Source organism: Podarcis liolepis (assembly GCF_965112155.1).
Source record: "Podarcis liolepis genome assembly, chromosome: 6".
Classification (NCBI taxonomy): domain Eukaryota; kingdom Metazoa; phylum Chordata; class Lepidosauria; order Squamata; family Lacertidae; genus Podarcis; species Podarcis liolepis.
In genome coordinates, this window is record NC_139559.1 from 8,117,491 (window position 1) to 8,385,478 (window position 267,988).

Genomic DNA, 267,988 nt, shown 5'->3' on the forward strand with positions numbered 1-267,988 from the left:
AGCTCCCTCGGCCAATAAAGCGAGATGAGCACCGCAACCCCAGAGTCGTCCACGACTGGACCTAATGGTCAGGGGTCCCTTTAACTTTACATATATACAGTGGTACCTCGGGGTAAGTGCTTAATTCGTTCTGGAGGTCCGTTCTTAACCTGAAACTGTTCTTAACCTGAAGCACCACTTTAGCTAATGAGGCCTCCTGCTGCTGCCGTGCCGCCAGAGCACCATTTCTGTTCTCATCCTGAAGCAAAGTTCTTAACCCGAGGTACTATTTCTGGGTTAGCGGAGTCTGTAACCTGAAGCGTCTGTAACCTGAAGCGTATGTAACCCGAGGTACCACTGTACTTGCGTGTGCTTTCAGCTTTTCCTATCATTTTGAATTCTTGCTACACGTGGAATTGCGTTTGTTTTCATAGCTTTCCCTGTATGAAATCATTCTGAATTGTTGCTGCGTGTGGGATTGTGCTTATTTTATATATGTTGTATGGAATGGCTTTGTCACCGTGAAATCGCTTCGTGGGGAGCGATCCCTAAGTGGAAGATGAGGAAACAAACGTCACCAGATCAGAAGGAGCAATGGTAACGGGGATGAATCATAACAAACCGGAGGCGCGTCCTAACGCTGCTCCATATCACGCCCTGTTCCCGCATTTATTCCTCTCCATCCCTCTTTCTCCTCCTCCCTCCACCTTTTCCTTTCTCCATCTATCCATCCATCCTTCCACCTGCTGCATCCCCTCCTCCCTCCCCCGCAGCCTCTTCCCTCTCGTCCCTCCTCCTCCTTTTTCCTCCATCCATCACCCTCCGCCCTCTCCCTTCTCCGGCTCTCTGTACCGCAATGCTGTAGTGCGGAGGGGAGGGGGGAAGAGCAGCAGCAGCCGCCGGAGGAGGAGGAGGAGAGGGGGGGTGACTGCATTGCGCCGTCGCCGTCAATAGGTGGACCCCCTCCCGGGGAAATAAAGCCGCCCGAGCCGAAGCTGGCAGCCTCTGCTGTCTGAGACCACAGCTGCCGGTAAGAGCGTCTTGAAAGCTTGCTTTGCTGCCGAAGGACAGCGCACCATTATTTCCACCCCCTCCTTCCATTTTATTTATTTCTTTTTTTGGGGGGGGGGATACCTTTGCAAAAATGGGGAGGGGGCTGGAACAGGTGCAGCGAGGAAAGTGTGGGCTGCAGCCTTTAAAAATAATAATACTGAAGCTGGGGGGGGGGATGTTGGTGCTTTGAACGTTTTGCAAAAAAAGGGGGGGGAGGCTTATTTTTTTTTGCAAAGGACGAGCAATAATAACGGGCGTTTTATTTGTTTGGCGAGGCGACGATGGCTCTTTGCAAAACTGCGCTTTCCCACCCAACCCTTCCCCGTTGCAATCTCCCGTCTGTAATCGTCTCTTGTCTCTTATCTGTAATCCCCCCCCCCCCGGAAAAGAAAACCCATTTCCACCCCTTCAAGTTGCGCAGGTGATATTGTGGAAGCGGGTCCGGGAGAGCGCGCGCGCGGGTTCCAGGGCGCGCGACCCCTAAGGCAGTTAAGCCGGCCAGGAGCATCCGCGACCCAAGCGGGCGTTCCGGCAGAACCGGCCTGTGGATCGGACTCCTGGGCGCGGGGGGGGGATCGCTTTGCTGGGGTCCGGATCCTGTTTTCTCTTGTTTCCAATCAGGTCTCTAACTTGCACAGTCATTCCAACCCGTGCCCCCCCCCGCCCGGTTTTATTGTCTTGTGTCGACGCCCCCCCTCCCTCCTACAGACTTAAGGCCTTCTTCGCATTTAGAAATTGAACCCCCCTTTTTTTAGAGGTGGGGGCTTGGAGAGAGCGGTGCAAAAGCCCTCCCTGCGTCGCACCGGTTGACCTTGCCATATACGATTTGCAAATAATCATAATTACCCTAGATTTTTTTGAAAATTAGGTGGGTTTTTTTTTTGGGTGGGGGGCGGGAATCAGCGAAAGGAAAAAGAGAGAGGGGGGTTGCAGCAGGTTTGCATTGCGTTTTCTCAGAATTTATTTCGTTTCAGCTCTGCAGGGATTTGCGCGGTGTTTTTAGCTCCGCAGGGGATCTGAGATAGGTTGGGTCATTCGGTTTTAAAAATAACCCCTTGCAAAAGGCGGGTGGGGGGGGGATGATGTGGCTGAGAGCTGCATGCCTTCCTAGCTGATCCAATCCCTCATGTGGGTGGCGTGTGACAAAAGAGTGGCAGGGACAACCTTCAGATACACCCCCTTCCCCCCCCCCACCCCATCACAACCCAAAAGCTGGAGATATATAGAATGATCCGTGCTCAGCTTGACAGAAATGAGCAGCAGAAAATGGCTGGGGTTTTATGTTGCATGAACATAGAGGCTTCTAGAACCAGATATGGTGGCTTATGCACGGAGATACATTTTGCAACTTGGGCGAGCCGAGGCTGTGGGATTTGCAGAGCCTGCTTGCAAAAAGAGTCCATATTCCCAAATTATAGCCCCTCCTCCTCCCTGTGCATTTGGGGTACGTTTTGATACAGCAAGAGAGGCAGGTGGATTTCAACCCCCCCCCCCAGCACAGGAGCAAGAGTGTCTGAAAATCAGGCTTTTATTTTATCTTTTATTTTGGAATGATGGAGCGCAGCTTTGTGTAAAGGTTTCGAAAGCGGAAAACGCAGGCTTCTTGGCTTCTATCGACCTAAGATTTCCAGATCTGCCTCTGCTACCTCTTGGTGTTATGGGGGAAAGCTGAGCTCTCCCTCCCCCCTTCCCGCCCCCCCCTTCCCGCTTGATCCTTCCACGCACAGTCAGATTCCAGTTTAGCCGCTCTAGGGAAGCACACCGAACAGCTATTTCTGGCTCTTTCCATTTGTGGGCACCATATTGTCCTTTGCGAAGATGAGCTTACTGGGAAATTTCCTGAGGTGGATCTGAATGCCCGTACAGAGGAAAACCTCTCTGCTTTCGATACGATATCTTTATTGTCATTGTCCCAAACAGAACAATGAAATTGAAAAATCTACATAAGAAATTCAAACCCCCCTAAAAACTCTGAAACCCCATTTTAAAATACAATATACTATAGAGACTCCTTATACTGCTTTTAAAACCAGAATTGCATTTGGGTAGAAACTGTTTCTCAGGCGGCTAGTCCTGGTCTTTATAACCCTACACCTTCTTCCAGAAGGCAGAAGCTGAAAGAGATAATTTACGTCGCTTAGGAAAGCGTAGTCCACGGATTAGGTGCAATGAAGGAGTTCTTGCAATTATTATATACCTGGGGTGCTTGGGAATGCAAGCACACTTTGTGCACAATCGTGGTGGAACCAAATGTAGCTTATTTGGGAAAGGGGTTTTTAGGAGAGGCTACCAGTTCTAAAAAAAAGGCAATTTTGGGGCGAGAAGGAGATTGCGCAGGCATCTCTGGCTTGCAGCGCAACGGGGTTGCCGTTGGTGTCAGTGGGGTGGACCCAGAAGGAAAAAACACAAACAAAACGGGTTCCTTTTCCCAGCTAGAGTCGGGGTGGATTTCTCCCATGGCAGACAGAAAATCCTCCTCCTGTCTGGCCTACATTCTGCCTGCTGTTTATCCAGCGAAAGATCTGATGGGCTAAAGCACAGGCTTAACTTTGCGACAGGAAACCCCAGACAAAGACGCAAACACACACACACACACACACACACACACACACACCCCGGGGCTGGAAAAGGCTCTGTGGCAGTTGCGTGTCTGGCTGTTGTGTTGTGCTCCTGTTGCTCCTGGCGACACTCCTGATCTCCTCTCTCGCACTGTTCTTTGCAGCAGCCGCCTCGCCCGGTCACAGCCGCTGCTGAGCTCTCCATCCCTCCGCAAGCGCCGGCCTGCCGATCACAGATCCCGAGGAGAGGAAAGATGGGGAAGGAGAAGACCCATATCAACATTGTTGTCATAGGACATGTGGACTCCGGGAAATCCACCACCACCGGCCACCTCATCTACAAATGTGGGGGCATCGACAAAAGGACCATTGAGAAATTTGAGAAGGAAGCCGCGGAGGTAAGGCTCAAAAGGCACACATGCGTACAATTTGACCTTCAAGTTTGCCCTTCCTTTTCTCTCTCTCTGGAACTAGAGTACGAGATGGAATAGGAGCAGTCGTCGCCTGCCGCTTCCCACGTCTAGAAGAATATTTGCTATGTATTTTCTCCTGTGCTTTTTCATAGGTTCCTTTTCTGACTTCCACCACGATACCACAATATATTTCCCTGGCCTGCCTCCCCTCGCAACTTTCCGATTCGTTATCCGAACAAGATAGGCCCAAACAGGGAAGGGGGTGACAATGGAAAGCCCCCGCAACAGTAAACCGCTTCCCCTCCCATCTTCCTTTGGCGTTGCTACCTGGCCACACCTGAACATGTAGCGCATTTGTGCTGGTGGCATTTCAGTTTGTGGTCCCAGGTTCCCTTTTCTCTGCGTGAGCAATGTTGGTTGGAAACCATGTTTGTTTGTTTTCTTCTGAGGCTAATGCTTGTGATAATGTGCTCTTTTGGCAAAACTGCCACCCCTGAATATATAATAATAATAGTAATAAACCTCAACTCTTAAATAATAATAATAACGAAGGGGGAAACTTTGCCTAGGAAACCTCAACTTTGTACCAAAAGCAGCAAAATTGTGAATTGTGCCGAATTGCAAAATTATTTTGCATAGTTTAATGTACATTTCTTTACTTTTTTATTAGTCATTCTGTTTGAGGGAGGGGTATCAGGAAAAGAGCTGCGTAGGACTCTAAAGATCAGTTTCAAATCAGGTCCCCGCCCCAACTTTCAAACTTATTTTTTGCACCTATACAGACTAGGGGCTTTTTTTTTTTTTGCAAATGAAGCCATGAGATTCTGCACCCAGTGTCAGCCCAATCAAAGGCCAGAAGGTTTAAGTTTAGGTCTCTGCTGAAATGCAGAATTTTCCAATCACTGCTCTCCACCTACGCCCTGATTAACTTGCCCAATAACACAGCACCGTGTGTCAGCTTGGCGCTCAGTAGTATAGACCGTGTGCTTTGGGTTCAGAATCCCCTAATTTCAATCTCCGGTATCACCAGTTGAAAGGATGAGATATCTGCGATGCACAAGGCCTCTACTACTACTGAGAGCCAGGGAGAAGCCTGCGAGATTGCTTTCCAATATAATTCCCCCCTTTCCTTTAGGTGACCAGTCAGACCCTGCTCTCGAACAAAACGCTCATCTGTGGACACCTCCCTCCACAAGAATCTTGGGAACTGTAGTTTACCCATATAGAAAACTACAATTCCCAGCACCCTTAACAATCAGCAGATCTCCAACTCAGTTCTGGGGCAGTGACCTGTGTCTGCTTCCGCTCTCCCTGACCTGGAAATTCTGGCTGCCGTTACTTTAGCGAGAGTGGACTGTAGTTGCTCATTGGAGGGGGGGGGAATGCATTCTGCACATGCCCAGAGTTGCTGTTTTGCACGTTCCTGGTGTTGCCTGTTACGGTTGCTGAGGGTGGTTTGGAGATCCTCCACAGAGCTATAGTTCCCAGCGTCATGTGCAGGCTACATTTCCCAGGATTCCTTGAGGGAAGCCATGGCTGTTAAAGGATGTTGTGGATGTCGCCAAGCAACTTGGGGACAAATCGCACCGAATAAATACCTTGTCTGTTTAGATCAGTATTATCTAGGGCTTGAGGCAGGGGTTCTTTCCCCGCTTTGGCAGGATTTGAATCAGGGACCTTCTGTGGGAGAAGCCAGTACTGTTCAACCAAGCTGCAGCAATTCCTGGAAATATCTGGTCCCCATCTTTGTCTTAGGCTCAGCTGTCCTTTGAGGGCAAGAGGAGGCAGAGCCCGTTACAGTCTTTGGTAGCTGAGCCAAATAAATATAGGCCTGTATAGTCTGAATTAGGGCATAGCTACACTTCAGACTTAAGCCAGAAGAGCCCAGAGGATACCAGCGGTGCTGAAAATTCTGTAGCAGACCCTCAAAAAGTGGGGCAGATGTTACTTTGCCCAGTGGCGTAGCGTGGGGGGTGCCAGGGGTGCCGGCCGCACCAGGCGCAACATTGGGGGGGCGCGTTTGGCCGGCCCTCCTCGAGGAAGCAGGAACCCCACTGTCCTCGGACCTCCTCCGAAGGCTGGCGGTGGGGCGGAGAGACCTCCTCCCGCCGCCAGCCTTCGGAAGGCTGCTCCGAAGGCTGGCGGTGGGGCGGAGAGACCTTCTCCCCGCGCCAGCCTTCGGATGGCTGCTCTGAAGCCTGGCGGTGGGGCGGAGAGACCTTCTCCCCGTGCCAGCCTTCGGAAGGATGCTCCAAAGCCTGGCGGTGGGGCGGAGAGACCTTCTCCCCGCGCCAGCCTTCGGATGGCTGTCCTGAAGACTTGTGGTGGGAGCAGTGGCGTAGCGTGGGGGGTGCAGGGGGGCCTGCTGCACCTGGCGCAACATCTGGGGGGGTGCGGAAGAGACTCGAGTGCTAAAATCCACGGGTTAGGGGGCGCAAATTACTTGCCTTGCCCCGGGTTAGGGGGCGCAAATTACTTGCCTTGCCCCGGGTGCTGAGAACCCACGCTACGCCACTGACTTTGCCTAAGTCCTGCAAGACAACTGGTCACTCCAGAGGGCTATCTTAACTTGGGTTAGCAGATGTGTTTCCTTCCTAAACTCATTTTCTAATGGTCCCCACTTGAGATTCTTCCGGGGTGTGTGTGCGCAGAATGGTGGGGAGCCTTTCACAACATAACGTCAGAACCAGCTCTAGTTCTTGTTGTTGACTGAATCTGTAGTTTGTTATTAGTTATTACCTTAATAATCCGTCTTCCTACCGCCCAATTTGCTCAACCCAGCTTATATGATCGTCCCTCACCTTTGTCTTCATAACACCCCTTTGAGGTAGGCTAGGCTGTCTCGAGATCACCCAGTGAAGTTCATGACTGAGAGCAGAGTTGAACCCTGGTCTCCCAGGGTGCAACACTCTGAACCATTTCACTACGCTGGCTGTTTTCTAATACCCAAGAATTGAGGGTCTTAGCTGTCTAGTTACTTGGCCAGACTGGTATCCACTGCACTCTTTTCCCTGCTTTCCTAAAAAGCATACCTTGGACCCAGGACAATGAGTCTAGGCCACCAGAAACCTCTCTTGCACAACCCTCAGATGGAGAGATGGCCGCTTCTTATAAACAAAGCATCCTCCTTGACTTGTTCCATTGCACCCACCTTTTTCTCTCCCCTGACCCTCTTTATATTGCTTCGCTTAACATCCAGTCTTAAAAAACAGCTCCGGAAAAAAGCTTGTCTAGAACATCGGGACTCCCAACTTGGTCTTCATAAAGGAATCACAAATTGCTCTCTCCCCAGTTTTGAGTTCCCTTCCCAATGGACCAACATGATTGTGTGATAATTCTCTAGTACAGTGTTTCCCAACCTTTTTTGGGCAAAGGCACACTTGTTTCATGAAAAAAATCTCGAGGCACACCACCATTACAGCCCCGTGACGTCAGCACGCAGCGTCACGCCGGGAGGGACATGAATTGCTAGCAAATTACATAATCACCTCCTTGAGGGCTGGCTCATCTTCTCCGAAGGCAGAACCCCATTAATTAACAGCACAGACTCACACCATAGCCAAGACGAGGGGGGAAAACCTCAGTCATGCACAGTCATGCACATGTGGGGGCTAAATGAGGACGAAGACCGGGCAGAGAGCAGGGTTCAAATCACCCCACCTGGCCAGGACAATCCCTGGGTGCTCCCTTGGGCCACTCACCTGACCCACCTCGCAGGGCTGTTGTTGCGAGGATAACACGGGGAGAACCACGCGCACCCCCGGGAGCTCCTTGGAGGAGAAAGCGGGTGATGAATGCAATGCACGAAATATATGAGAGGCGACCAGGTTTTGCAGGTGAGGGGCCCCCGCCAGCCCCCGCTTCCAACAACCGGCGCAACGACGCCAAAGTTTCCCCCCGGGCTCGGCTCGGGGAGCAGCGCTGCTCCCCCCCGGCTCCCCTTCGCCCTCCCGGCTCTCTCTGCCGCCCACTGGGGACCCCCCTCACCTGCCAAGTCCGGAGTGCCGGTGGAAGTTGCATGCATGCATGCAGGGCGCCGCGTTGCCATTGCATTCCACTGCACTCCATGCAACGCCTGCACGCATGCATTGCCTTGCACGCCCGCCAAGGGGTCTCCCCGCGGTCCGATGCGTCCTCTCCGGCGCGGATGCAGCATTGCAAAAATAAACACACACACCCCGACGCAGCCCTACCTGGGGGGCAGCCTCCGCCTCCGCCGCTCCGCCTCCGCGGGGATCCCCGGGCTCCATCCTGCCGCCCGATCTCCGCGGGGGCGCAGGCAGGCTGCGCGGGGTCTGCGCGGAAGAGCCCCTGCCCGCCCGGCCGCCGCCGCTGCGCTCATTCCATGGCCGGGAGAAGAGCGCTTCAAACAAAACGCCCGGCCCGCCAGGCCACGCTGGGAAACGTAGTTCGCGCACCCCGCACGGGCGCGGAGCCCAAGGGCGAGGGGACTACAGATCCCGGCAGCCCCCGCGCCGGGGACGGAGGGGGAGAGGCCGGGTGCAGGGATGGAGGGACGGGTGGGCGAGCGAGTGAGTGAGTGGCAGCCGCCAAGCCTTGGCCGAGAGCCAGGAAGGGCCTCCCCGGAGGAGGAGGAGGAGGAGGGAGGCGCAGAGAGGGAGGGAGGGAGGGAGGGAACCCCAGGGGTCATCTAGTGACGGCGCCCCAATCGAAAATTTGACTTTTTTAAAAAAAAAAATATTTCAATTTTTTAAATTTTTCCCGCGGCACACCAGGCAACATCTCGCGGCACACTAGTGTGCCGCGGAACAGTGGTTGGGAAACACTGCTCTAGTAGATGGTATGTTTAGGGTGCTTTTTGCTGAGTCAGCCCATTGGTCTACCTAGATCAGGATTGTCTACACACTGACTGACAGGTTTTGAGTGAGAATTCTGTTTTTGCAGCCCCGCCTGAAGAGGCTGGGAATTGAGTTCCCAATTCAGAATGGATACTCAGTAAACAGCCAGCATCGTAAAACCTCCCTGCTGACTTAAGTGCACACCGTTGAGCACCGATGCTCAAGAAACAGGTTATGTGGATATGTTTGAGTTTCGCTGATTCCTTTATCACAGGACTCCTTTTGTTTTCTGCTGCCAAAAGTAGTATCCTTTATCCATTGGCGATGTTCTGCAGCGGGAAGGAAGGGAGTCAGCGTTTGATCTGAGCCCACGGATAAATTGTGACGCCCAGGGCGTGTCATTTTAGCCTCAGTGATGCATCTTTAAAATGGGAGCGTCAGGTGAGGGGTTATAGGGGAGGGGAGATGAAATGAAATGAAGGAAGAAGGAAATCCCCTTCTGAACCTTCTCCACTTCTCTACCTACAGTCTCCCCCTCCCTTCTCCAGGAGGAGGGGGTCAGTGAGAGGGAACCCCCCTCTGCCCTGTCCTTCCATATCCCTATAGTAAGACAGACCACACGAGTGCATCCAAGCTGCTTGTGTGTCCTATTTCTGGGCTTAAACCAGGAAAGATGGATGCCTGCTTCTCTTAATTCTCCCCACCCTCTGCCGGCTCATGCACCTGGAACAAACGCATATTCTTTGTTTACCTGTTCCTCCGTCCCTTTCACCACTCTTCTGTTGCCTTTCCCAGTGTCAAGTTGAAATTGGAGCTGCTGCCAGCCTGTGTAGACAATATTGAGTCTGGTGGGTCTTTGGTTTGAGTCAATATAAGGCAGCTACTTAGGAAGGATGCTAGCTCAGCGGTAGAGCGTCTGCTCGGCATGCAGAAGGTCCAGAGGTTCAGTCCTTGGCCTCTCCAGATAAATGCGGGAAAAGGCTCCTGATCTGAAACTCTGGAGAGATGCTGCCTGCCAGGGTAGACAGTATTGAGATAGATGGATTAGGGGTCTGACTCCGACTAAACATCAGGAAGAGCTTTCTGACAGTAAGAGCTGTTTGACAGTAGAGCGGTCTCCCTTGGGAGGCTGTGGACTCTCCTTCCTTGGAGGTTTTTAAGCAGAGGTTGGATGGACATCTGTCCTGGATGCTTTAGCTGAGTTTCCTGCATTGCTGGGGGTTGGACTAGATGCCCCTTGGGTTCCCTTCCAACTCTACATTTCTGTTTATTCTGTGACTCAGGATAATGCAGCTTCTTGCGCTGCTTATACCTCTGTCTTCATACTTGGTAGAATGCCATGCCTGTTCATAAAGGTAAAGGAACCCCTGTCCATTAGGTCCAGTCGTGGCCGACTCTGGGGTTGCGGCACTCATCTCGCTTTATTGGCTGAGGGAGCCGGCGTACAGCTTCCAGGTCATGTGGCCAGCATGACTAAGCTGCTTCTGGCGAACCAGAGCAGCGCACGGAAACGCCGTTTACCTTCCCGCCGGAGTGGTACCTATTTATCTACTTGCATTTTGACGTGCTTTCGAACTGCTAGGTTGACAGGAGCAGGGACTGAGCAATGGGAGCTCACCCCGTCGTGGGGATTCGAACCGCCAACCTTCTGATTGGCAACTCCTAGGCTCTGTGGTTTAACCCACAGCGCCACCAGAGTCCCTTATGCCTGTTCATAGTGCTATATAAGTAATCATAATAATAACTCAGGTGAATCTCAGGTTTGGGCAGGGGGACCAAATTCCTATTGCTTGCTTGTTGCCAAAGTTCTTGCAAAAAAATAGATACAGTGGTACCTCGGGTTAAGTACTTAATTTGTTCCGGAGGTCCGTACTTAACCTGAAACGGTTCTTAACCTGAAGCACCACTTTAGCTAATGGGGCCTCCCACTGTCGCCGCGCCGCCAGGGCATGATTTTCTGTTCTCATCCTGAACCAAAGTTCTTAACCTGAAGCACTATTTCTGGGTTAGCAGAGGCTGTAGCCTGAAGCGTATGTAACCCGAGGTACCACTGTAAACGTTTCCCTCAGTGGACCATCTTGCAAGGCCCCCTCCTTGGCTTCTTAGAAGCAGAAGGATGCAGTGAAAATGGTTGGGGGACCTTTAGATCATTGATGGCCAAACTTGGCCCTCCAGCTGTTTTGGGACTACAATTCCCATCATCCCTGACCACTGGTCCTGTTAGCTAGGGATGATGGGAGTTGTAGTCCCAAAACAGCTGGAGGGCCAAGTTTGGCCATCACCGCTTTAGATGTTGGGACTACAACTCCCAGAAGCCCCAGGCAGCAAGGTGTGATGGGAGTTGTGGTCCCAACGATATCCGCATGGCTGCCTCATGAGTTCCTGACTATGCACTCCTGTGCTATATATTTACAGTTCTTTGGTAGATCGTGGGGGCTTCTAGCAAAAAATGTAAACCGTGCGAGGCTCAGTTGGTCTACCTTGCAAGGTTATTGTAAGGCCAGTCAGAGTTAGAACTATAAATTGCCTGCTGGGTTACCTGAGCTATATGGGCAAGAGATCGGGATCCCCAAAGGCCTTTGCAAGGTGTTTGTCTGTGGGGCAGGGACTAGTGGAAAAGAGGGCACTTTTTGCCCTGATTCTCACCTGGGTGATGAGGGTACTGCAGGAAGCTCATTCCCTGTTCCTCCCAGACACCCCCTTCCCATCTATTTCCTACCTTTGCAGGTAACAAATAGGGAGGTGACCACCAAAACAAAGCAGATCATTAATCTCTGATTGCACCGTGCGAGAACGGAGCTTGATGGTGGGCTGTGAATTCAACAAAATTCAGCTGTGTTTTCTTCGTGACAACAACTTAGCAAGTTTTCAGCCCTTAAGACAGGCGTTGAAATAATCTATGCACTGCAAAGATCTTAGCGGTTTGACGGAGTGGATTGAGACATCTTTTAGAGCTCAGGGACCAATGTCCCTGTTCCTTCCTAGAAGCAGAATAAATTATGCAGAATAGGCCAGCGTGTGGAAAGTCCAGCACTCTGCATATTTTAAGTGGATCATAGAATACTTTCCCGTGTTGGTGCATGGTTATTTAATTATCCATGTATTTTGGAAGCGGAATGACAACATATTTATGAACAGGCCTTGTTTCTTTTCTTTCTGCTTTTGCAATGGCTAGTTTTGCACCAAAGAGGCCAAAAAAAATCCTCTTTAGGAAAGAGCGACGCCATTTCACGACGACGCCTGTTACTGCCCACAGCCGCATATCCTGACTCCTTATATAAGAACCAAGAGAGGGATCACATTGAATTCTCTTTTAATGACACCTTCTTGACTGTTCCCTCAAATATACTGGGCATACTATTTCCAAGGGCAGATTCCTTAATGTTGATGGGCCCATAGATCATTTGCAAATTGCCTTTGGTCCCTGAACCATTGAGCCCAAAGGGCTTAACATGGAACAAAATGCACAAGTGTCAAAAAGTACTCGCTTTCACCTTCCCAAGCACTGAGAATAGTATCCTTAGCTATTGTTCCATTTTGTGTGTGTTTCTTTCATCACCCATCCCATTGCTGCATTCTCAGTGCACCCATACATCCACGTCAAGCTCCCTCTCTGTTTAACTATTCCAACTTTTTCGTACGGTGCTTTCCTGCTTATTCGATATAATCCCTTTATCATACCTGTGGGGTTCTGATATGTCTGGCAACCTAATAAGGGCAGGGACAATTGGTTCATGATTATCTCAAGCCTTTCTGTGTGTGGATATCCTTTCACCTATGGCACATTCTTCTTTTGGAGATGCTTCAAAGTAGATTTGAGCATCTTTTGGAAACATTTTAAGAGTTCCTATTTGGGCTGGTTTTATTGGCTCCCACCCCAGGGATGTGGGTGGCGCTGTGGGTTAAACCACAGAGCCTAGGACTTGCTGATCAGAAGGTCGGCGGTTCGAATCCCCGCAACGAGGTGAGCTCTCATTATTCGGTCCCAGCTCCTGCCAGTGTGGTGTAGTGGTTAAGAGCGGTAGACTAATAATCTGGTGACCCAGGTTTGCATCTCCGCTCCTCCACATGCAGCTGCTGGGTGACCTTGGGCTAGTCGCACTTCTTTGAAGTCTCTCAGCCCCACTCACCTCACAGAGTGTTTGTTGTGGGGGAGGAAGGGAAGGAGAATGTTAGCCGCTTTGAGACTCCTTCGGGTAGTGTTAAAGCGGGATATTAAATCCAAACTCTTCTTCTTCTGCCAACCTAGCAGTTCGAAAGCACCTCAAAGTGCAAGTAGATAAATAGGCGCCACTGTGGCGGGAAGTGCGCTGCTCTGGTTCGCCAGAAGTGGCTTAGTCATGCTGGCCACATGACCTGGAAACTGTACGCTGGCTCCCTCGGCCAGTAAAGCGAGATGAGCGCCGCAACCCCAGAGTCGGCCACAACTGGACCTAATGGTCAGGGGTCCCTTTACCTTTACCCCTGTTAAACTATTTGAGGGGCGAAGGTTTCAATTCAGTTTTTTGCCAGCTGATAATTAAAAAAAAACTGAACGGGATTTCTCTCACATGAAATGTTAGTTGTCCAAATACAGTGGTGCCCCGCAAGACGAATGCCTCGCAAGACGAAAAACTCGCTAGACGAAAGGGTTTTTCGGTTTTGCGTTGCTTCGCTAGACGAATTTCCCTATGGGCTTGCTTCGCAAGACGAAAACGTCTTGCGCTTTTATCTTAAAGCCGCTTGAAGAGGCGCAGTTGCGATGGACCGTGCTTCGCAAGACGAAAAGCATCGCAAGACGAAAAGACTTGCGGAACGAATTATTTTCGTCTTGCGAGGCACCACTGTAAAGAGAGGTCAGGATTTATGTTTTAATTAATAGAACAGATAAACTATGAGAATATCTTCACGGGCAGACAAGATGATTTTGCACCGAGTAGATGTCTCTGACTTCCTTTTTGCCACGAGGTTTAAACGTGCCATCATGAGGTCTAGATACTTAAAAATACAAAAATGGAAGCCGGAGCTTTGAAAACACATTAGATGTGGTCGCCGCGCCATTGCTGCAAACAGTCGTCTGCCCCCCATCGATATCTGAGCAAACAGCTCTACTTAGACCCTGCAGCTTTGCAAGAGATCTGTACCAGCTGCCGAGATGCAGCGAGGTCTGGTATCTTCTAAAATAAGCTGCCGTTTCTTTGAATCAGCCAGGCAAGCCTTGTGGCACCTTCACTGGCACGGCAGAAATATGCAGAGGGACGTGAAACTGCTATTAATAGCCAATTGACTCTGTGCTGTCAGCCTCCATTTTCTGATGCAAGGCAGTGTGTGGCGAGGGTATTCCTTTCCATGCGATTGCTTTGGTAGGAAATGGAGTCTGGCTCTAGTAAGATTTTTCAAAGGTGCTGCTTAACTGGGGTTAGAGAGCTAACGTAATGGAAGAGGGTCCTTTGGCTTATGGAACAGAAGATAGTAGCAGTTCAGAAGGCTTTCTTTCTCTTAAAAAAATGAAACCCATCCTTTGTGGCCTTAAACAATATGACTTTTCCTTCTGCCCAGCCAATTTGAGATGTATCGAGTTCTGCAACAGAGCCGTTACTGTGCTATGCTAGAAAATACGGCCTTTTTCTTCCTCTTTTGGCCCACGATCTCTGCGGGTAATCGAATATAGGCAGATGAAAAGAGGAGCAAAGGCATTTTGCTAAATAGAGGCTTGTCACACACTCATAACATGATGCAGCAAGTTTCGGCGCAGTCCATTTTTTTCCAGCCGGAATGTACCAATTTTGACGGCTGCGGGAGCCGGATGGGCTGATTAGTCAACCTGATAAATCGTCGTCATTGGGTTGTACAGGGTGGGATGAGGGTCATGGTGCTTCTCTGGAAGGGAAACCCTTGTTAATTGCAGGTCAGGATCTGCCCTTCTCTACCCACCTGTCACACTGGGTCTGCTAAATGCAAGGAACAGATTAATTCCAGCAACTCCCTGAGCAAAAGTATTTATTTATTAATTACGGGTGCTATGTATTCAGAATCAAGGTTGCACTCCCAGCCCAATAATGTTGGCTTATTCTGGTTTGATTCTTCAAGGTTCAGTTAATTGCTCTGGCAATTGGGTTGTTGCCGTTGTTTATGTAATAAAATTATTAATGACCTTGTGATATTGAAGTCCATTTTGTGGCATTCTGGTCCAGATAGTTAAACAGGTGTAGAGTTGTGTGTTGTGCTGCAGAGGGCTGAAAATAATAATAATTTATGGAAAATATGCAAATGTGTGCAAACCATTTTCAGTGCATATGGTTCATCCTGGTTCCTGAGCACTGCTTGGGGCGCAGAATATTTAGAAGATATATAAACTGCAGGAACAAATTGCTCTCCAAGCACTGTAGAAATGAAACCCTACAGAACATATAGAGAGTTGGAATATAGGGACGTTTCGGTGGGGAAAATGGAAGGAAACATGGCGTTATGCAGCTTTCTGGCCTAACTGCAGCAGGAAAACTGGGCAGGTTATTCCTCAAAGGTGACAGGCATCCGATTTAGGAGAACAACGCAAGTTTTATTAATTAATCGGATATGGTGTGATGCCTGTCGCAGGGACTCCTATCACGGCTACAGAATAACTCCACCTCCAGCTTCTTTCCTCCGCTGGAGGTTTTTAAGCAGAGGTTAGATGACCATCTGTCATGGATGCAGTGTGGTGTAGTGGTTAAGAGCGGTAGTCTTGCAATCTGGGGAACCGGGTTCGCGTCTCCGCTCCTCCACATGCAGCTGCTGGGTGACCTTGGGCCAGTCACACTTCTCTGAAGTCTCTCAGCCCCACTCACCTCACAGAGTGTTTGTTGTGGGGGAGGAAGGGAAAGGAGAATGTTAGCTCCTTTGAGACTCCTTAGGGTAGTGATAAAGTGGGGTATCAAATCCAAACTCTTCTTCTTCTTCTTCTTAGCTGAGTTTCCTGCATTTGAAGGGGGTTGGACTACAGGACCTTTGGGGGTCCTAACTCTACAATTCTATGATTCTCTAGCTCCTAACAGGCACATTATGCTCCCTGGGGACAGCCTCAGAGGTAGTGTGAGACCTCTACTTAACATTTTGTGTTGCAGTATATTTATCAAGGATTTAAGACTTAAGGCTTGCTGAGATGTATCAGACTGAGTCAGATAAGTACTGGAGATGCAAAGAAGTTGAGGGAACGTACTTTCACAAGTGTTGGATTTATAAAAGGGTAAAAGAGTATTGGGAAATGATACATAATTAATAATAATAATAATAATAATAATAATAATAATAATAATAATAATAATTATATATACCCCGCCCATCCGGCTGGGTTTCCCAAGCCACTCTAGGCGGCTTCCAACAGAATATTAAAATACAATAGTCTATTAAACATTAAAAGCTTCCCTAAATAGGGCTGCCTTCAGATGTCTTCTAAAAGTCTGGTAGTTGTTTTTCTCTTTGACATCTGGTGGGAGGGCATTCCACAGGGCGGGTGCCACTACCGGGAAGGCCCTCTGCCTGGTTCCCTGTAACCTCACTTCTCACAATGAGGGAACCGCCAGAAGGCCCTCGGCGCTGGACCTCTGTCCGGGCAGAACGATGGGGGTTCCGAGGCTGTATATTGGAAAAAAATGTTCAAAATGTTCAAAAGTCCTTTCCCAAAAGAAACAGAGTCCTTTTTGTTGGGGATAATTCAGACGGAAATTCCCAGGTGTCATAAAAGTTTATTTATGTATGCTACTACTGCGGCCTGTGTTTCGTTAGCCCAAAAATGGAAAATGAGCGAGGTCCCAACCAAAAAAGAATGGCAACTTAAGCTGACAGAATACGCACAGCTTGTAGACTTAACATATAGAATTAGAGAACAAGAAGAACATACGTTTAGAGAAGATTGGGAAACGTTTATTGAATATATGGGGGAAAACAGTGTACACCTGAAAACGTTGGCAATATTAAGATAAATTCAGCAGTGTACATAAGTTTTGATGGATGCAGTAATGGAATAATGAATGGTTTAGTTTTTGTAAAATATGCAGGGATTTATGATAAACAAAATGAACCATGGAAAGAGAAGGGAAGTCCTTGATGTTTTAAGGAAGTTTAAATGAGTATTTTAGATTGTAAAACAGAAAATTTAGTTTGCCTGCCCATGAGATAGAGGGCTGTCCTCTGCAATGCAGGGCACATGGGCACCCTAACCCGGCCTTTGACCCTGGGTGGTTACTGCTGGGGACCCTGTAGGTTGTCTCTCATCATGAACTGATCCTGCTGGCGAAAGCACTTGACAGCATTCCCAGGTTGTTGGTTCAAAGTTCGGAAGAGGTTTCAACAGCTTAGCAGCCAGAGATCGGAAAAGCATTATAGGAAATGTCCTGTAGGCACCACACGGGCTTCCCTTAGGCATCTGGTTGGCCACTGCCAGAAGAGGGTGATAGACTAGGTCCCCCCATCTTTTCTTAAGCTCTTAAGCACTGCTGTTATATCTAGAAAAATGGGAACTCTTCATGAACGCCTCCCTTGCTATCCTAGAATGGCAGTGGCGCAAAGGTGCTCAAAATGCGTTCCCTGTCCCTCCCTAATTGTGGTGCTTGAAAAAACCCGCCATAACCGCTGCCTAGGCCCAGGGACCAATTTGGGAAGCTTGCTCTCTCTCGGTTTTCAAACTTAATCCGTTCCAAGGACCAATGGGCTGGCTGCAAAGTCATGGGGGGGGGGGAGACACAGCTTGGAAGATTCCAAAACCGGAGCATTTACCGTATTTTTTGCTCCATAAGGCGCACCTAGTTTTTAGAGGGGGAAATCAAGAAAAAAAATATGTTTTTGATTGTCCGCTTCTCCCAGAGCTTCTCGGGGCTGCTGGGGAAGCCCGGGTCTCCCCCCCCCAGCCCCAAAGAGCAAAGAAGCCAAGACAGTGAGCGGGATCCATCCCGCTCACTCTTGGCTTCCTCTTTAGCCGCGTGCAGCCTCTCCCGGCCGGAGGGGTTGCGCTCAGCTAAAGCCCCTCCGGCTTCCCTAGGGGTGCGCAGGGTTATGGCAATTCCCCCACCTCCCACAAAAGCCCACAGGAGCCACGCACCCTTTAAGGAGCGCATGGCTCCTGCAGGCTTTTCTACGAGGAGGAAGAAGGGACTGACTGGCCGCGTCAGTCCCTTCTCCCTCCTGGGGAAAAGCCCGCAAGAGCTTTGCGGAGATTGTGTGCGGCTCTTGGGGGCTTTTCCTGCTTGCCTCCCCCCTGCATTCGCTCCATAAGACGCACACACATTTCCCCTTACTTTTTAGGAGGGAAAAAGTGTGTCTTATGGAGCGAAAGATACGGTACTTCCGGGTTTTCAGCGTTTGGGAGCCAAAACGTTCCAAAATGGAGGTGTTCGGGAACTGAGGTACAGATACAGGAGCCCAAGAATTGGAAGGGGTTTGGGGCATCAATGCCCATCTCTTGCGGGCGCTCAATTAGTGCCAGCGCATTCTGCCAAGAGCTTGGGTGTAACCTTTGACACCTCCCTTTCCATGGCGCAGGTTGCAGCCACAGCAAAGGTGGCTGTATTAAGCAGTTGGTCCCTTACCTTTCCCGCCCCGACCTGGGCACAGTGATCCATGCGACGGTCACCTCCAGGCTTGACTACTGTAATTCGCTCTACGCGGGGCTGCCCTTGAAGCTGACCCAGAAACTCCAGCGGGTGCAGAATGCCACGGCGAGGTTCCTTACGGGGTCTCTGCCGTGGGATCCAGTGCTTTACCAACTGCACTGTCTCCCGGTGGAGTACAGGGTCAGGTTTAAGGTGCTGGTTTTGACCTTTAAAGGACGCAGGTGGCGCTGTGCGTAAAACCTCAGCGCCTCGGACTTGCCGATCGCATGGTCGGTGGTTCGAATCCCCGCGGCGGGGTGAGCTCCCGTCTTTCGGTCCCAGCTTCTGTCCACCTAGCAGTTCGAAAGCACCCTTAAGTGCAAGTAGATAAATAGGTACCGCTTTATAGCGGGAAGGTAAACGGCGTTTCCGTGCGCTGGTGCTGGCTCGCCAGAGCAGCTTCGTCACGCTGACCACGTGACCCGGAAGTGTCTGCGGACAGCGCTGGCTCCCGGCCTCTTAGGTGAGATGAGCGCACAACTCTAGAGTCGGACACGACTGGCCCGTACGGGCAGGGGTACCTTACCTTTTGACCTTTAAAGCCCTATGCGGCCTAGGACCCTCGTACCTACGGGACCGCCTCTCCTGGTATGCCCCACAAAGGACCTTAAGGTCCACAAATGACAACACTTTGGAGTTCCCAAGCTGCAAGGTGGTTAGATTGGTCTCAACTAGGGCCAGGGCCTTTTCAGTACTGGCCCCGACTTGGTGGAACGCTCTGTCACAAGAGACTAGGGCCCCGCGGGACTTGACATCTTTCCACAGGGCCTGCAAGACAGAGCTGTTTGGACTCAGTCTGACCCTTATGTTTCCTTCCCCTTCTGGTCTTGATCTAGCAACTATTTTAAAAATGAGGCTGCATTTTAAATTGCATTTTAACCTGTATTTAAAATTGGGGTTTTTTCCCCCCATCACTTTTTTTTAAAACTGTGATTTTATTGGTGCTGGCCGCCCTGAGCCCAGCTCTGGCCGGGGAGGGCGGGGTATAAATAAAATTGATGATGATGATGATGATGATGCAGACTGTTCCCTCCCCTCTGCCCCATAAATCACAACATCAACAGCATTCTCTGTAGAGGAAAGCCTTTTAATGTGTAATATTTTATTATGTTTATATATATATTGGAAGCTACCCAGAGTGGTTGGGGCAACCCAGTCAGATGGGCAGGGTATATTAATAATAATAATATTAATTGCACTTGGATTTTTCATAGAAATTATAGAGTTGGAAGGGACCTGAGCACCACCTAGTTCAACCCCCTGCAATGCAGGAAAATGCAGTGGTCCCTGGCAGAATCCGGGACCAAAGAGAAGAGTCGGTGGAAGAAGATTGGAAAAAAATTAAAGTATATCTTCAAAAATATTGTAAAATTAAGGACTGTTAGAAAGGTGTTGGAAAAAGAAAATTAGGTAGTTTTGGTAGTTATGAGATACAGCATTAAGATAAAAATGAGTTGATGAAAGTGATGAAAGAGAGGACGTTAAACTATATTATTTTAAATTAAATTACTTAAATGAAAATAAGGTTGGAAGGATTTGCTGAAAAAAACGATTCGAATTAGAATACAAAATTGGGAGGTGTGAGGAGGTCAAGGAAATAAGTAAAGGAAGAAAGCTATGTAAGGGTTTAATCTGTTCTTTATTATATTTTTTTTTAATTGAATGTATTTTTATACCTTCTTTTTCTTTTTTTCTGTTACTGTTGTATTCTTTTTTATATTTTGTATTGTTCTTTTCTCTTTTTGAAATCTTAAACTTTGAATATCATATATATATATATATATATATATATATATATATATATATATATATATTTGCTTTCGTAGATTTTCACGGGTACAGGAATGCAGGTTTTGGTGTCTTCGGGTGTCTTCCCGTGTAAGAGTTGGGGTGTCTAGGCGACGTTTCGACGAGGTCTCACTCGTCATCTTCAGGCTGGTGCTTTCGGCTTCTTGTTACTGGAACAGCAGGATCTCAGTGTTTGAGTTCCTATAAATACTGTTGAGGGGGTGTGGTGTATAGCCTCCAACGTTCTGGGCAGAGAGGAAGTTCCCAGGTTAGTGTGCCTTTTCTTCTTTTGTTCCTTAATTACTTGAGGGATATCTTGAGTGATTTCTTGAGTGATATTCTGAGTACCACTTAGGTGGGTCATTAGGTGTGGATTAGTTGCTAAAGCTTTCGTGTCTTGACCTCTTGAGCTTGTGAAGAGTTTTTCTGAGAAGATGGCTGTACTGCACTTAGTTGTGCTCTGGCTTGGCTTCGTGTATAGGGGCGAGCTGTGGTTTTGTGCCCTGTGCCAGCCAGATCTGTGTAGGGATTGCATATATATATGTGTAGGGATTGCATATATATATATGTGTAGGGATTGCATATATATATGTGTAGGGATTGCATATATATATATATGGAAAATGCAGTTGTCCCATATGGAGATTGAACCTGCAACCTTGGCATCATCAGCACCGTGTTCTAACTAGCTGAGCTAAAGCCCTTACAAAAACTTCTCCCCTCTTTCTCCAACCTGTTAGATGGGGAAAGGCTCCTTCAAGTATGCCTGGGTGCTGGACAAGCTGAAGGCTGAGCGTGAGCGAGGGATCACCATCGACATCTCTCTCTGGAAGTTCGAGACCACCAAGTACTACATCACCATCATTGACGCCCCCGGGCACCGGGATTTCATCAAGAACATGATCACGGGGACTTCGCAGGTGAGAAAGGGGAGGCTGTTTGTCTCAGGGCAGGGGGCACCTTTGGGTTGTTCCCTGAGCACCAGCACAGCACCAACATCCTTTTTCCCTGCGTGGGTCCCTGCCAGCAGAACTGTGTGACCTGGATTTTCTTAAAAATGGAAGTCCTAGGAACCCTGGCTGGCCAAATGGCGAAGCTAGCATGCTTTGTGCGTTGGAAAGGGGCCGTAGAAATTCTTAGAAATGCATTTGGAGCGTGCTCTCCCCTCCCTGCTTTCCTGGGAGTAAAAAAGGACGAACTCCCTATAGGAGCCATCAACTATTTATAGGAGCAGATGGCACTATCAGTTTTCAGGTATCGAGCCAACAGTTCGTAGAACTTGTTGAGTTACAATATTGGAAGGGATATTAGGAGCCCAATATGTACCTGTTTTGTTTAGGAAATCTCGGGGGGGGGGGTGCTGTATCCCAAGACACGTAGTTTATTTACTTATTGTGGTTATATTCTACCTTTTCCTCCAAGTGGCTCCCCCTTCTGCCATCTGCTTTCTAAAACAGTACATGGACCGGAACACAGTCATCTTTTGAAACTCGCACCCCTCCAAATTTGTAATGCAGGTCCGCAAGCCAAACAATGTGTGCTGAAATTGGCTGTGCATTCAGTATAGTGAGCCTCAGCCTGTGGAACTCCCTCCCACCTGAGATTAGGCAGACCCCCTCCTTGTTGAACTTCCAGCAAAAGACAAAGACGTCCTTATTCCAGCAGGCGCCTTAAGGCCTTTAGTTTGGTTTTGTGAGGGATTTTTATTGTTTTATTTTCCCATTTTCTATGGATTGTTTTTATGTACAGGTGGCAACCCTTTTGCGCAAGGGTTCTGTTCCTGGCGCCCGTGTTTGTCGGCAGAGTGCAAAAACCCCACCTCATTCTGGCCAAGCTCTGCTTTTTTCTAAAAGGGGCCCAAGCACCGGTTGTGCGTCAGTTGCACACTAATCAGTGCAAATCGGTCACTGCCTGTATAGTGCTTAGAAATGGGAAATGTACTTAAAAATGCAACACAGTGGTTACCTCGGTTTTCAAACGTAATCTGTTCTGGAAGACCGTTCGAGTTCCAAAACGTTCGAAAACTCAGTATGGAAGCCTCAATAAATACGGAAAACTCAATACGGAAGCTGCGTGGCCTTTTCGACTTCTGAGAAGAGTTCGAAAACCAAAGCATTTACTTCCGGGTTTACGGCGTTCAGAAACCAAAATGTTCGTCAATGGAGACGTTCGAAAACCGAGGTACCGCTGTATATTGCTTGGCAAAAAATGTGCTTATTGGGAGACGTTTGCGCTAAAATGCTTGATGCTGTTTTTTAATTTTATTTTACAAAACGCTGATAAAAGTTTCACGAGGACTTCTTTAAAAGATTGCGAGCCGATGTGGAAAAGTGGAACTTAAGATTGGGGGAAAGAAACGAGAAATGGAGAGAAAATGAAACCGGGAAATCCTCCTGTGACGTTTTGCAAACCGTCATGCGAAAACCGCCACACTCCTAAGCGTGACTGTGCCTTGTTTCCCTGCAGGCCGACTGCGCCGTCTTGATTGTGGCTGCTGGGGTAGGCGAGTTCGAAGCCGGCATCTCCAAAAATGGCCAGACCCGTGAACACGCCCTCCTGGCGTACACCCTGGGTGTCAAGCAGCTCATCGTGGGCATTAACAAGATGGACTCCACGGAGCCGCCATACAGCGAGAAGCGCTACGATGAGATCGTCAAGGAGGTCAGCGCCTACATCAAGAAGATCGGCTACAACCCAGCGACCGTTCCCTTCGTGCCCATCTCTGGCTGGCACGGAGATAACATGCTGGAGCCGTCTCCCAACGTAAGTCTCTGGTGGGCGGTGCTAGGCTATGTTCACATGAGGTTTGCAGCTCCAGTTGGGTCCAATCAAAGCTGGAGAAGCTCTTCCGTCGTCATCTCCCAGGGACAGGGAAGTCGACTTGCGAATACGAGAAAGGTTGGCTTGAAGAGGGAGTGTTAAGGCAGGCCAGGTGGAGCCTAGGCAGTGTTAGAAACTCGAATATATAAGCTAGGTGCCGAATGGCTACTTAAACCAGGGTTAGGGATGCTTAGCTGCCATTTTGGGAGCCATTTTGGCTGCTTGAAAGTTGTATTTTCAACACGACTTTCTGCTTCCTCAAATTTGTTCTCCTTGGGCAGATAAAATATTGTGGATAGAATTCTACAGGATGGCTTGCTAGTCCAATAATAATAATAATAATAATAATAATAATAATAATAATAATAATAATAATAATAATAATTTATTTGTACCCCGCCCATCTGGCTGGGTCTCCCCAGCCACTCTGGGCGGCTTCCAACAAAGATTAAAAATACATTAAAATGTCACACATTAAAAACTTCAGGTGTCTTCTAAATATCAGGTAGTTTTTTATCTCTTTGACATCTGACGGGAGGGCGTTCCACAGGGCGGGTGCCACTACCGAGAAGGCCCTCTGCCTGGTTCCCTGTAGCTTTGCTTCTTGCAATGAGGGAACTGCCAGAAGGCCCTCGGCGCTGGACCTCAGCGTCCGGGCTGAATGATGGGGGTGGAGACGCTCCTTCAGGTATACTAGACCGAGGCCATTTAGGGCTTTAAAGGTCAGCACCAACACTTTGCATTGTGCTTGGAAACGTACTGGGAGCCAATGGTTGACACTACCTGCTGACATCGAAAGGGTTCTTTCTGAGGGTGGTAGCCAATTAAGTTTCACTCAGAGTAAACCAGAGTAAACTAGGCGTTTCGTCTTGGCGACTGAAACCCTGGTTTAAGGAGCCATTTGGCACCTACTGTAGCTTATATATATCTCTGAGTTTCTGATATATATAAGCTACAGTAGGTGCCAAATGGCTCCTTAAACCAGGGTTACAGTCGCCAAAACGAAACCGCCTAGTTGCCATTTTTGGGTCAGATCTAAAGTCTTGTTTTTCAATACAACTTTTTGGTTCCTGAAATTCATTCTCCTTGGGCAGATAAAACGTAACAGGTAGAATTCTACAGGATGTGTTTCTGGTGTGTGAAAAGAATCAACATCCAGGGACCCCCAGGCATTCACCTCCAGATGGTGGAGATGTCAGATGTCATCCTGGCGCCTGGGCATCTTCACTTGGTTGCAAGTGGCCGATAGCCAGGTGCAAAATGCGCCTAGTGAATTTAAAACGCTGAGCCTATGTGGAGAGACTGTCCAGTCTGCGGGGCTGTGCCTTGCGAAAACCTGACATTCCTGGCTGAATCGGATCTCAACAATTGCCCGGAAAAGATCCAAAGGTAGATTTTGCATAGCTGAGTTTCAATCGAGTGGGTAAGATCGGATTTTTGCAAAGCAGAGCCACAGAACTCTTGGGCTCGTGGGAATTAATTTGTCCACAATACAATCAAAATATGGGCCCAGTGAAAGTGGATGAGCCTTCCGTTTATGCAGGGTGACAACCAGACCCAGAAAACCTAGTCGTTACTCAATATGAGCGTGAATCAAGGATGTCCTGTAATCCTTGAGAATCTGCCGCCATCTTTCAATTGTTCTTTATTGGACCAATCAATGCACAAAGGGTTCCCTGAGGCTAAGAAGTTTGGAATACATTACTTTGGGGCACCACTTGCCATCAGTGCTGGAGTTGTGAGCTGTATAATTTCTTTTTGGGATGACTAAGGATGCGGGTGGCGCTGTGGGTTAAACCACAGAGCCTAGGACTTGCTGATCAGAAGGTCAGCGGTTCGAATCCCCACGACAGGGTGAGCTCCCGTTGCTCAGTCCCTGCTCCTGCCAACCTAGCAGTTCGAAAGCATGTCATAGTGCAAGTAGATAAATAGGTACCGCTCCGGCGGGAAGGTAAACGGCGTTTCCGTGTGCTGCTCTGGTTTGCCAGAAGCGGCTTAGTCATGCTGGCCACATGACCCGGAAGCTGTACGCCGGCTCCCTCGGCCAATAAAGCGAGATGAGCCCCGCAACCCCAGAGTCGGCCACGACTGGATCTAATGGTCAGGGGTCCCTTTACCTTTACCTAAGGCCTAGTTCTTAACAAGATAAAGGGTTTATGGCCTGGCCTGTACTACTACTTAAGTTTATTGATTCAAAGCATTAATAATAATAATAATAATAAATAAATAAAATTTTATTTATATCCCGCCCTCCCCAGCCGAAGCCGGGCTCAAAGCGGCTGATAACAGTAAAATGATACAACATTCTAAAATCATTTCATTCTAAAATCAGTTCAAATCAGATTAATGGCAACCATTGGGCTCTGTGAGGATTGTGCCCTGGTCAAAGGCCTGGTGGAACAGCTCTGTCTTGCAGGCCCTGCGGAAAGATGTCAAGTCCCGCAGGGCCCTAGTCTCTTGTGACAGAGCGTTCCAGCAGATCGGAGCCACAGCCGAAAAATCCTGCTATTCAGCTGGAAAAGGTTCCCAGAGCAGTTTGCATACCAGTAAAACTAGTGCATTAATCCGAGCATCAGAGAGAGCCCCTTTCTCCACTAAAGGAGGCTTAAATAGCTACTTAAATACTATGATGTGAAAGATGATTATTCTGATGACCACACAGCCTTTATTCTGGGTAGTATCTGGGAGCGGAAGAAGCTTCTGTCCGGCTGCTCCCCTCGGCCTCAGTTGCAATGTCTGTAAAATGGGAATAATGGTGGATGAGTTCAGAGTTATTGTGAGGGCAGGCCCAGTGCCGGTCGCGTAGCACTCTGCAAACCAAACAAGTAATCGTTTGCCACTGCCTGTTAAAAGCTTTTTTAGCCAATTATTTTAATCAGCGTACCCAAAGCCCAGACAGCTGAATGTCGGCAGCTGCCAGTGCTGGAGAGATGACACTGAACAATCTAATTGAAAATAGGTTTGGGGAAAACAGGGTGACGTCATTTTGGAATTTATACTTCCTAAATATGGAGGTCAAGCGAGACAGGGCAGCAGTACGTCGTTGCAAATCTGTGTCTAGTGCGGCGTTGCTGGGCTTGTGGTTGAAAGCTGAGAATCCCTACAATCTGGTTCCCAGAACTTTTAGATGCAGCAGAACCACCTATGTTAGGAGGAGGAATGCTCACAAAACCTGACAGATATTTTGCGAGGATGCAGAAATGCATAGCTGTCAACTTTTCCCATTTCTTGCGAGGAATCCTATTCTGAATAAGGGAATTTCCCTTAAAAAAAAGGGAAATGTTGACAGCTATGCAGAAATGTGGGGAGCTCAAAATCAGAGTGGGAAATTGAGAGAAACCAAAATGGATAGATAGATAATGTCCGCCTCTACAACTGACCCATCACTGCAGTTGCATTGGGTACCTCAGTTGTTGAACGCAATCCGTTCCGGAAGACCGTCCGACTTCCAAAACGTTTGACAACTGAGGCGCAGAGGGTGGTTTACAAAGTCAATGGAGAAAATGGGGGGGGGGGAGGATGCAGCGGAAACTGTCCGACTTCTGAGGTGCGTTCAAAAACGGAAGCATTTGGGGTTCTGAGATGTTTGGCTTCCAAGACGCTCGAAAACCGAGGTACCACTGTATTGTGCTGAGGCATCCGCATCGATGTCCAATTCCTGGGAAGGAATTCCTTTCCTCTCTTTTTAGGGAAAGAACAGGCATGTGAGGGCCTTCTGGAGGACTGGGGCATCATGTGGATATAGCCATGAGATGGCTCCACATTTTTTGGGGGTGGGGGGGGGGATTTTGAAAAGTATGAACTGGGGCTTTGTTTTGTTTCCGAGCACGATTCAAAGTGTTGGTGCTGACCTTTAAAGCCCTAAACGGCCTCGGTCCAGTATACCTGAAGGAGCGTCTCCACCCCCATCATTCTGCCTGGACACTGATGTCCAGCGCCGAGGGCCTTCTGGCGAGAAGCAAAGCTACAGGGAACCAGGCAGAGGGCCTTCTCGGTAGTGGCGCCCGCCCTGTGGAACGCCCTCCCACCAGATGTCAAAGCGATAAACAACTACCTGACATTCAGAAGACATCTTAAGGCAGCCCTCTTCACGGAAGTTTTTAACGTGTGATATTTTATTGTATTTTTGGTTTCTATGGAAGCCGCCCAGAGTGGCTGGGGAGGCCCAGCCAGATGGGCGGGGTATAAATAATATTAATATTATTATTATTATTATTATTATTATTATTATTATTATTACAGAGTGATCACTCTGTCTTGCTCTTGTTCCTGCATCAGTTTGCTAGATGCTAGATCATTTATTGCAGTCAAAGACCAGCTCACATAACACAATAAAAACAGCGTTCATAAAGACAAAATACAGTGGTACCTCGGGTTAAGTACTTAATTCGTTTCGGAGGTCCATTCTTAACCTGAAACTGTTCTTAGCCTGAAGCACCACTTTAGCTAATGGGGCCTCCTGCTGCCACCGCGCCGCCGGAGCACGATTTCTGTTCTTATCCTGAAGCAAAGTTCTTAACCTGAAGCACGATTTCTGGATTAGCAGAGTCTGTAACCTGAAGCGTCTGTAACCTGAAGCGTATGTAACCTGAGGTACCACTGTATACAACTGGAGCAGATAGCAGCAATAGCTCATGATTTAAAATTGAGATATATATACATACACCCGTGCAACTGAGATTTGGGCTACCGTAAAAAATTGACCCTGAGGCGCCCCAAAGGTCGACTTCAGCATTTCCCTAGTAAGCTGTTTTATTCTCTGCATCAGTTTGGAACTCCGCAGCTTCTCACAGTTTTCAGTTCCTCCAACGTTTGTGAGTCTCCGGGCTTGCCGAAATTTAATAATTACATTTTTTTACTTGCCCTTTTCCGTGAGGGTCCCAGCAACTTAAAAATATGTCAAGTCAAAACAGATCACATTCAGGAGAATAGGGTGGGGCCTAAAGTGCATAAACAGACACCCCCGCCCCCCAAAAATAGTTACATGAAACCGAGAGGAAAAAGGAATACATTGAAAGCATCCTGTCTATTTCTAAAAGGCCACACAGATAGTTAAAGGCCTAAGGCCTAAAGAGGGAAGTTTTGACCTGGTGCCTAAAGATATGTAATGAAGGCGCCAGGCGAGCCTCCTTGGGGAGAGCATTCCAGATACAGGGAGCCACCACAGATGAGGCCCTGTTCTTGTGTTGCCACCCTTCAGACCTCTTGTGGAGGGGGCACATGAAGAAGGGCCTCAAATGATAATATCGGGGTCTGGGTTGGTTCATATGGGGAGAGGTGGTCCTTGGGGGATTGCGGTCCTGAGAGTGTGACCTCTGCTGGACTGTCACCTCCCCAAAAACATCAGAAGGCAGTGGCAGTACCAAGAGCTTCCCCTTCACTGATTTTCACATGCATTGTTATGTACTGAGTTGAATAGGATCCAAAAGGCAGCAGTCTGATTGGTCCTAGAACAATAGGATTCAGAATGCAGCAATCTGATTGTCCTAGAACAATAGGACCCAGAATGCAGCAGTCTGATTGGTCCACAGGAGCCACCCAATCCAGCTCCAGGTGGAAGTGAATCCGCAACCTGATTGGCCTACAGGAGAATTCCGGAATTAGCCTGTCACGTGGGGCCCATTGTGTAAATAATGTATATAAAGCAGACATTCTGGGGGAACTTCCATTCCTCCTCACCACTATGAGCTGAATAAAGAGCATGAAATCCACTCTCGACTCCGAGTATATTTCACGCGTCTTTAAAAGGAAGGAGGATGTCTTTCAGATAATTGCGCTAGAGAGCCTTTGTGGGAAAAGGGGAATAGGTGTCTCCTTACAACACTCAGCACCCTGGACAAACTACATTCCCCATAATTCTTTGGGGAGCAAGCCAGGACTTTAGAGTAGATGCTAACTTTTTGTATCTCTGTTTTAGATCTTACAATTTACGTGGAAATTGTTCAGTTCCTTTGTGCATTTTTTTGATGTTTTATTGAAATATACTCAGAGTCGCAAAGTGATTTCATGCTCTTTATTCAGCTCATAGTGGTGAGGAGGAATGAATGGAAGTCCCCTCACAGTATCTGCTTTATATACATTATTTACACAATGGGCTGCACATGATTGGCTAATTTCGGAATTCTACTGTAAGCCAATCAGGTTGTGGATTCACTTCTATCTGGAGCAGGATTGGGTGGTTCCTGCCAACCAATCATACTGCTGCATTGTTCTAGGACCAATCAGACTGCTGCATTCTGAATCCTATTGTTCTAGGACCAATCAGACTGCTGCATTTTGGATCCTATTGTTCTAGGACCAATCAGACTGCTGCAGTTTGGATCCTATTCAACTTAGTACATAACATTTATTTATTGCTTATGGCTGCTTTCGTTACGTTGTGTTTATGTGTCTTTTTTGTGTTGTAAGCTGCCTTGAGCGTGGTTTGAACTTTGGAAAGGCGGCATACAAACAAAATTATGTATGTATGGTGTGACTGTGGCCTAGGACTGGGCAGATCTGGGTTCAAATCCTTAGCCAGCCATGAAGTTCACTGGCTGACCTCGGGCCACCCACGGTATCTCAGCCTAACTAAACTTCCAGGGGTGTTGAGGGTAAAAATTGTCGGTGGCAGCGGCGCATGTAGTCTATGTTCAACTCTTTTGAGGAAAAGTAGATTGTAAGAGCAAATAAATAGAGAATTGCTTGGTTAAATTTCTGTAAGAGATTATTATGCTTAGTGCTCTATAGAGCTTTTCCTGTGTGCTCAAAGCAGTTCACATACATCATCTTAGCCGCTTTCAACAACAACCTTATAAGGCAGACCGCTATAACAGGTGCATTAATACAAACTAAAGGCAGGGCTGAGATTAAAGAAGTTAGTGTCTTGCCGCTTAATGAGTTCAAAAGAGATTTGAACCAGGGCCTTGCCAGCTCACAGTGGTCCTCAGTAGCAAATAAGGATGATTCCTTGCATCGCCACTGAAAATCTGTTCCTCGGGGTGTTTTGTGTTGCATCTGAGAGCGTTCCCCTCACTTCAAACGCAGGCTGTAGAATTGGCCTAAGAGCAGTGATGGCCAAACATGGCCCTCCAGCTGTTTTTGGACTACAACTCCCATCATCCGCAGCTAACAGGACCAGTGGTCAGGGCTGATGGGAATTGTAGTCCCAAAAACAGCTGGAGGGCCAAGTTTGGCCATCACTGGTCGAAGAGGGCATATTTCCTGCGATTCCACAGTCCCATGAACAAATGGAGAATTTGGCGTTAGATGTAAAATCCAGTGGCTTCAGTACGTCTCCTTTCGGTGTTTTAAAAATGCAGCGTCTTAGCCCTTACAACCGCAGGGATAAGCTTGAATTTTCCTTGCAGATTGCCTCAGAAGCTGGTGGGAAAGCGAGAGTGAAGGAAATGGGGTGCAGAATAAATTATACATAATAAGGTGACACGTGCAAATTGGCTTTATGTGCATAACCTGCGCAGGTCAAAGTGTTCAGGTTTTGTGATGCGTAACTTGCAAAAGTGATTTCGCTACTGAATTTTGCCTGCGTGGTGTTGTCTTTCGCTGCTCAGACAGACGCTCTGTTTTCCTGAATAGCATTTCTTTTCAGAAACGTGGAGGTCCTGTTCTTTCCTCTTCTCTTTCTACCCTCCAGATCTCTTTATATTCCCTTTCCTTCTCCTGGCTGGGCTGGGGCTTCTTCCTTAATGCAGAAGCTAGTCAGGTGACCCTCTGAGCCTGTCATGTGACCACCTTGAAATTCAGCAAGTCAGCGTTGGTGTGTTGGCGGAGATTAGTTTCTGTGAATCCTCTTGACGGTTCTGCACAGCTGGGCTAATGCTTTGTGACCTCCTTCAGGGAATACAGGACATGGCTTGGATGCAAGACAGACAGTATTGGTGGCTAGGAAAATGCGGGAGGGGATGTCCACAGCAGTTTCAAAATGAAGTCACCTTTAAAGATGTAGAAAATCAGTGAGTGGGTGACTTCTAACTACTGTCTCTCTCACACACTTGCAATTGCTAAATTTGTTAGGGGATTTGATAAAACAATGTACATTTAAATTTCAGAGTAGGTAAACGGAACCTCCAGGGACGCGGCTGGCGCTGTGGGTTAAACCACAGACCCTAGGGCTTGCTGATCAGAAGGTCGGCGGTTCAAATCCCCGCAAAGGGGTGAGCTCCCGTTGCGCGGTCCCTGCTCCTGCCAACCTAGCAGTTCGAAGGCACGTCAAAGTAGATAAATAGGTACTGCTCCGGCGGGAAGGTAAACGGCGTTTCCGTGCGCTGCTCTGTTTCGCCAGAGGCGGCTTAGTCCTGCTGGCCACATGACCCGGAAGCTGTACACCGGCTCCCTTGGCCAGTAAAGCGAGATGAGCGCCGCAACCCCAGAGTCGTTCGCGACTGGACAGGGTTCTTTTACCTTTACCCTTATTGAAGACTGGTCTGTCCATAACAGCTGCATTCAGCAGAAAATAATATTCAGAGTCCCCAGCCTCGGCCCAGTAATCCTGAAGGAGTGTCTCCACCTCCATCGTTCAGCCCGGACACTGAGGTCCAGCTCTGAGGGCCTTCTGGCAGTTCCCTCCCTGCAAGAAGTGAGGTTACAGGGAACCAGGCAGAGGGCCTTCTCAGTGGTGGCGCCCACCCTGTGGAACACCCTCCCATCAGATGTCAAGGAAATATACAACTACCTGACTTTTAGAAGACATCTGAAGGCAGCCCTGTTTGGGGAAGGTTTTTTTTGTTTCTTTTATACCAACAACCAAAACACAAACAGTGAACCCCCCCCCCCCCGACGGCTGATACATTGGGTATACATAATCAATAATAACATATTCAAATCAACCATATGTACAATTTTATATATGTTAACACTCCTCCATCCACAAGGTTTCTTTAACTGTTTGGGGAAGTTTTAATGTTTGATGTTTTATTGCTTTTTTATTAATATTTATTCATATTCTGTTGGGAGCTGCCCAGAGTGGCTGGGGAATATGTGTAAGTGTGTGTGTGTGTGTGTGTGTGTGTAAATAAATTAAATTAAAATAAAATCATCTCAAATTGCTCTGGGAAGCAAAGGAAGGATTGTATCCTTCAGTCCCTGCCCTTGTGATGAGGGAGAAATTCATACGGCTGGGTGAAGGTGTTCTGATGTGCCAACAGATCCTTCCTCACAGCCCACTGGATCCACACTCCCGCCATTTTGTTTTGCAGATGCCTTGGTTCAAAGGCTGGAAAGTGGAGCGCAAGGAAGGAAACGCCAGTGGAGTGTCGCTGCTGGAAGCTCTGGATACCATCCTGCCCCCCACCCGCCCCACAGATAAGCCTCTGCGCCTGCCCCTTCAAGATGTCTACAAGATCGGAGGTGAGTCCAGAGCTTTCCTGGCAGGTAGACAGGTGCCCTTGCTTAGCTAGGCGGATTTCCAGGCAGTAATCCGCTTTTGTAGTCTAAGCGACAGGAAGAGAAGAGGATTTGATTGCCGACACCGGCATTTACCTGTGTGCATTATAGATGGCAAGGTATGTAGCAATTGTGCCTGTCGCCTGAAGATGCCCTGACCGTTCAGTTTTGGCAAGAAGTCAGTTTCTCATCCTCATAATTGTGGAAGCAGGTTTGAAATGGCAGCGATGAACATGCTAAAAAATGGGAAACGAGAGGCATGAAAAAGACACTTCTCTATTCTACTGTCCAACACTTCACATTTCTTTTTATATATATATATATTATTAAGTTTTACAATTTTATATTCAACACAGTCACCATTATCACAAAAAAACATATAAATCTCAATCTCTCTCTCCCCCCCCCCCCAACTTCCCTCAACCTCCTCTTCTGGTTTTTTTAAAATATTTTTCTTTTCCTGCTTTTATTATTATTATTCTACCTTAATTTTGTAATCTTTAACTTAAATCTTCTTATCTTCCTATTTTTTTATATCATATTTTTCCAATTACATCCTGCACTTTGTTATTTTCCAGTTATCACATATTAACTTTTATACTTGATTTCTTAATTGTGTTTACTCAAACCCTGCTAGTGAGTCCACTTCTTTACAATATTTCTGTAGATGCATCATAAACGGCTCCCAGTCTTTTTTAAAGTCTCTGTTGTCCTTGTCTCAACGCTTTGCATTTCTAAGTTCATTTGCCGAAGGTCACTCACAAGCTCCTTCAGATGATTTCACACTTCAAGATACATTTCACAAATAATAATATTGCAGCCTCTTTGAAAAACCTGTCGCTTGCAAAACCTCCTAGCATTGGTAGAGTTGCTGCGGTGTTCGATTCTTTTTAATTTATTTAAGACATTTATGTGCGGCTTAAATTATTTTTAGGGTGCAGAGTACACCCATTTTACTGCTGTATTAAATGTCATTTAACGCTGGAGTGCATTGATTGGTTGGTTGTAGCCCACCTTAGGAAGGCATACCATATATTCTCTCCCCTCCCCCAAAGTGGCTTATAACACAAACTACAACATAAAAAAGACAAAATTTAAAAACAGCCATTCAAAAAAGGAGTTAGCAGCATTAAACTGCGACAGCAGGTGGCATGGTTCTTTAACAACCATGAAATCACCAAAATACAGACCAGAATATAAAACATCTCCAGCCTTTCCATGAAAGGGGCTGCAGAGTCCTGTGCTGTCAGTTATACGCAGCTGAAATTGACAGAATTGTCTCCGGGCCTGCAGTTTCCTATGCTTTCCCAATAGGTGTGTGTCTTTAAGTTGTCCGATGTTCTATCCAGTGCTGTTGTTGTTTAGTCGTTTAGTCATGTCTGACTCCTTGTGACCCCCTGGACCAGAGCACGCCAGGCACTCCTGTCTTCCACAGCCTCCCACAGTTTGGTCAAACTCATGCTGGTAGCTTCGAGAACACTGTCCCACCATCTCGTCCTCTGTCGTCCCCTTCTCGTGCCCTCCATCTTTCCCAGCATCAGGGTCTTTTCCAGGGAGTCTTCTCTTCTCATGAGGTGGCCAAAGTATTGGAGCCTCAGCTTCAGGATCTGTCCTTCCAGTGAGCACTTAGGGCTGATTTCCTTCAGAATGGATAGATTTGATCTTTTTGCAGTCCATGGGACTCTTAAGAGTCTCCTCCAGCACTACAATTCAAAAGCATCAATTCTTCGGCGATCAGCCTTCTTTATGGTCCAGCTCTCACTTCCATACATCACTACTGGGAAAACTATCGCTATAACTATACGGGCCTTTGTTGGAAAGGTGATGTCTCTGCTTTTTAAGATGCTGTCTAGGTTTGTCATTGCTTTTCTCCCAAGAAGCAGGCGTCTTTTAATTTCGTGACTGCTCTCACCATCTGCAATGATCACGGAACCCAAGAAAGTAAAATCTCTCACTGCCTCCATTTCTTCCCCTTCTATTTGCCAGGAGGTGATGGGCCCAGTGGCCATTATCTTCGTTTTTTCGATGTTGAGCTTCAGACCATATTTTGCACTCTCCTCTTTCACCCTCATTAAAAGGTTTTTTAATTCCTCCTCATATCCAGTGCTAAACTCTTGCAGTTCCTCTTCAGCCATGTCCACACCATTCATTTAAACTGCTATGATAACACTTTCAACAGTCACCACTTTCCCCAAAGGATTCTGGGAACTGTAGTATGTTGAGGATGTTGACAGTTGTTAGGAGACGCCCTGCTCCCCTTTCAGAACTACAGTTTTCAGAGCACCCTCGTAACCGTAGCTTTGTGAGGGCGCCAGGGGGTTTCCTGACAACTCTCGGCACCCGGAACAAACAACAGCTCCCAGAATCTCTTGGGGGGAAGCCATAGCGATGTGAAGTGGCGTCATAGTTATCTCTCGCTTGGACTACTGCAATGCGCTCTACGTGGGGCTACCTTTGAAGGTGACCCGGAAACTACAACTAATCCAGAATGCGGCAGCTAGACTGGTGATTGGGAGTGGCCTCTGAGACCACATAACATCAGTCTTGAAAGACCTACACTGGCTCCCAGTACGTTTCCGAGCACAATTCAAAGTGTTGGTGCTGACCTTTAAAGCCCTAAACGGCCTCGGTCCAGTATACCTGGAGGAGTGTCTCCACCCCCATTATTCTGCCCAGACACTGAGGTCCAGTGCTGAGGGCCTTCTGGCGGTTCCCTCACTGCAAGAAGCCAAGTTATAGGGAACCAGGCAGAGGGCCTTCTTGGTAGTGGCACCCGCCCTGTGGAACACCCTCCCACCAGATGTCAAAGAGGAAAACAACTACCAGACTTTTAGAAGACATCTGAAGGCAGTTTGTTGAGGGAAGCTTTTAATGTTTAATAGGTTATTATATTTTAGTGTTCTGTTGGAAGCCACCCGGAGTGGCTTGGCTGCCGAGGATTGCGTTTTGAGGATTGCGTTTCATTGCATGTTTCCCGCTGCCCTCTTTACCCCTCCGCAGGAATCGGGACCGTCCCCGTGGGCCGCGTGGAGACGGGGATCCTGAGACCCGGCATGGTGGTCACTTTCGCTCCCGTCAACATCACCACAGAGGTGAAGTCGGTTGAGATGCACCACGAGGCCCTGAGCGAGGCGCTGCCAGGGGACAACGTTGGCTTCAACGTCAAGAACGTATCCGTCAAGGACATCCGCCGCGGCAACGTCTGCGGCGACAGCAAATCCGACCCGCCTCAGGAGGCGGCCCAGTTCACTTCTCAGGTCAGCAGAAAGCGAGGCGGCAGCCATTTTGAAAGCCTTTGCCGTCGTATCACAGCTTCTGCGGCCGTTTGCGTGATGCAGACCTCTGTCCTGCCCGTGACGCTAGAGGAAGACGCAGCATTAACCAAGAGCCCTGAGATTTTATTCTGCAGAAGTCGCGTAGCCGGATGCCAGCTTTAAATAGTTTGCTTGGTGCGGTTAAATTGCTAAAGGCGCGATCCTGCACCCACTTAGCTGGGCTAGGAGTGAAGCCCGGTGAAAGCCTAAAACGTACAGTCATACCTCATGTTACGTCCGCTTCATGCTACGTTCTTTCAGGTTACGTCCCGCGGCAACCTGGAAGTACCGGAAAGGGTTACTTCTGGGTTTCACCGCATGCGTAGAAGCGCAAAATGACGCCATGCGCAGAAGCGATGAATCGCAACCCGCATGTGCGCAGACGTGCCGCTGCGGGTTGTGCTCTTTTCATGTTGCGAACGGGCCTCCGGAACTGATCCCGTTCGCAACCAGAGGTACCACTGTAGTTCTTTAGCTCTGGGGCTAGGTTTTAATTTGTCTCCTGATTAGTCTGTAGGACTGACGACGAATCAGTAGTCTCTCATTCAGTGACTTTTGATGGAAGGGTCACGGAGCACCCTTGTTAAAGGCCAGTTTTCCTCCTCACAAAGAATGCCAGGCTGTTGCTCATTAAATTTATAACCTATCCCACGGAAAAGTAAATTCTCCCTTCAATATGCCCCTTCGTGGAATGTTTTGCAAGGCATGTAGCTATTTAGATTTATTTGGCTAAGCCATTTTAATCACTTGAAAGCCAGATTCAGACTAAAAGGAAAGTGATAATGCAAAGGTAAGACCCTCCAAGTGGAGAGGAGGGCCAGTGCCTTCCCGCTGTTGTGGACTGCATGTTCCTTTAGCCTTAGCCAGCATGCCCAGTGCTCAAGAATGATGGGAGTTGTAGTCATCAACATTTGGAAAACACCACGCTGATTACTCCTGCCCTAGTTTCTGGTATTAGCCAAACCGGAGAGTATTTCAGGGTATTTTTTTGTTTTCCAGTTTGTTCAAATTCATCTCCCTGTCACTTTCCTAACAGCAAGTGGTTCATTTCTCTTTTAGGGTGGATTTTTCCCAGTAGGGTGACAGAGCGATGTCATCTGCTTTAATTGTGCGAAAGTACGGCTTCTCCCATCCACACTTTTGTTCATCTTGTGATTTCAAGTCACAGGTTCAAGGTTTTTTTTTTTTGACCCACCGCTTTTGTCCAGAAAACCTGCTGTTTGCTGATGAACTGGAACAAACAGCAACTGGGTTTCCTGCAGACTGGCATTTGTTCTGATTCAGAAGTAAACTGCTGGTTTTCCTTGGGGGGGGGGACCCTCTCAGAAATCATGGGATAAACGGGAATATAGATGCACCTTTAGTTTCCGAAAGTGCACTTGAATCCCTTCTGCAAAATGCCGCCAGTCTGCAGGAGCCCATTTTCCAGAATGCAGTAGCTAGAAGCGGCTGCCTTTTCAGCAGCCTTCCACAAGGGAGCAGCGTTGCCCAGCTAGGAAAGCCAGAAAGTTGCCGTGGTCATCCCATGCCCTTCCCGAATTTGTTCCGGCCTGAGTCCTTCTCTCGTTCTGTTGCACGGCTTAGGTGATCATCTTGAACCACCCCGGCCAGATCAGCGCTGGATATTCCCCCGTCATTGACTGCCACACTGCCCACATCGCTTGCAAATTCGCCGAGCTGAAGGAGAAGATTGACCGGCGTTCCGGCAAGAAGCTGGAGGACAACCCGAAATCCTTGAAATCGGGGGATGCCGCGATTGTGGAGATGATCCCGGGGAAGCCCATGTGTGTGGAGAGCTTCTCCCAGTACCCACCCCTGGGTGAGAACTTCATCTTTCCCTCAGATGCCTACCAAGTTGGGTGACGGGGGGCTCTTTCAAGCTAAACGGCTAGATGCCCAGAAACTCTGATGTAAGATAGACCTAGGAGCAGGAGGGAACCTTCTATGGCCCATATCTTAATTGCCCTACCTCTAGTGGGGCAGATTTGACGGCTGAATGGCTCGCCCACCTGCCAATCACCTAATGGCACTGTGACGTTGGGCAATGCTGCGCTTTGAAGCCCCGATTATTGGGGCTTCAAAGCGCAGCATTGGGCTGTTTGAAAGTCCTTTGGAAGCGTATCCATGCTGCCTTTTTAATTTCTGAAGGTGGGAGGCTTTAAAGAGCAGCTTAGGGCAATTTGGGAAAGGGGTTCCCTTTTCTTAATCACAGCAAGTTCCTTTTTTTTTTTTTGGAAGAAAACTTGGAATTCTCCAATGGCTACTGCAGACACCTTTTGAGCAGAATTGACTCACCCACTCCATTGAAGAAGGCATATATTTTAGCCAGGCTGTTAGACCTAAAAAGGGAGCTGTGCTTTCTGCTCTCTGCTTATGTGTTCTGCCACTTGCATTCTCTCTGTATTAGAGCTACGATGGATGGATGGATGCTTACTTAGCTGCCACTTTTCCACAATGAGCTGTCCCCAGAAGCAGCGGTTCTCAACCTGTGGGTCCCCAGATGTTGTCGGACTACAACTCCCATCATCCCTAAGCTCTGGACTTGCTAGCTAGGGGTGATGGGAGTTGTAGTTCGACAACATCTGGGGACCCACAGGTTGAGAAAGGCTGGCTTAGAGCAAACATTCAAAACATCAAAGTATAAATATACAAAATACAGAGATAGCTCAGTTGGTAGAGCATGAGATACTTAATCGCAGGGTCGTGGGTTCAAGCCCTACACTGGGCAAAAGATAACTGCAAAAGATAACTACGCCACGATTCTATGATTGCATGGTTTTAATGTATTTAAATAGATCGTTTTGATTCTATGTTACATTTTTGCCAATTTTTATTCCTTTTCATTTTTTTAAGCAAACTTAACATCAAATGAATTCAAATTTCATATGAATTTAAAAGTTGAATTCCCACCTCACTGTCCTTTTGTCTCACTACCCACACTTATTTGCTGCTCAATATTACATACATTTTTAGCATTTTATCCTTGTTTTATTTCTATTTTCCTTTTCAATAGTTTTGATTCTATCAACGCTTAATCGTTTTTTAACCATTGTTTACCCCTTATGTTTTTAGCTGTTCTTATTTTTATCTGTACACCTGCCTTGAGAAGACCCTGTTGCGGGTTAAATAAATATATAACAGCAGCGGCAGCAACAACAATAATAGTAATAATAACGAGATCTGCACGGCCGCATTTTGCCACAAGAGGGCAGTAGAGCGCCGTAGGCTCTGTGGCATTAGCAGGAAGTGCCCTCGTCCTCCGCCCAGCCTCTCACTCTTAACCCTTCGTGTGCCCCATGCAGGGCGCTTTGCCGTGCGCGACATGCGGCAGACCGTGGCCGTGGGCGTCATCAAGAACGTGGAGAAGAAGAGCGGCGGCGCCGGCAAGGTCACCAAATCGGCCCAGAAGGCCCAGAAGGCTGGCAAATGAATCGTAGGTGCCCAGTGCCTCGCGCAGAAACCATCCCCGCAGCCGGGATGCCGCCACCTTCTCCCCGAGGGGCATGCGTGCACATCCGCTTGTAAGAGTCTGTATGTCAACGACTGGATGCTCACCATTAAAGTCCAGTGGAAATTCTTTAAAAGGAAAAGCATGTCCCGGCGTCCGTGAGGCTTTGTGTTCAAATTTTACCAATAAAACTGGTATACAACATCCACAGCGAAAACGTGGGGGTGTCGTTTGTGCGGTTGGGCCAGTCTGCCCGTGAGTCGTTTTCACCTCTTTGTGCTGGCAGTATTATTAAGAGCAGTCGGTAGAGCGTGAGACTTGGGGTCGTGGGTTCGAGTCCTGACTTGGCCAGGAAGACTTGCATCGCAAGGGGTTGGGTTCCTTCCAGCTCTGCGGTTCTAAGATTCTAATACAGGGGTCAGCAAACCTTTTCAGCGGGGGGTGGGGCGGTCCACTGTCCCTTAGGCCTTGTGGGCGGCTGGACTATATTTTGAAAAAAATAAATGAACAAATTCCTATGCCCCACAAATAACCCAGAGATGCGTTTTAAATAAAAGCACACATTCTACTCATGTAAAAACACCAGGCAGGCGCCACAAATATCCCAGAGATGCATTTTAAATAAAAGGACACATTCTACTCATGTAAAACCACGCTGATTCCCGGACTGTCTGTGGGCCGGATTGAGAAGGCGATTGGGCCGGATCCGGCCCCCAGGCCTTAGTTTGCCTACCCGTGGATTACATGAACCTCCAGGTGCCTTCCAATTCTATGATTCTGCAATTCCATCCAGGCCCCCCCCCCCAAATGGAACATCAGGCACCCACCTCAAACCCTGAAGGACCTGACTTCACCTGGAGGAACCCTGTTCGATGTTTTTTTGTATTTTGCTACATTGGCCTCGGGCTGTTGTAGCAGCTGATTCCCTAATTTTACAGCTGGGTTAGACCAGCAGGGCCCAAAATATTTACATGAGGGATGTTTTGAGAGAGAGGAGGGATCACTTGTGGTTGCTAGGCAACTTGCCAAGCATCTGCAGCAAAAATTGCCACCTGGGTCTTAAAAGATGTTGGAAATAAGATACTTAAAAACCTGTTTAACTTGCCTATGATGAGATGAATGAGTTTCATGGGATGAGAGCGTGACATAAATAGTAGTAATGACAGCAAACTAATAATTCAAATGCTAAAAATGCTAACCATTTTAAAAAGGAATTTTAAAAAGTGTGCCTTTAATTAGATGTTTACTACAGCAATTTTAGGCTGCCCCACAGAATTTATTATTTATTTCATTTCATTTCACGTTTAATTTGTACACCACCTTCCTATATTACCAGAAACGACAATTTACAGGCTGAAGAAACAACAAAACAGCAATGATCATCTGATCCAATACAAAAAGTCATAATAAAAAACATAACTTCAAAATAGACAACTTGTATCAAATAAAGCAGTCTTCAACAATCCATTAGAATATAACAGTAAACGGTAAAATTAAATATCAGCAAATAATAAACAGTTTGCACTTAACAATTTTTTTTTTTACTAAACTATAATCAATAAAGATAAGGGCCAGTTGCAATTCATAAAATAACTCAAAGCATTCAAAACCACGCAAAGGGATCAAATGGAGAAACAAGGACACACAACTTACAAAATTATTTTTTTACAAAAAATAATAATTTGCATCTCACCTTTCTCTGAGAGTTAGCTAGTCTGAGAGGCAGTATCTGGCCCAAGGTCACCCACCGAACTTAATGGCCTAGTGGGGATTTGAACCCTGGTCTCTCACAGGTTCTAGTGCGGCACTCTAACCATTGCACCACACTGTCCATTGAACAGGAAGAAATTGGAACTGAGGAGTAAACCTTAGCTTCCTCCACAAGATGCCTCCTTGTGTTCTGTTGAGCCGAAAGAGCCCGAAGGTTTGATAACTCTTGAGTTGGCGGCATCGGTTGTGAGACTGCCTTGCACTATCACATCTCCCCCTACCCCCGCCTGACCCAAATCCAGGCTGACCCCCCTTTACCTGCTAGCATCCTGCCACAGAAGCAAGCAGGAATCTTCTCTCAGCTCTGCTCCCGGTGGGGTCCACCATCCTCTGCCGCCTGACCTGTCTCGCCAGGAACCATGTGTCGGCATCAGAACTTAGCAATCTCATTGGTGATCCAGGTGGAGGTGGACGCGGGTGGCGCTGTGGTCTAAACCACGGAGCCTCTTGGGCTTGCCGATTGGAAAGTCGGCGGTTCGAATCTCCGCAACGGAGTGAGCTCCCGTTGCTCTGTCCCAGCTCCTGCCAACCTAGCAGTTCGAAAGCACGCCAGTGCAAGTAGATAAATAGGTACCACTGCGGCAGGAAGGTAAACGGCATTTCCGTGGGCTCTGGCTTCCGTCACGGTGTTCCTTTGCACCGGAAGCAGTTTAGCCATGCTGGCCACATGACCCAGAAAGCTGTCTGTGGACAAAAACCGGCTCCCTCGGCCTGAAAGCGAGATGAGCACTGCAACCCCATAGTCGCCTTTGACTGGACTTAACCGTCCAGGAGGCCCTTACCTTTATGTTACCAGGTGGAGGCAAAGGGGAAACAACTGTATTGGAAGAGGAGGACCAGGGGGTGACCTTTTGGTGGGGGGCTGCAATTAATTAATTAATTAATCTTAGCATGCTAGTAGCTGAGCTATAGGTTAAAACAAAGGACCGCAATCTTTGGGGGTCTATAGGTCTGTCTCTCTCTCTCTCTCTCTCTCTCTCTCTCTCTCTCTCTCTCACACACACACACACACACACACACACACACACCAGCCAGTTCTTTTGACTGTAGTACAGTGGTTCTTTCCAGTGCTATTTTTCTAGAAAACAGAGGTGCTGGAACTGAGTTCTGATGAGTTTCAGCTGAAAAAAAGGCCCTGGTTCTTTCCAGTCTAGTATTGGAAGGCGGGGATGGGGACGTTGTGGGCACCATGTTGGGTTAGAGCAGTGTTTCTCAACCTTGGGTCTCCAGCTGTTTTTGGACTACAACTCCCATCATCCCTAGCTTAGCGAGGCCAGTGTTCATGGATGATGGGAATTGTAGTCCGAAAACAGCTGGAGACCCAAGGCTGAGAAACACCGGGGTAGAGGAAAAAGAGCGGGGCAGGGGAAAGTGTTAACAGAAGCAGATTTGGGTCAAACATGAAGAGGAACATGGTGTTTCCTGCTTGGCAGGGGGTTGGACTCGATGGCCCTTGTGGTCTCTTCCAACTCTATGATTCTATGATTCTAGGAACTTTCTGATGGTAGGAGGACAGACTGCCTTGGGATGGCATTGTTTGATGAACAGAGAAGCAGGTCCTTGGATGGGGGCAAAACTGCTGTGTTAGTCTCCCGGAAAGTGGGCCACTTGCTTACCTGGAGGGAGTCGCCATGGTGCAAACCAGTGCGCTGACGGGAACCCAAATTTGGTTCTGCTGGTATGCAGTGGTGAAGATAAGTGTGGCATTTCTGCATCACCCAGCAAGCACTTCAGGTTGGAGGCGCTGAAACAGAGGCTGACTGGCTCTCTGTCCGAAATGTTGTGGCTGCATCTTATAATTGCAGATCTTGCATCAAGCAGTGGTTTAGATGAGATAGTCAGGAGTTCAGTCTACACTCAAGTAGGACCCTGGCAGAGACACATGCCCGACTGGCATGTTCCCTCCCTCCTGGTCGATCGTTTACAGGGGTCTGCAACCTTTAAGACGAAAAGAGCCACTTGGACCCGTTTCCAAAGAAAAAAAACCTGGGAGCCGCAAAACCATTGCAACATTTAAAACAATTATATCTCTGGAGCCGCAATCTGACAGCGGGCGGAAAGTGACGTCAGGACGGTGCGTGACTAACGCACGCACCACCCCCATGCAACGTCACAGCCAGTACAGCGCCCGTCACAGTGGGGAGTGTCGGGGCGCACGATGCGCCTCCTCCCCTCGCTAGTATCTGCCCCGGAGCCGCGGGCCCCTGGGAGCTTCATAAGCTTTCTTCAGCCCGAACATCACAGCGACCAATGCCAACCGACACCAGCACACTTAGGGATCCGCAGAGTTTGCGCATCATGCGCGTGACAGACCTCAGCAACTCAGCATTTGGGCTAATCATTTTCATATAAACACACACGGAACACTGCAACATGGCTCCCTCTCTAGCATCAGACAGCAAAGAGAAAAAGGACAATAGTCCCACTTCACGGAACACAGTAACACAAACATCCTGTCTCTGTCACTTCCCACTCTGTGGAGTCAAAACATACACCATCATGTGATGGACAACTATCCTATGACTGCAATCATGGAGCAGGAATTCTAACAGAGATAACCACCAAAATTCCATTCTGACTATAAGAAGATCAAACCTCTCCATTCTTAAGTTACAGATAGGTAGCCGTGTTGGTCTGCCATAGTTAAAACAAAAAAATTCCTTCTAGTAGCACCTTAAAGACCAACTAAGTTAGTTCTGGGTATGAGCTTTCGTGTGCAAGCACACTTCTTCAGATACACTGAAACAGAAGTTGCCAGATCCTTCTATATACTGAGAAGGTGGGGAGGGGTATTACTCAGAAGGGTGGTGGGAATGGGTGATTGGCAGACAGCTGAGATGAGCCTGTTGACTCTTAACGACTGCAATAGGTCTTACAGGAAAAAGCAAGGGGTGAGAAGGTGAGAAATGGCTTTGTCATGTATAATGAGATAAGAATCCAATGTTTTTGTTCAGGCCAGGTCTCTCCATGGTTTTCCATTCTTAAGGAAATCAGCCCTGAGTGCTCACTGGAAGGACAGATCCTGAAGCTGAGGCTCCAATACTTTTTCCACCTCATGAGAAGAGAAGACTCCCTGGAAAAGACCCTGATGTTGGGAAAGATTGAGGGCCCAAGGAGAAGGGGGCAACAGAGGACGAGATGGCTGGACAGTGTTCTCGAAGCTACCAGCATGAGTTTGACCAAACTGCGGGAGGCAGTGGAAGACAGGAGTGCCTGGCGTGCTCTGGTCCAGGGGGTCACAAAGAGTTGGACACGACTAAATGACTAAACAGCAACAACCCACTTTCTATCTTACACAAGAGCCTAGCTCTGATCTGTTAGCTTCATTTGGCCATCCTTTTGTAATTAACGCTTAAGCGAATCAGAAAATTAAACCCCCTCCCGGCGTAATTTTTAACAGTTTTTATACTAAAAATATGAAAGGATAACCAAGCCATCCTTTTATGTGCCCGCAAGGCTTTTAAGTCACAGATGAGCTGTAGGAATCAATAACTGCAGTAATTAATGTGTTTTCAGAGCAAAGGAGAGAGAGGATGAATCTCAAGGGGCAGAAACCAAAGCATTTCTCTTAAACTGTGTTGAGGAAAAGGGCATCGCGGTTGTGGTTTCCTTCCCAAGGAATCCTGGGAAGTGTATTTAAGATAATCCTAAGCCCCTGGACCAGAATGCACCTCCCATAATCCTGGGAATAGAAGAGCACGATAAATTCTGCACAAAAGTGTCTCCTCTGAAATTTCAGCCACACGGGGGCTATTCCTTGGGGCAAGCCAGCCATGCGCTCATGCGAGTGGGATGAGGTGCTGCCTAATTTGGCCGTCTCCAGGCTGTTGCAAAACACATCTCTTGGCTTCCTCTGGCATTCTTGGGTGCGTGCATTGCAATAACTGAGTCTTGATGTTCCGGGTTTTAAAGGTGACGACGCACACTTTGAACGCTGTTGTGTTCTTATGATGAAGTGAGCAGGAGACGAGTATGATTGTGTCTACACAGGCTGGCAGAACGTGTTGATCTGCTCTGCGCTGTGCAATGTCGGTGCACAGATGTGCTTCCCCCCACCTCGGTGCCCTTGTAGCTGTTGTTGGCTGTCGTAAGACTCGTCGTGCCACCTTGTGGGTATAAATAGGAACTTGAGAACTGCCAACACATCACCGTCATCAACCCGGCACCCTCCAGCTGTGCCAGCTGGTGCTCATGGGAGTCGTAGTCCAAAACATTGAGAGGTCACCAGGCTAACAAAAACTGCACTAGGGAAAAGATTGCTCACAGCAGTGAGAAGATATTGGACTCTGGCAGATCCTTGGGGCAGTTTCGGGGGGGGGGGCACCTCATTAGCATATGTTGAGATTCTTGCAAAGAATGAACCTGGGTGAATTTTGCTTTGATCCTTCAAGGAAGAGGTCATATACTCAGGATCACCCAACACAGATTACACAAAAAGGAAAACTCATTGTGCCAGCTCATAAGAAAAAACCATATTAGGGCAATACCATCATCATCTGTTGTTGTTGTTATTCTCCTGCAAATTCCAAAGCTTTCAGAAGCCCAGGCTTTCAGTGTGCCCGATTATCTTCTTTTGAACAGCACAATTGTCAAGATATGACTTTCCAGAAACAATTGAAGGCAATTTTTCAGACAGTCTCTCCCAGGTGAATGAACGGGTCTCTGCCATCAGGGTCTATTTTGTGTTGTTTTGTTCTGTAAATATATCTGGTGTTTTGTGTGTGTGTGTGTGTGTTTTAAACTCTCTTCTTTTTTGCCACTTCTCTGGAACATTGCCTTGAGACATTCATGCAGAAAGTGGTAAAGAAAACAACAGTAATAACAGCAGCAACAAGAAGAGGCCAGATAAAATTTTGCAAAATAGTGTGCATGCTTTTGAAGTACCGATTGGTTATATTTTCTATGCCGCTTTTCATTCAGACGAATCCTGGCACGGCTTACAACCAACGAATAACAACAACACAATAGAACATAATAGAACACTGAATACAGCATAAATCGTATGGAATAATTAACAAATAATAAGTGAAACAATTACAATCTATAGAACACTCTTAACGAAAACTAAAAATTAAACATCGCAATGAAAGCAAAAGTAATATTCTAAGAAATCAGTACAGCAGTTATAATCTATCAACAACATTAACAACAATATCAACAACTGGATAACACTTAAGTTATCCAGAACTCTTCATCAGACTAGATAAGGGATGGGGAACTTTTTTTATCCTGGCCATGCTCCTTTCTGAGGGCCACAGGCCAACAAGGCAGGCTAGTTTTCTTCTACACGCTCCCCTATCTGTTCTCTGTCCAGGCATGCAAGAATGGCAAAAAATTGAGGGGTGGGTGAAGGAGGGCTAATGAGGGATGTGGCCCAGGGAGCATTCAGGGGGAGAGAGAAGATGTCAGGGAACTGACATCGGAGGGAGAGGCGAAGGGGAGGCTCCCAGATGATGCTGGCGAAGGACCCAGCAGCAGGGGGAGAAACAGCTCAGTAGAGGGGGAAGCCAATCAGCGTAACACCAGGGATAAAGGGGGGCAGACGGTGGAAGTGGAGAGAGGGCTCCAGGACTCTTCACTGAACATCAGTGAGGAGAGCCCAGGTCCACTGCTACCCACGCCTTCCCTGCGCAGAAGACTCCTGTGCAGTGAGAGGAGGAGGAGACTGGGTGTCAAACAACTTTTATGCTGGAAGAGGTTCAAGAAACGCCGACTGACGGATTCTGCCAGTGACTGAGGCAGCCACCATGAGAAGGGGCTGTGCAGTCAGAAAGGTTTAACAAGGCAAATTAACCGAGAAAGGCACCAGTTTACGCACAAGTAACTCATACCTATTACAGAAGAGATGTCTGGAGGGCCACATTGAGCCCCTGATTTGAAGGTTTCCCATTCCTGGAATAGATGGCAAAGAAAGCAAGCAGTGGCAGAGCAGGGAGGAGGGGGAACTTGGCTGATGGAGACACCATGAGTCTGAATCTAGACCATTTGGAGAAGCAGAAATTCCACTGCTATGGAGGCATCAGGTTACAGCTCGACCTGCTTGGAGCAAGAGCACCATTTAAGGGAGATCAGTCAGGCCCTTGACCATTAAGGCATCCCTAGTCTGCCCTCTTCCTTGTACAGTGGTACCTCGGGTTACAGACACTTCAGGTTACACCTGCCTAGGCTTCCAATTTGCTCCCCACAAACCAGTTCATTATAGTCCAGTGTGTTCAAAATAAATTCAGCTTGCTTTATCATTGGAGGCCACCTTGAGCCGCACAGGAACTGCTAAAATAAGGAAACAACCAAGCGTCTTTCCAACAACCCAATCTCTCGCCACCCGAATGGGCTGCTCCTGCTCAGAAGCTGTTGTGCAGAATATCTAGCTGCTCTCAGGGTCAGTGGTATCTCAGTGGTAGAGCATCAGTTTTTCATGCAGAAGGCCCCAGTTTAAGTCCCCAGCACTTCCAGGGAGGGCTGGGAGAGAACCCTGCCTGAAACAATGGAGTGCTGCTGCCAGCCAAAGTAGGTAGACCAATGGGCTGACTCAGCAGAAGGCCGCTTTCAATGTCCCCAGTGCAACATAAGAGGAGACATCACCTTGCCGACAAAGGTCTGTATAGTTAAAGCTATGGTTTTCCCAGTACAGTGGTACCTTGGGTTACAGACGCTTCAGGTTACAGACTCTGCTAACCCAGAAATAGCACCTTGGGTTAAGAACTTTGCTTCAGGATGAGAACAGAAATCGCACAGTGGCGGTGCGGTGGCAGCGAGAGGCCCCATTGGCTAAAGTGGTGCTTCAGGTTAAAAACAGTTTCAGGTTAAGAAATGACCTCCAGAACGAATTAAATTCTTAACCCGAGGTACCACTGTACAGATTTTAACACACATCCATAGGGGAACTTGCAAGCCTGACGGGAGCTGCTCTCGGCTTGGTTGAAAGCTTTCCCCCAAGAAGAGACAGCTGGTCCTTCCCCATGACAGCAGATGAATCATGAGAAAACATTGTGCAGGAAAGTCTTTCTCATGTTCAGATTTCACATCTAGCCTGCCATTTTGCCAGTGAGCTTCTCTCTTAAGAGGAGCTGCCCAGAACTTCTATGTGACTTCTGTCGTTGAGGGCTGTAGCTAGGAAATATATTTTCCTGAATACCAGAGTCCCCAGTAACAGTTTTGGATCTAGCAACATCCCTCAAAGTGGACAGAGTGCAGCTCTTGTGGGAATGTCCAGGGTGGCAAGAGAGGATATATTGTTTATTAATATCTTTCCTAACTTGCGCTAGCAAGTTCCTTTACTTAGCAGAGTTTACATTCCTCTTTTCACGCACAGCAGATAGCTGGTTGCAGGCTCGTGTGAGCCTCTCACTATTAAACAATTCAGTCTGTCTCAGATTGAATTGTACATTCCTGGTAAGTTCCCTTGAATCCTTCTTAAAAAGAATAAATACACCACAATCTTATTCAAAGATGATAAAAAAGTTTACTCACATCAGTTCACAGTTGGATCCCTGAAGGCAGACAAATATGTACATGTAGCTCTGCCCCATATGGGGGAATAATCCCAGTGCTTCTAGCTGAGAAGCTAGCAGAGCAGTCCTAGCTAAAAGCTGGTCAAACGATGAAGGAAGTCAAAGAGAGTGCTGCATGACTCGTCCTTTTGTTACCTGGACAGGTAAGGCCACACCCACCTTCTATCACATGCAAAGGAAGGATGCTCCAGCCGGGAGGAACAGGAAGTTTCGACTGATTGGACCAAACATTCCTCCACATGTCTTCTCTAGCATTACAAGGAATGTTGTATTTGATGGCCTCTCATGGATCATATCCCACAGCTCTGTCCTGAACAGTGTGCCTCCCCATCTCTCAGGCTTGAGAACTTGCAACATGTCTTTTCAGGATTCAAGTTCCATTCACTGGCCGGCATCCATTCCATCATTGCCTTCAAGCACCAGTCAACACCTCAATTGCCTCTCCTGATTCAGACGGAGCTGAGAGATAAAGCTGGGCGTTATTCACAGTGGCGACACCTCACTCTAAATCTCCTGTTGACAGATCCTAGTGGTTTCAGATAGATGCTAAACAGCATGGCGAGCAGGGCAAAACTCTGCAAGGATGCAAAAGTTGCAGGGGGAAATGGCAGCGAACAGGAAGTGAGCAACATGAGCAGGAGAGGATTTGGGAGGCTGAGCTCAGCATCCTGGATCTTAATTATGCTGCTTAAATGTAAAGGTAAAGGGACCCCTGACCATTAGGTCCATTTGTGGCCGACTCTGGGGTTGTGGCACGCATCTCACTTTATTGGCTGAGGGAGCCGGCGTACAGCTTCCGGGTCATGTGACCAGCATGACTAAGCCGCTTCTGGCGAACCAGAGCAGCGCACGGAAACACCGTTTACCTTCCTGCCAGAGTGGTACCTATTTATCTACTTGCACTTTGACGTGCTTTCGAACTGCTAGGTTGGCAGGAGCAGGGACTGAGCAACGGGAGCTCACCCCGTCATGGGGATTCGAACCGCTGACCTTCTGATCGGCAAGTCCTAGGCTCTGCGGTTTAACCAACAGCACCACCCGCGTCCCTTAATTATGCTGCTTACTTTTACTAAAACAAAAGACAAAACCCCCAGCATTGGTAAATCTATCAACCAACCAAATTTCTGGCTTTCCCCCACAAATACATTGATGACGGGGAAAAACCTGTAGGTTGTTTTTGCTTGCAATCCTCACGGTGGAGCATTTTAACACCCAAGAGTTGTATCCATTGCTGCTATTCTGCTTGTCAACAGAATCGCCCATCCTCTGAAGGCAACCCACGCTGTGCACCCTCAAAAACTTCTCCGTAGGGTAAGTGGATTTGGGGGGAACATGCAGGGAGAGGAATAGGAAGTCCCATTGCCCAAGGGGAATTCTGCTCATGCAACATTAGATACAATCCTGGTTCTCCAAGCCCCCTGCCTTCCTTCAGCAGAGAGCCAGTGTGGTGTAGTGGTTAAGAGCGGTGGACCCCTAATCTGGGGAACCGGGTTCGCGTCTCCGCTCCTCCACCTGCAGCTGCTGGGTGACCTTGGGCCAGTCACACTTCTCTGAAGTCTCTCAGCCTCACTCACCTCACAGAGTGTTTGTTGTGGGGGAGGAAGGGAAAGGAGATTGTTAGCCGCTTTGAGACTCCTTAGGGTAGTGATAAAGCGGGATATCAAATCCAAACTCTTCTACTTCTTCAGCAGGGTGGGCATTGACCAGGGCTAAGGAAACCGTGCTCCAAGATCACTGCCCTTGCAGAAGACGGGTTATGGGTGTCCTGCTTTGAATCAAATCACTGAGCAGTGAAGGTTGTCATCCTAGAGTAATTAACCTTGGATTTACTGCATCACCTTGTAAGTCATTCTTTTCCTGGGGGAGCAGGGCTTACGTGGTGCTCTTTGCACCAAACTGTTTTGCATCTCCAGTGTCAATGGTACCTTCCATTGGGGACACTCAGCAGGGAGTGACATTGCCACCATTAATGAACAATGCCCAGTGCCCTCTGAGGACTGCTGATGCCAGCACTGCTGTCACCCTGGTCCTCTTTTCCTTCCTGGACTTGGAAATGCTCCTTAACGACAGGACCGATCTGGAGTCAGTAGGTGTACAGACACTGTGGATGCAGAAATCCCAGGTGTGGTGTTAAAGAAGACATGCTACCAGGGTCTAAACACAGAGTCTAGGGCAGGGGTCAGCAAACTTTTCCAGCAGGGGGTCGGTCCACTGTCCCTCAGATCTTGTGGGGGACCGGACTATATTTTTTGGAGGGAAATGAATGAATTCCTATGCCCCACAAATAACCCAGAGATGCATTTTCAATAAAAGGACACATTCCACTCATGTAAAAACAAGCTGATTCCCAGACCATCCGTGGGCCGGATTTAGAAGGCGATTGGGCCGGATGCGGCCCCCGGGCTTTAGTTGGCCTATCCATGGTCTAGGGGCAATGTGTGCTGGTCTCATGGGTTACCCGAGAGGCAAGGTCCAAGTCGGGTCCATGGTCGAAGGTGCAATGTGGAGGCAGTCCATAGTAGCTGCAGCTGGGTGCAGGGCAGGGAGTTGGGTGAAGTCAGGAACAGGCTTGCAAGCAGGGAGCCAGGGCGGGTCAGGAGCTCAGGCAGGAAAGCAGGACAGGGTTCAGGCAGGAACTAGCAACCAACAATGTTGCTCCTGCAACTTGGGACTGGGGCTGGCGGGCTTTTATCTGCCCCGAGGCATGGGGAGGCCCCGATCCTCTGGTGACTCGCCTCTCCTGGCCTGGAGGCGAGCACTCCTCCTGCAGGAACTTAGTTCCCTCCGCCTCTCTGCCCTGAGCTTCTGTAGCTCAGGAGAGGCTGGAGGGTTACTGGACCCAGAGGCAACCTCAGCTTCCTCTGACGGGGCTGAGTGTGGAGCACCTGCAGGCAATGGGTCCTCCATCACCTCAGGAGCCAGAGCAGACTCAGCTGATGCCTGCACCTGAGGACCCAGCACAGGTGAGGACTCTTCAGTCTCATGCCCCAGCCCCGGCTCAGCTGGTTCTGGAGGCGGGGAATCCTGTGCAGGCTGGGATCCCTCAGGTTCAGCATCCGAGTCCGAATCCCAGGCCATCACACAATGGGTGGTAATGTCCCATGTGAGGGGGTTAGATTACCTGGGGGCGGGGCAAAAAGAGGCAAGGAGGTGGCAGGGGGAAATTGGAGGTGAAATTGACAACCAGACTTTGAAAAGCTGGTATCACTGGATGAACTTCACCAATTTCATTGAATTAATTAAACAAAATAGTTTACATTGCGTTTTTTTAAAAGTGCAATTAATGGTTGCTATTTTGAATTTCAGAGGGTTGTACAAACCGCTATTCCGAATAATGCTTGGTATAGGGTAGGGGATGTGTTTATGCATTCTGGTAGTGGGAATTGGGTGGCGCTGTGGTCTAAACCATTGAGCCTTTTGGGCTTGCCAATAGGAAGGTCAGTGGTTCGAATCCCCGCGACGGAGTGAGCGCCTGTTGCTCGGTCCTTGCTTCTGCCAACCTAGCAGCTCGAAAGCAGGCCAGTGAAAGTAGATAAATAGGTACTGCTGCATCAGGAAGGTAAACGGCGTTTCTGTGCACTCTGGTTTCCATTACGGTGTCCCGTTACACCAGAAGCGGTTTAGTCCTGCTGGCCACTACATGACCTGGAAAGTTGTCTGCAGACAAATGCTGGCTCCCTTGGCCTGAAAGCCCACCGTCAGCATGTGGTCCCCCAGAAAATTGCAAGAGGAGAATGTGGCCTTTGAGCTGCAGATGGTTCCCTACCCTGATTTAGTTGACCTGCCAATCAAAGGTTGTAGCCTTGATTCTTATATCAGTTATTGAATTGGACTTCCGAACAGCAAAAGCAAAGGGAACCCTAAGGATAATAGGGATGGAGGTCCTGGAAAAGATGGTTAAACTATTTATGCATGCAACAACAGCAGCCGGTATCCTGTACATGCAGAAATGGAAAGGAAGAGAAGGACTAACCAAGGAGGAATGGCTTCAGAAGTGAATGAGCTATTCAGAAATGGCAAAATTGACAGCAAAAATAAGAGAGAAGAGAGACAAAATGGGCATGGAAGAGTGGAGACCCTTTTTGGACTGTTTAAAGAACTGTTATAGTCAAATGAAAACGTGGGTAGGGTTCAAATTATGAGCAGTGGAATGAAAACAATGATAAGCGAAATTGTACTAGATAATTGTATTGTATTAGATAAATACAATAATTACATTAGATAAAAGCGTGTTCTACAAAGCTGTAGGTAAAAGGTGGGGATAAAATTTTCATGGAAGTGAGGGTGGTTAAGTCAAAATTTCAAGAAAAGCATATATTGAAATTTAAGCAAATCTGTAAAAATCGTGAAAATCAATAAAAATTTATGACCTGGAGGGGAAACGGATTCCCTCCCACACATTTTGTCTCTGGCCTGCCCAGTCGCTAAAATTATTGCATCCTCCTGGCTCTCAGGCCGTGTTTCTGCCTTTCTGTTCAGTGAAAGGAGCAACTCCCTCTCTCCCTCTCGACCTCCCATCTAGCTGTGCTTGCTTAATAATTTAAGATCCGTCTCTCGCTAATCCGCTGCCTCTGATTGGCTGACTCAGCAAGGCACTTTGGTCCTTCTCTAAAAAATTCATAAGGCGTTTGGAAGTGGGAGGCTGTTTGCTGCCAGTGCTGAGTCGGGGCAATTTGATCCACCCGCTGCCCTTCCATTGGCAAAGGCGGGTTGCTCCGGCAGTGCCAATAAAATAAAATAAAATAAAATAAAATAAAATAAAATGCCCAGGCCAGGTGGAGTGGCTTTAGCAGACCGCTGAAATTCCTTTAGAAGGGACCTTCCTGCACGTGGTGCCAAGGAAAATGCATAGAGGGATAGTTTAAATAGTCAGAAATAAAGAAAAAACACCATGCAAGGTGTTGTTCATCTGCCATTCATTCCAAGCAGTGCATGGGGACGCGACTTCAGCTTTGCAAGTTCTAGGGTTCTCTAGAGGAAAATAAATAAGCAGTATCTTTAGCGGTGTGCTTCCTTGTTTTTCCAAAACTCCATTGGCCTGCCAACCTTCTTTGATAGAGTTCATGAACGTTGATACAGTAGTCCTTCATGTTCTCTCTCTTTTTTATAATTTTTTTATTGACAATTTCAACATAACAAATTATCAAAACAAATCATCTTCATTATTAACCACCTTCCCCCTCCCCCCTCCCCAACAAACCCTCCCCCCCCCAAGACTTCCCTAAGCTCCTCTCTGAGATTTCTCAACTCATGTTGTTCTCTGCATATTGTAAAATTGTACACATCTTTGTATTATCTATCTACTATCTTAACCATCACAAAATTTGTGTATGTTTATTCAAAACCTGCCGAGGAGTTCAGTTCATTTTGTTGTCTTTTTAAGCAATTTGTAAAAAGTTCCCATTCTTCTTTAAAGTCACAGTTGTCCTTATCTTGCAATTTGTATGTCAATTTCATCAGTTCTGCACAGTTCATCAATTTCTCTTGCCACTGTTATTTTGTCGTGGTTTCCTCATTCTTCCATCCTTGTGCTATTAAGACTCTTGCCGCTGTTGTAGCATACATAAATAAGTTCTTTGTTTTCCCTAACAAAAATGCTTCTGTTTTTTTTTTACAAATGTCATTTTAAACATTTTCTTCAACTCATTATATATCATTTCCCAAAATTTTTTAATTTCTCTGCATTCCCACCACATATGGTAAAAGGTCCCTTCCTTTTCTTTACATTTCCAACATATGTTTAACCCAGTTTTATACATTTTTTTATCTGTACTGGTGTTACATACCATCTATACATCATTTTCATGTAGTTATCTTTCAAAAGAGAACAATCTGTAAAAGATCTTCATGTTCTCAAGGCCTAGAGCCCCAATGCAGTGGCGTAGCGTGGGGGGTGCCAGGGGTGCCAGCCGCACCGGGCGCAACTTCTGGGGGGGCGCGCTCGCTGCCTCCGGAGTCGCCGAAGAGCCTCGGGCGCAGGCTGTAGCTGGCAGCGGCTCTCAGCGCTCGCCGCGGTCCCCGCGCGGCAGGGCCACGGAGGGCGCGCCAGGCAGCCCCTCCTCACCGACGGGCAGCGTTCGCCTGCAGGGCTCGGCCAGCGTGCTGGGCTGGCCGCGTGGAGTCGCCGAGGAGCCGCCGCCGCCTGCCATGCCGCCCTGGCTGCTTCAACGGCGTCCGACAGCCGGCTCGAGGCTCCTTCCGGCCGGGTCTCCCGACAGGGCGCTGCGGGCGGAGGCTCTGGCACCAAGCACCACGCCGCCCAGGCTTGGGTCTCTGTCTGGACGCGCGCAGTCCGCGGCGCTCTAGTGCCTGCGCGCCAAGACCGCCCACCCGCCCCGACTGGGCCCCCCCACCCGCGCCGGAGGCCGGCCGACGCACTGGCCCCAGAGCCGCCCCCTCCCCGCGCCAGAAAGAAGCCGCGTCGGGACTAGCCGGGCCGGGGAGGGAGACCGAGAAGGCTGCGCCGCGACGCCCAAAGACACGCGTCTTGGCGTATTAATGACCATGGTTAGGTGTTAGGGGGCGCAAATTACTTGCCTTGCCCCGGGTTAGGGGGCGCAAATTACTTGCCTTGCCCCGGGTTAGGGGGCGCAAATTACTTGCCTTGCCCCGGGTGCTGATAACCCACGCTACGCCGCTGCCCCAATGGCAGGGTTGGCAAAGCCAGTTCCTCTCAACTGCCCCAACTCAGCAGCTTCCTGCTCCTTTTGACATCCCCACACATGTTCTTCATCCAGGAACTGAAGATCCAAACTGTGATGCCTTCCAAGGAGACAGTACCAGATCTCTCTGGACCGATACTTTCTGCTCTGGCCAAATTCCAGGGAAATTTGAATCAGCTCTGTTTGGTTCAGGATCTGGGATCTGGCTGGATCTGGTGCATAGCCCAAGGGGCTTCTTCTTAAACCACCAGCCGTCAACAAATATACGGATAACAAAATTATTGTCATCAACAGTAGCAACAACAGGCAAAGGAGGGGAAGTTTGACAGGACGGTCCCTTGGTGGAGTCCTGTATAAAGCTTCGGCACACATCCGAAAGACATGTGCACGCTATACGATGTATTAGCAGAGTCAGCAGAAGCAAGATTGTGTGGGAATTGTGGCATCAAGCATTTTATTACATCTCATGTCAGTGGTGTTACAGCCTCACTGAGGATGTAGGCTGACTTATCGTCTTTCTTTGACATACACACCTGTACAGAGAGCATATTAATGCCCATTGTCTTCTGCAACAATGGTAGCTTTATCATGTATCATGAGATAAGAATCCAATGTCTCTATTTAGCCCAGGTGTCTCCATGGTTTTAAGTTTGGTAATAAGTTATTAACAAACAACTTATTCTTATTATACATGATAAAGCTATCGTATTTTTTGCCATCTCACCCCTTGCTTTTTCCTGTAAGAACAATTGCAGTCGTTAACAGTCGTCAACTGGTTTACCACACCTATCATAGAATCATAGAATCATAGCCAATCACCCATTCCCACCAACCTTCTGAGTAATACCCCTCCCCACCCTCTCATTATATATAAAGGTCTGGTGATTCTGTTTCAGTGTGTCTGAAGAAGTGTGCATGCACACAAAAGCTCATACCAATAACAAACTTCTTGTTGTTGTTTAGTCATTTAGTTGTGTCCGACTCTTCATGACCCCATGGACCAGAGCTCGCCAGGCACTCCTGTCTTCCACTGCCTCCTGCAGCTTGGTCAAACTCATATTCGTAGCTTCGACAACACTGTCCAACCATCTCGTCCTCTGTCGTCCCCTTCTCCTTGTGTCCTCCATTTCCCCCAACATCAGGCTCTTTTCCAGGGAGTCTTCTCTTCTCATGATGTGGCCGAAATATTGGAGCCTCAGCTTCAGGATCTGTCCTTCCAGTGAGCACTCAGGGCTGATTTCCTTAAGAATGGATCAGTTTGATCTTCTTGCAGTCCATGGGACTCTCAAGAGTCTCCTCCTCCTTCAAAAGCATCAATTCTTCAGTGATCAGCCTTCTTTATGGTCCAGCTCTCACTTCCATACATCACTACCATAACAAACTTAGTTGGTCTCTAAGGTGCTACTGGAAGGAATTTTTTTATTTTGTTTCTCCAATGGTGTGACTTTATCCCCAATGGCACACTCTTCCGTTGTCTCTTGAGACAGATGGATGCCAACAATTTTCATTCTATTCCTTCTCCAAACTCTGAGCAGCATCATTGCCAGCAACTCCAGCACTTGGAATATTCATGAACATCCCATAGCAGCTCAGCAAATTGTTGGGGAAGGCTTGCTTTCTGATAAGAGCGAGCCTCGCTATTGCCAAAGCACAACTAGGTGTCCAGAGCAATTATTGACATTTCCGTTGTATTTTTAGCATACCAGCAGGTGCCCTTTGTGTTTGTATGTAAAAATGAGTTGGAGCAGGGATGGAAAGCGATTGCTGTGTGCATGCAATATTAACATGGCAAATCAGAATGCTTCTCAGAACAGACAAAGCAGGGATATGTCAATTACATTGCGATTCTTCTGACCAGAGAGCTGGTCTCATCGAGCCCAGAAGAAAGGCGAGGAAGACCTTCCACAAGGTTAAGCAGGGGAAAATTCATATAAAAGCTTCAAACCATTTGCATTTTCTAATCTAGCTGGATGCATCTGCTGAGGTTTTGTGCCCTGTTGCAGGACATCTTTGGGATTCTGGAAGCTGCAGTTCCTGTGGAGAATTTCCAGAGGCTGTGACAGCTCTGAAGGTTGGGCTGATCCTGTCCAATTCTGAAGTGGCTTATTATTTTGAAAAAGCATTTGACATTCTCTTATTACACAGGTGTTGTGAGGCACTAAGATACCCATCCTCTTCAAGTTTTTTAAAATACATTTTTTTTTGCAGCATTTTGCTGTGTTTCTGTTTCTGTGTGTAGCCGATTTCCAGGTTCCTTTCTCCTCTTGCACAGCTCCTTAAGCATTTTAACGGGGAAAAAACCATGGTTAGATCCGATGCATAGATAAATGCATAAATATATGTCTTCTTTTTTTTTTTTTACAGTAGTAAAATAGAAAAATGTGGAAGAAGCTTTGAACACATGTAAAGACTAGAGAGTCTGCAGTTAGCATGCTAGGCTTAGGTCTAGAATATATGAATCCACATACACATTCTTGAAAAAACCAGAAGCATTTTCACTTGGTATTATAGGTCAGGACATTAATAGGCAAGATGTTAAATTGTTTTTATATGCAACAACTCTGGCAAGAGTATTATTAGCCCAGAAATGGAAACAAGAAGAAATTCCGACAAAAGAAGAATGGCAGACGAAATTAATGGACTATGCAGAATTGGACAAAATGACAGGAAGGATTCGAAACCTGCGGGACCAGAGATTTACAGAAGATTGGAAGAAGTATATGAATTCTTTGAAGAGCAACTGTAATCAACAAATTACGCTGGTAGGACTACAAGACGTTTTGCAAGGAGAAATATATGAAATGTTAACAAAGTAGAAAAAGATAGAGATATTGGTTATGAGTTTGAAATGTAATAGGGATGATAAGAAATGCATACTGAGAGATTAGATTGGGAAATTTTCAGACAGGATTGATGGAAGTCAAAAATTTGAATAAGATGTAAAGGTATGTTTAATTACTGTTGAAAATGATATGTTAAAAAAACTAATTAAAATTATATTTAAAAAAATAAATCTGGATCCAAACCAGGAAATAGGTCTGTGGAGCAATATGCCCTGAGACTCAATTTCCTTGTGTGCAAAAATTAGAACAGCAATGGCCTGCTCTGCCAGGTTGTTGTAGAGGTGACTTTAATGAAGCTAGTAATGCAAAACACTTTGTACATGGGTGGTCTTATCTACAAAATAAGATTCATATGTGCAATAAGCAATGTTAATTTTTTCAGGGGCATGGCCTGTCAGATTATGGGAACCAAAGCAGAAGGCAGAGGATAGAAGACAGATGCCCGCCGAAAGGTCGACCGAGATGTTTGTCAGTCAAGAGTGACTAAGGGAGCTAAATTTATATAGTCTGGGGAAAGGAAGACTCGGGCAACATGGTCACAATCTAAAAATATCTTCAAGGTAGCAATATAAATGAAGGGAGCGAACTGTCTGTGGTCCCAGAGGAAGGGTAGACAAGGAGCAGTGGCTGGAAGGTAAAGAAGGAAAAGTTTGTTTTGGAGATTAAAGGGGGAAGAGTTAACTTGAGAGTCCCTTGAGAGTTTATTCATCTTGTACAGAGGTGGATATTCAAGGGCTATTTGATCTGGGAATGGGTGGAGGTGCCCTAGCAAAACTCCTTCTATATCTATATCATCTATATCTGTATCATCTGTATCTGTATCTATATCTATCTTTATATAAAAGGTCATCTTTCTATCTCAAATCAGCCCCAAGAAAAACAACAACCCATTTTCCAAAAAGCTGTCACAAACCAGAAATCACTTGATTGACCATTGTTCAGACCATTGGAAGCATCTAAAGAAGTCTACAGTGGGTTATCAGTCTATAAGGTGGGACAACTCACCTTTGCAGAAGAACTTACATGTAAAATAAGCGTCACGTGTGGAAAAGTGAAAAAAATATCACTTTGTTGGAGAATGATATGATTTTATTACGTATGTGTAATAAACAAGAAAGCAACATTCCCTCTCCCATCTCGCTATGCAAGACTTTGGAATTTGTGATGCTAACATTCTTATAAAATGTATATTGTATTTCATGCCTTTCCCAAATTTCAATGGTTTTCATTTCAGTATTTTACTAACAATGATGAAAGATAACCAGGGACTGTGTTTGCTATTCTCTTTCTTATTCACTATGTAATCACAGAGCAGCAAATATCGATTAACTTGTAATTGTTGCTGTGAATGTAATATGAAACGTAAGATGATTGTGGAACGAAGGAGAATTATCTTTTCCTTTTTATACCTTTTACTGGAACACGCTTTGCTTCTTTGTTGTGAAAAAAAATCAATAAAAAGTATATCAAAAACAAGCTAACCAGATGTCAAAGAGAACAACAACTACCAAACTTTTAGAAGATGTCTGAAGGTAGCCCTGTTTAGGGAGGCTTTTAATGTTTGATGTATTACTGTATTTTAATATTTGGTTGGAAGCTGCCCAGAGTGGCTGGGGAAGCCCAGACAGATGGGCGGAGTATAAATAAATAATAATAATAATAATTATTATTATTCGGTACAGACATGGCCATGCTCTCCTAAGCGCTCCCTAGTTTGGAAATAGTATAAGTTTTTCCAAGAAAGATGGGAAGAATGTGGGCAATTTCTCTAAGCACTCAGTTATCCTCCCGTAGGGCCTGCCCAAGACATTTTGCCACCTGAGGCAGACCCCAAAATGGTGCTTCCCCCTCTCTGCGAGGGAGGAAGGGGTGAGTGAAGACCTACATACATCATGAACATGGAGGGGAAGAATGACTTACATTTCGATCTGCTGCCTCAGTGGTTCTTGCCGCCTGAGGCAGCCGTTTCATCTTGTCTCATGGGTGGGCTGGCCCTGTCCTTCAGTCTCCAACATCCTTTCCCTATAGACAAAAGATTTTCCCCACAATCACATTCCCTGCTTCCTTTTCATTGTTGGTGGTAGCAGCAAGTTGGTGTTCAGTGAGAGGAGGGAATCTTTCCTCCTTCCTCTCCATTGTCTTGGCACATGCGGTCAGAGTATGCACAGGCTCAGGAGACCAAGGGAAATGTAGTTTTCCTGAAAACTCTTTTCATTGCCATTTGAATACAATTCAAAGTGTTGGTGCTGACCTTTAAAGCCCTAAACGGCCTCGGTCCTGTATACCTGAAGAAGTGTCTCCACCCCCATCGTCCTACCCAGACACTGAGGTCCAGCTCTGAGGGCCTTCTGGCAGTTCCCTCACTGCGAGAAGCCAAGTTACAGGGAACCAGGCAGAGGGCCTTCTCGGTAGTGGCACCCACCCTGTGGAACGCCCTCCCACCAGATGTCAAAGAGAAGAACAACTACCAGACTTTTAGAAGACATCTGAAGGCAGCCCTGTTTAGAGAAGCTTTTAATGTTTAATAGTTTATTTATTTATTTTTTAATTAATATTTTATTAAGTTTTATCAATAAAGTACAAAAATGGAAAAATACAAAATCACAAAATACAAAAATACAAACATTAAACACAAAAGAAAAAAGAAAAGAAAAAAGAAAACACATAAAAACAAAACTCCCTCTTTTTTAAATTCTCATCTTTAGTTAACTTATTCTCCTGACTTCCTCACGCCTCCCTTTTTTGTATCCCTTTTTAAAAATTTGGTTCAGCAAATTCATTTAATGTTTAATAGTTTATTTTATTTTAGTGTTCTGTTGGAAGCCGCCCAGTGGCTGGGGAGACCCAGCCAGATGGGCGGGGAATTATTATTATTATTATTATTATTATTATTATTATTATTATTATTGCTGCTGCTTTGGGACCAGAGTCCTGCATTGCCAGCAAGAGCTGTCCAGTAGGTCAAGAGCCCAAATTGTTGAAGCATGTTGCATCAGCAGCTGCTGTGTACCAGTGGAACGGTTTTAGATCTTGTCCTGGTAAGGTGAGCAGGCTAATGTTTGGATTTGGGTTCTTCCACCTGTGTAGGGCCCAGGGATGGGAGGCCTTGTGCTGTCCGGTGGGCACTGACTTTAGAACATAATACAGTGGTGCCTCGCAAGACGAAAAGAATCCGTTCCGTGATTCTCTTCGTCTAGCGGTTTTTTCGTCTTGCGAAGCAAGCCCATTGACGGATTAGCGGATTAGCGCTATTAGCGGCTTTTAGCGGTTTATCGGCTTATCGGATCAGCTGATAAGCGGCTTAGCGGCTTAGAAAAAGGGGGGGAGGAAACCCCCCCGCAGGAACTCGCAAGACATTGTCGTCTTGCGAAGCAAGCCCATAGGAGATTCGTTTTGCGAAGCACCTCCAAAACGGAAAACTCTTTCGTCTAGCGAGTTTTCCGTCTTGCGAGGCATTCGTCTTGCGGGGCACCACTGTACAAGTCTGCTGGATAAGACCAATGGCCCATCCAGTATCCTGGTCTCACAGTAGCCAACCAGATGTGTGTGGGAAACCCGCAAGCAGGATTTGAGAACAAGAGCGCCCTCCCCTCCTGTGGTTTCCAGCATTAGGTATTCAAAAGCATTGCTCCCTCCAGCTGTGGAGGTAGATCATATCCATTGTGGTTAGTAGCCATTGAGATCCCTCTCCCCCTCCATGAATTTGTCTAATTGTCTTTTAAAGTCCCTTCTGTTCTGGGTTTCCACTTTGATCCATCACTTCCTCTGTTCACGAGCACTTTGTCTTTAAATTGCATATTCCAGGACAAGTCTTTATCTACACTAAAGCAAAAAATAATACAGCTTTTAGAGACTGGTGCTGGTGGTGCTGTGGTCTAAACCACTGAACCTCTTGGGCTTGCCGATCAGAAGGTTGGCGGTTTGAATCCCCGCAACGGAGTGAGCTCCCATTGCTCTGTCCCAGCTCCTGCCAACCTAGCAGTTCGAAAGCACACCAGTGCAAGTAGATAAATAGGTACCGCTGTGGCAGGAAGGTAAAGAGCGTTTCCGTGCGCTGCTCTGGTTTCCATCACAGTGTTTGTTGCGCCAGAAGCGGTTTCGTCATGCTGGCCACATAACCCGGAAAAGCTGTCTGTGGACAAACGCCGGCTCCCTTGGTCTGAAAGTGAGATGAGCGCTGTAACCTCATAGTCACCTTTGACTGGACTTAATCGTCCAGGGGTCCTTTACCTTTTTTAACATTTTGCAAATAAAAAATTGAAAACTTTCCCTGTTCATGAGGTCCTGGGGATGGTCTCAAAGGGTCTTGGGATCCTGTTCTGACCCTGTGCCCAACTCACTGGGGAAATGGGCTATAACAACATCACTTACTCAGAAGGCCGGGTCAAGTCCAGGAAAGGCAGGGAAATGCAGGTAAAGCCAGGGTCTGCCTCAGAGGAGGCAGAAATGGTCAGCACCTTGGACAGAGCCCTGTGAGAAAGCTGGCTGCAGTACTCTCAGCAATGGCCAGGGAGATTTGCAAGGTGCAAAGGCCTTCTGAAGATGGACTAGCCCAGGGGTCTGCAACCCGCGGCTCCGGAGCCGCATGTGGCTCTTTTACACCTTTGCCGCGGCTCCGGGGCGGATACTAGCGAGGGGAGGAGGCGCATTGTGCGCCCCGACACTCCCCACTGTGGCGGGCGCTATACTGGCTGTGACGTCGCATGGGGGCGGTGCATGCGTTAGTCACGCACCGTCCCAACGTCACCTTCCCGCCCGCTGTCAGATCGCAGCTCCGGAGATATATTTGTTTTAAATGTCGCAATGGTTTTGCGGCTCCCAGTTTTTTTTTCTTCGGAAACGGGTCCAAGTGGCTCTTTTTGTCTTAAAGGTTGCAGACCCCTGGCACTAGCCCAGCCCACCTGTTCGCTCCACCGCCTCTGAGAAGTTGTTTCTGCCCTCAAAGGCTACTGCTGTGTCCTGCAGCTGTGTGTGGGGATGGCAGGGACTGCCTTGGGATCCAGAGTGGGTGAACTGTGTTCCTTCCAGAAGTCCTTGCCTCCCCACTCATGTCCTCCTCTGTTTTCAAGTTTGGGTTGAGGCTTGGAGAGATACAGCACTGCAAGGCGAGACCATCCAGGTGTGTCAGGACCTTTAATCTGCAGCCACACCAAGAAGATCTGGGTGGTCATATCACAAGGTAATTGTGCTGGGCCTGGGGGTAACTCATGAAACACGGTCCAGGACCGGACCAGAATCCGAAGGTTCCGCTAGGAGTCAGTCCAACAGGGCTAAGGCAGGACACAAGGCAGGAAACCAGGCAAGGACAGGTACAAGATTTCAGGCAGGATCTGGCATACAGCAATGTTGCTCCCATAACCTGGGGCAGGGTCCAACAGCCTTTTATCTTTGTCGGGGTAGTGGCCGGTCTTGATCCCCCAGCAACTCACCTCCCTGTTTCGCCCGAAGGCGAGCACTCCTCCTGCGAGTACTCAGGTCTCTCCTTCTCTCAGACCTTAGTCTCTGCAGCTTGGGAGAAGTTGGTGGGTTACTAGACCCAGAGACCGCCTCAGCCTCCCCTGACCCAACCGGAAGTGGAGCAGCTGTAAGTGATGGCCCAGCTGAAGGCAATGAGGTAATCCCTGCATCTGGAACCAGGGCAGGCTCAGGCCCCTGACTCGGCCCAGCTGGTGTTTGTTGCAGGGGAACCTGTGCAGCCTGGGACTCTTCAGGATCAGGCCCCAGACTTGGTTTGGATGATGCCTGAGGCAAAGGATCTGGTGCAGACTGAGACTCCTCTGGTTTTGAGGCTGAGCCCGAGTCCCAGGCCATCACAGTAATACAGCTTGGACTTGGTAGGTGACAGGGCTGCTTAGAGGTCCTCCTCAGAGGCCTCATCCAGTTCTGGGCTTGCCCCAGCTGGCAGTAGGTCTGATAAGCAGAAGTGCTGTTAGATGGATTTTGTGAGCCTTTATGGTTGCTAAGAAACTTATACCTGGAGCTTGGAAAAAGAAACACCTACCGTATATTGCACAATTGGTTTGAGGAGCTCACTGCCTTGCCTACATTCATACCTGCATCATGTAGATGTCAAATCTGTGTGGATACTTGCTCGAACATAAAGAGGGCTTATATTATAGAATCATAGAATCATAGAGTTGGAAGAGACCACAAGGGCCATCGAGTCCAACCCCCTGCCAAGCAGGAAACACCATCAGAGCACTCCTGACATATGGTTGTCAAGCCTCTGCTTAAAGACCTCCAAAGTAGGAGACTCCACCACACTCCTTGGCAGCAAATTCCACTGTCGAACAGCTCTTACTGTCAGGAAGTTCTTCCTAATGTTTAGGTGGAATCTTCTTTCTTGTAGTTTGGATCCATTGCTCCGTGTCCGCTTCTCTGGAGCAGCAGAAAACAACCTTTCTCCCTCCTCTATGTGACATCCTTTTATATATTTGAACATGGCTATCATATCACACCTTAACCTCCTCTTCTCCAGGCTAAACATGCCCAGCTCCCTTAGCCGTTCCTCATAAGGCATCGTTTCCAGGCCTTTGACCATTTTGGTTGCCCTCCTCAGGACGGCAATTATATTAGTTGCTTAACTTAAGATACATGTAGTGATGGTTACTGTATCTGTAACGTGAGCCAATATTGTGTGGTGTTGTGTTTTTTTGCTACTATTAGTATTATTTGTATATTATTTCTTTTTTCTTTATTTTATCTTCTTTAATTCCCCCTTTCATTTGCAAATGGAAAAAAAAAAAGAAAAAAAAGAAAAAGAGGACTTTTAGATGGAAAAGAGAGAAAGTAAGTGCTATAGAAGGAGCAGCAAATCATTGAGAAGTGAATGAAATACCTGGCTCAGTCTTTCCAGTGGACACTATCGGAGAGATATCTTCCACCTTTGCAATATTTTTTTTGGGGGGGGGTATGTGAAAAACAATGGGCTTATTCACACCTCTATTTGCCCTGCTGCCTTTCCCAGGGGAAGCCCATTCTTTAGTGCTGAATCAGAACAAATGGGAATTGATTGTTCTGTGGATTGCCATTTGTTCCAATTTAGCACTAAAGAGTGGCTTTTCTGGAGGAAAGCAGTGGGGAAAGGCAAAATCTCTTGGGCTTATGCTTAGAAAGTGTGGGACGAGTGGAAAACAGTTCAGACTCGTGCTTTCTAGACATGGGACAAGTGTAGATGAGCCCTTTGTACAACAAAGATGACAAAAGATGAAGCTTTCTCTTGCATATTCCAGGACAAGTATTTATTGATGCTAAAGCAAAAAATAAATAAAACAAATACACCTTTCAGAGATCGATACAAATTGATTAACTGAAAATTGACAAGATGCTGGGGCCAAATTGACATTCACCAGAGAGTTCTTAAAGAACTCAGGTATTAAATTCTTGATATTTATTGTTTTTTAAATGTGAAGCTTATCTCCAAACCTGGCCTCCTAACCAGAGTACTGTACACAAAGTACAGTATGTTTTCTGCCCCCAGAATATCAGTAGGAAGGCTTATTAAGGCTAGAACTGTCAAATACAAGATAACACAAGAAACAGAAAGCAACTGAGGATGATTACAGGTAGAGAAGGCACATCAAACCATCCCCTTTCACATCACCTTATTGTCCCACAATTGTCCTTGGGGACGAGGAGTCCAGAATCCATATTTCTTTTTATCATGACTAATAAAGGAGGACCAAACAGCAGAGAAGTTGTCTGTGTTTGGATTCTTGCAGCGTGCCCATCACTGAGATATTAATTTTTCCATTAGCGCTAGACTACATATCTGTTGGTGCCAGTCCAAGAACAGCTCTGCAATCAGAGTCCTCCGACGCTTTGCAACGGTTAATTTTGCCACTGGCATAAGGTTAAGTAATATGTTATTTCAGGAAGGCAATGCCACATGAAATTTGGGGTTTACTGAAAGCCCATAATGGTTTGATGTTTTATTTGTCTATTGAAAGCTCTTTATGGTTTGTTATTTCACTTGTTGCTTCCTGATGCCAGCTTTGCCAGTTGTGGTGCTCTGAACCAAAGTTTTGTGCTGCTGGAAAGCTTGCTTGTTACCTTTGTCAACTCAGCTGGGCCAAGAAAACAAACTGCCGGGCCCCTTTTGCATTTTTTAAAAAGCCATCGATTCACAATTGCACCGGCTTTATGTTTTATCTGCTGCACCTTGCATCTCAAAGCTTGCAATTATATTCTACCAATGCAGGGACTTCCTCAGGATTATTTTGAATACAGTGGTACCTCAGGTTACATACACTTCAGGTTAAATACGCTTCAGGTTACAGACTCCGCTAACCCAGAAATAGTGCTTCAGGTTAAGAACTTTGCTTCAGGATAAGAACAGAAATCGTGCTCTGGTGGTGCAGCGACATCAGGAGGCCCCATTAGCTATAGTGGTGCTTCAGGTTAAGAACAGTTTCAGGTTAAGAATGGACCTCCAGAACGAATTAAGTACTTAACCCAAGATACCACTGTACAGCAGATTTTGTCTTAAAAATATCTTTTCAGCACAATATATGGGTTTGTTCTTCTGTCTTTTGCAGCTTTGTGCATAAGTATGCTTAATCACAGCCCAGTTCTGCATGCTTCTTCTTCTTCTTCTTCACTGGGAAGGGCGGGGTATAAATAAAGATTTATTATAATTTATTCTTCTTCTTTGGCGATCACTCATAGCTGAGTAAGATTGTCTTCCATAAACTTGGATTTAACAATGAGTCCGTAAGTGACTGTGGAAGCCAATTCTGGATCCACACGTCCTTCCACAGCGGGGACATTGTTTTTCGGGTGGGAGTTGATCACAGTGTGGATTTGCCAAGCATGCCTTCCAGTGTGGTGTAGTGGTTAAGAGCGGTGGACTCGTAATCTGGTGAACCGGGTTCGCTTCCCCGCTCCTCCACCTGCAGCTGCTGGGTGACCTTGGGCCAGTCACACTTCTCTGAAGTCTCTTAGCCCCACAGAGTGTTTGTTGTGGGGGAGGAAGGGAAAGGAGAATGTTAGCCGCTTTGAGACTCCTTAGGGTAGTGATAAAGCGGGATATCAAATCTAAACTCTTCTTCTTCTTCTTAGCACATTTCTCCCTTGCGACCTGAGTTCGAGTGTCAGTTCTGCAGAACCCAGGTTCTGGTTTCTTTCAATAAGGTCGTTGGAGGATTGTGCTTTGTGTTCACGAAATTGTAGAGTCGGAAGGGACCACCGCGATCTCAGTTGGTAGAGCATGAGGCTCTTAATCTCAGGGTCGTGGGTTCGAGTTCCACACTGGGCAAAATATTCCTGAATTGCAGGGGTTGGACTAGATGACCCTAGGGTCCCTTCCAACACTACAATTCTATTATTCTGTGCATAGGAACCAACACTTAGGGGCCGAGGTCCAGGGGTGCCAACTTGAATCAAATATTGGGGGGAGGGGAAACCAGGTAAGCTCAGCCCTGAATAACTGATCACATGACGTGGTGTACCCATATCATTTGCCCATCAACGGAGTGGGGGGGACTTTATTGGACTGGGGCAAGAGACCTCGACCCCTAGCAGTTGGATGATGCGCAACGGTTCCTTTGCCACCCCAAAATAAAATATTTGAAGGGGCTAGTCCCCCCCCCCCAAGTTGATTGGTATTGTCATTCAGATGGTGCGCATGGACGCCTGATCGATCATGTGGGGAGAGCCTTACCTGGGCCCCCCAATATTTTATTCAAATATCGACGGTATATTTGAATAGAATATTTTGATGGTGTGATTCCCCCGCCCCCCCCCGCCTGCGCCGTTGCCAAGGCTGCCGGCAGCCCGAGAGAGGCGCAGGAAGGGTTAAGGGAGGGGGCGCGGGGAGGCACCGCCGGCGTCGGGGCGGAGCTGCGCCAAAAGCAGGCGGAGAGTGGGCTGCCCAGATTGCAGAAGCTCCTTCTCGCTTTCCCTCCACGCCGCTCCCCCTCCCGGCCACCCGCCGCCGCCTCCCTCCCCTCCGCTCCTCCGGCTCCTTCGCCAGCGCGGGGAAGCTGCGGCATCCTCCGCCGCAGCGCCCGCTCTTCTTCCTCCTCCCTCCTCCGCGCCTCTTCCTCGCCGACCGCTCCCCGCGCCCCGCAACCCCCGCCATGCCACGGCCCCCATCCGGCCCGGGGCAGCCCCTCCGCCCTCCTCACCCTCCTCCTGCTCCCCCCTCGCAGCCCCTCTGAGACCCCCCCTCCCCATCCTTCCCCCCCATCGCCGCCCCATCGCAAACCCCCACCCCCCCACCAAAGCAGGATGGTGCAGAAATCGCGCAACGGAGGCGTGTACCCGAGCGCGTCGGGCGAGAAGAAGCTCAAGGTGGGCTTCGTGGGTCTCGATCCCGGCGCGCCGGACTCCACCCGCGACGGCGCGCTGCTCATCGCCGGCCCCGAGGGCGGCAGCAAGCGCGGCTCCATCCTCAGCAAGCCCCGCTCGGCCGTCTCCGGCAAGCCGCCCAAGAGGAACGCCTTCTACCGCAAGCTCCAGAATTTCCTCTACAACGTGCTCGAGAGGCCCCGAGGCTGGGCGTTCATTTACCACGCTTACGTGTGAGTAAAGGGAGCCGGCGGACGGGCGGGAGGTGGTGGTAGTGGTCTCAACTGGGGGTGGGGGGGTGGGAGCCGCCGCTTTAAGACCCACCACCGCTCCAGCCGCGTAGGACCACCTCTCCATTCCATCTCCGCTGCCTCCACATCTCTTCTGGCAAGCCGAAAGGCGCCCGCACCCCTTTAATCGATAACCCTTTGAAAACCCTCCTTCCAATCCTGCCCCCTCCAGCCACGGGCCCCTCCATCTAGGATTCCTTCCTCCCAGCCAATTCCCCCTTCTCCATCCACCTCCATTTATTCTCCTTGCAGCATTCCCAACCTTTTCCTACAGCATCATCCCTCCCTCTTCCTCTTCTCCATCCGTCGCTGTGCCATTCCTTCCATCTATCGTTCAGTCCACCTAGGCACCTAGTCGGGAGATCTCCCGTTGTAAATATCTGCCTAGCCACCTACCCTTCTGCCGTCCATCCTTGGAGATCGCCCACCATAGCCCCCCCTCCCCCCCATCCTACCTATTTCTCTTGGATGTATCTGGAAGGAAGTGCTATCTGCAAGCTGTATCTGCAAGCTGCAAAGAGATGAATAGGCAAGGCACTGCTACCTATTTCCCATCCCTTCCCGTGCACCGATTTGTGCCAGTTTCCCCTGCTGTTTGCGCGGTAGGGTTACTCGCCAGTTTGCTACTCTTAAAAACAACAACACAAAACCAAAAAACCCCTGCCATAACCAGTTAGTTTTGGGCCTCGATTCTGGCGCCAGGCTGCTTTGCTTGCAGAGGTGGGGGTTGGGGAGACACGTGTCCATTAAGCTTTGCTTAGCCATCGATCCATCATTGGGTAAAAACAGAAAAAGGTGAGAGATGTAGCAACAACCGGGGAGGGGGGTGAGGAGGAAGAGACGGAAGGGTAGAAAAAATGACTCACCCTCTCGCTAATCTAAAAACAAAACAAAACAAAGAAAACCCAAACAAACGAGGGAGCCATCCATTGAAAGTGGTAAGCTGTATATCTAAAGAAACAAAACGAAAGGGAATAGTGCTTGGTACAATGCATCAGTTACCTGTGGAACTCATTGCTACTGTATGTTGTGATGGCAGACTGCTTGCAGCGGTAGGCTCAGGGGAGCGCAAGATTGGATTGCAGTTAGTTTTTTGGGTTATTCAGGACCTTGGGTTATTCAGCTCCATCATCTCAAAGGCAAGATCCCAGAACTGGGCATCGCCAACTTTCCCTGTTTTTGTATTTCTCTCTGATAAAGACACACGTCTACCTGCCTCTGGCAGGGTGGCTGGCCTGCTCTAGTGGATAAATGTTCATTTCATTTCAGAGCCTGTTTGCTTGTGTCTTCATCTCCCCTCTCCTCCGCTTCCAGCCAAATGACAGCTACCTGCTATCAGTCATGATACTTTCTTTGCAAACAGTTGGAGGAATAATTGCAAGGGGGGAGGGAATGACTTGCTGTGTACCTTCTCCCCAAGGGCTTCATGCAGTAAATCAAAGTTACTGTTGAGACAGCATTTTGGGATTCTTATGATGATGCTGCCCAGTCTCTGCCAGGCTCTATTATCATCCTCGCCACTAGCCCCAATGTACAGATGGGGAAACTGTTTCTCTTCTGATGGGGAGCTTTTATACAACCGGTTGGGCCTAGGTAGCTGCAGGGATAAAACCCCAGTCCCATTTTTGCCCAAGATTATGCCTGCTGGAACACAGTGTCTTTTTCTTCCCAATTTTAGTGTGGAGCAAATGCTCCATCCTTTTGTCCCATGTGCAAAGGAGCAAGGACTTGTATGTTGAATGTCTGTATGTACAGCAGATGCGATTCCCTTTTGGCTCAAATCTGTGGAGCAGAATTGCTCACTGCTTTGCTCCTTCCGTGGCGTAGTCTCACCGTAGCACTATCTCTGGCTGAATGGTACACAGACCCAACTATATCTCACCCCTCCATGGCTTTCTCTCTCATCATCCCCTTCATTTCTCCTACTCCCCTGCCTGCTTTCAGATTAGAAGCGCCTCTGTAGATCCAGCTCCTCTATTTGATGCGAGAAGTGCAAGGCTGCACAGCTAAGACGTCTTGGTTGCCTGCTTCCCCTCCTTGCACTGTTGACGTTGGAGATACTGGAGAGATGGCTCTAGAAAGGGATGCAAATTGGAGCTGGGAGCTTTCTCATCAGGAGCAGAGAGGGGAAATTCAGGGACAAAAGGCAGATGTTGACACACCAGTCCTTCAAGGGATGGCTGCATGGATATAATTGCTCAGCTGCAAGAAGCATGTGTGTGTTTCTTTTTTTAAAAAACCCCCACCAAATTATAGAAAAGACAGGCAGGGGATACAAATGAAAATGCGATGATTAATCAAGCATAGGTTGCTTTCACGATGCACTTAGTAAAATTGCCACTCATTTACGTGCAGCACAGCCGTTCCGTTCTAGCTATATTGACAGGTATAAGTAAGATTTGTACTTTGTCGGGTATGAATCAACATCAATGGGTGTCTTGTATGGGGACAGGTGAAAATGGCTAACAATTCAGTCCTATGCACGGTTACACAGAAACGAGCCCCTTTATGTTCATTGGACTTAAAGGCAACATGCATAGCACTGCAATCTGAAGGCTTGTTGAAATGGAAAGGGTTTTTTTATGGATTTTGGCCAGAGCTGCTTTCATTTATCATTCCCACGGACCCATGGAACTCTTTTCTGGCCTGTTCTTAAAACCTGGAGATAATATGAGATGTGTTCTGTTGGTGTGTGGTCACTTGGGGGGGGGATCTTTTTATTTAAATGGCATTGAAAATCTGCTGAAATGGAATTACTCACAAAGGCTTTGAGCATTCCCCCCCCTGCTCCGAAATATCGCTGATCTTGGGGAGGGTGGGGAGAGTTGTAGGTACTATTTATGAATTTTTAGGTGGTGCTTTTGCTTTCAACGGTTGGTGGGGGGAAAGTCTTGGTGGCAGTGGAGAAATTCAGAACAAGAGTACGTTCTATATGCATTTATGTTCAAAACTTTCATATATTCAAGTTTTAAACTATGAAAAAAAGAGGGGGCATTGTATGTACATTTTCAGGGCCTTTGTGATTTTATGCCACCTAAGAACCAGAAAGAGCAAAAATTAAGAACCTGTGGTTCTTCCAGATCAGGAGAGGGGGACCTTTGGCTCTCCAGGTGTCGCTAAACTACAAGATAAGGTAGTCTCTATGGGAGTATATTGCATTTAATTATGGGGTATCAGAGTTTTTAGGGGGCTAACCAGGCTGGGATAGCAGGCTTGTTTTTGAATGTCTGATGTAGATTTTTTCAATTTCGTTGTTCTGTATGGGACAATGACAATAAAGATTACTGTATCATCGTATCATATCGTGTCGTAACCCCCATCACTCCTGCCCATTGGACATGCTTGCAGGGGCTGATGGGAGTTGTAGTTCAGCAACATCAGGAAGGTCATAGGTTCCCCACTCTTGAGGTAACTGGAATATTCATGTTTCTGAGAAAGGGCTTTAGAAGGGCTGTGAGTCCAGACTCAGGTTTGGGCCCAACCTGGGAAAAGGGCCCTTCCAGGTTATTTCTTTATTAAATGTGTATACTGCCCTTCATCCGAAGATCTCAGTTTTCTCCTGCTCTGGAGGCCAATGGCTTCAAGTTACAAGAAAGGAGATTCCAACTAAACATCAGAAAAAACTTTCTGATGGTAAGAGCTGTTTGACAGTGGGACAGTCTCCTTCACAAGGTTGTGGACTCTCCTTCCTTGGAGGTTTTTAAGCAGAGGTTGGATGGACATCTGTCATGGATGCTTTAGCTGAAATTCCTGCATTGCAGGGAGTTGGACTAGATGACCCTTGCGGTCCCTTCCAACTCTACAATTCTGTGGTTCTAGTTCCCCAACCTGCCGTCCAAAGTGGGACAGTCCTGGAAAGAATATTCCACGCGGTTGCTTCATTTTTGCACACTTGCCTTTGTTGTCACATTTGGGCTTTGGGGAGTCTCTGCGGGAAGAAGGTCGCAATGCTGAGAGGCCCAGCCACCATCAAACAATCTTCTCTGCAGTCCTAACTTGGTGCATAGATGGTGAATGCAGCAGGAATACCACCCTGAAACGTAAAGGCTGCAATGGTGGAACGTTAGGCGTGGAGATGGTTTCTCAGGTCTGTTGCACCTGGGGCGTGGTAGGTCGTAACTAGGATCTTGAACCAATGGCAAAAGGGGGCAGATCACAGTATCTGGTTCAGGGATCCCTAAACTTTGTAGGTCATGGGAGCTCATTTCATCTGGTGGCACATTGCTTTATTAAATTGAACTTAGACACCAAGAAGAGTTGTGATGAAACCAATGAACATGTCCATGGAGGCTCAGGTTAATTCTGTTTCCGGCGTGGTTGTCTACCAGCTCCATCTGGTACACCAACTGAAGAAGAAGAAGAAGAAGAAGAAGAAGAAGAAGAAGAAGAGGAGTTTGGATTTGATATCCCGCCTTTCACTCCCCTTCAGGAGTCTCAAAGCGGCTAACATTCTCCTTTCCCTTCCTCCCCCACAACAAACACTCTGTGAGGTGAGTGGGGCTGAGAGACTTCACAGAAGTGTGACTGGCCCAAGGTCACCCAGCAGCTGCATGTGGAGGAGCGGAGACGCGAACCTGGTTTCCCAGATTACGTGACTACCGCTCTTAACCACTACACCACACTGGCTCTCTAACTGAAACCCTACCTGCCCACGGACTGCCTTGCCAGGGTGGTGCATGCTCTGGTTATCTCCCACTTGGACTACTGCAATGCACTCTACCTTTGGGGCTACCTTTGAAGGTGACTCGGAAACTACAGCTAATACAGAATGCGGCAGCTGGGAGCAGCCACCAGGACCATATAACCCCGGTCCAAAAGGATCTGTACTGGCTCCTGGTATGTTTCCGAGCACAATTCAAAGTGTTGGTGCTGACCTTTAAAGCCGTTAATGGCTTTGGCCTTGTATACCTGAAGGAGCGTCTCCACCCCCATCGCTCAGCCCGGATGCTGAGGTCCACCTCCGAGGGCCTTCTGGTGGTTCCCTCACTGCGAGAAGTGAGGTTACAGGGAACAAGGCAGAGGGCCTTCCCAGCAGGGGCATCCTCCCCGTGGAACGCTCTCCCATCAGATGTCAAACAGATAAAACTATTGTATTGGTTGATGTTTTACTGTGTTTTTAATATTTTGTTGGGAGCCGCCCAGACTGGGGCAACCCAGTCAGGTGGGTGGCATATAAACAATAAAATAATAATAATAATAATAATAATAATAATAATAATAATAATAATGGATCATCAATAGCCTTAGAGCAGTGGTTCCCAACATTTTTTTTACCCATGCCCCACCTAAGTACAGTGGTACCTCGGTTTAAGAACTTAATTCATTCTGGAGGTCTGTTCTTAAGCTGAAACTGTTCTTAACCTGAAGCACCACTTTAGCTAATGTGGCCTCCCGCTGCCACCGCGCCACCAGAGCACAATTTTTGTTCTCATCCTGAAGCAAAGTTCTTAACCCGAGGTACTATTTCTGGGTTAGCGGAGTCTGTACAGACCTGAAGCTTCTGTAACCTGAAGCGTATGTAACCGGAGGTACCACTGTATCTCTAAAACCCTGATGCACCCACCTTGACATATTATTCTTATTATTCAAAAAGTGAACTCCTATTCACACGGAGGAAGCCTAAAAGGCCATTCACTGTTAATAACTCATTCTCGAATTGCCCCCCTTAAAAATCACATTGCACCCTTGTGGGGCGTGTGTCCCACATTGAGAACCGTGGACCTAGAGGGAAAACAATAACAACTAACTTCGTTTTTAAAGAAAAAAAATCCACTGCTTGGTCACCTAGATGAGATCACGGCTCACCATAGGGGAAGGAGAAAAAGGGCTCCAGACAAAGTCTATTCTATGCAGATCATTGAGTGCTGGTGTCATCGACTCCAGGCAGCAGACATCTGGTCAGCAGCACATTCCTTTATTCAATCGAACTTGGACGCAAGGAAGAGGAGTGGTGACATCAAAGCTGTTGGCTTTGAAGGAATAATTCACTCATCCCATAGTGGTGGGTTTGCTCATGTTTCTGAGAATTTTGTTGGCTCTGTTGGATTGTTGTGAGTCAAATATGGCTCTGTCTTGCAAACCTCTCTTGACTGGAAGTGAGTAATGCGGCCTCGCATTGCAAAACTTTGCACTGATCAGCTTCATTGTAGTAGTGTTGCACATCACATTTATTTATTACATTTATTATGTGGTAGTGTTGCACATTACATTTATTTAAGGGGCCAGCAGCCTTTTCCTGCTTCTGTCGAGGGCCACATTCCCTTGGAGAGTAATCTCTTGGGGGCCACCAACTTCTCTGTCTGTCTTTTCCTCCCTGCTAGGTTGTTATTGAGGGAGGGACAGCTTCCAGTTGCCAGTGGCCTAAAGTTCTTGTTGAGGGCTGCAGGTTGCCAGCCTCTGGTCAATGCTCTTGGAATAATTCCTGTCTGTATAGCAGGGCTAGCAAAAGACGGGTCACGAAAGCTGCCTTTCAGCCTGCTCCTGTTTTCCCAGCGCTTACACCCCTGCGAGGTAGTCAACATTCTGCTCCTGGCTGGCCACCTGCCGTCTGTTTCTACAGTGGCCTCAGGCAGTGTTGTTAATACTCATGTTTGGAAAGGCTTCATGAGATGCTGCGAGTCAGAGTTGACTAGCCAAGCATGCTGGCTGGAGCTGATAGGAGTTTTCGTCTAAAACATATGGAGGTCATCAGGTTTGGGAAGACTGGAGTAGATATTTCTGGCATGAAGGTGCAAGATACCTTCCTGTGATTTCAGCAGAGCTCTTGCAGATTGTATTAGGATCCAGTGCTACTCCTACTTAGTCATTGCAAATTACTAGCTTGGCTTCTTTAATTTTTTGTGGGTTGATTCCAGTGTTCAAAATTTCCCAGGCGCATTTTGCACCTGGCTGTCGGCCACCAAAAAGTTATATTGAAAAATAAGACCTTAGAGCTATCTGGCCCAAAAATGGCAGCTAGGTGTTTCATTTTCATAGAATCATAGAATCATAGAGTTGGAAGAGACCACAAGGGCCATCGAGTCCAACCCCCTGCCAAGCAGGAAACACCATCAGAGCACTCCTGACATATGGTTGTCAAGCCTCTGCTTAAAGACCTCCAAAGAAGGAGACTCCACCACACTCCTTGGCAGCAAATTCCGCTGTCGAACAGCTCTTACTGTCAGGAAGTTCTTCCTAATGTTTAGGTGGAATCTTCTTTCTTGTAGTTTGGATCCATTGCTCCGTGACTGTAAGCCTGGTTTAAGGGTTGGCACCTACTGTAGCTTATATATCTGAGTTTCTAACACTGGCTTACTTTGAGTAAAACGTGGCTACCACCCTGAGAAAGAACCCTTTTGATGCCAACCGACAAACCTTCAAACTTGAACAGATCCACACCGCTTTGCCCTATATTAAAATGATGGACCTGTAATTCTAAATAGGCCTTAATCCTCACGAAGCACCTGCAGGTTCAGTTATTTGAATGGGTGTCAAAACTAAGGAGAGGATAAGAAAACACAGACTCCAGCAGAGAAGAGAGAAGAATTCTGATCCCTGCTGACATCCTGCTTAAATCAAGAAAGATGTGTTTTGCTGAAATATTGGACAGCATTTGAACTTCGCCAAGTAATCAGCAGGCGATGGACTGCTTTTTGAAATTGCTGCGTGTGATGAGAGACAGTGACCTAGATCACTGATTCATGATAGCAACCTGACATAGACCAGTAGTAAAAAGGACGCTTGGTCTGTAATTATCACGGGCAAACTTTAATCCCACGACCTCACCCTGGGCTAGTTGATGAGTTATGACAACTGCGTGGAGACCCCTTGTAAAATCACATTTCACAGCAGTCCCTCGCATCTGTTCAAAGACTCACTGTGAAGATCCACTTCACTATCATCCCTGATGGGAGAGATAATGGTTGTCATACTCACTATGGAGGGGGAAGGGAGAGACAGTGTGGTGCAATGGTTAGAGTGTTGGACTAAGACCTGGGAGACCAGGGTTCAAATCTCCACTCAGCCATGAAGCTCACCGAGAGTCCCTCACTCTCAGCTTAGCCCACCTCACAGGGTTGTTGTGATGATAAAATGAGGATGGGGAGAACCAATGATCCTACCTTGAGCTATTTGGAGGAAAAGGTGTGATACAACTGGTGTCAAACAAACAAACAAACAAAGGGGGGATTTAATAACATTTTCATCAGTATTTCATCATCTCAGGACTAGCCGCCTGAGAAACAGTTTCTACCCAAATGCAATTCTGCTTTTAAACGCAGTATAAGGAGTCTCTATAGTAGTATATTGTATTTTAAAATGGGGTTTCAGAGTTTTTAGGGGTTTTTGAATGTCTTACGTAGATTTTTCAATTTCATTGTTCTGTATGGGACAATGACAATAAAGATATCGTATTTGAAAGCCCCTCCCTTTGGTGATTTTTCAGTGATTGCTGTGAAAAGGACAAAAATGTAGCCCTCAATTGCTTGCACGTTCCTGATTGGCATGTGGTCAGTTCAGGAAGCATTGTTTGCCATTGATGATGTCAGCACATGGTCCGATATGATTGGTTCTCTTAGTGTTGGGATGACATCTTGTTCACTATGTGACTCCTGGTTGGCTGGAATCGCTTTTTGAAGTAGAAAGAAGCTGTGAACACATTGTGTGTGTATGGGGGTGGGGAGGAGAACTTGCATTAAAAGTGAAAGTCGGATTGGGAAAATTTGTGGAGAAGAGATGTGAAAAAGCATGAACATCCTTGTAAACCGGGAAAGTTCACCTCCAAAATCAAAATGGGCAAATAATTGGTACAGTGGTACATCTGGTTCAGAACTTAATTCGTTCTGGAGGTCCGTTCTTAACCTGAAATTGTTCTTGACCTGAAGCACCACTTTGGCTAATGGGGCCTCCCACTGCCGCTGCGCCGCTGCGTGATTTCTGTTCTCATCCTGAAACAAAGTTCTTAACCCGAGGTACTATTTCTGGGTTAGCGGAGTCTGTAACCTGAAGCATCTGTAACCTGAAGCGCCTGTAACCCGAGGTACCAATGTATAGCCCTAGAAAAAACAGCCATTTCTGTTAACTCTGTTAGTTCTAGGATTTACAGTGGTACCTCGGGTTAAGAACTTACCGTAATTCATTCTGGAGGTTCGTTCTTAAGACTGTTCTCAACCTGAGGTACCACTTTAGCTAATGGGGCCTCCCATTGCTGCCGCACGATTTCTGCTCTCATCCTGAAGCAAAGTTCTTAACCCGAGGTACTATTTCCGGGTTAGAGGAGCCTGTAACCTGAAGTGTCTGTAACCTGAAGAGTCTGTAACCCGAGGTACCACTGTACAATTATATGACCTGTGTGTAAGGTTAGGGAATTTTCAGATGACAGTGACAAAGAACCTTCCTTCCTGCCTTCTTGATATCCTCTGGGTCACGCTAAGATCTCCAGCAACGATGCAAATATTTTGGCAGGGGACTATCGGAATGGCGGAAAGCTTTGGCCATCTCTCCGCTAGCAGATCTTGGCTCACCCTGACATGAGATGTAATACATACCTTTTGCAAAGATGCATTGATGCTGTTAGATAGAGAGCGTTCACTGGCAGAAATGACTAGCAGAATCCGTGACCAGGGAGAAGAGTCGGCAGAAGAAGACTGGAAAAAATTTAAGGACTTTCTACAAAAATACTGTAAAATTAAGGAATGTTGAATGATGTTGGATTGAAATTAAGTGGTTTCAAGCTGTAATTATGATAAAATGGTTTTCTTTTTGTAAGCAAGAATTTAAAGTTACAATAATCTAAGATGTTGGAGAGAAAATAAGGTGTTTTCTTTTTCTTTTTTTAAGCTGTAATGCTTTGAGATAAGGATTTGCTGTATAAATAATTTGAACTGGATATACAAGAAGGGGAGGTACGAGGAGGTCGGGGAAATATGTTATGAGAAAATAAGTTGTGAAATTTATGTGTTTTTAATGTTTTTATGTTTGTTTTTTTCTTTTTGTTTGTAAAAAATTGGAAACGCTAATAAATATTTTTTAAAAAAAAAATAGATAGAGAGCGTTCAGTAGGCAAACATTGTGCTTTTTATTTATTTATTTATTTATTTATTTATTTATATTGTATCTTTTTTTTTTTTTTGGAGCAACAAGAAGCGGAGCTGACATTTGGCCCTGGAGCATCTATTGGCTTTAATGGAATTACGCAGCTGGAGATGGTGCCAGGAGTTAAGTTGCTAGTCCTGATGAATCTGCTATTTTTTGGGGGGGACCTTTGTGTCAGCATTGGCAGTTCTGAAGGGGAATGTCGCGGGTTCAAGGATGCGTTTTCCTTTTTATTTTTGGCAGAAGGGATTGTTGGTGATCACAACTTTTCGGGAGAACTTTGAGCAACGCTTTTCTGGATGGAGAAGGTATCGATGGTGGGCTGCGTTAGTACAAGTGAAATGATGCTCAGTTAGGATAAGGTGGAGATGTTGATAGGGGACTTGGTTAAGGAAGAAGTAGGTCTGTTGCCTGATTTGGAGAGAGTTATACTTCTTAAGAACTAAGTATGCTGTTCACTTTGATATTTATTATTTAGCTGTATAAGAACACAAGAAAAGCCTTGCTGGGTCAAGCCAAAGGCTCATTTAATCCAGTATTTTGTTCTGACAGTGACAAATCAGATAGAATCATAGAATCATAGAATCATAGAGTTGGAATAGACCACAAGGGCCATCGAGTCCAACCCCCTGCCAAGCAGGAAACACCATCAGAGCACTCCTGACATATGGTTGTCAAGCCTCTGCTTAAAGACCTCCAAAGAAGGAGACTCCACAACACTCCTTGGCAGCAAATTCCACTGTCAAACAGCTCTTACTGTCAGGAAGTTCTTCCTAATGTTTAGGTGGAATCTTCTTTCTTGTAGTTTGGATCCATTGCTCCGTGTCCGCTTCTCTGGAGCAGCAGAAAACAACCTTTCTCCCTCCTCTATGTGACATCCTTTTATATATTTGAACATGGCTATCATATCACCCCTTAACCTCCTCTTCTCCAGGCTAAACATGCCCAGCTCCCTTAGCCGTTCCTCATAAGGCATCGTTTCCAGGCCTTTGACCATTTTGGTTGCCCTCCTCTGGACACGTTCCAGTTTGTCAGTGTCCTTCTTGAACTGTGGTGCCCAGAACTGGACACAGTACTCCAGGTGAGGTCTGACCAGAGCAGAATACAGTGGCACTATTACTTCCCTTGATCTAGATGCTATACTCCTATTGATGCAGCCCAGAATTGCAGCCCACATGGCTCCTTTAACCACGGTTACAGTCACCAAAATGGAATGTCTAGTTGCCATTTTGTGGGCAACACAGCTCTAAAGTCCAATTTTTCAAAGAATGAACTGACTGTGATTGATTCTCAGTTAAACATCTGGCTAGCATTGAATGAGCCATGCAATACAAAGTACAGTGGTACCTCGGGTTACATACGCTTCAGGTCAGATATGCTTCAGGTTACAGACTCCTCTAACCCAGAAATAATACCTTGGGTAAAGAACTTTGCTTCAGGGTGAGAACAGAAATCGTGCTCTGGCAGCGCGGCAGCAGCAGGAGGCCCCATTAGCTAAAGTGGTACTTCAGTTTAAGAACAGTTTCAGGTTAAGGACGGACCTCCGGAATGAATTAAGTACTTAACCTGAGGTACCACTGTATTTGTTAGATAGAGTTAAATTAAGTTAATGAAAAACACCTTCATGCAACTGTGTAAATAATAGTTTAATTGTAAATTAGTACAATGGGTATAGTCAGAAGTTTCATTCTTTGCTCATTCAAACAGTGGATAACATTATGCCTTTGCCTTTATTCATTCTTCTTTCTCTTTGCTTTTTTCTGTTCTTTTCTGTTCTTTTCCATTCTTTTCTTTTTATATTTATATTCTTTATCATCTTTATAACATGGTGAATGTTATTTTGTTGGCATTGCATGTATTTTAAGAATCTGTTTGTCTAATAAAATCTTCAGTAAATTAAAATAAATAAAATAAACACCTGGCTGGTTCAGAAGACAACCTTGAGCTGGATTAAGAACTTTGAGAGCTTCAAGAAGAAAAGTCACTGGATCCAGGGACAGTCTGCACATATGTTGGCTTATTCCTACCTCGATTTCTTGATGGTGACGTGCTCAAGCTAGCTTATATATCTGAGTTTCTAACATTGTATACAGAGGCATGCGGACTCCAGCAGTGAATGCAGAACGTAACACTATTTGAAGCCATCCGAGTTTGCAGCCATCACTGTCTCTCATTGGAACAAGTTCCATTGTTTAGCTATGCTTTGGTGTGTGATGTTGCAACAATCACATAATAATAATAATAATAATAATAATAATAATAATAATAATAATACATTTTTATTTATACCCCACCCTCCCCAGCCAGAGCCGGGCTCAGGGCGGCTAACACCAGTAAAATTACAGTAAAAAGCATAATAAGAAAAGAAAAGCCACAATTTAAAATACAGGTTAAAATGCAATTTAAGATGCAGCCACATTTTAAAAGTAGCCCATAGATCAAAACCCTAAGGGGAGGGAAACAGAAGGGTCAGACTGAGTCCAAACCAAAGGCCAGATGGAACAGCTCTGTCTTGCAGGCCCTACGGAAAGATGTCAAGTCCTGCAGGGCCCTAGTCTCTTGTGACAGAACCTTCCACCAAGTCGGGGCCAGTACTGATAAGGCCCTGGCCCTAGTTGAGACCAATCTAACCTCCTTGAGGCTCGGGACCTCCAAAGTGTTGTGATTTGTGGACCTTAAGGTCCTCTGCGGGGCATACCAGGAGAGGCAGTCCCATGTGTGAATGCTCTAATAATAGTATTATTACTACTATTATTCATTGCATTAATATCCCACCTTTTCTTCCAAGTAAGGTAAAGGTAAAGGACCCCTGGAGGGTTAAGTCCGGTCAAAGGCGACTATGGGGTTGCGGCACTCATCTCGCTTTCAGGCCGAGGGAGCTGGTGTTTGTCCACAGACAGCTTTCCGGGTCATGTGGCCAGCATGACTAAACCGCTTCTGGTGCAACGGGACACCGTGACGGAAATCAGAGTGCACAGAAATGCCGTTTACCTTCCCACCAAAGCGGTACCTATTTACCTTCTTGCACTGGCATGCTTTTGAACTGCTAGGTTGTCAGGAGCTGGGACAGAGCAATGGGAGCTCACCCCATCACGGGGATTCGAACCACCGACCTTCTGATCGGCAAGCCCAAGAGGCTCAGTGGTTTAGACCACAGCGCCACCCACGTCCCTTCTTCCAAGTAGCTCAAGGTGGTATACATAGGTTTCTCCTTCCTCATTTAATCCGCACAACAAACCTGTGAGTTAGGTTGGGTTGAGAGGCAGTGATTGTCTCTCAAGTCACCCAGTGAGTTTCATGGCCGAATGGGGATTCGAACCCTGGTCTCCCAGGTCCTAGTCCAACACGCTAACCACTATGCCATTCCAGCTTTCTGATGTGAACTGGCCAGTATCTTTTCTGGAGGCCGAAGACCAGCATCTCTTACGATTCGTGCTCCACTTTTTATTGTTTGCTGCTTCCTCCCCTCCCCGTACTTTGGCATTATAACTTTGCCCAGAACAGAAAAGTGACAAAATCATAACTGTACAGCTGAGGAAGCGCAATTCAAGCACTGTGTTTGGCAACTGCAATAAATAATTACCCTGGGACATGAGACCGGAAAAAAGATTTTGCTGATAACTGTCTCTCTTGGAAGTCCCCCCCCCTCCTCTGCCTGTTTGGAGTAAATTACTATCATAAATAAAGTGGCGTATAAGGTGACTTGGATAACAAACCACAAGCTCCCAGTCTTGTATTTCAAGAGAGGGAGAGACTTTTTGGTTTTCCGCTGCTTAGCAAGCCAAAAATTTAAAACGGCAATCTGTAGTCACTTACCCAATTCTATCAAACTGTGTTTCTTGGAAATGTAGGGTGGTAGTCAACTAGGTTTTGCTCAAGGGTAGACCCACTCAGGGCCGTCTTAAGTACCATATTTTTTACTCCATAAGACACACTTTTTTCTTCCTAAAAAGTAAGGGGAAATGTCTGTGCGTCTTATGGAGCGAATGTGTGGTCCCTGGAGCTGAATTGCCCAGGGCAAAAAGCAGATCATGTATGTAGGTACAATACAAAAGTCTGGCGCCACGTTAGGATGCGTTAAGAGAAGCCTTCATCTTCACCTGTGCCACAGGAAGCTGCATATATAAGTGGCCTTCTGCCTGTATCACCAAAGCGAAGGGCATCTCAGGTTGCCAATGGGCAGCTGTATGATACTGCTTAATGGAGTCAGTTAAAGGCTGCAGTGTTTTGGACTTTTAATTTGGAGAAAGGGCAACTAAGAGGTGGCACTGTAGAATCCCGTATTTTTTGCTCCATAAGATGCACTTTTTTCTTCCTAAAAATAAGGGGAAATGTCTGTGCGTCTTATAGAGTGAACGTGTGGTCCCTGGAGCCGAATTGCCCAGGGGCAAAAAGCAGATCATGCTTTTTTTTTTTTTTTGAAAGAGGGAAGTGGGTGTTGAAACAAAGTCGCTGATTGTTTGCCGATCGGGGAGAGAGATAAGGGGCGCTAGAGATAAAGGAGGCTGTCTGGGAGGGGGGAGGGAAAGACGGTAAACTTGCAAAGGGGGGAAACAGGAATACTAACGCAATGAGGAGAGAAATTAGAAGAAAAGGAGGAGCAAAAAACTGCTCCAGCTAAGGAAAAGACACTAAGGCGAACAAGAGGGAAGGGAGTGTTGAAAGGAAACAGCTGATTGGTGGAATTGGAAGAGAGATAAGGGACACTAGCGGAGGCTGCCTGGGAGGGGGGAGGTAAAAGCCTATGGATCCTCAGGATTTTTACATTGGGTCACCCCAAATTCACCATCAGATCACATGTCTGTGGCCACAGCATGAACCACAAAAATCATACATCCACTGTTTCATTCAGAATATTTTTTTTCTTGTTTTCCTCCTCTAAAAACTATCTTATGGCCAGGTGTGTCTTATGGAGTGAAAAATACGGTATATCCGGTGCCGTGGTGCAAAGATCCCTCCGGTGCGCCCCCCATTTCCCAGTTGCTGACCTTTTTACGGTGCTGCTGGCAGCTTTCCGGGACTGGAGGAGGTGGGCAGCGGCTGGAGAGCAGCTCCTCTGGCAGGGAAGAGGTGAGGCTCCGGGCGCGGTGCCGCTTTAGTGAGCCGGGTGAGGGCAGCAAGCTGATGCTGGAAGGTGCTGCGTCCAGTCTTCGCCTCTTCCCTGGCGCCCTCCAGAACTTGCCTCTATGGGCGAGATGCCCTTGGACCCAATGCAGGGTTGTTGTTTTCAGCCAGAACTCATTTGGGGATGTAGTTTTGTTTGTTACCATGTAATGTATTTTGGGGTTTTTCCCATTGTAAAGCCCCCTGTGATCCTCAGACAAGGGGCGCTATAAAAATATAATAATAAATAGGATTCCCAGGATTCTTGGACAGTAGGCACGACTGTCTAAAGTGCCATGATATTGCTTGAACTGTATAGTCCAGATGGAGCTAGATCAGGCTTCCTCAACCTCAGCCCTCCAGATGTTTCTGGCCTACAACTCCCATGATCCCTAGCTAGCAGGACCAGTGGTCAGGGATGATGGGAATTGTAGTCTCAAAACATCTGGAGGGCCGAGGTTGAGGAAGCCTGGGCTAGATGCTATGTTAAAAATAATTTAATTGCTGGTGGGATTAGGAATAGGCCTACAATGTGTGAGAGGGGACTATGCTGCACCCCAAATAAAACTGCGCCGCCGTCCTCAGTTGCTATTTGGCAGGTAAGGTGACCCCACTTCCTAGAGAGAAAGCCGTTGAAATAGAGAACCAAACCATGAAAAAAGAGCTGCTTTTGCACACTGCATAATTTTGAGAAGGTCTCTCTCATCCATCACTCATCGGGGGGAAAAACAACCCCTATTCTAATTGCATTTCCTTGCCTTCTTTGCTGCCGCTCAAAGATGCTGTTTTTGGAGAGTTGCTGATGCTGCATTTCGGTAAACTTGGCCAGCTCCTTTGGACAGAGCTGGTTCACCCCGCTGTGCTCTTAAGGCGTGTGGTTCTCAGCAAAATGTCAGGTCTCATTAGATTTCCCTTCTTCTCCTCTGACAAAGGCTGAGCCCCCAAAAGCACCCAAGGGCCGCATCTTCTAGGAACGAGGCTGGCAGCACTTCGGGGAGAAACCTGCTGGCTCCATCTGGCTGACATCTACCCATCCTTCAAGCTTCCTGTCTTTGAGTGCTTTGCGTTTTCCTGATTTCTTATCCAAACTTTCCTGTTCCAAGGATATTAACTGATCTGGTGTGTGTGTGTGTGACAATATCGCCATGTTTAGAAAGGATGTGCGTCGCAAACCCCTGTCTTTGCATCGGACTGTTTCTGCAAAACCTGTCTACTTGGGAGGAGGGCTGGACCAGGGAAGGAATAAGTCAGAGCAGGGCCATCTTTACCTGGGGGTGCAAGGGGTGTGGGGCACCTAGGTGCCAAATTCTGGGGCGTGCCGAGCACTTGCCGCTGAAACCGCCTAAGCTCTTAACTATCTACCTGTTATGAAACAATAAATAATTTTGATCAAGCTAGAAAAACAAAATACATATATACCTAGGTATTAACAAAATGTATACCTACTGTTTCACTAAGGACTTTTGACTTTGTGCGCTCATTTTCCAAAGACGCGCCGCGCCAGCCGTTCACAACGGTGGCGCTTGTCAGGATGTAAACAAGAGATAAGGCATAAGCGTGGTGTCTGACATAAGCATAATAAAAGTTAATTTGGGGGCCAAACTAATTTTGGGGGTGCTGGGCGGATCTTTGCACCCCGGCAGTGCATATGCTAAAGACAGCGCTGAGCCAGAGATTTCGTTTCACTTTCATTTCACTTTTAATTTGTATACCGCCTTTCTATGTTACTATACACAAGGCGGTTTGCAAGCTGTCAGAGACTGGACTTAGGAGGAATGGTGAAGACTGCCCCCCCTCCTTCTGCTGCACTTCCCAGAGAAGAGGGAGATGATATAGATTTAGAACAGTGGTTTGCAGAAGGTCATAGTTCAAAGGCTGCAGAGGGGAGAAGCTGAGAAATATTGGGAGAGGAGCAGGAGGAAGAGGAAGCACGGGGGAGAGATAGCTGACAGACTCAGAATCTCTAGAAAGCATTCCTGACCCCCCCTTCCAGGACCAGGCATGCCTTGAGAGTAGGAGAACAAAAGCTCAGAGGCAGAAAGGACAGGGATGACCTAGAATAGGAGGAACTGAGGGGGTGGGACTTAACTCGGAGCAACACAGTTATCTAAGAGGCAGCATCATACGTCTCTCTCTCTGTGAATATTGAAATAAAAACCTTGGTAAGAACTTCTTGTTTTTCCATTTCTGGCTGCCAGCTGTGAGGGAGGGGGATCGGATTCTTTGAGGCCCGACACAAGCTGAAGAAACAACAAAATCTGACATTTAGAAGACATCTGAAGGCAGCCCTCTTTAGGGAAGTTTTTAATGACTGATGTTTGAATGTATTTTTAATCTTTTGCTGGAAACCGCCCAGAGTGGCTGGGGAAACCCTGCCAGATGGGCGGGGTAGAAATAAAGTATTATTATTATTATTATTATTATTATTATTATTATTATTATTATTATTATTACATGGACAGCAAAGATCGCACACCTAATAACATTCTGATCCAATGCAAAAAAGCCATAATAAAAACATAACTTTAGAATAAGCAACTTAAATAAAGCAATATTCAACAATCCATTAGACTCTAATAGTTAACAATAAAATTAAATATCAGCAAATAAGAATTTAAACAGTTTACACCTAGTTTTCCCCACCATTCCTCTATGTCCAACCAGTCCTACCGCCTTTCCTGTTGTTATATTGTGCAGTTGCTTTACCCCATGGTTCAGAGTTGGGAAGATCACCTGCCAGAGATAACAGGAAGGAGATTGTCTGGGCAGCTGATAACTCTCTTCCCTCTCCTGCTTCTAGCAAGAAACCGCTGTGGTGAGTCCAAACCTGTAATGGCTTCCACCATCCCAGGACAGCAAGGATTTAAGGCAGCCCTTGCAAACCTTTCCATCCCTCCTTATCTGAAGATCAGCTTCCTTTACAAGCAGAGCTGGGCAGATTGCCACGGGAGTCGTGTAATGTGCAGGCGGGTTCTTAATGCCTATCCCTTACATCGGAGAGCCGCTGGTCTAACGAAAACGTTGGCCTGTAGGAATTGCCGCAAGCTCAGCATGCTGGCAGCCCGTAAGGAAGAAAGCAGGAGTGCGGATTGATGCCACGCGCCTGCAGCTTCACGCAGGGAATTGCAGAGTACAGTCTGTTACTGTACAGCGTTCACGTTGCCTTCAAGGCAGCTTAATGTGATTGATGGGCGCCCGTCATCTTGGACTCTCAAAAGTGATGCGAGCATCTCTACAGGAAGGAGATCAGAGACAGGGCTGTTTTCCCACATGGAAGCCAATCCCTCGATTTCCCTGCACTTGAGAACTTGCCGCCGAAGATGTGGACTGAATGAGGCCACTGGAAATTGCTGAGTTTTGCGGTAGTGGCTGCCCCTGCTGGCTGAATCAGTGTGGCAAGCCATTGATGCCCACTAGTCTGCCATGTGGCGTGGGCGATCGCTTTGTGGTGTGGACTTACAATGCATGATGGCCAGCAGAATGTTGCTTAGGTTGACATTTGTCTGAATGCCAAGACACAAATTTGGCTGACCAAGTTCCCCCTCCCCTCCAAAAATGCATGCATCTTGGCAGCAAATGAGAAATTCTACCTCGTTAATCTTGAGCGATGTGGTGTGAGATAGCCCGTCTTGTAGCTTGCTCTCTTCCCATGGAAATCTGCCGCCTAGAATTTTACTTTCAGGGTGTACCGTTTTGTGAATGTTCTGTTTTACTTCTGGACTGGATCTCACAACGTTGCTGTCGCACATTTTGAATTGCTGTTTTGGGAATGACAGTTCAGTGTGGAATTGTGTGTGCTGCTGCTGTTTCTGGAGGAAATCTTGCAATATTTCTATGTTGGCATGAACCTGGACCTCGTGGAAATAGCCCCCTGAGTGAGTCTGTGTGCTTACATACAAGGAAATCCTTGCCCAGTTGGTATTAAAAAAGTGCGTATTTTTGCTTTAGTACAGGCACCCCCAAACTCGGCCCTCCAGATGTTTTGGGACTACAATTCCCATCATCCCTGACCACTGGTCCTTTTAGCTAGGGATGATGGGAGTTGTAGTCCCAAAACATCTGGAGGGGTGAGTTTGGGGATGCCTGATTTAGTACTTTGGAGGGGTGTTTGCAGGCGGTTCAGGGTCAAATGCCCCTCCCCTTCAACTTGCTCGCTTAGAGTGCTGATCAGGTTCTCCATTCCTTTTGGGAATAAGGAAGAATCCAGACTAATGCGATTGATCCGGTGAGCAGATGCATTTCAGTGCAGTGCGAAAAGCCTTTGCCAAAAAATTGTTTGCACAGATTGTAATGTAGTTTAGGAATTGCTTCAGTTTTTCCCCCAACAAGGTCTTGTGATTGTTCGTTCCCTTGGGCAAATCTGGAGAGGCAAGTTTCAGCTACTTGGTTTTGAATAATAATGATCAATTTGCATAATAAACAAGTTAGTGTGTGGGCAAGTGGGGAAAGGTTTGAGAAGGTTATTGACGGTTTCTCTTTATACGTTCTACTTGCTTGTTTGAAATATGAGTGCAAGAAACTGTTGTTGTTGATGATTTATACCCTGCATTTTCCCCTGATGGGACTCAAGGAGGCTTACAGAAAAAACAAGAAAACATACGAAAAAACATGCATTAAAAACAATTAGACATTAATAGAATTAAAATTATATACATATATAAAATCTGTTTTAAAACCTGTAAATATTTACAATAAAAACAGTACGGCACCAGTCCTTTCATTCAGTTCCCCAAAGCCTGTTGGAATGAGGTTTTCATCTGATGGCAGAAGGACAAGGAGAGAGCCATTCCAGATTCTCTAAGGAGGAAGTTTCAAAGTCTGGGAGCAGCCACCAAGAAGGCCCTTCTCCTACATCCTCACCAAGAGTACCTGTGAGGGTGTTGGGACTGAGAGAAGGGCCTTCCCTGAATATCATAAAATCCGGGCAGGATCTAGGAGTCTTGGTTGACCACAAACTTGACATGAGCCAACAGTGTGACGCGGCAGCTAAAAAAGCCAATGCAATTCTGGGCTGCACCAATAGGAGTATAGCATCTAGATCAAGGGAAGTAATAGTGCCACTGTATTCTGCTCTGGTCAGACCTCACCTGGAGTACTGTGTCCAGTTCTGGGCACCACAATTCAAGAAGGACACTGACAAACTGGAACGTTTTCCAGAGGAGGGCAACCAAAATGGTCAAAGGCCTGGAAACGATGCCTTATGAGGAACGGTTAAGGGAGCTGGGCATGTTTAGCCTGGAGAAGAGGAGGTTAAGGGGTGATATGATAGCCATGTTCAAATATATAAAAGGATGTCACATAGAGGACGGAGAAAGGTTGTTTTCTGCTGCTCCAGAGAAGCGGACACGGAGCAATGGATCCAAACTACAAGAAAGAAGATTCCACCTAAACATTAGGAAGAACTTCCTGACAGTAAGAGCTGTTCGACAGTGGAATTTGCTGCCAAGGAGTGTGGTGGAGTCTCCTACTTTGGAGGTCTTTAAGCAGAGGCTTGACAACCATATGTCAAGGAGTGCTCTGATGGTGTTTCCTGCTTGGCAGGGGGTTGGACTCAATGGCCCTTGTGGTCTCTTCCAACTCTATGATTCTATGATATGAGAGAATGTGGTCTTTCAGAGAATTTGGACCTAAGCCATGTAGCACTTTATAGATCCTAACCAGAGCTTTGAATTGTGCCTGCAAACAGACCGATAGCCAGTGGAAGTGTCATGACAAGGCAGTCGTCTGCTCTTCCAATAAACTGCCCCGCTCAGCAATCTGGCTGCAGCTCTTTGAACCCGTGGAAGTTTCTGAGCACTTGTCAAAGGCAGCCCCTGCATAGAGTGTGTTGCAGTAATCCAAACAGATTTACTGGGGTCAAATCAGCTGTCTCAAGGAACTGGTAAGGTAAAAGGTAAAGGACCCCACACGGTTAAGTCCAGTCAAAGGCGACTATGGGTGTGCGGCGCTCATCTCGCTTTCAGGCCGAGGGAGCTGGCATTTGTCCACAGACAGCTTTCCTGGTCATGTAGCCAGCATGACTACTAAACCACTTCTGGTGCAACAGAGCACTGTGATGGAAGCCAGAGTGCATGGAAACACCATTTACCTTCCCGCCGCAGCGGTACCTATTTATCTACTTGCACTTTGACGTGCTTTCGAACTGCTAGGTTGGCAGGAGCTGGGACACAGCAATGGGAGCTCACTCCATCACGGGGATTCGAACCTCCAACTTTCCGATTGGCAAGCCCAAAATACCACTGTTATCACCACTCACTTTTACCAGTGGTGTGGATAAATATTATTATCTATTTGTTTAATCTTTAAAAATAAATTATTATTATTATTTGCAAGGAATTGCAGACCTGTGTCCCTGCAGATATCTCCCAAAGTTTTCAAACTAGCTATGCCCTTTCCAATAGCCAGTGAGCATCTGTGAATGTTCATTCTGGAACTGAGTTCACAGGCAATTAGGCTTTTGATTTTGCAACTGCAGGAATGCCGTCTCATTATGTCTTAAGACTGAATTGCTGTTTTGCTGTCAGATTGAAGAAGAAGAAGAAGAGTTTGGATTTGATATCCCGCCTTTCACTCCCTTTAAGGAGTCTCAAAGCGGCTAACATTCTCCTTTCCCTTCCTCCCCCACAACAAACACTCTGTGAGGTGAGTGGGGCTGAGAGACTTCACAGAAGTGTGACTGGCCCAAGGTCACCCAGCAGCTGCATGTGGAGGAGCGGAGACACGAACCCGGTTTCCCAGATTACGAGACTACCGCTCTTAACCACTACACCACACTGGCTCTCTTGGTAGAGCTGGGGCATCTGGGAATGAGGGATTGGCTTCACGTTTGCTGGAAAACCAACTTATTGAATGTGACCGTGTGGCAGGGTATGTAAGCGCAGCAATTTAAACGTGAGCTTCCACCAGGAATGATTTTTCTTCCTTTGGATGGGAGATTGTTTTGTATGAACCTGGGACATGCTATGCCTCTGTTGCATACCATTCCTCTGTTGTATACCATATGCCTCTGTTGTATAGCAGTACTGAAACAGGTTACTTCTGGGTTTTGGGGGTCGTGCATGCACAGAAGCGCTAAATCGTGTTTTGCGCATGCATAAAAGTGCCGAATCGCAACCCGCGCATGCGCAGATGCACTGCTGTGGGTTGCGAATGTGCATCCTGCACGCATAATAATAATAAAAAATTTTTTTTATTTATATCCCGCCCTCCCCAGTCGAAGCTGGGCTCAGGGCGGCTAACAACAGTCAAAATAGTCCAACATTCTAAAACATTCATTATAAAATTAATTAAATCAAATTAAAATCAAATTAATGGCAACCATCAAGCAAAATTTTGTGCAGATTGCCAGAGGAGGGGGTCAGGCTGCGCCCTGACCAAAGGCCTGGTGGAGCAGCTCTGTCACATCACATTTGCAACCCGAGCGTCCACTGTAAATGGCAAGGGCATAAATATTATAGCCAAATTACAGTCTTGGGGCATCTTTTTCTTTCCTTTTTCAATATATCTTAGGTTTAGGCCAACTTTCCCCGACCTAGTGCCCTCTGTATCTTGTGGAACTCCAACTCCCATCAGCCCCCGCAGCCGGTGTGGCCCAAAGGATGATGGGGGCTGGAGTCCGGCAAAGTCCAGAGGGCACTAAAACCCCATCCAAGCTCTTTCACGTTTTGTCACTTTGCAGTAGCCAGCAGAAGTCTGGCCCGGCCAGGGATGTGCTAATATCAGCTTGTTGGGGCAGCTTCATTTCTTTTCATTTTCTGACTTCCTTGCAACAAATTAAATGGAGTTTTAATTGAAGATGAATTTTCCTTGCCTCTCCTCTTGCTTGGGGAGAAGGATTAAATTAACTCAGCGCAGCAGAAACGAGTCTTCCGATTTAGTGCTCGAGAAGTAGAATTTGTGGCTCCTGGGAATGCGGAAGAGCATCAGCGTCCCTGTTGAGAAGCATGCTGTGGCCGAAGATAGTGATGCAAGGATGAATGAATGAGTTGCAGAGCAAAGGGCAGATGCAGAGGTTAGGGAATAAGGGAATAAGCTCACCAACTGGCTTGCAAAAAGGACACCCTTAATCTTTTTGTAGTGCCGAACGAATTAAGTGATTGCCTAGAAGCATTTCTGTCCCACTGTACAGTTGGAAAAAGGCTTGCAGAGATTGGGAATAAGAGATAACCCTCCATGCTCAGACTCTAAAAGGTCATGGCACAAAAGGAAAAGAGAGGGGTTGTTGTTGTTTAGTCGTTTAGTCGTGTCCAACTCTTCGTGACCCCATGGACCAAAGCACGCCAGGCACTCCTGTCTTCCACTGCCTCCCGCAGTTTCGTCAAACTCATGCTGGTAGCTTCGAGAACACTGTCCAACCATCTTGTCCTCTGTCGTCCCCTTCTCCTTGTGCCCTCCATCTTTCTCAGCATCAGGGTCTTTTCCAGGGAGTCTTCTCTTCTCATGAGGTGGCCAAAGTATTGGAGCCTCAGCTTCAGGATCTGTCCTTCCAGTGAGCACTCAGGGCTGATTTCCTTCAGAATGGATAGGTTTGATCTTCTTGCCGTCCATGGGACTCTCAAGAGTCTCCTCCGGCGATCAGCCTTCTTTACGGTCCAGCTCTCACTTCCATACATCACTACTGGGAAAACCATAGCTTTAACTGTATGGACCTTTGTTGGCAAGGTGATGTGTCTGCTTTTTAAGATGCTGTCTAGGTTTGTCATTGCTTTTCTCCCAAGAAGCAGGCGTCTTTTAATTTTGAGGCTGCTGTCACCATCTGCAGTGATCATGGAGCCCCAGAAAGTAAAATCTCTCACTGCCTCCATTTCTTTCCCCTTTCATTTGCCAGGAGGTGATGGGACCAGTGGCCATGATCTTCGTTTTTTTGATGCTGAGCTTCAGACCATATTTTGCACTCTCCTCTTTCACCCTCATTAAAAGGTTCTTTAATTCCTCCTCACTTTCTGCCATCAAGGTTGTGTCATCTGCATATCTGAGGTTGTTGATATTTCTTCCGGCAATCTTAATTCCGGCTAGGGATTCATCCAGCCCAGCCTTTCGCATGATGAATTCTGCATATAAGTTAAATAAGCAGGGAGACAATATACAGCCTTGTCGTACTCCTTTCCCAATTTTGAACCAATCAGTTGTTCCATATCCAGTTCTAACTGTAGCTTCTTGTCCCACATAGAGATTTCTCGGGAGACAGATGAGGTGGAACAAAAGCGAACACAGGCAGTAGTTCTTAGTAATTAAAAAGAGCACATAGCTGGATCTAAGCACAACAGAATGGGCCGCTGCTTCCTCTTCCTCTGGTGGCTTCAGTGATGGCAGTTGTGAGCTGGAGAAGACGTTGTCAGCTGGAGCTGTATCCTGGCAACACCGTAATTACATAGATAATTACATTTATGTTTATATTGTGCTGCTCTTCCACGGTGATCAGGCTAGCACCAAAATAATCATAGTATTCCACATCTATGATGTCACCAGTCCTGCCCTTTAACCACAACATTGCTCTCCCTCAGCCTTTCTGTTCTCATAGTACCTGCCTAGAGAAGAGTTTGCCTGCTGTGACCCAGAATGATTTGCTTCTCTGGCCTTGTTTCCTTCCAGTTAGGCTCTGCTGTGGACAGGTTATTTTGCTCCATTACTGCATTGGCTGTGAGGGGAGTGTTCCACCCATGCTGGTTCGGAGATGGCAGCAAGAACCACCTGCTCTCAGAGGAGGTTTCCCAGCGCACCTGGGAGGGCCTTCTGGCGGTTCCCTCACTGTGAGAAGCCAAATTACAGGGAACCAGGCAGAGGGCCTTCTTGGTTGTGGCACCCGCCCTGTGGAACGCCCTCCCATCAGATGTCAAAGAGAAAAACAATTACCAGACTTTTAGAAGACATCTGAAGGCAGCGCTGTTTAGGGAAGCTTTTAATGTTTAATAGACTATTGTATTTTAATATTTTGTTGGAAGCCACTCAGAGTGGCTGGGGCAAACCAGCCAGATGGGCAGGGTATAAATATTATTATTATATAAAAAAAAATCAACACTTCCAAAATGGGTCGTCATACGCCCCAGGCTTTTCAGAAATCCTGCCCAGATGTTATTTCCGACGGACGAATCCCAGATATTTCTGGGAAATCCTGGACGTATTGGCAGCCCTGGGCACTGTGCCTCTTGCTACCATTTGGTGGGAGCAGTGACGTAGTGTGGGAAGGGAGGGACACACAGGGGTGGTTGCCCTGGGCACAAAATTGTTAGGGGCTTAAAATTCCAACACCCGGTGGTGCTGCCTCAATAACAGCTGCACGCTTTCTGTTTCCGTGTTCCGTTGAAAACAGCTTCTCCATGCAAACCAGGAAGTGAGCTCTCCAGACAACAGAACACCTCTTTTCTCTATGGCTGTGACCTCCTGTGTGACATGGTTGCTGTTAGGCCGTTGAATGTGCATGTGTATTCTGCCCCCTCCACCACGTGGCCCTGGGCACTGGCAACCCATGCTAAGCCACTAGCTGGGAGTTGACGATGGGCAGAATTCTGTCCTGCTCTGGGTCCTCTTTGAGGGCTTTCCATTGGGGGCATCTGGGTGACAGCTGTGAGAACAGGATGGTTGTGACCACATGACTCTTTGGCTGCATCCAGCAGGGCTTTTTTCTTTTATTTGCCCAGATTTTTTAGAGAAATCTGATGCCTGTATTGATGTTTTTCGTTGGCTGCATGTAACTCACCTGCCTTGTTTTTAAGTCATCGTATTGTGAATTTGAAACTGTTTTGGTTGTAACCTGCTCTGAAATTGCTGTGCAATGAAAAATGGGCCAGGAATATTTATATATACATACATAAACAAATCTATAGATTAAAAAAACCACTGCTTTCTGCAGGGCATCCCCATCCACCTTTTAGCTTTCTTTTGGGGTTATGTGAACTGGGTTGGTCTGCAAAGGACAGGGGCAAATCTGCTGCTATATTCTGGTATTTGTGTTTTTAACCTCTGGAAGAGAAAGATCAGCACTGCCTACCTATGTGAAATATTTATAGCTTTAAAAATCCCCCCACCATTGCAATGACATTAGTGCATCACTGGTGCCATACTAGAATTCATTTATGACTCCTAATGCATATAAATGACTGTGGACCAGATTAAATTACAACCTTGGGCTTTTCCTACTGGTCCAAGACGATGGCTGCAAATGCCTTTGTTCTCTTGCAGAGGATTCAGCAAGAATTTCATATCCTGCCTAAGTCTCTTTGCTTCTGTTGAGAGCGAGAAGGAGAACTTGTAGCTTGGGAAGAAAAGTCTCCTTGACAACCGAGCTGTGTGAAACATTGCGGACTGGAATTGGTTATCATAATTAGGCTGTAGGAGTATTTGACGAGGTAAATTCCCAGATGCCAGGTTTACAGAGACCCTCCTGGCACTGGAGACGTGCAGGAATATAGCTAGGTATCCATGCCTTGTTTTTATGTATGGGAATTAGCAGCATAATCCACTGAAAATTAACCTAGTCAGGCCCGGTCCTACCATTAGACAGGCTAAACCATCCTGCCTAAGGCAAATTTTGGGTGTACAGTTACACGGAAGTAGATATAAGTTGTTTTATTTATTACTCTCCACCACTGGGGATGGGAGTTAGCGGCATGGAGTGTCATTTGGAAAAAATGCCTTCTGCATTATCAGAATCAGGCCTCTGTTCCCTAGAGTATAGAGAAATGGCTATCTTGGTTTTCTGTAGCAGAGCTAGCCTTCTCGACTGCTGTGGGTACATATATATTTTTCTGCAACTAGGGAATGCAATTTCCAATTTTAAGCGGCGGAGCAAAATGGCACTGGAGATTTTGGCATCATTTGGCAGGATCCAAAGGCCTACTTTTGGGTGCATTCGAGGGGAATTAGGGGTGCTGGTGTAGGGGAAGGAATTTGTGTTTTAGATTGTGTGTTGCGCCAGGGGATTTCACAGGAGAACAGAAATTGGGAGAAAATAATTCCTTGCAAGTAGGTTTCTGTCAACTTGACTCAGAAACATTGAATGCCTACCTTTGCTACTTCCTAGTGGAAACTGGCAGAAAGAACACCATTTCCCACTGGAGATCTTGGGACTTGCAGCCCCAACTTGATTTTCAGCTTGATCTTGCCTGGAAACGATGCCTTATGAGGAACGGCTAAGGGAGCTGGGCATGTTTAGCCTGGAGAAGAGGAGGTTAAGGGGTGATATGATAGCCATGTTCAAATATATAAAAGGATGTAGCATAGAGGAGGGAGAAAGGTTGTTTTCTGCTGCTCCAGAGAAGCGGACACGGAGCAATGGATCCAAACTACAAGAAAGAAGATTCCACCTAAACATTAGGAAGACCTTCCTGACAGTAAGAGCTGTTCGACAGTGGACTTTGCTGCCAAGGAGTGTGGTGGAGTCTCCTACTTTGGAGGTCTTTAAGCAGAGGCTTGACAACCATATGTCAGGAGTGCTCTGATGGTGTTTCCTGCTTGGCAGGGGGTTGGACTCGATGGCCCTTGTGGTCTCTTCCAACTCTATGATTCTATGATTCTATGATATTGCACCCCAGTTGCTGGAAAGTACAGTGGCCACCCTAAGCCAGCCTCGGATGATGTCAGATGCAGAGTGGATCTGCCCTCCCTCTGTTTTTGCTGTGTTTAAGTTATGCCAGAAAAGGAGTTAAGAGATAATACAAGTGATTAATCTCCTGCTGACTCCGGGGACTAATTTGTGGTGCTCTGCGATGGAGGTTGCTGCGGCACGAGTTGCATGCCTGACTCTGTTCATTGGGCACAGGTGCAATTTTGGAAAAATTGGCCTTTTCCGTTGGCAAGGAAGGCTGCGAGAGGGGAGACTGGCTTTGTTAAAGGGTGACTGGTTAATCGGTTGTTGCTGGTGGAAAAGGAGGCTCTGGAACTGATGCATCATCCATGCCCTCCAACATTTCTCTGATGAAAATAGGGATGTCCTAAGGAAAAGCAAGGAGGGGTGCGGGTGGCGCTGGGGTCTAAACCACTGAACCTAGGGCTTGCCAAACAGAAGGTCGGCGGTTTGAATCCCTGCAACGGAGTGAGCTCCCGTTGCTCAGTCCCTGCTCCTGCCCACCTAGCAGTTCGAAAGCACATCAAAGTGCAAGTAGATAGGTACCTCTCTGGCGGGAAGGTAAATGGCATTTCCGTTCGCTGCTCTGGTTTGCCAGAAGCGGCTTAGTCCTGCTGGCCACATGACCCGGAAGCTGTACGCCGGCTACCTCGGCCAATAAAGCGAGATGAGCGCCGCAACTCCAGAGTTGTCTGCAACTAGACCTAACGGTCAGGGGTCCCTTTGCCTTTAAGGAAAAGCAGGACTTTCCTGGATCAAATCAGAAACTGGGATGGCTTCCATAAATCCAGGACTGTCCCTGGAAAATAGGGAGACTTGAAGGGTTTGAGAACACAGGAATGCAAGTACACAATAAGTTGCCTTATACAGTGGTACCTCGGGTTAAGAACTTAATTTGTTCTGGAGGTCCATTTTTAACCTGAAACTGTTCTTAACCTGAAGACCACTTTAGCTAATGGGGCCTCCCGCTGCTGCTGCGCCACCGGAGCACCATTTTTGTTCTCATCCTGAAGCAAAGTTCTTAACCCGAGGTCATATTTCTGGGTTAGTGGAGTCTGTAACCCAAAGTGTCTGTAACCTGAAGCGTATGTAACCTGAGGTACCACTGTATTGAGTCTGGCCATTGCTCCGTTGAGCTCCATATCGCCTACACTGACTGGCAGCAGCCCTCCAGGGTTTCAGGTAGAGGTTTCTCCCAGCCCTATATGGAGATGGTGGGGGCTTGAACTTGGGACCTTCTGCTTGCAAGGCTAATGTTTTGCCTCTGAGCTACATCCTGCCCCAAGAGTATGCCTTCTTGCCCAGGCCTTAGGTACACCTGCAGGGGATATGCAGACAATCTTTGCTTCAGTCCCTAGCATCTCCAGGCAGGGTAGGGAGAGAGGGCTGATGGCAGAAGGTTAAGACAGGACTGAGCTGGGTGGACCAAATTGTCCGACTCAGTATAAGACAGATTCCTGTGCTCCCATCCTCTGACTCAAGACTGTCTCCCCCTCCTTGGGTTATAGGGGATCTGATTCTTGGACCATGACAGCTTCATGATTGGCTGTGCATTTTTGTCAGCAGCCAAAACTGGGTCCCTTCCCCTCACGAATTTAGCAAAGACTGACGAGAAGAATACCTTTTATCATACACTGAATGCCGCCCCCTCATTTTTTGATGCTGGATTATGTTGTTCTCGACATGCCACAGGAATGCTGCTCTGTTTTTTATATATAAGGTCCATATAGTAAAAGCTATGGTTTCCCCAGTAGTGATGTATGGAAGTGAGAGCTGGACCATAAAGAAGGCTGATGGCTGAAGAATTGATGCTTTTGAATTATGGTGCTGGAGGAGACTCTTGAGAGTCCCATGGATGGCAAGAAGATCAAACCTCTCCATTCTGAAGGAAATCAGCCCTGAGTGCTCACTGGAAGGACAGATCCTGAAGCTGAGGCTCCAAGACTTTGGCCACCTCATGAGAAGAGAAGACTCCCTGGAAAAGACCTTGATGTTGGGAAAGATTGAGGGCACAAGGAGAAGGGGATGACAGAGGATGAGATGGTTGGACAGTGTTCTCGAAGCTACCAGCATGAGTTTGACCAAACTGTGGGAGGCAGTGGAAGACAGGAGTGACTGGTGTGCTCTGGTCCATGGGGTCATGAAGAGTCGGACACGACTAAAGGACTAAACAACAACAACAACAACAACAAATAAGTGTACACATCATGGTGTGTAGGGTGGACTTTTGGTTGGTTGCTGCTGCAGCTATTGTACATGTTAATTTTTGCTGCGTCAATGGGTGGTGTTGATTGGCTGACGCTGCGGCAATTGGGCAGGCGATTGGCAGCTTCTGTTGGCGAGGGGACAGATGACGGGTGAGCGATTTTTGGCAATCCCCCCTAAAAAACCTCAACAACCCTGGGTGACCCCCCCCCCAAAAAGCTCAACAAGTCTGGGAAATCCTCCGCAAAAAAGCTGAAAAACTCTGGGCAATCCTCCCCCCAAAATACTTTAGCAACTCTGTGCCATCACCCCCCCTTTTCTTAAATGTGAGTCCCCCAAAATAGGGGCCGTCTTATACATGGGGGCGTCTTATACACAGAAAAGTATAGTATTCAAGCAGCACATTGTTATGGAACTATGGAACTCACTTCCACAGGTGGCATTAATGGTTCACCCTCCTCATGCAATCGACACAACAGCCCTGTGAGGTAGCCTGGGCTTCCTAGCAGTCGCTAGCCCAAGCTCACCCAGCGGGGATTCGAACCCTGGTCCTAGTCCAACACTCTGACCACTATACCACGCTGGCCATGGTTGGCTCGCTCTGTTGCAGCCCATCGTTCATTACATACTCTGTGGCTCCTCTTGCAGAAGTAGTTTCTGATGGGTGTATAATGAATGTATTATCAATTAATAGCGTTGCTGCTGGGGCTGAGATGGTTTCACTGACAGACAAAGTGAGAGGGGAGCAAAATACAATTAAACAGACGCTGGAGTTACTGACTGTGCGATACGCTAAAGGCCTGAGTCTTTTTTCAAAAACCAAAAACCCTTTCTCTTGAACTCAGTGAATTAAATAAATTGGATGATGAGCAAATGTGATTAATTGCAGCTTTCAACGGCTTTCGCTTCTTCCTGTCCTATTGCAGAAGCTTTTTTTGCCCCGCAGTTTATTAGCCTTTGAGTAATCAATGACACCATTTCATTAGTTTCTGTCGTCATTCAGGCAAATAAAAACCAAGGAACCCTCCTCCCATCTAGGATGAAGCTGAAGCACAAGCTGTGACGTTTCAGTATTAAGGAACTGACTGCCTCAAGGTTCAAAAATGCCTTGCAAGGAGCTTTGACAAATCTGCCTTTCCTCTCTTGTTCTGCCTAGCCCTACCTCGCAGGATCGTTGTGAGGACGACAGACAGTGGAAATGAGGAGATGTCGCCTTGAGCTTCTGGGAGGAATGGCAGAATATAAATGCAACAATACATAAATATAGATATTGCGGCGAAATTATGCATTCTGCAACGTCAAGTGGTTAAAAGCGTTTTTGAGGCTGCACCATTTCAGGTGGCAAATAAATATCCCGAGTTTGGCCATACCATACTTTATTTCTTTATTTGTTGGATTTTATATCCCACCTTAGGGACATGGGTGGCGCTGTGGGTTAAACCACAGAGCCTAGGACTTGCTGATCAGAAGGTTGGCAGTTCGAATCCCTGCGACGGGGTGAGCTCCCGTTGCTCGGTCCCTGCTCCTGCCAACCTCGCAGTTCGAAAGCACGTCAAAGTGCAAGTAGATAAATAGGTATCACTCTGGCGGGAAGGTAAACGGAATTTCTGTGCGCTGCTCTTAGTCTTCTGGCCGGCTCCCTCTGCCAATAAAGCGAGATGAGCGCCGCAACCCCAGAGTCGGCCACGACTGGACCTAATGGTCAGGGGTCCCTTTACCTTTATATCCCACCTTTGACTTTCCAGGCAGCTCAAGGTGGTGTACAAGTTTCTTCCCACTCCTCATTTAATCCTCACGACAACCCTGTGAGGTAGGATAAGCTGAAAAGCAGTGACTGGCCCAAAGGTGATCTTTGTGGCTGAGCAGGGATTTGAACCCTGGTCTCACAGGTCCTCATCTGAAACTCTGACCGCTACACCACACTGGTGTGTAAAGCACTATGGTACCACTTTGAACAGTCGTATCGAACCACCAGAGAATTCTGGGAAGTGTAGTTTCTTAAGGGTGCTGTTAAGCCCCCTATCCCCTTCCCAGAGCTACCATTCCCAGAGTGGCTTAACAATCAGTCCCTCTCCTTAGAGTGCTCTGGGAATTGTAGGTCTGAGAGGGGAATAGGGGTCTCCAAACAACTCTCAACACCCTTCACAAACTACAAATCCCAGGATGCTCTGTCGGAATCCATTACTGTTTAAAGTGGTAACATAGAGATTTGTGGCTCACTGGAGTCCCCTATTTCTGGTCTATATCCTTCTTAACTTGCAGCACCCAAATCAGGGCACAGTTCTGTACACGACACACTGTTTTTCCTATAAATAGGGAGGAGTGTCATTTATTTTTATTTTTGGGAGGGCATTTGCACATGCAAACTCTATCCCTCTACCTTCATCCTGAAGTGGTAGAGGCCTGGGAGAGCTGTACCGCTTTATTCTTTGATACATGAAAACTGGTCCTCAGAATGGGAAATTCTGCAGGCGTTAACCCCGCGTGGAATCCTGATCAGTGCTGTTTGTTTTGAAGCTGTTTGGGAATGATCTAATCGTGCAGATGGTTTTGATCCGCAAAAAGGAGGTGTCGCATTGTTATTCCGCAGTCATCACCCTCCCGCTCTGATGACCAGCTTGGTCAGCTGGGGATCGAGGACTCTTGAAAGAGATCCTTTTTGGAGGGGTCAGGAAAGAAGCACATCGATCTCGCAGTTCGACTTGCATTCCAAACACCTCCCTTCCCAAAAAAATTGCTATTAAATTGCTAAGGGAGATATTCAGCATGAGTCATCTGTAGAGTCAGGCAAACCTTTCATAACCATCCATTGAGACGTCCCTTCCTCACCATGACAAATTCATATCCAGAAAGAAGTATCATGGGGTGGTTGGACGCAAAGGGATGGTGGGAGGAACCAGCTGGGGAATCACCAAGGGAAGAAGGCTCAGAGCCCAGGGAGTGGTGGTGGGGACAACGATGAGAGGGAGAAGACTGGGAAGAAGGAGGTGCTGGAAGCTGAAGAGGGAACAGGGCGTAGTGAGCTGGGAGAGTCTGTGGCAGAGAGAAGCCCAGAATCGGAGGCAGAAGCTGAAACAGGAGTGGAGGGAAGCCAAGAGGCAGAGATGAGTCAGGCTGATGAAGAGGCACAAGTGTCTCCCTGTTGTTGTTGTTTAGTCGTTTAGTCATGTCTGACTCTTCGTGACCCCCTGGACCAGAGCACGCCAGACACTCCTGTCTTCCACTGCCTCCTGCAGTTTGGTCAAATTCATGCTGTTAGCTTCGAGAACACTGTCCAACCATCTCGTCCTCTGTCGTCCCCTTCTCCTTGTTCCCTCAATCTTTTCCAAGGTCTTTTCCAGGGACTCCCCAGTGGCTGGGGAAACCCATCTGACTGGGTTTCCCCAGCCACTATGGGCGGCTCCCAACAGAATTAAAAGCACAATAGAACATCAAACATTCAAAACTTTCTTAAACAGGGTTGTCTTCAGATGTCTTTTAAACGTCAACTTTCTTAAACAGGGTTGTCTTCAGATGTCATTTAAACGTTAGATAGTTGTTTATTTCCTTGACATCTGATGGGAGGGTGTTCCACAGGGCAGGTGCCACCACCGAGAAGGCCCTCTGCCTGGTTCCCTGCAACCTCATTTCTCTCAGGGAGGGAACCGCCAGAACTGCAATTCCTGCATTGCAGAGGATTGGACTAGATGACCCTTGTTGAGGTCCCTTCGAACTCTACAACCCTATGATTCATTGATTCCAACTCCCATTGTGTGGAATGGACCTCCTGGTAAGTTGGTATCTGCAGGAGGCCCTCATGTGCAGAGCACAGTGATCAGTTGGGTATATAAGGGGTGAGATAATCGATGTATCCTGATATGGAACTTGATGCACCAAAACCAGTACTTTGAATTAAATCTGGTAGATGGTGGGCAGCCAATGATATCTTGTTCATCTGTGTAATCTTGCTAGCAAGGAGAATTCTGCTAACTGTTAGGATTTTTATCTATCCGAGCTGCTCCAACGAGTGGTACTATGATTTGTATACATCATGTGAGGGTCTGAGAGAGTGTGAGAAAGGAAGTCTGTGTTATCTCTTCCCTCGGAGTACTATTGGAAGTTAGTTTCACTTCTGTGTGTGTCACAGTTCTGTACTGGTGTTCAGAGCACAGGCATACTGATGCAGTCTCTGTATAAAGGTAAAGGGACCTCTGACCGTTAGGTCCAGTCGTGGCCGACTCTGGGGTTGCGGCGTTCATCTCGCTTTATTGGCCAAGAGAGCCAGCGTACAGCTTCTGGTGTTGGGATATTTCCGTTCCACCTTAAAAGGGAGCAGGCTTTGTAAGTTACAGAGTCTGCGCATGTCCTGTTCACAGGATGTTTATGTTTGCTATTCCTTTCGATTTCAGTCGGTCAGAGACGCTGACTCAGAACGGTCATGTTTTCCTTTGTTCTGTTCAACGCTAAATAAAGTCTGTAAATTATGCTCTTCTGCTCTTCTGCGGTGCAAGCTTTCTGCCTGTGTTTCTGCTGATAAATAGTGTGCACAAGCCTGGAATGTGGCAATCTGTTTCTGAGGTTTCGTGTCGCTAACTGCTGGATCTGCCTGTCTACGGGAGATCGATGGACGTCCGGCAGCCGGCTTGGGGCCATGATGGACTATATCTCCCTGGCAGTTTCCCAACATCTGGGTCATGTGGCCAGCATGACTAAGCCGCTTCTGGCGAACCAGAGCAGTGCATGGAAACACCATTTACCTTCCCGCCAGAGTGGTACCTATTTATCTACTTGCACTTTGACATGCTTTCAAACTGCTAGGTTGGCAGGAGCTGGGACCGAGCAATGGGAGCTCACCCTGTCGCAGGGATTCGAACCACTGACCTTCTGATCAGCAAGTCCTAGGCTCTGTTGTTTAACCCACAGCACCACCTGCGTCCCACCCGTGTTCAGAGAGCACAGACGTACTGATGGTGTCTCTGTATATAAGACTGTAAATAAAGTAGTTTTAGAACTACGATTGAGTCTTTCTTCTGCTATGATATGCCAGAAGACTGGCGTGCTCTTTTCAGGAGAGAAGAGTCGCTTATTACCAGCCACTCTGGACTGAAGAAGATTTACAGCCAGAGACGGCCACCAGGAAACTCTCCAGACACTTGGGGAAGTTTGCAGCCTTCCCAGGGCATTTTCCCAACATATGGCAGCATTCGCATGGTTTCGTTTCATCCACCTCTGTTGCTTTGAGATGGAGCATAGCGCGTCTTTCGTTCGGGGGAGTCTCGGTCCAGCTACGAGACCAGCCCTTTGAATTTAGTCTGGTAGATGGTGAACAGCCATTGATATCTTGTTCATCTGTGTAATCATGCTAGCTAGGAGAATTCTGCTAACTTCATGTCCAGAGGTGTGATGAAAATATGACTCTGTAGATCCAGCTGGCCTTGGGAGCTAGGGACTGAGCCTTTTATTTCCCCCAGGAGTCTTGCTGCTTTGTGCTCTCTCCCTCCTCTGAGCTCTGGATTTGACCCTTGGTTAATGCGCACCATAAGCCTGTGTTGGCTTCCGCTTGTCAGCTTCCCCCCACGAATACTCCCAGAGCTGTACGTACGTGCTTGTTCTCAAACCCTATGCAGCGTCGGAGCCTGGAGGTTGAAGCCGAAACCAGATGCTGCCTGTTTTTTGCCAGGCGCCTAGTTCTCTTTATGTTGATCTGCTTCATAGCACACTTTGTTTGATAGGCAGAATAATCTTTTCGAATAATAACCATATAGCAAACACCTTTCAAGTGTTCAGGGTACTGAAGACGGCAGCGAGGACTCAGAATGTGTCAATAAAAAGCAACAACATCGGGAATTGGTTTCTGGTTTCATCATATTAAATGCCAGGCTTTGCCAGGGCAGAATCTGTGGCTGCCAAGACCTCGTATTGTGCCCTGAAATGGTCTCAATAAATATCTCCTTAAAAATCCACGGTGCATGGAAATATGGGAAATCCCCTTTGTCAGGGCTGCCGCCCAGTCCCAGCTCACATAGGACCAAGTCAGCCAGCGTTCAGTTTCAAAGAGTCTTTATTGGATTACAGGTTCCATTTCCAAACTGCAACGTGCAGCCCTACTTCTTCTAGGTCAGAACGACGAAGACCCGTCTGAGTCTCCGCCTCTAGCGCACCAGCTTAATACCCTAGCCTTGCTCCACCTCCTGCGCCTTTCCTTCCGTCTCTGGGTCCTCCTGCCCCCCTGGGTCTCTCCCTTCCTACTCTCTTCTGACGCGGACCCCCCTGACCCTTCCGCCTCCTTGCGGCGGGCTTTGGGACCCGGCTCACTCTCTGGGCTGCTGACTGCGCCAGCTTCCGTTACATTTGAACTTGGCGCGCGCGCCCAACTCTCCACTTTCCTCTTGATCGTTTCCTCGCTCCCCGAGGTGGGCGTGACTACTCCTGACTCATGCCCTCCCTCCTTCTGAAAGTCTCCGGAGCCCGATATCTGGTCCCCTTTCTCCCCGCTGCTCCCGGCTGGGAACGTGGGTCCCGATCTCCAACTGCTGCTTTCTGATCCCTCTCTGGACCCTTCTTCCTGGGGTGTCCCCCTGCTCTCCCCCCTTGCTCTGGCTGCTGGCGCTCCCTTCTGGGAATCCTCGGACTCGCTAGACAGGCTCGGTGATCTCGGGTCGTCATCCCCACTCATCCTTCCTTCGTATTCCTCCCCCTCGCTCTCTGTCTCCTCCCTTCTCTGCGTCTCTGCTCCTGAACCCCTGACATCCATCCCCCCCTCGAAGCCCCCCCTTCCCCCCTCCCCGCTTTCAAGGGTGGTTGGTGGGTGCTCCGTCATCACGGGAGTGAATGTCGGATACAGTTCGCTCCCCGTTGCTGGCCGCCAACTGAAGACCTCTGAGTCTTCCTCCCCACGTTCGTCAACGGTGGTCTCCTCCGCCTCCATTTCGGTGCCGCCGTGCTCGAAACCAAGGTCCTCCCCGCAAACGTCCATGTCCGTCTCTGCGTCTGTCGCTGGACCTGGTGTCTCCTGCCACTTCCGGCGCCACTGCTCCTCTGGCCGATCGTCCCACCAATACGAGTTGTCGGACGCCGAACCCTCCGGTGACCCCTCTGGGGAACGTGTGCGCGGTGCGGGTTCCCCTTCCGAGTCGAAGCCATGGAACGTGCTGGAGGAAAGCGTGGGCGTGAACAACCAGTCGTCGAAGAAGCCCGCTGGCATAGGTCTGTGTGGGAAAAGGGCATGAAACTCATCCTTGAGCAGGGGTTCCTCCAAGGCGTAGTCCGGCACCCAGCTATTAGTACTGGCCCGGGTGCCCTCCCTTGCTAGTAGATATTCTACTCCGTCTTCCCCCCATCTGGAGTCCAAAATCTCCGTGACTTCGTTGATGGGGTCCTGCTGTGGCAATCTTCCCACCTCCGTCCGCTCCGGAGACTGACTCGGTGCCGTTCCTGGTTCCTGGAACCTGTGCGGTGCCCTGTAGGGAGTGAGCACCGACCTGTGGAACACCGGATGCATCCTGGAACCCTCTGGTAGCACCAGCCGGAAAGCCACCGGGTTGATCTGCGCTTCGACTCGGTATGGACCGAGTTGCTTGTGCCCTAGCTTCCTCTTGGCTAACGATCGGGTCGGCACCGCGTGGGCTGCCAACCAGACCCAGTCTCCCACTCGGATCTCCTCGCCAACTCGCCTGTGCTTGTCAGCTTGGACCTTGTATGCGTGCTTCGCCAGCTCCAGCTGCCGTCTGAGTTGATCGTGGACCTCTTGCAACTCAGATGCGAAAGCGTCCGCCGTCTGTGGTTCCCCTTCCCCCACTCTGTCCAGTCCCGGGAAGGTTCTGGGATTCCTCCCATTGTTGGCGAAGAACGGCGTCACCCCTGTGGATACGTGTTTCGTGTTGTTGTAGGCGAATTCGGCGAGCGGCAGGTAATCCACCCACGTCGCAGGCTGTTGATTGGCATAGCATCTCAGGTACTGCTGCATGATGGCATTGACCCTCTCCGCTTGCCCGTTGGTCTGCGGGTGCCTTGCCGATGTCAGGTTGATCTTGACATTCAGGAAGCCCATCAGCTTTTGCCAGAAATTCGAGATGAACTGGCGTCCGCGGTCGGACAGTATAGACCGCGGCAGCCCGTGCACTTTGAACACGTGATCTATGAACAATTTGGCTGTTTGTTCTGCCGTGGCCACCTTCGCACACGGTATGAAATGTGCCATCTTGGTGAACAAGTCCACCACCACTAGTACAGCTGTCTTGCCTCTCGAGCTGGGGAGATCCGTGACAAAGTCCAGGGCCACTCTCTCCCATGGTTCAAACGGCGTTTGCAGCGGTTCCAGCAGTCCCGCCGGTGGTTTGTGCACCGGCTTGGCCCTCTGGCAGGTGTCGCACCTCGCGACGTAGTCCGCGACTTCCCCCCTCAGTCTGGGCCACCAAAAGTCTCTTGCGACCAATTCCACCGTTTTTTCTGTGCCAAAGTGCCCGGCCGTGGGTGCGTCGTGCAGCTGCTGCAGTACCCGGGCGCGAAGTTCGTCTCCCGGCACGTAGACGGCCCCTTTACGTAAGAGCAAGCCGTCTCGTATCTGGAACTCGTCGCCCTTCGCCGTGCCCTTGTGCACCTCTGCCATCTTCGCCTGCGCGAATGAGTCGTCCGTCAACGCCCGTCGCACCGCATCCAGGTCTACTGTGGCTGAAGCGCACGCCCACGCTGTTGGCGCGAAGATGTGCATGGCCGCCGCTGGCGTCGCCTCTTCGAGGTACTGCGGTTTTCGGGACAGGGCATCCGCCATGATGTTGGTGTCGCCCGGGACGTACTCAATTCGGAAATTGAAGTCAGCAAAGAACTCCGCCCAACGGATCTGTCTCTGGTTCAGGAACCGAGCCGTGCGCCAGTGCTCCAGATTCTTGTGGTCCGTGCAGACCTGCACCGTGTGCTTGGCGCCGATCAGGAAGTGCCTCCACGCCTTGAAAGCTGCATGAATGGCAAGCAGCTCCCTATCCCAGATGGTGTAGTTCTGTTCCGACTTGCTGAGCTTTCTGGAGTAGAACGCCCCTGGCCTCCAGACCCCCTGCGGGTCCTTCTGCAGCAGTACCGCTCCCACTGCTCTATCGGACGCGTCTGTCTCCACCCTCAGCGGTCTGCTGGGGTCGATATGCAGCAGTTGCTCTTCCGACGCGAAGAGACGCTTGAGTGTCTGAAAGGACCGCTCCGCCTGCTCCGTCCAGATGAATTTCTTTTTCTTGGAGCTTAGCGTGTCCGTAATAGCTGCCGTCTGCATCGCGAACCCCTTGATAAACTTGCGATAGAAATTGGCGAATCCGACAAACCTCTGGACCTCTTTCCGGTTGCGCGGGCTCTTCCAATCCAACACCGCACGAACCTTGGCGCTGTCCATGGCTAGCCCCTTGTCCGACAGCTTGTAACCCAAGAAATCCACCTCCGTCGTGTCGAACTGGCACTTCTCCAGTTTGGCGTACAGTCTATGCTGCTGCAGCCTCTTCAGCACCTCCCGAACGTCCTGGTCGTGTGCTTGTTGCGAGTCAGAGAATATCAGGATGTCATCCAGAAAGCAGACGCACTTCTTGTAGAGGAGTCCCGCCAACACGTGATGCATAAAAGCTTGAAAACAGTGAGAACCGTTTTGCAAACCAAACGGCATCACTCTGTATTCGTAGGTGCCCAGAGGCGTGAACATGGCTGTCTTCCACTCATCGCCCTCCCTCATGCGGATGAGATTGTACGCTCCTCGCAGGTCCAACTTGGTGAACACGTGTCCCTTGCGCACCGTCGCCAGCAGGTCGTCAATCCTGGGCATAGGGAAATCGGAGGGCTTGGTCATTCTGTTTAAGAGGCGGTAATCCACGACCAATCTTTTTTGGGGCGTGTCCTTTTTCTTCACGAAGAAAACAGGACTGCCCCCTACTGCGCTGGACTCCCGGATGAAACCGCGCTGCAAATTGTGATCGATGAACTGTTTGAGTTCCTGTAGTTCGTCCTCAGACATGGAATATAGCTTCCCCTTCGGCAGTGTCGCCCCTGGCAGGAGGTCAATCTTGCAGTCATATTGCCTGTGCGGTGGTAGCTTGTCTGCCTCTTTCTCGCAGAAAACCTCCAGAAAGTCCGCGTATTTGTGGGGAACTGCTTGCAACGTTCCCAACTGCAGTTGTGAGTCCTCCTCCTCCCCCTCCTGCCTGGGCAGGATGCAGTGTTCTGCGCAGTAAGAGGAGCCGAAGATCAGCTGTCTCTGGTACCAAGCCAGCGTTGGACTGTGCCTGTCCAGCCAACTCATGCCCAACACAATGGGCGTGTCCGACAGTCGGGTGACATTAAAACTGATGACTTCCCTGTGGTTACCAAGTTGCATCACCATTGGTGGCGTCTGCTTCACCACCTGCCCCCCTAGCAACTCTCTGCCATCCACTGTGACGACTTGCAGGGGCAGAGTGGCAGGCAGCAGCTTTATAGCGTGCTGCTCCACAAAATCCTGTGCTATAAAGTCTGCGTTGCTTCCAGAATCCACAGAAAGCGGCACTTCGATGGTGACTCCATTGGGTAGCTGGAGAGACGCTGTGAGTTGCACTACTGGTTTGGGTGGGAGGGGGTCCGTGGGTTGCAATATCGCTGGGGACTGCTTCACTGATGCGTCTGGCTGGGCCCCAGTGCCTCTGTCTCCAGCCAGACATCGTCGTTTCCCTGCTGAGCTTCGCTGCATTGCGTGGCCACTTTCACTGTTGCGGAGGCTGCAGTGTGCTTGGAGCTCCTCTGGGGACACTCTTTCGCCAAGTGTTGAGGGCTCTCGCATATGTAACACTTCCTGGTCCCTCTAGGAGGTTTAGTCTTGACTGCTGTCGGTGCAGAGGCTCTGCTAGCTGACTGAGCCCTGGCGCCTCCCACTTCCATAGGTTCCACTCCCCCTCCTGGCGGAGGTGTGGATTGCGCACGCGCTGCTTCCCTTGGAACGAAAGAGAAACTTCTCGCTGCTTCGCGCCCTCCACGTCCTTCATCTCTGTACCATGGACGTTCTTCCAGCCTCACCCCCACAGTCAGCGCCCTTTGGACCACCTCCTGCGTGCTTCGGGGCCTCTCCCCCCTCGCAATTTCATCCTTCACAGCAGAGCTGAGACCCTCCCAGAACAGGTCCCTGACTGGGGGCGAGTCCCGGTCCCATTCCAATGCACGGACCAGCGCAAAAAAGCGGGCGTGGTACTGCCGGACGCTCGCCCTCCCTTGTTTCAGTCCATGAATCTCCCGTCGGGCAAGATCCACATCAATGGTAGACAAAAAACATGCATCCATCGCTTTGATAAAGGCATCTGCACTCTGAAGCGCCGGATCTTTATCCCTCCACAAATTGCGCAGCCACGCTTTCGCATCCCCATGCAAATGGGACAGTATAAACCCCACTTTCTCTTGCTCATCTCTAAAGTCTTTTGCCAGCAGTTGCAGTGCGCACATCACATCTGCTCGAAAGTTGGGGTACTGTTGTAAATTCCCATCGAAGTGAGCCACCAGCCCTCCTGCTCTCCGTGCCAACCCAACCCCCTCCGGTCTGGGTCCTGGCTGCCCATGCTTAACCCATGCTTCAAACCTGGCGTGGAGATCTCGGTAGGCGGCTGCCGCATCCTCCTCCCTTTTCTTGGATGCCAGTACCTCCGCATTCAATTGGGTAACTGCCTGTTGCAGCGCTGAAACTTTCTCTGCTTCCGTCATCTTTGCCAACCGTCGTGAGCTTGCTCCCACACACCGATCCCCTCCTCCAGCTGCTTCTGTCTCCGCTGCGAGGTATCAGGTGTCAGAAGCTTGTGGGACGGGTCTTACTGTCAGGGCTGCCGCCCAGTCCCAGCTCACATAGGACCAAGTCAGCCAGCGTTCAGTTTCAAAGAGTCTTTATTGGATTACAGGTTCCATTTCCAAACTGCAACGTGCAGCCCTACTTCTTCTAGGTCAGAACGACGAAGACCCGTCTGAGTCTCCGCCTCTAGCGCACCAGCTTAATACCCTAGCCTTGCTCCACCTCCTGCGCCTTTCCTTCCGTCTCTGGGTCCTCCTGCCCCCCTGGGTCTCTCCCTTCCTACTCTCTTCTGACGCGGACCCCCCTGACCCTTCCGCCTCCTTGCGGCGGGCTTTGGGACCCGGCTCACTCTCTGGGCTGCTGACTGCGCCAGCTTCCGTTACATTTGAACTTGGCGCGCGCGCCCAACTCTCCACTTTCCTCTTGATCGTTTCCTCGCTCCCCGAGGTGGGCGTGACTACTCCTGACTCATGCCCTCCCTCCTTCTGAAAGTCTCCGGAGCCCGATATCTGGTCCCCTTTCTCCCCGCTGCTCCCGGCTGGGAACGTGGGTCCCGATCTCCAACTGCTGCTTTCTGATCCCTCTCTGGACCCTTCTTCCTGGGGTGTCCCCCTGCTCTCCCCCCTTGCTCTGGCTGCTGGCGCTCCCTTCTGGGAATCCTCGGACTCGCTAGACAGGCTCGGTGATCTCGGGTCGTCATCCCCACTCATCCTTCCTTCGTATTCCTCCCCCTCGCTCTCTGTCTCCTCCCTTCTCTGCGTCTCTGCTCCTGAACCCCTGACATCCTTGAACAGCTTTAAGGGGAAGAGAGGGAAAGAGCATTCCATTGCACAAAGAAAAATCATGATGCTAATGGAACCAGCAACCAAAAAAAAAAATTATTTAAAAATTGTCCAGTAGTACCTTAAGGTAAAGGTAAAGGGACCCCTGACCATTAGGTCCAGTCGTGGCCAACTCTGGGGTTGCGGCGCTTATCTCGCTTTATTGGCCGAGGGAGCCGGTGTACAGCTTCCGAGTCATGTGGCCAGCATGACTAAGCCGCTTCTAGCGAACCAGAGCAGCGCACGGAAACGCCGTTTACCTTCCCGCCGGAGCGGTACCTATTTATCTACTTGCACTTTGACGTGCTTTTGAACTGCTAGGTTGGCAGGAGCAGGGACTGAGCAACGGGATCTCACCCCATTGTGGGGATTCAAACCGCTGACCTTATGATCGGCAAGCCCTAGGTTCAGTGGTTTAACCCACAGCACCACCCACATCCCTTAGTAGTACCTTAGAGACCAACTAAGTTTGTTCTGGGTATGAGCTTTCATGTGCATGCACACTTCTTCAGATACACTGAAACAGAAGTCACCAGACCCTTATATATAGTGGGAGGGTGGAGTCTTTCTCAGAAGGGTAGTAGGAGATGGGTGATTGGCTCAAAGGGTACGGTAAACCTGTTGACGACTGTTAACGACTGCAATTAGTCCTACAGGAAATTGCAAAGGATGGCATGCAGATGACCAAAATTAGCTTTAGCATGTGTAATGAGACAAGGATCCAATATCTCTATTCAGACCAGGTCTCTCCATAGTTTTCAGTGTAGTAATATGTTGTAATTCAGCAGCTTCTCTTTCAAGTCTATTTCTGAAATTCTTTCGTAATAAGACAGCTGGCTTTGAGATCTTGTATTGAATGTCCTGGGAGATTGAAGTGTTCTCCTACTGGTTTCTCTGTCTTGTGATTCCAGCAACGTTGAACACAACCCATTGTGCAAATGTGGCCTTATTTACAGTACGCCATGGGTGCTGTCACTAGGGGGTTTCTGGAGGTAAGAAAAGGTAAGAAAAGTGGCTGCTACATCAGGCTGCTACATCTAGCCCAGCATTCTAGGCTGCATCAAGAGAAGTATAGTGTCCCGCTCAAGGGAAGTAGACTATTCTGACTTGGGCAGACCCCACCTGGAATACTGTGTCCCGTTCTGGCCTCCACAATTTAAGAAGGTTGAAAAGCTGGAATGTGTGCAGAGGGGGGCAACCAAGATGATCAAGGGTCTCTGATCAGAGATCTGTGGTTAGAGGACTGGAGTAAATATTTGAATTATTTGAAAAGCAATTGTAATAAACAGATTACGCTCGTAGGACTGCAAGAAGTTCTGTATGGAGGACTTTGTGAAATATTGCAAGGAAGACTTTGAAAATAATTATTAGTTAAGGACAATTAAAAGTAACAGAGAAATTAAGAAATGCAGAACAAGCGATAAAGGACGGACAATCTTCAGAGGTTGTTGACGGAAGTTTAAAATATTGTATAAGATAAGAAGTTATGTTAAATGATTGTTGGAACTTATGTGTGTGTGTGTGTGTGTGTGTGTGTGTGTGTGTGTATATGATCAAGGGTCTGGAAACCAAGCCTTATGAGGAATGGTTGAAGGAGCTGGGTATGTTTAGCCTGGAAAAGAGGAGACAGAGGAGATGCGAGAGCCATCTTCAAATATCTCAAGGGCAGTCACATAGGGACCAATTAGTCCCTCTCAAAGTGCAAACAAGGGGCTCTTCAGAAAGATAATAGAATTCTATACTTGGAAGGGACGATGAGGGTCATCCAGTTCACCCCCCTGCAATGCAGAAATCCTTTGCCCAACGTGGGGCTCAAACCCACAACCCTGAGATCAAGTGTCTCCTGCTCTACCAAATGAGCTATCCCAGAGCTTCAGACGTTCCAAGTTTTGTGGAGTCTCTTGACTGTGGTCGTGCAGTGATCACCAGGAACTCATCATTCTAAGCCTTTGCTTTAGGTGTGTCTGAATGTGCATGATGGGCAATAGGAGAGGAAGCGATCTCTCTCTTCAGGATGTTGATACTCCAAGTTTGGACAATCTCTTAATCCCCACAACATTATGGTGGTTCTGTGAAATGCAAGGCAGAGTTCCAGTTTGGCTCCTGGATGTAGACCAGGCACACAAATAATTAAATTAAAAATGCACCCAATTTCTGGACTTATAATCTATGCAAAGGATTTTTTAACGAGGTATTGATTATTCTAGCCTGCCTATAAACGTCCAAAGTGCTGATAATGCCGGTTTGGGAGAATTAAGCTGGAGTTTTGCAAGCACCTTGTAAATGTCAGTTTCACCTTCTTTATTGCCTGCCCAGAATTGCATTCTCTGGGCCAAAAAATCCATGCTTGAATTTCTGCAGTGTGCAAGTAGCTGGCAGTCCAGTTGGTTTGAATATGACAGGAATCGTTTTCCTATTGACAGGACAGCTTTGGGGCGAGATGGTGGCCCATCCTGCAGGGAACACATGCCTTGGGACTTTCTTTCTCCCCCCCCCCCATTGTTTTTATTGATTTTCACATTTATCACATAAAAAACTGAAAAAAGAAAAACATTACAAAACACACAACAAAAAAACAACGCAAAGAAAAAAATATTACTTCAAATTCCTAATTTCATTAATAGGAATAACTGACTTCCTCAAATCCCCTCTGACTGAATTTCATCATATCCCCAGTTTAACAGTTCTCCAAATTCATATTTCTAATAATATTAACTTCTTTCATTTACTAACCTCTTCTCTTTTATTAACATTCAAATCCACAATAATTACTAACACATATTCTTATTCTGTGCCTTGGGACTTTCATGTCTCCCTCTGGTGTTTCTGTTGTGGAATGTTTGCAGATCGAAAGACCATAGCTCAGTGGCAGATCATCAGAGTTCAATCCCTGCCATCTCCAGGTAGGCCTGGGATTGACACCCTGCATAAAATCCTGGAGAGCTGCTGCCAGTCAGTGTAGGACATACTGAGCTTGATAGACCAATGATCCAACTCGGTTTGAGACAGCTTCCTATGTTTTTAATGTGCACTGCCTTCCATACAAACTTGAAGTTTCTCTTCTCCTTCTCCTTCTCCTCTTCCTCCTCTTCCTCCAGTTTACCGTATTTTTCGCTTTATAGGACGCACTTTTCCCCCTCCAAAAATGAAGGGGAAATGTCTGTGCGTCCTATGGAGTGAATGCAGGCTCCTTGGCTTCAGCGATAGCAACGCAAAGCCTCCGAAGCGCAGAAGGAGAGCTCCCCCCACGCTCCGGAGACTTTGCGTTGCTTTTGCTGAAGCCACCTGAAGCTCCCGGAGTGCAGGGAACTCCCACTGCGCTCCGGGGGCTTCAGGCAGCTATCCGCAAGCCTTTGGAGCACAGCAGGAGTTCCCACCGCTCTCCAAAGGCTTGCGGATGGCCATCTGAAGCCTGGAGAGCAAGAGGGGTCGGTGCACACCGATCCCCCTTGCTCTCCAGGCTTCGCTTCGCTGGAGAGGCGCTGCACAGTTTTCTCTCTCTGCGCAGCGCCCCTTCAGCGAAGCGGGAGGAGAAATGGAAGGGGCTCCATTTCTCCTGACACATCGCTGAAGGGGCGCTGAGCAGAGAGGGGGAGAATTTATTTCCCTGTTCTCCCCCTCCTATGGTCCGGTGCATCCTATAGAGCGAAAAATACGGTATATCCCACGCTTTCTCAGAAGATCCCAGCGTGGTGTACAACATTAAGAACAAATTACAGAACATCAGTGATAAAAACATAATAACATAGCATAATGACAGACAGCCTAATAGGTAGAGATGGCGGAATTCTTATTCTCAGGGACCACTTTCCCCCCCAGACGATGGTGTGGGAGATGAAAGTGCATTTTCTCAAACCAGCCTGAAGAAGTGTGCGAAAGCTCACGAAAGCTCATACCAATAACAAACTAAGTTGGTCTCTAAGGTGCTACTGGAAGGAATTTTTTTATTTTGTTTCTCAAACCAATGCATTCAGGAGCAAATAGGCAATGCTGCTTCGGGAACCTGGGGTGGTAATTGTAGGTGGGTTCCCACGAGGTAAGACACAGTGATAACAGTAAGAACCTTTATTGAACTAACAGAGCTGGACAACAGGGGCAAAGCAACTGCTTATATACATTTTCTGAAGGTCTGGGCCATTCCCACCCCCAACGTGATTGGCTGTCTAAACTTCCAAGCTGCGAATCGTGACTTAGAGTTCAAGGGCCAATGGCAGAGGCCCAAATCCAGAAACGTTCTGTGATTGGATATCATGTATCGGTTCAGAACACAGGGGCTCAGAATCCTTAGCCCAGACTCAAAACTCATCCAAACACAGACCACATAACAGTAATAAACACACTTTTGTCTTTGAGCACTAACCTTGTAGTGATTTGTGTTGGTGTAAATTATACTGTGTTAAATTAAATTACCGTGGGTTTTTTTTTTTAATTAAAAATATGCTTTTTATTAAGTTTTCATTTTAAATACGCCAACACCAACAAACAAATATATCAAGTCTTTTTACATCTATCTTACTTTATGCTCCATAGAGCTGTTGACTTCCCTCCTTCCCTTCCGCAGGTTTTCTTACTCCACTCCTTAATTCACAGATCCATTAATAAAAGACTAAACCATGACATAAGAATTATCTCAGTCCTGCTAACGTCTTCAAATTTCTACAGTTCTCACTTATATAGGCCATAAATTTACTCCGTTCTTTTTGGTACTTTGTTTCCTCCTGACTGCGAATCCTATGTGTCAGTTTTGCTAATTCCGTGTACTTGACCAACTAAAAAATTGCTGGGTTAAATTATATTGGGTTAAATTATACTGTGCTTGGAGCATGCCTGGATGTTCTGAGAGAAGGGTACCAGGGGCACTGGGTTACCATAGCAACACCAGAGAAGTCAAGGGCATGGACTTGCGGAGCCATTGACCCTCCCATTCAGGAAACATGGGGGATATGAGAGTGGCGTAATGGTTGCAGTGTTGGACTAGGACCCGGGAGAGCAGGGTTTGAATCCCCGCTCAGCCATGAAGCTCCCTGGGTGACCTTGGGCCAGTCGCCATCTCTTAGCCTAACCTACCTCACAGGGTTGCTGTGAAGGTGAAGTGGGAGGGCCATGTCCTTGAGCTCTTTCGAAGATGAAGGTGCTATATTAATGTAATAAATAAATAAGCCTATGTATAGAGGCAGGTATAATAGCCTCTAAGGCATTGCTTTCGTTAGATCATAGAATTGTAGAGTTGGAAGGGACCCCGAGGGGTCATCTAGTCCAACCCCCTGCAATGCAGGAATGCGCAGCTGTCCTGTATGGGGATCGAACCTGCAACCATGGCTTTTTTCTTTTCTTTTTGCAATCTAGCAACAAGGCCTCCACAACTCGGCATAGCATTGCATACAAATATAGGCCCATCTATATGTAACTTGTACGTTAGCTATAAAATACGCTGACATTAAATTGTTCCTGGTGCTGCCTTGCAAAAAAGAAAGAAGAAGACCTGCGGAAACAGTAGTCTGGCCCATCTGCAGAGCCATACCCTGAAAAGGAGCGTCTCCACCCCCATCGTTCTACCCAGACACTGAGGTCCAGCACCGAGGGCCTTCTGGCAGTTCCCTCACTGTGAGAAGCCAAGTTACAGGGAACCAGGCAGAGGGCCTTCTCGGTAGTGGCGCCTTCCCTGTGGAACACCCTCCCACCAGATGTCAAAGAGAACAACAACTACCAGGCTTTTAGAAGACATCTGAAGGCAGCCCTGTTTCGGGAAGCTTTTAATGTTTGATGTATTATAGTATTTTAATATTCATTTGGAAGCCGCCCAGAGTGGCTGGGGAAGCCCAGCCAGATGGGCGGGGTATAAATAATAAATTATTATTATTATTATTATTATTATTATTATTATTATTATTAAAAGAAGAAACGAGTGCTTATATATTCCAATGTACAAAAGCTGTTCTGCCTGGTCACCTTGGGAATATATTTACTTGCCATAGGCGAGCGGCGTTTTATAAGCTTGCTCCAGTGTAGCCTCAGGTTACAAACGCTTCAGGTTACAAACTGCGCTAACCTGGAAGAGTTACCTCGAGTTGAGAACTTTGCCCCAGGATGAGAACGGAAATCGTGCGCCAGCAGCGCAGTGGCAGCAAGAGGCCCCATTAGCGAAAGCACGCCTCTGGTTAAGAACAGTTTCAGGTTAAGAACGTACCTCCGGAACGAATTAATTTCATAACTAGAGGTACCACTGTAATGCAGAAAGGTGGTAGCGACTTCAGTGTAAAACTCCCTTGCCCCCAAATAAATGCTGCCAAATGCCATCGGCTTAAAGATCTTACCCTGCTCTGTGGTTTGCTACGAAATGCATTGCTAATCTTTGAGAGCTTCTGCCTCTTTGGAGAATGAGAAATACAAATGGAACCGGCTCTTTTAATTATACTGCTTTCTATAGATGTTATAGTATATCTGATCTATTTATTGTCTATTAATATAAACCAGAGGGCTGCATACTGAAATATGTGCCTTGTTTAGATACACTGCCTGGTGCATTACTTTTCTTAATTCCATCCTTTATGCCCTTTGCTGGTATACTCTGTTTCCTGGGCTGTTCGTTATCGTCTCTCCTTCTTTTTGCTCTGCTGTCAATTAAAGTAGCTTAAGCCAGGCTTCCTGCTTTGGTTCTAAATACTTTTCCTTTCTCCATCTGAAATTATATTTCCCCTCGTTGATATGATTGGAGGCGTATGATTTGATTTGGGCACCCCATTTTGTGCCAGTTCTCATGGACAGGTTCAGGTGACAGTGCAAATTCTGGATTTTGCCGAGTTGATAGGATGTCCCCTTGTGATAAGGCAAAGAAAGGTAAAGGAACCCCTGGATGGTTAAGTCCAGTCAATGGTGACTATTGGGCTGCGGCACTCATCTTGCTTTCAAGCCGAGGGAGCTGGGGTTTGTCCACAGACAGCATTCCGGGTCATGTGGCTAGCATGACTAAACTGCTTCTGGCGCAACGGAACACCATGAAAGAAACCAGAGCGCTCGGAAACATCGTTTACCTTCCCGCTGCAGCGTTACCTATTTATCTACTTGCATTGGTGTGCTTTCGAACTGCTAGGTGGGCAGGAGCTGGGACAGAGCAACGGGAGCTCACCCCGTCACGGGGATTCGAACCGCCAACCTTCCAATCGGCAAGCCCTGAAATAGTTCTAAGGCAGATGCTATGTTGCCTGGATGAACGACTTCTTGAGAATCCTTTTTAAGCTGTTCTGAACTCCTTAGAGGACAGGAGTATTGCAATTATTTAAAATGCTGTCGAGTCTTGTAGCCTTTCGTTCATTTCCTTTTTCCTCCCCTTTCCCATCTTCTGTGTGTTCTTTCCCCCTTGCTTTCTGCTCCGGTTTTTTTCTTCGGCTGCTGAGTGCGTTTCTCAATCCCAAATAATTGCTTGCATGGATATCTAGGTCAGGAAGGGCTGGGTGACCCAAATTTATGTCTCCTCCTTGCATAAGTGCCTGGGTGCTGCTGCTCCTCTTTCCAGAGACACCTCTGCCTAATCCACTCCCATCCTTCAAACCTGGCACACAAGGGAGTTGGATTGCACAGTTAACGGTCCTTTAATTCATTTGCAGTGATCCCAGATCTTGGCACCTGTCTGTCTTGAGAGACAATGGAGTGTGCCTGGGGGGGGGGGAGGAGTCAAACGGAGGGGTAGGTGCAAGTCAAACCGGTGTTAGTAGCACCAAAGTGACTTCCCTGGGGTGCAAGCCTTGACAGTGTATCTAAAGTATGGTTACCAGATTTTTTTCAAGGAATACTTTTTTAAAAAAATGTCATGCCTTATTATTTTAGGAAAGGGTTGCCCAGAGTTTTTGACCTTTTTTGGGGGGGAACCCCAAAGTTGTCAGGCGTGGACCTTGACACAAGGCAGGTGGAGAAGCCCATCTAGAAATACACAAACGCCCCCCAAAAAAGAGGTTGTGGGGGGGGGGCAGAGATCGAGTAAAGGTGCTCGCTGGTCTTGGGAAAACACGCATTAACACACAAACACAAGGCTCCGTCTCTCTCTCTCTGTCTCGCAACGCAGCAAAGCTCTTTTCTAGGCTTCTCCTCTTCTTCAACGCCTTGCTTGCCCCCACCAACAATGGGTGCGCAGAGACCGCAGCAGAAGAGTGCTGGCGGCTCTTCACAATTTCGGGGCGAGCATTGATCGAGGAGGTGAGCCAGAAAGAAGCTCTCTGGCTCATGCCTCGGTTTAAATAGCCACCCCCCCACCCCAGCCAGCGGGTTGGCTGGCTGAAACTTTGACGTGGCCAGGACCTCTGGTGCTGCCATGGCACCCACCATGTTGCTTCACCGGAAGTCCCCAGGCATAAATCAGGGGACATTAATTAAAATCCGGGGACAGATTTTGTCCGGGGACAGATTGGTGAATCCGGGGACTGTCCCCGGGAACCGGGGACGTCTGGTAACCCTAGTTTAAAGGTCCTGGGCTGCCCAGATGACAAGACCCCCTCTCAACCTTGCTGATGTGGTGCAAAGGAAAGCAGAGCAATGCATTGGTCACCAGCTTGACTGAAGGAGTTGCTGGAAGGAGGCGTACAAGGCACCATTCAACCATCTTAGGGACTCCATTCCGGATTTCTGCAGGCTTTAGTCCTTAGCCTTTTCTTCTCCTGAAGATATTTCACAAGGCAGAGGAGGTTTAGGAGCAGTTTTCCTTCTCCCAGATGGGCTCCCTTCCCAGGTTGTTGAGCCCCATCTGCCCCTCACTTCCCTCTACAGCAGGGGCAGAAACTGCCTTCTTGACTATTTCATTGACCTTCTTGACCTTCCATTTCACATCATTGTCTACTTTACTGCCCCCACCCCCTTCCATTTCACATCATTGTCTACTTTACTGCCCTGGCTCTTTAGTGCCTATCAACTTCCTTTCCTCCCACCTCATGGCTTTCAAAATTAACCTTTATGTCATTGCAGTTTGTACGCTTTCCAATTCTAATTACACACATTACAAAATGGCTCAAAATTTAAATACAGTGGTACCTCGGGTTAAGAACTTAATTCGTTCCGGAGGTCCGTACTTAACCTGAAACTGTCCTTAACCTGAAGAAGAAGAAGAGTTTGGATTTGATATCCCGCTTTATCACTACCCGAAGGAGTCTCAAAGTGGCTAACATTCTCCTTTCCCTTCCTCCCCCACAACTGGGGTAAAGGTAAAGGGACCCCTGACCATTAGGTCCAGTTGTGGCCGACTCTGGGGTTGCGGCGCTCATCTCGCTTTACTGGCCGAGGGAGCCGGCGTACAGCTTCCAGGTCATGTGGCCAGCATGACTAAGCCACTTCTGGCGAACCAGAGCAGCGCACTTCCTGCCAGAGTGGCGCCTATTTATCTACTTGTACTTTGAGGTGCTTTCGAACTGCTAGGTTGGCAGAAGAAGAAGAGTTTGGATTTGATATCCCGCTTTATCACTACCCGAAGGAGTCTCAAAGTGGCTAACATTCTCCTTTCCCTTCCTCCCCCACAACAAACACTCTGTGAGGTGAGTGGGGCTGAGAGACTTCAGAGAAATGTGACTAGCCCAAGGTCACCCAGCAGCTGCATGTGGAGGAGCGGGGACGTGAACCCGGTTCACCAGATTACGAGTCCACTGCTCTTAACCACTACACCACACTGGCTCTCCTTTAGCTAATGGGGCCTCCTGCTGCCACTGCGCCGCCACTGCACGATTTCTGTTCTCATCCTGAAACAAAGTTCTTAACCCGAGGTACTATTTCTGGGTTAGCGGAGTCTGTAACCTGAAGCGTCTGTAATCTGAGGTACCACTGTAAATACAGAAAGGTAGAAAATTTCTCATCACAAGTCTTTAGACAACCCTGCTAGTGATGTTAATTGCTTACAAAAATCTTTCAAATATTGCATAAATTTACTCCAGTCCTTTTGGAATCAGGGGCGTCTTACCCATAGAGGCTAGTGGTGTGGGGTGCCAGGGCCCCAAGTTTGGAGGGCGCCATTGAAGAGGCGGAGGCTGGACGTGGCGCCTCCCGGCATTGGCTCGCCGCCTTCGTCCACCTCTGCCATGCCGCACCGAAGCACAACCCAGAGCCTCCGTCTGCCATGGTCACCGTGGCACAAAATAGCCAGCTGAGCCAGGAGGTGCTGCATCCAGTCTCTGCCTCTTCCTCGCCGCTTCCAGCCCCACCGGCAGCGCCGTCCTCCCTAAAAAACTCTGGGAAATGGTGGGGGGCACTGGAGGGAGCTTGCACCACGGCTTGGATATGCTTAAGATGGCCCTGTTTGGAATACTCGATCATGCTGGTTTCTTGGTCTTGTCACTCAATGTGTTGGCCTGGGACTCGGGCTGGGACTCAGAACCAGAGGAGTCTCAGTCTGCACCGGATCCTTTGCCTCAGGCATCATCTGAACCAAGCCTGGGGCCTGATCCTGAAGAGTCCCAGTCTGCACAGGTTCCCCTGCAACAAGCACCAGCTGGGCCGAGTCAGGGGCCTGAGCCTGCCCTGGCTCCAGATGCGGGGATTACTTCATCGCCATCAATGGGCCATCACTTACAGCTGCTCCACTACCAGTTGGGTCAGGGGAGGCTGAGGCGGCCTCTGGGTCTAGTAACCCACCGATGTCTCCCGAGCTGCAGAGACTGAGGTCTGAGAGAAGGAGAGACCTGAGTACTCGCAGGAGGAGTGCTCACCTTTGGGCGAAGCAGGGAGGTGAGTCGCCAGGGGATCAGGACCGGCCATTACCCTGTCAAAGATAAAAGGCTGTTGGACCCTGCCGCAGGTTGTGGGAGCAACATTGCTGTATGCCAGATCCTGCACCTGTCCTTTCCTGGTTTCCTGCCTTGTGTCCTGCCTTGGCCCTGTTGGACTGACTCCTAGCAGAACCTTTGGGTTCTGGTCCGGTCCTCAACCGTGTTTCACAGGTTACCCTGGGCCCAGCACACTCAATCTGCAGGAGCCTATCTTCGCATGCAGGGGAAGTCTCCAACTCACTGAGCCATCGGCTACCCTCACCTGATTTAGCTGGCCAGTTGAAGCCGTTTCCTGGGGTGTGTTTGCTGTCGCATGCTTCTAGGAGCCACAGGCGAGAGCTGAGTGCAGGGTGAAGACCAAAGGTGGACAAACAACCCCAGGAGGTGCATGACGTGTCCCCTGCCAGAGGTACTACTACCCCATCCCTAACGCCCCATGTGCCCCAGAATGTAAGAAACCTGACATTCTATCCAGAATGTTGGAAAAAAGAAGAAAACACGACAGGAGGTGTGCCTTTGCTTTTAAAAAGAACATTCAGTGGTCGTCTTCTGTCTGCACACTTCCAGGAGGCTTGCAAACTTTTCAAGTCCTATCAGAGTTAAAATAATGTTCTCTGTGTTTGCACTGATGGCTACCTGTTGCCCTGTTGATGGCCTTTTCTGTAGGGAAAGGCAGCTGTCATCATCCTTCATCCAATTCTCCCCCCTTTTCATAGAAAGAAACCTAACCATTTTCTCGTAGAAAATGTCATGACACCAGCCAGATATACAGAGCCTTATAAATATTCAAAATTGAAATTGCGGCAGCGCATGGTTGAAGCCATAGGGATGAATTATTTAATGCTTGTTACAAAATGTGAGGTTTTTCCATTTGTTACTAAGCAGGCTTGCTTTCTCGGGGCTGTGCTTCCATCTTTAGTAAATTAATTTAGGCCAGCTTGCTTGTTTGACCTGCTGTCCTTCCTGTCTGTTGATTTTTTCGACCTGCTTGTCAGGTCAGTTTCAGCAAACTCTGGATGGATTTTGTCTCAGCACAGCAGGCAAATTGTTTGAGATCTCCGTGTGTCAGAAGATGGTATTAGACTTTCTTTCAAAGTATTTATGCTTTACTGTTCACCCAGAAAAACATCCAGAATGGTTTATAAATAAACAGAAATAGGGAAGTCCCTGCCTTCAGGCTTAGAATATGAAAAGACATAGCACAAGAGGAAGAACTGATGGGGAGGGAAGAGGAAAACAAGGGAATTCAGACACAAAATTCTTGCCGCAAGATTCTTATAATAACCCACATGTATGGAAATGGGCTTTTCACAGTTCAAAAAATGGGCTGAGGAAAAAAAAAAAGGAGAGCTGTGGTCAGGGCTGTCTTAAGCATATCCGACGCCGTGGTGCAAAGCACCCTTCTGGCGCCCCCGCTTTCCCAGAGTTGTCGACCTTAGGGCTAGAGGAGGTGGGCAGCAGCAGCTGGAGGGTGGCTCCATCGGCGGGGAAGAGGCGGAGGCTGGACGTGGTGCCTCCCGGCTCAGCTGGCCGCTACGTGCCACGGTGTCCATGGCAGGCAGCAAACCGAGCGAGAGGGCCTGCAGCGAGTGAGTGAGGGCACGTGCGCTGCTCCGACAGAACGTTGGCTCAGTTTTTTCCCTTTTAGCCTTCTGGTGCCCCGCAGAATTTGGCGCCTGCAGGGTAAAAGGGGAAAAACAACAAACCGATGCTCTGCGGGAGCAGCGCACGCACTCTCATTCACTCAGCGAGTTCATTCGGTGTTCCCCGGACTCTTGCCTGGCGCCCCGCGCCACTAACCTCTATGGGTAAGATGGGCCTGGCCGTGGTGACCCAACTTTCCTTGAAAGTGACAGTAATACAGCTGAAAGTTGACTTTCATTTCCATCTTCACCGTGTCAGATTTATGAGTAGTTTTTAAAATGTTGTTCTGAACTCATCTGACGACACACACCCAGGGAATATTTTGCAGGCTGTTGCACTGGTTTCCATAACTGAGCTGAGTAGGCCTACTCTTCTGAGTATTCTGGGAGTTGAAAAAGGGGGACTAAAGGCAAACTTCATCCTGGGCCAAAGTTGCCACATTTCTTTCCTGAACGGGCTCCTGCGCCTCCAAAGCCTTCTCAATTAACCAGCATTTAAAATGCTTAGCGCCCAACTTTACTATTTGGGGAGGCTCCCCTGCAGTGAACTGGGCAAAAGAAAACACGCATATAGGCTTTTGACCTGAAGCAACACCACTTCTTGATCCTCACCCTGGGTGGACAGCGTTAGACAATGGTTAGACAACACTGGTTAAAAGCAGGACGGGAAGCAATGTCAGCTGCAACATTAATACCATTTCTTTTTCTCTCTCTCCTCCCCCCGCCCAATCCTATTCAGTTTTCTACTCGTTTTCTCCTGCTTGGTGCTCTCTGTCTTTTCAACCATTGAGGAGTATGAGGACAGTTCTGAAGGTGCCCTTTACATTCTGGTGAGTAAACGCAAAGCACAGAACTCAGGGCTGAAGTTGCGCGGCGAGTTCCACCCCCCCCCAGTGGAAATAAACACACATGACACAATTATTAAGGTTAATGGGCTAAATAAGGCCACAACTTTATTGGTTACAGGTGATGAGCGGTACTGGCTTAGGCATTGATCCTAACTGACTATATCCAGCTTCAGCCTGTCCGCTTGAAGTCCGGGAAGGGTTAACCACCAGTAGGGGGAGTCCTGCTGATGCACATCAACTAGGAACTCCCCCAGGGTCACCGCTCGGGGGCGTGCCTTAGGCCCTCACCTCCGTAGGCTTCAGACAGGGCCTCGCCCCCCCCCAAAATCATTTATCGGACCACCCTTCAATATGTGGGGCAAGTCATGTCGCTTCCTCCCCCCTTCCATGTACATAACAATACCAATACCAATGCCTAACCGCCAATACCAAGAAAGTTGTGATGGTTTGCTATGAGGCAGGTGAAAAACCAAGTGGCTGGTGCCAATTTGCCAAGTGGAAAAAATTCCTACCAGGCCCCTCAATGGCGACCAACCGAGGTCCATAGCAAGGTCAAGGACGAAAACCGGGAGGGTGGGAAACTGGAGTAGCTGCAGGCGGCAAAAGAGGGAGATCCCTGGCTGCGCCAGCGATAAATAGGGCAGACCACGCCCCCTGAGCCAGCCGATTGGCTGTCCTGGGGGTGACGCGGACGGGGATTCCCTCAATAGCGCAGAAGCTGAGAACGTGAAGCCCGTAACCCAACCTCCTTTTGGAGGGCAAAAGTGCCTTTCTGAAATGGTCATTGCTTGGGTTGAACGAGTTCAGCCTGACAAAGTTCACTGAATCAGTTCGGATATCCCTGAAGCCACACCCTGAAGAAGTTCCCATGTTTGAACCAAACATGAATCAAGTTTATTTTGGGGAAGAATTGGCAGGATTTCTAGTCTATCTCCAAGCGCATTCTTTTACATGTGCTTCTGACTTTTTAGACAAGTGTTTCTTGGACAAACTTCTATTTTTTTTGGGGGGGAGTGCCCCCTCGGTTCCACAAACTCACCCCCCAGTGCCCCCTACCCTATAAAAAACATTATTCAGAACAGGAGTCACTAAGGAAGAAAATTCCACAATGAAATTCAAAACAGTAACAATGAATTGCACGTTTATTCAAAATCCACTGAAAACTATTGAGTTCAGTTAATTCGATAAGATGGATGAACTTGATCCAGTGATAGCAGCATTTCAAAGCCCGATAGTGATTGACACCTGCAGTGCCCCTTGCCTCTTGGCACTACCCACTGTGGAAAGCACTGCACTTGGTCTTTAAACTGAAAGACTCTTGGTCTTTTAAGCTTAAAGATCATACGGAACTGTTGGGGAAAGCAAATCAACTATTTGAAGCTGAATTTTATATTTGCTATATCCTTTAAGAAGTGAGTTTAGCCTCAATTACTGCTTTGGGTATCTAGAAATTCCAGAAATGGACATTGCAGCTGCAGACACAAATGTCTGAATTTGCATCTGTTGGCTTCTCGTAGTTTCTAAATTTCCCGCTTTCATCGCTGTGTGGTGATTGGATGGGACAACGGCAGAATTCATAGAATCAAAGCAGTGCTCTCTTCCTCCACGACATGTGCCGTGGTGCTCATATGATCTGACACAAAGCTGACTAGTTTTGCATCTTTTTAACAGCTTGACTTTCGTCTGCACTGCTTCCTAGGCTGCTGGTGGCAGGTTGAGTGATAGCTAGGAGGATTCTTGCTGACGCAGACACTTTGCAGGCTTCCCAGAATGCTTTGTGGCTCCTGATGCTTCCTGCTAATAACATTAAGATCTTCATCAGAAGAACTGCAATGCGCGGCAGAGAGGAAATATGGGGAGGAAAGCTCAGTATTTCTGACAATCTCACCTCTGTGGCCACGGGAGAAAGGGAATGACAAGATTTCCATGAAAGCAATAGCCAGCTTTGGTAATGGGACCTCCTATCAGATACTGGAGAATTACACCCATTCACCAACAAAGAGATAGCAAATTATCATGGGGTGAGCTACTGGGTTCTTGGGGATCTAGGAAAGGATACTGGCTCCCTGACCGTGTCCCATAATGACACCTCGTAAAGGTAATCAACTAAAAAAAATTGCTACCTGTAGATTTATTTATTTTTTTAAGTGAAGGAATTGCATTTGTAAAGGTAAATGGACCCCTGACCTTTAGGTCCAGTCATGACAGACTCTCGGGTTGCGGCGCTCATCTCGCTTTATTGGCCGAGGGAGCCGGTGTACAGCTTCCGGGTCATGTGGCCAGCATGACTAAGCCACTTCTGGCGAACCAGAGCAGCGCACGGAAACGCCATTTACCTTCTCACTGGAGCGGTACCTATTTATCTACTTGCACTTTGATGTGCTTTCGAACTGCTAGGTTGGCAGGAGCTGGGACACAGCAATGGGAGCTCACTCCGTCGCTGGGATTTGAACTGCCAACCTTCTGATCGGCGAGTCTGTGGTTTAACCCACAGCGCCACCCGTGTCCTGAATTGCATTTGATTATGGATAAATAAATAACGCTAACATATATTCTCCAAATGGGGTTTTTAAGACATGGAGGTAGAAAACACCCTGGCTGTGGATTAGTCCAAAAAGTATCTATTTCTTTCTGGAATTGACCTCTGGGGGAAGAAAAGTGCACAAGCAAAACCGAGGGTTCTTCCAGATGAAAGTTTATTGTGGGCTTGTTGCTTCTGTTGCATGCATGTTTTCCCTCCAGTGCCATGCAATGATGTTGGCATCACATTCCCATCCCATTTGAGACAGATTTTCTGGGGGAAATACAGTAAGCAAAAAAACAAACAAAAAAAAAACCACTAGCAATAAACAACAGCAGCAACCATAAATAACAACAACAAAAACCTGTTGCTTGCAACCCATTTGCAATATCTTTGCGATGCATTTGCAAATGAAGTCCCTTTCTGGGAACACCCTGATCCTAAAGGATTGCCTTTCTTGTCTTGCCGTGCTGGATTTATCGTCCTTTTTTTGCTGCAGGAAATAGTCACCATTGTGGTCTTCGGTGTGGAGTATTTTGTAAGGATCTGGGCTGCCGGCTGCTGCTGCCGATACCGTGGCTGGAGAGGAAGGCTGAAGTTCGCCCGAAAACCCTTCTGTGTCATCGGTAAGAAGGGCTTTTTGGCTGAGTTGGCAGCTTCTGGTTGCAAATGGTTATGTACTGAAGTTCTCACCCTGGGCCAGCAGGGGGATACTGTAGACAGTTTTCACTCAGGTCCACATATGCAAATAGGGGATTGAAAGTGACGTTCAGTGATTGGCTAGTTACAGAAAGTTGCTACTGTAGCTTTGTAGTGGAGCTCTATATAAGCAGGTTGGCTGAACCCATCAGTTCAGTTCTGTTCTGGCCTGTGAATAAACAAGAGCTGTTTTGAAGAATCGCTGTGTCGTCTGATATGTTCACCCACAACTTAACACAAATAATTGTTCGATCTGCCTGCTGGGAGAAGAGTCTCTAAAGCAGAGCTTTCCAAACTTTTCATGTTGGCTACACACTTTTTAGACGTGCATCATTTTGTGACACCGTAATTCAGTTTTACTAGCAAACCATAGGTTAAACAACCCCTTTATAAGAGCTTTCGCTTGACACACCTACAGAATGCAGCTGACACACTGTCGTGTCGTGACACACAGTTTGTAAAGTTCTGATCTGAAGAGTAATAGATTGTGAAAGCCTTGTGGATCCTTTCTGTCGGTGCCCACAGCAGCTTGCCTAATGCCTAGCCCAGGGGTCAGCAAACTTTTTGAGCAGGGGGCTGGTCCACTGCCCCTCAGACCTTGTGGGGGGCTGGACTATATTTTTGAAAAAAATTATGAATGAATTCCTGTGCCCCACAAATGACCCAGAGATGCATTTTAAATACAAGGACACATTCTTTCCCCGGACCGTCCATGGGCTGGATTTAGAAGGCGATTGGACTAGATCTGGCCCCTGGGCCTTAGTTTGCCTACCCATGGCTTAGCCAACTTGAAGGCTTAAAAAATTGCAGAAGGTTGTAATAATTGCAGAGCCTCAGTACTTGTTCTCGTGGAAAACAATGCACAGAGATGAATTGTTGTGCCTCTCACTGACAGTGCTTTGCCCCCCAAATGGATTTTTCTTGCCTGAAATGGGTCCTTGAATTCTGATAATGCTTCTTCCTTGTCTGGATAGAGCAGGGATGGAGAACCAGGGATTGAAGTAATAGTGCCACTGTATTCTGCTCTGGTCAGACCTCACCTGGAGTACTGTGTCCAGTTCTGGGCACCACAGTTCAAGAAGGACACTGACAAACTGGAACGTGTCCAGAGGAAGGCAACCAAAATGGTCAAAGGCCTGGAAACGATGCCTTATGAGGAACGGCTAAGGGAGCTGGGCATGTTTAGCCTGGAGAAGAGGAGGTTAAGGGGTGATATGATTGCCATGTTCAAATATATAAAAGGATGTCACATAGAGGAGGGAGAAAGGTTGTTTTCTGCTGCTCCAGAGAAGCGGACACGGAGCAATGGATCCAAACTACAAGAAAGAAGATTCCACCTAAACATTAGGAAGAACTTCCTGACAGTAAGAGCTGTTTGACAGTGGAATTTGCTGCCAAGGAGTGTGGTGGAGTCTCCTACTTTGGAGGTCTTTAAGCAGAGGCTTGACAACCATATGTCAGGAGTGCTCTGATGGTGTTTCCTGCTTGGCAGGGGGTTGGACTCGATGGCCTTTGTGGTCTCTTCCAACTCTATGATTCTATGATTCTATTCTATGATTCTATAACCGCTGCTCTGCAGGCCAGATTTCGCCCAGCGTGGGTCCCAGTTTGGCCAGTGAGGCTGTTTCCCACCAAACCATGCCCACCAGCCCGACTGTATGAATTGACTGTATGACAGATTTCCCCATCAGGAGGAGGCTAAACATGTACACACTAAACCGTAGTCTAGTGATACATCTAGATGAGGCCAAACACCCCCAAATGTGGAAGAAGCATTTAATGTAACGTTGTTTGGCCCATAACATGCACCTGGAAGCTTAAAATGACACGGAAGCGCAGAAAAAGTTGGATTAAATGAAAATGTTATACTCTGCAAAGAGAAGGTACACAAATACAGCGGAACCTTGGTTCTAGAACGGCTTAATTGATGAACAAATCGGCTCCCAAATACCGAAAACCTGGAAGTAAGTGTTCCAGTTTTCAAATGTTTTTCAGAAGCCGAACGTCTGAAACGGCTGCCGGCTATTGTTTCTAGGGCGCCTGTGCCAATTGGAAGCTGTGCCTTGGTTTTCAAACGTTTTGGGAGTCAAACGGACTTTCGGAATGGATTAAGTTCAAGAACCAAGGTTCCACTGTACAAATATAAATACAAATAATAAAAACAACCTTTCTTCTCTTTCCACCTGGTATGCAGGCTGAGACGCTACCTGCCTGTGGACTGTCTCGCCAGAGTGGTGTATGCTCTAGTTATCTCCCACTTGGACTACTGCAATGCGCTCTATGTGGGGCAACCTTTGAAGGTGACCCGGAAACTGCAATTAATCCAGAATGCGGCAGCTAGACTGGTGACGGAGTGGCCGCTGGGACCACATAACACTGGTCCTGAGAGATCTGCACTGGCTCTCTGTACGTTTCCGAGCACAATTCAGAGTGTTGGTGCTGACCTTTAAAGCCCTAAATGGCCCTGGTCCAGGATATCTGAAGGAGTGTCTCCACTCCCATCGTTCAGCCCGGACACTGAGGTCCAGCGCCGAGGGCCTTCTGGCGGTTCCCTCATTGCGAGAAGTGAGGTTACAGGGAACCAGGCAGAGGGCCTTCTCGGTAGTGGTGCCTGCCCTGTGGAACGCCCTCCCTTCAGATGTGAAGGAAATAAGCAGCTATCTTATCTTAAAAAGACATCTGAAGGCAGCCCTGTTTAGGGAAGTTTTTAATATTTAATGCTGTATTCTTTTTAACACTTGATTGGAAGCCGCCCAGAGTGGCTGGGGAAACTCAGCCAGATGGGCGGGGTATAAATAATAAATTATTATTATTAAATTATTATTATTATTCCATCCTTGCTTATCCATACACAGACATCATGGTGTTAATTGCTTCCATCGCTGTGCTGGCGGCTGGGTCCCAGGGGAATGTCTTTGCCACCTCTGCGCTCAGAAGTTTGAGGTTTCTGCAGATCCTGCGCATGATCCGAATGGACCGCCGAGGAGGCACTTGGAAGCTTCTCGGGTCGGTGGTGTATGCCCACAGCAAGGTGAGCAGCAGAGACCTGGGCAAGCAGCCCTTGCTATATAGCCTGATTTGATTTAATAAGTTGCGTGCCGCTTTCCCATCAACCGTGGCTGACGATCGTCACGAGAGCATTAAAAAAATGAGCAAACATTTCTGCTGCTGCAAATAGGACTTGTGGGAGCTGCAGTCCCAGAGATCTGGAAGGCACCTGTTTTGCAAAGGCTGCTCTGTCCATTACGGAAAAACCGCTGCATTTGAGACGTGCTGTTCCATTCTTTCTTCTTCATTGTGTTGCAGGAGCTGATCACTGCCTGGTATATTGGTTTCCTTTGCCTCATTCTCGCCTCCTTCCTGGTGTACTTGGCTGAGAAGGGAGAAAACGATCACTTTGACACCTATGCAGATGCACTCTGGTGGGGCTTGGTGAGTATCCCCTTGAGGTCAATTTCTTGCCATGATGTGGATATCTGCTCCTGCTCCTCCTTCTCTCGTGATTTCAGCTTGCGCTTTCAGACTCTTTTGAGGGCCAAACTTGGTGTGAGATAATGGTGTGAACTGTGCATCTCCTTCAGGCTGCTTGCCAATAGCCGATACTGTTTTGTTGATGATGTTTTGGAAGAATCAGGCTTTCTACCAAAGCACCCTAGTGAAGCGGAAGCGTCCTGGGCCCGTAACCTGTTGTTGGGATACTGCCAGGGAGATAAAGTCCATCATGGCCCCAAGCCGTCTGCCGGACGTCCATCGATCTCCTGTAGCCACGCAGTATGAGCGATTAGCGACACGAGTTTCCTGAAAATACCTTGCCACATTCCAGGGCTCATGCACACTCTTATCAGCAGATAATGCACAGCCAGAAGTCGCACTCAGGAGAGCATTATTTGCAAGCTTTTATTCAGCGTTGATCAGAACAGAGAAAGACATGACTGCCTGCGACAGTGTCTCAGACAGAGAGAGAAACGAAAGCAATAGCAAACATAAACATCCTGTGAACAGGAAATACGCAGGCTGTGACACAAACATCCTGCTCCCTTTTAAGGTGGAACGGAAATATCCCAACAGATACAGTGGTACTTTGGTTCTCAAATGCCTTAGTACTCAAACAACTTGGAACCTAAACACTGCAAACCCGGAAGTCGTGAGTGTGCTTTGTAAAATTAACGAAGACTCTCTGCTAGAAGAGCGTGAATACTTGTGAGCTTTGTACAGAAGCAAGGCGAGATGGAGCTTTTGTTCTGCCTTTGTCTTCCTGTGCACAGATTATCGGATTAAGAGAATAACAAAGTGGCAATTAGCGAGGTTCTCTGGCAGATGCAGTTGCCCTTTTGTTTCCCCTGTTTTTCTCGATCTCGTTCAGGTGAGGAGTTTGGGCCTTCACTGCAAAGTGCGTGGAAGCCACAGATGGAGGAACGAATCAAATTCCAACGGCTCCCAAGTTTGGAAAGAAAAATGAATCAGTTAGTCTGTTACATCAACGGAGTGAGCCGTAGGGGGTGGGAAAAGCAGCCTGGTCTCCAAGATTTGCAAGCGGAATGCAAAGCAGCAAGGGGGAGTGGAGTCTGTAGACTTTAATGAAAATCCCAAAGGTCTTTCGCAAGGATGTTTTGTGTGTGTGTGTGTGTTGTGGGGTAGTCATGCTGCTGCCTGTGACTTTTAGAAAGGGTATTATATTTCGTATTATAACATCACAGTGTGGAGACGGCTCAGGCCTATAATAAGTTAAAAATAGCATTAAAAATGGCATGGATGTTGTAGGAGGAGATTTGCATTACTCATCGCCAGGGATGTGATGGGCACCATCTGGTAGGTGCCAACAATGTACCTATAGTCTACGCATTTCTACAACTGAAGCGTGACGTGGGAGAAAAAAAAGAAAAGCAACCACATGGTGCTGACATTTCCCATTCCCAAAATGCTGCATTTTGAGTGTTGGGAAAATGTGGTGTTGCTGCAAGAGAAGTATTTCTGAGGTCCAGCACCAAAGGCCGCCTGGAGGTTCCCTCACTGCCAGAAGTAAATTTATAGGGAACCAGGCAGAGGGTCTTCTTGGTGGTGGCGCCCGCCCTGCGGAACCCCCATCGTTCAGCCCAGACACTGAGATTCAGCGCCGAGGGCCTTCTGGCGGTTCCCTCATTGCGAGAAGTGAGGTTACAGGGAACCAGACAGAGGGCCTTCTCGGTAGTGGCGCCCGCCCTGTGGAACGCCCTCCCTTCAGATGTGAAGGAAATAAGCAGCTATCTTATCTTTAAAAGACATCTGAAGGCAACCCTATTTAGGGAAGTTTTTAATACTTAATGCTGTATTGTTTTTAACACTCGATTGGAAGCTGCCCAGAGTGGCTGGGGAAACTCAGCCAGATGGGTGGGGTATAAATAAATTTTTGTTGTTGTTGTTGTTGTTGTTGTTGTTGTTGTTGTTATTATTATTTAGTATGTTTTCAGTATCCTGTTGGAAGCTGCCCAGAGTGGCTGGGGAGATCCGGCAAAATGGGTGGGGTATAAGTAAATTGTTGTTGTTGTTGTTGTTGTTTTCTTTGATGTTAGATGCTTTGCATTGGCTGAGCCAGTGTTGGTGAACTAGCTTCCTGTTGTAGAGGCCGCTCCTGGTAACCAAGATGAAGAGGAAGTGGGGAGGTTGGCTCGGTGTGGGCACGGTGGCAGACCCACTTTGACGCTCCTGCTGCTGTGCCCGCACTGTAGTGACCTCTTCACCCCTTCACCTTTTCAGTTACCGGCAGCAATCTCCATATTGGGAAGCCAGGTGAGCAATGATTCTCCACTCAGCTCCACCTGTTTGCTGCTCTTCCCCCCTGCCCATTTTACAAAACTGAGTTTTAATAACAACAGGTAGGCTCTCGCAAAAAGAAATGAAAGAAACACTAGGGATAATAATAATAATAGATGTCACAATTGTCAGTAAAGTATTATGTGATTTACTGAGTCAATAATAAAACTTGCATGCCGATTTTTCTCTCCAAATTATGGCTGTCTAGAAAAAACAAAGCCATTTGCCCCAAGCCTGGGAGTCCTTTGCAAGCTTGCAAAAGAGCTGATCTGCATTGATTAGCAAAATGCTAATTGCCTTGCGAGAACGGTAGGCGCTTTGGCAATTTTGGCTTTGCAGTAAACGCCCAACCTCCCTAGCCGTATCCCTGAATTCTCTCCCCACTTCCCCTAGCTCCTATTTTAGGACTACAATACTGGAAAAAAGGGAGAAAATCTGAGCTTTTAATGAGGGGGTGTGAAGCAGCCATTAATTTGTTCCTTCTGGCTAATGAGCTGTTTAAAATGGGAAGCAGGTCAGCAGGAGTTGTTGGAGAGATTCACGCTGGATAGACTTGGAGTGCATGGCGGTCGGATAACGTTTGGTGGGGTGAAAGGACTCCTGATTAACTTTCAGCCATTCTGGAATCGCCTTTCCTCTGCACTGGGTAGCTCACTTGGTTAGAGCACAGTGCTGACAACGCCAAGATTGCAGGTCCGATCTCTGTACGGGACAGCTGCAAATTCCTGCATTGCAGAGAGTTGGACTTGTTATAAGAAAAAAAACTGCTCCCTTTCCCTTATGGGGTATTCCGGAGCCCGCATAGAGTCCTTGAGGGTTCCGTATCAGTTGGAGGAAATAACAGAGGCCAACCAGAGTATATTGAGAAGCAAAGCGGCTAATTAAGCCTGATCTTTATTAAAGGAAATAAACTGTTGCAACAGGGTCCCCACTCAACACATGCAGGAGGGAGGAGAACCCTGAACAATGGTGCGCAAGCCCTTATATAGACTTTTGAAATTAGCCCAAGACCACCCCCCTAAACATCATACATACATCACAAGGAGGCGGTCTACAGCAGAAATCCTGTCTGCTAGGATAACTGATAATGGTCACTGATTGCTTTACCCGGGCGGCCTGGCCGTTCTTCTGTGATGATAAATACTTTAATTCCTGAATCCAGGTCACAGGCTCACCCAATTCATACACAAATACGCCCTTAGGACACGATTTGCAAGCAAAAGGGCAATGGGAAGGCTTTCCCCATTTGCCTCCCTTACTGCAGAGGAATATTTGAGGTCATTGGGAGAGTCAAAATGGCTCCAGGATTGCTCTCCCATACTATTTCAGACACATGGTTCATATATTTAGATATGTGCGCATTTATGAATATTTACTCTGTATTTGAGACCTTGTAACAGACCTGATGTTCCTCAGGGTCCCTTCCAATTCTACGATTCTATGATTTTTCAAACCCACATCCTCATCTTCACTAGCTATAAACCATGCCCACTTCCTCTCCAGGTATCAAGAGGGAATATTCAGGGATGCAGGAGAGGATATATTGTTTGAATATAGCCTTTCCAACTTGTGTTAACAAGTTCACAATTTAGCAGAGTAACATCCCCTTTTTAAACTCACAGCGGATGCGTTTGCTCAGGCTCGCTAAAGCCTCTATAATAACTGTTCTTGTATTTTCCCCTTATTCCCTCATAAAAGATAAGGCACAACAAAGTCTTTTATAAAAGTGTAAAAAGAGTTTACTCACTCACATTCTGTTCACAATCGGATCCCAGAAGGCAGATTTAGCTTAGAAAAGTAACATACACCTGGAAACTATCTCATAAGGAGACAGTCCCTTTGTCCTCTCTTGCCTGGAAGCCAAGAGAGCATCTTTGGCTAAGCAGATGTTGCTTCTTCGATGCATGTAGTCTAAGAGAGAGAGATGGCTGCCCTGCCCTGTGCTTTTGTCATTACCTGCACAGGTGAGGCCACGCCCACCTCTAGTCACATGCAGAGGAAGTCTGTTCCATTCCAGAAAGAAACAGGAAGTTTACCTGCTGGCTGGACAAAGATTCCTCTCCATGTGTAAACATGTTCACTCTAGTGATGTTGTACTCCACTGCTTGTGTTTCACATCCCACATGGCCTTCTCAGGTGTCTTTTGTGTGTGTGTGATAATCAGTGCAACTGAGAGCAAGTGTGGTGCAGCGAATCGGGTGCCAAACTAGGACCTGGGAGACCAGGGTTCAAATCTCTACTGCATAGGCAAAAATAGATGGGTTCCTGCCCTCAGGGGGGTTACAGTCTAAAATAGAAGTGAGGTGAGGGGCAGAAAAGGATGAGGAAAGGTCGCCATGGACAAAAGTTCAGCCCCTCCCCACCCCCAGATTATGCATTCTGCTCTTTCCTCTTTCCCCTCGATACAGAGGAAAATGACCACCTGGAAGAATTGCAGGAAGGAAAAAGAGAGAGTTAAACAAGTGGTTAAAATGCTCAGTCGCCGAAACAGATAATTGGATTAGTCATGCAGTGGGTTTACCTGGGCTGTACCATTTCAGCTTGCAACATGTGGTGGGGATTAGGAACCTTCATCTGTTGGAATATTTTTGAAGATAAGCAACCACAACACACACAAAACAAGTGTATCACTAGGGAGAAAGGTTCTAGTCCAGATGTAACAGGTTATTTTTTGTAACTGATGGTATTTTTCTCGTTCGGTGATAGTTTCATTCTCCCCTTGCCGACCGGTGATGAACACAGCAAAATAAATCAGAGGACACCATTTTCCCAATTAAGATTATTTTGCCAAAAATCCTGTGTTTGCCCCAATATTTTTATTTTTTTTGTCCAAACGGCATTCCCACTTATGAATGAATGCTTATAGATGTAGACTAGCACAAATTTAGCATTAGTTTTTAAAAAGTCAGAAGATATATAAAAAAGGGAACAATTGGTAAACCCATTAAAAGATGTGATGAATGAGATTTTTTAAAACAGATAAAATCCCAGAAACATGGAAAGAAGCCTATGTTACAGTATGTAAGGTAATGAGAATAATGTAGAAGAATGAGAAAACGCAGTTATAAAGGAAATCATGGAAAGAGTGGAAGGGAAGTAAAAGTAAAGACATACAGAAATTAAACAACTTGGAGGACTGTAGATATGTTACCATTATTATTATATGCTCATGTTTTATATTTAGGTTATCACCTTTATTTTTGTTTTAAACACAAATGTAACAGAGTATGTACTGATGGCAAGATATAACAGAAAAGCAAATAAAAATATTATTTAAAAAAAGTCAGAAGATACAATATTAATTTATCTTAGGAAAATATTATTGGGAGTGAAATTTCATACGGAAATATTTTAGTCTTTTGAAAAAGTTTGCTGTCTATTAGACACCCAACCCTTGAAGATACCATATTGATGATATCTGCCTTTCCTCAGATTACACTGACTACCATTGGCTACGGGGACAAATATCCGCAAACCTGGAATGGACGCCTCCTTGCTGCAACTTTCACCCTGATTGGCGTTTCCTTTTTTGCTCTTCCAGCTGTAAGTAGGCACTAGGCATTTTTTTATTAAGCTCAGTGATGAAATTAGCATTGGCATGATGTTGCGGGAAATGACTTTTTTTTTTTACCCCTTCATCACTCTGTATGATTCATTGTTCTACATCAAGAGTGGAGAACCAAGCCAGCGATTTAGTCCCTGATCATCAGCTGATGAGTGGGAGTTAAGCCATACTCAGCTCAGCAGTTCTACTGATTCAATGGATTTTGACAGGTGGGCGGGACAACCTGCCTGCCAATCATGCGGTGTCCTAACAATTTCACCTTTGGCCAGGGAGGCCAATGCTAACCTGGCCTGGATCTAGCCTGGTGGAGCCAAAGAGGTTCTTCACCTTGTTTCACAAGGACAGATACCCCTGAGGTTGCTGCAGAAGTGGTGAGTTTGGGGCTGGTCTCCTGAATCATCAGCAGTTGGGTCCAGTTCAGATGATATTTCTGAAGTCTGATCTTGCCCTGCCCATGTCGCTGGCGCATAGTCCCAGCTCCACCACACTTTCCATCCACACGGAAGGTCATACAGCCATGGATTTAGTTTTTTAATTCAAATCACTTTTGTAGATCACAGGTACACCTATTCCCAGGGTGAAAGAGAAGTGATTCTGCCTAGTAGGCAACGTGTTGGGGAAGTGCTGTTGCCCTGACCTCCTTGTTGCCCTGACCTCCTGATGGGTGATGTGGTTAAGAAGTCGACAAAGTGCAGATGTGCTCACAGAGCCAATCTGGTGCTACTGTTTCTGATAGCCACAAGCCTGCCACTGATTCCCGTGAGGAGGTCTCATCTGAGAATGCAGCCTTATCCTGTTACAGGGGAGGTGAAATCCTTCAGGGCTGCACTTGCATGGCGAGCCCCCCCCCACCCCCATGGAAATAAAGACACATGACACAATTATTAAGGTTAATGGGCTAAATAAGGCCACAGCTTTATTGGCTACAGGTGATGAGCGGTATTGGCTTAGGCATTGGTCCTAACAGACTATATCCAACTTCAGACCATCCGCTTGGAGTCCGGGAAGGGTTAACCACCAGTAGGTGGAGTCCTGCTGATGCACATCAACTAGAAACTCCCCCGGGGTCACCGCTCGGGGGCCTGCCTTAGGCTCTCACCTCCCCCGGAATCCTTTATTGGACTACCCTTCAATATGCGGCGCAGGTGATGGCGCTACCTCCCCTCTTCCATCTACAGAACAATACCAATGCCTAACCACCAATACCAAGAAAGTTGTGACAATTTGCTATGAGGTAGGCGAAAACCAAGAGGCTGGTGCCAGTTTGCCAAGTGGAAAAATTCCTACCAGGCCCCTCAACGGCGACCAACCAAGGTCCATAGCAAGGTCAAGAAACGACAACCTTATAGGGCGGGAGGGTGGTAAAAGCAGGAACAGCTGGCAGGTGGGGAAAGAGGGAGATCGCCGGCTGCATTCTGCCTTAAATAGGGCAGGCCACGCCCCCAGAGCCAGCTGATTGGCTGGCCAGGGTGTGATACGGCTGGGAATCCTCCCAATCGCACGGGACTGTGAAGCCCGTAATCCCACCTCCTCTGTAGGGTGGAAGTGGCTTTCTCGCAGCACCAAAGAGGCGAGGAAAGGATTTCAAAATCAGCCAGCTTCATTAGCACGGGACTCCAAAATTCCAGATCTCTGCTCCCGCCAAACTGATGTCCAAGTTTTGTCCTGCAATCCCCACGTTTTGTGGAGCTGCCTCCGCTAAGACTGAGCAATAGACACTTAAACTGGGGTTGCAAGTGAAGGGCCAACAACCCAGCCTTGTCCGATTGACTCCAAACCAGTTGCAGAGTGGCGTGCTGGTTCGGGGCCATTTGGGGCCACAAACCCCACTTTATGTGCTCCCCCCAAACTGAGTAACTGATGCTCAACCCAAGGGCTGATGTACTTGCACTGCATCAACCTTCCCTGACCACTGCCACCTCCCTCCTTTCAAGTAAGCAGCAGCAACGCAGGTGTTGACAGGTCAGGTGACCTGACTGCCGCTGCCCGATCACATGATCTGTTGCTGGCCTAGATGCCTCTACAGATTCAGGTCCTCCTCTGTGTGTTCTTCACTTATTCTCTAGATTCTTGAAGATAATGTGTCCCTTCTATTAGTGATTCTTAAAGGGGCATGATTTTCCCCTCAATGGAATCTGGTATAAGGGGCAGACGAATGAGTCCATTGACCATGTTAACTGGAAATAGCGCTATTCTTTATTCCCAGGGTATTCTAGGTTCTGGATTTGCGCTGAAGGTCCAAGAGCAGCACCGTCAAAAGCACTTTGAGAAGAGGAGGAACCCTGCAGCGGGCCTGATCCAGGTGAGAAGATGGAATGTGGGTGCTTGGAGGGGGCTGGAACAGGAAGATCGGGGTCTGCAATCTGTGCCCATGGGGGGCAAAAAGCGGGGAGGGGGTGGAGAGGAAAGAGAGAGAGAGAGAGGGAGAAGTGAGCCTCAAGCGGATGCTAAACAAAACAATTAAATGGTATTTTACGGTTGGTTTTAATTGGCAGCTGCCCCGAGTGGAACATAAGCAACAGAAGGGTGGGATATAAATTTTCAAATCAATGAAGTCCCATGAGCAGGTCTTTGCAGACTTTCTGAGCCGGGCGAGTCTTCAAGGGCAGCTCTCGGTGGGGGAACACTCGGGTGTGCGTCTTGCAAAATGAGGGGATGCGGGTGGCGCTGTGGTCTAAACTACCAAGCCTCTTGGGCTTGCTGAAGGTCAGAGGTTCGAATCCGTTCAACGGCATGAGCTCCTGTTGCTTTGTCCTAGCTCCTGCCAACCTCACAGTCCGAAAGCACGCCAGTGTGAGTAGATAAATAGGTACCACTGCGGCAGGAAGGTAAACAGCATTTCCATGCACTCTGGTTTCTGTCACGGTGTTTTGTTGCGCCAGTAGTGGTTTAGTCATGCTGGCCACATGACCCAGAAAAGCTGTCTGTGGACAATGCCAGTTCCCTCGGCCTGAAAGCAGAGATTAGCGCCGCAACCCCATAGTCGATTTCGCATGGACTTAACTGTCCTTTTACCTTTACCTTGCTAAATGTCAGTTCGCCAAGATTACTCTGATGCAACAGAGCCAAGAGTGCTGGGCATCTTTACACATGTTACATTGCCTTCATAAAGGTAAAGGTACCCCTGACCATTAGGTCCAGTTGTGACCGACTCTGGGGTTGCAGCGCTCATCTCGCTTTATTGGCCGAGGGAGCCGGTGTACAGCTTCCGGGTCATGTGGCCAGCATGACTAAGCCGCTTCTGGCAAACCAGAGCAGCACACGGAAATGCCATTTACCTTCCTGCTGGAGTGGTACCTGTTTATCTACTTGTACTTAGACTTGCTTTTGAACTGCTAGGTTGGCAGGAGCAGGGACCGAGCAACGGGAGCTCACCCCGTCGCGGGGATTCGAACCGCTGACCTTCTGATCGGCAAATCCTAGGCTCTGTGGTTTAACCCACAGCGCCACCCACGTCCCATTGCCTTCATAGTTTTCTACTAATGAGGGGACTTCAGGCATCATCAGATGCTTAGCTAAGGGCAAGAAAAACAATAGTATCTTAGCTCCACCTGCCTCTGCTCTGGCTTTCCTCTTGAGACTAAAATTACAGCGTTGGACTATTTTCCTTCCTTCTTTCCTCTATAGCCACAAGGCACTTGCTCCTCCCCGGTGGACCAATTCCCACCAGACTCTGAGCCAGAACCCAGAGTTCCATCTGTTTTTCTTAAGCGCAGCACGCCAGCTAATAATTTCCCCCTGACTGCTGTGTGCAGGACTCCAGGGTTTAAAAATAAATAAATCCAACTTCTATTTATACGCTACAGCAACACATATCAAAGGCTGTGCCAGGGAAATGCTGAATCTGCAATCAGGAGAAATTGCAGGCCTCTCGGCACTCGGGACTCATTACTGCATTTAGATGCCACCCTTTCTCCGAGTTCGGGGCGACTCCCATGGGGCTGCCCCTTGCCTCCTGGCGCTGCCCCTGCGAGGCAGGACAGGAAGCCAGGTGGGGGAGAGGGGGACATTCGAGGGCAGCTAAGCTCCAAAACTCTTGCTGCTATGCCACCCTGCATCTCTCTTGCAAAGATTTAGCCTTTAAAAAGAGTTGATCAGTGTGAACCTTTTGCTTGGAACGTAGTCTTTGAGCCTTGCAAGCTGAGGAATGGGTGCAAGCCGCAGTGGCTGGTCTGTTGTGGCAAACGGGGTAGTGCCAGCCTTTACCTGCTTGCCTTCCTATTGTGCAATCAGCTCATGGCTGTCAGCCCCCTCCTTAGTCTCAGGTAGATCTCAGTAGGGAGAAGGATGGAGGCAAAACTAAAATGAATCATCTTTTATATATATGTGTGTGTATTAGTTTTACATAAAAGTTATACACCATAAACATAACATTTTCACACATTTAAAAAAGGGTTCTTTCGAACCTTGAGAGCTCCTTCCTTCCCTCCATGGGTTCCTATTGTAAGATTTTATTCCGGCATCTTTTACTGTAATTTATCTGTTATATAAGGGATGTATGTGGGTAGCGCTGTGGGTAATACCACAGAGCCTAGGACTTGCCGATCAGAAGGTCGGTGGTTTGAATCCCCGCGACGGGGTGAGCTCCCATTGCTCGGTCCCTGCTCCTCCCAACCTAGCAGTTCGAAAGCACATCAAAGTGCAAGTAGATAAATAGGTACCGCTCCGGCGGGAAGGTAAACGGTGTTTCCGTGTGCTGCTCTGGTTTGCCAGAAGCGGCTTAGTCATGCTGGCCACATGACCCGGAAGCTGTACACCGGCTCCCTTGGCCAATAAAGCGAGATGAGCGCCGCAACCCCAGAGTTGGTCACGACTGGTCCTAATGGTCAGGGGTCCCTTTACCTTTACCTTTATCTGTTATATAATCATAGTATCCAAAATCCATGTTACTTTACAAGTGTCATTGTATTCCTGCCAATGATTTCAGCTGTTTACAGTGATCTCTCAACTATGTTAGAAAGCTATTCCAGCCTTTTAAAAAATACTTGGTCTTCCTGATTTCTGATCTTTCCCATCAGTCTTGCCCTTTCTGCATCTTCCATCAGCTTGGTCTGCCACTTGTCTCTAGTCGGTACTTCTTCTTCTTTTCATAACTTTTCCCATGAAGAAAACTGTATATTATAACCAAAATCTCTTACCCAGCGTATCATTACTGATGTAACTTCTAGAATTAGTCATCTCTGCCTGTTGTTGGCTCTGTCTGGCTCTGCCTACCATTGGCCTCTCTGCTTTCCATCCTATTGGTCCTGGTGGGCATCAGCTGCCCCTGGGTGCAGTGCTTAGGTAGGAGGAGAAAAGCTATGTCAATCAAACAGTGTCGGGGAAAGGCCATAATCTCAGGGGCAAAAGGTTCTGGGTTTAATTCCTGGCGCCTCCAGGTGGGGCTGGGAGAGAACTGCAGAGCCACTGATAGTCACTGGAGAAAAGACAAAAGTCAAGGGAGCAATTGTGTGACTCAGTCTGTGGCAGCACCTTGTGCTCCTAAGAATCACCGAAGGAGCTTGGGAAGGATAACATTTTTGGAACAGCCCATCATGGTGGAAACAGAGAGCATTTGGAAAGCTGTGCACTGCCAAGGTTAAGAGAATTCTAGAGCTGGAAGGGACCTCAAGAGATATCTGGTTTAACCCCCTGCAATGCAGTAATCTCAGCTAACACATCCATGATAGATGGCCATCCAGCCTATGCTTAAAAACCTCCAAGGAAGGAGAGTCCACCACCTCCCAAGGGAGACCGTTCCACTGTCAAACAGCTCTTACTGTCAGTAAGTTTTTCCTGTTGCTGTTGTTGTTTAGTCGTGTCCGACTCTTCGTGACCCCATGGACCAGAGCATGCCAGGCACTCTTGTCTTCCACTGCCTCCCGCAATTTGGTCAAACTCATGCTGGTAGCTTCAAGAACACTGTCCAACCATCTCGTCCTCTGTCGTCCCCTTCTCTTTGTGCCCTCAATCTTTTCCACCATCAGGGTCTTTTCCAGGGAGTCTTCTCTTCTCATGAGGTGGCCTCAGTCTTGGAGCCTCAGCTTCAGGATCTGTCCTTCCAGTGAGCACTCAGGGCTGATTTCCTTCAGAATGGAGAGGTTTGATCTCCTTGCAGTCCATGGGACTCTCAAGACTCTCCTCCAGCACCAGAATTCAAAAGCAGCAATTCTTCAGCGATCAGCCTTCTTTATGGTCCAGCTCTCACTTCCATACATCACTACTGGGAAAACCATAGCTTTAACTATACGGACCTTTGTTGGCAAGGTGATGTCTCTGCTTTTTAAGATGCTGTCTAGGTTTGTCAAGGTCTTCCTATGTTTAGTCAAAATCTCCTTTCATGTAACTTGAAGCTATTGGTTTGGGTCCTACCTTCTGGGGCAGAAGGAAACGAGCTTGCTCCATCTTCCATGTGACAGCCCTTGAGATATTTGAAGATGGCTATCATATCTTCTCTCAGTCTCCTCTTTTCCAGGCTAAACATGCTCAACTCCTTTGACCATTCCTCATAAGGCTTGGTTTCCAGACCCTTGACCGTCTTGGCTGCCCTCCTCTGCACACATCTCAGCTTGTCAATAGTCCTTTTAAATTGTGGTCCCCAGAGCTGGAGATAGTATTCCAGGTGTGGTTTGACTATGGCAGTACTATTGCTGCCCTTGATCTGGACGCTATACTTCTGTTGATGCTTGTCATCTTCAGCTGAGCATCGTTTGAGCATGACCCTCCACCAGAAGGAAGCTAGCTTTGTCAGCTAGTCTTAAGCTGGGCAACAGTGGGGAGGGAAGAAGGACGAAGCAGGAAAGGTTAATTAATTACATGGGCAAACTCATCTTTCCTGTGGCCTGAATTCCCACGGCTTTGGCGCTGGAAATCGGGTGCAGGTTTTTGCTGCTGTTCCCAAAACAGATTCCTGTGTGCATAAAGACAAGAGTACATTTTCGTCCTCTCTTTTTTAAAAAATCCAGCTTAAGATCACATTCTCCCCATCCCCCTTCATAAGGAGAACTGAAATCTTGGTGTGGGGAGAGGGAGGGAGAGGGACTGGAAATTGCTGCATAAATCACCCAGCGGCACTGGTGGGGAACTGTTCCTTATTCCCTGGCACAGCTCTTCAGAGTGTGAGAGAGGAAGAATATGGATCTATGCAGGGCATTTGAGGCCAAAGTAGACGCTGCATGAAGTAAACACCTCAAGCTGTGAGGAGCATCACATCTGAGGGGTCTGTGTGGAGAGAGAGAGAGAGAGAGAGAGAGAGAGAGAGAGAGAATGTGTGTGCTTGCCTAATCAGTTCCTCCATAGGCTGTTTTTCTGACCCGAATCTCTCCTCCTCTCCATATGGTTTTTCACCTGCAGGGGGAATGATACTAACTCTCCCCCTTGCTGAGCTTCAAGATAACTGATACGCTGAAGAAACACCTGAGATGGTCTTCCTGTCCTCTTTAAGGATGGGGATTCATAGAATCATAGAATCATAGAATCATAGAATCATAGAGTTGGAAGAGACCACAAGGACCATCGAGTCCAACCCCCTGCCAAGCAGGAAACACCATCAGAGCACTCCTGACATATGGTTGTCAAGCCTCTGCTTAAAGACCTCCAAAGTAGGAGACTCCACCACACTCCTTGGCAGCAAATTCCACTGTCGAACAGCTCTGACTGTCAGGAAGTTCTTCCTAATGTTTAGGTGGAATCTTCTTTCTTGTAGTTTGGATCCATTGCTCCGTGTCCGCTTCTCTGGAGCAGCAGAAAACAACCTTTCTCCCTCCTCTATGTGACATCCTTTTATATATTTGAACATGGCTATCATATCACCCCTTAACCTCCTCTTCTCCAGGCTAAACATGCCCAGCTCCCTTAGCCGTTCCTCATAAGGCATCGTTTCCAGGCCTTTGACCATTTTGGTTGCCCTCCTCTGGACACGTTCCAGTTTGTCAGTGTCCTTCTTGAATTGTGGTGCCCAGAACTGGACACAGTACTCCAGGTGTGGTCTGACCAGAGCAGAATACAGTGGCACTATTACTTCCCTTGATCTAGATGCTATACTCCTATTGATGCAGCCCAGAATTGCATTGGCTTTTTTAGCTGCCGCGTCACACTGTTGGCTCATGTCAAGTTTGTGGTCAACCAAGACTCCTAGATCCTTTTCACATGTACTGCTCTCAAGCCAGGTGTCACCCATCTTGTATTTGTGCCTCTCATTTTTTTTGCCCAAGTGCAATACTTTACATTTCTCCCTGTTAAAATTCATCTTGTTTGCTTTTGCCCAGTTCTCTAATCTGTCAAGGTCGTTTTGAAGTGTGATCCTGTCCTCTGGGGTGTTAGCCACCCCTCCCAGTTTGGTGTCATCTGCAAATTTGATCAGGATGCCCTTGAGTCCATCATCCAAGTCGTTGATAAAGATGTTGAATAAGACCGGGCCCAAGACAGAACCCTGTGGCACCCCACTAGTCACTTTTCTCCAGGATGAAGAGGAACCATTGATGAGCACCCTTTGGGTTCGGTCAGTCAGCCAGTTACAAATCCACTGAGTGGTAGCATAGTCAAGACCGCATTTTACCAGCTTCTTTACAAGAATATCATGGGGCACCTTGTCAAATGCCTTGCTGAAATCAAGGTAGGCTACATCCACTGCGTTCCCTTCATCTACCAGGCTTGTAATTCTGTCAAAAAACGAGATCAGGTTAGTCTGACATGACTTATTTTTCAGAAATCCATGCTGACTATTGGTGATCACAGCATTCCTTTCTAGGTGCTCACAGACTGTTTGCTTAATGATCTGCTCCAGAATCTTCCCTGCTATTGATGTCAGACTGACTGGGCGGTAATTATTTGGGTCCTCTCTTTTCCCCTTTTTGAAAATAGGGACAACATTTGCCCTCCTCCAGTCTGCCGGGACTTCGCCTGTTCTCCAGGAATTCTCAAAGATGACTGCCAGTGGTTCTGAGATCACATCTGCCAGTTCTTTTAATACTCTTGGATGCAGTTCATCTGGCCCTGGAGACTTGAATACATCTAATCTAGCCAAATATTCTTGTACTATCTCCTTAGTTATTCTGGGCTGTGTTTCCTTTGCTGAATCATTTGCTCCAAATTCTTCAGGTCGGGCATTGTTTTCTTTATCGGAGAAGACTGAGGCAAAGAAGGCATTGAGGAGTTCAGCCCTTTCTGTGTCCCCTGTTTGCATTTCACCATCTTCTCCTCTGAGTGACCCCACTGTTTCTTTGTTCTTCCTTTTGCTACGAACATACCCATAAAAGCCTTTTTTGTTGCTTTTAACCTCTCTAGCAAGCCTGAGTTCATTCTGTGCTTTAGCTTTTCTGACTTTGTGTCTACACGTGCTGGCTATTTGTTTGAATTCCTCTTTGGTGGTTTCCCCCCTTTTCCATTTTTTGTACACATCCTTTTTTAATCTTAATTCAGTTAAAAGTTCTTTAGATAGCCACCCTGGTTTCTTTAGGCACCTTCCATGTTTTCGTCTCATTGGTATTGCCTGACGTTGTGCTTTTACTATCTCCCTCTTAACAAACTCCCAGCCATCATGAACTCCCTTTCCTTTTAGTATTGCTGTCCATGGGATCTCACCCAGCACTTCCCTAAGTTTTATGAAGTCGGCTTTCTTAAAGTCAAGAAATTGAGTCCTAGTATGCTTGGCTGCTACTTTCCGCTGTATAGTAAACTTCAGAAGAGCATGATCACTCGCGCCTAATGATCCTTCCACATCTACCCCACTAACCAGGTCATCAACATTGGTTAGGACCAGATCTAAAATGGCTGTTCCTCTTGTTGCTTCTCCCACTTTCTGGACAATGAAGTTGTCTGCAAGGCCAGTGAGGAATCTGTTTGACCTTATGCTCTTGGCTGAGTTTGACGTCCAACAAATATCCGGGTAATTGAAGTCCCCCATTACTACTATCTCCCTTCCTTTTGCATGCTTGGCCATCTGTTCCAGGAAGGCAGCATCTATGTCCTCCGTTTGGCTTGGGGATCTATAGTAAACTCCCACAATGAGGTCTCTGTTATTCTTCTCTCCCTTAATTTTGACCCAAATGCTCTCACTTTGGCTTTGAGGTTCTAAATCTTGGATCTCTTCACAGGTATACACATCCCTGACATATAACGCCACTCCTCCTCCTTTCTTGTCTGGTCTGTTTCTCTGAAATAGATTGTATCCCCCCATTATTACATTCCAATCGTGGGACTTATCCCACCAGGTTTCAGTGATGCCTATTATGTCATATTTAGTTTGCTGTACCAAGAGCTCAAGCTCATCTTGTTTATTTCCCATGCTTTGCGCATTAGTGTACAGACATTGAAGTCCATTAATCATTCCCCCGTGTCTCTTATTTAAGGATTTTTTCCTCCCTCCACTAGGTCCGCGTGCTGTTTGCTCCATTTGGTCTATGACATTTGGATGATCATCTTCATTAATTGATAGACTCCTACCTTCAGGAGCACTGTCTCCCTCCCCCACATTAGTCAGTTTAAAGCCCTCCTGATGAGGTTTCTGAGATTTTTGGCAAAAACATTTCTCCCAACCGTTGTGAGGTGCAGCCCATCACTTGCCAGAAGTCCATCTTCAAGAAACTGCAGTCCGTGATCTAAGAATCCAAACCGTTCCTGTTTACACCATTTGCGAAGCCAGCTGTTCACTTCCACTATTTTCCCCTCTCTCCCTGGGCCACGTCGTTCAACTGGGAGGACAGACGAGATGACAATTTGTGCATTTAGTTGCTTCAATTTCCTGCCGAGAGCCTCGTAGTCTCTTTTGATCTTCTGGAGGCTATTGTTTGCAGTGTCATTGGTTCCCACATGAACCAAGAGGAAGGGGTATTCGTCAGTGGGTTTTATGATTTTTTGCAGTCGTTCAGTTACATCTTGGATCTTAGCCCCGGGGAGACAGCACACTTCCCGAGACATCTTGTCAGGCCCACAGATCACTGCTTCTGTTCCCCTCAGTAGGGAATCCCCTATCACCACTACACGCCTCCTCTTGGGTTTGGTCGGGGTTCTTCTGTGAGCTGTCTGTTCCAAGGTCGCCTGCACATTCCCTGAGGACTGACTTTGCTGCTCGTCTTCATATACCTGATCGACTGTAATGAGGGAGAGATCCTCAAATGGAGTCTGCTCTTCGTCTTCCATGCTAGGGGAGAGGACCTCAAAGCGATTGTGTATTTCTAAACAATCAGAGTGAACCCTGGGCCTCCTACTTCTTTGAGTCACGTTTCTCCATATATCTGGCTCCTGTGTTGCTGAACTATCCTCCTTCTCAGGGGAGTCCCCTGTCTCCTCTCTGGTGGAGACGGTGTGCTCTGTTGCTTCCAAGAAGAGCTCCAGCTCTCTAATTCTTTGGAGCGTAGCTACACGTTCCTCCAGTTGCTGAACTTTGTCTTTTAAAAGGGCAATCAACATGCAATTGCTGCAGGTAAAGCTGCCTGCAACCTTTGGCAAGATGGCAAACATTGCGCAGGAATCGCAGGCGACTGCAGCTGTTCCCTCCCCTTCCATCTTGAGATCGTGTCGTTGGGGGTGGCTACAGAGGTCCTCCATCATAAAAAGCTTGAAGACAGGACAAATAACTTCCCCTCCACACACACACACACAAAAAACACCTAGGTCTCCCCCACAAACGTTTGAGACTAGCTCCCCTAAATCTAAAAGATGGGTATAACCCTGCCCCCTCTGACCTTTACACAGGGAAAACAGCTAATCAGCCACAAAGAAACACACACACACACAAGAAAACCCTTTTTGCTCCTAAGAAAACCCTTTTTGCTCCTTTTTGATTCAGTGGCCTTCCAGGTGCTGTTCAGCTCCTGGTATCCCTGAACACCAACCTTGCTGGCTGGGGCAGATGGGAATTGTAGTCCAAAAGCGCCCAAAGTCTCCCCAGCTCCCCAGGCCTGGTGTATATGATAGATTGCAGCAACCAGATCTCTCTCCTTGCTTCCACACCCAGTGTGGTTTAGTGGTTAAGAGCGGTAGACTCGTAATCTGGTGAACCGGGTTCGCTTCCCTGCTCTTCCACTTGCAGCTGCTGGGTGACCTTGGGCTAGTAACACTTCTCTGAAGTCTCTCAGCCCCACTCACCTCACAGAGTGTTTGTTGTGGGGGAGGAAGGGAAAGGAGAATGTTAGCCGCTTTGAGACTCCTTCGGGTAGTGATAAAGCGGGATATCAAATCCAAACTACTCCTCCTCCTCCTCCTCCTCCTCCTCCTCCTCCTCCTCCTCCTCCTCCTCGTCTTCTTCTTCTTCTTCTTCTTCTTCTTCTTCTTCTTCTTCTTCTTCACATTACACCTGCATCCTCAAGGACCGCCTCTTTCCATATGAACCTGCCCAGGCCCTGATCTTCTGAGGCCCTCCTTCGTGTGCCTCCTCCATGAGAGGTCTGGAGGGCAGCAACACGAGAACGGGGCCTTCTCTGCAGTGGCTCCCCATCTGTGGAATGCTCTCCCCAGAGAAGTTCACCTGGCGCCTTCATTGTACACCTTTAGGCGCCATGCAAAAACATTCTTCTTTAACCAGGCCTTTGGTTGATCCGATTTACATCCTATGCCCTTTTAAAATGTGTTTTTTTTTGAGGGCGCGGGAATTGAGTTGCTGTTTTTATTAGGTATTTTGTGGTTTTATATCTTGATTTTATTCTGTGAAGCGCCCTGAGACTCCCAGGTATAGGGCAGTATATAAATTCTAATAATAATAATAATAATAATAATAATAATTCCCTTCGCAGGCTGCGTGGAGGTTCTATGCCACAAACCTCACTCGAACCGATTTGCATTCGACTTGGAATTACTACGAGCGAACCGTGACCGTCCCCATGTACAGGTCAGTATTTCCTTATTACGCTCCGTTTTTCTTCTGTGGGTGCCCACCTCCATCTTAGCATGCTTCTGTTTCGTTACGTTGAAGCAAACCATTCTGCTTTCACCGTTCTTTTAAAAGCTTGCCGGGAGCAGCCGCTGGCATTTCCGCAAGTTTAGTTTTATTTTCAATCGTTGCAGATTTATCTCCCCGTTGTTTCCATGCCCATGGTATTAATTTCTGTTCTTTTCTTGTATGTGTGTGTCCGTGTGTACGTTTTGTGTTGGTTTTCATCTTTATTTTTCTGCACTCGTTGTTGGTGTTGTTCTGTGACAGTGGCCACGCCAAATGCCAGAAGACCTCCTGAAGGGCTTCCCCCGAAAGGTAAAAAATAAAAAAACACCACTCAAACCCCACTCTACAAAACAAACACCCTCTTCTTGATTTCCCCTGGCAATTTGAGCTGCTCTGGTATTTCAGTGTAATGGGGGATTTTCTGGTGGGTCCGGCTTTTTCAAACAACCTGGAATAGCCTCTTGTGACTGCAGTTCCTTTGCCTTTCAACACGCAAGAGTTTGAGAGCAGGAAGCGTTGGGGATGACCAGGCAATTGAGCTCACCTTCTAGTAAGAGACTTTCAGCTAGAAAGTTAAGCCCAGCTTGGGGAATGTGACTTGGATGGTGCCAACAGAGAGCTAGTTGGCTGCTGAAGTGGCTGGTGCCTCAGGTTTGACATTTGTAACTCGTGAAATATCTCTGCAGCTTGGCTCCCGATAGGGCCAATGCGACCCATGGCCTGGAGGCTGTGTGTGACAAACTGTGTTGTAGCCCCCTTCCTCTGCAGCAACAACAACTCATTTCGAGAGGGTTCACCTTGCTCTGTTATCTGCAGTTTGAGGGCAAGCTGCGCTTTGTGCAAACCACGGTTTGCCACATTTGGACATGCTCACAAACAATGGTTTGTTGTGTACCAGAAGTTGGGGTAGAGTCATATGGAGGTGCACGGCAGGCGGAGAGCAGAGCAAGGAAGCCAAAGTCCCAGCCCAAACAGGAAGCTCTCTGTAGCTCTTCCTGTCTCTGTGTGCTCATGGACAACCTTTCTGGAAGGGGCTGGTCCAGAGTCTATTTTACCACCAGGAAGTTGCCCTGTGTTGCAGTTCCGATAGTTCCCACATGGATTGCAAGGATTGTTGCCTTCTGTTCTGCTCTTTGTGCTCCAAACAACTTTCTGAATTTCTTGGTGCCATTTTAGCACAGTTGGGGAAATAGGATTTGCCTTCTGTTTGATTTCAATGTTTTTGCAACTCACAGAGCTTCCTTCTATTGCCTTGGCAGCCTCGAGAATCCAGCAAGAGCTATTTTAAACTCCATAGTTAATAGCTGTGTCAATGTCTTAATCTGACAGACCCATTGACCTATTTTGCTGTTGTGCTGTTTGTTGTGTTTTGAAGTTTTAATTTTCAGTTTTTAGGTGTGTGGTTTTTTTTTTAAAAAAAAAAGTAAAAAAATTCCCGGGCACTGAATTTTTGGGAGTTTGCATTTCTGAAATTTATTCTCTGCAAAGTTGCAATGGCTATTGGCCAATATCAATAAAAGCAATTAGAGCCTGTTAGGGAATCCAGGATTGCTTCAGTTTTGCAGGTGGTGAATGTCGAGGCTGAGTGTGAATGACTTTCCTAAGATTACCTGGTGAGTTTATCATCTGGATGAGTGACCAGGAGAGGCAAACTCAGCCTACGATAACCAGCGTCCTAGGAGACGGGTGCCACTGAAAAGCACCCTCTGTTCTGTGGGCAGCCAGCTGTTTATTATTTATTTATTTACCGTATTTTTCGTCCCATAGGGCGCTCCATCCCATAGGACACACCTAGTTTTTTGGGGGGGAAATAAAGGAAATTCCCCCCCTTTATTTCCCCCCCAAAACCAGGTCAGGGAAGCCGAACCAGGTCGAGGAACAGTGGGATGGCGGCGCTGCGCCTCCCTGCTGTCCCCCGAGCTTGTGGGGCTGGCCGATGTCTGCCCGGCGCGAGGGGCGCTCTGCTTCAGGGCGCCCCTCATGCCGGGCGGCAGGCTGCTATCTGCAGCGTGGGGCGCCCTGCAGGGAACTCCTGCAGGGCTCCCCACGCTGCGGATGTCTGCCCGGCGCGAGGGGCGCTCTGCCTCAGGGTGCCCCGTGCGCCGGGCGGCAGGCTGCTATCCACAGCGTGGGGAGCCCTGCGGGGAACTCCTACAGGCCTCCCCACACTGCGGATGTCTGCCCGGCGCGAGGGGTGCTCTGCTTCAGGGTGCCCCGCGCGCCGGGCGGCAGGCTGCTATCCGCAGTGTGGGGAGCCCTGCGGGGAACTCCTACAGGCCTCCCCACGCTGCGGATGTCTGCCCGGCGCGAGGGGCGCTCTGCTTCAGGGTGCCCCTCGCACCGGGCGGCAGGCTGCTATCCGCAGCCTAGACAGCCCTGTGGGACCTCCCGCAGGGCTGCCTAGGCTGCGGATGTCTTCCTGAAGCCTGGAGAGCAAGAGGGGTCGGTGCGCACCGACCCCTCTCGCTCTCCAAGCTTCAGCGAAAGCCTGCATTCGCCCCATAGGACGCACCCAGACTTCCCCTTCATTTTTGGAGGGGAAAAAGTGTGTCCTATAGGGCGAAAAATACGGTATTTTCTAATAGTTATACACTGCTTAATTGTGATTGTAAAAAAACAAACAAACCAACCCCAAAAACTTCAACGCGATTTCAGAAAAAGATAAAAACGAAAAAATTACCACTAAGAAAAAAATGACAGCAATAATTTAAAACTTTCAAATAATAGACAGATCATCAGCTTTCTAAGCACCTCCGGTAGGCTTGTCTAAGCAAAGCTGCTTTTAGCAGGCTCTGAAAGGAGTACTGTGATATCAATAGGTAGGGAGTTCCACAGATTTCAAGGTCTGGGGAGCTGCATGTGGGTAATACAGTAAACCATTTCAGCCCTGATGTTTTCATAGCCTGCCATATTAACATCTTAAAAACGTCTGATGAAATCTGGCTCTAACAGCACCATCAGCATAAGAAAACAGACCCTTTGAGCATTGCACCTCTATTAACACCGGCAGGTAAATGTGGCTATTTTCAGCTGGGGATGTGCAGAGCTGACTCTATTCAAAATCTGGCTTGAATACTTTGTTCTAACAGCTTAGCATCTAGGACTGCAGAGCAGAAAGCGTGGGAGAGCCTCAACCACTTCATCTCCAGAGACACAAAGTCTCTGTGGTTAGTCGTGTTTCTTAAATTTGCAAGTTTCAAGAGTGTCTGCAGTGAGGCCGTATGTTTACAGTGCAATTCTGTCCAAGTGGCGCTTACTCACAGGGAAGTATATCTAGGATTGCAGCCTTGCCTTCGTTTGCACGGACGCACGTACACAGAGCATAAAGGAGGATGGAGGTATAACTCTCTCACACAGAATGAAGATGCTTGCAAATAATGCCTAACAGAAAGGTGTGCAGGTCTATCCTTTCTAAAAAAACAATCCTAATCAGTATAATTAAAGCTTTTCCATACCGTAAAGCAAACGGTCATGTTACATTGTCCAGCACCTCCTCCTCATTTATCCTTGAGCCAGGCTAAAATGCCAGGCTAAAAGAATGTAAGAGATAAATTGGATTTTGTCCAGTTGAGTGGCAGCTGGCTTGCTATCGGCCAGAGCGAGACGTCTGCTAGAAATAAAAAACTGAGCTGCGTTCAGTCTGATTCCTGATGCATGGCATATCCAAGCAGGCATTCTGAGTGTGTTTTTGACCATGGATGTTGTCCGATATCAGGGGCCGTGTGAAATGCAATCGGTCACACAATGGGGATGTTTGCAATACAGTGGATGCTCGGGTTGCGAACGTGATCCATGCAGGAGGCACGTTCGCAACCCGCAGTGTTGCGTCTGCACATGCGCGGGTTGCGATTCGGCGCTTCTGCGCATGTGCAAAGTGTGATTTAGTGCTTCTGCACATGTGCAATTGCCCCAACCTGGAAGTAATCTGTTCTGGTACTTCCGGGTTCGGCGCTGTGCGCAACCCGAAAACGCGCAACCCGAAGCATTTGTAACCCGAGGTATGACTGTATTTACTGTATTTTTTGCTCTGTAAGGCTCACTTTTTCCCTCCTAAAAAGTAAGGGGAAATGTGTGTGTGTATTATGGAGCGAATGCAGGCTGTGCAGCTATCCCAGAAGCCAGAGCAGCAAGAGGGATTGCTGCTTTCACTGCACAGCGATCCCTCTTGCTATTCTGGCTTCTGAGATTCAGAATATTTTTTTCTTGTTTTCCTCCTCCAAAAACTAGGTGCGTCTTGTGGTCTGGTGCATCTTATAGAGCGAAAAATACAGTATACTGTAATCTTGATGCAATGACACCGTTTTCTAACGTGCTCTCATGCCAAGGTCTTTGCAGGGCACGAGGTCCATCAAGGCAGGGCTGGGTAGGGCATCAGAGAATCGTCACAGGGGCAGAAGCAGCTGGCTGGCAGGGCAAGAAGGGAATAAACAGCCAGACACGCTGAATGGACCAGGAATACTCATTCACATTGCCTGGGTTATGGGCTCTCAACCTCATTTCATGTGGCTGCCAAGGGGATGAAAAAATGGGGCAAAGGGAGGTTCCAGATAGAGAGACCACTAGCTCTAGTCTTGCTCACTGGCGGCATGTGACAGGAACGAGGCAGCAGTAAATCACACTGAGCAAGCTGGAGTTAACTCTTTATTAACCAAACAGGATCTGCATGGGAGTGTCAGGCCTAGTGGGCACAGCAACTGAGGTCTTGCCTCCATGGAACAGTTGCTGAGACTAAAGATTTTCCCTGGGACCCTCCCATCAATGCCCCACCACCACTCCCTGAGCTCTGAACCACCCTTGGTGGCCCGCCAGCTAGTTCCTCCCACTATTCCTAAGAGATTATCTACAGTGGTGCCTCTGGTTACAAACTTAATTCGTTCCAGAGGTCCGTTCTTAAACCGAAACCGTTCTTAACCTGAGGTACCACTTTAGCTAATGTGGCCTCCCGCTGCTGCTGTGCCGCCGGCGTGCGATTTCTGTTCTCATCCTGAGGTAAAGTTCTTAACCTGAGGTACTGCTTCCGGGTTAGCGGAGTCTGTAACCCGAAGTGTTTGTAACCCAAGGTGTTTGTAACCCGAGGTACCACTGTACAAGGAAATTTGACTCTCAGTCAAAAACCACCCCCACTCCCCTTTGTGCAGGACTCTCCAGTACCAGATCCCTTCCTTGTGTAAGAACAAATATGCTGGCTGACATACATTTAGATTTTAATCGCTTATGTATTACATTTCCTGGAAGAAATGGAGGAAGTGAGAGATTTTACTTTCTTGGGCTCCATGATCACTGCAGATGGTGACAGCAGTCACGAAATTAAAAGACGCCTGCTTCTTGGGAGAAAAGCAATGACAAACCGAGACAGCATCTTAAAAAGCAGAGACATCGCCTTGCCAACAAAGGTCCGTATAGTTAAAGCTATGGTTTTCCCAGTAGTGATGTATGGAAGTGAGAGCTGGACCACAAAGAAGGCTGATCGACGAAGAATTGATGCTTTTGAATTCTGGTGCTGCAGGAGACTCTTGAGAGTCCCATGGACTGCAAGAAGATCAAACCTCTCCATTCTGAAGGAAATCAGCCCTGAGTGCTCACTGGAAGGACAGATCCTGAAGCTGAGGCTCCAAGACTTTGGCCACCTCATGAGAAGAGAAGACTCCCTGGAAAAGACCCTGATGCTGGGAAAGATGGAGGGCACAAGGAGAAGGGGATGGCAGAGGACGAGATGGTTGGACAGTGTTCTTGAAGCTACCAGCATGAGTTTGACCAAACTGCGGGAGGCAGTGGAAGACAGGAGTGCCTGGCGTGCTCTGGTCCATGGGGTCACGAAGATTCGGACACGACTTAATGACTAAACAACAACAACATTACATTTCCTGTTTCCACCTTTTTTCTCTGAGGAGCTCAGGGTAGCGTACATGTTTCTTGCCCCCCCATTTAACAACAGCTCTGTGAGGTAGGCTTCGCTGTGGGCTCTCAATCACCAGCCTCAGCATCCTCATCTAGTTCTCTCTTTTAATTACTGCATTTGATTGTTAGATGCCCTGAGGGCATGAATTCCAAACATGCACAGAGTTCAATCCATCACTGCTCCTTTCCAGAACTGTATAAAACCTATTCTTTCCTCCCTGTGCTGTTATCCCCCCTGTGGCGGCTGCAGTTCAGAGTTCATAATTGTGACCCATGCTTCGTAAACAAGGGGGCAAACAGACCTTAGATTGGAATCCTGCACTTTGGCACCAGCCCCATGGACCAGGGTGGGTCTTATTCCAAGAAAACAGGGTCGTGCTGTTAGCTGGCCAGCGCTGAAACAAATCTTCCATATTCCTAACCACCTTAAAGGCACCCTTCATTTTTGAAGTTTAAATGGGATGGTTTCTACTGACAGCAGTTTAGCATCAAAGGACTCTCAAGAGCCCTAGTTCCTTGACCAGTGGAATATTCTTGCACAGGCTGCCTAGATGAAAATCGCAGGGAATCCCCGTGATGACGCTTGGGGAGAAGAAACTCCCAGAACGAAGGATCCTTTCCAGAAGTCTCCCTAGCTGAGAAGCAGCCTGTGTCATTTCACTGCGGGCAGATGACACAATATGGCAATCCTGACTTGCGCTGAGCCAAGGTGGGGGTATTTCCCCGGATGCTAAACACAGCAGACCATGTCGCTTTCCACATCCCTGGTTTTCACAGCATGCAATTCATCCCCAGGCCAACAATGTGCAGGCTCTCTTTCATCCTTAATGTGCTTATTTGGCAAACTGCGTGAGATGCCCTGCGAAAAATAGTATGAATCCATTGAGTCATGGCTGCCTTTCCTTGTCGGCTGGATGCGGGCGGGCGGCCTCAAAGGTTAAACTGAGGAGACCGATACCAGAGGTGGTATTCTAGGAGATGCTGAATATCCCTCGTGCCTCTCCATTGCGTGGGGCGGGTTTTTTAAATAGAGTTGCAAAAGTTGGGTGCCTCCTGCTCTCTCTGCCATGCGGTGGCAAGAGCCCATGGGGTTCCAGCCACTCACTCACCCAGGGTTTCTTTGGAGAATTGAGACACAGTGGAGACTATCGTAGCTGTAAGAAGTATGGTTTATTCACCTGCTTGCACCATCAGTCTGCATGGGAGGAGTCCAGATCTTACAACACGGTCATTCCAAGTGGGGTTTGTACCCTCTTCTGAGTTTATGGATTTTCTCAGTTTCGTGCTCCCTCAATGCCCTGTTTGGGGGAACTTCCCGCGCCACCCTAAAACTGGTGCTAATGGGGAATGGAGAGCAACATCTACTGCCCTCTGCTGGGGTTTTCTCCTGGTGGATAAACCCAGCTCCACTGGGAACCAGGTTACAAGATGACGCAACAGACTCTGCTGGGGGCTTTTGGGAAGAAAAAATGGCAGCCGGTGATCTTTGAGAGCAACACAGAAACTCTAGTGAAGGGCAATGAGTTCTGTCTTCATCCTCTCCAATTTCAGGGGGGTTAGTTCTCTAGTTTCACCCCCCAAAAAATTCAAGCTGAAAGTTCTTTATGGGGGGCATTGTCTGTTGTTGCCCCAATCCTATTGAATTCCCTTCTTCCCTCTACCATACAGCAGACATTACCCATCAGATGCTTCCAACATCTTGTAAAGATGTATCTTTTTTGCTCAGGGTTCCCCTGATCCATTTGACTGGACCTTAATACAGGGATCCAATTAATCTCTGTTTAATCTGATTTTAATTTGCTTTTCTACGTTTTTATGATGTTTTATTTGTTTTCAGTTGTATCCTTGTTTCAATATCCATTGTTTCTATATCCCACACAGTGTACAACAGCACTTGGCTTTCTTTAAAAAACCATTATGTGGTTTAGAAAAAGCTTTTAAATGGATAATTTTTGGCCTGGCACTAGTTTTTCTGGTGTGCTGTTTTATCTGCTGCTGTTTTCTTGGCATGTCTGCTTTTTTAAAACAGAATTTTATGGGTGACTCCTGGCGTCAGCCTCTAGTTTAACGTCACCCTTTTGTAGACATGTCGTTTTGTGAACTGCTTTGCTTCTTTATTTTTAGAGCATGAAAGGATCACATAAGTATTTCAAACAAGGATCAAAGGAGATCTTTGGATCCCGGCCGCTCCCCTGCCCCATCTTTTTAACAAAAAGCAAAATATCCTGTTGCTGCTGCTGCTGCTGCTGCTGCTGCTCTTCTTCTTCTTCTTCTTCTTCTTCTTCTTCTTCTTCTTCTTCTTCTTCTTCTTCTTCTTCTATCCCTCGTAGCAGAGCAAGATTGTCTTCCATAAACACCATTTTAACAATGAGTCCGTAAGTGACTGTGGAGACCAATTCTGGATCCACACGTCCTTCCACAGTGGGGACATTGGTTTCCGGGTGGGAGTAGATCATGGTGTGGATTTGCCAATCGTGCCTTCCTCCTAGCACGTTTCTCCCTTGGGTCCTGATTTTGAGTGTCTTCAAAGCCCGTGACACCTTTGGTAAAGGCTGTTCTCCAGCTGGAGCGCTCACAGGCCAGTGTTTCCCAGTTGTCGGTGTTTATACTACATTTTTTTAGATTTTCATTGAGAGAGTCTTTAAACCTCTTTTGCTGACCACCAGTATTACACTTTCCATTTTTAAGTTCGGAATAGAGAAGTTGCTTTGGAAGACGACAATCAGGCATTTGCAAAACATGACCGGTCCAACGAAGTTGATGTTGAAGAATCATTGCTTCAGCACTGGTGATCTGTGGTCCAAAGTATCTCTGCTCTTACGGGTGATTGCATAGAGCTGGTCACAATATGGTAGGGAGAGAGTCAGGATACTGTGGATAGGTCAGTCTTCCTCCAATGTGATGCTCTCCAGATATTTTGGAGCACTTCAGGTGGTTGGGCTGACAGGAGAGTTAAGTAAGTCCCAAGGTGAAAAAGCTGTCGTGAAACTGATACCTTCTCCCACTTGTTTCCCACTTGGGAAAAGTGTTTTCCTAGCATGGGGGTGGGGGAACTCTTGCTGGTTTCACCACCACAGTGCAGACAATCCTTTATCAGTTCCATTCCCCCATCAATTATTTGCAGCAATGCACACAGTTCTGGAGTTTAAGCAAGGTTGCGCACAAGGATTTAGTCCCAAAAGTGAACAGGAAGGAATGTCCCGTGAGTTCACAGAAGTGCCTTCACAGCAGACTGATATAAAGCCGACAAGAGCTTCTAAACACCTTGTTCATTTCACCTCTGAAGGCGCATCTTCAGGCTTGCAGAGCTGGAGTTGGGGACAAAGTTTTATCGGTTTCTCTGTAGCTTTTCACAGGGATTACATAATTTAGGTTCGTTGTTGATTTTTTTCCTCCAGGATTTGGTATCCTGGGGAGGAATTCAGTGTAACACTAAATAAATTATTCCATCAGCTCAGGGTATTTCAGAAGGAATGATCCCTCTGCTCCTCACCTCGTGTGCTGTTCTGAGGGTCCCCTGACTAATTTTTTTTGGGGGGGGCATGTGGGGTATGGAAGAGAGTGGAGGGAATGTTGCATTCGTGGAAGACTTTGCACTGGCTTCTGCAAGCAGGACTTATGAGTTGAACCCAGCCCTGTACAATTGTGGGAGACCAACTCTCCCCCACTTTATGTATCCAGGGCAGCTGTTTACCAGCTCCATCTGGTACGCCGGCTGAGACTCTACTTGCTCGCAGACTGACCTTCTGGTACCTGCCTGGTTATCTCCCACTTGTACTATTACAATGTGATCTACCTTTGGGGCTACCTTTGAAGGTGCCTCGGAAACTACAACTAATCCAGAATGTGTCAGCTAGACTGGTGACTTGGAGAAGCTGCCAGGACCATATAACACTGGTCCTGAAAGGCCCATATTGGCTCCCAGCAGAATTCTAAGTGTTGGTGCTGACCCTTAAAGCCCTAAACAGCCTCAGCCCTGTATACCTGAAGGAGCGTCTCCACCCCCATCGTTCAGCCCGGACACTGAGGTCCAGCTCTGAGAGCCTTCTGGCAGTTCCCTCACTGTGAGAAGTGAAGGTACAGGGAACCAGGCAAAGGGCCTTCTCTGTAGTGGCACCCACCTTGTGAAACACCCTCCGATCAGATGTCAAGGAGATGAGTAACTATGTAACCTTTAGAAGGCATCTGAAGGCAGCCCTGTATAGGGAAGCTTTTTAATGTACAATGTTTTATTATGCTTTTATATTTATTGGCAGCCACCCAGAGTGGATGGCGCAACCCAGTCAGATAGGTGGGGTACAAATAACATCATCATCATCATCATCATTATTAGGGTTAAATGCATGCATGTACAAAAGTCATTCAGAAAAAACCCTGAAACATTCTGCTCAGTTTCCATCAATGAGGTAGGACGGTGCAGAACTTCATGCAAATAAAGGACAAGCTCAGCACATGCCAGTCATCCCATGTTCCTCTGCTCACAGCCAACCCCCATCCCCTTTATTAATTGCAAAAAGGCAACTCCATTTTGAAATTATCAGTTAGAAAAATCAGAGACTGGGAATAGACGGGAAGAAAGGCACAGATGTTCTTAAGGAGAATTTCATCATCAACGGAGGAGGAAAGGAGACAAGCAACAGAGTGTTGCAAAGAGAGAGGATCTGTCATGTTGAATGGTTTCTTTAAATGTAAAGGTTCATCATTGTTCCACTCCATGTGTATGTCTTTAAGGGGCCAGAGCAAGGGCCAGAGCAAGATAACGAGACCCAGCTTTACAGCTGTGAAACATAGCAGGTGCTGCTGAGTTGTATTTGATTAAGGTGTGTCAGCATTTGGGTAGAGTATATAAGGAGCAGCATCTAGCTCTCCCATTACCCTGGGGGATGGGTTGGTGGTTGGGTCTGGTTTGTTTGTTAATATATTTAGTGTAAATGGAGTTTTTGTTTTTCTTATTAAAACCTTCTTTAAGTTATTTTTGAGTCCTTTCTTTTTAATGCATGATCTCCCCAGCAAGCTCTCTGCAGCGTTACTATACTGCAAAAAGCCAACATCTTTGGTTATGGGCCCAGCTGCTGAGTGGATGACTGCATATTTTTGGACTCTGAGAAAGGTTTGAAAACTCCTTCTCCTGTTAGCGTAGTTTTTGTGGGTCTGGAAGAGTTCCAGAATGGTTGACCGGGTTCCTGAAGCTGAGAAGGCTCTGGTCTTCCCACAGCTAACAGATGAGAACTATAGTTTATGGTCTTTTCGGGTGGAGGCGCTTTTGACCTCTAGAGAAGTATGGACCTATGTAACTGATGACCCTCCTGACCCTGTAACTAATGCTTGGTCGAAAGGAGATGCAAAAGCCAGGGCGATAATTAATTTGGCAGTCAGCGACCAGCAAGTAGTCTATATAAGAAATAAGAAAACGGCCAAAGAAATGTGGGACAGTCTTGCAGCAGTGCATGTTAGAAAAGAGTCAGCGTCTGCATTGACGTTTTTCAAGCAGTTGTACCAGACGAAGTTGCAGCCTGGTGGAGATTTGGCAGCACACTTGAGACGTCTGGAGGCAATACGTGGCGAGTTAATTCGAAGGGACATGGAGATACCTGATATTCAGTATGTTTTTATCATCCTTTGTTCCCTTAATGAGGACTTTGATGGTATAGCTAGCCAGATATCTGCTGTTCCACCAACACAATTAACTGTGGAAGGGGTAACGGCAAGATTAATGGGCGAGTTGGATAGAAGGGAGGCTTGTGCCATAAGCACTCCTGTTTCCAGAAAGAATGAGGAACGCCATATGCAAACCTGTGGTGATACAACTGCATTTAAAGCTGCAAAGCGTTGTTGGTTCTGCAATAAGCAAGGACATTTTGCAAGGGACTGCAGATCCAAAAGAAAGCAAAGTACTCCCAAGCCTGTTTCTGTTCGTCAATCACGGTCGTCAGCCCAGCAGCCGGCATCGTATAGTAGAGACAGAAACGAGCCGCGAGCTTTTCACGCTCGGACTAAAGATCGTAAAAGAATTAAAGGTGCCAAGTGGAAGTCTTTTGTTGTCGACTCAGGTGCATCTCAGCATTTCTGCAATGATCGAAGCTTGTTTATTTCTTTCGAAGAGGAAATTGGTAATGTACATTTAGCCAATTCACAAGTCTTGCAGTCGCTTGGCAGGGGTACCGTTAAACTTGACTCTTTAAACATTACAATAGCGAACTGCATTTACTGCCCGTCAGTGGACAATTTATTATCAGTAAGGTGTTTTGCTCGTCAAGGCATAACTGTGCGTTTCTTAAAGTCTATGTGTGAGTTTTTCGAGGGGAACAAACGTCTATTGTATGCCCGAGAATCTGATGGTTTATATAGACTGTATTTTCGCACCTACTCCCAATCGCCTATAAATTGCAGAGCAGCACAGTCAAGCCAGGAGTTGAGGAATGTAAGGCCACATTCTGGGTGTGTCCACGAGGCGCACAGAATTCTGGGACACCTGAATTTTGCTGATGTAATTAAGACACAGAATATTGTTAATGGCCTTAACTTAAAACCATATAAATTCTTTATGCAATGTCTATCCTGTTGCAAGAATAAGATTAAGGTTGCACGCAAGGGTAGGTGCTCAGATAGGAAAGTAACTGAGCCATTTGAGCGTGTACATTGTGATTTAGTTGGGCCACTCCCACCCTCATTAGGAGGTTCGAAGTACTGGCTTACCCTGATAGACCAGTATAGTAGATATTGTTGGACTTATGCAATAGCTGAGAAGTCCCAAGCATTTGAGAAGTACAAGGTTTTTTGCAACTGGGTAAAAACGCACTTTAACAAACCTATTAAGAACCTGTTTTCTGACCGGGGCGGGGAATTTGTTTCTGAGGATTTTGAGAAATTTCTGGAAGCGCAGGGGACTACTCATGAGTTATCTTGCCCCCGAAGTCCCTGGCAAAATGGGCTTGTTGAAGTTGTGCAGCGTGACTTGCAGGCAGGGGTTAAAACTTATCTGCACGATGCTAATCTGCCCAAAGTCTTTTGGGCTGAAGCACTCCATGCTTTTTGTTATGTTAGAAATCGCAGTTATCATTCTGGTTTAGATGTCACCCCCTATGAGAAGTTGTTTAAAAAACGCCCTAATCTGAAATACCTACGTATATGGGGTTCAGATGTAATTATGCATTATCCTGCTAAGCAGAAATTGGGTGAACGTAGTGTTCAGGGAAAATTAATGGGCTACCAGCAGGGGGCGTACAGAATTTACATACCAGCAACTGGCAAATTTCATATTACCAGAAGCATGATACAAACTGTAAATTGGAATGGGGTTGCTATTTTCCAAGATACTGATGGTATAAATGATACTGAGGAAGAAGAGGAAGCAGCAGCAGGAGGAGGAGGAAATGGTGATTCTGAATTAATAGAAAAAGACAAAAAGCCTGTTGAATCTGATAATTTGTTTGATTTAAAGTCACAGGCACCTGAGGAGAGGTTAGATTCTCTTGAGTTTTCTGACCGTGAGCTTAGCCTACAGGCACCTCTTCAGTCTGACAATGATGATTTACAACCTGAAACTAGTAGTTCACTCAGTCCCATTAAGTCTGAGGAGTCTGACTCTCCTTCCGGACTGAGACGTTCAGATAGAAAGAGGCAGAAGCCACAACATTTTGCAGATGAACATTTTAATACTGTGTATGCCAATAAGGCAGTTTTTGAGCCAAAAAGCTACAGTGATGTTCAGAATTTACCTATGCACCAAGCTGTAAATTGGTATAAAGCTATGAACTCTGAGATAGCTTCTTTAAAAGAGCATAACACTTGGTCTCTTGTACCACAAACCCCAGATATGAGACTTATTGATTCAAAATGGGTTTATAGAGTTAAAATGAATGACAAAAATGAAGTTGTAAGGTACAAGGCAAGACTAGTTGCTAGGGGCTTTCAACAAATTCCAGGCGAAGATTATGATTTGTGCTATTCACCAAGTGTAAAATATGAAACAGTTAAGCTTTTGTTAAAAGATGCATCACAATGTGGAAAAGCCCACTATGTAATGTTTCTCTGCTCTTAAGAGAGTGGTAATGTACCTTAAACATACCAAACATTATAGGTTGCAGTTTACAACATGTATTGACAAAGGTTTTGAAATTTTCTGCGATGCATCTCATGCAGTAGAACAAAATAATTGCAGGGGTGTGTCTGGTATGGTGTTTTGTTATAACGGTTGTCCATTTGAATGGAAGTCCCAGACACAAACCATTATTTGTCTCTCTACAACAGAGAGTGAATTATGTGCATGCGTTCAGGCCACTCGTGATGTAGAATGGTATCTGCAAGTATTTGCAGACCTACAGATGCAAGTAACACTACCAGTAAAAGTTTACCTTGATTCCCAGAGTGGACTTGCTATCCTGTGTTCAGAGACCAATACGCAGCGCACTAGAGTCTTAAGATTACGTTTAGAATTTGTAAAGAAACTAATTGCTGATGAAATGGTTGTATTTAAATATGTTCCAGGTGACAATCAAATTGCGGACATTTTTACTAAAGCACTTCCAAAGGTTACACATGAAAAACATGTACAAAGTATGCTTTATGTTTTTGTTCCACAATGATGAACCGCAGGGGAAATGTTGAATGGTTTCTTTAAATGTAAAGGTTCATCATTGTTCCACTCCATGTGTATGTCTTTAAGGGGCCAGAGCAAGGGCCAGAGCAAGATAACGAGACCCAGCTTTACAGCTGTGAAACATAGCAGGTGCTGCTGAGTTGTATTTGATTAAGGTGTGTCAGCATTTGGGTAGAGTATATAAGGAGCAGCATCTAGCTCTCCCATTACCCTGGGGGGTGGGTTGGTGGTTGGGTCTGGTTTGTTTGTTAATATATTTAGTGTAAATGGAGTTTTTGTTTTTCTTATTAAAACCTTCTTTAAGTTATTTTTGAGTCCTTTCTTTTTAATGCATGATCTCCCCAGCAAGCTCTCTGCAGCGTTACTATACTGCAAAAAGCCAACACTGTCCATCATATTAGAGTCCCAATCCATGCACTGCTCCGATTCCCAATGGATATTGCACAGACGTTTCCAAAGTGATTGAATAATTTAATTTTAGATGCTATGATTTACAAAATGCCACTTTTAAATATACTCCAGATGGAGAAATCCTGCATTTTTATGTGAATTACACATCTAGCTTTTTCTCACTGTCCTCTCTGCATCAGACTGATCTTTAAGGTGATGCCGAGAAGGTCACACACGGTGGAGGTTTAACTCTCTTCTTTGTAATTAGGATTAATAACACTTGCCTTTCAAATGAAGAGGATTAATTAAATCTTGTAAGTCACCAGAGAGCCTCTTTATTATTATAGGCAGTGATTTCATCTGCAGGAAAGCTACTCTGGTTAAATCTTAAAAAGTGCTATAGCAGGCTATAACTCAGCCACTGCAGAATGGCAGAATTTGTCTTCCTGAGTTGGGCAGAAGTGTATTTATCTAGAGTATATAATGACATAAGAAGAGCTCTGTTGCTTATGCTACCTGGAGAATTAAAAGTATTTTTCCTAAGGTCTGTCCTTCCTCCCTAAAAATTCAATGTAGTCTTAAGTGGGGAATGCATGTGCAGAACAAAGTTCGCTCGGGCAACAGGACTGGCCTGGGGGTTCCCCTTCTGCGCAGATTTAGCACACATGTTCCACAACAACTTAGGGCCCACTCTTAATTTCAGGGTTGTGAGTTCAAGCCCCACATTGGGCAAAAGCCCCTCATTGCAGCGGGTTGGACTAGATGTGGCCCCTTCAAACTCTACAATTCTATGATTCACACTTACCTTTCCCCCTGCGCTTTCTAGGCACAGTTTCCCCTCCCAGTGTGGTCCTTTCCCTGTGAAAACTCACTCTTTAATGCTGAATCAGAACAAACAGCAATTAGGGAGAAGAGGAGGTTAGCCTGTTTAGCCTGGAGAAGAGGAGGTTAAGGGGTGATATGATAGCCATGTTCAAATATATAAAAGGATGTCACATAGAGGAGGGAAAAGGTTGTTTTCTGCTGCTCCAGAGAAGCGGACACGGAGCAATGGATCCAAACTACAAGAAAGAAGATGAGCTGAATACATGTGAATGGGCTTCTCCTTCATAGCTCTGGATTAGTGGCATTTAAAAACATAACATGGCTTTTCCAGCACTTCTACTATGCAGTCACAGACCACTAATCTTCCGCACATTGTAGCTACAAGACCCCTAACTGCCTAACTGCAAGTAGCACTGAGTAAGATTTGGGCATTGGTGGAGAGTGGGAACTCAGATGAGTGAATCCCAGATTCCAGTTCCTGCAGCATCTCTTATCCGTCTGTCTCTGCGACAGTTAAATCAGCTTGAAAGACTTTGCGGCCATGTGTCTTCTCTTAGGGCTATTAAACTACTAATTCTTCCCTCTGCATGCTTTGGACAGTGGACTCGTCTTTTATTTTTTGCACTTAAGTGTGGACTTGGCCAGTGCAAGGCTGATTTAGAATGCCACAGGATGCTTGCGAAATGTAGTTGATGTTTGTCAATTGCAAAATGTGATCTGTTTGTCCGTTTTTGGAATCCAATCCAGCTCCTAAAACCATCAGTCTTTCATTTCTAAGATGCCAGAGCTCTGTTAAGTATCCCACCATTCAGAGGCAAGAGGCTACCACCACAATCCTATGTATTGAATACATTGGACTTACTCCCAAGTAAATAGTTATTGAATTGCAACCTGCATTAGGAAGATAAGTTTGGGTTCACAACTTGGGTTGTATGATGCTTAGGGTTACTTTGCACGCAGTATGATTATTGGAATCATTAGAATCATTAGAATCATTTCCCACAGTCTCTTTGAATATTCAGGATAAAATTGTGGTTTTTAAGAGTTTAAGTGATAAGCTACGGTAATGTGCTGGTACTTTGGAATTAGTCCTCCTGAAGGGAACTGACAACACTAGCAGTTGGTGAGAGCAAAAAGAAAAATCAGATAGTGTGTTTCTCCGCTTCTCCAAAATGCAAGTAAAATTCAGGGGAATCCTTAGTAGAGTGATGGTAGAGAGAGAACTAAAATGTTCCCTGAGATGTTGTGCAGGGAGATGCAGCCCTATGAGAGAGATTTTGCAAGAAAGTGAAACCAACATGCTGGGCATGTTTAGCCTGGAGAAGAGGAGGTTAAGGGGTGATATGATAGCCCTGTTCAAATATATAAAAGGATGTCACATAGAGGAGGGAGAAAGGTTGTTTTCTGCTGCTCCAGAGAAGCGGACACGGAGCAATGGATCCAAACTACAAGAAAGAAGATTCCACCTAAACATTAGGAAGAACTTCCTGACAGTAAGAGCTGTTTGACAGTGGAATTTGCTGCCAAGGAGTGTGGTGGAGTCTCCTACTTTGGAGGTCTTTAAGCAGAGGCTTGACAACCATATGCCAGGAGTGCTCTGATGGTGTTTCCTGCTTGGCAGGGGGTTGGACTCGATGGCCCTTGTGGTCTATTCCAACTCTATGATTCTAGGGGTTTCTGCAGATTGCTGTTTGCTCCAATTCTGCAGTAAAGAGTGGACCTGGGCCTAGAAGTGCAGCACTAAAGGAAATCCAGATGAACCCTTGGTTTAATCCTACCCTGCAGGTCTGGATTTCCTTGTGCACAGATCTAGGATGTCTAACTTTAGGGACGCTGTTGCTTCCTTAAGGAGCAAGCTCTTCTCAGCTTATCCTGCCTCAGAAGGAAGGTAGGAGCACTTCTTTTCCCATCAGGATTTAGCCTGGCTTTCTTCCTGACATGCTTATCTTCTGTTTGCGGGGATTTTTATGTCTTGAAAAACATCTTATTGCTGGAGCCCCCACCTGCAGCATGGTAGAAGCCTGTCTCCCATTTATCTCTTCAGAGAGAGCATCTAGCTCAACAGTTTATCGTTTCTGCTGTTGCTAAATATATAAGAAAAGATGGCGAAAGCTTTCCAAACCAGAACAATGTGTGGAGCAAAATAAGCTGCAGTTAAATATATATATATATATATGCAAAGTAGCTCAAATTCTTTCAGGCATCTGCATTGATTTTATGAGCCAGCTGAAAATTGGTGAAAACACTGGGAAGAGGCAGGATTGAAGATATAAGGATTTGAATGTTTCAAGACAAATGCTTGCTTGACTCAAATCTTGTTCAGGGTGTGCAGAGTTGATGTGCATCAGCTTAAATGCAATTTTGCAAAGTTCTGGGTGGTCTCAAATCAGATTTTTTAAAAATTACACCTGCCATTGTAGGCAATGTTTGAATTTCGTAATGTGTGGTGTGCAGAATTTCTGGCGAGTTTGTCGAAGACAGCTTTCCAATTTTCAAAATTTGCGGTTATGATTTCCAGTTAATTGAAGTCTTTTGGTCTCCATTCTGGCTGAAGCTTTCATCCGTTACAGAGATAACCGCTTTCATTCCGCCCTGTTCTGCCCTCTTCCTTCAGGCCATTAAACGCATGCCTGAGATGTTCCGAGTGACCCTTGTAAACGGTAGACAAGTGGGGAGAAACTTGCAATCGCGGACATGCCCATCTTTGGTCCCCGTTAAGTGTATGTAATATGTTGAGATGCTGGGATTGAAGTTGTGACCTTTCCCGTGCAACGCATATGCTTTATCATTGAGCTGTGGCTCCAGGGTCTTTTGAATTTTAATAGTCTAACTATTGGGACAGTGAATGGGGTTTCCAGCTCCTCACAGCTATTTAGGGCACACCTCCCCTGCTCAAACCAGTTTAACAACAATATCTTCCTCACCAAGGGACTAGCTCTGTTGAGGGCATGCGTTCGTGGGTTAGGAATTGCTAAAATGAAATCCGCAGCCTTTCCCCCCAAACTACAGCTCTGACAATCCTATGGAAGATCAGAATTTGTAGAAAGCTGATGTCAAGTGGTAGCTGATGCTGTGTAGATGTGGTCATGGTGGCACCTTGATGGTGGTTGAGAGGAAGAATACTCCTTTGGGGAATCTTAACATTGGCTTCATGTACCATATCTACTGTAAGTGGACAGGTTTTGCTCATTCTTATGGTCTTTATTGATGTTGGAACAGCAGAGAGATGTAATAAAGGAGATCAGTGTGGTGTAGTGGTTAAGAGTGGTGGACTCGTAATCTGGGGAACTGGGTTCACGTCTCCGCTCCTCCACATGCAGCTGCTGGGTGACCTTGGGCCAGTCACACTTCTTTGAAGTCTCTCAGCCCCACTCACCTCACAGAGTGTTTGTTGTGGAGGAGGGAGGGAAAGGCAGTGGCGTAGCGTGGGTTGTCAGCACCCGGGGCAAGGCAAGTAATTTGCGCCCCCTAACCCGTGGATTTAGGTAGGGGCAGAGAGCTGCGAGTGCGAGCGCACCCCCCCAGATGTTGCGCCCGGTGCGGCCGGCCCCCCCCTGCACCCCCCACGCTACGCCACTGTGTGGAGTCACCACTGAGAAGGCCCATTGATACGTGTGTGTGAACAGACACCACAGTGATGCATTTGAGGCGCCACCAAGTTGCATTTGAGGCACCACAAAAGTGAGCCTTACTGGGGGTTTTGGGGTTTTTTGTGGCGTTAGAGCTATGATGGCACATTCAAGATGTACCATAAGTAAGCAACTGTCTTGATGCTGCCATCATTGAGTGAGGACGTGGCTGCCCCAGCATTTTTCCACAGAACCACAGAATTGTAGAATTGGAAAGGACCGTGAGGGTCAGCTAGTTTAAAGCCTTGCAATGCAGGAATATTTTGCCCAATGTGGGGCTCAAACCCACCACCCAACATTGCCCAGCACATCGTCTTTCCACCACCATTCTCCTTACCCAAACCTTTTTTGCATCCAACATAAAACAGGAATTTTAAATGAACTTCAGTATGATTAATTTGGAAATACCGTAAGTCTGAAGGTGAGAGTATGTCATCATCTTCAGGGGCTGAATCAGGGGCTGAATCTAGCCCCTTCCTTATACCACCGCATGCCACATTTTAAGGTTCAGTGTTGAGACATTTTTGTTTCACATTCCACTCTGAGAATTTTCTCCAAATTTTCTCCGCTGGCTTGGCCTCTCTCGCGCTCGGGCCCGGGCGGGCGCTTGAAGCCGCCCTCGTCGTCCTCGGGCTCAGCGCCTTCTGCTGCTGCTGCTGCTGCCGGGCGCCGTGCAAAGTTTGCAAGAGGCGCCGCGCCAGCCTGCTCAGAGCGTGCACGGCTCCTCGGCGTCGCCGCCCGGCCCCGGCGTGGGGGCGCTCTCCGCCGGCCACCCCGTCCGGGGGGCCGGGCACGCCGGGCCCGGGCTTCTCGCCCGCCTCTTGCTCGCCCATCGGCGCCAGGAGGCTACGGCCACCCGCTCCGCCGCCGCCGCCGCTTGCTGCCTTCTACTCCCCGTTGTTGTCGTTGGCTACCGGCGCGCTCCGAGCCCCTCCGCCCTCCCTCCGTGCTTGCCGGCTGGGCAGGGCAGAGAGGCGGGGAAGGCGAGCGGGCCGGGCTCATGGCCGGGGGCAGGCGGGCATCTTGCTGCGCCCCTCCACCCAAGGCACGGCGCTTTCCCCGCTTCCTCGGGTCGCCGCCCGCGGATCGGCAGAGCCTGGGGAACAGGGGAAGTAAACTCGGCGGAGGGGGTGGATCGCGCGCGCTGAGTTTGGAGGTTTGGAGGGATCTCGGAGGAGGAGGGAGGACGGGGGGAGCTAGGGGGCAGGGTACGACGCGGCTGGGCCCTCTGGACTCGCGCCCCCCCCAGATGTTGCGCCCGGTGCGGCCGGCACCCCTGGCACCCCCCACGCTACGCCACTGGGGAAAGGAGAATGTTAGCCGCTTTGAGACTCCTTAGGGTAGTGATAAAGCGGGATATCAAATCCAAACTCTTCTTCTTCATCATCATTTTGGAGGGTGACGTTTATTTGGCCTCGGGCCACAGTTTGTTGATCGGCTCACTTACAGGAATCCTTTCCTCGGCTGTAACCTTACTGTGGTTTGTTCTACATCAACAGTGGGGAAACCTAGGGTCTGCAGACCCAATACGACCCAATAGTGGTCCTAAATCGGCCTGTGAAGTTGTTTTACCCAACCTGTAGCTAGCTACCTGATGCCCTAGGCGATGTCAGGTGTGGAGCAGGCAAAGTCTTGGCTGCACAGGAGCATAAAATGCACTCCTGGTTTTTCCTTGCCACCCACCACACCCACCCCAATTGCTCACAGTCCAGAAACTAGTTTTGACCGATAGATTTATGTGTTTAAAATATTATGCTGAATCTAGGCCTCTAAAGTGGACTCACTGCTGAGCCCTTTCAGAGTTTACCTGCTCGATGGAACTCTCCATAGCTCATGTGCTAATTTTCTTCGTTCTGTTTCTTTTCTTCCCACCTTCCTTTTTTTTAAAAAAACTTTGCTTTCTCCCCTTTTGGTTTCTCCTCTTTTTTTCTTACCCCACCTTCCCTCCCCCTTTTTTTTGAAAACACTTGAAACCTAAAGCTCACAAACGCAAACCTATGGGGCTTCCAGGTATGGAGATGCATGTGGATTGAAGTTTGTGTGTCATGTTGTGGTCGTTTTGTTTTGTTTTGTTGGGAATGAACCCTGCTAAGCTTGGTTTTAGACACATGAAAAGAGAGACCCTCTACACAACGCAGGCGACAAAGCCACATAGCCAGGCACCGACACCTACACAATATTACGATTCCGTGCACCTTCTCTGCAAAACGTATCAGATATTGCTTTGCAATACGGGGTCGAGAAATGGCTCTTTCAAATTAAGAAGAAAACTGGTGAGTACGGAGGGCCGGATGAGTTTGTCTTTTCCCAGCAAACATTTTAAGCACCCTGTGTTTATACATCTACAAAGGGTGACTGGGTTTCCCTAAAATCTAGGAGAGAACTGGATCTTCACCATTAACCTGGCCTGTGGCTGTATGAATAAACAGACACTGCTATGAGGGCAATCTTGCTTTATAACTGGGCACAGTGCTTCGCACCAGTCTTTTTAAGTGTGTTTTATATTTTTGTCAATTGATGGCTTTCTATAGCACTCCTGCTGATCCCTCCACCCTCCTCTGCATTCCCTTTATCTACTAACGTCCTTCCTGCCTCCACCACAATCTTCACATCCTCTAATTTCTGTCCTCTATGCAGCCACTGAATGCAGGAAACCACCCTATAGCAAGTCATGCCATTGGTCCATAGAACCCAATACTGTCTACTCTAGCTGGCAGCAGGTGTCCGGCATGCTGGAAAAACCTGCTGCCTGAGATTCTTTTTAATGAGAGTTGCCGGGCATTGGACCTTCTTACTGTGTCTTTTAGGGCCTAACTACATGTTACTCTAGGGACGCGGGTGGCGCTGTGCGTTAAACCACAGAGCCTAGGACTTGCCGATCAGAAGGTCGGCAGTTCAAATCCCCATGATAGGGTGAGCTCCCTTTGCTCGGTCCCTGCTCCTGCCAACTTAGCAGTTCGAAAGCATGTCAAAGTGCAAGTAGATAAATAGGTACCGCTCCGGCGGGAAGGTAAACGGTGTTTCCGTGTGCTGCTCTGGTTCGCCAGAAGAGGCTTAGTCATTCTGGCCACATGACCTGGAAGCTGTACACCAGCTCCCTCGGCCAATAAAGCGAGATGAGCGCCGCAACCCCACAGTCGGCCACGACTGGACCTAATGGTCAGGGGTCTCTTTACCTTTACCTTACATGTTACTCTAAATGTGTCATGTGATGTAATGTCAAGGTTCTAAAAATTAAAACCAACTGCATGGGGATCTGGGTTGGGCCACAATCCACGCAGGGTGGCAGTGATGTTTTAATGCTCTCTGCCGCAATTTGAAAAGAATCATTCTTTCCCCCACCCATAAATATTACATAGCAATTAAGGGTTGATAGGTCAGGAGCATCTGACACCTTGAGATTTCAGGGCCCCAAACCGAGACCTAGGGGTGGCCCCAGGGGCTGTCACAGGAGGCGGACCCTGGTGATGTCATGGGCCATTCTTCCTCTGTGTTCCCTTCCACCACTGAGTCCTGGAGATGGAGGTTAATTGGGAGAGGGAAGGAGGGAGTGGTGGAGGTCACAACTGCTCCCCAAGACACACAATAATTTGCAGCCAGCTCCTGCCAGTCTGAAGCTTGGAACTGCACACATAGTCTGCTTAATATATACATTTTTTAAAGGCATTCTCTCTGTTACCTGGTTATTCAAACCCCCCCCTTCTGCCACTTGGAGGGGAACAGGCAAACTTCAGACCAGCACAGAGGTCTGACAACTCTAATAGCAATAATTTCAAAACTCCTACTGGCGTCAAAGAGAGTTCTCTATTTACCATGCCCTGGGTTGGAGGATTAAATAAAAAAGCAAAGTCATGTCAAGTGGAATGTATAAAATAGCAAACATATGGGCCTCCATTAAAACTGGTCCTCATTTCTAGAAATCCACTTCCTTATTTTTAGGTTCTGTGCAGCTGGCATAATGTATAAAGACTTGATCGTGAGGGGGGTTATCTGGATTGGGTGGTATTCAGCTTTTACTCACCATTGACCTATTGAAATTAATGGACCCAACTGAGTCATGTTCATTAATCTCAACAGGCCTACTCTGAGTAAAAGTTGAATGCCGCTCATTTATTTTGTTCCGTCCCACAAAGCTGGATATCGGTGGTATTTTGGGGGCTGGGGAATGCTGTAATCGGCACAACCCCACGTAAGAAGTTCATTGCCATTGAGGTGATGTAGAACATAGTGGGAAGTGGAATTTTGTTTGCTTCCTTGGCACCTTGGTAATGTCTGAATTGGATCCACACCCTTGCTTTTGAAAGAGCTAAGCCCACTGGTCATGAAGGAAGGATGAGTGATACAGGTATCCAGCAGCTTTTGGCAACATGGGACAATTTTTAAGAAAAACTGCCTTCCAGTGTACCTACCGTTCTCCTTTTCTCTCTTTTCACATCTCACTCACCCTTTCACTTTCCTTAATCCTTTTCTGTTTGAATGAAGACAGACATAAAATTTGTAATTTAAGACCCAGTGGGTGATCCTCACCAAATAATAATAATAATAAATTTTTATTTATATCCCGCCCACCCCAGCCGAAGCCAGGCTCAGGGCGGCTAACAACAATAAAATAATACAACAGTCTAAAATCATTTCATTATAAAATTAATTCAAATCAAATTGATGGCAACCATTGGGCTAGAGTTCTGTGAAGATTGCCAAAGGAGAGAGTCAGGCTGTGCCCTGGCCAAAGGCCTGGTGGAACAGCTCTGTCTTGCAGGCCCTGTGGAAAGATCTCAAGTCCCGCAGGGCCCTAGTCTCTTGTGGCAGAGCGTTCCACCAGATTGGAGCCGCAGCCAAAAAGCCCTGGCTCTGGTTGAGGCCAGCCTAACCTCTCTGTGGCCTGGGACCTTCAAGATGTTTTTGTTTGAAGACCGTAAGTTCCTCTGTGGGACATACCAGGAGAGGCGGTCCCGTAGATACGAGGGTCCTAGGCTGTATAGGGCTTTAAACCATGCTTTGCAAAGAACATAGTAGATGTACATACATTCCAGCAAGTTAAATGCTGGATCAGGGCTGTCTAGGATCTTCTTTCCCCCTTTTAAGAAGCAAATGTACACCCACTTGTTTCTATGTCCATCCTGTCGCTTGTTTAAAAAAACACCACTTTTTTGTTTTTGCAAAGCTACCGCATATCACATTGGTCTTTATCCTCGTCTTTCCCTCTGGTAGATGTTAGTGGCTTCATTGGTGCAACTCACTTTAGGTAAGGCCACAACCCGTTCGTAGGTTGTGCCGCAACAGTTGATGAGCATTGCACCATTTTAACCACTTCCATCTGCCAGGAGCAGCCTTGTTCCTCTCTCTGCATTGTTTTCCCTGCTGTAAAATGGGTAAGTAGCTGTGCTCATCCCACAAAATATATGCGCTGGAGTAGAAGGCAGCTTCCTACTGACATTGTACAAACGGTCTTCAAAATACTTCCACCTGGCTCTGACTTCCATCCCTTCACTTAACCTGTCTCCACTCTGAACTGTTTCCTTGAGCTGATCTCCTCCACCCAGTCCCCTCTCTCTTTCCCCCTGCTCCCCTGCCCTTGGAACTGCTTCGTGTGTAACAAATAAAATTAACCCTTTGTGGTGTGTGCACGCGTGCATTTTGTGGGAGTTGTGTATTGTTTCGTTCAGCCCATTCTTGTGTTTTTGTGTCCGGTATCGTTAGCTGACCGCTTCGAGGCATGGCCCAGCGTTACTGACCTTGCCTTAATGATGTGTGTGCTTCTCAGTAATTAGCCACCTGTGTTTCCCTTTTGCTATGGGCAGTGAGCAACTGGTATCCTCCTATTTTACACGCTACTGCAGCAGAAGAGCAGACTGTCCATCTTAATGACGACTTTTAGCTTCCCCTGAGTGATGTGCGTAATGAAGTCAATGAACCAGGCAGGAATCCGAAGACTTGATTGTGTTGGGCTGCATGCGCTGTGTTTTCATCCTGATGGTTTAAATCTCTGTGCCTAGCTGTTTAAGTGAAGCATGCTCCTTTCCAACAAGGTGACACCTCTTCCGGGAAAAGAGAGTATATTAAAATATCACTGAGTCCAAGCATTCAACAACAGAGCTGTCCAGGCTAAATTAAAGATAAGAGAATTTTTGGGGCATGTTGTCTCTCTTCCCACATTAATTTTTGAGGGATGCATCAAAGCCTTGAGTTATATAAGGCAATAACGTCCAACTTGGCAAATTTGGTACTTTCAATGTTTTGGTCTGCCCAATAAAAATCAATATTGGGAATGGTGAACATGAGCATTTTTGCAAGGGAACTGAAGCAAAAAAAATTCTGCTTGAGAACTGCCCTTCAAACCCTTCCCAATTAATTTCTGCCTGAAAATAATGTATACTCAGGGCTTTTTTTTTCAGCCGGAACTCACAGGAACTCAGTTTGAGCACCATTGCTATTCTAAGAGAATGATGGAGGTGTTCATGGTGAGTTCCGGCACCTCTTTTTCTAGAAAAATGTAGCACTGGGTATACTGTATTACTAATACTGGATTCCAGTCTACACTTGTGGTCATATATCCATGTTTCTAGAACCTGTTTTGCCCTGATTATGGCCAGAATTAGTTTTATTAGCAACAAGCAGAAGCGGGGAGACAGGACTTCAGTCCAACTATGTAGCCCAGCAACCACCAGTAAAGATCCAGTGCTGCCAGTAAGAAGGAAGGCCTCGGGCACTGTTGCTTGGCAACCACCAGTTGCCAAGGCCACTACAGCCCATATTTTCTAGTTTCAAGGCAGGAGTTTCTGTTCATTACATTAAGAGTCAAACTACAGATTAAGCACTTGTAAAAATATAAGAAGAGGGCTGCTGGACTGGGCCAAAGACATTACAGTATCACTATTATTATTATTATTATCATCATTATTATTAATTTCATTTCTATACTGCTTTAGATTGTAAAAAAAAATCTCAAAGCGGTTGACAACACGTTGAAACATCCCATAAAACCACCCAGAATAAAACAAATTCAAGCTTCCAGGAAAATATTTCAGATCCTTCTCTAAGGGGCATTCTGCTTTCCCCATATTTATTTACCAACTTAATTTACAGAGCTGCCCCATGGCAGAAGTACTCTAGGAAGGCAGTGTTGTGTAGTGGTTAGAGTATCTAGTCCAACGTTTTGTCTTTGGATATGCTGCTTATGCCTCTGCAAAGCCCACAAGCAGGTTATGAATACAACACAGTCCCCTCCTGCAATTACCCCATAGCAACTGCGAGATTGTCGAGGCAGCATAGAGACATCATGACTTCTAGCCTTTGATAGCCTTATAAAATGCATTGGTCTAACCCCCCTTTAGAACAATCTGATTTGGTGGTCATTGCCGGTGGCGCTGTGGGTTAAACCACAGAGCCTAGGACTTGCCGATCAGAAGGTCGGTGGTTCGAATCCCCGTGACGGGGTGAGCTCCCGTTGCTCAGTCCATGCTCCTGCCAACCTAGCAGTTCAAAAGCACATCAAAGTGCAAGTAGATAATTAGGTTATCCTCTGGCAGGAAGGTGAACGGCATTTCTGTGCGCTGCTCTGGTTCGCCAGAAGCAGCTTAGCCATGCTGGCCACATGACCCGGAAGCTGTACGCTGGCTCCCTCGGCCAAGAAAGCGAGCTGAGCGCCGCAACCCCAGAGTCGGTCACGACTGGACCTAATGGTCAGGGGTCCCTTTACCTTTACCTTTACTATATCTAGTGTTGTGAGATAAGTAGAAAAAATATCTACCCTCTTTTTCCACACAATGCATAATTTCCCTTAATCATGTCTCCCTTTATTTTCATTTCCCCGCTCAAACCCTGAAGCCCCAGTCTTGTAGCCTTTCTTCACAGGGGAATTCTGCTGTGTCTTCTGTTTCCCCTTGATTTGGGGTGAAGGAAGCCCCAATTGTTATTCTGACTGCAGCATGGGAAGAGGTGAGGCTTAATCTCTCCCTCCCCAGCTAAGATCAGGAAGAAAATGCTTCCCCTCACCCCACCCACATAACACATGGGGATAGTGTTTAGTAAAAAAACACGTTGTGTTAAGTGTAACATGTAGTTCGGCCCTCAGAGCTCTGAAGAAGAGTGCAGGGAAAACTACAGCTGATACCTAGCCCTGATGGATGGAAGCCCTATTTTAATGTAGAAGCCAGATCTCATAAAAATATGATTTGAGGATTCTGTGGGTTCCTCCCTCAACACTTGCAGACTCTTTTCTTCATCCCACTCAATCCCATGGACAACACCAGGATTAAAACCTTGTTGTGATACTTTGCCAAACTCCCCATACATCACTGCTTTTTATGGCATTCTCTTTACACTAAAGATTTTCCTTAGATTCCTGGGTCTTCATCCTAGATAAGCTTTGCTGTCAGCCTTGATGGCCAAGGAAGAGCTTATGAGGCTTATATGGAAGGAAGCTCCAGAGGCCAAATGGACCTCTGAGGCGACTGTCATGTAAAGGGAAGGCTCTGAAAACTGAGGACAGGGTGGAAAAGCTTTGCTGTCAGCCTTGCCTCCTGAGAAACAGCAGTGTGACACACCGCTGACTGCTGTGTTCAGGTTTAACTAACCCTTGCGGTCCTCCTCAGCCTTCCCCAACCACATTTTGCTATTTTTATCTCATCCCCGCTTTCTTTCGGGGTGTCTAAGCTATTAAAAGCCATTCCTCTCCTTCTGTATTTGCAAGGTAGAATTGCAGGGGAGGGAAGCGGTTTCCATAACAAGAAGTTGAAACGGTTGGCTTCTTGTCTCAGTCTGAGTTTTCCTCCTCTCATTTCTCCTTCTTCCGTTTTAGGCTCATCCCACCTTTGAACCAGCTGGAGCTCCTGAGGAACCTGAAGAGCAAATCTGGACTGACTTTCAGGTGAGTTAGATGGCCATGGATCCAGCCCACTCCCCCAAAGAAAATGTCACAGACAACACTAGACTCCTTCCACAGGCACCCTTTATATGTGTTATGTGAACATGCAATGTGTGTGTGTGTTAGTTAGGACTGAGTAATGTATTGATACGTTCGTCCAAAATTGGTTTGAAGTCCACACCATGCTAACGGTTTCATAATATTTGACATGGCGACGTATCACAAATCACAATGTGTCTGTGACGCTACCTGAAGGAGCGTCTCCACCCTCATCGTTCTGCCCAGACGCTGAGGTCCAGTGCAGAGGGCCTTCTGGCGGTTCCCTCATTGTGAGAAGCAAAGCTACAGGGAACCAGGCAGAGGGCCTTCTCGGTAGTGGCACCCGCCCTGTGGAACGCCCTCCCACCAGATGTCAAAGAGAACAACAACTACCTGACATTTAGAAGACATCTGAAAGCAGCCCTGTTCAGGGAAGTTTTTAATGTGTGACATTTTAATGTATTTTTAATCATCACACATCATGTAATATGTCAAGATTTTAATGAAGTTCCTGTAAAACATGAAATTGTTTTACACGTAATTCCCCCCCCCGCCCCCCCGAGGAATTTTTGTGCCTAGGGCAGCCATCCAGAGTACCAGCACCTTTTCCACCTGCTGGAAGCAAAGCACTGTGTCAGACCTATACAAAAACACCAGTAAAAACATTTCAAGTGTTTCCTAAGGGAGTCTAGGGAACATGCATTTCTTAATTTAAAATAATCTCATGCCCCCATGATCTTTCTGAGCTGTCCCAAAGAGGAGAGGTTAAAATGCAGAAATGTGTTTTCATTCTGACTGAAGAGCCAGGGAGGTTCTGGTGGAAGAACTTAGCTGCTATCTAAATTCCCTCCATATGATTCCAACAAAGAAAAGACCTAAAATGAATACACTTTAAACCATGGTCTATTGACTTTACAAAAATTCCCCAGCCATGACCTGGAAATAATATTCATTTCCCAGCGCCTGAAGAATTTCAAAATAAATCCTATGACTTTTAGGCCATGACTGAGTTTCTTTCTGTTGACCTCCATATGTGAACCATATGTTACTTTTCCTGAGTTTGCAAATGTGCGGCAAGTGCATGGCTGACCTTGCTTGTGGCTTCAAAACACTGACTTAACACAAATATAGCTTAGGTAAAAACAGATTGCAAGGGGTAAAGGTCAGCTGGCTTCTTAAAAAAGAAGAAGCGTGGATATAACTCATGTTTTAATATTAATATACTTCCACGAGATTTTAGCAACAGAGACTTTAGTTATGAGGTACAGTTTATTAAGCTGGTTCTTCAGGAAAGTTCAGGAAGCCGAAATAATAATGCATTATGGAAAAGTTTTATTTTCCTGCCAATGTCTATTACAATATTGCTAAGAGAGCTGCCTCAACTAGGAAAATAAAAAGAAGAAAGGAGAGTATAATTGTTTTTTGGTTTTTTTAAGACTAGAAACAAACTTCAGCAGGTGCCAAATTAATAATTAGTTGAAATAATGTGTTTTCCCCCAATGCGTTTCCCTCCCGAAGGGCAGTCTAGCTCTGTGAGTCTCCTGGCATTCCTTGAGAGGCATTCCACTTGAAAACCAGAACTCTTGGCAGCTCTTGGTTGAAACAGGAAACTGTATAGAACTATCACCATTGAAGAAAATACATTGGCAATATGCACTGAGATTTTTTATTTGCCATAATATATTCTCTGTTTGAAATCAGTATTTGACTGTTCTCTCCTTTGGCCTTCCTTCATTGCTTGAAGCAATTTCTGTTTTGGTGCAGGGCGATTTTGGGGCGTTTATTTCTCTTATGTCACCTGCCCTCTTTCACCAAAGATTTCTTGAAAGTTTTATTCTAAGACTTTACAAATTCCATCCTCTTTTTAAGAGGGGCGGAAGCAGAGATCACCAAGAAGTGACTGTGGCCTTGATGATGTCTTCTCGATTTAGTCCACAAGACTGTGTAATGCAGACGAGGTCACCTCTAACATGTTTAGTGTTGCTCTGCCTGTCTGGTCCATAAATTGATGGATTACCCTCTTTTTCTGTGTGACTTTGTTGGGAGAGCGAAGTTTCTATGTTGCAAGTACATCACACAGAAATGTGGATCAGTCTTAAACGGAGCTATTTTCAAGCTGTGGAAACAGGTTACATGAAAGCGTGAAAGTTAGAGGGAACAGCTCCCTGTGTGATGTTTCGAGCCTGGTATACTGAGAAGCAGCATGACTCCGTTTTTTAAAAAAACAGTCACCTTGATCCAACCCCATGGTTCAAAGAGTCCGATTCTGAAATGTGCTTCAATCTTTTTGTTTCAGCCTTGTTTTGTGCGTACGTAGGGGCTCGCTGGGTGGAGTGGAGCCACAATACCAATTTCCAGGCAGATGGCTACCTGTTGCCTACTTGGGGGTGGGGGAGAGAAGAGGAAGGGCAAAGTGGTGGGGAAGTTGGTGTGGTGCAAACGCAGGAGCAGAGCCAATTCTGGTGCACCTGCCATTGCATTTGCACCGCACCAGCTTTCCTGCTGCCTCGCTCCTCCTTCTCTCCCTCACGGTAAGCAAGAGTAAGCCACCTGCCAGAAAGCTAGCAAAACCACTCTGCCACACCTGATGAGCTGCTTCTACGTTGAGTATCTCTGTGTGCCCCATAGTTTTCCTCCCCCTGCCTTGTCTCCACCTTCTGTCTGATCCTGTCCTCCTTGTCTTCAACTGTGAATACCATTCTCCCTCTTCCGCCTGACTCCACTGCTAATGTACTTTTGCTTCTGTTTTAAGGAAGGAGCAGCAGCCTGAGCCGTCTCCAAGGTCTGTATGTTTTCAGAGAGTCCATCCCCATGCATTCTCACTACTCTCTCTCTCTCTCCCCCTTTCTCCGAGTTTCTGTTCCTTTGTGTCATGCGTGTTGATGCTCGTGGCGACAAGGAGCTGAGAGCCATTCAAATAAACATTGTAAACCTCCAACGTGCTTGCAATGATGAGACCGATGATGTCCGCATGCCTTGTAAATACCCGTAAAGATGGCCCCTTGATTATGTTTCCTTCTTTCCAATGGCAACACGCCATTTGACCGAGCGGAGTCTCTGGAGTGGGTTTGCTGCGGCAGCATCAGAACCAAGGCTGAGATGTGGCATGTAGATCCATCAGAAATGGATTGAAAAACCTGGGAAAGAGCTGTTATCCCCATGTGGAAAACGAAAGGGGCGGACGCAGTCTTAACACAGCCCCTTTCAACTTGCCTTTCCCGAATTGTGTGATAAACAGGTGGTGGTCATTCTCCACATTCCCTTCTCCCCACACCTGTATTCCTGCCTTTCTTTTGGTCACGGCAGCAATGAAAGAAAGGATATTCATGTACCCGCCAACATTTGTCGCACATCATTGTTTTACAGCAAGTAGATCCCCACCGTGGCAGAGAGAGAAAGAGGAAAATGTACCAGCCCCTTTTGTAGAGACAACTGGCTAGTACAGGTCAATAAAAAACAATGTACATTCCCCATAGCGCTTAAAAATACACGCCTTGGGATTTCCACATTTACATTCTGATTGTGGAAGCTGGGGCTCACTGCGTTGCCGAGGGTCAGGCATGATGCTGCTCCTCTGTTGGCTTCACTCACACCTGGCACCTGAGCATCTCCTGGTGCAGCTGTGCTGGTAAGGATAACTGATGCTTAACTGCTGTTGCTTCTGCAGCACTGATGGAGGATGGAGGAAGCATGGATTGCCTCCCTGCTAGTAACCTTTTGGGTTAGGGACCAAGCAGAGGTGGTGCCATCGTCTCCATAGCAAAGTCAGGTAGAGGAGTTTTCTACTTGTCAGGCTTGCAGAAGGGCACTTTAGTTGCTGGGATTGCAACCAATGGTGATTTATAGGTTCTGTGAGTGTTAGATCTGTCAAATCACCAAAGTCCATAGATAGTAGAGTAGGCAACATGGTGGCCTCCATAAGGGGTTCAGTTCCCATCATGCTTGAACCGTGACTGTGCTGGCAGGGGCTGATGGGAGTTGTAGTCTGGAAACCACATTGTCGCTTATTTACAATGTTTTCAGATTTGATTGTCAATCAAGAAAGCTAGTGTTCTGCCAGGCAGATATCTACAGGCTGAAAGTGTGCTTTAGTTTTAAGACAGCTCGGTGCACAATAGCAGCTGGCATGATGTTGAAGAGGAAAGTCCATTTTGTAGGTTCATCTGATGGGTATATGTTGAGCTTTGAGACCTAACATTGTTCCCACATGAGATGTTAGCACTGAACTCCATTTCTTTACTTTGCAAATCTTGCAATAGCTCCTAAAAAGTTAGTCTTGCAGTAACTGTGTAGTTCTGGGTTCATATGGTGCTGGTACAGATTATAATCCTGAATATTTTGGGTGGCATTCAACTAATTTTTTCTTAGACCCCCTGAAATTCATGGACCTAACTCAGTCATTAATTTCAATGGGTCTACTTTGAGGAAAGCTTAGTTAAATATCGCTCTTAGCTACTGACTCTGGTTAGAGATTTTGTTCAGTTCTGATGTAGGATTTTGGAACACAGATAAAACTGCAGCAAAACCCAGCTAATCAGTTGGTTATTCACCTGGGTTTAGAATCTCTGAGAATACTAAATACCATATTTTGCGCCCCATAGGATGTTCCGGCCCATAGGACGCACCTAGATTTTTTGGGGGGGGAAATAAAGAAAATTTTTTTTATTTCCCCCCCAGGTGGGGGGCTGGAAGAACCAGGTCGGGGAACAGCGGGAAGGCGCGCTCTGCCTCCCCGCTGTCCCCTGAGCTTGTGGGGCTGGCTATGGGGAGAAGTGCGCTGATCCCGGGACTGCAGGCAGCTCTGCGCGGCCATCCGGAGCTGGGCGGGACTTCGCGCCCCGCTCCCGGTGGCTGCGCAGAGCTGCGCTGATCCCGGGACTACAGGCAGCTCTGTGCGGCCATCGGGAGTGGGGCGGGACTTCGCGCCCAGCTCCCGGTGCCACGCAGAGCTGCGCTGAGCCGGGGACTGCAGGCTGCTCTGAGCGGCCATCGGGAGCGGGGCGGGACTTTTTGCCCGGCTCCCGGTGGCCGTGCAGAGCTGCGCTGAGCCGGGGCCTGCAGGCAGCTCTGCGCGGCCATCCGGAGCTGGGCGGGACTTCGCGCCCCGCTCCTGGTGGCCGCACAGAGCTGCGCTGATCCCAGGACTGCAGGCAGCTCTGCACAACCCTCGGAGCCAGTCTCCCGAGGGTTTTGCAGAGCTTCCTGAAGCCTGGAGAGCGAGAGGGGTCGGTGCGCACCAACCCCTCTCGCTCTCCAGGCTTCAGCGAAAGCCTGCATTCGCCCCATAGGACGCACACACATTTCCCCTTCATTTTTGGAGGGGAAAAAGTGTGTCCTATAGGGCGAAAAATATGGTATTTGTACAACTGTTAGGAGAGAACAGTTTCAGAAAAATCTGTGGGCCTTACTAGATGTTATGTGAGTGTATCAACCTGTGTTTCTCCAGCAATGCTTAGTTAAAAGAAATGCAGGGTATTGTTGCACTGGGTTCATGGTTTTCCCTTTCCTGCTCTGATACATTGGTTTCATTTTGGGGTGGGAGAACTGAACCTGACACCATGCACCCCCCCCCAGACATTACGAGGGAAATGCTGTCTGCGTTAATGTCTAGGTTGGCTTTCTAACACAGACATTCAATATTTGCAGGTGATTTAATAATTTCAAGCAACAGTTTGCAACAGATGCCTGTATGTTCCAGCTACAAGCCTAGCATGGTGACACATTCATTCATTTATTAGCTGCATATCTGGCAATTCCTCCGAGGAGTTCATGCATCTTCCTCCCCAACCCCTTTATACTAACAAGATTCAGTTGCTCATCTCAAAATTGGCAGAACAATCCAAGTCCAGGATCTGCTGTGCTGGAGGAAGTTTGGGTGATGTCCTTCTGCCCTAGCCTTGCCCAGCTCTGCTGGCCTCCACTGTTGGAAAAACTCCACCACTGGTGGAGAAGCTCTTCTAACAAGAAGCAGGCAATGTGCTCGCTGAAATGTTGGGTGGAAGCTACCACCAGGGACATTCCTGTTGGCACTAGCCAACAGAAACACCCTGATCTGGGGGATGAGGGACTGCGCCAGCACAGGATCCAGAAAATCCAGCCCTCGTGTGACATAAATGGACCCAATTCAGGCTTCTTAACTGCTCCCTTTCTGCCCTGGTGGTGGGGTTGTGGACATCCCACTCGCCTTTTTTGCACAAGTGGGATTCTCCAGTGAGTTAGCAACCTGGGGGAAGTTAAGCATAGAAAACCGCTGTTGTCAATGTGCCAGACTGAGCTTGTGGGTGGATGCGCTTCAAACAGCTCGTAGGGATGGTAGTGCTATTCCCTGACCTACTTTTTTCTAGTCTGGTAGTTTTTGTGCTTTATTTATTGACTGTGGATTTATCTCACCTTTCCTCCAAGAAGTCTAGCTTCCTCCTCTCCTCTCCTCTTTCCTCTGTTGTCCTCACATGAACCCTGTGATAGAGGCCGAGCCAAGAGAAGTTGAACCAGCCCAGGGCCATCCAGTGAGCTTCATCATGACTCACTAGACTTTTGTACCCAGGTTTACTCCATCCAAGTGTTGTCATGAATTCCGCTCATATTGATCTGAAGGAGACCCCAATGTGTAGTTAGCAGATTAAAAACATAAAAAGGTTGCAGGATTCAAAAAAACCAAACCAAAACAAAAAAATAGACCAGAGGCAATCAGTTCTTCATCCAGCAGAATTTACTACTATTGAAGGCAAATGAGCATAATGGTCACAAATCCATTACATCTTCAGGATTGGCAGAGTCCATAAGAAATCCAGTAGCAGCAGACTTAACTTAAACTTAAAAAAAGGTAAAGGGACCCCTGACCGTTAGGTCCAGTCGTGGCCGACTCTGGGGTTGCGGTGCTCATCTCGCTTTATTGGCCGAGGGAGCCGGCGTACAGCTTCTGGGTCCTGTGGCCAGCATGACTAAGCCGCTTCTGGCGAACCAGAGCAGCACACGGAAACGCCGTTTACCTTCCCGCCGGAGTGGTACCTATTTATCTACTTGCACTTTGACGTGCTTTCGAACTGCTAGGTTGGCAGGAGCAGGGAATGAGCAATGGGAGCTCAGTCCGTTGCGGGGATTCGAACCGCCGACCTTCTGATTGGCAAGTCCTAGGCTCTGTGGTTTAACCCACAGCGCCGCCCGCGTTCCTAACTTAAACTTACAATAAGACTAAAACCGTAACACTAAGCATACTATGTACAGAACCCCACACCAGAAGGAAAGAGAGACAGAAAGTGAAATCCAGGCTCCTTCTGGCCTATTATTATAGTCTGACAACCTAAAAGCAACACGCCAGGCTAATAATTTGATTACAACACTTAGAATAGCTACTAAATTGTATCTTATTCAAATATTTAGCAGTGAACATGCTGAAAGAAGTTGGCGCTCCAGAGGGAGTAGCAGGACAGTCCTTCCTGGATAACCGACTGTTTCAAACTTTGTTCCTCAGCAAATAAGAGGTCTAAGAAGGTACATAAGTTGCAAATGGTTCAGCTTTCACTGATTCAGTGAATAAGTCATGTATATAACCAGGTGCATCTGTGCTGTGGTTGGGACTTTATACTTAATTTGGAAGGCATGTTGAACTTGAATTATACTCCGTTTGATACACCATCTAAAAATGGGAAATTTGCTTAAGTTACATTAGTTGGTGTTGTCAGGAAATCTGAGCCTTATCATAGAAACTGGCCTCTCTCCAGGCACCCGGCTTGATCTCCTGGTTGACCTCCCTGTCTGCGTCTCCCAGCAGGATAGAGGCTAGGTCACGGTCGGCGACCCTCCTCAAGCGTGAGAAGAACACACCACTCTTCCCTGCTCCCTGCTCCCCACAGGGAGGGGAAAGAGATAGACAGAAATGTATTTACATGCCTTTATTTCTGTCTTTGCAGCATTACAGAGAAACGCGTCTGCTCTCTTCAGACTCCAACAGCAGAGAGACAAAACTCCACCTCCTGTACTTCCTGTACAGGTCAAATTACACTCTGAGCTAAATCCGGTGCTCAGCACAGTGAATAGACTGTCCGTTTGTTCCCACGGTACAGTCCCAACATTCCCATCCTGTTTTGCTTTCCAGCCAGCTGCAGCTCGCTGCCGCATTGCTCCTTTTCCGTAACAGGTGTTACCTTGTATAAATTGTATGCCACTTGACTTTGAATGAAGATACAATTTAGTAATCAATTTACAATTTAGTAAAGTGTTGTAACCAAATTATTAGCGTGAAGTGTTGCTTTAAGGTTGCCAGATTTTCCTGTTCACAACACAGGGGACCTTTGCTTCCTATTATTATAGTCAGCATAACCTTGAGTGAAAGCAATAACAGAACCAGTTTAAACCAGCTGTACTCAGCTTCTCTGAAGGAATAACCAAAACATCGGGAACCTTCTGCTTGTTTCTAGGCGGAACAGAAGCTTGTTGTTAGCTAGAAACTTCCAGCTTGCACCAGCTTGTATCACACAGAGAAGCTTCCAGAACCCTCTTGAATTGAATAGAATAGGAAAGATCTCTACACTTTAAGCCAGTACTTTCTGTACCCAAAAAATTTGCAAACTGACGTGTGGCATTCTGTCCATTAGCTCACACACACACTCTCAACCCCCTGCGCTCACCATATAGTGCAGGGGGCGGCAAAGTTTTTGTGGCTTGGGCCGGTTCACGGTCCCACAGACGCCACGGTGGGCCGGAGTGCGCGCACATGCACAAACGCATGCACAAATGCTATTTCTGGCACGGAGGAGGTGTGCTCTGCTTCCTATTGGCTGCAGGAGCTTCCTTCAGCCAATGGGAAGCCAGCCAGCGTTGCGGAAGGTGGTCTCTGCTCTGCTCCGTGCCAGTTTAGCGCGGCACACGGGAGCTGACTGAGCGGGCAATGGGGGTCCATGCGCTGGTTAAACAACCCCCATGGGCTGCTTGTGGTTCGTGAGCCTTAGGTTGATGACCCCTGATGTACTGCTAAAAGCCAGAAAGCAAACAACAGGCGTGTCCTTGCCTTTTTTCCTATCCCAATGGGTATGATAACAGGTGACAAAGGGCTTTGCTTCTTAATTCCGGGCACAATTCAAAGTGTTGGTGCTGACCTTTAAAGCCCTAAAGGGCCTCAGTCCTGTATACCTGAAGGAGCGTCTCCACCCCCATCGTTCTGCCCAGACACTGAGGTCCAGCGCCGAGGGCCTTCTGGCGGTTCCCTCGCTGCGAGAAGTGAGGTTACAGGGAACCAGGCAGAGGGCCTTCTTGGTAGTGGCGCCCGCCCTGTGGAACGCCCTCCCAGCAGATGCCAAGGCAATAAACAACTATTTTACTTTTAAAAGACAACTGAAGGTGGCCCTGTTTAGGGAAGTTTTTAATGTCTGATGCTGTATTGTTTTTAATATTCAGTTGGAAGCCACCCAGAGTGGCTGGGGAAACCTAGCCAGATGGGCGGGGTATAAGTAATAAATTATTATTATTATTAAATTATTATTTCAGAATGGGGAAGGCTGTGCTGATGGCCCCTCATAAAATAAAATCCCTGCATGGGGAATGCTTGCACATTACAAAGAGGGATGCACTGGAACTATTCTTTGTAGTCTCTGTTTATTTTTACTTATGGGGTGTAAATAAATTATTATTATTATTATTATTATTATTATTATTATTATTAACCTTGCCATTTGATTACTTCATGCACAGGGAGCTTGTCACTCTAGGAGTGCTTGAAAATGTCCACCCAGGTGGTTTTTCTTTACAGCAGGGGTCCCAACCCGCAGACTGGGGGCTTTAGGCAGCCCCCAAGCTCTTTCTGTGTGGTCCCAAAGTTGCTTGGATGCTGCTGTGACGCTCCTGGCTCCCCGCCCCCCACAGACTTGCACTGCTCCTTCAGGCCCCAAGCAGCACCATCTACTGCTGCTCTCCTCTCCTTTTCCTATCATTTCCTGAAGAAACACACGGGCTTCGTTGTTTCTTCTGGTCTCACCACTATTATGGTGCCTATCTGAAATCTTGCAAGAGCCTCCCAGACCCCAGTAAGCAAATCTGACAGCTTAAAAGCTCTTTCCATGCTGGGAAAACCCTGTGCAAAAAAAAGAAGAAGAAAGAGCTTTTAAGCTCTCCACCTTCCATGCCTTTTATTTGTGTGATTTCAACCGGCCGACCTTCAAATGCATAAAGTTGAAATCGCACATGTTAAATGCATACAAGGTGTGATTGCACTGTATGTTCGAAAATGGATTTAGTTCAGGTTAGCATTTCTGCATTGGTCTTTGACCTTAATCACATTAGTAAAGGTAAAGGGACCCCTGACCATTAGGTCCAGTTGTGACTGATTCTGGGGTTGCAGCGCTCATCTCGCTTTATTAACCGAGGGATCCTGCGTACAGCTTCCGGGTCATGTGGCCAGCATGACTAAGCTGCTTCTGGCGAACCAGAGCAGCGCACGGAAACACCGTTTACCATCGTGGGGATTCGAACCGCCAACCTTCTGATCGGCAAGTCCTAGGCTCTGTGGTTTAACCCACAGTGCCACCCGCGTCCTAATCACATTAGTACCACATTCCAAAAACAGTGCATGGTGGTTTATTTGGAGTAGACCCATTGAAGTCAATGGACTTAAGTAACTTAAGACAGGTAGAAAATGTACAGAATATCACCACTCACCCACTCCAAATAGAAAGGTCTACTTCTGTGCTCCTGAAGTGATATGATTGCATATAAATTGAATTTGTGATATAGGCAGAATGCTAAGATTTCCCTTGCCCTATTTTGAGAAATTGCTGGGGGCAGAATGGACTCCACTTATCTTTCAGTGCAGGGCCAGCCCTCCTGTGAGGCGAGATGAGGCAGCCGCCTTAGGCGGCAGGATCTACAGATGCAGCAGATCCCCATATAGATCTTTTTTCCCTCCCATCTTCCCGATGTAGATCTTCACTCACCCTTTCTTCCTTGGTGGTGAGAGGGGTGCCATTTTGCAGTTTGCCTCAGGTGCCTAAATGTCTCGGGCTGGCTATTCTTCAGTGTATGTTAGTTTCCCTTTCCCCATCCATTTCAATAGGGGCAGATTGCTTTTAGCGCAGGGGTTGCCAACATGGTGCTGTCCAGATGTTAGTGGACTACAACTCCCATCATCCCCAGCCAGCATGGTTGGTAGTCAGGGATGATGGGAGTTGTAGTCCAACAGCTTCTAGAAGTACGCTATGTCAGCTAACCCCAGCTTAGTAAATCAAATGCAATTTAAATTAATAATAATAAAAAATTGTGTGGGGGGGAGGTGAAACACCACAGGGCAACTGACCCTGCCCCCGCCAAATTGGTGATAATCTGAGGTAGTTTGGGTTTGCTGAAAAAGTTCTAGAATCATTTCAAATGGCAGTCTCATCAGCATAGGAAAATTAATAGGAATACATGGGGTTGTGAGAGAATTCTGGTTCCTGGCAGGGGATGCTGTAGATTAAGGTTTTAACCATTCCCTCCAGAGATTGGGGGCAGAAGGAGCTGCGGATGGACTTGTGGTCGGGCTGTTGATGAAAATGTCAACTGATAGAGGCAGCCCTTCCGTTTGTTTTTAAACCCCTCGTCCTATTGGGGATGCCTGCAGGAGACTCGCGGAATCTGTGTCTGTTAGTCTGGCCCCGTGCCAGGAAACCCCTAGCCTACTGTATTTGACAAGTGGTCTTGTTCTTTCAAGAAGAGACACCTATGGTGCTTTGCCAGGAAAACGGAGCCGGGTGTTTTCGAGAAAGAGAGGGCGGATTCCGTTTGAACTTGCAGCGGAGGTTGCCGAGCAGAAGGAGCGATGCTCAGCATCCCTTCTGGTACTGGAACGGAAGCGTTGCGCTGCCAAGTTCAAGTCACCATTCCTCCCTGCCCCCTCCCCAGCGCAAGCCAAAGAGGCTACCCCCTTCTGCATTTTAAATGTGGCCGAGAGGTTGCTAATGGTACTGAGCCGGCTCTCAGGGTGTGCCCTCTTGACTTATTAAAACAGCTCATTTGGGGTGGAAAAGAAGAGAAAAGAAGGTGGATCGTTGGGCCAAAGCAGATGTTGTAAGAGACAGAGAATCACACGTTTCCACAAAAAGAAAGGGCAATAGTGGCAGAGCTGTGGCAGGTCTGGGTCATGTATAGTGGCTCATGCATAAATGCACCTGCTCATTTGATTGATAGCACAATGAGCACCTCTGCCTTGTTCTTTTCTGTGGGTGAAATTCACACCTTTTAGGCTTAGTGCTTAAAACATTGGAGAAAAGATGCCAAATGCCAACGAAAAACACTAATAACTAATACTTAGAAGGGACAAATAAAAATGGCAAAATAAGAGCAGAGATGGAATACATAATACAGTTGAATTCATTGGGAAGCTATCTCTGTTAAGTTTTGCTGGCTGAATAAGTAGATCTTTGCAAGGATTGGGAAATGGTGATAATTAATATCTGGGAGAAACTGCAGAATTCAGAGTAACTTGAGAGCAAATCTTGACGATATAGATTTAAAGAAAAGGGAAAGTATCTCTGCTTCTCCCTCCAATGCGTTGGGAGGTGGAAAGTGCCAGTTTTTAGCAAGCATGGAAAATGGCAAGATTAATATTTGGGAGGCGGGAAATCACAATGAAAATTTTCCTAATTGATTTGAGAAACATTTTCAAGGGCTCCGTGTGCCGTTAGAGATTCTGCGGCCGAGGAAGACATTTCTGATGCAGAAGGGACTGTTTGTAGAGTTATTTTTTATTGCAAAGCTGTCCCCAAATCACATTTTTATTGCGCTTTGCTTTTGACGGAAGACAAAACAAAAAACCTCCCCATCCTGGCTCCATAATATCCCCGATGAATGTGTCCCTTCCACATCACTTTCTGCAGTTGATCAAAGTTTCCTGTTTGGCATGAGCCCTCTGGTCTAATTTCTCTACTCTCCCCTCATTTCCAGTCAAAGCAATCCGTCCAGAAAGTCACTTTGTGGATGCTGCTCAGGAAACTCTAGGTACCACGGGAATCGCTTTGCACTGAACTAATCCAAAGCTGCACGGCTCATCCTCTCTCTTTTCTGTCTCTTTCTTTCCCCTGCCGCCTTCTGTTCTGACCACTCATCTGCTTAATAGAGGTGCAAAGGGAGGCCCTCCAGAATGTCCTCTGATGGCCAGCCGACATCCCCTGCTTCTGTGTTTCCCCAATGAGACCAAGTGCGGAAACCGCAAGGTGTAATCTTGCCTTAGTCAGAGTCTTTCTTAGCAAGCTAATAAGGTTAATAGTGACAAAAGAGACCGGGTATTCGGGGAAAACACTACCTGGGAAAATAAAACAAACCCTGAAAAACGACATCCCTCACAACTTGGGGTCTCCCAGTTTATTATTAAATAATTTGAATTTGGAAGTATGTATATTGATTGTATCGTAAGCCCGCTGGACTGAATACATGTGAATGGGCTTCTCCTTCATAGCTCTGGATTAGTGGCATTTAAAAACATAACATGGCTTTTCCAGCACTTCTACTATGCAGTCACAGACCACTAATCTTCCGCACATTGTAGCTACAAGACCCCTAACTGCCTAACTGCAAGTACCACTGAGCAAGATTTGGGCATTGATGGAGAGTGGGAACTCAGATGACTGAATCCCAGATTCCAGTTCCTGCAGCATCTCTTATCCGTCTGTCTCTGTGACAGTTAAATCAGCTTGAAAGACTTTGCGGCCATGTGTCTTCTCTTAGGGCTATTCAACTACTAATTCTTCCCTCTGCATGCTTTGGACAGTGGACTCATCTTTTATTTTTTGCACTTAAGTGTGGACTTGGCCAGTGCAAGGCTGATTTAGAATGCCACAGGATGCTTGCGAAATGTAGTTGATGTTTGTCAATTGCAAAATGTGATCTGTTTGTCCGTTTTTGGAATCCAATCCAGCTCCTAAAACCATCAGTCTTTCGTTTCTAAGATGCCAGAGCTCTGTTAAGTATCCCACCCTTCAGAGGCAAGAGGCTACCACCACAATCCTATGTATTGAATACATTGGACTTACTCCCACGTAAATAGTTATTGAATTGCAACCTGCATTAGGAAGATAAGTTTGGGTTCACAACTTGGGTTGTATGATGCTTAGGGTTACTTTGCACGCAGTATGATTATTAGAATCATTAGAATCATTAGAATCATTAGAATCATTAGAATCATTAGAATCATTAGAATCATTTCCCACAGTCTCTTTGAATATTCAGGATAAAATTGTGGTTTTTAAGAGTTTAAGTGATAAGCTACGGTAATGTGCTGGTACTTTGGAATTAGTCCTCCTGAAGGGAACTGACAACACTAGCAGTTGGTGAGAGCAAAAAGAAAAATCAGATAGTGTGCTTCTCCAAAATGCAAGTAAAATTCAGGGGAATCCTTAGTAGAGTGATGGTAGAGAGAGAACTAAAAGGTTCCCTGAGATGTTGTGCAGAGAGATGCAGCCCTATGAGAGAGATTTTGCAAGAAAGTGAAACCAAAAGCAGCCAACATTTTGTATTATGTAAAGCATCTCAGAGCCAAGAGCAAAATTCATTTGCTGTGCACTTTGAGCAGATCTCGAAGGCATGATTCATATATGTATATATAAACCTAGCAGGAGCAATGCCATCCATGTTGCATCTTTTCTCTCAGCTTCACTTAATCCTTGAGGTGTTGTCATATTGTGCGTTTTCCTACACACACACACACACACACACACACACACCCTTAAATGACAGCCAGCCAGTGATGTGTAGAACGAAACATGCAATATGGCAACATCCCGAAAAATGTTTCACAAAACATTGTTTCGCCCTAATATTGGCTGGAGCAGGATACCAGAAGGTGCCAGAAGCTTTTGCACTTAATGATTCATCTTTTAAATACATCATTTAGGGTAGCAACACACTAAAGCATAGATCCTGCATAGATTTCCTCTTCCTTTCCTTATGTCAGGGATGGGGAGACCTTTTCAGCTTAAGGGCTTCATACTCTTCTATGAAACCTTCTGAGGGCCTCATGTGAGTAAGTTGGGGCCACAGGCAAAAGAGGGTGGGCCAATGTAAATGTTACCTTTGCATGGTAGGCTAGTTTCTGCAGACCCTTTTTGCAGACCCTCCAAGTGACCCTATTTTCCAGGGACATTCCCGGATTTACAGAAGCCATCCCAGTTTCTGATTTGATCCCAGAATGTCCCACTTTTCCTTAAAACATCCCTATTTTCATTGGAGAAATGTTGGAGGGTATGGAGTTATGCATGACCAGAATTAAGTTTGATGAGGTCCTAAGCTACTGAAGGTAATAGGGCCCTTTATATGTCCAGCCGTCCTTTGTCAACAACAAATTGTCGCTGTTTTTTGTGTTGAACATATGCTATATGGTAATTTATGGACTTAATAGGTATCTAAAGCCATTTGCACATGCAGAATGTAGGCACCCTATATATAGAAATTAGCAAACCAGTGATCTTTTAGGGAGCAGGCTAGCAGGTGGGGCCCATGACGTACATCATAGGAGCCTACACAACACAAATCACTGTTGCTGCATGTAGGTATGTATTTTATTTGTTTTTATCTTCTATTTTGGATATGTACATCCAGGTTTTTTCTTTATTTTTTTTGGGGCCCCCCAAGAGAGTGGGGTCCTAAGCTATAGCTTGTTTAGCTTGTATGTAAATCTGTCACTGCCTGTCACTCAGCCAGATTGCCAGTTGCGTCGCTAGAATGAGACACAACATCGCACAAGTGACGTCAGCGAGCATTTCAAATATTCTGATTATTTCTGCTTTTAGATATTTTTATTTATTGAATTGATTTTTTTTTTGGGGGGGCAGCTGCTCCCTGCCTCCCAGGCTACACCCATGGTGGGCTTGAGCCACACATTGGGTAAAAGATTTCTGCAATTCAGGGGGTTGGACTAGATGACCCTTGCGGTCCCTTCCAGTTCTAGGATTCTGTGACTTTGTATAGATGGAGCCATGCTCCTGAATCAGCTGCAAATGCCTGCCATTGTCCCACCTCCTTTCTGGTTCCGAACTTGTTCCCCTGTAGAAATTTCCCTGCATGTTGCAGCTGCTTGATTTGGAAAACAGGTCCCTGGCTGAAGGAAAACCTTAACACAGCGGGGGTGTGGGGGTGGGTCTGCCTCTGTCCTTAGAGACTTGTTTGTTTTCCATTACACCAGGAGGTTTGTGTGGGGGGGAAAAGTTCCTTTTCATTATGAGTAATGGGCTTTCAGGGACTGCGTTTCAGTGCATTAGCAGTTCCCCATAATTAATGTAAGATTTTATTTTAAAAGCATAACCAAGCACAGTGAGAGGTTACTAAACAATTCCTGAAGGGAAAGGCGGGCAGCTGCAGAAATAAAAGCCTCTATTATAGTCGCTTCGGGAAAGACCTTGGTTTTATTTTTATTTAATATTTTATTTATTTTTTGAAAAGCGTTTATCAAAAATGTTAACTTATTTATTTATTTATTTCCCCACTCTTGAAGGGGGGGGGGAGAAAGGCTTACAGAGCAGCTTGCAGATATCAATTAAAAAAAGACCGTCCCTGCCTTCAGGCGACACAAAAAGAAAAGGGGAGGAGGAGGGTGGAGGAACAAAGCAAACTCTGGGCTTAAGTCTTTGCTGTCAGTGGCGTAGCGTGGGGGGTGCCAGGGGTGCCGGCCGCATCGGGCGCAACATTTGGGGGGGCGCGTTTGGCCGGCCCTCCTCGAGGGAGCAGGAACCCCACTGTCCTCGGACCTCCTCCGAAGGCTGGCGGTGGGGCGGAGAGACCTCCTCCCGCCGCCAGCCTTCAGAAGGCTGCTCCGAAGCCTGGCGGTGGGGCGGAGAGACCTTCTCCCCGCGCCAGCCTTCGGAAGGCTGCTCCAAAGCCTGGCGGTGGGGCGGAGAGACCTTCTCCCCGCGCCAGCCTTCGGAAGGCTGCTCCGAAGCCTGGCGGTGGGGCGGAGAGACCTTCTCCCCGCGCCAGCCTTCAGAAGGCTGCTCCGAAGCCTGGCGGTGGGACGGAGAGACCTTCTCCCCGCGCCAGCCTTCGGATGGCTGTCCTGAAGACTTGTGGTGGGAGCAGTGGCGTAGCGTGGGGGTGCAGGGGGGCCTGCTGCACCTGGCACAACATCTGGGGGGGGGCACGGAAGAGACTCGAGGGCTAAAATCCATGGGTTAGGGGGCGCAAATTACTTGCCTTGCCCCGGGTGCTGAGAACCCACGCTACGCCACTGTTTGCTATATAGGGTTCTTGTAGCGATCAGCTGAAATGGAAAGTTCAGATGTTACGGAAAAATCTAGGTGTGAGGCTGCTCAGTCACCCAGCTCGTCGGGCAGAGCCCGCGGGTCCCTGCGGAATAAAGGAAGGAGTCCAGCTACCAACCGGAGCAAATAGCTGTAGACCAAAGTTTATTGTGCAATAGGTTCAAAGAGCAAATTTGAACCCCGAGGATGAGGTGGCAAAGACTTTTAAAACTTTCCCACCATATCCCAGGATACAGTTCGTATAACATCATTGCTACATCACTGACATATCACAAAAGGGGAGGGGTTAACCTTGGCAAACATGTCCAGACAAGTGCTTGGTACAAGATTAGCATAAGCAGACATGGCAGGGCAAGACTCAGATATAAGATTAGCATAGACAAATATGTCTTAAGTACCCACCACCCAAAAGTACAATAGAAGTTCCTTTGCATGTCTGGAGCCTGAGGTGAGTCAGGTGATGAGATTTGGCTTCCTTTGGCTAACAATGAGCCCAGCAATTGTCACCTCTGGGAACTTCCTGGAGTCCTTTTTCAAGGGGAAAATAGCTTTGAAATGGAGGAAACTGGGAAAGGAGGTGATTTTATATTATTTGTAAAGCTAGGTAACTTCCCTGAGCTGTCAAGTTGAAAGGATACGTTCAGGCATAATATTTGTAATATTTAACTTTAAAGATGTGCCCCCCCCGGTAATTTCCATAACAAAGGACAGGAGGAGTTGCTGGTCAATCACCTGAGCTGATGGAGAGCTCCTGTGGTCTCACCTCTTCCTCTTCAGCAGCCTTATGGAAGCGGGTCTTGCTAGGTGAAAGCGAGGAAGGAGCCTGATCAGTATATAATGAAAGCCTTGTCTCTTGTCCGGTCAGCAATGAAGCAGCAACGATGAAACGTGAGAGCTTTGATTTCTGGATTTTGGCTCTAGCCTGGCCCCCGACAAAGAGAGTGTGACAGGACCACCTGTACACCCTTGTTCACCTCTAGCATCTTCAAGCCTCTGGGCAGAGATGCGGTACTTCTAAGTATCATGGCTAGTAACCACCAGGAAACATCCTATGTGAATTCATTCTGTCTTCCAGGAAAGGCTTTCATGCTGGTGAACTGTTTAGCACTTAATGTGGTGGTGGTGGGAGGTTAAATAACAGCACAGCTGAATTCTCAGATGCACATAACTCTGGGATTCAACGTTCAGTAATGTAACGTGGGAAATCTGACCCAGAAACCCTCGATGATGGGATTGTGAGCAGGTAGCCTACTTTTTATATGCAGGAAAGCAGATGTTATCAACGTAAAATAGCCTAGCGGATGTTGGTGGAGGTGGGGGAACAGGAAGAAAAGGCAGAAAAGTTGGCGTACAGGAAGATTTGGATATCCTAGGCGCCAGGCGAAAATGTTCCTCTTCAACCGGGCCTTTGGCTGACTAATATTCTACAGCCTTTTAAATGTGTCTGTGGGAAGGGTGGCGGTTATCGTTTTGCTGTTTTGCTTCACTTGTTTTCATGTTTTTATCTTGTAAAACATGGGCAGTATATAAATCTATAAAATACAATAACCATCCTAAAAGATCAAGCTTACAAAATGCCCCTAAATACCTTTGAACTAGGTAGGGCAAAGCCATCCGACAGAATGCATGCATAAAATGCTATGCAATATGGCTGCCTCCTTCTTGGCCGTGACACAGAACTTTGCATGATGGGTAATGAGGCCAGTTGCCCACTTTCGAAGGTCTTCTTCTCCCACTTCACAAAGCAAGTGAGAAAATCAGGAAGGTTTCGAGTCTTGCATCCACATTGTGTTAGCCCGGTTGTTCGATCCAGGCTCTCTAGACTTTGATATTGGCAGAAGTTGTTTCTGTCAGGTACATCTCGGAAGAGTCTTTCTTCACTATCCCCCTCAGACAAGGATACAGGTCCAGATTTTGAATAGTTGAACCTTACCCCCGTTCCCCTGTGTACAACAGCTACCGTACCCCACCGCTCTGTGCCCCTCGCCTTTCCATTTGCCCCTGACAGACCCTCACATCCCAACACCACTTTCTGTTTACTTGTCCATTCCTCATCAACGCTCCTCGATTAACGACCCCCTACTTCATCTCCATCCATCGCCATGGAAACCTTCCCCGAAATTCCTTTTTCCGAACCGGTCTAGTGTTTTAAAAGCCACATCTCACTGCCGCCGCTTCAGCCGCCGCTGCTTTGAAAGACAAATCGATTTTGAATGGCTGAAGGGGAGCCGCCGTGGTGTTTTTGGAGTGACTTCCCCTTGCTTGTCTCCCCCCCTCCCCTTTTTTCTTTTTTTGGTCTCTTGTCTTGGTTTGTCTCTGTGCGCAGTCAAAAGGTCAGCTTGAAAGATCGTGTCTTCTCCAGCCCTCGAGGTGCGGCCACAAAAGGTAAAGGTTCTCCTCAGGCCCAGGGGATACGGAGGTCCCCTAGTGCGGACCAGAGCATCGAAGACAGTCCCAGCAAAGTGCCCAAGAGCTGGAGCTTCGGAGACAGGAGCCGAACCAGGCAGGCTTTCCGCATGAAGGGAGCTGCGTCCCGTCAAAATTCAGAAGGTGAGGCAGCTCAGGGTGCTGTGTTTTATCATGAGTTCATTCTTTGCATTTATAAGCCATGCTTCATCATCATTATCATCATCATCATCATCATCATCATTTTATTTGTATGCTGCCTTTCCATAGTTGAAACCCTGCTCAAAATGGCCTACAACATGACAAGATCTAGATAATTACAAACATAACAAATGTCATAAGCAATAAATAAAGGTAAAGGTAAAGGGACCCCTGACCCTTAGGTCCAGTCGTGGCTGACTCTGGGGTTGCAGAGCTCATCTCACCTTATTGGCCGAGGGAGCCAGCGTACAACTTCCGGGTCATGTGGCCAGCATGACTAAGCCTCTTCTGGCGAACCAGAGCAGTGCACAGAAACGCCATTTACCTTCCTGCTGGAGTGGTACCTATTTATCTACTTGCACTTTGATGTGCTTTCGAACTGCTAGGTTGGCAGGAACTGGGACCAAGCAACGGGAGCTGACCCCGTTGTGGGGATTCGAACCACCAACCCTCTGATTGGCAAGTCCTAGGCTCTGTGGTTTAACCCACAGCACCACTTGCGTCCCTAAGCAATAAATAAAACACATCAAAAAGTACACAACCAAACAATTTCCACATAAATCATAAGATCTAACTCTAAAGATACAATAATAACAATAACAGCAACAAGCTCTCTCAACCCCCCCCCCCCCGTAAACAATGCTCCAGTCCAAGAATCTGTTCAACAGACTCAGCTTTTGTAGTTGGAGTCAGTCCACACTCCACTCTCCCAGGCCAGATGGGAAAAGGCCAGCAAGGCAGGATGCAGGTCTTTCAGATCTCACAGGCAAGATGGTCTTATTTAGAACGACAGATAAAAATGATAAACAATCGAAAAGAGGAGCCCTCTCTGCTTAGCAGCAGCCACCATCCTTGTGAAACCTGTCCGGCCCCACCCTAGGCCAGGTGGAAAGAGGCAAGTGCAGAGCCCTTCAGGCCCTCAGCAGGCAGCCCTCCTCTGAGAGTCCTCCTCCGCTTCTACCCTGCCTGCCCCACCCAGGAGCTCAAGGCAGTGTCAGTGGTTCTCTGCCACTTCATTTAATCCCCACAACCCTGTGCAGCAGAGGTGCCATCTTGTACCCAAGATTGGGCCCCCCCGATGTGTGGTTTCAGCATGTGACGTAACACATGCAACATCACATTGTTGGGAGGAGGCCGAGCATGGAGCCCAGCATGGCACGACTTCTCTCATGTTCAGGAGGAGCCAGCTCCTGAACAATGCCATGCTTGGCTTGGTGATCGGCCTCCTCCGCCCCCTCAACACTGAGGGGGCCTGGCTCTGTGCCAGCCGATTTTGAGGCACCTGAAGACCTACCCCTAGCAGCCAAGTACAACATTCCAAGAGTGAACATGTTTACACAGGGGGAGGAATGTTTGTCCAGCCAGCAAGAAAACTTCCTGTTTCCTTCTGGGCTGGGATAGACTTCCTCTGCATGTGACTAGAGGTGGGTGTGGCCTCACCTGTGCAGGTAACGACAAAAGCACAGAGCAGGGCAGCCATCTCTCTCTCTCTTTGACTACATGCATCAAAGAAGCCACATCTGCTTAGCCAAAGATGCTTCCAGCCAAGAGAGGACAAAGGGACTGTCTCCTTATGAGATAGTTTCCAGGTGTATGTTACTTTTCTAAGCTAAGTCTGGGATCCGATTGTGAACAGAATGTGAGTGAGTAAACCCTTTTTACACTTTTATAAAAGACTGTGTCGTGTCTTTTCTTTTATGAGGGAATAAGGGGAAATTAGCAGAACAGTTATTATAGAGGCTTTAGCGAGCCTGAGCAAACGCATCCGCTGTGAGTTTAAAAGGGGAATGTTACTCTGCTATAAATTGTGAACTTGTTAACAAAAGTTGGAAAGGCTATAATCAAACAATATATCCTCTCCTGCATCCCTGAACATTCCCACACCTAGGAGTTGGCATGCCTGCTGTGAGGTAGGTTAGGCTGAGAGGCAGTGACTGGTGACATCTCTGTGGCGCAAGCCTGGCCTGGGCAGTGTGTGTGGAGGTTCTGGGCTGCCCAGACAACAAGACCCCTCTCTCTGTGTGTACATCCCTTCTGCGTACGCAGGTGTCCAGCAACTCATATCCAGTGGAGCTGTGGGCACGCTATTACCATTAGCAGAGTATCCTCAAGAAGCGAGGCTGTAGGTATTTGGCATTGCGAAAGTTACTTTATTTATCAAAACAACAAACATGGCTGAGTGTGAGCAGCAGCTTCACACATGTCCTGTCCGTCTGAAAGCAGAGAACAAAGAGAGAAAGTACAAAAGCACACAGAACGGAAGTGCAGTGTCTGAGTTCCGTTCTCACACTCCTATCACTATGGAATGTAAACAGTGGATCACGAGATCCAAAAGCAATGAGAGAATGAAATTACTAACACTCTCGGCCTCTCTGATGTGTTCCAAAGGAAAGCAGAGCAAGGCGTTTGTGTTAAGTTGTGGGTGAACATATCAGACGACACAGCGATTCTTCAAACAGCTCTTGTTTATTCAGAGGCCAGAACAGAACTGAGCTGAAGGGTTCAGTCAGCCTGCTTATATAGAGCTCCAGTACAACATAATTGTAACAACTTTCTAAAACTATCCAATCACTGAACGTCACTTTCGATCCCTTATTTGCATAACTATCTACAGTATCCCCCTGCTGGCCCAGGGTGAGAACTTCAGTACATAACAGTTTGGCACCAGCTAGCTGCAGGAGTTGCCGGAAGGAGGCATACAAGGCCATATCCAACTGTTTTAGGAAGTCCTCTTCAGATTTTTGTAGAGTTTACTACTTAACCCTTTCTTCTCCTGAAGATATCCTGCAAGGCAGTGGGTACTGATTACCCTGCAGCCCCTGACCAATTATCCCTGAGGCAACGCTTGTTTTGAAATGTGATTTAATTGGAAGGGATGTATTTTTTTTAATGTTGTAAGCCAACCTGCAGATTTTTAAAAATAAATTATTATTAGAAACTTAAACAAAACGTATTATCCAAAAATATCACATCCTTAATTTTCCCCATTTTCCTCCCTCCCCCACCCTCCCATAAAGGACCCCCCCCCGACTCCCCTCAGTTCCAATCTTTGGTTTCTCTGTGAATACAGTTCTCTGCATGTTACAAAATTGTATAAAGCCTTAAATTGTCTAACTGATTATTGTCAATAAAGAGTTTGTGAGTGTTTATTCAAAACCTGCCAAGGAGTCCAATTCACTTTGTTGCATCATCAAGTACTTTGTAAAGGGTTCCCATTCATCTTTGAAATCACAATTGTCCTTGTCCCGTAGCTTATGTGTCAGTTCTGCATAATCCATCAATTTCTCTTGCCATGATTCTTTAGTTGGGATTTCTTCGTTCTTCCAACCTTGTGCTATTAAAACTCTTGCAGCCGTTGTCGCATACATGAAGATATTTTTCACAGCCTGCAGATTTTGGGAGCCACTGATGGGGAGCATACATTTCAGTTATCCAAAGCTGCTATCTAAACCTAGCTTAAAGAGAAAGGGAAAAGGTTGTCATAAGCTGCAATCACACTTGCCTTTTGTATATTCCCTGCACGTTTTGCCAGGAATCCGTCACTCTCTGCAGCAATAGCTTATTATGCATTTATCCTTCCTCAATCTAGATGCCTGCCTCCCCGGAGAAGACATGCCTGATGCCGACAACAAAAGCTGCAACTGCGAATTTGTGACCGAGGATCTGACACCGGGCCTTAAAGTCAGCATCAGGGCAGTGTGGTAAGGGAGGGAGATGTGCATGCAAACAAGGGGGCAGTGTGCTTGTGGGCGGAAGTGTGACCATGAGAATGCCAAGCAGTGCTGAACAATGCCAGGGGCTCAGTTGCTACAGGCAGGATTCTGCATGGCTCTGCATCGCACATAAAATACGGCTGGAGGAAGAAGCAGCTGGAGTTGGACCTGCCATGTTCACTTCCTGGCAGTTGGGTCTCTGTTGCTTACTGGGAGAGAGAGGCGTTTAGGGAGGTCGACGCGGTGCAGATGCACTGGCAGAAAAGCCAGAAGGCTCTGCTGGTGTGCTTGCACCATGCCAACCACCCCACCCCACACTTCCTCCCCGTAACCCACCTGCCAGGAAGTGGCCCACCCGATGAGCCCCTAATAATAATAATAATAATAATAATAATAATAATAATAATAAATTTATTATTTATACCCCGCCCATCTGGCTGGGTTTCCCCAGCCACTCTGGGCGGCTTCCAAAAGAATATTAAAATACTGTGATAATCAAACATTAAAAGCTTCCCTAAACAGGGCTGCCTTCAGATGTCTTCTAAAAGTCTGGTAGTTGTTGTTCTCTTTGACATCTGGTGGGAGGGCGTTCCACAGGGCGGGCGCCACCACCGAGAAGGCCCTCTGCCTGGTTCCATGTAACTTGGCTTCTCGCAGTGAGGGAACCGCCAGAAGGCCCTCGGTGCTGGACCTCAGTGTCCCGGTAGAACGATGGAGGTGGAGACGCTCCTTCAGGTATACTGGACCGAGGCTGTTTAGGGCTTTAAAGGTCAGCACCAACACTTTGAATTGAAAGCACCAACTCTCACCCCTTCTGGTGAGAGAAGACTTCTGTTTGGCATGGGAAGGAGTAGAACGGGGAGATGACACTCAGCAGTTAAACAGATATCTGTAGATCAAGGTCCTATGATGGTTTGGGCTTAATGCTAAGGAATATAGTCCCTTCCAGCCATGACAACATAATGACCAGCCCCCCTCTTGAATACCAAGAGCCCAAGTCATAGAATCATAAGACTGTAGAGTTGGAAAGGAATCACAGGATCATCTAGTCCAACCCCCTGCAATGTAGGGATCTTTTACCCAGTGTGAGACTCGAACCCACAGCCCTGAGATTAAGGGTCTCATAGGATGTAGGGTTAGAAGTAGAAGATAGCGTATTTTAAAATAGTGCTATTTGTAAGTGATAAAATGTGAAGATTTTTATGGTAAGCGTGGTTTTAAAAAAATGGCTAGAAATTATGATATATGTGAACTGCTAAAGATGAGGTAAAATGAAAATCAGATAAGGGGGACTTGGGGAAGCTCACCTAACAATGTTTAGAAAAAATAAGGATAAGACAAGAATTTGTTTGTATTGTTTGTTTTTCTGTTTGTGTTATTTAGTTGTGCTATAAAAAAATTTATGGGACTCGGGTGGTGCTGTGGGTTAAACCACAGAGCCTAAGGCTTGCCGATCAGAAGGTCGGCGGTTCAAATTCCCATGACGGGGTGAGCTCCCGTTGCTCGGTCCCTGCTCCTGCCAACCTAGCAGTTCGAAAGCACGTCAAAGGGCAAGTAGATAAATAGGTACCGCTCCGGCGGGAAGGTAAACGCCGTTTCCGTGCGCTGCTCTGGTTCGCCAGAAGCAGCTTAGTCATGCTGGCCACATGACCCGGAAGCTGTACGCCGGCTCCCTCGGCCAATAAAGCGAGATGAGCGCCGCAACCCCAGAGTCGGTCACGACTGGACCTAATGGTCAGGGGTCCCTTTACCTTTTATAAAAAAATTTGGAGGGGAAAAAAGAGATTAAGGGTCTCGTGTTCTACCAACTGAGCTAAATCAGTGCCCTTAATTAATACCTAAGAAGCCCCAACCACAATAAATGCTGACCTCTTCAAGGTTTATAGCAATAGTGCCTGTACGGTTTCTTCATGGGAGACTCTTTCATTGGAGAATTTCAAGCAGAGGTTGGGTGGCCCTCTGTCCTGGATGCTTTAGTTGAGATTCCTGCATTGCAGGGGGTTGGACTAGATGACCGCTGGGTACCTTCCAGCTCTACAATTCTGTGATTCCCTGCCATGGTTAGTCCTTGGTCTTTGCAGCATGCATGCAGCTCCTTGAAATCCCAGCATCTTCCTTCACACTAGGGGAGCTGCTACCAAGATGGGAGAGCTCTCCAGGTCTGACAAGCACAGAGAGTGGGGCGGGTATAGATTTGCATGGGGCAGAAACGAATGCATTGTTGGGGGGTGGAGCTGGGGAAGGAGACAGAGGGAAGGTAACAGGTGGGACACCCACTTGGCTGCAGGCCTCCCGTTGTCACTCTCTTCCTTCTAGTGTCATGAGATTTCTGGTTTCCAAGCGGAAGTTCAAGGAGAGCCTGAGGCCCTACGATGTCATGGACGTCATTGAGCAGTACTCAGCGGGACATTTGGATATGCTTTCCAGGATCAAAAACCTGCAGTCCAGGCAAGAGTCCTCCCCTCTTTCAACCTTCTGCTTCCTGCTCTCCATTGGGCAAGTGTTCTCATGGTGGAAGGGTGACCTTTTTGACCGTCGCCCACCTAACGTTTCCTTTCTTTTCCTCCAGGAAAAAAGCCACAGGTTTTTTTTTTGTGTCTGAGTAAGGGCTGCTTATATCTGGATTGCAGGGACTGGATTTGTAGTACAGTCAAACCTTGGTTCCCGAATGGCTTAGTTGCCAAACAAATTGGCTCCCGAATGCCGCAAAGTGTTCCGGTTTGCGAACGTTTTTCGGAAGCCGAATGTCTGACGCGGCTTCCGCTTGAGTGCAGGAGCTCTTGCAGCCAATTGGAAGCCACGCCTTGGTTTTTGAACAGTTTCGGAAGTCGAATGGACTCCCAGAACGGATTAAGTTTGAGAACCATGGTGCCACTGTATAAAGCATGAGGCTCAGATTGGCTCTTCAGAGTCTCAGTGGGTATGACAAGCAGTGAGTGTCCCTAATAAATAATAATAATAATAAATTTTATTTATATCCCGCCCTCCCCAGCCGAAGCCAGGCTCAGGGCGGCTAACAACAATAAAATAGTACAACATTCTAAAATCATTTCATTATAAAATTAATTCAAATCAAATTGATGGCAACCATTAGGCTAAAGATTGCCAAAGGAGGGATGGGTCCTACCCACATCCATCCCTATATGCTCAAGTATTTTCAGAATGGCAGCCATGCCAGAATGGGTAGGGACTGCATAATCTGGTCTGCATTAAGGTTCCCAAGAGTACTGTAAATATTATTTTCACTGGGAAGTCCAGATTGAAATTTAAGGAATCTGAAAATGTCCGTATGTCCTGTGTGCAGCAAAGGGACTGGGGAAAGAGAAATTTTGAATGTATCTCTGCTGTGCAACTGCAAAATTATTTTTGTAGAAAGGACTAGTGAAGCAAAGAAAAGCCAATGGAAATTGAGGATTTTTCAAATATATATAAATATATGGCTACTGATTCAAAACACACTGTTAACTTAGAGATGGAACAACATAGGGATTCACCTGTCCTCAGTAGCATGAGACTTTACAACTCTACAGGTCTTCCTTTTTCTATCTTGCATATCTGAGTGTAGTCATACATTTATCCTTTTCCCTATTTGCAGACAAAGATTGTCTCCCAGTAGTCTAATAAGCTGTTCTTGGAAAGGTTTTAACTTAACCGTCAGACATTTGCAAGGTTATTGCAAACAGATCGGAACTGTAACAAGAGTTCCTTCGCTGAACTGATACGTGTTAGGACTATTTCTGTGGACACTGTAGCTCAGTAGATGCTCCACCCAACAAGTTAGGATTCTGCTGATCTGAAAGATTCGCTCTCTTGGTTGCATCAGTGTGTGGATAAAATGTTTCAGCCTTCCTTTGCCAAGATGGATCTAAGAACCCCTTACAGATGTGTCTTAGTGGCGTAGCTTGAATCTATGGGCCAGAGAAGAGCAGTCTGTGAAGACTGATGGCTCCAAAGAGGACTCCTAAGTCCTCACACTTCTTGCTGCTGGCTTTGTTGGCTGTGCCTCTTCATCTGACTCTAAAACCGAACCCAAAATAACTAGAGAAACGCATCGTTCATTGTGCAAATACAACTATGTTCCTGAACTACAGCTCTTATCATCCCTGACTCTTGGCCATGATGGCTGGGGCTGATGGGAGTTGGAGTCCAATAAGAGCTAGAGGACCAGCGTTTAAACAAACCCAACATACCATGTGAACTGCTATGGTTTACCAGGTAAACAAGCTGGGAAACCAGTTGTTTGTTTCGTCCCGGTCAAAAGGGAGGACATTTACCACATTTCTGAAATACGGGGGGAAGCAGGAGAGGGGGCAAAATTCCCCTTCCATCTTGGCAGGATGATATTCAAATTGTGGTAAGTTGTCCTCTGGAGAAACGGTTATCTGTTTCCTCTCGATGTAGCTGAGGTTAAAGTTTAGCAGAGTGTCAAACGGTACTTTACAGTTTGGCTTGTGTTTTTGTTTCGTTTTGAAACCAACATGAACCCAGGCGGGTTGCCATCCTGACTGGAGAAAGGCTGTAGGAAATACTTCACCCTTCTTCATTTTGTTTTTTATAAGCTTAACATCACCTGCTTTTTTACCCACAGGGAAAAGAACTGGGGGTCCTTTATCTTTCCCCCCCCCCATGGGTGATTTTTAATTTTTTTTAAACAAACAAACAAACAAGCAAGCAAGCAAGCAAACAAACAAACCCTAATTGCTCATTTTTCAAAATGTTAATAAATAATTTTTCAATCTTTTTTTAAAAAAAATAAATAAAAGCAGTATATAGAATGCAATTTTGAGCTGAAAAATTCCTGGAAGGTTCCAGCACCTTCTTTCTGTGCTTCTTCTGCTCAGGTTCGCAACTTGCCCCTAGCCGATTCTGAATTTTAATATATGTGATAGAGAGAAACTCTGTACTCCATGTAAAGTGTCATTTGAACTTGAGGTGCTTAGTATTGTCTTCAAAGGAACATTTCAACTGTCAAAGGGCACTGTCCCAGTCTTTTGGGCGGGTTTTTTTTTGGGGGGGTGGGGTGGGGGTAGGGGGGGGGTGGGAGGGTTTGCTCCTATCAACGTCCTCCTTCACCACTCATGATACTTGTTGCTGCTCTTGTGAGGTGTGTGCCATAAGTTGTAACATTATTATTTTCCCTACGCCTTGTTTCTGTCTCTCGCCCCATCCCATCTGTGGGTGTGTTCAAAGCTTGTTTTCTCAAACCAGCTGAGAATGTGTTCCATGTAATGTGACAGGTGAGAAGTCTACATTTCCAATGGAATATTGTCATAATCGTTCCAAGCTTGTGTAGCATGTGCTGCCTATCCATTGTGGAGCAGCTTCCTTTTTCCGACACAAGAAGGGCTATTCCATTGTTGCTGGAAATTCTGCAAGTCTTTCAATTAATGGTCGGAATTTGGTGTGCTCCCAGACGATCAAGTTGTATGATTACTGCCTTCTGTTCTGAGCGGATTATAATTTTTTCAACTTTCTTCTCTTTCCCTTTGATTTCCTTTTAAGTTGTTCTTCCTGTCTCTGCAACTTTTCCAACCGAGTTTTCCTCCGACATGTTGCTTCATTATGCGTTTTGCTGGTGTCTTTTTTCTTCTCATTTATTTTCGCCAGGATAGATATGATTGTGGGTCCCCCGCCCCCTTCAACTCCCCGGCATAAGAAGTATTCAACCAAAGGATCACCCCAATACTCGCCTAGGTTAGGACTTGCCAAAATGCCTCTTTTTCCTGATTCATTTGCTTCCTGTCAACCCCTTTTCATGCCACGTTAAATGATGGCGTTTGTCACGTGCTGCTGACGCATATTGCACCGAATGGCTTGCTCTCCTGGATGTGCTTAATTTACTTTTACTTTTAGAGACACCAAAGGTGGGCCTTCACAGCAGTGCAAACCCGGAAATGGCCAAAGGACACTTCTCTGATCATCATCATTTTCCATCATTTTCCTTTGATGGAACCATTTGTGGCTCCCTCAGCTTTTAGGCTTGGGATGGTAAAAGCCATGGCATTTGTGTTGCAGCAATTTCAGTCTCCTTTAGAACAAGGAGAGCCGTTAACTTCTAATGGAGAGAAATTGCCCAGATAGGCTTGCAATGATGCCAAAATACTTGTAGAAGGTTTTTAACTAGTGGCTCAAGTCTTATGCACAGGCTGAGATCCAGAACTCCATATTGGATCCATTCTCTTCGGTGAACAGGGGAAAACTCAATAATTCCCATGTGCCCCAAAGTGTCTTCTACGATAGATGAGATGAGAAACCACGTTGCGCATTGCCCTGTGGATAATGCCAATCACAACGTTTCTTTGGATTGCAACATTCTTCCTGCACAATATGGTAGAACATTGCTTTCCCAATAAGTTCTAAAAGCTTATCTGAGGTTTTACACTGAAAAGGTTACTAATGGTAGAGAAGCTTCCCTGAACGAGAGCTTGCTCGCAGCATGCATTCATCTGGAATTGCAGGCGGAGTGTTGAATGGGGTCTCATCGCGCATGGAGTAATGATGCTGGCCCATGCAACATAACCCAACATTCTCATGGCAGACACACAGGGGTATGTGGGCAGTCAAGTCAAGATGGAAAAGGTTCCCTGAATATATATAAAAAATCTTAAATGCATCGTACTAGAGAGAGGCTACAATTACCCCCTGGTTTATTCTCACTTATTTCTAGTTAATAACATTTAACTGCGGCTTAAAGAAGGCTTCAAGACCCTTAAACACAGTAATTATATCTAGTGCAACCAAGAACTTGTAAACTGTAATTACATCAATGTAGACTGCTGTTTCATTATGAATTAGTTAATCGCTCAATCGCCTTCCATACACGTCTCAAGGTGATGTGCAGAATGCGCTAAAAACAGTTGAGAATAACACACCAAAACAGCAGCAGATGAATTTGAAATACAGAGTAGACTCCCATTGTAGAGACCTGTTCAGCTTGGAACAAAAATGTCTTCAGTTGCTTGTCGACACACGAATGCTGCTTCATAGAATGGGCAGCCACACTAAAACCCCTGCTCTGAGTTATGGTAGAATGGACTTCTAATACCAAGGAGCATCTTGTATCTCACAGCCATGGCTTTAGCTTGGCTCCGTACCAGAGAGATCCAAAACGGTTAGGGATTGAATGTCACAGTGCCAGGAGGAGCCAGATCACCGACCCCATCAGTAGTATACCAGCATTCCTAAACTCAGCATTCCTAAACTGTAGATAGTACTATGGGATTTTTGAAGAACGATACAATCCAGGCCCCCACACCAGCTGAATTCACATCCCATGACATTTGCTATCAGGTACCACTTACCTGAGATGATATGTTAACTCAGCATCTGAGCTCAGTGAGAGAACTCCATTGTGAAACAGGGTCGTTTCAGAGGCTAAGCAGGTCCCACCAGTGTAAAACAACATACATGAACACAAGTTTCCGGCCAGTTGTTTACCATGGCGTGCCAACAACAAAATACAGTCATACCTTGGGTTGAATACGCTTCGAGTTGAGCGTGTTCGAGTTGTGCTCCATGGCAACCCGGAAGTAATGGAGTGCGCTACTTCCGGGTTTCGTCACTTGCGCATGCGCAGGCGCTCAAAATGACGTCACGCGCATGCGCAGAAGCAAAAAAAAGCGACGTGCGCAGACGTGCCGTCGCTAGTTACATTTGCTTCTAGATGCGAACGGGGCTCCGGAACGGATCCCGTTCGTATCTAGAGGTACCACTGTACGCTTGTGGTGCTGCAGTATGAAATCCACTGGGCCCATGCAGTGAGTTAGGGCATATGAGTGATCCGCTCTCTGGTATATACTGTTTGTGTATACCAGGCCTTAAGAGATTCTTTCACTAGCCAACCTGTTTGTCACTTGGTTAACTGATTAGTTTAAAATAGTGAATCCAAAGTCCTGAGTGACTACAGTTAGCTTAACTCTGCTAGGTTTTTGGAGAAGAGATTGCATTCCATGTCAATTTGTAAATTGTTGGTAGCCAAGTCATGGCTTCCAAGGCTCATTTGTGTCCTCTGTAGGCTGCTGCTGAAAAGAAAATGGATTACAAGGTATTCATTCACACCCAGTTGGACGCACTCCCATTGTTTATCTCCCTGGCTTGCTGCCATTGTCCAGCATCCAAGGAATTATGTTATATTTGGCCAAGGGAGCTTGGATTTGTGTTTCTCAAAACAAGCACCGCACTCGCTTCCCCTGGCCACATACCAAGGGCTTCTTGAAATGGGAGGGTGGTCTGAAAATCGAATTTGGATACCCAAGTGATGGGTGACTGTCTGAGACCTCCCATTCTAAGTAGCAAAAACAAAGATCCTAGTGGGGTCACATGAGCTGTCATGTGCCCCTAAATAAATCCTTTGAAGGATTAGAATGTGAGTAGGTTAGACAGATTTGCAATCTGGTGGTAATACTGGCCACAATCCAGTTCCTACTTGGAGAAGTCCTATTGTAATAAAGGCGTCCCTCAAGAATCTATTGGTTGTTGTTTGAAGACAGAGACATTTTTTACTTAGAACTAGAAAGGTGTATGTGCACCAAACCATCATTTTAAAAATGTGAAGAAGGAAAGTGGCGCTATATATATTTGAGCTGCCTACTACGGATCACGAAACAGGTCAAATTTATTTTGACAGTGCATGCTAATTCTAGGGTTCAGAAGAAAGAACCACATTTCATGATCTCATTTATTGTCACTAAAATTCAGAAAGGTATGCCGCTGGTCTTTGGACCAAGAGGGGTTAAGAGAACTGGAGAGTTGAACTTCACTTTCAGAAAAGTCACATGGCACAGTCCCCCTGGCGCAGTACTACTTCAGGCTTTAGAAGAGAATCACATAATTTGGTGCTTAATTATTTGTTTACCAGGGAAAGCTAGCAGAGCATTGGACTAGGATTGAGGAGACCTGAGTTCAAATCCCCACCTCGCTCACTGGGCAACACTGAGACGGTCACTCTCCCTCAATTTGTCCATCTATTTGTTGTGAGCATAAAACTGTGGTTGTGTGGAATAAGTCTGCTGATAAACAGAGACTATGAAGAATAGTTCCAGTGTATCCCTCTTCGTAATGTGCAAGCATTCCCCATGCAGGGATTTTATTTTGTGAGGGGCCATCAGCACAGCCTACCCCATTCTGAAATAATAAATTAATAATTATAATAATTTATTATTTATACCTCGCCCATCTGGCTGGGTTTCCCCAGCCACTCTGGGCAGCTCCCAACTGAATATTAAAAACAATACAGCATCAGACATTAAAAACATCCCTAAACAGGGCCACCTTCAGTTGTCTTTTAAAAGTAAAATAGTTGTTTATTGCCTTGACATCTGCTGGGAGGGCGTTCCACAGGGCGGGTGCCACTACTGAGAAGGCCCTCTGCCTGGTTCCCTGTAACCTCACTTCTCGCAGCGAGGGAGGCCCTTGGCACTGGATCTCAGTGTCCGGGCTGGATGATGGGAGTGGAGACGCTCCTTCAGGTACACAGGACCGAGGCCGTTTAGGGCCTTAAAGGTCAGCACCAACACTTTGAATTGTGCTTGGAAACGTACTGGGAGCCAATGAAGATCTTTCAGGACTGGTGCTACAGTATATGTTCTCGGTGGCCACTCCCAGTCACCAGTCTAGCTGCCACATTCTGGATTAGTTGCAGCTTCCGGGTCACCTTCAAAGGTAGCCCCACGTAGAGCGCATTGCAGTAGTCCAAGCGGGAGATAACTAGAGTATGCACAATTCTGGCAAAAAAAAGAAAAGAAAAGAAGGAACCGTTCCAGGCGGGCATAACCACATGCATGGTATTTCTGAATGTGTAGTTCAGTTATTAAGGTGTGTCCGGATTGGTGGTTTTTCATGCAACATGGGGATTTGTCCCATTACAAACAACCATGTTGCCACGGATAACCTAACAAATATTTCAAACCAGTCTGAGGGTAAGTAGCCAGTCATGTGACATGGATGAAAAGGGTTGGCTCCAGTGCCTGGATTGTGCTCAGAAGGCAATTTTTTAAAAAAATATACCTTCATTCTAAAAATTCATCTCTTTTTCTCTCTCTTTCTTTCTCTTTTTATGCCTCATTTGAGTAGCATTGACCTTTGCGCTATCTGCTTTTGGCCAGAGGATGAACCTACGAACCCGTCTATTTGCATGTTTCCATAAGCATGGAACATAATGAAGCATGAGAGACACCTGCACCCTGGCTGAGCCGAGAATTTATATATACACATATATATTATTTCATTCCGCATCGTTTCAAAGAAGGAGAGTCACTGTTGCAAACGATTAACATGGAGTGAAGTATTTTTCCATCCCAAGTTAGCAGTGTGCAATGAGATACCTTTCTCCGTATTGTCTCTAAGTTGCAAGTGGCTCTTTAGAAGTAACACATATTGATCGATCTTTCAATCTATATCACTATTTGGATAGGTGAAGCTAAGGTGTGCAGAAATCAAAAACTTTAATTAACAGAACACAGGTTTAGCACCAACTGAAGGTGCTGATATTCTTAGGACCGAAACTACAGTGGTACCTCGGGTTACATACGCTTCAGGTTACACACTCCGCTAACCTAGAAATAGTGCTTCAGGTTAAGAACTTTGCTTCAGGATAAGAACAGAAATCGTGCAGCAGCGGTGCAGTGGGAGGCCCCATTAAGCTAAAGTGGTGCTTCAGGTTAAGAACAGTTTCAGGTTAAGTACGGACCTCCGGAATGAATTAAGTACTGTATTTTTCGCCCCATAGGGTGCACCGGCCCATAGGGTGCACCTAGTTTTTGGGGGGGGGATAAAGATTTTTTACCCCCAGGCGCGGGGCTGGGGCGGGGCAAGCCCGAGCTTCCCCCGACCCCAGCCCCCAGAACAGGCTGCTATCCGCAAGCCTAGGGAGCCCGGTGGGAAGTCTCGCCGGTCTCCCCAGGCTTGCAGAGAGCTGCCCGAAGCCCGGGGCACGCTGCACAGGCTTCGGGATGCAGGCAGGTCTCTGCAAGCCTTGGGAGACTGGCTCCCAAGGCTTGCAGATAGCTTCCTGAAGCCTGGAGAGCGAGGGGGGTCGGTGCACACTGACCCCTCTTGCTCTCCAGGCTTCAGCAAAAGCCTGCATTCGCCCCATAGGACGCACACACATTTCCCCTTCATTTTTGGAGGGGGAAAAGTGTGTCCTATAGGGCGAAAAATACGGTACTTAACCCAAGGTACCACTGTACTGGTCTTTTCACCCCATCTCAGAGGGGGACATCACTCAGACCTCAGGTTTTAAAGTAATATACCTCTGGGTACCAGCTGCTGGGAGCATCAGTGGGAAAGGGGCTGCTGTTTCCATGCTTTGCTTGTGATCATCCCACAACCACCTGGTTGGCCACTTTGGAGGACAGAATTCTTGGTTAGATGGGCCATTAGTCTGATCTAGAAGAGTTCTTTTCACCTCATATACACAAGTAGGAATTGTAACATCCATAGAGTATTGGTAGAGTTTATAAAGGTAAAAAATGACCCCTGGACAGTTAAGTCCAGTCAAAGGTGACTATGGGGTGTGGCGCATATTTCTGGCGCAATGGAACACGGTGACGGAAGCCAGAGCGCACGGAAGCGCCGTTTACCTTCCTGACGCAGCAGTACCTATTTATCTACTTGCACTGGTGTGCTTTCGAACTGCTAGGTTGGCAGAAGCTGGGACAGAGCAGCAGTTTATAACTCCTGTTGTGCAGATGGTGTCTCCTTCCATTCATTTTGACATCACGCTTGGGAGCAAGGCTCTACACTTTTCTTAGGGACATTTCACCATCAAGACACAGTGACAAACCCAGTTTCTATCTAGTGCAGTTCAGCAGGGAGCTTGCCATTAATCCTGGCTCCCTGATGAGGGTCCTTGTCTTTACACGTTTGCAAATCTATGTTCGTTGCATTCACACATTCTGTTTTTAGGTGTGCTCATGAGACATTTTTGTTGGAAGAGTACTATACAATGGTACCTTGGTTCTCAAACTTAATCCGTTCCGGAAGTCCGTTCCAAAACCAAAGCGTTCCAAAACCAAGGCTTGCTTTCCCATAGAAAGTAATGCAAAATGGATTAATTTGTTCCAGACTTTTAAAAACAACCCCTAAAACAGCAATTTAACATGACTTTTACTATCTAATGAGACCATTGATCCATAACATGAAAGCAATAAACGAAGTACTGCAGTCACACAATCAATCAATCAATCAGTAGCTGAACTGGGTTCCACACAGTCAGAAAAACAAAACAAAAAGAGCATCATAAACAAAACCGCAAGATAAATAGCAAAAACCGACAGACCTCAGAGTAACACCCAAAACGGAAGTGTGGCACTCAAATTGGAAGTGTAACACTCAAAACGGAGCATGTTCGGCTTCCGAAAATAGTTCACAAACCAGAACACTTACTTCCGGGTTTGCAGTGTTTGGGTTCCAAGTTGTTTAAGTACCAAGGCGTTTGAGAACCAAGGTACCACTGTAATGTGTGAATGTTCCCTTAGACTGGAGCTAGAAGCTCCTCCTTTGAACCAATTGTGCAGCTTCCAGAGGGGAGCAGAGAAGGTGGTCACTCTCCATTTCTGTTCTTTGAGTAACAGAGATGCATTCTTAACCCCACCACCCCAAATAATCCACTTCATTGATGTGGGGATACCTGATCACATACTGAAAGGTCAATGCATATAGGCACAAGATCGCACATTGGCTTTGATGCGAATAAATCACAATTCATAATTGATTTATGGTTCTGTTCATGCTGTGTTTGTATCTAAATAAATGCCATTAGATAGGGGTGTTCCATTTAGACCCCACACTCATGATCTTCATCTTCCTACCTCTTAGATGCATTTATTGGGTTTTCCAGCTTTATCGGCGAAAGAATGCTAGATGTATGGTTTCTTGCAAAAGAACATAACTCATGACCCGCTGACCAGAACTTTTTTGAAAGGATATGTTCCTGTTGATCCACAAAATGTAGCAACTCTTGACTTTTACAAGGGAATGTGCACAACGCCTGTGTGGTGAACATCAAAAAAATATGGAACGCGCTCTTACATTGGTCTTGTCAGCATTCACTTATGTGTTGCTTTATAATTCGCAACACCCACTGGAGATATGAAGAATTTTCAGTGCCCAAATCCATGCAAATTCCTTTTGGTGGAAGACGATGCCCTGCCCATTACACTGTGTTGTGCTCCTCATTTTGATGGTTGATTGCGCAGAGGCTCCACTTGTGTCATTCCTCTCACTCAAAAAAAGAAAAGAGCTTTTGTGTGTCAGCACTGAGCACCCAACTCATATGCATGGGGAAGGGTGGGGAGGCACACAGCTCTGAAAAAAACACAGAAGCCCAGTGAGTTGTGCAAACTGGTGAATTCCCTTGTGATTATTTACAGCAGGGGTGGTGTCAGGAATGAGCCAGCTCCAAGTGAAGGTTTGCAGCCAACAGCAGAAAGCAGCCAGGAACAGAGAGGCTTAGATGTTAGTCAGGCAGGGGAGAGATGGCAGCTGCAGACTTTGGCTCTTCCTGACCTTGCTGGGCCGGCTGATAAGGCAGTAGCTGAGAGCGGGCTGGAACACAGCCAAAGCTCTCAGGGAGCTCAAACAGGAGCGAACAGACACAAAGAGACTCTCTCGGAAAAGGAGGAGGATGGAGATGATCCAATAAGTCAGAGGAATCGGCGAATGGGAGGGCTGCTAGACAGGAAGCAAAACAAGAGACGTAAGGTGCGAAAGTTTAATATATTCTATAGACACCGGAAGGAATCTTCAGAAGGGACATCTTGACTAATGATGCCAGAAGCTTTGTTAGAGCTGTCTGGAGCTGTTTTTGCAATAAATCCTCCTTTTTAATTACCTATGCTTATTGTGTTATCAAGCTGGGAACCTGGACTCCTGACAGGTGGGGAACATTTGGCCCATGGGCCAATTTTGGCTCGTCATGGGGTCTACTTGGGCCCATGAGACCATTTCCCCAATTGGCTCCCATCTGTCAATAATCATAAATAATAAATTTATTCTTTATACCCCACCCATCTGTCTGGGTTTCCCCAGCCACTCTGGGGAACATGCCACTCAATCAGCTGACATCACACACTGAGTGACATTAACCGATTGGTGGGGTTCAATCCTGCTTCACCAGTGTGTTCCCTGGTGGTGCAGACCCCTGCAGGGAGCAGGATTGAACCCTGCTGGGGGCTGCTTCATGAGTGCATTCCTTGGTGAAGCATCTCCGTCCCCTCAGCCCTGTGGGTCAGCCGACAGGTGGGCAGGGCCACCTACCTATCAGCCGCCTGATGTCATTGTGATGTCAGATGATTGACAGGTGAGCAGTCCATCCACTTGTCAAAGTTGGCCCGTGGAGTTTGGGGAGATCTGGCCCACCGGGCCACAAAGGTTCCTCATTCCTGGTTTCCAGTCTTCACATTCTAAACACCCTAAAACAGGTACAAATACAACTCTAACCCTTTCTCTAGCATCTTGGTTGGCTGTATGGTTGAAAATGGCCTTGTGTTTTGCCCCTTTCCTTGGTTTTCATGACGTGTAACCGAGAGAGCACCTTTTAATTTTGCAAAGTGCTTTACTATCTTTTTCTTCTTAACCCCCTCTTCCCCTTCCCCTGTCTGCATTTGAACTCATAACTCTCATTCATCTCTTTGTGCATGGAACTGTTGCCCACACTGCAGAACTGCATAAGAAGCCTTGTTTTAGTTCCTTTTCTGAAAACCAACTTGGTTCCAGACAAATTTAACGTACCTGTTTTTCTGCTCTTGTTTTCTTCTCTCTGTCACCTGCACACTTCTGGCATATTATGCAAGGGTAAAGTTGGCCAGGATTAATTAATGGTTCATGGTTTATTTATTCAGCAAAATATACACACCACATAATGATAATGATAATAATAAAAACTCTAAACAGTTTATGCAAAATAGCATGAGATACTAATTTAAAAATAGCAGGAAAAACAGAGTGAAAACAGTAGACATAATAAATGTCTCATATATATATATATCACATTTTAAAAACACAAATGTACATAATAAAACCACATGTATGGATAGGCTTTTTATTAAATATAAAAAGTAATGCAATGCCTGCTTAATGTAAATGACCATATTCTGGGGTAGAATGAAGTCTGTGACCTACTATATTAGGTGGGGCTGACATAATCTTTACTCAGAACTGCTGTATTTTAAAATATATTAGGAAACAGAACTGTCTGCATTAAGCCATGCTTCCATTTGATCAATGCCAAGAATTAGAAATATATGGTCCGTTGTGTTGGTTGTTGGACTACAACTTCCATCAGCCCCAGCCACCACAGCTATTGCTCAGGAAGAGATATGGATATGGGGCAATTAAAAATGAGCTCCATGTTGTAGATTAATGTTAGAAAACTCTTGGGTTTGAGAAAGTTAATGGCTACTATCCAAGACAACAAGTCCATTGTCTGCAAAGTTCACCTCTGAGATCAGGAAATAATAATAATAATAATAATAATAATAATAATAATAATAATAATAATAATTATTATTATTATTATTATTATTATTATTATTATTATTATTATTATTATTATTATTATTATTATTATTATTATTTACTCAATCCGGAAACAAGCAAACAAACAAAAAAAATACAATTTGGGCATAGGCAGCTGCCCACATCTCAAGGACAGCTGAAACAAGTATCAGCTTTTGAGAATGTAATCTGGATTCAGAGATTTTGAAACTCAAAAAGTCTCATGAAATCCAGAACCAAATTATGGTGCAATGGAGAGTTCAGATCTTGCAAACTGGAAACCTTAATTTATTATGTCGGTGACAGGTTTTGGAAACCTGTAATTTTGTAAACTTTGTAAAATTTTGTAAAATTTGAACCTTCAAACCGATACCTTTTAACATGAATAAGTGCTGCAGGACTCTTCAGAACTTTTTAGGCAGAGAAGAACAGAAATAATGTTCAGATTAAATATGTAGGCAAAATCTATCCACAAGCAACTGCCCCAAAACATCCTAATTTATTTGGTAATTAACAGGCTTGACACCAAATTCATCTCAAAGGGCAAGTTTACTATGCATAATATGCCGGATTAGAAGTGGAGCCACATGTTTTGAACCAATATATATGTCACGTACAGAAATAGAGATATGTTTTTGTGTCCAAGTTTATATTTATATCCCTCTATTTAGGCAAACAGTTGTGTGATACTTATCAGTTAAGGGGAATACATTTCCTTTGCCCTACAGAGGAGTCAGAATAGAGCAGAGTTCTAGATCCCTGATTGTATCTTACTAACTTCATGGCTTTTTCTGGGGTGGGGTTTGTGCTTCTGGTAGAGTTGACCAGATTGTTGGGAGAGGTCCGTCAATGACAGATAAGGACCGAACCAAAGGTCCAGGTGAAGGGGAGCCTCCTGAAGATCCAAGTATGATGGGCAGACTTGGAAAGGTGGAAAAACAGGTATGTTGAAAATTTGTAAATAATAATTAAAAAATTCATTAATGTGAATTTGTGGAGGAAGGGGGGGTGGAGGAAGCAAGCAAGCAAGCAAGCAAGCCTCATTGTGTCACCTCTCCCTCTGAAGAAGCCTAGTAGACTGGCCTCTGATGAAGGCAGCTCTGGGAAGGGAGGAGCTAAATGGCAATTGATCTAATAGAGAGGGAGCCTCTCTGTCTTATTTCTCCATCTGGTTCTCACCTCCCTCTTCCTTTGGTATATATGTCATGATGAATGCCCATCAAAGGAAGAAAAAAGATAAAAAACTTATTACCCAAGGGTGAATCTAAGCAAATGCTGTTACCATGTATGAGCCAAGATGCAGATGGAAGGCTTAAGCCAAAGAGGCACGATAAGGAAGCAGATACATTGAGTGTGGGAAACCTTTAGCTGTCAAGATGTTGCTGATCTACAACTCCCACCTGCCTCATCAAGCATGGTCAGTGGCTGAGCATGACTAGAGTTTCAGCCCAGCAACATCTGGATGGTCAAATGTTCCCCCCACCTGGTATACATATTTGTGGTCTTGGCATGAAGTTTGGGGTGAATCCAAAGTTGCTTGGGTCTAAAATGTTGTGGGTGCCCATGCATTGGGTCCTGTGTGGCATTTTCCAGGTCCAGTCCATGGAGAAGAAGCTGGACTTCCTGGTCAACATCTACATGCAACGGATGGGGATCCCACCAAACGAAACAGAAGCCTACTTTGGGCCGAAGGAACCTGACCCAGCACCGCCCTACCACAGCCCAGAAGACAGCAGGGAGCACATTGACAAAAACGGTTGCATCATCAAGATCATTCGCTCCACGAGTTCGATGGGACAGAAAAATTTCTCTGCACCTCCTGCCACAACGGTGCCAAACAACTCATGCCCCCCTTCCACTTCTTGGCAGACATATCAACGGCAAAGCCACGGGACCTCCCCGGTTGGCGATGCTGGTTCTTTGGTGAGAATCCCACCTCCACCTTCTCACGAGCGCTCCTTCTCTGCCTACGGTGGTGGGAACAGGGCCAGCGCTGAGTACGCAAAGAACGAAGACATTACAGCTAAGCACCCAGAGAGTGCTCTGAGGGACAGCGACACCTCTATTTCTATCCCATCAGTGGACCACGAGGAACTGGAGCGTTCCTTCAGTGGGTTCAGCATCTCACAGTCCAAAGAAAATTTGGACGTCCTTAACAACGGTTGCTACACCGCTGTGGCCAAAATCAGACCTTACATAGCAGAAGGGGAGTCAGATACGGATTCTGACCTCTGCACACCCTGTGGGCCTCCGCCGAGGTCAGCAACCGGCGAGGGACCTTTCAGTGACATGGGCTGGTCAGCTCCTAGGCAGTGAAGGAAAAGAAAGCCACCTGAACACAACTTCAAGAGCATGGGGCAACGATGCTGTCCACATACCGGACATCTTCAGGAGACTGGGAGCTAATGTTCTGCAACCCAGAAATTGTGGGTGTTTTGCCACAGCTTGGTCCGGGGGTGGTGGGAGCAGAAGCTACGCCTGCTCTCTCCAAAAAACGAGAGGGGGCATTGTAGTGAATAATCTTGAAATGTCTGGATTTCTTTCATACCATCTTTCTAAACTAGATAGGTGAAACTGTGATCTTACTCCAGGGTAGGTAGCCGTGACTCTTGGTAATCTTTCAAGCTAAGAGGGCACACACATCACTAAGACAGTGGTTGAGCAATTGGTGAGACAATTTCTTCTTTTTTTGACTAAGAGTAGGCAATGGCACTGAGCTATCAGGTCACACACAAAAAAACATGCTAGTGTTACAAAAGAAACGTGTCACTAATTATGCCTTGGGGGGAGGGAGAAACAGAGCTGTAATGTACATTGACGAAAGGTGGTTTAATTATGATTGCAGAGAAATTAGCTGGGAAGAGCCGTACATTGAACGATTGGTGTCCAAATGGCAGAAACACAAATTTTCAGTGACAAAATTGTCTTGTGGATTGGAGAGAGGACCACAGCTTCAGTAGGTGTGCTTGAGCTCAAAGAACAGCAGTCTGTGTGGGATGTGAGACTGCTTTCACATGAGATGCTTTCATCCTTTCCTTTTTTTAAAACAACAACAACAACAATTACATCTGCAGGATAGCATCAAAACAGTTATTGATCTGCATGCTCAGAGGTTTAGATGTTTTTGCACTCTTTGGAATACTGTTTTCTAACGCAGGAGAGGACACACCTCCTTGGAAGGACAGTCCGTGTGCTGTGGTAGAGAAAGGGTTTTTGAAGCCGGGAAAGGTCCTAGGTCAGTTTGCAAGAATAGGGCCATAATGATGCGCCCACCAGCTCATGCACATTTCATAGCCACATTTCTAGGGTCTCTTGTTCAAGTTTAGCGTGGCTGCTCCTCATGTTAGGTGACATAGTGGCTCTGTTTGTGAGCTCAAAAAAGGAAAGAGGCAAGTCTTCCTCGCAGAAGCAGACTTCAGGACAACATGAAGATAACGCCTTGCAACCCCTCCAACACAGTGCAGATAAGAAGCGTGAAATTTCATAAGAAGGTGTGGCGGCAACTCCCGAGATCAGAAGTCCCACAGGAGTTGCGAAAGCGAGAAGACTCCAGTTGTGAGAGGGGCTTCACTTTATGGGGGAGTGGTAGATAGGTAGCCGTGTTGGTCTGCCATAGTCAAAATAAAAAATTCCTTCCAGTAGCACCTTAACTTAGTTGGTCTTTAAGGTGCTACTGGAAGGAATTTTTTATTTTGTTTATGGGGGAGGTTAAAACTGAGCTAAGGGCTGCTGGGCTCCATAGCTGAAAGAAGTTTGTGACTTCTGCACTTTGCAATCAGCAGGGAAGCTTTAGCGCTCACCCCACTTCTTGTGACGAAATCTGCTTCTCTCTAGCCTATCCACTCGCAGATGGATGTCTCTCTTTTGCTAACCCTGACCCAAGTCCAGAGCTGCTTGCCTCGATTTTGCCTGATGGACTTCCTTTCAGCTTCCAACCCAGATCCATTTTTGACCGTTGCCACTTGAAATGTCCTGCATTCCCCCCACTCCCACCCATTATATTAAAAGTTGGAAATGTTCAAATAGGGAAAGGCTAGGAGGGAGAATAGATGTGCAAAGCTAGGAGGGAGAATTTCCAGGGGCCTTATCAAAATGTTTGGTGTTGTTCAGAGAAGGGCGCTGTCTTTCTGCTGACAGCAGATTCACATTGCGGGCTTCTCCCAAGACTTGTCTTCCAGAGATTCGGCATGGTCTGAGCTGTTTCAAAATCCACTTTACGGGAAACAGTGGGGGAATACCCCAGTTCCCATTTTCTTTGCTAGCCTTCACTCTCAAATATACATGATTCAGATGACAGTATGAAATCGCAACACGGATGAGTTTGGCATTTTCCAACTGTGATATGTGAAGACGGCTCTGATACTCTCTTGGTCAGCATAGACATTTTCAGATCTTGCCACCCAGCAAGTAAAGTCAGTTTAGTAGCCCAGAAGGTTCACAACATAAAAAGCCAGGAGAAAGCAGGCCCTTGTTCTGCTTTTTAATATTTCCTATGATGCGGATTTTCATGAGATCGCCCTAAACAGGAAGTGATGTAGTGAATGTACAAATGAGAACAGCCCAGATAAAGAGTTATGTTAATCTGCTGCAACAAAGCCAAGAGACTCTTAGAACATTTTAAAGATTAATAGATTTATTGTGGCATGTGTTTTGGGAGGCAAAATTACATTCAGTTAGAGAAATCTTAGCCAATTAATCATAGGAGCTTTAATCTGCATAAATGTGCACGCAAATAAAAAAACCCAGAAGTTCTGAAGAATAAAAACTCTATCAAATAATGCACGAGTAATCACCATCTCAGAAGAAGCAGTAGTTACTCTTTGGTGAGACAGAAGGAGAAATAACCTGTCAGCGAAAGAATTTGTAATTTTCCTTAAAAGAAGACATTTTTCTACTTATAAAAACCTCCCTTGATGCGGGGGGGGGCCTTTTAAATATTTGTTGATTAGCATTTCCAAGCAGTGTGCATAAACACAAACCATACACAAGATAAAGCAAGAAAAAATCAGCACAAACCCAAACATTACCCTAATAGTTATTCGTTTAAGGCATTGAAATGTAATCACTATTTAAAAATTGCACCAGTATGGAATGTGTATACATACATACACACACAGACAAGCCAACAACTAATATGATTGAGAGAACAAAATGTTTTGGAAACTGTAAGAATGAACACATATTGAAAGTATACATGAGTCAACCTACTGAAAGAAATACCTTTCAGTCACAATGAAACCATAGGTTGAACTGGGGTTCAAGTAGATTGACATCAGCCATAAGTTGTTATGAGAGTTAATCAACTTAGATTGTGATTCAGGCTTCCAGTACAGCAGCCTCGCATTCTAGCTGCCTATTAAACTCCCTTTGCTTGTTTACAGTGATCTGTAATGGAAAGTATGATACGAAAATGGAAATGCCCCCCTTCCACTGATTTGTCTATGCTGCCCTATCAGATTTGTGCTCATTGATCTGCCTTGCACAGGGACAGTCTTGTTTGTCTCATGCAAACTGTACAGGGGCACTGCTGATAGCAAGTGATGGCATGCATCAGGTTGCAGGAACAGGTGCCTAGATTTTTATTCGGTCCTCTAATGGTGAACTGAACCTAAAACCTGTCTGTGCAAACACATCCCAAGCGTTCCCGTTCCCTGAGCCACTTTTTTTTTAATATCAATGTTTGTTTGTTAACTTTCCTTAAAGGAGAAAGAGAGGAAGCAAATTTACAACTGCCAAGGATTTTTGACATAAGGAATAATGGCATTAAAGGCACAGTGCAAGGTGATGGTGTTGGTGGCATTCCAGTTGAAATCCAACCTGAGACATATTCATTATGAGAATGTTAGGAGGGTCAAATAAGAAGTCTTCTCCTTCATCCAAAATCTTCTGGTTGTGATAATTGAGTTTCTGGGAGGATGTTTTTTGGGCAGAGTTAATACTGAATATAAATACGCTGTATTTATTCATTGCAGTCTAGTTGTTGACCCTCCATAGGCACAATATTATGTGCCTTATAGTAAGTCTAAAGGGAGACAATCACAATCTTTTGATAGCTTATTAACCAAGCTTATATTTTTAGTTCTGAGATAATGCCACTCATAGCCTCTCCCCACTGCTGAAATACCCTAGAAAACTCATTTTATATGAGTGTGTGCTTCTCAGGCTAGCATTCAGCTTTGGCCCACAAAGGCATGCCAAGCAAGACACATAGGAAACAATGCCTTGTGTATAGCTCCGCGCTCCCAAAATTTTGCCAAGAGAAGATTGCACAACATAATATTCATATGCAAATGCTAGCAAGCAAACCCACCATCTCAGTAGGTTTGGCAAGCGATACTGATATACTGACCTTCTGTGATGGCAGCACATCATATTTTTATTGTGAAAGAAAATGTCTAAATATAAACCTCCGTTGGATAAGTTGAGACATCTAACATCTAAATGGTAGTAGTAGTAGTTAGCATGCATGTAGCACTTTGGAATGGTCAAAGTGCTTTGCATAGATTAGCGTGGTTAGCCTTACAAGAATCCTGTAAGGTACCTTTGATTTATCCCTATTTCAACTCCATTTTTTTAAAAAAAATGGTTGTCATTCAGCACTGGGAGGTGCCATAAAGATGGTTTCTCTTGCACAAGCAACATGGGCTGTTCTGGACTGCAGCCCTGTTGTTTGAATGTGATCCACTTTTAGATGTCATTCCAATGAGAACCCGCATTCCAATGAACATTCACAAATCACACGTTGCCACCTCATTGACATGTGACTAGAGAGCATAAGGACCTCTGTTGACTCATTTGTGTGTTGTGCTTAGGGCCTCTTTCTCTTGTAGATGCTGACCAATGCCCCTACTTATTTTTAGAAATATTTCACCCTCTCTTATAACCAGAGTCAAGCATTAAAGCTGATAAGCAGTAGATTCAGGAGAGAGACATAAGAGAGTATTTCTTTCCACGGTGCATATTTAACTCGTGGAAATGCCACAAGATGGGGTGATGAATTTAAAACAGATTATGCAAACTCTGTTTTGTTGGCCCTGGATAGCTAAATTGAAGCTCCATTTAGCATCTCTGAATACCAAGTTTTTTGGGTGGGGAGAACAGAACAGAAGAGAACAGAACAGAGAGAGGGGCTATTGTCTTCATGCTTGGCTTGTGGGCTTTCCAGAACCATCCAGGTGCCCAGTGTTGCGAACGGTGGACTAGATTGTCTGATGCAGCAGATTTATTTCATTCTTATGTAAAAATTCAGCTCGTTTCCTTGAAATCTAGCTACTGAGCTCTTGCAAAACCTGCCCCAATTGCCAGTAACATTGTTCAGCACCTTAAATGAAGGCAGACATATCCGATCTGATCAGCAAAGAGTAACAAGGCATTGATCTGGGGGTTAATAAAATAATTTAAATTAGTAAAGGAATTATTCTAACTTTGCTATTCTATATAGTGTGTTGCCTGCACTGGCAATCTTTGAGGTACCTCCTGATTTAATGATTCTAGGAACAGAATCAGAGGTTGTCTTTCTCCAAAAGAGATTGCATCTTCTCCAGTGTGCTCCGTTACATGTCATAAGCCTGCGATTAAATTATTTCATAGATACCATCAGATAATGTATACAGTATTAAAACATAACTTGCCAGTTGCGTGTCTCAGCCACATAGCTGGACAGAAAGAGAAATATCTTCCTTTGTTGTTATGAGGAATGCTGCACCTGAATGCTTATATTTACCTATGGAACAATATTTTTAACAGGAAGACAAAAATGGGACTGTTTAAAGGGGGGGAAATGTATAGGAAAATAGATAGGAAAGCAGAATAGTGACTGTTAAGAAGCCTGCTTTTCGATAATGTGTCTCTGTGTACGCACCATTTGCTTCTCATCAAGGCTGTGAATTATTGTATGAGAAAGAATCTGTCTGCATTTCCCCTCTGGTGTTCTGCAAGAGAAGAGGGAGGGACACAAGCCATAAGAGAAATCAGAACAGGCATTGCCCACAAGTGTAGACTCTAGGAAGAGAGGCAGCTTGCTTTCCTGCTCATGGAAATCTCTAGGCACAACTTTGCGAATGTGCTCACAGCTCTGTGTGGGGAGAAGGCCATGGACAATTCCTACAAAAGCCCCCTTGAAATGTTCTTATGAGAAATACCCCGTCTCCCCACACATTCTGGCCGAAGGGTAAGCCCCAATGGAAGAGAGAGAGAGGCCTTGGATTATTTTTTTGCCCTGACTATAAAGAGGTGCAGAGATGACCCCCAACCTGGATAGCTTTAACAGAGGGTTTGTGCCATATAACTTCCTGGCGGTTTCTGCCTGAAGCCAATACAGCATTAGCTGCCAAATTATGCATACAGTACCACCATCTGTATGTAAGTCTTAATATACGCCTCAACAGAAACACATGGGCAGAGTTGTCACTGAGGTGGTAACACCTGTGGTTTGGGATGTGCCACTTCAGTCTTTAGGTGGAAGCTCATATTCTGAGAGGAGGAGAAACCCATTTATTACTCCACCGATGGAAGTCAAGCCCACAGGTTCTGCAAGCATTGGGACCAGCCTTATACCAAGCCAGGCCACAGGTCTACCTAGGTCAGTGCTGTTGACAAAGACTGGCAGCAGCTCTCCAAGATTTCAGAACAGACACTCTCCCAGCCCTTCCTGGAAATGCCAGGGGTTTGACCCTAGATCTTCTACATGCACGTGGTCTACTACTGATTAACAACCCTTCCCCTCAGCCTAAGCCCATTGCCTGTCACAAACCTGAGTTGCAGCAGGGGGGAAACCCAAGAGCCCTCAAGAAACTTGCAAGGGGAACACAGCAAGGAGAACTCGCCTATCCTATTTCCTAGGACAGACTTCCATTCAGCAAAAGCTTTGCAGGGCTGGTTTGTTTGGGAAAGAGATGTTTGCTTGCCCTTCCTGTGCTAACATTCGCACATATTTTGAAACCCACCCACGTATCTAGAGAATTTGGAGGCGACTCTCAGCACTTGACGGTGACATTTGAATATTAGTCCTCCTAAAACCGTTAGGGAAAATTCCCCTTCTACAGCAAGACAGCAGCCTATGCAGCTGTTCACATGAGGTGCCAATATGCACTGGTAGGGCAGGGGGCATCTACACTGTGATTAAAATGCATTGAACTGGCCGGTTGATCTGTTGATTGGATGGGGATGTGTATGTATACATACTGCCGGCAGTTGTTAACACATCCATGGTTGCTGGACCAGGGCAAGGGGGTCCTATGCTATCTGAATAGCAGCATCATTTACAACTTCTTCACCAGTCTCTTATGATCAGAAACCTTTGCATGTGGAGCACAGGATGTATCACACACTAATTGCTGTTGGAGTGCATTTTTCATGGTGGCATCCATCCATTACTACCAGGGGTACCCAACAAGGTGCACCCCCAGATATTGCTGGTCTACAACTCTCATCATCCTTGACCATTGGCCAAGTTGGCTGGGAGTTGGAGTCCAGTAACATCTGGAATTTGACACATTGACAACTACTGCATTATTAGGCAATCCGAGTGAGATGGCTTGGTGGTTGATGTAATATAATGACTATGTTTTATGGATTGTGATGGATTTCCGAGCAGAGTAAAATCACTGTTCTATTAGGTTTGCCCACCAAGGGGGTTCCCTCGGCCCTCTTCTATTGCACGCTGTTCACCGCACACACTCAACCAAGCATCCAATCTGGAGTCGTCGTTTTGACAGCGAGGACGGCTAATCTGCTTCCTTTCGTTTGCTCTGTTGCCTTGGCTTTCTTGCACATTCGTTCCTGCTCCAAAGAATATTTCATAATGCCTTTGGTACTGACGTACAATTTTAAGACATTTTTTGTATCGTATCGAATGGGACACACTTTATCTTGTATTATATAGCAATTGGAAACTTTATTATTTTCCCTTTGTTGAATGTGTAACTTTTACTGTAAATTTCAAAAGAAAAAAAAGGAAGAAGAAAAAAAAGTATGGACTATTTCCTTCCATTTTATTCCATCCTTTCTCAAGTCAGAGTACAATAATGTTTGGGCTTTGGGGTGAAGGGCAAGTATACACCAACAAGAACAAGAACAAGTGGTAAAAAATAATAAAACATTATCAAATTTTAACCCTGACCATTAAGGTCAACCTAAACAAGAAAGTCTTAGGGCCAAACAAGAAAGGATAAAGGAAGCAGACTTATACATAGTCATGGGCCCATCTAACTTGGTGTTGTCTGCACTGATTGGCAGGTGGTCTCCAGGGAGATGCTAAGGATTGAATTTAGGACCTTCTGTATGCAAAACAGATGTTCTACCCACTAAGCTATGGCCGTTCTCCAAGCATAAAAAGGCAGAATGGTTTGTGGGTTTTTTTCACTGCCAGGGGTAGGGACATTTTCATTTAATCAGGGCAAAGACTGGGAACAAGGGACAAGATACTAGTACCCTGTAGTTCCCTCCTTCAGATGGGGGAAAGGAATACAAACCACACATTTTAAAATTGCTTTTAGCTTAGAGAAAAGGCAAGTGAGAGGAAACGTGAGAGTGGTGTGTCAAATTACACTTGGGTGTGAAAAAAGTGGACAGAGCAAAGTTTCGCTCTCTCTTAACACTAGAACACATGGATTTCCAATGAAATGACTTCTTCCCACAATGCGTGGAATTTTTCTCCCACAAGAAGTAGTGATGGCCACCAACTTGGATGACTTTAAAAGAAGATTGGGTTCATTCATGGAGGAGAAGGTTATCAGAGGCTACTAGATGATGGCTATGTTCTTCCTTCACTGCTGGAGGCAGGAATGCTTCTGAATACCAAGTGGGGGCTGTTGAACTCCGGTCTTGTCAGAAAGCCACAAGGGCAACAGTGATGGAAAGGCCAAATAGAGAGGCCTGGAGAGCAGCATTTGGTCCCCATTCTGAGGCTCACCATCCTTGGCCAAGAGTATTGGTAGACAAACTATTTCAGCTGAAGACCTACATTTCCTCATCGCTAAACCTCTGAGTGCCACATGCCAGTGATGGATGGAGGCAACAAAGAGTGTAGATGAGGTCACCCACACTCTCTCTCTCACACACATGCAAACATCTATGTGTCTCTATGCAGATGCATACACACATGCACACATGTAGGCATGAGGATAAGCCCCCTGTGCTGCAATTGGAGCTAAACAGCTTAAAAGTTCTGACGGTCATGCCTTTTCAGCTTCCAGCATCCCATATTCACATGTGTCCTGACAGTGTGCCAGAGAAACGTGCTAAGTTCCCAGAGGTTTGTGTTAGAAAATGGCAATAAAGGGTAGAGAACGCTCTTCGTGAGGTCAAGAGCGCTGGGCCTAATAGGTCTGTAGTGTTTCAAGACAGTTGGAACAGAGGGCTTGGTTTCTGAACATACATAGGCAATATGAGTCTGTCTAGTTAAAACAGATAATCCAGGATGGCTCAGTTGGTTAGGGTGTGGTGCTGATACTGCCAAGGTTGTAGATTCGATCCCTGTATGGGACATCTGCGTATTCCTGCATTGCAGGGGGTTGGACTAGATGATCCTCAGGGTCCCTTCCAATTCTATGATCCTATGATCCTAGGATATTTGCAACACCCTGAGTGAGTGGAATGGAGGTCACCCTTTAGACTCTATAGACCCTATAGACACTATAGACTAGTACACTTTGTGTAGCACTCAAGCATTCTTTTCACCAAATCAAGAAGAGTGAAACTCTCTCTCTCTCTCTCTCTCTCTCTCTCTCTGCCCTTTGCAATTGTTCTAATACTATGTAGAAAGATGGAGAATCATGTTTAAAAGTCAGGAAAAATAAGGAACAAACAAACAAACAAACAAACAGGAAGGATCTCTGATGGGGTGGAAGAACGGGGCAGCTTAAGGAGACATCAGGTGGTACATAAAATGAGGCCAGAACTGCAGGTCTCACACCTCTTCTCTATAACCACAGAATGTAAACCAGTCAGCACCACGGACAGCTAAGTGTTTTAAGAGACGTGGATCAGCCAAAGGGTCTTGGCCTGCACTTATTCATGAACAGTGGAAGGTCAAGCAGTTACTGCTGTAGGAATGTAAGAAGAGCTGTACTGGATCAGACCAAAGGGACCATCTGCTCTAGCCTCCTGTTCTAACCGTGGCCAACCGGATGCCTAATAGGAAGCCCATAAGCAGGCTATAAATGTAACTGTCAAATTCAATGGGGTTAGGTCTGAGTGGACCTTCGCAGGGAATTCTAATTAGAGTTAGCCTTGGTGAAAATTGAAGCAGGTACATTCTTATTCTGGATAGGCTGTGCCTATCACGGGCTCTGGCTCTACCCACTGTGACCTCCAATATATTAACCCTAAGGAAATGCTGCTTTCCATAGAAAAGGGTTGCCCACCTCTGCTTGGAGAGCAATAGAGAAGAATCCTTTCTCCCATCACATGATTGCTTGTTGATCAGTCATCCCAGCACCTCCTTGGGGAAGTTCACTCCCAACGGAAAGCCACTCTGAATTTTTCTGACTGTAATGCTACAGCCTCCCCTTTTACAATAGTTCAAGTTCAGCTGTAGGCAATTCCTCAAATTCTGTAATTGCTATCATTTTTTTAAAAAAAGTCTGTAATAAATCAGTTTTGGGGGGGAAATACCCAGTGGATATTTTCAAATATGTTATGGTTCTGTGTTTGGATTGCCAGCTGTCTTATAGCAACGTAGGGCTGGATTCAGCTAATGGGTCACGCTTGCAGAAACACAATGATTTCAACCAGGACAACTGGGCTTTCCTTCCCTTCTCCTCCCCTCATGTGCCCCCGGATGCACCCCAAATTAGAGAATCCCAGAATAGCATGCAGAAGGAGGATGGGTGGGGGATAGTTTCATCTGGTGAGCAGAAGCACTTGAGCTGAATTCCTCTAATAGGAAACTGCCTTCTGTCAGGTCAGACCATTAGTCCCTGTAGCTCAGTATTGCCTACACTAGGCTTCCTCAAACTCAGCCCTCCAGATGTTTTGAGACTACAATTCCCATCTTCCCTGACCACTGGTCCTGCTAGCTAGGGATCATGGGAGTTGTAGGCTGAATCCTGACAAGACAGAAGTACTATTTTTGGGGGACAGGAGGCGGGCGGGTGTGGAGCACTCCCTGGTCCTGAATGGGGTAACTGTGCCCCCGAAGGACCAGGTGCGCAGCCTGGGAGTCATTCTGGACTCACTGCTGTCCATGGAGGCACAGGTCAATTCTGTGTCCAGGGCAGCTGTCTATCAGCTCCATCTGGTATGCAGGCAGAGACCCTACCTGCCCACAGACTTGTCTCGCCAGAGTGGGGCATGCTCTGGTTATCTCTCGCTTGGACTACTGCAATGCGCTCTATGTGGGGCTACCTTTGAAGGTGACCCGGAAACTACAACTAATCCAGAATGCGGCAGCTAGACTGGTGGCTGGGAGCAGCCGCTGAGACCATATAACACCGGTCTTGAAAGACCTACACTGGCTCCCAGTATGTTTCCGAACACAATTCAAAGTGTTGGTGCTGACCTTTAAAGCCCTAAATGGCCTCCGTCCAGTATACCTGAAGGAGCATCTCCACCTCCATCGTTCTGAGGTCCAGCTCCAAGGGCCTTCTGGTGGTTCCCTCACTGCGAGAAGCCAAGTTACAGGGAACCAGGCAGAGGGCCTTCTCGGTAGTGGCACCTGCCCTGTGGAACGCCCTCCCGCCAGATGTCGAGGAGAAAAATAACTGCCAAACTTTTAGAAGACATCTGAAGGCAGCCCTGCTTAGGGAAGCTTTTAATGTTTAATAGGTTATTGTATTTTAGTGTTTTGTTGGAAGCCACCCAGAGTGGCTGGGAAAACCCAGCCAGATGGGCGGGGTATAAAAAAATTATTATTATTATCATCATTGTTGTTGTTATTTTATTATTATTGGTCAAAAACACCTGGAGGGCCGAGGTTGAGGAAGCCTGGTCTACACTGACCAGCAGCGGTTCTCTAGGCTTTCAAACTGTGAGTCTTTCCCAGTCCTACCTGGAGACGCCGGGGATTGAACTCTGGGACCTTCTGCATGGAAAACAGAATCTCTACCACTGTGCTATGGCGGATAGAGTTTGCAGTGGGTTACAAATCCCTACACAATGGCAGCAAAAGAGTGGCTAGAAATGTGTGTGTGTGTAAATACATGATCTTCTTTGGTGATGCCTCGTAGCCGGGTAAGATTGTCTTCCACAAACACGGTTTTAACAATGAGTCCGTAAGTGACTGCGGAGGCCAATTCTGGATCCACACGTCCTTCCACAGTGGGGACATAGGTTTCTGGCTGGGAGTTGATCACGGTGAGGGTTTGCCAAGCGTGCCTTCCTCTTAGCATGTTCCTCCCTTGCGTCCTGAGTTCGAGCGTCTTCAAAGCCCATGACACCTTTGTAAAGGCTGTTCTCCAATTGGAGCGCTCGCAGGCCAGTGTTTCCTAGTTGTCTGTGATTATAGGATGATTATAGTAATTCAACAGTAAGAGTAGCTGAAATGAATTAGTTTATTAATAATTAAAGCAAAGGTAAAGGGTCCAGTCGCAGATAAATTATTTGATATTTTTTATTAGGTAGACAAAAATAATTTTTTGGGAATTTTTCTTACTTTTTCTTGATTTCAGTATTGGCTTAACAGTCCTTAATATAAAACAAGTGCAACAACCATCTCAGATAAAAGCAGTAGGCTGTTTTATAAAACCAGACAAAAATAAAATGTGGTAGGCAAAAAAAACCTCCTCAAAAGGTTGGAGAGAAGACTATAGGCTTGACAACAGCAGAGTGATCTGTTTAAATGGACAATTTAATCACAGAAACAATGATGACGTAAAGAAAGACTGTCTTGGAATGCGCTTTGTAGTATCTCAGATTCTGATGGTCTCTTTGTTGCTAAGGAGCAAGATAAAATTCCTGACAGCAGGGGGCAGCAAAACCCATTCCTAAAAAGTCTACTCTAGATCGTTAGGAGACTAACTTCTGTTGCAGCTCAACTTTAACTGGGACCAAACAACCACCCTTTATTTATTATTACACACACACACACAGCACTTTTTCTGATGACCTCCCTCCACAAATCAACTTACAATCTCCATTAAAAACCAACACCCACTTAACAACAAAATATAAAAAGGCAAAATACAGTACAACTAAACATTAAACCAGCACAAAAAGTAGCACAGAAATATTACATAAAACAAAATACGGATCTTGAGACATTATTAAAACATAAAAAAGCAACAGGAATTTAAAACAGCAGCAATAAAGTGGTCTAATTTGGGAATGTTACACAAGGATAAGCTAGTCGGGGCTTGTTTAACTTCTAAGGCAAGGTAATTCCATGGAACTGGAGCCACAGACTGCCTTGTGAAGGGATTGAGAAGAAATTCAATTGGGTTTGCATTTTAATGAGAAATTTGCACTTTTCAAATGTGACCCTTGAACAAAAGCACGATTATCCTTTGGAATGTGCACTTCCCCAAATTTCGCAATGCAGTTCTCCAACGAAACATTGTGTGCAAAAATGCATATATTATGCATAAAATTGTGAAAATAGCGTGCAAAAATGCACATGGGGAAATGGCTTGCAAGCTGGAACATGGGGGAAATAGAGGCACACATGCTCATGAAGGATAGGGGTGGCAACATTTGGTGTTGTCGCATCACACCACTGGTGTGAATGACTCGTGCAACATGGTGGTAAATCGATCAAAAAGCCACACTACCTGCAATGCAATGCAAAAAGGAATGTTATAAACTGGGACAGAATTGCCAGCATTATTTAATCAGGACAACACATGCAATGAGCTCGACGTCTGAATTTGTGAAATGACAAAATTCTGACCTCTAAAGCAACCCTAAACTTGTTGTTGTTGTTTAGTCGTTTAGTTGTGTCCGACTCTTCGTGACCCCATGGACCAGAGCACGCCAGGCACTCCTGTCTTCCACTGCCTCCCGCAGTTTGGTCAAACTCATGCTGGTAGCTTTGAGAACACTGTCCAACCATCTCGTCCTCTGTCATCCCCTTCTCCTTCTGCTCTCCATCTTTCCCAGCATCAGGGTCTTTTCCAGGGAGTCTTCTCTTCTCATGAGGTGGCCAAAGTATTGGAGTCTCAGCTTCAGGATCTGTCCTTCCAGTGAGCACTCAGGGCTGATTTCCTTCAGAATGGATAGGTTTGATCTTCTTGCAGTCCATGGGATTCTCAAGAGTCTCCTCCAGCACCATAATTCAAAAGCATCAATTCTTCAGCGATCAGCCTTCTTTATGGTCCAGCTCTCACTTCCATACATCACTACTGGGAAAACCCTAAACTAATATCCCATTATAGGAAGAATCTGGTGCATAGTGTCCAGGATGCAGCCTTATTCTTCAGTTCCCCCATCTCATACCACATAGTTAACAAGCCAGTGCTAACTGGGAAAACACAGAATAAAAGTGAGAGAAAACCACTGTGTGATGACTGAGGATGAGGAAATATATCAGCTTGAGCAGAGCGAAAGATTCAGTGGCTCAGATCACGCAGCAACTTCAGTGCTGACATATGCAGAAGTCATCAAAATCCGCTTGCTCTGCCGCTGACCTTGATAAATCATTGCAGGAAAATAGGAAGACGGTTTCCTATTGAAGAAGAAACGAGCCCCTTGCTATTTGCTGCTAAAGAGTGAGAACAGCTAAGAAGCTGCATTCCAAACGCGTGTACAAAGAAACGCAAATCTTGATCATACTGTTCCACTCTTTTGAGGTAATTGCTACTGCCTATGAGGTTTGCAGGGACGTGGGTGGCGCTGTGGGTTAAACCACAGAGCCTAGGATTTGCCGATCAGAAGGTCGGCGGTTCGAATCCCTGCGACGGGGTGAGCTCCCGTCGCTCGCTCCCTGCTCCTGCCAACCTAGCAGTCTGAAAGCACATCAAAGTGCAAGTAGATAAATAGGTACCGCTCCGGCAGGAAGGTAAACAGCATTTCTGTGTGCTGCTCTGGTTCGCCAGAAGCAGCTTAGTCATGCTGGCCACATGACCTGGAAGCTGTACGCCGGCCCCCTCAGCCAGTAAAGCGAGATGAGCGCCGCAACCCCAGAGTCGGCCATGACTGGACCTAATTGTCAGGGGTCCCTTTACCTTTACCTTTATGAGGTTTGCAACATATTCTGGAGGTATTTCTGATCTAGGTGAATTTGCAGTAAGGCTGAGCCAACATTGCACACTATTGAAAAGCACCATTCTTAACAATTTCCACCACTCCTTGAAAAACACATGCCACCCGGGACATGGGCCAGCTCATCCTCTTCCTCAGACTTGGTGGTAGCAGCGCTGGCAGGGGAAATAGGGGACATTCCAAGATCAAATCTGAAGCCAAGATGGATTTTGTAATTCTGGGACTGTTCCTGGGAAATCAGCACTCTTGGAGTGTATGCAACCTTCTCTTTCTCTTTCTGACCCAATTTCAAGACGGCCAGTGTGATGGCCTGGGGCTCAGACTTGGAACCAGAGGAGACTCAGTCTGCACCGGATCCTTTCCTCAGGCATCATCTGAACCAAGTCTGGGGCCTGATCCTGAAGAGCCCCAGTCTGCACAGGTTCCCCTGCAACAAACACCAGCTGGGCCGAGTCAGGGGCCTGAGCCTGCCCTGGCTCCAGATGCGGGGATTACCTTGTTGCCTTCAGCTGGGCCATCACTTACAGCTGCTTCATTACCGGTTTGGTCAGGGGAGGCTGAGGCGGCTTCTGGGTCTAGTAACCCACCGACGTCTCCTGAGCTGCAGAGACTAAGGTCTGAGAGGAGGAGAGACCTGAGTACTCGCAGGAGGAGTGCTCGCCTTCGGGCAAAACAGGGAGGTGAGTCGCCGGGGATCAGGACCAGCCGTCACCCTGACAAAGATAAAAGGCTGTTGGACCCCACCCCAGGTTGCGGGAGCAATGTTGCTATATGCCAGATCCTGCCTGAGATCCTGTACCTATCCTTGCCTGGTTTCCTGCCTTGTGTCCTGCCTTGGCCCTGTTGGACTGACTCCTAGCAGAACCTTTGGATTCTGGACTGGTCCTGGACCGTGTTTCATGGGTTACCCCCGGGCCCAGCACAGCCAGTCTCTTTCATTCACTTTCCCATGCAGACACCTTGATGGCATTGCCTCCAGGCAGGGAAGTAGGGAGAAAGATTTATGTGGCAACACATACAAATACAAAGAGATATTTTATGGACTTTACAAAGTTGACTTAACAAAAGAACCTGGTCAGACTGTTTCAGCACTCTCTTTATATAACTGGAGTCACAGGTTTTCTTTTGTGTATGTAGGAAACCCCCCTCCCCAGTGTTTTTTTTTTTGTGTGGGGGTACGCAGGGCTACACATACCCTTAAACATTTTGTGAATCTAAGTTTGGCCTCATTGAGGGGGCAGTATTTCAATATGAATAGGAAAATGAGAGTACCTCTAAACATTTTTTATAGAAAAAAAGCACTGCCCCTCCCCTTTTAGTCCAATTCCAATCTCGAAACAGGATCAAAAAACAAATTCCAATGGCAGGGACCAGTGGCCAAGAATGCCCTCTAGATGGTGGAGTTGATTCACGAGAAATGGACTATATAATTCGTCAGAGGAATCTCTTTCTGCTACAGGAGGGTACAGGTACATTCTGCCGTAATTTGCAGGGGGAGCAAGTGGCGTCGAGAGAGACAGTTGATGAAACAAAATCGCGCCCATCGTGCCTTTTATTTGCGTATTCGTTTTTTTGCATCTCATGCAAGCAACCAAATCAAGCCAGTGGCTTGTCGGTGATGAATGCAATCTTGCCCCTCGGATTTTCCCTCAGGCCGGCTGATACTGTAAATATAAGACATTGCTCAAGACAAGGAGGAATGCTGACTGAATGCAAATGAAGGACCTGAATGCAAGTTTCCTTCCCCTCTTCTTTTTCTTCCTGGAATGGATGGATTCCATGGGGCCATTAGCTGCTGCCAGTGTGTTCAGTTCAGGGCATGGGCATGCTAAAGGGAGTTCCACAGAAGCCTGTTTTATAAGAATTTCCTCACTGCAGAGATAATGAGGAGATCATAAGCAGGTGATTACACCTAAACCTCTAACTCCGTATGCATTTCCATAAACCACAGAAAGTTTAATTTCAGCCAGCATCAGAAGGCTCTCAGCCCTGCCTCCCAGCATGAAGATGGTAGCAAAGTCCTGGAATGCAAGATGCAATTGTGAAGACCAGGCTGGCTCCTGGTTCAAGAGGGCCTCAGACCCTGGCAGGCTGAGGTAATGATTGGCAGCACAGCTCTGAGCAGCACCATCACCACTGCCAGTCTCACTGCCATAAAAATTTCCCACAATGTACCCATCTCCTTCCTTCCCACTGGGCAAGCTGGAGGAGGGGGGAAAACCCCTTTTCATGTGTGTTGCAAAAAGCACTTTGCACATCCTCAGAGACGCACCTTCCTTTGCTATCACTAGGGTGAAAAAATGAAAAAAGAAGAGCATGGGTCCCAGCTGAAATGGATCTGGGCAGATAAAAGGGAGAAATGTTGATTTTTTTTTAAAAAAAATCTCTGTCCTACCACAGCCTCCCCACCACCCAGAAATGGTATCAAAGGAACCCTTCCTTTGCTCACATGTAGCCTTTGCTTCCAGTTTAACCTCTCCAGGAGGAGCCTGCCTGACCTCTTTCGCTTCAAATCAAGGGCAAAGGAAGTAGGCAAACACCACTTTGCTCTTATCCCATGATTTATTTATCAGGCACGCTGCATTACTTAAAACTTCCTTCTGAACCCTGGCTGGTCTGCCTAGTTACATTTCAAACACTGTCGGGGAAAGAGGAGAAGCGTCCACAACTCTCCCAAAGATCAGGCCCGTTTTTGAGGAGAGATGTGTTTCAGTGTTTGATATCTGAAAGAGAAAGAAAGAAAGAAAGAAAGAAAGAAAGAAAGAAAGAAAGAAAGAAAGAAAGAAAGAAAGAATCAGAGTTCACAGCTTTTTCATCTAATCGTAGAATTGTAGAGTTGTAAGGGACCCAATGCAGAAATCTCAGCTGAAGTGTCCATGGCAGAACAACTATACAGTAAGACTGGGGAGGAGAATCTCAGGTCCAGGGGACAAATGTGGCCCTCAATACCTCTCCATCTGGTCCTTGGGACTCTCGCCACACCCATTCTTTTCAGGGCACACCCTTCACTGGTTTAGCTTTGCACCCATCTTGCGTGTTCTTGCCTGGCTGGGATAGGTCCTCAAACTCCAAGAATGCCTCTGGCTCACGTGGATGGAGGTTAGGGAGGCGTGCGAGGGTGTGTGCAGAAACTACCTTACTGAACAAAGGGGCGGCGGGGGGGGGCATTTGTTGCTCTGCCTACTTTTGCCTCTGGTTTGCCCCTGCTGTGAGATCGAGGGTCTGGAAACCAAGCCTTATGAGGAACAGTTGAAGGAGCTAGGTAGGTTTAGCTTGAAAAAGAGGAGACCGAGAGGAGAGATGAGAGCCATCTTCAAATATCTCAAGGGCTGTCACATGGAAGAGGGAACAAGCTTGTTTACTTCTGCTCCGGAGGGTAGGACTCGAACCAGCGGCTTCAAGTTACAAGAGAGGAGATTCTGACTAAATATCAGGAATAACTTTCTGACAGTAAGAGCTGTGCAAAGTAGTCCCTCTGGACCACAAAAACATGAAACCCTTTCTAACATAGGGAGCTGCTTCATCTCCCTGGGCTGTGTAGTTCAGTATTCTCTACACTTGTGGGAGTGCTGTGGGTAGTAGGAGAGGATATATTGATTAAATATTATCCTTCCTCACTCACGCTAGTCAGTAGCAGAGTACATTCCCCTGTAGATTGCAGGAAGCTAGTTGGTAGATTTGTTTGAATCTCTTGAGTTCTCTTGAGTTAAGCAATCCAGTCTGGCTTCTCCAGATTGGATTGATCCTGGTGAATTCCCATTTAATCTCTCTTTAAAGAATAAAGACACAACAGTCTTCTCTTAAAAGTAGCAAGAAGTTTACTTACATTCAGTTCACAGTATGATCCTGAAGGCAGGCTTTAGCTGATGGTTACAGAAGAGAGTGTGGGTCTATCCAGTGCTCCCCCCCCCAAAAAAAATATATGTTTAGGGGTACTCTCATTTTCCTACTCATATTGAAATACTGCCCCTCAATGAGGCCAAACTTAGTTTCACAAAATATTTAGGGGTATGCCAGTACATTTCTGAGCACAATTCAAAGTGTTGGTGCTGACTTTTAAAGCCCTAAATGGCCTGTATACCTGAAGGAGCATCTCCACCCCCATCGTTCAGCCCGGACACTGAGGTCCAGCGCCGAGGGCCTTCTGGCAGTTCTCTCACTGTGAGAAGTGAGGTTCTCAGAGGGTCTGAGGGTCTTCTCGGTAGTGTCACCTGCCCTGTGGACTGCCCTCCCAGCAGATGTCAAGGCAATAAACAACTATTTTACTTTTAAAAGAGAACTGAAGGCGGCCCTGTTTAGGGAAGTTTTTAATGTTAGATGCTATTTTTTTTAAATATTCGGTTGGAAGCCACCCAGAGTGGCTGGGGAAACCCAGCCAGATGGGCGGGGTATAAATTATTATTATTATTATTATTATTATTATTATTATTATTATTATTATTATTACGTGCCCCTGCATCCCCCCAGAAAAAAAGAGCTGGGTTCATCCCATATTGGGGATTGAGCCCATGTGCTGCTGACTGAGAAGCAGCAAACAGCAAAATAATATCAGGAAAATGGAGAGTTAAGAAGAAGGGAAGATGGCTGCGTGACTGGCCCTTTTGTAGGGTCTGCCAGGGCCACAGCCATCTACCTGGTCACACACAATGGGGAGGATGCTCCAGACAGGTATGACAGGAAGTCCTCCTGGCTGGAGTCACATCCCCCCGTATGTCCACTCTGGGCAAACAGGAAGTGTTGTACTTGACTGCTACATGTTACATCCCAAAACACTGACTGGTAGCAATGGGTCTCCAAGATTTCAGACAGAGAGGCGTTCCTGGAGACACTGGGGATTAAACCAGAGACCTTCTACATTCAAAGCAGATGAGCTGAGCTATTGCCAAAGTACTGGCATCCTGGAGGCCCCCTGCTGCCAGTAGATTCATCCAGGGGCAAGCTTACCTGGGGTGGCAGTGATCTTTCAAAGGAGGCTAGAGTAGCATTGCATTGTGGAAATTTTTTACTGGCGGCCTCTCAGTTCCCATCAGAAGAGCGCTGCTGCCGGCAGTGGCCTGACTGGTAGCAGGGGACTGACCATCAACTGCGAGGGCCGGTGAGAGCTGCATCAGGGGAGGGGCATTATCCTGAGTGTCCCCTCAAGCTTGGCACCCGCTGCCAGGAGCTGGCGAGATGGAGAATGCAACTGAGCCTCTCCGCCCTTCTCCTCTTTAGCAACTCGCCTGCAGTCAGACCAATAACTCAGTCTCCTTTTGTGCACTTTGATTTGGCGGCTGACTCAAGTGACTGGAGGATAATAGAGTCGCGGCACATAGTAAATCTGATAAGCGCTATCTTTATTTAATCAAAACATCGGGGAAATAAAGCTTTCGGAGGCTGTTTTGGAGAGTATCCTTTTCTCTCTCCGTTGACCGCAGCTCCTTTCGAGCAGTCGCTGTGCCGAGCCGTGGCCTGAACGAGGCAGGGCTGAGAAGTTGTTCGTGTCAGTGCAATTCCACAACTTCAACTTTTTTTAAAAAAACCTCATACAGGGTGCTGTGTTGTGATTTGATGCAAAGAGGGTCAAATAACACAAGAATAATGAGAGCAACAACCTCAGATATGCAGATGACGCGACCTTAAAGGCAGAAAGTGAGGAGGAATTAAAGAACCTTTTATTGAGGGTGAAAGAGGAGAGTGCAAAATATGGTCTGAAGCTCAACATAAAAAAAACGAAGATCATGGCCACTGGGCCCATCACCTCCTGGCAAATAGAAGGGGAAGAAATGGAGGCAGTGAGAGATTTTACTTTCTTGGGCTCCATGATCACTGCAGATGGTGACAGCAGCCACGAAATTAAAAGACGCCTGCTTCTTGGGAGAAAAGCAATGACAAGCCTAGACAGCATCTTAAAAAGTAGAGACACCACCTTGCCAACAAAGGTCCGTATAGTAAAAGCTATGGTTTTCCCAGTAGTGATGTATAGAAGTGAAAGCTGGACCATAAAGAAGGCTGATCGCCGAAGAATTGATGCTTTTGAATTATGGTGCTGGAGGAGACTCTTGAGAGTCCCATGGACGGCAAGAAGATCAAACCTATCCATTCTGAAGGAAATCAGCCCTGAGTGCTCACTGGAAGGACAGATCCTGAAGCTGAGGCTCCAATACTTTGGCCAACTCATGAGAAGAGAAGACTCCCTGGAAAAGACCCTGATGCTGCGAAAGATGGAGGGCACAAGGAGAAGGGGACGACAGAGGACGAGATGGTTGGACAGTATTCTCGAAGCTACCAGCATGAGTTTGACCAAATTGCGGGAGGCAGTGGAAGACAGACGTGCCTGGTGTGCTCTGGTCCAGGGGGTTACAAAGAGTTGGACATGACTAAACGACTAAACAACAACAATGATAGCAATGTCTCCATCCTGCTCCAACCATCTGCAAAATTCTGAATGTTTGCAAGATTCTCAGAGTGAGCACGCATGGGTTGTGGGTTTGAGTCTCATGTTGGGCAAAAGATTCCTGCATTGCAGGGGGCTGGACTTGATGACCATCGTGGTCCCCTCCAACTCTGCAATTCTATGATTCTATGGGGAGAAGGTGGTGAAGAGACCTTATGCCCAGGGACTGAATCCAGCTCTCCAGACCTCTCTGTCTGGCCCTCAGGTCCATTCCCCTATCTTACCTGTGTTTTGTTAATCTTCAGAATCTGTCTGCCTCCCTGCTACATCTGCCTTGTCTGTCTGCCTGCTGTGTTTTATTTGGCTCCATCAGCCTGTTGACAGTCATATTTGCCTTAGTTTTATTAGCTGATGATGTGACTTTTCTTTGATTGTCAGCTACCTTGATGCACCTCCCTTCCCCATTTTGGAGCTAGACGGAAAAGAGCAAGTGGAAAAACTTTCTGGGAAATAATGTGTGATGAGTTGAAAAAAATGTTTAAGATAACTTTTGTTAAAAAACCCCAGAGTCTTTTTTGTTAGGTATTATAGGTGTGTAACTACCAAAAAGACAGTTTATGTTTGCAACAACAAGGATGCTCTTAACCCAGAGATGGAAAGAAGAAGCACCGACCAGAGACGAGTGGCAGGCCAAGCTGATGGAAGATGCAGAAATGGCAAGACTGACGGGAAAGATCAGAAATCAGGAAGACCAAGTATTCTTAAAAGACTGGAACAACTTTTTAATATAACAGCTGAAGTCATTGGCAGGAATACAATGACACTTGTAAAGTAACATGGATTTTGGATAATTATATAATAGATGTTGTTGTTTAGTCGTTTAGTCATGTCTGACTCTTTGTGACCCCCTGGACCAGAGCATGCCAGGCACTCCTGTCTTCCACTGCCTCCTGCAGTTTGTTCAAACTCATGCTGGTAGCTTCGGGAACACTATCCAACCATCTCATCCTCTGTCATCCCCTTCTCCTTGTGCCCTCCATCTTTCCCAGCATCAGGGTCTTTTCCAGGGAGTCTTCACTTTTCATGAGGTGGCCAAAGTATTGCAGCCTCAGCTTCAGGATCTGTCCTTCCAGTGAGCTTTTAATAGGCATTGCAATTACAGCATGTTTTGGGATGTGGATTCCATTTAGCGAGGTTATTGTGCATTGTTTATTGTTGCAGGCTTTGATTCGTAGGTGCCATTATGGGCTGGATATCCACATGATATATATATAAACACACAGACACACACACACACATCTGCATGTGGCATTTTGTATACAATTCCCAGGTGCAATCAGATTTAGCTGACTTGGCAATAAGCTCGCTGCAAGAGCACGCTGGATTTGATTTCCGAAGTCTTCTGCAAGGCAAAGCAGAGCGCTATAATGATCAGCCGTCGTCATGGGAAGCTGATTACCTTGCTGAGTCAGCATCGCAGAGCCAAACACCTGCACATCCAGTTCTGCCTTGGCTGGCAAGGGAACTTTGCTTTTCCCACACTCGCAGCAGGCTTTGTGGATGTCAGGGGAGTAATTGGAATAGAAGACTGTTTCTAAATCTCTGGGCTTTATAGAGCAGCTTGGTTATTGGGACTGCACCATCTAATTTTAAAAAAGGAAAAGAAAAGAAGGAAAAGCAAACTGCCAAAGTGATTCCCTCCCCCCACAGACTTTTAAGGTAGCGTCACCAGACGTCCCCGTTTCCCAGGGACAGTCCCTGGATTTGTGAATAAGTCCCCGGACAAATTCCATCCCCGGATTTCTTCTAATGTCCCTGGGAAACGCAGCAGCGGCAGTCTCAGCAGCCCGGAGCAGTTGGCTCTGGCTGGCTTCAGGAGCTGCTCCGAAGTCCCCATATGATGGCGGTGCAGGGGCTTTAAGATGCAGCTTCCGGGCTGCTTCCACCTTCCCTGACCCCAGCAACTAAACTGTGAAGGGAGGCTTCATGCTGCCTATCGGAGCAGCCTCCCATCTCCTACTTGTGTGCAAGCAGGAGCAGGGCAGGGATCTCTCAGCTGTGAAGGGAGGCTTCACACTGCCTATCAGAGCTTGCATGCAAGCAGGAGGGGGCAGTGATCTCTCTGTTAGGCAACGGGACGCCTCCCTTCACTGCTGAGGGATCCCTGCCCCCTCCTGCTTGCAGGCAAGTAGGAGTTGGGATGGGGCTGCTCCGAAAGGCAGCGTGAAGCCTCGCTTCCCAGCTGAGGGATCCCTGCTCCCTCCTGCTTGCATGCAAATAGGAGTGGGATTGGGGCTGCTTTGATGGGAAGGGAGGCATTGCGCTGCCCGAGCCTTGCCACTGCTGCCACTCTCGGTCCTCCTCCGCCTTCCATGCCTGAACCACTGCACACCGCTTCTCCACCACCACCACCGAAGAACAAACAACTCAGGGGCTGCCCAGGCTCATAGAGAAAGGAGATAGAAGCATCGGAGGAAGGGGAAACGTGGCGGTTGAGGTCAAGGCAGTGGCTGCCCCTCTACCACCACCATCACTGCAGCATCAACATCCTGAACGTGTAGTATTGATTGATTGATTGATTGATTGATTGTGTCCCCAGATTCATTGAAAAAAATCTGGTAACCTTATTTTCAGGGGTTGTACGTTAGCATTGCTCTTTGCATTGTTGCAGAAGCAACGAGGGACCTCTGTACTCACTCAGATGTTAAATTATCACAGGAAAATATTGTAATTTCTAGAAAGAACGGCATCTTCTTTCTGGTGGGTGCTGCAATGTCTTGTGAGTATTGGGGCAATCATGTCCTAAAATAAGCAACAGGCTGATCATCTCACAGCTTTCGGAATGCCTGAGATGGATGTACACTACCAACATGCCAAACAGTTCTGTGGAGATCTATTTACAAATAAGTCCCCCTGATTTCAACGGAGCTTGTATTCTGCAGGAAGTGTGCGTTTAAGGTTGCAACTAGAGATAGGTCTCGTATGAAAAAAGATAAATACAACCACAGGGTCCCTTGGTCTGAACTGGGGGTTGGTGCTGGGGAAGGAGAGGGGTTAAATCTGCAGTGCAAATAGCAGCTCTGGTGGGGTGGGGTGGATAATTCAGATTGGGAAATCGGCTCAGAGGAGAAAAGGTTAAGCCCATCCTGCAGTGCTACTGCCTTGATCCGAATTAGAGTCTAATAGTAATAGTAACAACAACAACAACAACAACAACAACAACAACAACAACAACTTATTATTTATACCCCGCCCATCTGGCCGAGCTTCCCCAGCATTAAATATTAAAAACTTCCCTAAACAGGACTGCCTTCAGATGTCTTTTAAAAATAAGATAGCTGCTTATTTCCTTGACATCTGATGGGAGGGCGTTCCACAGGGTGGGCGCCACTACCGAGAAGGCCCTCTGCCTGGTTCCCTGTAGCCTCACTTCTCGCAGCGAGGGAACTGCCAGAAGGCCCTCGGCGCTGAATCTCAGTGTCTGGGCAGAATGATGGGGGTGGAGACGCTCCTTCAGGTATACAGGACTGAGGCCATTTAGGGCTTTAAAGGTCAGCACCAACACTTTGAATTGTGCTCGGAAACGTACTGGGAGCCAATACAGATCTCTCAGGACCAGTGTTATGTGGTCCCGGTGGCCACTCCCAGTCACCAGTCTAGCTGCCGCATTCTGGATTAGTTGTAGTTTCCAGGTCACCTTCAAAGGTAGCCCCAAGTAGAGTGCATTGCAGTAGTCCAAGTGGGAGATAACTAGAGCATGCACCACTCTGGCGAGACAGTCCGCGGGCAGGTAGGGTCTCAGCCTACATCCTTCCTCCCTTTAAAAGTAAATGTATGAGAACCACCATGGCTGTTATTATATCCTGTTACAGTCTATTGCTACTTGGTCCTAGTTGTAAGTACGCTTGCATCTTTAAACTTATTTAAGTGCAATTTTTATTTCTGGGGAACTGCACATGCAGCTGCTGGGTGACCTTGGGCTACTCACACTTCTCTCAGCCTCACTCACCACACAGTGTTTGTTGTGGGGGAGGAAGGGAAAGGAGAATGTTAGCCGCTTTGAGACTCCTTCGGGTAGCGATAAAGCAGGATATCAAGTCCGAACTCTCCTTCTTCTTCCTTCTACAGTCCCCAGGATCCAGGTGCTGGGGATGGGGGATACCCCAAGACAGCCATATAGCCCTAAAACCAAAGTTTGTACTGTTGGTTTTCCCTTGCTGTCACTTTCAATGTGGTGGAGGGAAAGAGGAAACAGATAAAATGAAAACCAACAGTCATAATTTTGTGCTGTTGAGGCCTCTGGCTGGCTGGCAACACTCTCCCACCTTTAATGTCCACATCTTACAAGTCCCTCTGCCCTCTGCCCATCTCCTATCTGTAACTCAACAGTGTGACATTTATTTTATCAGAAGCTCACATTTCAATCCAAATTCTGAGCCAGATTAAAATTAGGTTCCACTCCAGCTTCAGCTTCATTTGATTCCCCCCCAACATCTATTTCCACCCCCAATGCCTTTTTGGGTCACCACACTATTTACTGATGGACTTTGGTCCCTTATTGCTGTTTTTAGTCGCAATCCCCAAGGACTGCAGAGTGCCAGCTTCAAAGCACACAAGAAATATCAATGATTCTATCATCACGAACATGATTGCTCAAAAGGTTTTGTTATTTTCTAAAAGGTCACAATGCCGTCCTTTTGTAGGAAGAACTTGAAACTCCTGCTCTTTTGCTTCAGAGGCACATGCCTTTGTTTGAGCGTGTGGGTTTATTTTGCTTAAACGGGAGAGGGGTGGAAGAGAAAATTCAGGTGTTGACTGAAATGAAGGCCAGGAGTGTCAGGCCTTAGCAAGGCCAAACTCTGGACCTGGGCAGTGATGCAGTTCAGGGCAGGACTTGGTGACAAATGTCAAGGCTCCCACTCAGCAAACTAAAGATAAGAGCATAGTAAGAGTTATGCTGTTACTTCCCTGCAGCAACCATATAGACCAGGGGTCTCCACATGTGTGCCTGCAGAGACTTTCCCTAGGGACTGGCAAGGTCGTCTAATTGAAATTAGACTTAAAGGAAATATTTCTGTTCTAGGCAATCAAATAGGCTGCCCTTTCCCTCCCCTCTCCCTCTCTGGTTTATCTGGTTTGCAAATTTGCACATGGGCCCAAAAAGGTTGGCAATCTCAGGTATGCACACACTCTTTCCAAAAGGGATGGGTGAATCAGTCAATCTCTGTTTCTCATTTTTCCAAAACTTAAATTCAGTTCCCCACATTTCTGCAGCAATATGTGTGTGTGTGTGTGTGTGTGTGTGTTTATACAAAAACTCTTTGTGGAAATTCCTAAGCATTTTAGTGCAAATTTCTCTGAATAAGACACATTTTTGTATGCAGTTGTGACTAACACATTTTTCGCAAGCAATTTCTCCCAGTATGTTATTTTTGAAAAACACGTGTGGTGTGTTTATGCAGACTTTACTCTGAATTACTGTGCATATTGTTTGGTTGGAGAATTTCACTGCAAAATTCATGGAGGTGTGAATTTTGAAGAATAGTTGTGTTTTGGTTCACATATTGCTTCGAGAAGTGTGAATTAGGTAGTTCCTCACTAAAATGCTAATAAATGTCTCCCTCATTCCTACTCTCCCTTTCTACTACTCAGTCTTCACTTACTGTATTCGCCAACAACCACCTACTGTGCCACCACAAAGTATCTTTGAAAGCCTGACTCTTTCAAGCAGGATGAAGTAGGCACAAATATTCCAGTTTACCAAGTGAGTGCACCTGATTGTGAGCCCATATATTGCTTTCCCTTGGTGACTTATTTCTCTCGATGAGACAAATGGGTGGCGGCTGGATTAAATGGGCCATTGGCCTGATCCAGTAGGACCCTCTTATCTTCTTAAGATTCTTTCCCCAAGTGCTGAACATGAATTTAAAGCTGGTCCCCACTAGAATTTTTATTAGTAAGTTCAGAGATGGGTGTTTCTGTCTAGTGTATCTCATTGTCAAAGCAAATTGGTTATTTCCCCATTGGGAGAAAACCACTTTTGTGTCCTTAGGCGTTCGGCCAAGATGCACTTAATGAAGTTGGCACTGAAAGTATTTTGATTGGGAGGTATATTTGGAGAAGGAAAGCAAAAGCCCACAACAAAAGGAAGACAGCAAGTCTTTTCTTATTATATACAGAATCAAGCCCACACCCAGCTTCTAGCGCTAATGCAAAGTTGCTTCCTGGAAAGGTGGTTTCTTCTTCTTCTAAGTTTGTTCATTAATGAATCAGGCATTCATTTTCAGTTGGCAATGAAAACCTTAAAGGCTGCCAACCAGGGATCCTGATACCATTTTGTTCTGCATCACACAGGTCGTGGTGGAAATGCTTGTGGCATTTTCTCCGAAACTGAAATTTCACCCCCAAAGGAAAATGGCATTTCCAAAATAGTTTCTATTCCTTGTTAAAAGGTTAAGTGGACATGTTGAAGAACGATGATGGAACAAAATTGCACATATATATGTATATAATCCGCAGCAATTATAGCAACATTTTTAGTACATTGAAATGTGATTCTCTTGGAGTGTGTGGTTTGAATGCAAATCATTGGCCCCATTATAGGGTTTCAGATCTGTGCCTCTGATCAGAGCTCAGAATATCTCAGATTGCCCGTATTTCTGCAATTAACTCATGTGCTCAAGATATCTTCTCCAAAATCTATGTATCGATTCTCCCAATATAAAGAAGCTGTGTTTTGATTTTGGACGGGAAATATTCAGAACAATAAATGGGGCCGGTGTGCCTGAGCAGCAGAACCTATTAGATGCCATTTCTGTTTTTAAAATATAATGGTAAGGTTGGAGTTAACCCTTCCTTTCTCAACTGTGACCCCTTGCAGAAACCCAACCCCTGCACACTGGAATAAGCTTAAAATGATGTCCCTGTGGTAGCAGGGAAAGGTGAGTAGGGGAGACTCCAAGCCAAATGGAGAGGTCCCATGGGCTACATATAGCCTTTGAACCAACAGTTCCCAATGTGTGCCCCACATTGTGGTGGAACCATACATGCAAAGCAACATGGAGTTCTTGCCCAAGGTGGCATCCCCATGTTGAATTCTCCTCTTGCCCCCTCTGCAATGTACGGAAGCACCCATGTTCTGAAATCATTATGCCAGGAATGGGCCATCTGAGGCCCTCCAGATGTTCCAACCCAAGGTCAGGAATGATGGAAGTTGTAGTCCAACAACATCAGGAGGGCCACAGGTTTCCAAACCCTGCCACAAATTGGCATGCCATGGATCTCTTAATGGGGAGGGAATCTGTAGGCCTCCCTTTGTTTTTGGACTGCCTGCAACTCCCATGATTAATGCCCACCTTGCTGGCTGGAGCTGATGGAAGCTGGAGTCTAGGAGCAACTGGCAGGCCATGGGTTCCCCATTTTCCATAGCTTCTCCTTATCGCTCAAATGATGTTGTTTTTCCACCTTTATGAGTTGCTCTGGTATCCTGTTTCAGACAGAGCTCACATGCAGAATGAAGAAAGTTGAGGAAGAGTTCAAGCAAAGAAGCAGGACCATGGATAGCTCCTGTCGTAGTCGTGCTGATGCAGAGCTCAGAGGAGTGGGAGGCCAGCCAAAACCAGCAGAGTCTCTGAAGTATACTTGTCAGTATTCAGAGTCAGGGCCAGTCCTAGGGTTGAGCGAACAGCAATCCACATGGTCAGACAGTCCAGGGGTCAGGGAATTTGATGGTCAATAGTCAAGACGAGCAGGAAGCAGCAAGGTGGGGCCAGAAACTACAAACGTTGTTACTAGCATCTGACTGCTGCTGGTTCTCATCACCTTCTCTGTGTCCTTGAAGGCTGATCAGCTGCAGGTGGAGTCACACCACCTTCTCCTGCTTCAGGCTGCTGTTCAACAGGTGAAGCTGGCTCCAAACGGAGCTAGTAAAAATCCAGACTGGATTCAAGCACCCAAGATGAGCAGATTGGATGCTGCTCCAGCAAAGGCCTGGTGCCAACTGCAGATTTAAATAGCTTGTAGTCAGGTCAGGTTTTCTAGCTTGGCTCCCTCTGGGAAAGCTATCAATGTTTTAAAGGGTCCATGTTAACTTCTTCCAGTATTTTCTCTCACAGAGGTTTAAATCGTGTCTTCTGGGAGTGATCCCTGCATTCAGCCTTCCCTTCTACTCTAATATCCTCCAGTCTCTTTTCCTGGTTATGGGAGATTTGATTCCTGGGTCATGACACATGGATGAAACTGCAAACCTTTGGATCACAGAGCAAGCAGATCTGAAAAAAAATAATCCCTTGAACAATGATTTGATATCGGTGAATGAGAAATGCAGAGGGCAAAATAGATTTCAGATAATATATTCCCGTGATGGCAGCATTGGGCCTGATCAAGGTGTGATGAGTGCAGTAACACCAGACAACCACAGCAATCTGCCTGCTCACACTTTGAGCTTTATTTGGGTAGCTCCTTCACAGATTTATTATGACATGTTTTCATCAGATACATAGTCTTTGAGATGTCACAATATTCCCCCCTTTTTTTCTTGCAGCAAAATGAAAACATAGGAACATAAGATCATAGGAACATTGGATCAGGTCAATGACCCATCTAGACCCATCTTGTTCCAGAGTTCTGGGCAACTAGATGCTTCTAGAAAACCCTCAAGCAGGGCATAATTCAGATGGAAATTCCCAGGTGTCAAGAAAGGTTATTTATGTATGCCACTACTGTGGCCTGTGTTTTGTTAGCCCCCAAATGGAAAACGAGTGAGGTCCCAATCAAAGAAGAATGGCAACTTAAGTGTAAACAGGACAGGAAAATTGGCTTCCAGGTGGAGAAATCAAAACTAGAAACAGAACTGTTAGAACCCAATACTAAGAATTTGTCAAGAATGTATAACTTGTTGCTGAAATGGAATACACAAGATGAAACAGTGAAATCAGCTATGACCAAGACATTGGTCATAATATTATGTTTGCTGACTGGGAACAGTTGTGGACCACCGGTATAAAATTTACGGCATGTAATGCCTTAAGAGAGAATATTATGAAAATGATTTACAGGTGGTACATGACCCAGTCAAGCTAGCAAAAATCTACCATTTGCCTGATAATAAGTGTTGGAAATGTAAAGAAACTGAAGGTACTTTTTTTCACCTTTGGTGGACGTGCCCGAAGATTAAGGCCTTCTGGGAAATGATATATAATGAAATGAAAAAGGTACTTAAATGTACTTTCCCTAAGAAACCAGAGGCCTTTCTCTTGGGCATCGTCGCCAATTGGTGTCAAAGAAAGACAGGACCTTTTTAATGTATGCTACTACAGCAGCAAGAATTCTCATCGCAAAGTATTGGAAGACACAGGATCTACCCACTCTGGAAGAATGGCAGATGAAGGTGATAGACTACATGGGACTGGCTGAAATGACTGGCAGAATCCGAGACCAGGGGAAAGAGACGGCGGAAGAAGATTGGAAGAAATTCAAAATTTACCTTAAGAAATACTGTAAAATTAATGAGTGCTAAAATGTTGAGGTTATAGAATACAGGGGATTACAGCTGTAAAAGACTAAGTAAAAGAAAAGAACAAGGGAAAATTAGATAAAATCAAGGGGGAGGATTTGCTGAAACAAATTTGGAAACTGGGATGCAGAAAGGGGAGGTACGGGGAAGTCGGCGAAGTAAGGTTTAAGAAAAAAGGATTTGAAATTATACATGTTTGTTTATGTGTTTGTTTGTTTGTATTGTGTATTGTTTGTGTTTATATCAATTGTGAAAAACCAATAAAAAAATTATATAAAAAAAAGAAGAACGGCAACTTAAACCGATGGAATATGCACAGCTTGCAGATCTAACTTAAAGAATAAGAGAACAAGAAGAACATACGTTAAAAGAAGATTGGAAAACGTTTATTGAATATATGGGGGGAAATTGTGTACACTTGAAAACGTTGGCAGAATTAAGATAGATTCAACAGTGTAAATAAGTTTAGATGGATGTAATAATGGGATACAGAATGGTTTAGTTTATATAAAATATGTAGGGGTTTATGCTATGCAAAAGGAACCATGGAAAGAAAAGAAGGGAAGTCACTGATATTTTAAGGTGGTTTAAATGAATATTCTAAATTGTAAAACAGAAAATGTAATAAAAATTGTATATATAAAAAGAAAACCCTATAGCAGAACCTGCACTATCCCCTCCTATGGTTTCCAGTAACTGGTGTTCAGAAATATTACTATTACTAACCATGGAGGCAGAGCTCAGCTATCAAGGATAATAGCCACTGATAGCCTAGTCCTCTGCGATCAGGAAGATAGCATTGGAAGATATTATTAAAGCAATTTAATAGGATACATATTGGTGGCAGAAGATGGGAACAGTCTTCTACCATGTCTACTTCTCTTCCATTCACAGTATACAAATATTTTAAATTACACCATAATATGTGTAATATTTGAATTGCACTACATTTGCAGACGGCTTTAAAATCACCAGCTTGTTTCCTATGAAAGATTATTACCCTGCGGCCACAGTTGATTTTCTCCACATTTGCCACTTCCATATTGCATTTTATGAGAAATCATGTTACAACAAATACACTCGGGGAGGCGGGAAAGACTTTTATCAGCGGCAATCAAATTTAAAAGCCTGTCGGTCGGGATTGTATTACTGCCTGATAAGCATAATACTAGCAAATTACAAATATAAACACAGAGGGAAAGACTTAAAATAGCATGATGTCCTCAGGGCAGTACCGGCCTAACAGATTAATGCTTTTGGCCCAAGCTTTTCCAGGTGTGCCAGTTTTCTTAAAAAGTTTAGATAAATGGCAGTGACAAAAATCACAGCTCCTCCTGTTTTCATGGAGGATAAAGCTATCTATGGTCAATTATAGACAGACAGACAGACAGACATAGATATAGATATAGATATAGATATAGATATAGAGATAGAGATAGAGATAGAGATAGAGATAGAGATAGAGATAGAGATAGAGATAGAGATAGAGATAGAGATAGAGATATAGATATAGAGATAGATAGAGAGATAGATAGAGAGATAGATAGAGAGATAGATAGATAGATGAAGAAGAGTTTGGATTTGATATCCCGCTTTATCACTACCCGAAGGAGTCTCAAAGCGGCTAACATTCTCCTTTCCCTTCCTCCCCCACAACAAACACTCTGTGAGGTGAGTGGGGCTGAGAGACTTCAAAGAAGTGTGACTAGCCCAAGGTCACCCAGCAGCTGCATGTGGAGGAGCAGGGAATTGAACCCGGTTCACCAGATTACGAGTCTACCGCTCTTAACCACTACACTACACTGGTGTAGATAGCTAGCTAGATATAGATATAGATATAGATATAGATATAGATATAGATATAGATATAGATATAGATATAGATATAGATATAGATATAGATATAGATATAGATAGTGGTCACTACAATTTAAGAAGGATGTTGACATGCTGGAACATGTGCAGAGGAGGGCAGCCAAGATGATCAAGGGTCTGGAAACCAAGCCTTATGAGGAACGGTCGAAGGAGTCTGGAAAAGAGGAGACTGAGAGGAGAAAGGAGAGCCATCTTTAAATATCTCAAGGGCTGTCACATAGAAGAGGGAATAAGCTTGATTTCTCCTGCTCTGGAGGGTAGGACTCGAACCAGTGGCTTCAAGTTACAAGAAAGGAGATTTCGACTAAACTTCAGAAAAAAAATTCTGACAGTGGAACGGATGACCTCAGGAGGTTGTGGACTCTCCTTCCTTGCAAGTTATTAAGCAGAGCTTGGATGGCCACCTGTCCTGGATGCTTTAGCTGAGATTCCTACATCACAGGGGATCAGATTAGATGACCCTTGGACCTCTTCCAACTCTATGATTCTGTTTTATATTTATTTATACCCCACCTTTTTCCATCGACCATAACATCCTTCTGGACCGACTAGAGGGGGCTGGGAGCTGGGGGCACTGTCATACAGTGGTTCCGCTCCTTCCTCCTCAGCCGTGTCCAGAAACTGGTGGTGGGGGGTGAGTGTTCAGACCCCTGGGCTCTCACTTGTGGGGTGCCTCAGGGTTCTGTCCTCTCCCCCATGCTTTTTAATATCTATATGAAGCCGCTGGGAGAGATCATCACGGGCTTAGGACTGGGTGTTCATCAGTATGCAGATGACACCCAGCTCTACCTCCCCTTCAAATCAGAACCAGTGAAGGCGGTGAAGGTCCTGTGTGAGTGCCTGGAGGCGGTTGGAGGATGGATGGCGGCTAACAGATTGAGGTTGAATCCTGACAAGACAGAAGTACTGTTTTTGGGGGACAGGGAGCGGGTTGGTGTGGGGGATTCCCTGGTCTTGAATGGGGTAACTGTGCCCCTGAAGGACCAGGTGCACAGCCTGGGAGTCATTTTGGACTCACAGCTGTCCATGGAGGCGCAGGTTAACTCTGTGTCCAGGGCAGCTGTCTACTAGCTCGACCTGGTACGCAGGCTAAGACCCTACCTGCCCGCGAACTGTCTTGCCAGAGTAGTGCATGCTCTAGTTATCTCATGCTTGGACTACTGCAACGCGCTCTACGTGGGGCTACCTTTGAAGGTGACCTGGAAACTGCAATTAATCCAGAATGCGGCAGCGAGACTGGCGACTGGGAGTGGCTGCCGGGACCACATAACACCGGTTCTGAGAGATCTGCATTGGCTCCCAGTACATTTCCGAGCACGATTCAAAGTGTTGGTGCTGACCTTTAAAGCCCTAAACGGCCTCGGTCCTGTATACCTGAAGGAGCGTCTCCACCCCCATTGTTCAGCCCGGACACTGAGATCCAGCGCCGAGGGCCTTCTGGCGGTTCCCTCATTGCGAGAAGTGAGGGTACAGGGAACCAGACAGAGGGCCTTCTTGGTAGTGGCACCCGCCTTGTGGAACGCCCTCCCATCAGATGTCAAAGAGATAAATAATTACCTGACATTCAGAAGACATCTTAAGGCAGCCCTGTTCAGGGAAGTTTTTAATATGTAACGCTGTACTGTTTTTAACACTGATTGGGAGCCGCCCAGAGTGGCTGGGGAAACTCAGCCAGATGGGCGGGGTATAAACAATAAATTATTATTATTATTATATTATAATGGGACTCAAGTCAGGATCACTATGTTCTGCCTCCGCTGTCACAAGCAATATGCATCTGAATGCAAGTTGCTGGAAAGGGGTGAGTGCTGCTGTGTGCTGATGTTTCACATGCAGGATTCTCACAGGTATCTAGATGGCCATTGTGAGAACAGGATGCTAGACTAAATGGGCCATTGTTCTTTTTTATAGTATTTATTATTAGTTTTTTTAACATATCATTTTCAATAACAATTAAACATACTTTTATATCTTATACAAGTTTTTTATGACTTCCATCAATCACCTCTGAAAATTTTCCAGTCTTTTCACTTAATTTACATTTCTTACTTTCACTATTACATCTCATAACTACTATCTCTCTTCTTTTTCTTCATTGCAATATTTCATATATTTCTCCTTACAAAACTTCCTGTAGCCCCACTAGCGTAATTTGTTGATTACAATTTCTCTTCAAATAATTCATATATTTCTTCCAATCTTCTGTAAATCTCTGGTCCTGCAGGTTTCGAATCCTTCCTGTCATTTTAGCCAATTCTGTGTAGTACATTAATTTTGTCTGTCATTCTTCTTTCATCGGTATTTCTTCTTGTTTCCATTTCTGGGCTAACAATACTCTTGTAAATGGGCCATTGTTCTGATCCAGCAGGCTCTGCTTCTGTTCTCTCTATTGCCCCTTCCAGACCATTTTTCTTTTGGCAGGAGAAAGAAGGAGAAAGAAGGAGAAAGAAGGAGGGAGAAAGGTTGTTTTCTGCTGCTCCAGAGAAGCGGACACGGAGCAATGGATCCAAACTACAAGAAAGAAGATTCCACCTAAACATTAGGAAGAACTTCCTGACAGTAAGAGCTGTTCGACAGTGGAATTTGCTGCCAAGGAGTGTGCTGGAGTCTCCTTCTTTGGAGGTCTTTAAGCAGAGGCTTGACAACCATATGTCAGGAGTGCTCTGATGGTGTTTCCTGCTTGGCAGGGGGTTGGACTCGATGGCCCTTGTGGTCTCTTCCAACTCTGTGATTCTGTGATTCTAGGTGTATTCCACAACATGTCATTGATGCAAGAATAGTACATTTATATAGGGCTGTACACACAGCTTTTCACCTTATTGCTTGCTCTGTGGTGCTTCCGCGGTGTTATTGTATTACAGTTGTACCTCGGCTCCCGAACGCCTTGGGAGTCAAACGTTCCGGCTCCCGAACGATCAAAAACCAGAAGTGATTGTTCTGCTTTTTGAATGTTCTTTTGGAGCCCGAGCGTCCAACGGGGCTTCTGTGGCTTCCGACTGGCTGCAGGCGCTTCCTGCAGCCAATCAGAAGCCGCGCTTTGAAGGTCGAACGTTTCAGAAGTTGAACGGACTTCTGGAATGGATTCTGTTTGACTTCCGAGGTACGACTGTACTGCTGTCTGGGCAGGGATACTTGCATCGTAGCACGACAAAAGCGGGACTAAATAAACTGGAACATGTTGGAGTGTGAAAAGTTACAGGATTTTCAGCAGGAATTTACAGGACATGCACTGATTTGGAAACAAAGCTTCTGAAAGTCTGCCCTGAAAATTTTGCAGGCACTGACAGTATTAAAGCAGGATTGTGTATAACTGTTCCCATACCATCATGAGCACAAATAACCGCGAATGCACAATAAAAAGTTCATCTTCCCTCCAGACATCCTTTGTATTGTGCTTTTTTTCAGAAGCTGAAATGAGAAAGCTTTAATAAACACATATGGCTTCTTCTTCTTTATTTGTTGGGCTTTGATTCCTCTTTGTATTCTGCATTCATGATGTTATCATGCTGATCCTGCAGGATCCATTTTCAATACCATTGCTGCTTGCAAAGATTTTAGGGGCAGACATCCCAGCACTACTGATAGCATCATTCATTCAACCATCGTTTATTTATTATTATGTTAACTTTTATCAGATCCTTTCTCCAAAATTTTACTTCGCGTTTACTGCCAGGCCCCCCATACAGCTCTGAATTATTATTATTATTATTTTGCAGCTCTTAATATTTTTTTTGTAAAAGGAGACGCGACAACCAGGAGCCGAAGGCAAGGGCTCACATGTGCCTCCTCCTGCCAGCAGGATCGACTTGCGTCAGAGCCACATGCAAAGGACACATGTCTGCCAAGCCGCCATTTGGTGCGAAGATGCTCTTTACCATAAGCACCCGTTTCCCTAAAAAACAGCTCCTGTTTTTTTCCTGCCTTGAAACAGCCCTTCACAGAGGGCGTTGGGAGAGGCGTGCGGCTTTAGCTGCAAAGTTGGGAGGTTGCAAATTCTCAGATGCTTGCAAAAATTACCAGTTAGATACGTGTCCCATGACAGTGTTAGGATATAGTTCTGTTCCACCTTAAAAGGAACAGGCATGGCTGTTGTGTGTCACATGCCTGTTTACATTCCAGCACAGCTTCCTGGGAACTTCCGTTTGTATATTGCTTTTGCTATACTGCTGTTTGCTTGGACACGAAGGGAAGCAAACATGTTTTTTTCCTTTGTTCCTGAACTATGCTGAATAAACGCCTGTAAATAATGCTTACACATGTCTCTGTCCGCCACTTCCGTTGTGAAGATTTATTGACTCTGCTGATAAGAGCATGCTCAGTTTCTAAAGGCTTCTGAGGCTTGAGTCACTGATTGATGCTTTTCCGAGAACCAGAGTTCGCCCGGCTGCCGGCCGGTGGCTGGAGCCAGCTGGGGGGGGGGGGCTGCCAAATGCCCCCATCTCCCCGGATGCATCCCAACAGACAGGAGGTGGCCATAGCTCAGTAGTAGAGCATCTGAAGGTCCCTGGTTCAACCCCTGATGGCATCTCCAGGTAGGGTTGGGAAAAACTCCTGTCTGAAATCGCAGAGAGCTGTTGGTAGTCAGAATAGACAATATGGAGTTAGATGTACCAAAGGTCTGCATGTATAAGGCAGTTTCCTCTGTTCCTGTGAGCAGCTGGCAATTATATCAGCTCAGCATTGTCCACACAGGTGTCAGGAATAAGCCAGCTCCAAGCAAAGAAAGCAGCCAAGAACAGAGAGGCTTAGACATGAGTCAGACAGGGGAGAACCGGCAGCTGCAGAATTCGCCTCTTCCTCACCTTGATGGGCAAGCCTATAAGGCAGGACTGAAAGCAGACTAGAACACAGCCAAAGCTCACTGGAAGCACAAAATGGCACGGAAAAAACTCAGAGACAGCCTCTCTGTAAAGGAAGAGGTGGGAGCTGAGCCAATAAGTCCACACAGTTGACGAATGGGAGGGCTGCTAGACCGGAAGCAAAACAAGAGACATAGGGTGCGAAAATTCAATATTTTCTGTAGATACCGGAAGGAGTCTTCAGAAAGGTCATCTTGAGTAATGATGCTGGAGGCTTTGTTAGAGCCATCTGGAGCTATCTGTTTGTTTTTGCAACCCTCCTTTTTAATTACCTATGCTTACTGTGTTATCAAAGGGATGCGGGTGGCACTGTGCGCTGTGGGTTAAACCACAGAGCCTAGGACTTGCCAATCAGAAGGTCGGCGGTTCGAATCCCCGCGACGGGGTGAGCTCCCGTTGCTCGGTCCCGGCTCCTGCCAACCTAGCAGTTCGAAAGCACGTCAAAGTGCAAGTAGATAAATAGGTACCACTCTGGCGGGAAGGTAAACGGTGTTTCCATGCACTGCTCTGGTTCACCAGAAGCGGCTTAGTCATGCTGGCCACATGACCCGGAAGCTGTATGCTGGCTCCCTCGGCCAGTAAAGCGAGATGAGCGCCACAACCCTAGAGTCGGTCACGACTGGACCTAATGGTCAGGGGTCCCTTTACTTTACTGTGTTATTAAGCTGGGAACCTTGACTCCTGATAACAGGCTAGTAGCAGCTCTCCAGGGTTTCAGGCAGAGGTCTCGCCTAGCCCAGTTGGAGAGGCTGGGGATTGACCCTGTGACCTTTTGCGTGCAAAGCAGATGCTCTATCACAGAGCAATGTCCCTTCCCTTAAGTCTGCAGGTCTCTAGCTTCGTCAAATAGCCCCTCCATTTCTGCTGTGCTGCCGCATGTGCTTGGAACAGCCTCCCAGAATATCTTTGTGGTGCCACTTCCCTTAACCCCGCTTCCATTACGAACATGTAAAGAGAGCCCTGATACATCAGGCCAAAGACCCATTCTCACAGTGGCCAAGCCGATGTCCGTGGCAAGTCTGCAAGAAGGGCCTCAGTGCAACAACATTCTCCCCGCTTGTGATTTCTGGCAACCGGTGTTCAGAGACATCATGGAAAGCAGGCAGAATGCAGCTGTTGTGGCCAGTAGTCTTTGCAACCTTTGGTGCAACCTCAAGGTTCTATGCCTTCCTGTAACCCAAGCTGCAGCTAAGGCTGTGCACATATTAACCTGTTTGTAGCGCAAAAAAAATGGTTTTATCTCAATCCAGAATCATTAACACTTTGGACCTAGATTGATTTTAGTTCTCGACACCTATAAGGCTGGGTGTGGTTACTTGATATGCATTTGAAAACCCTCCTCCTGATTAAGTTATCCATGCCCAGGTGGATGTAGAAGGAAGTGGGAACTGTGATATCGGTACACACCCACCCACAACATCATTAGGCAGCTGTGGATATAAATTCCATTGCAACGAACCACCCACAGAATCAATCTGCAACAAGGTTCTAGTTTTGGAATGAAACCAGTTTGTTAAGAAGTACTTTCCAAGGGAATTAAAGATATGCACTAGATCTAGACTGTGCATAGACAATGTAGGAAAAACAAGTACTCAAATCTCCATCGATGCTAGAACAAAATGTCGTGTTTATGAAGCCCAAGTCTAAGACAAGTACTGAAAGAGCCACATTTGGCTTCCCCGTGTACCGAGCCTCCGTTTCGTTCTTCTTCCTCTGCTGTTTTCCCCCTTCATTGAATTTCGACTGTAAGCACCTTGGGGGAGGGAGCTGTCCTGTTGCACTCCATTAAGCCTAGGTGGGTAACTCTCCCTTGCCAAATTCCCTCTGCCACTGAATTGCCCATGTGAGCTGCCACCCTGCAGCTTGCCAAACAGCTGTTTGCTTGTTTGTCTGTGATATTTATATCCAGCTTTACAGGTGTACCTCGCAAAGTGGCTCACATGGAGCTATTAAAACAACAAGCACCAATTAAAACTGTGTAATGAAAACAGCTACAGGGCAAAGCTAGACAGTGGGGAGGGAACACCTTTTGAAGGTTTGGTCCCTCCTCTGTGCCAGGAGTCCTGAAGAGGCATCATGGATGGGCTGTTTGGATCCTAAAGCAGGTAGCCTGTGGGCCTTGCCCAAAACACCTATTTGCCCATCTCTCTCATGTGATTCTCCTGCTCGCCTTTGCGGCTTTGCAAGGTATCTCTGAGATTACCCCCCCTCTGCTGTCCCGAGTCAGAATGAGTCTAAAGAGCTTTTGGGGCTGGTTCCCAAAATAGCAACCAACCTTTTATCTTTGCAAAACAGCAAGCCAGAAATAGCAGCTCTGCCTACATTTGAACACACCACCCCGACAGAGACAGATGTAGCCGTGTTCTTTGCCATTCAGGGCTGCTCATCCTTAATGCAAACTGTTGTCTTGGCCTTTCATTTGCAAACTTCCTTCGGCTGCACCCTTTCCTGCCGTACAATGGATCTTGCACAGGAAAGCTGCCTCCTGAAAGACAGACTGCTGCCTGTCTCTGTAGCTGATTTCGGCAGTTCAGTGAGAGCTGGACTGTATCTTATGCAACAGGAAGCTTTTCTTTCCAGGAAAGAACCTGTATTGGAGCTCTTTGGGGTGCCAAGTGTGCCAGCGTATGGCTTGTGAATCTTTTTAGAGAGCAGCCATGTTTTGTTAGCCCCCGAGCGAAGTCCCAGTGAAAGAAGAATGGCAACTTAAACTGATGGAATATGTGCAGCTTGCGGAGGTAACATATGGAATATGAGACTGTAATGTGTATGGGTTGCTCGTGCGTAAGTTAACGCCTCTCCAGGCTTTGTTGCCTTGCTAAACCTTTCAGTCTGGGCAGCCCTTCACTTCGTGGCTGCCTCAGTCGCTAGCAGAATCCGTCAGTGGGCGTTTCTTAAATCTTTTCCAACATAAAAGTTGTTTGACACCCAGTCTCCTCCTACTCTCTCTGCGCGGAAGTCTTCTGCGCAGGGTGGGCGTGGGTAGCGGAGGACCCGTGCTCTCCCCGCTGGTGTCCGGTGAAGAGTCCTGGAGCCCTCTCGCCGATTCCCCCATCCCTGGTGTTGCGCTGATTTGCTTCCCCATCTGCGGAGCTGCCTCTCTCCCTGCTGGGCCCTTCTCCAGCATCATTTGAGAGCCTTCCCTCCACCTCTAGCTCCGATGTCAGCTCCCTGACAGAGACCAAGGAGAAAATACGTTTAAAGAAGATTGGGAAATGTTTATTGAATACATGGGGGGAATTGTGTATATTTGAAAATGTGGGCAGCATTAAGATAAATTCAACAGTGTAAATAAGTTTAGATGGATGTAATACTGAATGGTTTAGTTTATATAAAATATGCAGGGATTTATGGTATGCGAAGGGAACCATGGAAAGAGAAGAAGGGAAATCACTGATATATTTAAGGTTGTTTAAATGAATATTCTAAAATGTGAAACAGAAAATTTAATAAAAATTATGAAAGAGAGAGAGAGCAGACTTTACCTGTTTGCAGTCACACACAGAGAGACACATACATAGTAAGAAAGCAACCAAGTACAGTAGTTTATTTTAGGAAGTACATAACTTGGATCGAAAAGTTTCTAATTCTAAACTAACTAGCTAATCTTGAAAAAGACCAAGGCAGCCATGCTTGTGCCTTTATTCTCAGAGGATAGTCTAAACATTAAAGAGATGGAGAGGTCAATAAGATGACATAGGTTTAGGGATAGTCTGGGAATCTGAAAGTCCCTTACTCTATCTGTCTATCCCCACACAAACCTCTCTTCTGCAAGCTGAGTTGCACCCAGACTGTTCCCACAGGTGGGAATTATTTTGATTTGTACAATTCCTTACCACCTCTCACTGCCTGGTCCCAGGGCAGATTGCAGCAATTTAATATTCAAAATTGAATGCAGTTTCAAGCAAACTACAGCCTTGTGGGAATAGGGCGGGTACTGAAAATTAAGTCAGATTAAACTTTTCTTGCTCTTTCAAAAGCCGATTTGCATGTTTCATTTAACAGCAGGCTGACTCAAATTCATAAATTAAAACCTCAGCCTTTGGGAGTAAGCCCCATTGAACAAAGTGGGATTTACATCTGAGAAGTTACGCAGGGCTGGACTAAAATCAATGAAGTATATTATTGATAAAGAGCAGCTCTGTTGTTCAAGGGCTAGTTTTATTATCCCAGCAATTGATCACCTGCGCAATTATTATGACCAAAATGTCTTGGAAGGTTACAGTCATACTTTGTAGCCCCCAGTGGGGGTGATAGATCAGGATTCTGCTTCATTTCACTTTGGAAAGGGAAACAACTGCAAGATTTCTGCTTCTTTTGGCGTTCCCTGTGCAAAATCCATACGCCTTTAAAAAACGAATTGATGGACATGAATAGAAGGATCTATCAGTTGCATAGAGATGGATAAATCTGTAGATTAGGGATTCTATCAGTTCCTCATTTTTCCCAATCTTCAGTTCAGTTTGCCACATTTCTGCAGCCATTTGCATTTTTAAAAGTCCTTATGAACATTCATCAGCATTTTAATCTGAGTTTCTTCCAATACACACATTTCTCTATTCGATTTTGCCTTAATATACACATTTTTGCAAGCAATTTACCCTAGCGTAATGTACCGGTACTCTTGCACAATGGAACTTTATCCTGTCTCTTCCTCTGGCACCCTCCTAAATCTCTTCTGGTTCCCCCCAAAACCACCAGTGAACAGATTTGGAGAGAGCACAAGTGCACATGGTTGCAGGGAAATGTTCTGTTGTGCAAGCATAAATACTTGTTCTAACGGGATGAGCACACTGGATACTGCCCTCTGAGAGGGGAAGCAAAATGGGGATGAGAGGCACGACTGACTGGTGGTGGTCATGGCAGAAAGGAACCATGGGGGCAATTTTGCCCCTGATCCCTCCAACCCCCAATTCAATGCTTTAAGTTTTCTTGGGAGTTTGGCTCTGCCATAAAAAATTAAAAACTAATCTTCATTCAGGAGAAAAGAAGGGACTATCTCTCTGGCCAACAGTGTGCTATTTTTGAGATGCAGTAGGAATAGCAAAACGTTTGAAGCGTGCTTTCAAATCGACAATGTAATCTTCTCAAGTGCTCTCTGAGGTTGGCTCCCATGTTTTCTGTTTGTTCCAGAGATCTCCGCTAAATGAGCAGAGAGCTGTGCGGCATCATAGACTGTCATTATTTCAGCTGCGGGGAACCCTGATATCACCTGGCAGCTGGTGAAAAATTATCATCTTTGACTGTCCTCCAGCACTGAGATGCAGTACGACTTCTACACTTTGATGTGAAACAGCCTCACTTTGTCACACCCTAAATGACAGGAGACAGACTCTTTTTCCCCTTCTCATGCCTGTCCCTGATGTATCATGATGGTCTCCATGGATATCCCCAGGGAGACAGAAGGAGCGTGCATGACAAATCACGGAAAGTGTGTGCTTTGACAGCCACACAGCAGAGCTTGAGAGAGAGTGTGTGAGAGAATTCTTACACAAATTGCCTACAGCCACAACCCTGCACGATGAGGTTGACACATCTCCCTGTGACCTGCCCGATTCTCCTTCTGTACAGTTGCCAAAAGAAGGGGGAAGGAATCACATGGAGGAGAGAGATCCACTGGATCACTCAGATGAAAAGCGTCACCTGGAATGTCAAAGGGTACTGGGAACCATCAACAGTTTCCCATCTACCACCTTGTGGCACTCCAAGACACAGCAGAAGACCTCTTATGCACACAAGCTTGAACTGATTCTCTATGTGAATCAGAAAACACAGTTGCAACTGAAACATTCACAAAGGATGAATGATAGAACCATAGAACTGTAGAGTTGGATGCTTGCTGCACGGGTGGTGGGCCACTAGGGACAATGTTGCTGCGGGTGGCTAGCGGCACCCCCCCACGCTCTTTGTGTGGGCAGCAGGCGGCTACGGATACTCACCACTTGGGTGCCTAGTGATGCCCACCCATGCTCTCTGTGCAGGCGGCTAGGGACACTTGCCCTGCAGGCTGGTTAGCCCCGCCCCATGGGCTGGCTAGCCCCGACCCAGCGCCACTCCGGGTGCCGGGGCAGGTAGCTCCGCCCCTGTGGGGTGGGCACTGCCTATCATTTTCCTCCTCCTTACTCTCAGTGCTCCCTTTCTAGAACTCAGCAGGGAGGAGGATGGGGCCAAAACAAGACAGAGCTGGCTCTGCCTGCTGTTGGCTGTGGCGCCACCTGCTGTTGAGCTCCAATGGGCACCATCCAATACTGGATCTCTTCAGTTATGGCATCTCCCATTCCATTGAAAATGAGAGGACACTGCAGAAGGCTCTGCAGTGACACGCGACCTCATCAGCCAAGCTCCTTAATGTTCTTTTCTCCTGCTTTTTAAGATTCCCTATTAATCCGGCTCTTTGTTGTGCTTTGCCATTTTGTGGCTTTTAGCTCATTGCAAGAGATTTTATTGACTGACCCATCAGTTATTTAGTGCAATTCTGTGCCAGCCTGCTCTACTCATAAGTAAGCCTTACTGAGCTCCGTAGGAGCCTAAAATTTATTTGAGTGACAGCCCCAATATATATGTAGAAGATCATTATTTTGAAATGAGAGCAGCCGTGGTCCTTTCCAATAAACTTGGAATTCTCATAAATATATATTGCTTATGTTATGATCTCATATGACGTTTTAATGATTTTATTGTACACTCCCATAATATTTTTTTTAATGAGTTGCTGGTTGATAAATATACTTGTAAATAGAAAACTAAAAAGGCTGAGCAATGAGGTCTCTTTCAATGCATTACTTGCTAGTAAGGTGAAAAGCACCATTTTTTAATGGTCAGTTTGAAGACAGAGTGCCACAACTAAGGTTGCAGCACCACTGGAGGAAGGGGCATCTGTGTGTACAACAGAACTCCCTCTCCTGCCTCTCTAACACCCCCCATGAACCTTCAAAATGAGCTCTGGAGGGTTGGTAGAAGCCCTACCGGCACAGGTATGGGTACAACTCAAATAATCTAGTCAATGTTATGGGGCTATCTATTACAGCATAGGGATGTGGGTGGCGCTGTGGGTTAAACCACAGAGCCCAGGACTTGCTGATCAGAAGGTCAGCAGTTCGAATCCCTGCTCGGTCCCTGCTCCTGCCAACCTAGCAGTTCGAAAGCACGTCAAAGTGCAAGTTGATAAATAGGTACCGCTCTGGCGGGAAGGTAAACGGCCTTTCCGTGCACTGCTCTGGTTCGCCAGAAGCGGCTTAGTCATGCTGGACACATGACCCGGAAGCTGTACACCGGCTCCCTCGGCCAATAAAGCGAGATGAGCGCCGCAACCCCAGAGTCAGCCATGACTGGAGCTAATGGTCAGGGATCCCTTTACCCTTTACCTTTATTACAGCAAAAGAGCAAGGAACTGCAAGAACAGTTTGGCCCTGTCCAGGATACCTTGCGCATGGCTGAAGATTCCCCTGCCCAGGTGTTAAAGGTGTGGGAGTGGACTGTTATTCTGATTATTTTATTATTTTGCTGTCTATTCTTATGCTCCGTATTACGTTTTTATTATTATGCTCTGTAAATTATGTTCTTAATGTTGCGCGCTGCCCTGGGATCTTTGGATAAAGGGCAATATATAAATAAAAATAAAAACGATAATGAAAAACCGGAGGTCGGTGGCTTTTTTGATATAGTGATAACAGTAACAACCACCACCGCAAAAAGTAAGATCGCACCACAACAGGCTGCATTGCATCAGCTGTCCCTCTGAGTCAAGAGGCTTGCATCAAAACAGCTCTGCTGGAACATCTGCAGTGGGAACTCTGAGGAGACCACTGGCTGACGTCACAGCTGCCTTTGTTTCTGGAAGTGCATTAAGTTAGTTACATGACCGCGAAGCTGCTATATTTAACTGCTAAGCTTCGGCTGCTCACGCAACTTAATCTGGTGCAAAAGGGAGCTGGTGCCAGCAGGCTGCTCGGGGTGAGGTCCAGGGCTTTCCACATCTTTCTCTCCTCTGTCCAGGGTCTCTGTGTGGGGGGAGAAGAAGGACTCTCGCTCCACACTGATCAGCATAAGGCCCCCTGGGGGGTAAGGCAAGGTGGGAAGGGGCTCAGGCAAGATTCAAGGCGAGGCAAGGCAGGGATAGAGACAGGAATTCAAGGCAAAGGGAGGGATCATGCTGTATTCTGGGGAACACAGAGCTCTGGGGTTGCTGGTAAGAGCATAAGAATAGCCAGCCACATCAGGCCAATGGCCCGTCAAGTCCAGCATCTTGTTCTCGCACTGGCTAACCAAATGCTGTGGGAAACCTGCAATCAGGATTCGAACACAGAAGTGGAGCTATTATGAAACTAATGAAGCTTAAGGTTCAGATCCCCATATCCTGTAGAGGCCCCAGAAGTGGATTTAGTCCACATTGCTTAAGTTATATTTGGAATTCATTTTTGTAAATACCATACAGCGGTACCTCGGGTTAAAGACGCTTCAGGTTACAGACTCCGCTAACCCAGAAATAGTACCTCAGGTTAAGAACTTTGCTTCAGGATGAGAACAGAAATCGCGCAGGGGCAGTGGGAGGCCCCATTAGCTAAAGTGGTACCTCAGGTTAAGAACAGTTTCAGGTTAAGAATGGACCTCCAGAACAAATTAAGTTCTTAACCTGAGGTACCACTGTATTAGGTTAAAGTCTGGTTGACTTCAATACCCCCCCCCCTTTGTAATGTACACAATATCTTTTGTTGTTGTTGTTGTTCTGTTTTGTTCTCTGCATGTGTACTATTTCTGGTTTCTTTTTGTGTGTGTGTGTCTTATTTTACTCTGTGCACCTGTAATTTTATACTTTTCATTTTTCATTAAAGAATATACCTTGGTTCTCGATCGCCTTGTGACTCAAACGTTCTGACTCCCGAACTCCGCAAACCCGGAAGTAAGTGTTCTGGTTTGTGAATGTTTTGTTTTTGTTTTTAAAAACCCTCAGCATGCTAGGCATCTTTCAGCCAAAGAATGCTATACTCAGACTCTGCCAAATAAGCAAGCTTTCAGGCTGATCTGAATCAAAATGTCTTTCTCTTGTAAAATGCAAAATTACAAAAGCTGCCAGGGTTGTGTTTTTTTTTTTAAAAAAATAAAGAATAACATTATCAGTAAAGTAGTTTTTAAGAAGCCATTTAAAACACTCAATTTTTTTTAAAAAAACCCACAATGAACTAAAACCAAAATTGTAGACAGTACTAAACTAGGTGGAGTGATATTCTGACTCACTATAAATCAGTTTCTCGTGTTACTAGAATGTTGCACTTCCAAGACCGCCCCCCTCTCATTCTTCCCAAAACTTTCCAATTGATTGATTTTTTTTTCTGTTTCAAAAACAAACCACAAAGTCATCAAGCTGCTGCTCTGGTGAGATTATATTTCTGGACCAAATGACAAACGTATTAGCCGGTCCCCTGGCAGTCTTGGTTTGCTGGATCGAGTTAAGGCTGTTTGTCGGTTTCTAAGAGACTGATACGTGTCTGGAAAAAGCAAGATTATAATTTGTGGAACCCTTGAAAGGTGGAGGAATGATTCCAAGAGGCAACTGTACCTTTGCTCCCCACTAGCTAACTCTGAACTCACACACTGATTAAAAAGCAGATCTGAAGTGGCGATGGAGTTTGTGCTTGAGTACCAATACCCTCCTGTGAGCCACTACTCTGAGGCTGATTTGCTGATTGGAGGGGATTAATTTGCTTTACACTGAGTTCCCCACAATTTGTCTTCTCCTCCACTATTTGCACTGGAAGTGTTAGAATTCCTGCTCCATGGATTGCAGTCATGCGATTTTTGTTTTTCACATGACAGTATATGTTTTGACTCCACAGAGTGGGAAGTGATGGAGACAGGATGTTTGTGTTACTGTGTTCCGTGAAGTGGGACTATTGTTCTTTGTTCTTTCTCTTTGCTATCTGATGCTAGAGAGAGAGGGAGCCATGTTGCAGTGCTCTCTGTGTGTTCATATGTGTCAGAGCTGCTTGAAGATCCTAGCTCACAGAGGATCACGCTAGCCAGCGATCATTGAGTAAAAGTCTTTATTGAATTACAGTTTCCATTCTCACGCTGCTGCGCGCAACTCTACGTCTAGTAGCTAGATCGGCGAAGCTCCGTCTGAGTCTCCGCCCCGTGTGCACCAACTTAATATCCTAGCCTTGCTCCACCTTTTCCGCCTGACTGTCCTCCTCTGGGTCCCTCTACCCCCCGGGGCTTCTTCCTTCTGGGATTCTTCTGACGCTGACCCGGACCCTCCTGCCTCCTTGCGCCGGGCTTTAGGACCTGGTTCCCTTTCGGGGCTGCTTACTGCGCCGCCTTCCTCTGCATTTGAACTTGGCGCGCGCGCCCAACCTTCCACTTTCCTCTTAACCGTTTCTTCGCTCCCCGATGGAGGTGTGGCCACTCCTGACTCATGCCCTCCCTCCTGTGGTGAGCTGCCAGCGCTTCCCCCCTGGCTCCCTTCCTCTTCCCTGCTTCCTGGCGGTGACGCTGGTCCCGATTTCCAGCTGCTCCCCCCTGAGTCCCCTCTGGCTCTATCTTCCTGGGGTGCCCCCCTAGACTCCCCCCTTGCCCTGGCCACTGGTGCTCCTTTCTGTGAATCCTCTGATTCACTGGAAAGACTAGGAGATCTCGGGTCGTCGTCATCACTCATCTTTTCTTCTGCCTCCTCCCCTTCGCTCTCTGTTTCCTCCCTTGCCCGTGCCTCTGCTCCTAAACCCCTGACAATATGTAAATAAAGTAGATTAGCCAAAATGCTGAGTTGCTGAGGTCTGTCACGCATGATGCGCAAACTCTGTGGATCCCTAAGTGTGCCAATGTCTGTTGGCATCGGTCACTGTGATGTTCAGGCAGAAGAAAGCTTCTTTAGCTCCCGAACGATCGACCAGGAGGGAAAGAACATGCCAGTTGGGCATGTGTCTCTGCCAGGGTCCTACTCGAGTGTAAGATCAACTCCTGACAGGAAGATGGTCAAAGCCATTTTCAAGAGAGCATATTTTAACCCCCTCCTTTCTGCATTGGGTGGGTTGTACAGAGCCTTCCCCTTTTCATGGCAAAGTATTTAGTGTTCTCCATTTCTCTTGCACATCCAGGCCTAGAACTTTGTCACCATTGATCAAAAAAAAAAAAAAAAAAAAAAAAAAGACGTCAGAAATGGATGATGGATTGGCTGAGACAGGAAAAGGCAGAGGTTTCATCCTGACTAATTCAGATGAAATCACAATGACTGGCGCTGTGTGTGCATCTGTTATTGCAAT

The 267,988-nt window shown here is 46.7% G+C and overlaps 2 protein-coding genes across 7 annotated transcripts; both read left to right on the plus strand.

Annotated features, from left to right (window-relative positions):
* Positions 1-788: 788 nt before the first annotated feature.
* On the plus strand, positions 789-39,375 carry EEF1A2 (eukaryotic translation elongation factor 1 alpha 2). The gene is made up of 8 exons (XM_083507580.1): positions 789-1,009; positions 3,755-3,988; positions 20,936-21,115; positions 22,662-22,958; positions 32,210-32,360; positions 35,397-35,653; positions 37,295-37,529; positions 39,013-39,375. Exons 2-8 carry the CDS (start codon positions 3,845-3,847, stop codon positions 39,138-39,140), a joined length of 1,392 nt encoding a protein of 463 aa, XP_083363706.1. The 5' UTR covers positions 789-1,009; positions 3,755-3,844; the 3' UTR covers positions 39,141-39,375.
* Positions 39,376-68,129: 28,754 nt separating this feature from the next.
* Positions 68,130-220,014, plus strand: KCNQ2 (potassium voltage-gated channel subfamily Q member 2). 6 transcript variants are annotated; one of them, XM_083507454.1, is made up of 18 exons: positions 68,138-68,467; positions 124,160-124,250; positions 127,289-127,415; positions 130,344-130,519; positions 130,795-130,920; positions 136,711-136,821; positions 139,050-139,145; positions 149,554-149,648; positions 171,021-171,050; positions 177,841-177,909; positions 180,698-180,727; positions 190,855-190,908; positions 197,485-197,708; positions 201,355-201,466; positions 203,795-203,926; positions 207,086-207,172; positions 217,792-217,915; positions 218,567-220,014. In XM_083507454.1, the coding sequence occupies exons 1-18, from the start codon at positions 68,175-68,177 to the stop codon at positions 219,287-219,289; spliced, it is 2,700 nt and encodes an 899-aa protein (XP_083363580.1). In that variant the 5' UTR covers positions 68,138-68,174; the 3' UTR covers positions 219,290-220,014. The 6 variants fall into 6 exon arrangements, with proteins under 6 accessions (XP_083363579.1, XP_083363578.1, XP_083363580.1 ...); XM_083507455.1 differs by lacking the exon at positions 190,855-190,908; XM_083507456.1 differs by lacking the exons at positions 171,021-171,050; positions 207,086-207,172.
* The last annotated feature ends 47,974 nt before the right edge of the window (positions 220,015-267,988 follow it).

Coding starts and splice junctions, on each gene's coding strand:
- EEF1A2 (XM_083507580.1), top strand. CDS start 3,845: ATGGGGAAGGAGAAGACCCATATCAACATTGTTGTCATAGGACATGTG. Junction 21,116..22,661: donor TGATCACGGGGACTTCGCAG/GTGAGAAAGGGG, acceptor GTTTCCCTGCAG/GCCGACTGCGCCGTCTTGAT. Junction 35,654..37,294: donor CGGCCCAGTTCACTTCTCAG/GTCAGCAGAAAG, acceptor TGCACGGCTTAG/GTGATCATCTTGAACCACCC.
- KCNQ2 (XM_083507454.1), top strand. CDS start 68,175: ATGGTGCAGAAATCGCGCAACGGAGGCGTGTACCCGAGCGCGTCGGGC. Junction 127,416..130,343: donor AAAACCCTTCTGTGTCATCG/GTAAGAAGGGCT, acceptor ATCCATACACAG/ACATCATGGTGTTAATTGCT. Junction 136,822..139,049: donor CCTTTTTTGCTCTTCCAGCT/GTAAGTAGGCAC, acceptor CTTTATTCCCAG/GGTATTCTAGGTTCTGGATT.